We start from the raw sequence: 208,653 nt of genomic DNA, 5'->3' as shown, positions 1-208,653 counted from the left end.
CTCTTGCTGTCCTCCTTTGAGTTTCATTGATTTTTTTTTTTTTTAGTAGCATGTTTTTCTTCCTTTCTCATTTTCTTTGGTGTGTTTTCTATAGGTATTTTCTTTCTGATTACCATGGGGCTTATATGAATCATCTTGTAGTTTTAACAATATATTTTAAGTTGATAACAACTTAACTTCAATGCATACAAAAACTCTATACTTTTACTTTTCCCTCCAATACATTATGTTATTGATGTCACATTTTACATCTTTTTTATCATGTATCCATTAATATATTTTTATAGTTATAACTTTTTTTATACTTCTGTATTTTAACTTCTACACTAGAATTAAAAGTGATTTACACACCACTGTTACAGTATTACAGTATTATGTATTTCTCTCTATATTTACTTTTACCAGCAAGTTCTACAGTTTATATACTTTTGTGTTGCTGTTATAATTCTCTTGTTTCAAGTTGAAGAACTCCCATTAGCATTTCTTGTAAGGCAGATCTAGTGGTGATGAACTCTCTCAGCTTTTGTTTGTCTGAGAAAGTCTTTATTCTCCTTCATTTTTGAAGGACAGTTTTGCCAGATACAGTACTCTTATTTGGCAGGGTTTTTTCCTTTCAGAATTTTGAATATATCATCTTGATATTAAATCTCTTAATCTCAAGTTCATGTGCCTGATGTGCAGTAAGCCAATCACTGAGACATTGGTGCTTGGAGATAGAGAAAGGTTTATTTGAATTGGCCAAAATGAGAAGGCAGGAGGATAGGTTCTCTCAAATCTGCCTTAACAAGAGAAGAAAGCAGGGTGTTTTATAGAGCTAAGGGGCTTGGCAGGAGGAGTTTCTGAGAAACAAAGGGGTAATTTGTGTTTTTTTCACTCCAGATAAGGCCTTGGGGAATCTGACTTATGAGGGTCAATTTCAGCTGGGGGCTGGTTATCTGGTGGTAATAACTTCCTTGAAGGCATTCCCTTTCTTCTGTAAAACGAGTTCATAAATCCTTGTGACCTTTGAGTCACCCCTCAGGTTAAAAAAGAAAACAGCAGGGCAGAAGTCAAGATGGCGGCATAAGCAGACTCGGAACTCACCTCCTCCTGTGGACACAGCCAATCTACAACTACTCGCGGAAAAATTACCCCTGAGACAGAACTGAAAACTGGATAAGAGGAACTCCTGCAACAACGGACAATCCTAACTGAGGTAGAAGAGGCAGAGACTCCCTTCTGGAAAGGAAAAACGCCGCCTTCACAAGCCGCCAGCTTCATGGCCGCCGGGAGCAGCTCACAGGTACGCAGCCTCCCTGGAGGTGCGGGGCCCTGAGCCGGGGAGCGCCCCCGCTGTGGGCATTTTGTGGACCCAGCACAATCGATACCAGTGGCGTAATATCTGACTTTGCCTGCTACTAAAACATTGGGGAGTACCCCCAGAAAACCCGGTTCACAAAGAAACTAAAACCGGCTCTTAAAGGGCCCACACGCAAACTCACTCATTTCAGAAAGCATCCTAAAATCACCAGAAAGAAAGGTGCACAGTGCTGTGGTGACAAGAGACTCACCTAATAGGCCCTGAGTGCATCTCGGTGAGGGGTGAGACCTCTCCAGGGACTGGGACATTGGCGGTGGCCATTGTTGCAGCCTGGTGTGGGCGTGCTGACACAGACGCCATTGGAGTTCTCCCTGAGGCCTGCTAGCCCAGGGTCTGCCCCACCCACTAGAGCACCGATTTAATCCAGCTCAGCCAGGGCAGGCAGCCCACCCTAGAGACTGGTCCCACCCAACAACAAGCCCTCAGGCAACGTGTGGGCCTGCATAGATTGGTGACTGGATTCTCTGCAGCCTGGCAACTGAGCCGACTTTAGCGGGGCAGGGTGTGCACAAAGAGTGGGTGGAGAGGGTGGGGCGGTGGTGGAATGTGTGGGGCTCCTGCCGTGGAGAGACTGGGTCTGCTTGGGGAGGTCGGGGTGCGCTCATGGGGCAGGACTGTGTTGACTGTGTGTGTGGACCGGTGGGCGGCAGGGCTTGTCAGCTGCAGAAGACTTGTGCTTCTCAAAGACCCACATAGGGGGTTTGCCCCACCTTCCAAAGCTTGAAACAATTGGGTGCTCCCATGCCTGAGGCCAGCCCCACCCAGCTGCAATCCTCAGAGAGATGACAAGAGACCTAATAGGCTAGAGGCTTACAGCAATTGTAACAACCTAACAACCTGCCATGCTGGGGGCCTACTCACTTAAAAGAAATACTGCAACACAAATGTGGTATTAGAACTTGCAGCCAACTGTGCTGGGGCTCCCCACACCTGATAAAGAGACTGAAGGGCCCACAACAACTACAAGCAGCTGAGCATTACAACAGCTAGCCAGGAGCATAACTCGGCCTCCCTGGGCGCCTACAGGGAGAGCAAACAGGCCACAACAGAAGAACACACGTAGCCCACATAGGGGTCACCCCTGGAACATTGAGAACTGAGGGTAGCACACTGGAAGCCTCCTAAGGCATCACTTATATAAGGTCACCGATCCAAGAGCATGAGACATAGCTGACCTACCTAATAGGTAGACACAAGCACAGGGAAAGAGGCAAAATGAGGAGGCAAAAAAATACATTCCAAGTAAGGGAACAGGACAAAACCCCAGAAAAGGAACTAAGTGAAACAGAAATGAGCAACCTACCCGAGAGAGAGTTCAAACTAAGAGTGTTAAGGATGCTCACTGATCTGGGGAGAAGAATAGATGAACTCAGTGAGAATGTCAACAAAGAAATGGAAGATATAAAAAAGAACCAATCAGAACAGAAGAACGGATCTGTGAGCTGGATGAAAGACTAGAAGAAATTACCCAAGTTGAACAGGTAAAAGAGAAAAGAATTAAAAAGAGTGAGGACAGTCTAAGGGACCTCTGGGACAACATCAAGCACACTAACATCCATGTTATAGGTGTCCCGGAAGGAGTAGAGCGAGACAAGGGGGCAGAGAATCTATTTCAAGAAATAATAGATGAAAACTTCCCTAACCCAAGGAAGGAAACAGACATCCAGGTACAGGAATCACAGAGAGCCCCAAACAAGATAAACCCAAAGAGGCCCACACCAAGACACATCATAATCAAAATGTCCAGAATTAAAGATAAAGAGAGAATCCTAAAAGCCACAAGAGAATGTCAAGTTACATACAAAGGAAACCCCATAAAGCTATCAGCTGACTTCTCAGCAGAAACCTTACAGGCTAGAAGAGAATGGCACGATATATTTAAAGTGCTAAAAGAAAAAAACTTACAGCCAAGAGTACTCTACCCAGCAAGGTTATCATTCAAAATGGAAGGAGAGATCAAAAATTTCCCAGTCAAGCAAAAATTAAAGGAGTTTGTCACCAAGAAACCAGTGCTACAAGAAATGTTAAAGGGACTGATTTAAGGGGAAAAGAGAAAACCACAAATAGGAAAAGTTATCTATTTCCACGATAAGAACGTAATGGATCCAAATGCACAAAAAAGAGGTTAGATATGATATCAAAAACATAAAAGGCGGGAGGAGGGGAGTTAAAGAGTACGGCTTTCAGACAGAGGTCAAACTAAAGTGACCATCAATTCTGTATAGAAGAAGAAAGGAACAGAGAAGGAGTACTAAAACACTGAGGAAAAAAAAGAAAGTTAAAAAATGGCAGTAAGTACATACTTATCAATAGCTACTTTAAACGTCAACGGACTAAATGCTCCAATTAAAAGGCATAGGGTGGCGGACTGGATAAAAAAACAAGACCCATATATATGCTGCATACAAGAGACACACTTCAGACCTAAAGACACACAAACTGAAAGTGAAGGGATGGAAAAAGATACTCCACACAAATGGTAATGAAAAGAAAGCTAGGATAGCAGTACTCATAACAGACAAAATAGACTTTAAAACAAAAACTGTAAAAAGAGACAAAGAAGGGCATTACATAATGATCAAGGGAACAATCCAACAAGAGGATATAACACTTGTAAATATCTACACACCCAATGTAGGTGCACCTAAATATATAAAGCAATTATTAACAGACATAAAAACAGAAATAGACAGTAACAGAATAATAGTAGGGGACTTTAACACTCCACTTACACCAACGGATAGATCATCCAAACAGAAGATCATTAAGGAAACATTGGCCTTAAACAACACACTAGAACAGATGGACCTAGTAGATATATACAGAGCATTCCATCCAAAAACCGAACAATACATGTTCTTTTCAAATGCACATGGAACATTCTCCAGGATTGATCACATATTAGGCCACAAAACAAGTCTCCATAAATTTAAGAAGATTGAAATAATACCAAGCATCTTTTCTGACCACAATGCTATGAAACTAGAAATCAACTATAGAAAGAAAATCAGAAAAACCACAAATATGTAGAGATTAAACAAAATGCTACTGAACAATGACTGGGTTAATGAAGAAATCAAAGAAGAAATCAAAAAATACCTGGAGACAAATGAAAATGAAAATATGACATGCCAGAATTTATGGGATACAGCAAAAGCGGTTCTAAGAGGGAAGTTTATAGCGATACAGGCCTATCTCAACAAACAAGAAAAATCTCAAATAAACAATCTAACAATGCACCTAAAGGAACTGGAAAAAGAAGAACAAACAAAGCCCAAAATCAGTAGAAGAAGGGGAATAATAAAAATCAGAGCAGAAATAAATGAAATAGAGACTAAAAAAAAAAATAGAAAAAATTAATAAAACCAAGAGCTGGTTCTTTGAAAAGATAAACAAAATTGACAAACCTTTAGCTAGACTCACCAAGAAAAAAAGAGAGAAGGCACAACTAAGTAAAATCAGAAATGAAAGAGGAGAAATTACAACAGACACCTCAGAAATACAAAAGATTATAAGAGAATACTATGAAAAGCTATATGCCAACCAATTCAACAATCTGGAAGAAATGGATAAATTCTTAGAATCATACAACCTTCCAAAACTGGATCAAGAAGAAGTAGAGAATTTGAATAGACCAATCACCAGTAAGGAGATCGAAACAGTAATCAAAAACCTCCCCAAAAATAAAAGTCCAGGACCAGACGGCTTCCCTGGTGAATTCTACCAAACACTCAAAGAAGACTTAATATCTATCCTTCTCAAACTCTTCCAAAAAATTGAGGAGGGGGGGAAGCTCCCTAACTCATTCTATGAAGCTGACATTACCCTGATACCAAAACCAGACAAGGACAACACAAAAAAAAGAAAATTACAGGCCAATATCACTGATGAACATCGATGCAAAAATCCTCAACAAAATACTAGCAAATTGCATACAACAATACGTTAAAAAGATTATACACCATGATCAAGTGGGATTAATTCCAGGTATGCAGGGATGGTTTAACATTCGCAAATCAATCAACGTAATACACCACATTAATAAAATGAAGAATAAAAATCACATAATCATCTCAATAGATGCAGAGAAAGCATTTGACAAGATACAGCATCCATTTATGATAAAAACTCTGAATAAAATGGGTATAGAAGGAAAGTACCTCAACATAATAAAGACCATATATGACAAATCCACAGCCAATATCATCCTCAATGGTGAAAAACTGAAAGCTATCCCTCTAAGAACAGGAACCAGACAAGGATGCCCACTGTCACCACTCCTATTTAACATAGTACTGGAAGTCCTAGCCAGAGCAATCAGGCAAGAGAAAGAAAGAAAAGGGATCCAAATTGGAAAGGAAGAAGTGAAACTGTCACTATTTGCAGATGACATGATTTTATATATAGAAAACCCTAAAGAATCCACCAGAAAACTTTTAGAAGTAATAAACGAATATGGTGAAGTTGCAGGATACAAAATCAACATACAAAAATCAGTTGCTTTTCTGTACACTAACAACGAAGTAGCAGAAAGAGAAATTAAGAATACCGTCCCATTTACAATTGCAACAAAAAGAATAAAATACCTAGGAATAAACTTAACCAAAGAGATGAAAGATCTGTACACTGAAAACTATAACACATTTCTGAAAGAAATTGAAGAAGACGCAAAGAAATGGAAAGATATTCTGTGCTCTTGGATTGGAAGAATTAACATAGTTAAGATGTCCATACTTCCTAAAGCCATCTATAGATTCAATGCAATCCCTATCAAAGTTCCAACATTTTTCACAGAAATAGAACAAAGAATCCTAAAATTTATATGGAACAACAAAAGACCCCGAATAGCTAAAGGAATCCTGAGAAAAAAGAACAAAGCTGGAGGTATCACACTCCCTGACTTCAAAATATACTACAAAGCTATAGTAACCAAAGCAGCATGGTACTGGCACAAAAACAGACACAGATCAATGGAATAGAATCAAAAGCCCAGAAATAAACCCACACATCTATGGACAGCTAATCTTTGACAAAGGAGCCAAGAACATACAATGGGGAAAAGAAAGTCTCTTCAACAAATGGTGTTGGGAAAACTGGATAGCCACATGGAAAAAATTGAAAGTAGACCTTTACCTTACACCATACACAGAAATTAACTCCAAATGGATTAAAGACTTGAATGTAAGACCTGAAACTGTGAAACTTCTAGAAAAAAACATAGGCAGTACGCTCTTCGACATTGGTCTTAGCAACATCTTTTCAAACACCATGTCTGACGGGGCAAGAGAAACAATAGAAAAAATAAACAAATGGGACTACATCAAACTAAAAAGCTTCTGCACAGCAAAGGAAACCATCAGCAAAACGAAAAGACAACCTAACAATTGGGAGAAGATATTTGCAAACCATACATCTGATAAGGGCTTAATCTCCAAAATATATAAAGAACTCATGCATCTCAACAACAAAAAAACTACCAACCCAATTAAAAAATGGGCAAAAGACCTGAACAGACATTTCTCCAAAGAAGATATACAGATGGCCAACAGACACATGAAAAGATGTTCAAAATCACTATCAGGGAAATGCAAATCAAAACTACAATGAGATATCACCTCACGCCCGTCAGAATGGCTATAATTAACAAGACAGGAAACAACATGTGTTGGAGAGGATGTGGAGAGAAGGGAACTCTCATACACTGCTGGTGGGAGTGCAAACTGGTGCAGCCACTATGGAAAACAGTATGGAGATTCCTCAAAAAATCAAGGATAGAACTACCATATGATCCAGCTATTCTACTGCTGGGTATTTATCCAAAGAACTTGAAAACACCAATTTGTAAAGGCACATGCACCCCTGTGTTCATTGCAGCGTTATTCACAATAGCCAAGACTTGGAAGCAACCTAAGTGCCCATCAAGGGACGAATGGATAAGAAGATGTGGTATATATACACAATGGAATACTACTCAGCCATAAGAAACGATGATATCCAGCCATTTGTGACAACATGGATGGACATTGAGGGTATAATGCAAAGTGAAATAAGTCAGAGGGAGAAGGTCAAATACCATATGATTTCCTTCATTAAGTAGTAGATAATAACAACAATAAACAAACACATAGGGACAGAGATTGGATTGGTGGTTACCAGAGGAGAAGGGGGGAGGGAGGAGGGTGAAAGGGATAATTCGGCAGATGTGTGTGGTGAGGGGTTGTAATTAGTATTTGCGTGGTGAACATGATGTAATCTATGCAGAAATAGAAGTATAATGATGTACACTTGAAATTTTTACAATGTTATAAACCAATGTTACTGCAATAAACAAAAAATTAAAAAAAAAAAGAAAACAGCAAATTGACATGATTAACTTCTTTTCATCTATGTCTGTGTCGAGAACAAGGTCAAAAGGTCTTATTGAATATTTACAGTAACTCTCAAGTACACAACTTCAATCCCAGTCCCTTCTGGCCTGCAAAGTTTTGCTGGGAAATCCACTGATAATTTTATGGGGGTTCCCTTGTACATAACATGTCACTTTTCTCTTGCTGCTTTAAAAATTCTCTCTTTGTCATTAGCTTTTGACAATTTGATTGTAATATGTGTCAGTGTGGACTTCTTTAGATTCATCTTTTTTGGAGACTCTTGGGCTTCTTGGATCTGGATATCCATTTCTTTCCCTATATTTGAAAGTTTTTGATCATTATTTCTTTAAATGGCATTCTGCTCCTCTCTCTCCCTTCATTTGGTAGTATACCGTAAGTCCCTTAAGCTTTTCATTCTTTTTTATTCTTTCTTCTTTTTGCTCCTCTGACTGGATAATTTCAAATGGCCTGTCTTAGAATTCACTCATTCTTTCCTCTGCTTGCTCAAGTCTGTGGTTGAATCTCTCTAGTCAATATTTCAGTTCAGTTATTGTATTCTTCAGCTCCAAGTTTTCTGCTTGGTTCTTTTCTATATTTTATACCTCTTTGTTGAAATTTTCATTTTGTTCATGCATTGTTATCCTGAGCTTGTTGAGCATTTTTATGACTGTTACTTTGAATTCTCTGTGAGGTAATTCATATACTTCTGTTTCATTAGGGTCAGTTTCTGGAGCAGCTTGTTCGTTTTTTGGCGTCATGTTTCTTTGTTTTCCTTGACTCGTTATATTGGTATCTGTGCATTAGAAAAAACTCCCACCTCTTCCAATCTTCTTGGACTGGCTTCATACAGGAGGAGATGTTCACCAGATCTCTGGGTCTTGCCAGAGAAACTGGGGGGGCCTCTCAATGCTTGTTTGTCTATATGTCTTCTCTGGTCTTGTATGTGTAAATTTCCAAACAGAGGGATTTACTGGTGTCTTATTTCAGGACTTCATATTCTCTTGCACTATTCGGTGTCTGTCTGCTGTACCATAGATCTTCTGGACCAGCAGCATGCTCCATGATCCTTTTTTTGTTCTCAGTGGTACCCAGATATCTAGGGTATGCCAGGTCCCATCTGCAGTCTGATACAGGCAAGAGTGAAACCAGCCCTCCAGCACCTACCTAAAAAGTCTGAATATTGTACATATGTTTCAGTCTTCTCTTTCCCTCCTCAGGGATAAGCCAGGAGCTGGGAGTCTTCCTGATTGGGCTGTGCTGAGCCAGGGGGAGGGGCTCTGGTAGGTGAGTTCGTGCTAGTCCAAATCTTTGCCTTTATTCTCAGCAGCTTTCAGGCATCTAGAGTATGCTGGGTCTCCTCAGCACTTTAAGACAGGCAACACAGAAGCCAACCCCTTGGGCAGCCCCTGAAAAGTTGGAGTATTAGGTGCATGGTCCACCTCTTTCCATCCCTAGGCAAAACTTGGATATGAAGTTTCCACTCGCTCATTCTACACTGAACCAAGAGGAGGGTCTGTGGCAAATGTGTGCATACTAGCTGCCCTTGTTCTCAGTGACTCCCAATCTGAGACTGTCTGCTCTCAGTTCTCAGGTTCAGATAAGACAGAAACCAGCCCCTTGGACAGTCTCCAGAAAAGTCAGAATGTTGGATGTGTCATCTAGTCCTTTCTTTCTCTCCCCAGGGAGAAGCTGGAGGCTGAGGCTTTCCACCCAATTGGATGGTGCTGTGCCAGAGAGGAGAGACTCTGGTGAGAGAGTGCCTTGAGTTTTCCTACTGGCTTTGATGTGGCTGGTTTTGTACTCCTTCATGGTGCAGGAGCCTCTCAACTGGTTTCTAGATTTCTCACAAAGGAAATTTGTCTGTGTATTACTGTTGAATTGGTGTGTCTATGGGAGGAAGGAGAGTCCAGAGCTTTCTGTTCTGCTATCTTGCTGATGTCACTCAGGTATTGATTCTTCTTGAGTTTTGATGGTTCTTTATGTATTGTAGATATAAGACTTTCACTAGATATATGACCTGCAAATATTATCTTGCAGTCTATGGTTTGTCTTTTCACTCTTTTAATAGTGCCTGTGAAAGAACAGAAGGTCTTACTTTTGATGAAGTCCAATGTTTTCATCTAGAAGTTTTATACATTTAGGTTTTACATTTTAGGTCTATGATTCATTTTGAATTAATTTTTGTACATTATGCAAGATATTGGTGAACATTGTTCCTTTCTTCCTCCCCGTCTCCTTTTCTATCTCCCTCTTCCCTGTCCCCCTCTCTTGTTTGTTCATTTTTTTCTTTCCTAACCCCTTCAGTGTGGTTATGCCATTTATTTGTAATACATTTAAGTTCATTTGTTAGTGGCGTTACTCCAGTTTTAGTTTGTCTTCCTTCCCCAGTCCTGGTTGATTTAAATTATACATATTTTCAGAGTAGATAAAACATTAACATGGTTCTAAAATTTAGAATACAGAAAGCTATACTCAGAGAAGTGTCACACCTCCCCTCCCATTCATTCTACCTTGCTCCAATTCCCACATTCTTTACACCCCATTCCCCCCTACCCCCCATAGATAACCAATCTTGTTAGGTTTTGGTTTATCCTTCCTGTTTCTTTTTCACAAATAAGCTGATATATGGATATTTTATTTTTCCTTGTTTTTTCCTGAAAGGTATCATACTAAATACTCTTTTACACTTTGCTTTTTTCACTTAAAAATACATCCACAGCAGTTCATAGAGACCATTATTTCTTACAGATTTTTTGGATTACCACAGTTTATTGAACAGTTTCCAATGTATGAATGTTCAGATTGTCTCCAATATTTTGCAATTACAAACATAGCTGCAATGTGCATAGGTATTTCACATTGTTGGAAGTGTATCTTCAGAGTAAATTCCTAGAAGTGAGAATCGTGGGTCAAAATATGTAGTTTTGTTATACTAACAACTAACAATTTGGCAAACAAGTTTGCCAAATTCTCCTCCAAAAGGATGCACCATTTTGTATTTCCACCACTGAATAAGAGAGTGCTTGCTTCCACAAAGCCTGCCAACAGAATATGTGCCAATCTGACAGGTGAAAATTGGTATCTCACTATTGCTTTAATACACATATCTCTATGAATGAGTTTGAATATGCTTTTACTTATTTAAGAGCCTTTATCTTTTTTTCTAATTATCTGTTCCTGTCTTTTTCTCATTTTTCTATCAGGATTTTGGTGATTTGTTCCTCAAATTTTGAGAGTTCTTTGTATATTAAGGATATTAAATCTTTATCTGTGACATATGTTATAAATATTCTTTGCCAATTTGTAGCTGTTTTTTGGCTTTATTTATGATGATTTTTTCGCCATGCGAAATTTTGTATTTTTGCATGGTCACATCTATAAATCTTTAATTTTGTTGCCCCTGGATTTTGATAATTTAATAATTTTGATAATTTCAAAGCTTTTTCCTATACTAATGTTAGAGAAGAGTTTACTCATATTTTATTCTAATACTTGTGTGGTTTCCTTTTTTACTTTTATTTTCTTGATTCATTTGAAGTTTACTCTGACGTATAGCATTAGTTATGGATATAATTTTATTTTTTTCCAAATGGCCAAGCAGTTATCTCAGCATCATTTATTACAAAAGTCCATCTTTGTCCCAAGTGATTTGAGATGCCATCTTTATCATATACTAATTTTCATATGTAGTTGGGTTTATTCTATTCCATTGGTCTATCTATTTATGTTCCAATTACCACACTGTTTTGTTTATAGAGGCTTTATAATATATTTTAATATTTAATTGAGCTAGTCTCCTTTGTTTTTTTTTCTTTTCATGTTTTCTTATCTATTCTTACACGTCTAGTTTTTCATACGAACTTTAGTAAAAACTTATTGACTCCATAAAACTTTTGTTGGTATTTTATTGAGATGGTGTTAATTTTATAAGTCAGTTTAGGGAGACTAATATCCTTATGATGTTGAGTCATCTTATCCGAGACCACAGTTTTCACAAATACGTTTACTGTCTCAATAGCAAGTCATATTGTAACATTCTTTCGCTAAACACATTGTGCATTTAACATGTGTCAGGTACTGTGCTAGGCACTGGAGATATGGTGGTGAGTAAGATAGTTTTAGATTTTACATAACATAGATAAATGAAAGCAGATATCTGTCTCCATTATAGTTAGAATATACATGCCAAAGTAGCTAAGTCTTTAGATCTGTGATATTTAATCTGGTGAGGGTTTGCTATGGTTCTATTTTATGTTCATTCTTTTCTAAACTAAGCTCTTTGCAATGTAATGGTTTGCTTTGAAAAGGACTGAACTGGTATCATTGAGCTGCTGAAGTTTCAACAGGACCAGCTTGTATCACAGTGGACCTACTGAGGCCATTTTTAAATGACATCACAATTACCAGTTTAATCCAGTTGACAAATACCTAGATGAATCCAGCTATCTGTTTTGTCTGTGCCTCCATTCCACTCTCCCAGGTCTGATGGAGAAAACCAACCAGCAGAAAAGTTTTGTATCATTAAGCATGCATAAATCCCAACCTCAAATGGACCCTCAACTCTCCCGAGCCATGCTATTTTGTTTCTTTGGTCAATTTGCTTTCTCCCTTCCACAAAGGGACCTCAAACTCTCTTCACTCTATCAAATTTCCCTTATCATTTCCCTTGTTCTGAGCAGATTACCCCACCTCCTACTACAGAGAGAAAGTAGAAGTCATAATGTGGGAACTCCCTCATCTTCCCTCTAGCAACTTTACATAAGTACCTCGATTTCCACCCATCTCTTTGTTCTAGCCTGTTACAATAAAGAAGGAATTCTTCCTCTCATCATCTAAGATTAATCTCTCCACCACGTCTGGTCCTCCTATCTTCTTTCCCCTTGTTACTCCAAATTCAACCTAATACTATCAAGTGTTTATTCTTTTTTCTCTATCTTTGGCTCTCTCTTGACTCTTTTTGCAAAACATGCAAACCTGCTGAAACCGATTATTAAAAATAAACAAAATCCTTCATCTTGTTTTCCCTTCTAGCAATGGCCATATTTCTCTTCTTTCCTTCATAGCCTAATTTCTTAAGTCATAGGATTTTGTGAGGCTAAATAGAGACAACTCTCACAGACACAGAAATATACAGTCACTGAGAAGAGGAAAAGCTTAAAGAAAATATGAGGACAGCTGCAAACCACCACTGGATACCTGGGCTTTGGGGCTAGGTTTAATCCAAGGGGCTGGGTGCCATAGGTACACGTAAAATATGCTTGCCTGTGGTGAACTAGGCAATATAAACAATATGGCATAAGTGTGGGTCTTGAATCAGTTTCTTTATTTGAAAATTTGAAATAACAACAGTTACCTTGCAGCATTGTTTTGAGGATTAAATAAGATAATGGATATAAAGCTACTTATCATGGTACCTACCCAATAAATATTGCCTATTATTATTTTTGTAGTTGTAATTATGTTGTCAGATAAGCCGGTTTGTGCAACCAAATATGAAAGCATACATATTCATTATGGAAATAAATATAAAGTAATACAGCTGTCTTTGACTTAAAAGTTAGAGTAGTGCTTTAGACATTCATTCATTCATTCGTTCACTCATAAAGAAACATATGTATCAGGAACTTTGCTAGGCATTAGGGCTTACAAAGAAGAAAATAAGACAAAATCTCTGCTCTCAATGATCTCACAGTCTTAGGGCAGTCAAGACTTAAGCATGTAATTATAATACAATGTGGTAAGTGCAGTAATTGATAAACACAGGGTATTTGGAGAGTTCAAAGAAGGAAGCATACAGCTTGGGCAAGGTGCATCAGAGAAATCTTTCTGGTTGAGGTAAAACTGGAGCTAATTCTTAAAGTGAGTAGATGTTATTAGAAGAAAGAAAGAAGGCAGGCAGGGGAAGGGTTTTAAAGTTCCTCTGTCCACACAGTTCAACTCAAAGGCACTGGAATACCATGGTTATTTAATTTAAAAAATTGTACTACTAAAAATTATTTGAAACTCATTGACCTATTTGAATGATAAGTAAGGAACAACGTATTACATGATAATACAAGGATGAGGCAAAACTTTTGTTTCATTGGGAGTGGAATATAGCAGGAATTGCTGTAGGCAAAGTGACATAATGTATTTTAAAGAAGTGGTGGCTGGGAGCCCAGATAGGCTACTACCAATGGTGAAATTGCCTAGGTGATGGTGCAGAAAGCTGATTGTCAGCTAATGAGAGGTGACCAATCTCTTGCAGACCGATTCCATTTAAAAATAGGAGGTGAAGATGTAAGCTACCATGCATTCGCTTATAATAAGAAATACGAAATTCGTGCAAACTGAAATGCATGTGTTGTCACGATTGGTACATTTGCTCCATATGGGCATGCCAAATAGTTGTCTTGAGATTCTGAAGTCAGAACAAAAGGTGTTAGCTAGAGTGGGCAGCTGTCTGGTTCAGACAAGAGTCCGAGCAACAATGGGCTTAATTTCCTGTCCTGATTCTTCAAAACCTTAATCTATGTGAGTTCATAGATTTAAAAATTCTCATTGTTGTGGTTATTTGAAAGATGAGATGTGGAAACAGGGGCAGGTCTTAGGCTTATAAGCATCTGGTGAGAATGTGCTTTGGAATAGGCACAAGTAGCACATGCTGGGGCAGCATCATGAGCTGAGGTCACGTTAAGACATCAGGGGAAGGAAATTAGCCTGGGAACATATACCTGCCAAATAATTAGTGCACTATTGGCTGTGAAAGTGGGATTGTCTCTGAACCTCTGAGAGCTAGATAAATTATATTAACATAAATTCAAAGTATTATGCATATTATCCATTATGTAAAATAGTTATACGTATATGCATAGAAAAAGGTATAGAAGCATATATAAAATATTCTGAGTGTTTTTCCAATATAAAGAAACATGTGGAAACATGAGTGTTCTTTATTTTCTTTTTGCTCTGTGATTTCAAAATCTTCTATAATAAAGATGTGCTACTTATGCAATAAAGAAATATAAATTAGAAAAAATTAGCATAAGAGAAAAAAGACTGACTGTCTCCCACATCCGCTGGAACAACTATTAATAACATAGCTGGATGATATTAGACACGAACAAGGTAAGAGCATAGGAAATACTATGGAGGATATGGGAAAGGGAGGCTCTTTAAAGGAGTCTAGGAAGGGTGAGGTGCTGCACAAAAAGGAATTTCTTTTCAGTTTGGACTAAAAACAGGAAAGGACTATTTTTAGTAGAGGAGTTTTAAATGCCCCTCCCATTGGCACAGCCAGCACCAAAAATATTTATCTTGCATAAAGAATGTACACATTATTTTTCAAGTACACTAGAATCATTTATGAAAATCAAGTGTGTTTAACTTACAGAGTAATAGTATATAGATCACGATGAAATTAAATCAGAATCAATAACAAAAAGATAACGAAAACCACTCCCAAACATTTTAAAATTTAAAAAATACACGTTTAAATAATTCATGAATGACAGAAGAAATCATCAGTGAACTTTGAGAAGATTTAGAACACAATGATACAGAAAATACAACTTCTCACAACTTGTGGGATGCAGCCATTCTTCACTGTTTACGTGCACGTTTCCCTCAGGGAAGTTGTGGGGTGGGGCTTCCAATGTGCTCTAGGCATTTTACTTAGGCCCTCTGAGTTTTATTTTCCATGTTATTTATCTTTAGGTATGAAACGGAGCCTAGTATCTATTATTTTGTCAAACTGAAAATACATTTTTAAGGGCCAATTACTGATGTTGGTTGCTGATTTCAGTTAGAAGTTGTATGACAATTTTGTGACTGTTGTAGTTTTCCACTGAGAATCAGGGTGGGTGAGTGCTCTTAGGACTCACTTCTAAGGAGCTTAGAAGCCTAGCCAGGGTGGGTGAGGAGGATTGTATCCTGGACATCTTGCCCTTTCTCAACAGGATTCCTTGAGAAAATTGAGCGCTAATGGCCAAAGACATCTTTTGTATGTAGAGTTAACCTCTCTTATGCATCTAGAATGGAGTTAGCTATGTACCATCTTTAGGGGAATTAAGAAAACCATTCTGTGGTTCAGATGAGGAATCTAAGTTGAAAAGGGATATGAGACACTACCCTGAAAATGCAGTAAATCCTACACTGGCCCTTCTGGGCCTTATACCTGGGCTCAGCCTAGGAGATCCTTACCTTGGCGAAGAAGTAGGTGACCACGTGCTCAAGTGGAGCTGTATAAAGACCCAGACCTGGGGCTGATGGAGCACATGCTTGAGAGATGCATCCTTGACCTTGTGGGGGATCAGAATTGGCCACCCAAGATGTGTCTCTTTGGCTTGATTACTTTTAAAAACAAAAGACTGAAAAAAAAACTTTGATCTTTCCCCTAACTGCCTAAAAAGATAGAAGGCCTGCCCCAAGAAGGAGCTATCACCATAGATAACTCTAGGTTGGTAAACTAGGAGGAACTTAGCTGAGCCCATTTTTATCAAAGTTCTGTCTGGAGTCACGTTGTCTACAGATGGCCCAGCAAACATTTGTTTATCAAACATTTGCTTTTCCATCTCCATGTGAATTGTCTTCTTCCCCTTTGAAGTCCCAAACCACTACCCTCAATATCCTCCTTGGTCTTTAACTAAAGATGATATATAAAGTGATAGGTTCAGCCACTTTGGTGAATTACTCAGATTTTGTGGGTTTCTCCCATCTATACATGTTATTAAACTTTGTTTGATTTTCTCCTGTTATTCTGTATCACGTCAATTTAAATCTTAGACCAGCCAGAAGGACCTAGAGAGTAGAGGAGTAGTTCTTCCTCCCCTACAAGCTCATGGCTAAGATTTTCCCTTGGCTTCAGGGCCACCCTGTGTCCTACCTCAAAATCCTCTCCTTGATTTTCGAGCCAAGTGAAAACGATTCAATTCTGTTGTATAAAAGAGGACTCTACAGGACATAGTAAAGAATGGTCAGTGGACTAAGGTTGAAATTGGAGCAAGAAAACAGAAACTTAGACATGACTCTCAGGGTATCTTTTTTTTTTTTCTTTCATGAGGAAGATCAGCCCTGAGCTAACATCCATGCCAATCCTCCCCATTTTGCTGAGGAAGACTGGCCCTGAGCTAACATCTGTGCCTGTCTTCCTCCACTTTATGTGGGATGCCGCCACAGCATGGCCTGACAAGCAGTGTGTCGGTGCACGCCCGGGATTTGAACCTGGGCTGCCAGGAGCGGAGTGCACACACTTAACCACTGCACTACGGCCCCGGCCCCTCAGGGTATCATTTCTAAAATAATAAACACTAGCAACAAGTTCTGACTGTATCACAAATAGCAGTTCTAATAACCACTAGCATCAGAATCACCTGGGATCTTTATTAAAAATGCAGAGTCCACATCTCTATGTCAGAATGTCAACAGGGCTTGAGAATCTAATTAAAGTTAAAGAACCACTTTGTAGGAAATGTAGTGAAATCCTTTACCCAACCCATGTTACATCCTACTTATGAGGATCCAGAATGGATTCTTTGATATATAGAAGAACTCTGTCATTTGTGGATCCAGTAATCATAGTTTAAATTGTTGAAGAGAGGTCCCAAATATCCATGACATGCACCCTTTAGGGGCTCCCTCTTTCCAGCCTTCTGCTGGAGCTCCTCATTGGCCAAACTCAACTGGTAGAGAATTTAAAGAAGCTTTTTTTGCCCAAGGCCAGGTTCCAGGGGACACAAAGCAGAGTAGAGAAGGGTGCAGATTGGATCTAGGGAGCAGAAAGAAGATATCCAGCCCAGACAAATATAGAAGATGTAGAAGATATTTATCTCTATAAGCTTCTGTGTCTGACTGACAGAAGAGTGAAGGGAATATAAGACAAATGTCTTGTCTGCAGGAAACTTTTAGACTAGTCAATGATAGCTAAATATAGATAGATCTCCAGTATGATTAAAGAATAAATACAAATGCCAAATGAGTAGTATGGAGAAGAGAATAACCCCAAAGCTTCAATTGCTTCATTGGCTTTGGTGTCTGGCCAACCTATGTCCCAGTACTGGCCCTGACTTTCAGTAGTTGTGTAATGTTAGGCAAGTCGCTCATTTTTTTTTTTTTTTTTTCTGGTGACGAAGATTGTCTCTGAGCTAACATCTGTGCCAATATTCCTTTATTTTGTATGTGGAATGCTGCCACAGCTTGGCTTGATAAGCAGTATGTAGATCTGTGCCCAGGATTCGAACCTGTGAACCCTGGGCGGCCGAAACGGAGTGCGTGAACTTAACCACTACACCACCGGGCCGGCCCCAAATTGCTCATTTTTATTGGTACAGAATCTGTAGTGCAGGGATAGTAGTTACTTCAGAGTTTGTTTTGGGTTAAATTAAAGGATGTCCCTGGCACCTAGTAGGTGTTTAATAAACATAGGGGAAGAGAAGAAAGCTGGGGACACAGACAGAAATGGACAAGTTGGGAAAAGCTCTTTCTAGTTCTGTAGGATCTCCCGAAGAAGGGAGGTGATTATCCCACAGCTTTAGAACTCTCGTGGCTAGGAAGTTTTCCCTTACAACAGCGTAGATGGCTACTTCTGCTGAGTATGGCCATTTCTTCAGAGAATGCTATTCAATTTCCCTGCCAGCCTTGACAGAAAGAATAGAGACTTTGCGGACAGGCAAATTTAGTTTCAAATCCTATTTCCACCGATTAGTAGTGGCAAGTTGTTTTAAGTCCTCTGAGCCATAGTTTTCTCAGTTACAAAATGCGGTATTGCTATGAGGATTTACAAGACAATGTTGATAAAAGGCCAGGGAGGTGCTCATATTTCTATCTGATCTGCTGCTCTTATTGGTTCAGCTGGACTTAGGAATCTCAATTTCTTTTAGCCTTCTCCCCTAAAGCCTAAGTAGTTCCTATCTCTAGCAGCCAGCACTGTGGCTCTTTTCTGTGAATTTTATCCTTATCTCCTGGGCCTTGCTAGTCACAGAAGTCTGGAGCAAGAGAGTCAAGAAGAGGAAGAAAAGAACAAGGATCTACATTCACTTCTGCCCTTATTAGCTTTTACCAGACCTGTGTCTAAACTTCTGTGCCTTGGGAATGAATAAAGTTAAAGGGGAAGCCTTGGACCTCCCTTGTAAAGTAGAAGGGGAAGCTTTGTGCACCCCTTTTTGAGATTATATGAATAGAGCAGAATGTGTCTGTAGTAGTTGAATGATGGCCCCCCAAGACATATCCATGTCCTGCGAATGTGACCTTATTTGGCAAAAGAATCTCTGCAGATGTAATTAAATTAAAGGTCTTGAGATGAGATCATTCTGGATTGTCTGGGTGGGCACTAAATCCAGTGACAAATGTCCTTATAAGAGAGACACAGAGGACAGAGAGAGAGAGGAGAGGCCGTGTAAAGATGGAGGCAGAGATTGGAGTCATGGAGTTCACTACAAACCAGAAGAGAAAAGGAAGGATTCTCCCTTAGAGAATTCAGAGGGAACACAGCCCTGCTATAATACCTTGATTTCAGACTTCTGTCCTCTAGAGCTGTGAGAGAATAAATTCCTATTTGTTTTAAGCCACTGAATTGGTGGTTATTTGTTACAAGCAGCCCTAGGAATCAATAGTGTCTAATCAACACTAATCATAAATAATGAGTATACACACTATTAATACTGATAGCTGCCATCTATGGAGCGTTGTACTCAAGACGGCAGTTTCTGGGAGCTGCACATTGGCTCCTCATTCTCTTCCCACCCTGTCCACCTTCAGCAAGCCTGGCTTTAAGAAAATGGTTTAATAAAAAAATGTATTTGGCTTTTGTCCCCTGTTCCTGGCACAGAGCTCCTAAAAACCCTGAGCATTTCCTGAGTGATAAAAGTGTCTTTTGTATGCTAATGAACAACCCAAGGCAGGGGGCCCCTAGATAGCTTCAGGGTGAGGGCTGGTGGCCAGAAAAACCAATCACGGGATTAGAGGGTTAGAACTTTCAGCCCTGCCCCTCCACCTCTGGGGAGAGGAGAGGGATTGAGTTCAATTACCAATGGCTAATCATTTAATCAACCATGCCTACTTAATGAAACCTCCACATAATGAAACCCACAACAGGGTTTGAGAGCTACTGAGTTGGTGAACACATCAAAATGCTGGGAGGATGGCACAACTGGAGACGACATGGAAGTTCTGTGCCTCTCCCCTCCACTCACCCCATACCTTGCTCTATGCCTTATATCGATGCAAATAATCCATAATCCATCTGTAAATCAAAACTGAGGTGAGTTTATTATCTGAGCCAGTTTGAGGACTATAGCCTGGGAGAACTTTTCCACCAAGGAAGGAAGCTCTCTGAAGAAGTGGGCTGTACAGAATAGTTATATACCGTCTTGGAACAAAGAACATATATCACATATGACAGGACTATCTCTTTTACTACAGTCACGAGATGTTTTTGTTGGGGCCCAGGGTAGGCCACCCCAACGTATCCCACAGTAGCATATTGATTATTTTGAGTTAAAGTTACTTGAGGGGCAAAAATGGCATTCTGACCCTCCTGTCTCTGTTCCCCTGAAAGCAGGATATAAATCTCCCATGAGAAAGATGCTCTCCCTGCATCCTTATCACCAGAGCCAGGGATTCAGGGCCGAGGAGAAGCCTGCGTAAACAAACCTGCTCACTAACTACCTCCAGCCTAAACTCTGCTTAAATTCCTCACTATTTACATAACCCAAACCTAAGTTTCTTTGTCTTGTCAATTCTTCACAAATTTACTGTTTCTTGGTGTAAAAGATATACATACTGCCTGCTTTGTTCACTCTCTGAGTGTCAATTTTTTTTTTTTTGTGAGGAAGTTCAGCCCTGAGCTCACTTCCATGCCAAGCCTCCTCTTTTTGCTGAGGAAGACTGGCCCTGGGCTAACATCTGTGCCCACCTTCCTCCACTTTATATGGGATGCTGCCACAGCATGGCCTGACAAGCGGTGCGTCGGTGCACGCCCGGGATCCGAACCCGGGCCTCCAGCAGCAGAGCACGCGCACTTAACTGCTACGCCACAGGGCTGGCCCCTCTGAGCGTTATTTTTTATGATCTCCAATACATACATATTAAATTGGGTTTTTCTCCTGTTAATCTGGTCTTGCGTCAATATTATTAAGCTAGCTGTAAGAACACAAGAAGGGAAGAAAGGGGATTTTCCCCTGCCCCAACAGTTTGCTGGTCACAAGGTGAGCACAGCAAGTGAGTGGTCAGCAGGTCAGTGGTCATGAGACAAGTTAAGGCAGGTCAGTAATTAATCCTTAGTCTCTGGGAAGAAATGCTTATCCTTAAAGAAATGCTGATATAGGGGAGGCAACATCTCTATCTTTAAGGGCATCGTTCTTGGCTTTGGGACATTGTAAATGTTTAAAGCACATGTACAATGCATGCTCAACAGGCCATGTCAGGCCTTTCTGGAAAAACAAGTTCAGGCTGAATTAGTTTTAAACCAAATGGCTTCCTCATATACTCCAATATATCCTATTGCTTGTCATTTATTCATCACTTGCTTCCATTTGGCTGTTCTTCAGTTGTATCCTTTCTAATAAACTGGTAAACATAAGTAAAGTGTTTTCCTGAGATTGTGAGTTGTTCTAGCAAATTATCGAACCTGAAGAGGGGGTTGTGGGAACCCCTGGTTTATAGCCGTTCTGTCAGAAGTGTGGGTGGCCCTCTGGGACTTGGGGCTGGTGCCTGAAGTGGAGGCTGTCTTGTGGGGCTGAGCCCTTAACCTGTGGGGTCTGTGCCAACCCTTGGAAACTAGTGTCAGAACTGAATGAATTGTTGGTCGCCCGGTTAGTGTCAGAGAATTGGTTGTTGGTGTTGGGAAGGAAAACCTCACATGTTGACTTTTGTGGGCTTTTTTTTTCTTTTACTGATTTTTACAGAAGAACTGCATCAAGTTTTCCAAGGTATAGATAAATTCTAGGTCCTAGTTTTGTTGGCCTTTCCTAATTTACTGCAAGAACATGCATTCCTTCTTCACTTTAGTTGATCCACAGGTTTGGATTCTTGTCTTGTTTGAATTCGTCGCTGGAGGGATGTGCTGCTCTATGTGCCTCCCTTGGAAAACCCGGGAAGTGGCAGTGCAACAGCAGAGCATGCTCTTTCTAGTTTATTGTTTCTGGTTTTGACTTTTATTATTGAGGAGGGCAGCTCCTCATTAAAAACCTACGTGCGATTTTTTTCAGGCCGGACCAGAGGCAATTAGAAAGGCTCCTCCTGGCAGGCCTCACGGGGAAAGCTGCCCTCCGCAAACGAGACAGTGCACAGCCCATGCACTGCAGTCTTTGGAAGGAGGGGCAATCAAGGACCCAGGCCAGTCGTGCTCTTTGCACCTTTGCATTCCCAGCTGCTGCGCCTTCATTCCTAGGTCTCTTTATCTGAGGCATTGGCCCAAGGTCCTCTTCAAGTGCCTCTGCACAGACTGCCTTATCTGGAGGAGGAGGAGAAATAAACCTTGAAAACAGTTTTCCCCACTCTGACTCAGGACCCAATACCTTTCCACTCCTAGCCTTTCTCCCTCTCAATCCCTCTCCCTCACCTTTTCTCAACCCCAGAATCCATAAGACTACCAGAGCCTTTTGTTTGGGGCTCCCTCAACAGCGAGATGACATCCACGTCTGTGCTGAACCACCTGACCCTCCACTGGTGCGCTGTTCCGTGGGGGAAATGGGACAGGGGACGACTCTTGCTTATACCATTGCAGTACGTGATTAGAGGCTTAACTCTCATTTTTAGCTTGTTTTTTTTTGTGAGGAAGATCAGCCCTGAGGTAACATCTGATGCCAATCCTCCTCTTTTTTCTGAGGAAGACTGGCCCTGGACTAACATCTGTGCCCATCTTCCTCTACTTTATCTGGGATGCCGCCACAGCATGGCTCAACAAGCAGTGCGTCAGTGCACGCCCGGGATCCGAACTGGCGAACCCTGGGCCTCCGCAGCGGAGCGTGCTCACTTAACCACTTGCGCCACCGGGCTGGCCCCTTAGCTTGTTGTTTTAATCAGCTACTCCAGAAATGGGCAGCTCAGCTCTTTCTCCCAACCCAGCTGAGCTCCTGACAAATCTCGGGCCCAATTCACTGTAAGCCAAAGGATAGTTAAAAATCAAATCAATTAAACTATAGTTTTATTTTAACAAACATATGTGAAGTGCCTGCTGTACTCCAGGCACTGTGCTAGGCTCTGTGAGATAGCTATGATGAACCATAGTCCCCACCTTTGAGGAGTTCATGGTCTGAAAAGGCCTAGAATGTCAACAGTTCATTTCAGCAGAATGGTAAGCGCTGTGATGGAGGTAAGCACGGGTGCTTGTGGGCACGGAGACGGGGCACTAAGCACATATGGGAAAGGGGAGGTCACAGAAGTCCTGCAAAAGGAGGTGATATCTGAGATGAATCTCAAAGCATCAGTGAAGAATGTGGGAAAGATTCCTAGCTAGTGGAATCAGCATAAGCAAAGTCATCATCAATATCAGCAGCCAAATCATCAACCTATGTTATTAATCACTTCTTATATGTATAATGCCATGGGATGAGTTTTCTGTTTGGATTTAGTTTTTTGTTTTGTTTTTAGAACTGCATGGCTTCCTTCTCTCTGGGGCCCTCACACACTAGTTGGTGGTAGCATATGACATGTACACATGAAAATGAAGCAGATCATCTTGGAAAACTGGAAGCAATGTGAAGATGGCATGTTTGGGGAGATTGTATTTTCGGCATGCATGTGGCGGAGGCATCTGGTCCTTGGTGACAACTGTAGCAAGGTTTCTGGCGTACAGTCCCTAATGGCATAGGTGCCAGGCAACATGGCGTTGTGGTGTTTTACTGAAAGAGTTCTCTGTTGTGACAGTCCAGGTATCATTTTTGTAGTTTCCTAGTTTTGTCGCCTCTAAGCCCAGTTCTTGTGCTCTTCCAGACACATGGGGAGCGATCTGATAAGTTCCTCACTTTTTAACTAGGTTGAACAGACTTTCTTCCCTGCAACTGAGAACATGACTGGTTAAGAAGCTAGAAGCTAACTGGGGAAGAAGTTTATAAGCAACAAGGCAGGAAACTTCCTCTGGAGGGAACTGGAAGGCCTCAATGAGGGGACGGTGGGGACCTCTTGCTCCCATGGTAACTGTGAGTCGTGGGCCCAACTTGCTGATCAGGCCTCACTTTCTTTTCCAAGTGGGAACTGCAAGTGTCCAATAGCAGCGTTTGTTCTGATGTGCTCGTATCAGTTACCACAGGCCTCAGCGAGAGGAGCCAAGGGTGAGGAGACAGGCTGGGCCAGGCATAATCGCCTCTACACCCAGTTCCTTAGAAACCTCTTGGTACTACACTGCATCGACACACTGTCTACCCTCTTGCTTTGTTTAAACAAATGCATCAATATACAGAATCATTAAAGTTTAAACTACTATAGACATCACCTCATTCAACTTTCTTTTTTTTTTTTTCGTACTAACTTTATTTATTTATTTGTTTTGTGAGGAAGATCACCCCTGAGCTAACATCCATGCTAATCCTCCTCTTTTGGCTGAGGAAGACCGGCTCTGAGCTAACATCTATTGCCAATCCTCCTCCTTTTTTCATTTTCCCCAAAGCCCCAGTAGATAGTTGTATGTCATAGTGCACATCCTTCTAGTTGCTGTATGTGGGACGCGGCCTCAGCATGGCCGGAGAAGTGGTGCGTTGGTGCACGCCCGGGATCCGAACCCGGGCCGCCAGCATCGGAGCTCGCGCGCTTAACCGCTACGCCATGGGGCCGGCCCCTTAACTTTCTTTAAGTCAGATTGAAACTGAGGTCTGGAGAGGTTAAGAATAACGACTAATATGGATATAAAAACTCCTTTGAGGGCCGGCCCTGTGGCTTGGTGGTTAAGTGCGCGCGCTGCGATGCTGGTGGCCCGGGTTTGGATCCCGGGTGCGCATCGAGGCACCACTTCTCCGTTCATCCTGAGGCCGAGTCCCACATACAGCAACTAGAAGGATGTGCAGCTACGACATACAACTATCCACTGGGGCTTTGGGGGGAAAAAATAAAATAAATAAAAATCTTTATAAAAAAAAAAACAAAAACAAAAACAAAAAAAAACTCCTTTGATCCTCACAGCAACTTGTGAGATTAAGCGACTGGTCCAAAGGCTCTTTGCTTAGCTTGTGGCAAAGCAGAGATCGAAACTTAGGTTTCTGAATGTATGTGTGGTCCTCCCCACCAGTGCTCAGGGGCTCTGCAGACTGGTCCTGGTCTGCCAACTCTGTTGCCAGCCCCTGTAAAGTGCAAAGTTGAGAGTAAGAGTTGTGAAATTTTTATGGCAGCTGGACATCGCCACAACATCCAAATGTGTGATTTTGTATTTTATACAAGTATCACTCTCAGATTGATTTGAGATAAAAAAAAAAAAAAAGGGCTTTCATCACAGATTGAGAAACACTGCTCTATACCGTTTTTGTTCCTGAGCTGAATGGGTGACTGGATATTCTAGAATCTCTTTAGAAACTGCAGAAGGCTTTTGTGCAATTCCTACTCTTACCAAACACCTGTCCTTTCAAAAACCACAGACTTTTGATTTACTTTTCTCCCGAAGGAATATAGAACTGAAAATGATAACTCATGCTTTTTTTTAACAAATGTGAATTGCAAGTCATGAGTCTGTCCAAATATTAGGACGCAAGCCAGGAGCATGTCATTGGTTTCTCTGCCGTGAGCTCCATCTACCCTGGAGTTGGGTTAATACGTTAAACAATTTGATGTTGGAATAATCTACACAATGTCAACTTGCAATCATGTAAATGTGCAAGATATGATGTATTTTAACTCAGATTGCGTTGTATGGTATACGTGTAAGCATATGTGTAACCACATGCATTAAATTTTATGTTCTGTAAAAGTACAGAAAAAAGAGAATGGTGTTTTTAGCAAACGTAGAAACAATATGCTGTTGCTGCATGTACAAGCCATTCTCCATGAGAATTCTAACCTGGAAATTCTCGTATTTCTGGAATGGTTAACTTACCACCACTTAATGGAACAAGGTCATTTTCAGAACACATCATCCCACAGCTGGTCTACCATCTGCAGGCTGAATAAAAATTTATGGAACTCAGGAAGAAAAGGAGCAATGTCCCACATCATTTTTGTTTTTGTTCTTTTTTCAGTTACAAAAACAAAGGCTATATGATCGTTAAAGAGATGCTTTTGGAAAGACAGGAGTACTTCACTTTGTACAATAGATAGGTTTCTGAAAAAAATTTGCATGAGTTATTTTTTCCTTCTATAACTGAATCTCATTTTGTATGCATGGGGAACATTTACTTTTCAAAGAAATTTTATTATGAATCTTTTAAACACTTGGTAGTCCCCAATTTTTATGGAAAAAGATATTTTTCTTAAAAATAATCTAAGTAATTCATATACATGGTTAAAAAAATACAAATACAATTAGTGTTTATAATAAGAACCAAGTCACCTCACCTACACTCCTCTTCCCTTAGTCTCATGTCTCTGGGGTTGTCCGTTTTTACTATTTCTGCTTTTAGGTCTTCTGAAAGTTGTTGGCACGAATCGAAACAATGTGCCTATACTCTTGTTTCTTGTTTTACCAACTCAGACATGATGTGACTTGGCTAGGATAGATGAAGATTCCGCTCACCGACAATCCTCTGTCTTGTTCTCCCACCTCCTTCACTGACAATGGTATGAGTGCCTCTACTGGTCATCTCTGCCACTTCAAACATATTTTGTTTCTTAGTCATTCAACCTAAGATAGAATCTCTTATAAGCTAATTCTCTTCGGGTCTCACTATATCCTCCAACTTTCTTTCTAGAACTGGTTAGGTATTTTCCAGAATGTCCCTCAATTTGAGCTTGTCTGCTGTTTTCTCATGATTAGATTGAGATTATGCATTTTACGGAAGAATATCACAGAGGTAATGGGACTCTCTCAGTGCACCAGATCGGGGGGTACATGATGCTAGTATGTCTTATTACTGGTGAAGTTAGCCTTCGTCATTACGTTAAGGTGGTATCTGAGGCTTCTCCACTTTAAATTACTATTTTTTCCTTTGTAATAATAAATATTTGAGGGGAGATACTTTGAAACTGTGTGAATATCCTGTTTCTCCTTAAACTTTCACCCACTACTTTTAGCATTAATTAGTGGATCTTGCCTGTAACAATTATTATTTTGGTGTTCTCATAGTCATTTTCTTTTTCCTTCATTTCTTCTACATTTATTAATTGGATTCTCCTGTAAAAAAGTGTCTCTTCTCCATCATTTATTTATGTATTTAATCATTTATATCAATATGGACATCATGGATATCTACTTTATTCTTTAAGTTATAATCTAATACTCTCATTATTTATTTTGTTGCTAAATTTCTTCCAGCTTCACCGTTGGGAGTTCTTTCAGGTTGGTTTCTGTGTCATTTTGACATGCCCTCAACTTTTTTTTTGAGCATTTCATTACTTTCTGGCAACACAAGATGCTCCAGGCTTATTTTGTATTTTTCCTGCCTTTGAAATCAATCACTTCTCCACGGAGCCCTGGTTCCTTTCGAGAATAGTATTTAGAAACCACTCTCTTGGCCGGCCGGGTGGCCCAGCGGTTAGGTGCGCGGGCTCTGCTTTGCAGGATCCTGGGTGCGCACTGACGCACCACTTGTCAAGCCATGCTGTGGCGGCATCCCATATAAAGCAGAGGAAGATGGGCATGGATGTTAGCACAGGGCCAATCTTCCTCAGCAAAAAGAAGAGGATTGACATTGGATGTTGACTCAGGGCTGGTCTTCCTCACAAAAAAAAAAAAGAAGAAAGAAAAGAAACCACTCTCTGGACGCTAGGTTTGTGTTCATTGCTATTGGGATGTCACTACTTCTAGGTCCTCTCAGTGGGTTGGTATATAGACACATATACATTTATCTATCTATATATCTTCTATCTCTCTATCTATCATCTATCTATCATCTATCTATCTTAAAATCAACATGATTCGTAGTGATTCTTCTGATCCAATCCAGCTCTTCAACATTAATTCTAGCATTTTGTCTTTGCTTATTTATAACTTCTTTCTCTGAATGAGAAACCTATTGCTCATATCTAAAATTATTTACTTATTTACTCAACCTTAGTATTCATTTAAAGTAGTTTCAGAATTTCTAACCCACATTCTTCTGAGGAACAAACTGATCAATTAGACCACAATGTTTTGTACAACTCTTTTGTTTTTAGCTTTACAATATCCACTCAAAATAATATTTTCCAAAGTTGCTTGGGTCAGCTTCTTCCTTTCCCACTCTCTTCAGTGAGGTTATGCCCTCGTATAATACAGTTAGATTCACTTGTCAAATCTATTCCATCTTGGGTTCCATCCTTATCTGGTTGCTTTTTAAAAAATTGCTTACAATAAAAGTCTTCCTTTGTGGTATACAGTTCTAGAGTTTTGACAAATGCATAAAGTCACGTATTTACCACTACAGTACTATACAGGACAGTTACATAACCCCCAAAATTCACTTGTTCTATCCCTATGTAGTCAAATCCTCCCACCACACAACTCCTGGCAACCACTGATCTGGTTTCCATCCCTATAAGTTTTCACTTGCCAGAATATCATATAAATGAAATAATATAATACACAGTCTTTTGGGTCTGGCTTCTTTCACTTAGAAAATTGCATTTAAGATTCATCCATGTTGTCCTGTGAAACAATAGTTCATTATTTTTAATTGCTGAGTAGTATTCCACTGTGTGGATGCTCCATAGTTCCTTTATCAATCTGTCGAAAAACTCTCAGTTATTTTCAGTTTTGGTCCTTATGAATAAAGCTGATATAAACATCCAGAAACATACATTTCTATGAACATAGTTTTCATTTCACTTGGGTAATTATGTAGGAAGAGATTGTTGGATCCTATGGTAAATGCATGTTTAACCTGATAAAAAACTGCCAAGCGATTTTGCAAAGTTTCTGTACCATTTTGCATTTCTGTCAACAATGTATGAGAGTTCCATTTGCTCTGCATCCTCATCAGCACTTGATATTGTCAGATTTCTTTCTTTTTTTTTTTTGAGGAAGAGTGGCCCTGCACTAACATCTGTTGCCAATCTTCCTCTTTTTTTTATTTTTTCTCCCCAAAGCCCTGGTACATATTTGTATGTCATAGTTGTAGAGTTGTAGCTCTTCTATGTGGGATACTGCCTCGGCGTGGCTTGATGAGTGGTGAGTAGGTCTGCTCCCAGGATCCGAACCGGTGAACCCTGGGCCACCAAAACAGAATGTGTGAACTTAACTGCTACGCCAAGGAGCTGGCCCCAGATTTCTAATTTTAGCCATTTTAATAAATGTGTAGTGTTATCTCATTGTGGCTTTAATTATGTTTTACTAATGACTAATGATGTTGAACATCTTTTCATATGCTTTTTTTGCATTTATGTATCTGCTTTGGTGAAGTGTCAAAAAGCAAACCAAAACAAAGCCACAATTTTCTAAATCTGTGCTATCCAACAGAAAACCAAAAACAACAAAGTAAACACATAAGTGGTTTTAGAACAATTAAAAATAGGAAAATGTTTCATTTTACCTCTATATATTCTATTTACAGTACTCCTCATTTCTTTGTGATGATCCAAATTTCTATCTGGTATCATCTTCCTTCTACCTAAAGAACTTTATTTAGCATTTATTGTAGAGTAGGTCTGCTGGTAATAAATTCTTATATTCTTTTTGGAGAAAGTCTTTATTTTTTCTTCCTTTTTAAAATATATTTTTGCTGAGTATAGAATTCTATTTATTTCTGCCTTCAGCACTTTACAGATGTCATTCCATTGTCTTTTAGTTTCCACAGTTTCATAAGAGGAGTTGGCTGTAATTCTTAATCTTTGCTCCTTTGTGCACCCTGTGTCTTTTTTTCCCTCCTCTGGCTGCCTTTGTAATTTTTTTTTCAACAGTTTAAATATAATATGCCTAGAGGTGGTTTTGGGTATTTATCCTGATTGTTGTTCTCTGAGATTATTGGATCTGTGGTTTGGTGTTTTACATTTGGTAGATTCTCACCCATTATTTTTTAAAATATTTTTTCTATATTCTCTGTAACTTCTGGGATTCTAATTACATACATATGAGACCATTTGATATTTTCCCACAGCTCTTAGTATCTCTGTTTTGTTTTACTCACTTCTTTGTCTCTTTGATTAATTTGCATATTTTCTTTAATTTTCACAATTTATTTGCATAGTTAATTTGATTAATTTGCATAATATTCTTGAAGGTAGTGCTATCTTCAAGTACATTGATTCTTTCATTAGCAGTGTGAAGTCTCATGATGAACCATTGAAGGCATTCTTCACCTCTGTTTCTACACTTTTTATTTGTAATATTTTCACTCAATTTTTTCCTGTAGTTTTCAACTCTATACAGAATTGCCCATCTGAACTTGTATGTTGCCCATGTTTTTCTTCAGAGATTTTAACATATTAATTATAGTTGTCTAGAATTCTCTGTTAGATAGTTTCAACACCTGTCGTAACTGTATCTGGTTGTCTCCTGGGAGTGTGAATAGACTCTCTTGCTTTCTCACTAAATCTATGGTTTCCTTTCTTTGAGAAAGAATGTCCCCCCATTTTTGGCATTCTAAAGTGGTGCTGTTCTCTTAGTTGTGGCAAGTGATATGTGACTATTGTGTACTTTTATTATGAGTAGTTTGGGTTGAGACATTCTATAACTGTAAAATATACACTTCTTTTAAAGACTTACAATAAAAATTAAAAAATCTAATAATTTTGTATTGATTTCATGCTGAAATGATAATACTTTGAATATACTGGTTTACTTAAATATATTATTAAAGTAATTTACGTGTTCCCTTTTACTTTTAAAAAATGTAACTACTAGAATATTTAAATTATGAATATGAAAGGTGAACTAAATAAATGGTGAGACATACCATGCTCATGGATTGGAAGACTCAACATAGCCAAGATGTCAATTCTCCCCAAATTGTTATGTTGGTTTGATGCAAATGGTGTCAAAACCCCATCAAGTTTTATTATAACTGTAAACAAGCTTATTCTAAAATTTATATGGAAAGGCAAAGGGACTATAAAAGCTGAAACAATTTTGCAAAAGAAGAATAAAGTGGCTGAAGCACTCTATCTGATTTTAAGGTTTACTATATAGCTGTAATAATCAAGACTATGTGGTACTGGAGGAGAGATAGACACATAGATCAATGACATAAAATAAAGAACCCAGAAATAGAGTCATCTATTTCAACTAAGTCAACTAAGTCAACTAAGTTCAACTGATTTTGACAAAGTCGCAAAAGCAATTCTGTTAATCTGTTGGAGGTTGAAAAATGCTGGGCCTGGCTTACCTTCTTTCGGTGGGTGGAGGGAAATAAGACACTCTGCTGCAATGTTGTTCTGCCCTTCTTGGGGTCCCTAACAAGTCTTTCTTCCTCTTTCCATCTTTCTGACTTCCCCTCTGGTTGTTTTTTGCATTATATCATGAATTTATAGTTATACTTAGAGGGGAAGATCAGGGAGAAATGAGTCTATGCCAATTCGTATGGACCAGAAGTCCTCTGTGTACTATTTTTGCAATGTCCTATGAATCTATTATTTTTCAAAACAAAAATTTAAGAAAAGCACATATGTGGCTGACATATTTCTATTTGACTGCATTGAGTGGTTTCATTGAATGGTTAATGTAACTCATGGCTGAGCCCTTTAAAATCACTATGGTGATTATTGCCTTCCCTCCCCTCCTTCCCCTGCTTTACTTCTAGCATCTCCTTCTAATAGGATATTATGTTGTAGGCCTAGAAATATTATGGCAGCATAGTTTCTATTTTCTTTGCCATTCTGAGGTTTTCAAAATATTTACAAGGTCATTTCCTGCTTCTTCATGGCCTAGATCTGGCCTTCTAATTCATAAATTAACAGACCAGCCTTTTAGGATACTGATATTAACTGAGGGAAATCTCTTTTCTGCTTGAGGTTTGAGGAAGTAAGAGCTGGCTCAAGATTTCTCTCTTATTTTGTTCCAGATGTCAGTTTTTGAACAAGTATGAATCATATTTTGTAGTTTAAAATTTTGAGTATTTCTGTTTCTTTAAAGATAGAGTTTTATCCTCTGTAATTTATTTTCACTGTTTTCTAAAGTATTACAAGAAAGGAGAATAGGGTAAAACTGCCTTTTCTCATTTTTTTAAAGTCCTGATTTACTTTTTTGATACTGGGTATCTGGCACTAAACAGACAAAACATATGGCTAGTTGATTTAGTTGTGTTATTACTTTAATATTTTTGAGTCAGACCTATATGTTTTTAAGAGGAGTATAAATGCAAAGGTACAAAAAAATTGATTCTAGGATTTCCTGTCTTTTTCCTAAATGTATTTTTTGTTTTTACAGAGTACTTCCTTTTGTACTTCTTTCACACAGAATTCATCGTTAATAAACTTTCGGAGCTCTTGCATGTGTGAAAAGAATTCTTGCTTTATAAGCATATTTCTTCAGAAGTGTGAGGCCATTGATAAATGTTCTCTCTACATTTATCACTGTTGGTGAAAAATCTAATGCCAATGTAATTCTTGTCATTTTGTATTTTTTTATTTGTCTGGAAATTTTTAGAATGATAGTGAAAAATTTTTAGAAATTTTTAGAATAATAGTGTGTCTATCACTATCTGTGTCTATGTGTGGGTCTGTTTCGTTTTTAAATTCACCTCTAGGTGACTTAGTTTTTTCAATTCTGAACATTTGTCCTATTTTTTCTTTGTCTATTCCCTCTCTTTGTAATTTCTATTTTCCCCTCCTGGAACACTCCATTTATACTATATTGGAACATCTTGAGCTATCCTACACATCTTATGAGTTATATGTATCCATTCTTCGACTCTATCCTGGGAATACTATCAACCTTAATTTTGACTTCATAATTCTCTCCTCAGCTGGGTTTGTTTTTCTATTCAATTTATCTACCGCATTTAAAGAATTTCAATGCTTAAAATTTAAATTGCAAAAATCACTACATATTTTTTAACAGATGCAATATCCATTCACATTTATCTTGGAATATTAGATATACATAGTCTAAAGCTCTTTCTATTTGGCCTATTAACTTCTGTTAATTCTCTGTTGAGATTAGTATCTCTCTTTCATTTTCTCAAAAATTAGCTATTCCTGGTTCTTTGTATTTGAGATTTCTAATTAGTGGGTCTTCGAGTTCTATGCATGTTCTTCATATAGCCGAGATTGTGGGGATGGGCAGATAACTTGCTATGTGGGGAATGTCAGTAAATTTCTGGACATGGAGCTCCTTGATTCTTTCTGAATATGATTAGATATCCAAGTACCTACAGGCGTGATTCCCATCTGAGAAGAGATGTCTTTGACATGCTGCTGCTGGGAAGGAGGGGACAGGGGCAAACCAACTGGCTGCTACAACTGGACCCCAACTAGTAACCTTGACAGTTACACTAAGATTCTCTCTTGCTGTTTTGTTTGCTCCCTCTGAGCTTGGAGCACCTCCAAGGACCTTTGCCATTAGTCCTCTTCTACAATTGTTTTGGGCTACCATTTCCTCATTTAGTCTGATCCTGTGTGCTTTCTGTCTTTTAGAATTGCCTCATAATTGCTGGTCCACTCAAGTCATTCTTTCCTGTTTCCCAATACTTTATATAGATGTTTTTTCTGTCATTTTTGGGATTTGAGGTGAGAGAGGGAGATTAGAACTTGTGCTGAATGTGGCATCATAATCTAGTCTCATCATTGATATAAAATCAGACCTGGAATTTCAAAGTATTTTCTCCACACCTAAATTCTCCTTAGGGAGAGTGGTTTTATAAATTATCTCTAGCAAATATTGAACCTGAATCTAATTACCCTCTAGATCTTACTACCAGATTCTAGGAAATATGGAAAATAGAAGAACAAATTAAGCACAATCATAAATAATCAATCAGCTAAATTCCAGGTGTGAATAACTATGTAGGGAAAGCAACTTAGTTTCTTCAGCAAATAAATGTCATGGAAAAAAAAGTGTGTATGGTTGAACTATTATACACTAAAAGAGACTAGAGTGACATTTCAACCACGTGCAATTGAGGAAACTTTTTGATTTGAACAAACTAGTTAAAAAAACAAAACCGGAGAAATTTTTAATAAATATGGACTTTTATTAGTTGATATTAAAGAATTATCATTAATTTCATTTGATGTGATAAAGGCATTTTAATTATGTTTAAAAAAAAACCCTTATCTGTTAGAGCAGGGATGAGCAAACTATGTCCCACCATCTATTTTTGTAAATAAAGTTTTATTGGGACACAGCACACCCATTTCCTTACATATTGTCTACGGCGGCTCACGCGCTACAACAGCAGAGATGAGAAGTTGAAACAGAGACAGTCTGGCCTATTAAGCCTAAAATATTTACTATCTGGCCCTTTACAGAAAAAGTTTCTCAATCCTGTGTTAAAAAGATGTATTGAGGTTTTATAGGTAAAAGATGACATTTGGAATTTCCTTTAAAGTAATCTGGCAAAACAAACAAGCTTGGTAAAGATAAAACAAAGTTGGGAAAATATTGATAATTCTTGAAATTAATAATGACTATATGGGGATTCATTAGGTAGTCCCTCTACTTTTGTGTACATTTGACAAATTCTATAATCAATTTTTAAAAATAAATCATCTTATGTATCCTCAGTGCACGTGGAAGTTTTGAGTTTGAAATTTTTTAGTTCTGATTTATAAAGCAAGTAGAGATAGAAGGGAAAAGTTGAAGGTAGAGGTTATTTGTTGAGAACTTACTATGTGACTGACACTGTGCTAGGTGCTTGACAAATTGCTCTTAAAAAAAGAAAAAAACCTTTATAACAACTCCTTGAGCTGGATATTAGGATTCGTGATTTACTGATGAAACACCAGGGCTTAGAGACATTAACTAATTTATAGCTAGGAAACAGCAGCGCAGGAATTTGACCCTTGCCTGGGTCTCATTCTTAGCCACTGTTATCACTGGGCTCACATGTCCGTATTGCTAAGTGGACAAGCCGTGGCCACACATCCATTTAAAGATCAAGAAATGTTTCACAACCATGTAGATTCTGTAATAGAAGACAAATACTGGAGCCTTCAGTTGAGAAGTTGTTTCATCAATGCACCATTAGCGTTAAAGATGATTTGGAGTCTTTCTAGTCAGTGTTGTAGTTGCTCAGTTTGCCTGTTGTCAAGACTGCTGCTTGGTTCCCAAACCCACTTACCTTTTTACATTTCTCTCTCCTATACGATTCAAAGCTTAGCAGAGACTATGTTTCTATACCTCCAATACTAAACCCAGTTCCTGGAATAATGGGAGATGCTCAATATATGTCTACTAAATGAATGACCAAGAACTTTCATGTCACAACCTCATCCTCATGCAGAAAGTCTCTTTGTGCTGGACATTGAGGCAGAGACAGATTATAAACCTCCAGATTCCAAGTAAGTACTCTTGCTGCATATTAAGTGCTCAACCTATAAATCAGGGGATAATTTATTTTATTTTTTGATTTTTCTGGTTTTCCAGATGATGGCGAAGACATCATAACATGTTTCTTAATCTCTGGAGTAGTTTTGGTGGCAGAGGCCTGGGGGAGGAGTGATGTGGTTGGGTCAGTTGCTCTAGTTTTGAAGGTTAATGTCAGAAGTGTTACATGCTTATTCTTGCCTTTGCTGATTCTAGTCTACTCAACACCAGTTGACCTTTGTCATTTCCCCAGAGATTTCAAGCAAATGAGTCATGCTGGGGGTGCCTTAAGAAGGGGCAGGAGATGGCTACTCGATGGCAGGAAGGGGATATTCAACGAGTTTGAAGTACTGTGTCTTACAGGTAAATAGGATGTGACTTTCTCCCAGACCTGAGAGAGCTGCAGGCTCTGCCTCCCACAGCAGAAGGCTAGACACAAAATCCCCTCACACAATACAGAAGGTTCTCACCCCAGAGTGACAATTCTAGCTTTGCCTTGCTTCAGTATGGGGAAATTCAGTCAATTTTTCAGCGAGCAGAAGATGATGGCTGGTTCATTCCAAGAAAATGGCGGGAATAGGTGGAAACACATACACACACTCAGTAAACCTCTAACTTTTATTCCTGCCTAATAGATAGCACATTTTCTGCAAAAATTATGAGTTAAATATAATTTAATGGAGATAAGGTATTTAAAAAATAATTGTGACAATTTAAAAAAATCTTATCATGAATACAGAATGCAAAAGAGCTAGTAAACAAAACAAAACAGAAACAAAATAAATGAAACAAGAACAAAACCTCCTCAACTTTGAGATAGTACATTGGTTCCTCTTCTTTCCTAGGTCGAAGCTCCCTGGAGCAACTGTTGAGATCAGACTCCAGAGTAGAAGGTAATTATTGCACTGAGAGCGCAGATCTGATTCACAGAAGCAAGTCTATGTTCCAGACAGGCAGCCAAGGCTAAGAGGAAGAAATCGACGTCTTCTTCCGATCCCCTGAGGTCTCAGGGAAACGGAGGCTTTCAGGACAGCAGGGGCCGATGCCTCAGTGCAGCTCTCCTTAATTTGCCTGAGTCCTTGGGCCTCATTTAGATTTACAAATGAGTGCTCTCCTGGTCTGTCGTGTCCAGTTGCAAGTATTCCAGGGTGCCTTTTTTGTAGCTGGCTATCCGAGTTGGTTTTCGGTTTCTTACCCCTGTGGCCTGTCTTTTCTGCAAAGAGCTGGCAATCATGTCTGAAAACTCCGCTTGCAAGCGCTGTTGATTCTCCCTGGAAAGAGAGTGGGGAGGGAAAATGGAACTTCTCAGCAATTCATACAGAATATTCCTTGGCTCCAGAACAATCAGTTCAGGTTACCAAATACTTATTGAATGCTCATTCTGGGCTAAGCAGAGGAAGTCCAGAGAATACAAAATGAGCCTTGCCTTTGATGAGCTTAAAGAACTGTCATCCCCGCTCTGTGTAGTTCTAGAAAAAGCAGAATATTCCAAGCAGAAAATTATATTTCAATTTCAAAGTGTAAAAGATGCTGCTAGAATTTGGAGGTGCAGTTAGGTTTACATATGCCACTGTAGAGAGGGGAAAAGAAGCCAGGACAATGCTAGGCCCCTGCAACACAACCCTGAAAACTTGTTGGTCCTACACATTCTTAGGAGTGTGGATCTTGTCTGGGGAGGGCTCAGAATGGATGGAGGGTTTCAAGAGTTTGGAATGGACCTGGGGCACTCCTAGTAAGGGGCCAGGTCTCCTGTGCCCTGGGGAAGATCTGGGTTGTTCTGGCATCTCTACAGGCTTGCCATTTTTCTGGGTCCAGCATCTAGGAGTCTGCAAGACAGGGTTTCTCTACCATAGCAAAAGCCACAGCAACAGCCGCACGGCTGATTGCAGCAACCAGTGTGCAACTGCTTGACCATTTAAGTCACCTTGAGGGGAACTGAAACTTGTTAGTTAGACCTGAAACCTTGTCTTCCTCATCTCAGGGAGAACACAAGCTCCCTGTGAAGACCCAAAACCGCAGTGCCTCTGCCTCCAGCATGCTCTACTCTTGTTGGAACCAGACGTGCAGGAGGTGAGCCCTCAACGACCCTCTGCTCTCCTGAGCATGCCTGGAACACCCAGTTTCTAGCAGCCAGAGAAGGGAGGTTTCTAAACTTCTCATGTATGTAGTCCCTGCCCTTGTATTCAATACATCATTGCCACTGGCAAAATACTTGCCAATAATTAAATTGGTTATATGTAGCACAGATTACAAAGCCAAGACCTCCACTCCCCTGTCCCTTCCCGCCACACCCAGCAGCTTACACAGTAGGAGGGGTTGGCAGGTTGTACTCCTGGTCCTTCACTCCAGTCAGCCAGTAGGTGGTCTCAGTTCCTCTTCCCTAGTGAGACAAGGAAGGTGTGTACCATGGAGCCCAATGAGACAGTTCAGTTCCAGCCTGCCATTCTGACACGTATCCATTCCCAAGAGACATTTCACCTCCACATTTCTCATCAGTGCCTGTATTTCAGTACAGCATTCATTCCTGATGTGATTTACATTATCTCTAGACAGGTCTTTATTTCTAAGCACCTTTTTAAAAATAAGTCTCTCATTCACATGTTTTTTACAAAGTAGAGTTTTCTTTTTTCCCAAAAATATTTCAAAATATCACTATAGCAACATCACAAGAACTCTAAATTAAGAAGGAAGAAAATTCATCTACAATCCTGCTGCACCCACAAATCCAACGAGTTTCCATCATCCACATTTTCTTCCAGCCCTCTTGGCCACAAAATTTTGCCTCAAAACTTTTGGTACGGTTTCCCCATCTGAAATGTGTATACTATAAACATGTGGGCATCATAATAAACACTCATTAAGTGACATTTGTTGGGCCCATCTGGAGGCTATAAAATGAATGGAAACTTACTGGAAATCCTGATTTTGCTGGAGCTTTTATTTGAAAAGGAGATTTGATGGATACATATTTAAAAATCACATCTATTTGGGGGGGGGGAATTCTCTGGGCAGAAAATGGACTTATGGAGAACTCCAAGAGTGAGTGTAATGTTAGGACACTTCTACATAACAAGAGGCTTTCTCAAGTTGCAATCACAGTGTAAAGGCCAGAAGCACCATGGCTACTGGAGACAGAGAACCTTACAGTCAATAGTTGGCTTCAGACAGGTTGTGAAAAGATTGTAATGATCTTCGAAAAGCAGACTGAGAGCCAACTGCAGATGTTTGGCGGGTCTGGAGGGCAGCTGTTCTAAACGTGAGGAATAGCATGGAGAGTCTAGAGTAGTGGTTCTCAAACTTCAGTGTGCATCACAATCACTTAGAATGCTTGCTTAAAAGATGGATTCCTGATCTACGCCCACAGAGAGTCTTACTCAGTAGGCCTAGTGGAGAGTCCAGGCATCTGCGTTTTAACAAGGACCCAGAAGACACTGAGTCAGAAGCTGGAGGCCAGACCTTGCGATTCTTTGGCCCAGAGCTTCAGAATGGCAAAGCAACTGGCAAGAGAGGTGGCCTTAGAGAGTAGCAGCATCTTGCAGTAAGAGCAAGGAAGTAAGTGAGGAGATGGGGCTTTGACTTAAGTTAAATACATCCTGAACCAGACTGTAGCCCTCGGGTTTGAAGGAGGAATTGGGGACAAAACTTGGATATATGTGGAAGAAATGGTGGCAGCATTTTATAACATCTTGGTCAAGTTCAAAACATCAAAGTGGCTCTTTGGAGTAAAGGAAAGTTCTGGGTTCACATTCTTTGGTGGTGGCTTCTCCTAGTGGGTAATCATTGAGGCAAGCAGAGAAAAGGATTCTTTCTCTCCATACTCCTCAACATTATTGACCACCCGATGTCCAGTCTCAAAGGAGGTGGCCTATGGGTGTCAGTGAGGGCTTTTTCTGGGTACTATCTCTGTGGATCCCTTACCTTTAGGTACGTTTCTCCTCTCACTTCATACAGGAACTGGCACTCAGTTCTCTTCAGGATGGAGATTGTGGAGCCGCTCACATGAATTCTCAAGGCTGGAAATGCAAAATACATAAATGAAAATCTCGCCCATTTTGAAATCTATTATATGGCCACATTCATTTCCCCTTGATTTAGGACATTTATTACAGGTGTTCTTGACAGCTTAGCTATTTTAGTGAAAGAACATGTAAAAACACAATCAGTGAGATAAGAAATATTATCACACATGGGAAGAAAGAGGGTCTGGCACTGTTTTTCAGGGTCCTGAGTAAAGGGGCTCCCCAAGTTGTGCTCCACAGATCTCTTCCCAACTCAGAGTGGTAGCCCCTGGGCCTGGTTTTGGATTTAGTTTGTGATGCTGAGCCTGAGAGTTGGAATTTGGTTTTTGGGTCCATGTGTAAAAGTTCTAAGTAGCTTAAGTGTTAGTGGCAAGGTAGAGATTCAGGAGAGAGTTATAGGGTCTTGATTTTCACACATTTTACTCTTCTGGGATACTGTTATCCTTTGGACAAACAGGTAGCAAGTGCATTCCCATTCATAGGTCCATTGCTGTATAGCACCTTTCCCACAATGGGAGCCACAGACAATAAAAAGTAAGAATGATGGCAACCCTATATTGTATGACTACCGTGTAACAGGATTGCTAAATGCTTAACACATATTGTCTCCTTCCAGAAACCCTTCCAGTAAGGTTAGTATTCCATCCTCAATTTATATCTTCAACTTTCTGATGCCTAGAAAGATGAGGTCACTTTCCCCCCAATTTATACAGACAGTGATTAGCATAGCTATGATTTTAACCCAAGCCTGTCTGATCCCAACCTTATTCTTTCCTTTACACCATGATTTTCCAGTATAAACCAGTATCTGGTTGTCAGTAGACCATCAAAATACCATTCTACCACCTGTGTTTTTGTAAGTCCCACCTACTCTCCAATGCTTTCTTTCTCTTTTGTATATATTTCTACTATCATTGTCATCAATATTTATTGAGCATCAACTACATGCAGCACCTGAAGTCTCTACCTTGTCAGGTAAATACAACATACTCTTTTGCATATAACAAATACTTATATTTTTCTTTACTAAAACCAATTCCCAGGAAAACCAAATAAAAGAAGAATAGGAAAGTGAACTAGGGTATATACTCCATATCTAGGCCACTGAATTTTTTTTTAATTTACATGAATCTACGCTAAATTTCATGACTACTCCAGGTAGACAAGCCTGAATGCATTCAAATGAACCAAAACTAATATAAATAGTTAAAACTGAGTTAAAAGGTAGAATAAAATAACAATCAGTAAATGGTAGCAACCAAAGCAATTGTAGCAAGGACTGGATTGACACAGGCTCACGTTTGGTCACTGTGAGGGGTCATTCTTCATCTCACTGGCACTTTGTATCTCCTTATTGTGCATTTTAGCCTACAATTCCCTTCTGTTGGAAGACAGAATCTTTGTCCTCTAAGAAAAACTATCTCCCTTCTTACGGAGGCCAGTGGATTCCATCCTTGAGGCTGTGTTGACGGTATCTCCAAATAGGCAATAACGAGGCATCTTGATCCCCACTACTCCTGCGGCACAGGGACCTGAATGGACAGAAAGGAGGAAGTGAAGGGGACAGAAATCGCAGAGTGGAGTTAAGGTGGGGAAGCCTCTTCTCAGGGTCACAATGCTGAATGCTTCATTTTGTGCAGAAGTGGCTGAAGGTGTGCAAAGTGAGCCCTGACTTTTGTGTTTAAATGAATGTATTCAACAAGGGAAGCATCATTATTCAATACTTGCTTTCAGAATGTATTTTGCTCTAGGGCAGAATGCTTCATTTTGTGCAGAAGTGGCTGAAGGTGTGCAAAGTGAGCCCTGACTTTTGTGTTTAAATGAATGTATTCAACAAGGGAAGCATCATTATTCAATACTTGCTTTCAGAATGTATTTTGCTCTAGGGCAGAAAAGTACATTTGCATTAAACAAGAAGGCATCCAGAGATCCAGGCCACAAAGGTGGGAAATCCTTCTCAATACCTTAAACAGAAGCTCTCAGGAAGGATGAAGATTATCCCACTGCTTGCTTACAGTGCCAAGCCACACAACCCTGAGCTCTGAACTACTGGAGAGCACAGTATACTCGAAGATCTCCATGGCCCATGTTTGTTCTATTTTTATTTTAGTCAGAGTAGCATTTCTGGGATTGGTGGCATGCTGAGGGAAGGCCCAAAGGCAAGAACTTGGCATAATCTTCTCTGAGCATTTCATGTGCCATGTGAAAGCAATGGGATAGAGGAGCCTGTGGCACAAGAACATTCCAACAAGAACAAAAGCCCAAGTAAGACTGTGCATAGCAGCATATTAGGCTGGGAAGAAGGGTTGTTCAATCAATATTTGTGTGGAATGAATGAATGCAAGGAGCTAAAGATTTTCGAAGTTAAAGGTTAACTCAGAAACTGTAAAACCGGGTTTTGGATGGAGGAAACTATTGATTTTAAAGTTGGCTTACTGGGTTTTGATCTATATGAGTTTCTTTATAGATTTATTCTATTAATATTCTGTTTATGAACATTGAAAAAATACTAAATCTTTCTCAAGTGCTGAGTCATTCCCTGTTAGGTTTGATGCAAAACAATATAAAATAAATAAACAAACAAACAAAAATCAAAGAAAAGCAGAAAAAGCCTACAGAAGGGAAGGAGCAGTAGAGGCAGCTACTGGATCAGAAAATCTCTGATCTCTGTCTTAGGTCTGGTAGGTCTAATTACAAGTGACTCTTCACTTCAAAAATGGAATGATAGGGGCCGGCCCGATGGCGCAAGCGGTTAAGTGCACGTGCTCTGCTGTGGCGGCCCGGGGTTCGCTGGTTTGGATCCCGGGCACGCACCGACACACTGCTTGGCAGGCCATGCTGTGGCAGCGTCCCATATAAAGTGGAGGAAGATAGGCACGAATGTTAGCCCAGGGCCAGTCTTCCTCAGCAAAAAAAGAGGAGGATTGGCAGATATTAGCACAGGGCTGATCTCCTCACAAAAAAAAACAAAAAAACAAAAAAAAATGGAATGATAAACCTAGGAAGGGCCCGGTGGTGGAAAATCCCTGAAGATACTATGTCATGTTTTCAACTATCAATATTGAACTGCAATCTTTTAATCTCTTAGGGCTAACCCCCTCCAGGTATGTATGCCTAATATCTATTCTCATTCCAGCCCTATGTGGTAGTGCCTGGGCCCTGGCAGTCAGCTCAGGCATTGAGTAGGTCACAGGAGAGACGAGACAGGGCCAAGACCCAGAGCTCCATTCTCCCTGACTTGGTTCAGTCCATCCTGCTGCTGTCCCTTCCCAGGCCTGACAATTTGCAATGGGTCAGAAAAGAGACAATATGCTGTTGCTGGCTAGGGAGGTGCCTAGGAAGTTCCCTCATGTGTATATGGAAACATCTATGACATATGGCTGTGGACACGATTGGGGAAGGCCACAGCTGTGTTCCTGGCTATCAGAGATGTAGCAGTAGTTTTTAACTTCTATTCACTTTGAGAATCTCACTGATTCATCACTCAATCAATACATATTTACTGTCAGGCTCTGCGCTTGGCACTGCGGACACAGGATGACTTTTGCAAATGCAGTTGTCTGGTTTTTGCCACAAAGCCTGGAGTGATCTCTCAGGTTTTCTGTACTCTTGGTCTTCTGTGAGGCTTAGAGGGAATAAAAATGAGCAATGACATGAAATATAGGGAGATGTGATTTAATTTAACACAAGGAAAAACCGTCTAATGATTACAACTATTCAATAACGGAGTGAGTTGGCTTTGGAAGTAGTGAGTTTTCAGAGAATCCTGGGATTATTCTAAAAGTGGCTATATTATTACTTATCTTGTAATAAATCTTATAATTTATGCCCTGTAAAAGATTAAACTAGATGACTTCTGAGTTTCTTTCCAACTATATTTTTCTATAATATTTGTAACTCATTTTCTCAAATCTCTACACTCAAGGCTGGGTAACTTTCATGGTCTTGGAAGTGATCCATATACTTTGTGTACTTTTGAGGGAAGTAGGGGGGACATAAATGCTCTTTTATTATAGGAATTTGACCAGCTATTTTTCTCTCCTATAGATAATGTAATCCATTTAAGACAGTATAATATTTTAGTGGAAAAAAATATACAGAAGTTGGTGGTAACGGAGAGGGAGGGAATGGAGAGTACATAAATGAAATAGTAAATAAGTGACTTAAGAAGTCTGGAACTTGTTATTTTAGTTTATGGTTGGTGTTTTTCATTCCAGGAGTCAAAGGTGCTGTCAAAGGTGGTGCTTCATAGAACTCTCTAGGGACTGGGTCTAACTACGTCAGGCTATGTAATAGGACCTCATATTTGGCAGACAAATTCAAGAGTAAACCTCATCTGAAAATTGATCACATTTGAAGACCCTTTATCCCTCCTGATTTAGTTGGTGCACAGAGGTACATATGGTTCCCACTTGCTATAATGTTCAACTCCATACCAGAGTGAACTCCAATGCGAATCCATATTGGGAGGCCAGGAAGATGCTCCAGCTCAAAAGTCCCCATGAAGCTGAGGATATCCAAGGCCATCTTGGCAATGTCTATTGCATGCCGATTGCCATTTCTCTTAGGCAAACCACTAGCCACCATGTAGGCATCACCAATGGTTTCCACCTGTGGAAATAGTTTCTCATCAATGAATCTGCCCCTTCAAAAGGCACAAGAAATTAAACAGAAGCAGTTAATCATGTATCAAAAACAAAAGTTTTTGAAAACTCAGTATGAGCATAGCCTTGTACATTTTTTCTGGGACCCATTTAAGACCAGTTCTATGCTAATTTCTTTAGGGTTTTTATAGTCTACTTAAATGGATGATAAAACAGCTATAAAGGATTTTAACCATATGAAAGTACTTCATAATAATATAAATCATCCAGATGTGGTGACAATTCTATAATTGTTTAAATAATCTGAATGGTTTTATTTAACTTTAGGAATACTTTTAATTACCAGAAAAGTCATCTTTAGCACTTATCATTTTTCACGTACTACTTGACAAAAAATAATTGTAGGTTCCTCCAAGATATAATACACATTCTTGTGGTATGGTGATTCCAAACACTTTTCTTGTAATAAGTAGTAGATTTATACTAGTAGTATCCTATAAACATTATTCTTTGATAAATGTCCTCCCTTTTAATTTTATTTTCATAATCATATGCATAGTTCACATTTGTTGGTTAGTTAACTTCTTTTTGCCAGCTATCTCTAAAACACATAGTCATTTTCTATCCAACAAACTGTTGTTGATATGGCTTTCTGACCTTTACATAGGGTAAGGATTGGGCTAAGACAATCCCTAAAAGTGAAGTCTTCTCTGTGAGTAATAACCATTATGACAGACTGTTATATGAGTGAACCTCTAAGCTTTACTTAGGGATACAGTATTTCAGGCATATTGTTTATCTCAATAATCTTCACAATAACCCACTGAGTTAGGCATTATTATCATCCCATTTTACAGATAGGTAAACTGAGACTTGATGAAGTTAAATATATTTTATCAGGTCACAGAGTTAGGTAGGGGCAAATTGGGATTTGAATGAAGAGCTCTAATTCTGAAATTACTTGTTCTTTATGCTCTGCTTTTTCCACCATGAAAGTGTGGGAAGTCAATTCTCCAGTATTCTTCTGACTCAGACATGATTAGCCTGGAACGGGTCAGCTCTCGTCAAGTAATAGATCCAGTCCTGAACTTACTGAACGTTCTCCCTGTTCTTCGTTAGTCTTCTTTGAATGAAGCTATTTCAATAACGATAAAAGATTTATACTCTACTTATTATAACTCAGGTGTCTTCTCTGCTTATTTTTCCATCAGCCAAAACACTGTCCATTTTTTTAAGATGATTTGAGACTATGACATTTTCTCTAAATTTAGTACCCAAAATCCATTCCTGCTGAACTTTGTGTTGTCTCTTTCACACTGCTTCTTAAAGTCACATAGTCATTTTGACTCCTGACCCTTCTTATTCTTCCACTTCCCTTCACTTTTAGCTCAGATTCAGCCACCAATTCATTAAATCTTAAATTAGAGAAGACAAGACCTGAGTAATAACAAGAATAACCAATCCCAGCTCCGCTGACCTGGAGCCATACGATCATTTCAGTCTGTCAGGTGAGTGGTTACCTTGTACACGTCATGGTGATCAACAATGTGGTCGAAGCTCTTATAGACGTCATTGAGCATGTCCACCACTTCCATGGGGGTGCTGTATTTGCAGATAGTGGTGAAACCTACAATGTCGCTGAAGTAGATTGTCACTTCCTCATATAGTTCAGGTTCCACAAAGCCTTTCTCCTTCAGAGACTTTACCACTAGCCTAGATGGGAAAGGAAAAAAATGCCTTCAAATTCAGTAAATTTTTTCTTCCCTTACATAAATCTTTGAAACAGTGGTAACTGCCTACCAGGAATTCTAGAATTGGGGATTTCCAGTGAATTGGGTGGCTGGAAAGCAAAGATAGGCTGCATATACTATATATATGAACATATTACATACATATTCATATCATACATGTATTTGAACTCAGAAGAATACAAGCAGGTTCAGCATTAACTTAGTACTTGATTATTAACCCTAATACACATATACACATAACTCTAATACCTACATAACCCTAATACATATATACACTTGCCCACTTTTTACCACTCTATTGATAGTCAGCTTCTTCTAGATATAGCTCTATATCCAGAAGCTGAGAAGGAGATTGTGTGTCATTAATGCAAGAGCTTGCATCACTACAGCTACCAGATCTGACTTTCTTATCAGAGCCAATTGTTTCACCTCCTAGGCATATTTAACATGGTATTGTTTAATATCACTATGAAGGAACAATGCATTTAAAAATTAATTTTGAGGTATTCTTTTTTTTTTAAAGATTTTATTTATTTATTTTTCCCCCCAAAGCCCCAGTAGATAGTTGTATGTCATAGCTGCACAACCTTCTAGTTGCTGTATGTGGGACGCAGCCTCAGCATGGCCAGAGAAGCGGTGCGTCAGTGCGCGCCCGGGATCTGAACCCGGGCCACCAGCAGTCAAGCGCGCGCACTTAACCGCTAAGCCACAGGGCTGGCCCAATTTTGAGGTATTCTGAACCAGAATTTATTTGATGTATTTTGAACCAGATTTGGGTCCTTTAAAAAGCAAAGTCAATCACCATGTAAACAAGTTAAAATTATGCTAAAATTGCAGAAGTCAAATAGAAGCGACTTAGAATATCTTTGTTGCAGAGACATAGGGAGTAGTATATCAGACTCTGAATTAATTAAGAGAGAAGAACCACAAGAAGGCACTCCATACTTCCTTTACATGCCAACTTGCCTTTTCACTGAGAAAATGTAGTGGGCCTGACATAAACCTGGATGCTCCCTGTCTGCCCTTGAGATCATTTTGTACAGGACCCGAGTATGGAACCACGAGAAGCTGAACCTGGAAGCTGGGAGGTGCCATAGAGATCATTGAGAATAAATCTCTTATTTTTACAGATGAGAAAGCTGAGGCTTGAAAAGAATGTATGACTTTCTCAAGATCCCACAGTCACAAAGGGCAGAGCCAGTTCTAGAACTCAGCAACATCCCACCCTTCAGTCTTTTTATTGTACCACACTTCCTCCACAGCCCAGGCCTTGGAGATTCAGAGAGATGAGGAAGATCTGGAGGTGGGCTGATTGTGTCAAAGGAAGAACATCTGGCGTTCTCCCGGAAAACAGCTGATCAACCACAAGGATATGCAATACTCAGTTACAGAACCTCCAGAGCATTGAGGGAAGTCTTTTCAATTGGTACAGTGGCAAAACTCGGGACCTTTGAAAAGCACCCCGTGGTGTGGCCGGTTGGATTCTCAGGGGCGCTTCTGGGGTGGTTGTTCTTGACATGCTCAGTATAACGGTGCAGATTATTTTAGAGGCTACATAGATATAATGATAGAATTGAATATTTCACCACCTTTGCCCCTCATTTTATTGCTCATATCTGAAAAGTCATACGAGCTTGGAAAATAGTGTAATACCCAGAGAGAGAAACCAATGTTGATAGATAAATGAAGGACTGTGACTTAACATGGTGAGCATTGATAACAGGCTGTTGCCAACACAGACAAATTAGTGTAAAAAGTAAATGTCTTAGAAGGGCTTCCCACAAGAAGAAAAAACTTCTATTTTAATCTGTCTCAAAACCCAAGAGGCGCTGTTTAAAGAAGTGTGTAAGTAGTATCTAGTTCCTAGATGCAGTCTTAAGTTTACTTACAATTTTGTTGTAAATATTTCTTTTTGATTCTTCTAGTTATTGTTCACATACATTTTAGGTTTCTTTTGCAAATATAAATACTTTTTCATACATTATCAAAGTGAGTCGCACTGGAGTCATGATGTATGGGGGCCTAGGGCAGGCTGCCCCAAAATATCCCAAATGGCATACTGATTATTTTGAATTAAAGTTACTTGAGAAGCAAAAAGGGCATTCTGACCCTCCTGTCTCTGTCCCCCTGAAAGCAGGAAATAAATCTCCCATGTGAAAGATGCTCTCCCTGCATCCTCATCACCAGAGCCAGGGGATTCAGGGCTGAGGAACCTGCATAAACAAACCTGCTCATTTACTTCCTCAAGCCTAAACTCTGCTTAAATTCCTCACTAATTATGTACCCCAAACCTAAGTTTCTTTGTCCTGTGAATTCTTCACAAATATACTGTTTCTTTGTGTAAAAGATATATATACTGCCTGCTTTATTCACTTCCTGAGCATTATTTCTCTATGATCTCCAATATGTACATATTAAACTGGTTTTTTCCTCCTGTTAATCTGGTCTTGTGTCAATTTTATTATTAGTCCAGCCATAAGAACACAAGAAGAGAAGAAAGGAGATTTTTTTTCCCCACCCTGACACAGTTATTGAAAAGATTTGTGTTCCCAAACCTTTGGCAATCCAAAAAAACATCTACCATCTAGTGGTCAATTTGGCACATTTAACCAAGGGTAAAAAAAAAAATCTGAAGTGGTGAGCCAGCTGTTTCAAGCCATTTAAGACATTATTATTAAGACCATTATTGATTAAGACATTAATCAATATTAATTATTGATTAAGACCATTGATGATGGTCATATTGATTAAGACTTTATTATTGATTAACACCATTGATGATGACACCCTGGGAAGGCAGACAGATGATCAGGATGTTGTTTTTGTCACAACTCAGCATTAAAGGCCAGCCAAGGAATTATGCATTATATAACTAGCATTTTTGGAGCTCTGAAGTGAATATTAAGTGTTCTAGCCTATTCCCAGAGCACCATTCCCAGGCTGTTCCTAGACACTCTGAGGGCACATAGGTTCTGCAGGAGGCTCTCTTCAGGCCTGGATAACCAGACAGAGCACATGTGTAACTCCTACCTCTTCACTCAGGCTTGTGGAGGAGAAAAGATTTCTTTATTTAGAAAACAGCTCACATGATCTTAAAACCATTCCTTCATTAATGTAGAGCTGGGTTCAAAATAAAATAATAATTAGCACGTTATATATAAAAGTCATAGGTACTGTGTTTAATAACAACCATGGACATTCCAGACACTGTGCTAAGTACCTTATATCCTGCACATTATTTCAGAGGATTCTTAGAGCCAGCCTGTGAGGTAGACGGGCAACTGAGGCTTGGAGCAGTTAGGTAACTCGCCTAAGATAGCACATCAATTGTAGGTGGTGGACCCATGATTTGAAGTCACGCCTAGCTGACCTCAATTTCCATGATTTCACCCAATGCTATACTTCCTAGCTTATCCTTAATCTAATAGACAGTTTATTATACTTTACTGAGAAAAGAACATTTCTTCTCACTTGTGACAGTTGTGGGCCCCTTGGCGCAAGCCTATTTTCTAGGCTTCACATTTTAATTTCTTGCTTATCTTACTATTCCTTAGTTATTATCTGCGTACCAACACTCACAAAACTTTAAACTGTTTGAGAATTTTAACCTTACTTCCTTTCTCTTCTGTCATGACTATAACATTGTTTCACCAAACAGAGGTCAGCCCACAGATGCCCCCACGATGAGACACCTGATGCAGGGACCCTGCCTGCTCCACTAAAGACGGCTCCTACTTGTAATTTGGCTTCTTCCATGAAGTGGAAAGAAGAAAGCAAAGAAACGAACACTTAGTGCCTTATAACTCATAGATTCCGTAGGGAAACTTTAATTTCCATTTTGAGACTGAGGAGAGACAGAAAATGACTTGCCTAAGGTCTCAGACTTAGTAAAAGTGGTAAAGAAGTGTTAGAACCCAGGTCTCTCTGATTCCACAGTCCACACTCCTTCCGTGGCACCACATGGCCACTTGAAAATAACCTCTTTCTTCTAGGTATTTAGAGTACAAACTAGAACAAGGCTTAGCAAGGTACATGTATTTTTAAACTCAATAATCTGTTAAAGAATATGCAAAAGGGAACAATGCTAAATAGATGCAAAGAAACACAATGCTAGACAAATACGCAGAAGCTTTCAGCTTTAAGGTCTGAGGCTTGGCTGTGGAATCGTGGGAAATCACACCAGCAGGACCACTTGCCTTACCTTGGGAGCAACATGAAGTTAAGCCTGTCAGCTCTGTCCCTCTCTGCCTTGTACAGCTGTGTCCTCTCCTCCACCAGATGTTCCAGGTTTCGAGAATATAGCTGGAGACGTCGGATCAAGGTATCCATATAACTTTCATTTTTTTGGTCATGAAATAGTCTGTAGGTAGTAATAGATAAAAAGCTCTTATGCATTATTAAGAAAACATGAACATCCAATAAAACAATGGGCAAATACAATGACCAGGTAACTAAACAAAGAAAAAATAAAAATGGCCACACAGCCTACACAGCAAAAAAAATTTAACCTCAGGAAACATCAAAGACATAGAAATAAAATTAAAAAAAAAAAAGGAAAAAAAACAAATGTTAGAATAATGGTAATCAATGTAGGTAAGAAGGAGGAAAAATGTACAGTATGACCTTCCCAGTGGGCAATCTGGTAAAACGTGCCACAGGCCTTAAGAGTGCGCATACTGATCAGCCCATCAGTTCTACTTCTAAGAATTACACTAAGAAAACAATTTTGAACGTGTTGAAAGTTAACTACAAAGAAAGTCACTGCATTCTTTACAATAGTAAACATTTGCAAATAACCTAAATGCGTCACAAAAAGTAGCTAAAATATTATGGTACAATGGAATATTCATATATCATTAAATACAAATTAGAATAGTTAAATACACAGAAAGATGCTACCTCTATATTGTTCAGTGAAAAAAGTCAGTTTATAAAACAGCAAAAATTATAATTTCGTTTTTAATTTTTGAAAACTGGTGGTCATCTATTGACAAACAGTTGGAGTTTTTACTTTCTTGTTTACTTATTCAGACTTTCTAAAATTTTAATAATAAACAATTTGCAATAAAGGGAAAATGTTTTTTTTTTAAAGGCTCTTGAATGGAAGTGTGAGAGAAGGACCAAGAAAAGCAAAGCTGAGCCTTATATCATCTCCTCAGAACAGAGAGCCAGGGTTCTAAACCAAAAAACCTAACTGTGGATTATTTTGTTAGACCAAGGAGATTTAGATGAGATGCGAGCTTTTTGTGACACTGGGAAGTATGACAAGCCTTGGGGCAGAGCTGGTCAGAGGCACAGTGAGTTCCCGTGGAGTCACGGTGAGGATCAGAGATAATGTTCATAACATATATGGCACAATTGAAGGAGCTGCACAAATCCTACCATTTCATTACTACAACAGCCGCCATTAAAAGTTACCACTTCTGCACTCAAGGAGAAGATGGCCCACCTCAGAAGCCCCCGGGATGGGGAGGGACGTTTGTTAGAAATTCAACACATGTCTGAGTCCTATCACAGACCTATCTGACTGGAAACTGCCAGGCTTGGGATTAAGAGAGGGAATTTTTTAACAAATTCCCCATGAGATGCTTGCTTGAAACCACTAGTACAGAGCCTAGTTGGTGAGAAGGGTGAGGGCACAAGTGTAATGGATGAAGATGGATTATCTTACTTCATGGTGAATTGATTCCATTAAAACAGCTTTCTCAACCTTGGCTGCATATGTGAATCACCCGAGGAGCTATTAAGACTCCCGATGCCCCTGCACCCCGGATCAATTACAGCAGACTCCCCGGGGTAGCACTCAGGCATCAGCCATTTTAAAGTCTCCGAAGGTGATCACCACGTGCAGTCACGTTTGAGAACCACGCATATAAGGCTGGATCTCGGGGGCCCTGTTTATCTTCCTGAGTCTACATTTCATCTGTCACATGTACAATCTCACCTGCTCTTAGTAACAGGTCTGTGAAGGAATGAAACGTGGGCAAGAATTAAACCGTTTACTATTTCCTGCCCCTTTCCCACCAAGGACAGTTTAGATCTACTAAATCAATGAGCACACTTTCATCAACTTCCCTCTACTTCATCTCCAGCCCTGGGCTTTTAGCCTCGTTAAGTATCTGAATCTCGGACTTAATAAGAACTATGGAAAGTTAGAGCTGGAAGGAATTGTAGAAATGATCCCGTTCAGTCCAATTCTACCAACCAGAAAACTGACACCCAGTCAGGGTAAGTGTTTTGTCCAACGTCCCACAGGAAGCTATTATTAGATCCTAGTCTAGAAACTGGATCTCCTCATTTTTACTCCAGTCTTATTTTTCTCACTCCGCACTGTATCTAACAGAACACATGGAAAAATCTAGAATTCAATCTTACTGGATAATTATGTGCTACTTTGTTTTTGACCAAGAATTATAATCTGATTCATGACACAAGTCTTAAGTACCTAGGACCAAAGTTGCTGATATTAAGATTTTTAAACTTTTAAGAAGCTTGCTGATCTTAAGAAGGATCTAGGGGCTTTACAGATTCCCAGGACCCACGCTGGACTTCTAAATCCTAATTACCTGCAGAAGGCTCAGGGAACTATATTTTTAACAGACATATTTGTGATCAGTCAGAATTTATTTTTTTTATTTTTATTTTTTTTTGTGAGGAAGATCAGCCCTGAGCTAACATCCATGCTAATCCTCCTCTTTTTGCTGAGGAAGACCGGCTCTGAGCTAACATCTATTGCCAATCCTGCTCCTTTTTTTTTTTTCCCCAAAGCCCCAGTAGATAGTTGTATGTCATAGTTGCACATCCTTCTAGTTGCTGTATGTGGGACGCGACCTCAGCATGGCCGGAGAAGCGGTGCGTCGGTGCGCGCCCGGGGTCTGAACCCGGGCCGCCAGTAGTGGAGCGTGCACACTTAACCGCTAAGCCGTGGGGCTGGCCCCAGAATTTATTTTTTAATCAGGCAAGTTTGCCCTTGAGTATTTAACCTTTCAAGTGATTATTTCACTGAGAAAATGGTCTGTTAGTCTCCATATTATTTTAATTTTTTTAGACAGGTGTTGTAGTCTGAATTTTATTAGAATGGGCATTCTCATTCTTAGGTGCCGCTGAATGTCAACTATTATTAGAAAAATCTGAAATTAGGGAGAAACTAAAAATTTCAGCAATACCCAAATATCTTGGCCAGCGTATTCTCAATTTTCTTGAAATCTGGTCTCTTTTCTGGATCTTCCTCCCAGCAGTTTTTCACAAGTAGATAGACCTGGAAGAAGAAAGGGGGTGGGTTAGATCAGGGGGCGTATCCCATCCTCTCTTCCATGATGGGAGTAATTGAGGCAGGGACTATTTTAAAAACATCACAATTCCAGGGGGCTGGCCTGGTGGCACAGCAGTTAAGTGCGCGCTGTGCTGCGGTGGCCTGGGGTTCGCAGGTTCGGATCCCGCACGTGCACCATGCACCGCTTGTCAAGCCATGCTGTGGCGGCCTCTCATATAAAGTGGAGGAAGATGGGCACGGATGTTAGCCCAGGGCCAGTCTTGCTCAGCAAAAAGAGGAGGATTGGCATCAGATGTTACCTCAGGGCTGGTCTTCCTCACAAAAAAACCCCAAAAACATTACAATTCTGACAACGAGGATGAGATCGCCCACTGGTCTGCAGTGTGTCTTGGGCATTGCCACTTGCACATCCTTCCCTGCCCTTCACTTGGGCCCTGAATTAATGAAAAAGGTGATACTGATTTGGACGAGGCTGGATTGATGGGAGAGACAAAATTGCTCTGCAGACATGTGCAGGCTATAAGTTGAGGAGGGCATAGTAGGGCTCGGTGACTATGAGGCAAGTGACTCTAAAGGAGAGGGAGGCTCTTCGACAGTGGTTTTCAACCATGGCTGACAGTGGTTTTCAACCATGGCCAACAGTGGAGTCACCTGGGGAGCGTTTACAAAATTTCTTATGCCCAGACCCCACCCCAGGAGATTCTGATTTAATTGGTTTGTGAAGGAGTCTTAGTAGGGTTCTCAGATTTAGCAAATAAAAATACAGGACACCCAATTAAACTTGAATTTCAGATAAACAATGAATAATTGCTTTAGCAATTAGTATGTCCCAAATATTGCATGGGCAAAGGACAATATGTAATATATCTGTTCTTAAGTTCCCCAGGTGATTGTTATGCCCAGCTGCAGTGGAGAAAAGTGAGGAAGGGGAGGGTAGGGGTTCAGAGGAAGAGGGGGATACGAGGAAGCCCATGGAACCGTCATCTCATTTGCTACCACTTGTTTGCAGCTTTTGTTGAATCAAAAAGCTTGGTGAAAAGCATTTGTTTTAAATAAAATTTGTTCTTCACTCTGGCCAAAAACAGGATCACAAATGGTATAGATGCAGTCCCTGTCTGCATTCTTTGACTTAACGAGTCCCTAGAGAGAGAGAGACTAGACCATGGTGTAGCCTCTGGTTGCCTGTATTCACCACTAGATGATGCTCCTGCCTTCTAGATGATCTGCCTACTGCCTTAGAGAGGGATGGACAAAAGCGAATGACAAATGGGCTGATGGAGCACAGCAGAGTGAAGCGGTGGGTCCTCTTCTGGCATTGCCAGGTCACCTAGTTTCAGCACTGTTTTCTATTGGAACCAGCTACTAGATATGAAATCTTAGTCTTCATTTCCAATTCCAGAACCATCCAACTACACAAGTGAATTGAGGAGGAGGATGCTTTGGTGAAAAAGATTTTAAACAACATGTGGATATACTCAGACTGGAAAGGAGGGTTTGAGAAGGGATATGCTGATGTGTGGGAAGGAATCCAGAAAATCCAAGAATCCAGAAAAGCAGGAGGAAAGGAAGGAATGAGGAGGCAAAGACGGGAGCAGTTGTACCTCAGAACCTTGGGGCTACCTCGTGCCTTTAATGTTGAGAGAGAGAGAAGAGAGGTAGAAATGGCTCCTTCACACCCGCAGCATCTCCCAGGGTGCTTGTAAATTGAAGGGAAGTGTTTTTATCTTTGTCCCGCAAGGAACAAACATTTCCTTTTTTAAGACCATAAATACTTAAAAATACTTTAGTTATTATCTTATGGGATTATAAAAGCTCAGATAAAATTCTAAAAAAACATTTAGAATTTTGTCACAGGCCTTAAAGTCCTGTGTGAGAGATTATTAAAAAAAATTAAGCAAATGCAGGGAGAAAAGCTCCATTTCCTTCAGAAGAAGGAAGAAAGGAGTGATGACACTTCTCTAGTGTTTCTAGATGTTGGCATATTTATTTTTTAATCAGTAGGTACTATTATAAGCCTAATAAGTGTATCACATGGACATCTTGCTCTTTTAGCTCCTAAAAATTGAGAATGTGATGTGTGCATAAGAAGCCAGCTCTTCCCTGCGTTGGGGGAGACCGAAAGGACCTGGGAGTGTGGCAGGCTGATAATGGCTCCCAAAGATAATGTTCACGTCCTAACCCCTGGAACCTATGAATGTCACCTTATTAGGAAAAATAATCTTTGCAGATGTGATTAAGTTAAGGATCTGGAGATGGGGAAATTATTTTGGATTATCTTGGTGGGCCCAAATGCAATCACATATATCTTTATGTAGGAGGGAGGTAGAGGGAGATTAGATGACAGAAGAGGAGAAGAGAACGTGACCATGGAGACAGACATTGGAGTGTGTGGCCACAAGCCAAGGAATGTTATAGCCACCAGAAGCTTCTGGAAGAAGCAAGGAATGGATTCTTCCCCTACAGCTTCTGGAGGGAGCATGGTCTTGCTGACAACTTACTTCAGACTTCTGGCCTCCAGAACTATAAGCAAATAAATTTCTGTTGTTTTAATCCACCAGATTTGTGGCAATTTGTTACAGCAGCTTGAAGAAACTCACACAGGGAGGATGTACTCACTTCCAGCTCTTTTTCCTCTGCCGTTTCCAGGAACAGATCTGGACGGAAGGGTTTTACTCCATTGGAATTCTTCACTCTGAAAATTTTCTCTGATGGGTTGAGAATAATTCAAATGACAAGAAACAATGCAGTGTGAAGAAATTTTAGCAGCAGCCAGATTCTGAATTGGTTCACCTACCCTGGATGGGAACCCAGCAAGAGTGTTGCAGAATCTAGGTGAGCACTCAATAGATGGATGTTGAATGAATACATAAGCCACCAAGTGACAAGCTCTTACATCCACTTACGCCCAGAAGGTTACCTTAAGTTAAGGCCACTAACCCCTTAAAACTCAACTCAGATTCCACTGCCTTCGGTAGGCTTCCTCTGACCAAGACTCTAACCCACCCTGCTACATCCCTTCGTCACCCCCGCCCCCAGACAGTTAACAGCTGGCACATAATACGTGCTCTATAAGTGAGGATTGCTTGAAGGGAATGAAACAGTTCCCCTTGAGAAGACATGTGACAAAAACTGTAGATCTTCTCTTAGTAAGAACTCAAATATGTATGTTGGTCCCACTGGGGTGATTTAGTTCAGGCGTTAGACACGTGTCTCTTACTGGAGTCAGAAGGAAAATGGAAAATTATAAGGGAAGATTCTTTAATTAACAATAATACCGACAATAATGACACCTGGCAGTGGTACATTGTCTTCTGCTTTTCAGAGCACTCTAACACTCACACTGCCATTTAATTCTTCCAAAATCCCTGTGACGTGTGTAGCACAGGTATGCCATTACTTTCACAGATGAAAGGACTGACATCTGGTCACAAACAGATAACAGTCTTGGGGAGCCTAGAATGCAGGCTCCCAGAGGGGGCAGATAAAGGCGTCAGACTCTCACCATTCTGGTCCCGGCAGCTCAGCGTGTAGAAGGTTTCCCTCCGCAGGATGATCTCCTGTGCGATGATCCCGTAGCTGTACACATCCCCTTTCTGAGAGATGCTGGCATGGCGGAGGTGCTCTGGGGCTGTCCACAGGTCTGCGCATTCAGCATCGAGAGTGCAAAGTTAAGGGGGTGAGCGGCCCGTAGGTCTCCTGCTTTTTTTCTTTAAGTCCTTACATCATGCACGCTGAATATGAGTGGCCTTGAATTTGTATCGTCACAAACTTTTGAGGAGTTGAGCCTAACGCCGGTGATGGGGTAGAACACTCGCCTTTTAAGCTATGTAATGCCAGGATTTGGGCAAGGTCATATGGCAATATCTTCCCTAAAACTGCTAGGATCATAGCCCTGAAAACCCTCAAGGTCTACCTAGAATAGTGCCTGGTGTATAGGAAGTGCTCAGAAAATAGCTGTGGGATGAACGCAGTAGAGTAGGAGAGACTCATGATTTAATAGCTTATGGGACATATGGCATAAACCTATGAAAGCCTTTATAAATATAAAATATATATATTTATACATTTTTATGTAATTTAAATATATATTTAAAAATATATTCATACATTTTTATATAATATACAAATATATAAAATATAAAAAATATATTTTACCCATATATATGTTTATAAAAGAAAAGAAAGACAGCACACTTAGACTATCATTGATATTTTCCAGGCGTATTATACTGGCAGCCTCCAAGTCAGCTGTCACCCATAGACATGTTTTCTTTGATTCCCAGAGTATTTTTATGCACATATAACTTACTCACATTTTACTACTGTGCCTGCCTTTCCTAATGCTCCCTGTCTAGTCCGCTTCACAAAGGTGAAACGCTCCTGTGTCCTGTGTTTGGCTCCTACAGACACTTGGGTTTTGGATCCTATCGCATATCTTATTAATAACAGGGGCATACAATTAATTTTCCTTCAACATCCCTTGGAAGTTTTCCAGGATCACCTAGCTCCTTATAAACAATTTGAGATTTCTATCTTCAGCAGTTGCAATGAAAAAATCAATAGATTCATGTTGTTAGGTACAGTGAAATGCTTATGATGAAGCACATTTTCCTCAGTTGGTTTTCCAGCCAAATGTTCATTGCCTTTTTGAATTTATGTCTTGTGAATTTATGTGCCTTGATTCATGGACAATTGATCCTAATGGTTTGGGTTTGCAGGAAAGGTAAGTAAATCTACTTAAGCTAAAATTTCAGGTACCTGACAGCACAGATAGGTATAACCGAGTGATGTTCAGGAGGATAAGTGTGACCTGCAATTATCTGATTTTGTGTTGTCGTGAGTCATCTAATGAAGGAGACTTGTTTTACCACACGATGAACCGTGCTTGGCACACAGTAGGTCTTCAACAAACACCTACTGGATTGAGTCCCATGTCATATTATGCTTGATGTGACTGAAGAAGTAGGGGCAGAATTGTAATTTTTCTTCTATTAAGTGAAAACTAAATGATTGCAAAGTAGAATTAGAAATAGAATTTAGTTTTTGGGTCTAGGTGGTATTTTGAGGCATATATGGGTGTTAGATTTCTGAGGCTGTTTAACTGAGTTATAGTAAAGAATGGGTAAACATTCAACATGAAAAGCCCTTTATACTTTACAAGTCACTTTTCTTTGTGTTACATTTTTGGCCCTCATCACAATCCTGGGAGGGATAAGTAAGAATATATAGTATTGATAAGAATGTTTTTCTTATCATTATCACAGATAAATGAATGATGTCTAGAATTTGGAAATAGGTCTCCTGCCTTGTACTCTATCTTCTTGGGCAAATCTCTTAGCCACCCTGAGCCTCAATTCTGTCTTTTATGAAGGAAGAGGGTTAGACTAGATGATTTCTAAAGTCTCTTACTATTCGAACCTTCTCTATTTTTTATCCCAGTTCTGCTTCCACAAGCCAACAAGTTCTTCATCATTTCTCACTGATATCAAGGGACACAGAGACGAAGGAAAGCCACAGAGGAAATCTGTTCAACTCAAGAAGCAGTTGTTGAAAACTGACAAGGGTGAAGTGCTGGAGAACGAGGCAGCTGTTGTCTCTTGTCGCTGTTTATTTTCTGATCAGTGTCATCACTTTCTGAGTGCCTCATGTGGGCTTGTGAGAAAATGAAAAAAAAAAAAATAGTGGGAAACTAGTAAACATTTCATTCATTACAGACCTTTTCTTGGAGGTAAAATGGAATTGCAGCCAAAATCGGTGATCTTCACCACCATTCTACTGTCCACCACACAGCTGGTGGATTTCAGACGACCATGGACTTCTATCTTACTGGAGTGCAGGTATGACATGCCCTGTAATTTTTCAGACGACAGGAAAACAAGGAGATATGACACTCTTCAGCTGCTTGATCATTTTAAAGAAAGAAATGACATTGTGAAACCATTTCAGCATACAAATAGCGTCATACCATCAGATTTCAAATTTAGTTCCATTAATTTTACTTTAAAAATATTGTTAAAGGGGGCCGGCCCGGTGGTGCAAGCGGTTAAGTGCGTGCGCACCGCTGTGGCGGCCCGGAGTTCGCCGGTTCGGATCCCAGGCACACACCAATGCACATTTTGTTAGGCCATGCTATGGTGGCGTCCCATATAAAGTGGAGGAGGATCGGCATGGATGTTAGCCCAGGGCTGGTCTTCCTCAGCAAAAAGAGGAGGATTGGCAGATGTTAGCTCAGGGCCGATCTTCCTCACACCCCCCCCCCCAAATATTGTTAAAGCTCTAATATTTTCCTAAACACTGAATCTAGTTTTGAAGTCTTTTTAGGTGATACAGTAAAAGGCAATTGTCTAAAGACTCTGGTTAAGTAGTTATATGCAATATGAAACAAAGGGTTGATTCTATTTTTTTTTTTAATAATTGTTTCTGTTTACCAGTTATTTTGTCTGTGACCTTGGGTATGTCTCTGGTCTTCTGCTACCTCAATTTAAAAATATGAATAGTAAAGCCTTGCCTTTCTGAAGCGAAGGTCTAGGCTAGATTATTTCTTAAAATCTAATCGGTTTCATTCTATTTCAAAATAGAACCTTTCATTCTGTTTTGAAACTTGGGAAGCCCGTTTTCGGCTGGTGTGCTTCCCCCTGGTGGGCAGAGGTGTCATTGCAGAAACTGGGTTTCAGCCTGGATCACAAGAGTGAAATGTGGCAAACAGAGTAACGCATAACATTTTTTTCAAACTGATTCTGATACTATTTGACTTTCTGGTGATTTAATACTGTATAAATAGCTCATTCTTGGGACCAACTTTTCTACATTTATGAATGAGGCCTTGGTTACTGGTATCGACTTCTCTTTTCATATCATGCCTGGGAATATACACGTCCAAATTTATTACTGCCTCATGAAAGATGTTTGCCTGTCCTTAATATTTTATCTTAAAAAGTTGAAGATACAGTTGTCTTGCCTGCAGCCTTATATGATTTTGATTTCCAGCAAGTCTTTGAAAATGGTACCCCAAAACCAGAGTAGAAAAAGTATAATAAAAAAATAATAATAGCCAATATATACTGAACATTTATTTGTACCAGGCCTTGTAGTAGGCACATACATTATTTCATAAAATTCTCACAACAACACTATGACATAGGTACTATTTTTATTATCATTTTACAGATGAAGAAACCAATGCATACAGAGGTTGAATAGCTTGCCAACTCTGTTTTTTCTATATTTAATTTTCATAAATGTCTTTTGTGTTTGTAATCTCTTACCTTAGCAATGTCATACAAGACAGAGATCTTAAACTCCCAATCCATGAATGTACCATCAGGGTAGGAAATTGTGTCATTTAAAACTTCCTGAACAGGAGAAAAAGAAAAGGAAGAAGATGAGTTGTCTCAAGGAGGGATATTGTAGAAAGACTATTACAGTCAAATAATGATCTTCCAAGCATAAGGCCTTGGGCTCAGGAACAAACTGGAACTCCATTCTCCTGGTTTTCCTGAACATGTATTTCTTTTCTCCCCTACTTTAGAAACATTAGCTGGCTTTCACCACAAGGAGATGAGCAGGAGATACCCATGGTATTCCAAATCCCGGTTATTCCCCAAGATGCGGGTAAATGAATGAGCAGATACCTGCCTGGGGAGTAGGCTGGTGAGCCTGATTCACAAGTGACTGGGCTGCAGGTTCTGTCTTATTAAAATTATACTAGTGTTTTTAAACAAGGAATTGCTATTAGGAAATTCATTCACTAGGCTTATGTTTTTACTCACATGATCAACTGCATCCACTGGCTTAAGAGCTCTAAGTTTTCTTTAAGTGTAGTAAGTCCTCTGTCAAGAAGACAGAGTTCTTGGATTCTGTGTGAATTGTATGACCTCACTATTTTAACATGATGATGGTTCTATCAAGGTACAGGTATTTAACTAAGCTAATAAACTATTCTTCACAGTAAAAACTCTAATAACCTAAGAATAGTTTCTTGTTTTGGGAAAAATCCCAATTTGACCTTTAGTTTTAACTCAGGCACTGTACCAATACCAATAATTTCCACTGAATGGTTCAAAGTCATTAATCATTTCAGATAAGGCTGGCTGGGCTGTGGGTACCAGGCCAAGTTAAGGAAGGGGAGTTATGAGCAGACAGACTCTAAAGTAATTCTTTCCCTTAGCACCTGACGTATTTTATGTTTTTATTTATTTGTTTGTTATCTCTTGTCCTTATGAAAATGTAAACTCTGAGATAATTTTTGTTCACTGCTGTAACTGCAACATCTAGTTCCATGTCTGGCGTGGAATAGATCCTTAATAAATATTTGTTGCATGAATGAATTGATTGTTCCTAAACGAGGTTAGCCAAGGTTATCATATATTTATAAGATGGGACGCATATCGTCTTTACTCTGTCTAGGGAGAAACTTTCTCATTTGTTTCCCCACAAAGGTAGGTTCTGATGGGAGTTGCTGTGGTTTCAAGCTACGGGGATGACACCAGGGAGGTGACTGTAGTTTGCCTGGGCAAAGCCGGGAAGCATATTGTCTTTACTCTGTCTAGGGAGAAACTTGCTCCTTTATTTCCCCACAAAAGTAGGTTCTGATGGGAGTTGCCATGGCTTGAAGTCTACAGAGATGACAGCAGGGAGGGGACTGTAGTTTGCCTGGGCATAGCCTTTGCTTTGAGGTTCGTGATACAAAGGAGTGGATGAGCTTCCTGTAGGAGCTTCTGTTGTCTGCTCCCAGGGTGAGTAAGCAGTGCCAGAAGGTGGCCCAGGACCACTCAGATATCTGACGTTTCCTACCTTAGAGTAGAGAGCCAAAAACACTATGGGTATGATAGCTAAATGTTGACTGGATGTTTGAAGTGAAATAAGTCAGAGGGAGAAGGTCAAATACCGTATGATTTCCTTCATTAGGTGGTAGATAATAACAACAATAAACAAACACATAGAGACAGAGATTGGATTGGTGGTTATCAGAGGGGAAGGGGGGAGGGAGGAGAGTGAAAGGGATAATTCGGCACATGTGTGTGGTGATGGGTTGTAATTAGTATTTTGGTGGTGAACGTGATGTAATCTATGCAGAAATAGAAGTATAATGATGTACACCTGAAATTTATACACTGTTATAAACCAATGTTACTGCAATAAACAAAAAATTAAAAAAAAAAAAAAAAGAAAGACCATGTGAAACCTTTTGACCAGGCTCTGTTAATTGGTATTCTAAAATTTCTGTCTCATTGAAATTAAATGAATGAAAGTATGGTCTAGCCCTCATATGGAAAACATTTCTAATTTTGAAGGACTTGAAATTGTTATTATTAGAAATGTTTTATTTGAATGATAAATTTTTTATTTCAATGATCATTTTCAGCATCAATTTAAATTATCATATGGTCTTTCTCCTATGACCTTTTGATTTGATGCATGAGAGTAATATTTTTTCCATTCATAGCATTAACCATGTCTGATTGTATTGTGCTTTTTATATGCAACTGGCTTACAGTTACTAGTAATTTATTTATAATTTTTCTATCTATATTCATAAATATAGTTAGTCTTTAATCATATTTTAGTATCAGCTTTATGCCAGCTTTGTTGAATGTTAAATGAATTTAGAAGGTGTTCATGTTTTTGTTTAACTTTAGAACAGTATTTATATAGACAATGAGAACTGTTCATTGAAGTTGAGAAGAATTAGCCAAATCTGGTAGTCTCGGAAATGGAAATGATAATTTCTCGTATTATTATTGGCCTACTTAAGTTTTTACTTTTTGAGTCAAATTTTCATGATTTTATTGCTTCTGAAATTTTATGGTTTTTTAGATTTTATAATTTAATAGTCATGAAGTATTTTTTCACAATTGAAAGCATCTTTTTTCATAGCTTTATTTTTTATTCCCACTTTTGTGTATTTTTATGGTTGTTTTAAAAATTTTAATTAGAAGTATGAGAGGCTTGTATGTTTTATAGTTTTTTCTTAAAAAACAAACAACTCATGAGTGCATTTTAAAATTCTACCTATTTTATAAGATTGAATTTTGAAAGTTTCTTTTCCTTAGTCCATAGTTATTCTTCTAAATTTTGCATTGAATATTTAGTTTATTATTATTATTTTTTTAAGAGATAGTAGCCTTTAGGGCTATGATTCTTTTTCTTTGAGGATAGATTTGAGTTTGTGCCATACATTTTGAAAGCTACTCTTCTTGTGGGGTTTTTTCCTGATTGAAGCTTATTGAAAAATTAAAAATTTCTAGGTGATTGGTTTAAATTCTAAAAATTACTTTTAAATTTCATTGAATTATGAATATTTGGACCCCTTTAAAGCTGCTGCTGCCCCCAATCTTAGGATCCTGGCTTTGTTATGGAGGAGGACATCGAGGTTATTAAGAGATACAGGGTCTGAAAATAGCCCGAAGGCAGGGGGACCACACATTCTGGTTTACTTGAGGCCAGCTGCCATTTATGTCTGCTCTTCCAACATCATTATTACAGTACCTCTTTTCACTCTCAAAGTATCCTGATAAAGTGTATGGTCACCTACCCAAAGGTATTTAAAAGGCTGAAAGCTCTCATAATGCATGCCCAGAAACTGCTCCAAGTGAGGTTCAAATGTTCCGATTCCCTTTGAAGCAATTATCCCTGATTCCTTCCTGCTCCTATGCTTTTCCCATTCAGTCCTGTTTCTGCCAGACACCTGACTTTGTTTCTTGTATATGAATGTTTCTCGTATGTGCCCGCCGTTCTGAACTATTCAATGATTTCATATTCCCAGCTTGATGCTTGGTTCTTCTCAAGAATTTGACTCAGTCTTGTCTTACTTTCTTTTTCTGCTTTGAACTTGCTCAGCCAAAATACCTGACTCCATCTGGCAACTCCTGGGCATTCTCAATCCCTCACAAGGGAGAGAAGAGTAGGAATTTAGACAGTAGCAGAACCAGGACTTACAGACTAATACCCAAATGATTATTTGGTGCTATCATAATGACCATCCATTTTTCTTTTAATACAAAAGCAAGTATGCAAGTAAAATAAAATGAATTTTGAGATAATCACTCACTTTTCTACATCTGTTCTCTGTTTTTTAAGTCTACATTCCCGATATCTTTTGGCTTTTTTTTTTTTTTTGGTGAGGAAGATTGGCCCTGAGCTAACATCTGTGCCAATCCTCCTCCATTTTGTATGTGGGATGCTGCAACAGCATGGCTTGATGAGCAGTGTGTAGATCCGCTCCCGGGATCTGAACTCATGAACCCCAGGCCGCTGAAATGGAGCATGCGAACTCAACCACTACAGCCACCAGGCCAGCCCCTGGCTTGTTTTTTTGTAAAGATATAATAGGACCGATTGACAAAATCTGAGTGATCTAGTTTGGTAAGCATATGGACCCGCAAACTTTTCCTGATAACTCTCTGATATTATTTCACTGGGTGAACATTTAAAATTTCTACTAAATACTTTTTTGTCCATATGGTTGACCAGTTAGGAAAGTGGAAGTGATCACGGTTCCTTACCCGGAGGGATCCTCTCTCACAGTATTCAATCACTCCAAAGATTGTGGTATCAAGCTTCACTGTGCCGTAGAACTTGGTTAGGTTGTAATAGTCAATCTGAAGCAACTGAAATAACATGTTTATTTACAAAGCAAGTCAGACAGAAAGGAGTGCTAGAGGAAAAATTAATATGCTAAAAAACCACGTCATGTTTTAGATCTTTGGGGAAATGTGTTGCTCTTGATACCTTGGAATGTCAGTACATTCCTTACTACACCTTACATTGCATTACACCTTACTCGACAGTCTTTCTTTTGTCAACAAGGGAACTTGAATATAAACCTTTGACTACTCTCAAGTCATATCAGGACCATTTTCTAAGACATGCTGGTGGATTTCCAACATGTTTTACACCATCAAACATCACTCTTCAACATCTATTGGTAGAATTTTCAACAAGAAGTATAGTCACCCATTTCTTGGCCTGAGGGCCTCTCTGTCAGCAACCCTAATAATGCCTTACTCCACCAAGGATCTTAGTGCTTAGGGAAAATGGAGTGAAGCTATTTGTCGCTTAAGGGTTTCAAGTAAGGGACACATACCTTGTTCAATTCTATTTTCTGTTTCTCGGTGAAATTGCCATCATTGTGCTTGAGATCTTTTAGAATCACTCGCTGCAAAGATCAATTGAATTAAGAAGATAATGTTGTAGCATGACCACTTATGTGCATATTATAATAATTTGTGTATCTATCTTCTCACTATACTGTAAGCTCTTGAGAACAATGACAGTATTTTATTGATGTTTATATCCCTGGTGCCTAAGACTTGGGATATGGCAGGCTCAAGTTTGGTTGTTTCTTTAAGAATTACTAAATGAAAAGGAAGGAAGGTAGGAAGGAAGAAGAGAAGGAAGGAAGGAAGGTAGGAAGGAAGGAAGGAAAGATGGAAGGAAGGAAGAAGGGAAAGAAAGATGGAAGGAAGAAAAGATGGAAAGAAGGAAGGAAGGAAGGAAAGATGGAAGGAAGGAAGGAAGGAAAGAAAGATGGAAGGAAGGAAAGAAAGATGGAAGGAAGGAAAGAAAGATGGAAAGAAGGAAAGATGGAAGGAAGGAAAGATGGAAGGAAGGAAGGAAGGGAAGATGGGAGGAAGGAAGGAAGGAAGGAAGGAAATATGGAAGGAAGGAAGGAAGGAAAGAGGAAGGAAGGAAGGAAAGATGGAAGGAAGGAAGGATGGAAGGAAAGAGGAAGGAAGGAAGGAAAGATGGAAGGAAGCAAACATGGAAAGAAGGAAGGAAGGAAACATGGAAAGAAGGAAGGAAGATAAGAAGGAAGGAAGGAAAGAGGAAGGAAGGAAGGAAGGAAAGATGGAAGGAAGGAAGGTAAGAAGGAAGGAAAGAAAGATGGAAGGAAGGAAGAAAGGAAGGACGGAAAGAGGAAGGATGGAAGGAAAGAGGAAGGAAGGAAGGAAAGATGGAAGGAAGGAAGGAAAGAAAGATGGAAGGAAGGAAGGAAAGAAAGATGGAAGGAAGGAAGGAAGAAAGGAAGGAAGGAAAGAGGAAGGAAGGAATGAGGGAGGAAGGAAGGAAAGAAGAAGGAAGGAAGGAAAGATGGAAGGAAGGAAGGAAAGATGGAAGGAAGGAAGGAAGGTAAGAAGGAAGGAAGGAAGGAAGGAAAGATGGAAGGAAGGAAGGAAGATGCAGACCCCCATATAGGATTGTCGTATTCCCACTGCAGTGAGCCAAAATATAATACAAGGGTTGCCTGGACTGCTCTGAATCTCTTTTATTTTTCCTTTTCCTTCCTACACTCCACATCTCTTAGAAATTCTATTTGTCCTTCAATTCTCCCAGGATTGTGAGTTTTGTAACCCCTGAAACAGAGCCCTGCCCATTCCTTGAAAGGCTCCAGGACAGCCCCTTGGAGCAACCTGGGCACCCGCCCCCACCTTTGCTGTGCCATCCTCAGAAGCTGGGGCAACGATGAGTCAGAAGGCCCAGAACATACCCCTAACTGAGAGTTCGAGAAGCAGGGAGGCTATAGTCACCTTTTTGTCGTATTTGCACTGTTGTAGTCTCTGAATTGTATCTCGTCTCTTGTCATCATCGATCTGGCACAAGAAAAGGCTAATTATTCCAGAAGCTTCGTATCTTGTCCCATCCACTACCAGTCAAAGGCTGCAAGGCTTTTCCAGGTGGAAAGATGGAAAGATGGCTGTATCTGCTGTTCGCTCATAGCATGCTGAGCTGCTCCCAGAGAAACTGTCATAACTGACTTGTGTTTCCCTTTCCCTCCTGGCCTTTCCTTTCCAACAAAACCTTCTTTCAGGTATCGACCACTCATGCTTAACTCTGGGTTTTCCTCTCTCCCACTTATTGTCCTATTTTTTCCTCCTTCTTCTTGTGGCCTACTTCAGCCAGGGATTTTCTTTGCTTCCTTCTCCCCTTCACTTCCCTTCTATTGGGAATCATTACCCGTGGCTACCTACAGATGCTCTTAGGGAAGCATGTTGTGCATTTGAGTTGCAAACTCATGCCTAAAGGCCCAAATAGCAATGCAAGTGAGGATGCTGGGCCAGGTGTTGAAGGGGGGCAGCCCATCAGCTCTAGGTACAGCCTAGAGTTGCTAGATCATCTGACTTGTCAAAAGAAGTTGGTAATATGGATTTTTCTATGCCATTCCAAGATTTTTATATTTGGCAGTTAATTTTAAAATATGGTAAATATTGAGCAAAACACACACACACACACACACAGACACACACACACACACACACACACACACACCCCTGCAGGCTAGATATGGCTCTTGGTCTGCCAGACTTCAGTCTAAAGGCAAAAAAAAAAGAGTTAAGAACTATTGCATCTTTCAATTTGATTCTCATAAAAACCTCTGAGGTATTATAATATTTGTAAAAATTTACCTTTACAGGCATTTTGAAATGTGAATGAAATAAATTATATTAAGCCCCAAGTATGATGAGTGGCACAGTGCAGATTAATAAATGTCAGTTGTCTTCCCTTCTCCTTTTTCTCCTTTTACAGATGATATATAAGAGTTAAATGACACTAAATGTCACATAAGCATGTATCAGATCTCATCGTGGTTTTGATTTGCATTTCCCTAATAATTAGTGATGTGGAACATCTTTTCATGTGCCTGTTGGCCATCTGTATATCTTCTTTGGAAAAATACTTGTGACAACATGGATGGACCTTGAGGGCATTATGCTAAGTGAAATAAGTCATACGGAGAAAGCTAAATATCATATGATTTCACTCAAGTGGAATATAAAACAATAACGACAAACAAACACATAGATACAGAGAACAGATTGGTTACCAGAGAGGAAGGGGGAAGTAGGGAGGGTGAAAGGGACAAAAGGGCACATGTGTATGGTGATGGATGACAGCTAGATTTTTGGTGGTGAACACAATGTAGTCTACACAGAAATCAAAATGTAATTATGTATGCCTTAAATTTATATAATGTTATAAACCAATGTTACCTCAATAAAAAATTAATTAAAAAAATCTTTGTCAAAGTAATATGTAAAAAATTTAAAAAATAAATTTTTTTTATTTTTTGCCTGAGCTTGCCTTCTTGTCTGGTACTCTTTTACTGTCTCTGGCCTCGATTAGGTCATTTAAACTATCTGAACCTCAGTACCTTATCTGGGTATCCTAACTCATAGGGATACTTGGGGATCAAATGAGACAAAGTTTGTGAAATTTTCTTGCAACTAAAGCATTTTATCTTCAAATGAGTTATCATCATCTTTATCATTTTTTTTTCTGTCTGTTAGACTTCATCCCTTTGATTTTCCTGTCTTCTCTTTTTGTCTGTCTGCTTTGGTTTTTGGACCCTTTCCGTTCTAGTACAAGGATGTTTGACTTTTTATCATCTCTTCCCTTGGTCTTGCTTCCTTACCTCCGCCTTCAGTGAGTATCCAGAACTCAAACCGTTGCCCGGCTGGTTGTGTGGCATGTCCCCCCCTGGCTGACTTTGGCTGACCTTCCTGGGCCTGCTCCTGCTCCCCCTGACTCACAGCACCAGAAGACCTCTCCTTACAGCCAATCCTGGCACGCCTGCTCCCCAGCCTCTGAAACTCAGATTAACAATGATTGATTCCTCACGCTCTGGATTATTTCTAACTTCCCTTCTTCAAGTTTACTGTTCCAAAGACCTAGTCCTTAGCCAGGTGAGTGGCTCATCTGATGAATTAACTCATAAAAATTCTGTAATGTCTGACGAGGGATAAATGGGTTATATTTCTAGGAATATTTACATTTTAAGAAAACACAGAGACACAATGTTTTAGGCTCAATCCAAAAGAACAAATATGAAATATGGGGTTTATGAGGCAGTGAGGAAGGCTTGTGAGGAGTGGAGCCACCCTGGACTTGTGCAAAGGTGGACCACTTGGTCCATCCTGGTGTCGTACCAGAGGCAGGGAGCACTCACTCCTTCTAAAGGTCTCCTCTCCCCTTTCTAGGGTACTGTCAATTCGTCATTTAGGTCAACAAAATCTCCCTTTGGAAATCCAATAGTCTTATGGTCATTTACACCTTATTGTGAATGACCATAAGATCGATTTCATCCTGACACTTGGCTGAGACAGACTGATCTTTGTGAATACTGTTTTTATGTGTGAGGCTCAGAATGCAACAGGAGGGTCCCTTTAGAGCATTTCTGGAGGAAAGAAAGACCTACTCCATGTACAGCCGTGAGAGGATCTGAGCCATTCGAGTGCAGCATGCAGGATTTGGGGTGGAGTGCCAAGAGCTGATAGAGAGGCTTCAAGGATAAACCTGACCCATGCTGCAATTTTACTTTTGCTGATTTTAGACAGGAAGGCATCTCAAGTCATACTTCTCCTATCAGCTTGGCCCTACTCTGAGGGACCCTGCTAATTCCATCATGTGGAGGTTCCAGATCTCCATCTCCTTTTAGTATACTTTAATATAACGACTTTAAAAAGAATATGGTGTATGGTAGGTGTTAGGATCTTAGGCTTTACAGTTAGATAGACTGGGTTCAAATTATGGCAATTCTAGCCCTGTTACCTCACAGGGCTTGGGGAAGATGAAATGGGTCAATGTATCTGGCACACAAGAAGAGCTCAGTTAAGTGTTAGCTATGATTATTTGTAGTAATCTTACTAGCTGTGTGTGACCCTGCTCTGTTTCTTAACCCTTTGTCCTTCAGTTTCCTCATAAGCAAAGTTATGATGATAAAGTTCACTCATGAGTTCCTTGTGAGGAGCAGATGAGACAGAATAGGTCCAGCACTGGCTGCAGTGAATGGGAGTGAGTTGTTTTCATTGGCTGCTGCTGCTATTTCCTGGTTGAGGGATAATGTGGGCAGATATCAGAAGAGGCCTCTTTCTTCAATAATGAGCTAGCTAAGTCATACGTCCTTAGTATGGGCAGATTAATATCCAAGGTTTAGGGGGTCTTAGATGCTCTACCCATTCCTATATCCCTTCCATGACACAGTCTCAATATGTGCATTCTCTTCTGTGTCAGATGCAAAGAATGAGTAACACATCATATCTCATTCTCCACTGAAGTGTTCATTGGATCAACTAGCTGACTTTTAGGGTAATAGAGAATCAAGGGAAAGACAGGAAACTGAGAATTAGAAAACATCTAAGTCTTGGATTCTGAAACAAATGATCCCTGCTTGGCATATTTCCTACCATGCCACCAAAGTCTTGTCAAATACCTGGCATGTTGCACCAGCTCTAGCCTTCTTCAACAGGTAGGGGACGCCTTACCTTCAGGCTAATATGGTTGGTCTCATTGGTCTCCAGAGGAAAGATCTTTTCAGGAGGAATGTGGGACCATTTTTTCTGACGAAGTTCATTTTCTTTTTTATATTTTCTGGGAAAGGAATAAAACCAGTCAATAGGTTTTTATTAGTATTCATGCCATTCAACTTCTGAACACTGGGAAAAATTTAGAACCCTAATATTTTCAGGTAGATATGTCATGAGCGAGGCTAGCCCAATGGTGTAACTCCATGTTCTTCAAACTGGTGAGTGCCGGCCATCAGTGGACCAGTAAGGATTTCTGATGGCCTTCTGTATTCTTTCTTTTTTTCCTTTTTGTTTCATTGTCTTGGGTCCTTCGCTAAGGCAGTCCTTCACTATACTAAAGAATCTGAACTGATGACATAGAAAAAGTGAGGAAAAAAAAAGAGGAGAGAAAAGATTTTAAAACTGATAACCTTGAAAGGGAAAAATGTTAATTTTTAAGCCACAAGAGAATACATCGGATTCCTAAATGAGCCAGTTCCTCTTACGCATCTGTGTCTTTAAAAAAATAGAAAAGCACAGAGAAAATGTAACAACATGTATCCCAACAATCAAAATGTAAAAATTTTGTAATTGTTTTCCCCAGATAGTATGGATGAAGTAGACTTCTTGGGTTGTAGGAGATGTACTTCCAAGTTTACAGATATTGCCAAATTGCTTCCCAAATTGGTTGAACCAGTTTATCCTCCCATCATGAGAATTCCTGTTTCCTCCATATTCTTAACAACATTTTGTATTATTAAACTTTTTTTAACCATTATGATGTATGTGAAATGATGTTGAATTGCTGCTTTGCACTTTATTTTCTTTGATTACGAGAGATTAAGTATCTTTTCAGATATTTTCTAGCTATTTTACAGACTATATAGAATTATAGAATTATATCAAATTGTGTATTCATAATTTTGCCTGTTTTTTTATATTTCATTGTCTTTTCCTTATTAACTTACATGCATTCCTTATTTATTTATTTATTTTTTGTGAGGAAGATCAGCCCTGAGCTAACATCCATGCTAATCCTCCTCTTTTTGCTGAGGAAGACCAGCTCTGAGCTAACATCTATTGCCAATCCACCTCCTTTTTTTTTAATCCCCAAAGCCCCAGTAGATAGTTGTATGTCATAGTTGCACATGCTTCTAGTTGCTGTATGTGGGATGTGGCCTCAGCATGGCCAGAGAAGCAGTGCGTCGGTGCGCGCCCAAGACCAGAACCCGGGCCGCCAGTAGCGGAGTGCACGCACTTAACCGCTAAGCCACGGGGCGGCCCCACATGCATTCCTTGTATAGCCTGCAAAACAAATCTTTTGTCGTTTTGTGTTACAAATACCTCCTTATAGTTTATTGTTTACTTTAATTTTGTTGTATAGAAAGTTTTGATTTTATTATGATCATGTTTATATTTTTTTCTTCTATGACTTTTTTATCCTTACTGAGAAATATTGTCCTAACCTGTGATCATAAAGTCATTTTCTGTTAAGTTCTTCTAAGTTTTAAATTTGATTTTCCTATTTAGGTCCTGAATCTGTTTAAAACTCCATATGGAATGGACTCCATCTTGTGCGTGGTTTCTAGTAGGGTTTTAATTTCATTTTTTTCATGTTTAAAGTCTGCAGTCCCAACATCATTTCCCAATTGACTTGTAATGTCACTTCTACCATATTCCAGGTTCCTGTGCTTTCTTGTATCTGATTCTAGAATCTATAATCTTTTCAGTTGACCTATTTGTCTGTCCCTGAGTTTGCCTTTGCTTGTGGTCATTTGACAAACTCCTACTCACCTTCTGAAGGTCATTCATGATGGCTTTCTAAATGTCCCCTTGGCAGAAATGATTATTCTCTTCCTACACTTCCATCTAACTCTGAGTATTCCTCTATTAAATACATATAAAATAGCATATTATTGGCCAATAATTATGATTCTAAGACCTGGATGCAAGTAGGTTGACTATCAAGGCCTTGAGGGCTTCCAGGTTTTCATCTCTGTACCCCAGGAAACTCTTGAGACCAACAGAGCCAGCTGTCATTCATATTGAATTAGGGATGCCATAAATCATTCATTACTTTTCTTGTATTGGCTGTAGTAATTGAAAACTACAAGAGTAACATCTGTCTTCCAGATGTCCTCGTGGACACACTATTGCTCTGGCCATTAGGAGTCCTATCTCTGCCTCCCATGCTTAGAGAAAATGGCAAATGCCTGTTTCCATCTGTTATTGTCTCTTATCTTGTGATTTATCCCTATCTTAAGCTGACACCCATTTAGACTTGGTTTCTGAGGGACAACAGCCACATCTGTGACCTTGTTATTGACTGTCTTTACTCTCCCTAAATTTTGGTTTCTGCTCACCCTCAACTAAATGGTCACCACACACTGAAGATCACCTCCTATATTTCTGGGCAACACGGAGTTGCAGGAGCCTTCAGACTGAAGAGAATAACCTACTTCCTTTCCTGGAGAAAACTTCCACTGACATGTAACAGGCTGGACTCTCTCATTATAAGAAAGTATAGTAACACAGACCAAAGCATATGATACATAGAGAAAGTTGTTGTCTGGTTTAGTCAGGAAATGAGAGGGATCCTGATAATATAAAAGGACAGAAAGTTTTGTCTGTTTAACATACAGAGGTTACGATGTAGTACGGTATTCACTCATTTATATATTCAACAAATATTTATGAGTATACACTATGTCTCTGGCACTGTGCTAGGCACTTCACATGTCCAAGTCCAGTAGAACAATCATGGAACTGATGGTCAGAAGGTCTGAGTTCTAGTTTTGGCCCTACACACTACCTAGTAAAGTGATTCCAGACAAGCCATTTGGCTTTCTGGTCCTTTCTTTCCCCATGCTAAAATAGGAGGTTTGGAGTAGATGATTTCTAAAGTGTCTTCCAGCTTGAACATTATACAATATTGAGACTTTGAAATTTCCCACAATGTATCAATAAAACAGCAAAACTAGCTATTTCCACTTATAAAATGCCTATTAAATAGTAGTCACTATACGTACCTTATTTCAACTCCTTACAACAGTTCAGATGAGGATACTGAAGCTAAGTAAAGTTGTTAAATAATATGCTTAAGACCACATGACTGGGTAATCACAGAACTGGGACTCGAGTTCAGGTGTCCCTGACTCTGAAACTCCAATCTATCCACTCAGTAATACTCTGCCCTTGATATAGTCTTTGATGAAGAATGCCTTCATAATCTCAGATCTGTCTAGAGACCTCTTTGTCGGCATACATTATCATCAATAGACATCAGACCTCCCTCTCTCCTTTCCTCCCTCTCTGAATGATAAGCACAGCAGGACAGAGTGGGTAGCAGGTACCTCAGCACCAGGAGAGCAATGAGCAGGAGCAAGATCATAATTCCTGTGAGAGTGAAGACTGCAATCATCAGGACTTGAGGTCCTGTGGCAGAAAAGACAGGGAAAATGCATTAGTAAGGATCTTGGAAAAGAGAATAAAAGCATTTCAATGATTCTAATTGCACAATATAATTTGAGGAAGAGGAAAGGGACAACCCTTTCTAAAAATATTTATCTTTTATTAATCTTGTCATTGGTAATATAGGTCCTGTGTCCTTGCTCTCTGAAGAAAACTGTCTGGAACGTGCCCAGGGGAAGTGGTTTAATTTCAGCAATTCTTACAGTCTATATATCTCATTTCTTTTCTTATGAGAATCGCCAAATGTTACAAGAGCATAAAATAGCTTGCAGCACACAGATAATTTTGGTGATGGAAGCCTACCTGGTGTCCTTGAAACCAATATACCTAAGGAGGATTCAAAGAGGAAGTAAGAGACAACTGTTTTTTTAATGCAGAGCACAAATTGAAAGAAAAGTAAATCTGTGTGGAATATTAAATGACAGTGTTGCCTGTTGGTCCTTTCCAAGCTCTACTAGGTCCTTGAGGGAAGTCAATGAAGACTGTAAGTGATTTTACTCATTGGAACACTGGTATGTGGGTGGAGTTGTGTAGATGAAGTAATTTGAGACACTCACAGAAGAGTAAGTGGAATCCAGGAAAATGTGGATCCAACCCAAGGAAACATTGAAGCAGAGTCTGGGTATGCAGAGGAATAAGCCTAGACTGAGAAGGACAACAACAGTAATAAAACTGTACAAGAAAGCCATGGTTCATATAAGCCACAATGGGTCCCTATTAGAATAGGAAGTTAGTGGATTCAAGAAGGAAAAATGGAATGGATTTCAAGCAATAGACAGAGTGTGTAAGAACCTGGAAGATGATAGCAATATGGTGAAGAAGACATGTTTCTTCATACAGCAAAAGTAAGAGACCCAATCAGAAACTGTAGGGCAAGTTGTTCAAGGAAGGCATAGTATAAAACCAAAACAAAGTAACATTTCACTTGGTTTTGAGAATTTGAAACTTTTTTAAAAGTCCATTTTTTTGTGTGTGTGGCACAAAGGGGAGACATTAGAGCTATATAGAAAGAAATGTTATTACGGCATGCTATTTAGCTTTATGTAAGTAATAATAATAATGAAAATGTTTACTAATTTTCAACTTATAGAATCAATTTATAGGTAAATGACAGAGGGCTTCATTATGGTTATCAAATAAATATTATCAGCCCTGACAAACTAAAGAAAAATACAAGAGAATTTGGGAGGTGGGAAGGAGGTAGAAGGAAGGATAGTGACATTAACTTCTTCATCTTACAAAGTTGGGAAGCAAGAAGTTTTATATATAGTTGATAGAAGTTCATGCATATTAATTAAAATTACAAAGGTATCCAATAAATGTATTGACAAAAAAATATAACTATATTGAGAAGAGGTTAGAGAAAAGTAGCTCTAGTCAAGATGAACTAAATCTTCATTTATTAATACAAGAAATAAATAGATAACATGTAAAGCTTATACATCAAGAAATACATTCATATTATTTAGAAATATGCAAAGAACTAAAAGCAGAAGAGAGACCAGGCATGCACAGAGGTGGGACCAGGCACACTCATTTTCCATTGTGAATATTTCTACTATTGGACTTTAAAATCATGTGCATGAATTTTTTTTCACTAAAAATATAATTAATGAAGGTGCCCCTGAAGAGAGAAGAGATGCCAAGACCTCCTATTCGAGTAGCACTTCAATGCCGCCCACTGAATTCTCTCTCATGGCACCATGATATAGACCCTTGAGGTCATGGTCCATGTCTTTCTTGTTTATCCTCGTACCTTTAGAACTCAGCACAAGACCTGGTACCTGGTAATGTAGCAATTAAAAAATGGTTGAACAAATAAATAATTGAATAAAAACTTTGCTCTGCTCATCTCACTGCCTGAGAAGAGGCGAGGGAAAAATGCCCAAATGTTAAAATACGTAAATAAATTGACATAAAAAAACCTTTTGAGCCATTGGACTTATCTCATGTCACACGTATTTTTAAACTGTTTTTGTTTCATCACATTAGATCCTTCTAATGAACTAACTGTTTTTTTCTGAGGGAAAGGGTTTAGCTTGGGGTTAATACTGCAGAACCTTTCTATAAGGGGTGCCTTTGAAGGATTTATGCTTTGCTAACATATGACTTTGCTTATTACCTTGTTTTCTGCTAAGCAGAAACTTTTAATAGCGAAAATGTGAGCTCTGGATTTGTAGTCTTATCAGGACAGAAATAAATTAATACCCTGGAGTTGGATTTGCATTATGGGCACATTTGACTGGTGAAGTCTGTTTACTACTATAATCATTTCTATCACCACCACCACCACCATTGTCACTACCACCACTCTCATACCCCCAACCCCACACAAAAATGAGTATGAGAAATACAATTTCAACAGTGCCAGTGTTTCTACTCATCAGTCTACTAAAATTACACGTCCCCTAGACTAGAGCATGCGTTGAGGGGAGTATGGGGGACTCCTATCTGCTGGGTCCTCAGCCCACCTCAATTCCTATCTGCTTCCCACGATGTAGACATCTCACGGCACTAAATATAATTATGATATTTAAATATACTATTTAAATGTTTAAATATAGTAATTTTTATTTCAATATACTTTTTAGTTTGCTTGTTAGATAAGTCAAGGTTATCACATTAGTTCTAAGGTTAAGCTGCTGCTGCCTTCTGGTGGATGCTGTGGTTATCACAACGAATGTAGATTGAGTTCATAACCCCAAGGTCATATGATAGTTGGAAAAAAACTTTGAGAATCAGTTAAAAAGTCTGATTTAACGGAGGAAGATGCTCATACTTAGAGAAGAAAAGTAAAGTGAAATTAACACTGTACACATTAGTGCTGACTAGAAACATAATCATCATCTCATATTGTCTGCCCTTCCTTCCTTCCTTCCTTCCTGCCTGCCTGCCTGTCTGCCTTCCAAGGCAATGTGTTGGGGAAAGGAGATATAAATAAAGAATGGACCCTACACTTACATAGTGTATGGTATAAAAAGATGTGTAAACAAGTAACTGTGTTATTAGTACTATGCTAGAAGTCTGGCAGGATAAGGGCAAGATCAATAATCCACTGAGATGCTAAGAAAAAGCTTAGAAAAGGTGAAATTCAAGTTAAATATTGAGGATGAGCAGTTGTTTGCCGGTTGATTGGAGCAGTGATAAATTTTAGTCAGAGGGAGCAGCATCAATGAAGATACAGGGATATGAAGTTGCAAGGCCCCTTCTTTAAGGAAGTAGGGGGACGTTGAGAGAGTGGGCAAGGGATTTCAAGTAAGATGAAAAATAAGGCTGGAGACATAGGAAGATGGCAGACATTTTGTGCTATAATAAGTCACGTGGACTTTAATCTGTAGATAAAGTGGAGCTGCCAATTGGAGTGTTAGAAGAGTGCAGTAATATGACTGACTTCAAGCTGTCATCCTAGTGACAGTGTTGGTTGGAGTGGAGGTGAGCAGGAGGCAGGACTGAAGCAGGAAGTCAGTTGGATATTATTGTAACCCAGGAGGCAGATGATGAAGGCTTAGGTGAGGAACAGGAACCAATTCTGCGTTGTCCATTGCTGTGTCCCAGATGCTTAGAACATACCTGGCAATAAGTAAATCTTTGTGGAATGAATGAAAAGGCAGTGATGATGCAATATCCACATGAAATGTTCTGTTACTTAGTTGGCAGTTGTGTACACAGATAAAAGACCAGGCACGAATATCTTATTTGTATACCTTTTGGAAGATTGAGTTACTGCATTTGTAAAGTTTAAAACTAAATGTAGTAACAGTTAAGTAGCGAAAAGCTCTGGCTAACTGAATTTTCTAGTTAACTGAGGATGAAGTGAAGTTGCCCAGGATGATGCAATGTTCCTGTCGTACATAATATGAATTCTTAATGTAATCTCTTTTAGGTAAATAATGAGAGCTCTCTCAAAAACTACATTTTGAGTAGTTCAGCACTTTACAAAGCACAGACATTCTATTCAATCACCAAAATATCTAAAAACTCGTAAAGAAATTTATTAAAAATCCAAACATAACATCATCACTGAGAGTGATAATTAAGGAGAAAGAAAAATAATTTTAACTCAAAAAGTTACAAAGAGAAGAAGTAGGGAGTTGCAGAAGCCCATGAGGAAAGAGATATATTTCAGAAGTCGTTTGATTTAAAACCAAGGAAACTTGAAGATGGTTCTAGAGATAAAAAAAACTTGCTAAAGGGGCCGGCCCCGTGGTGTAGTGGTTAAGTGCGGGCACTCCGCTGCTGGTGGCCCAGGGTTCACAGGTTCAGATCCCGGGAGTGCACTGATGCACCGCTCGTCAGGCCATGCTGTGGCGGCGTCCCATATAAAGTGGAGGAAGATGGGCACAGATATTAGCCCAGGGCCAGTCTTCCTCAGCAAAAAAGAGGAGGACTGGCATGGATGTTAGCTCTGGGCTGATCTTCCTCACACACACACAAAAAACTTGCTAAAGAAAAGAAATCAGCTTTAAAAAGCAAAGATAATAAATCTGAAGTCAGTTCAGGATTGATTATTATTTAGAAGAATGGGATCTCCACTTCCCACCTCCATCTTTGCTTTAGTGAACTGCTCATACCTATTGGATTAAAACACAAGGATCATTTTTAACCAAATTTGACTCGTGGAGCCCAAAAAGACTAGAAACATAGTTAACAGCTTTAACACAAGCAAACCCACTGAACCAGAACTGTTTTCTTTAACTCAGATCAATCTTTCAGTCAGTTTCTGGCTGTAGAGTGGGGCTGGATAGAAATATGTCTAGTTTATAATTTTCAACACTTAAAAATATTTTTTTAAATGGTAAATTAATACAGTAATTTTGGAAAATTTGGAAAATTAAGAAAAATATAAAAAAGCAGGGGCCAGCACGGTGGTGTAGTGGTTAAGTTTGTACACTCTGCTTTGGAGGCCCAGGGTTCATGGGTTCAGATCCCAGGCGTGGACCTACACACCACTCATCAAGCTATGGTGTGGCGGTGTCCCACATACAAAATAGAGGAAGACTGGCACAGATGTTAGCTCAGGGACAATCCTCCTCAAGCAGAAAGAGGAAGACTGACAACAGATGTTAGCTCAGGGACAATCTTCCTGATCAAAAAAAAGCAAAAAAAAAAATCTTCTAGGATCTTATTACTCAAAGTCTATCACTGTCAACATTTGAGCACACTTCTTTTAGCCTTATGTCTATAAGTTGTTTGACAAATTTAGAACCTCATTAAATAAAACAGCTGTATTTTTCTATTACTTTACATTGTAACTTTTTGTATGTCATTGTAAGTTTTGTATGTCAATTAAATAATTATTTTTAACTGGTTGCATGACACTCCATTTATGAATATATCATGATTTTCTAAGTCATTTTATTAATGGTGTTTCCACTTTTTTTTTGCATCTTTGGGAGTAAATATTTGTCCAAATTTAAACTCTTTGTCCTAAAAATAGATTAGTAATGTGGAATTACTATTCATTGTGGCAAGCCTTGGCCAAGCCAGTCACAGACAGACTGTCCTGAGACCTTGTTGCCCAGGAGATACCTGGCTGGCCCTGTCTAGTGATGGCCAATGTTATATAGTTACATTGCAACTTGCACAGGTGAAGGCCTGGTCATGTTAAGGCTTTCCATGACATGATAGGACCTCATCTTAAGTAGGTGGGTAACCATCATTACAACCCAAGTGTGTGTCCTATGAGGGAATGGAGGAGACTTTACAGGCCATGCTTACTGACTATCGCTCAGCCTGATGCCATCAAGTATTCCTTGCTGAAATATGTATTCTTTGAGTTTATTCCAATAAAATGTAAACGGAGTAAGAAGTCTTGGTGTTCATTTTGCCAATTGTCAAACCTAGTTTTCTATAGGATAATTTATGTCAAATGATAGGTAGGACACATATTAAAGATAGGTATAGCTAAATTACAACAAGTGTATTTTCAGTGTTTAATCAGAATTGTAATATCATTCATTGTTCAGGGAAGAAAAGTCCACATTTACAAACCTGGCAAATCTAATTCAGACAATAAACAAAACAAAACAAAGCAAAACAAAGCAAAAATCACAGGCTAATTGCATAAACCATAGAATTTACTCTCCTTACCAGAAAAACAATTTCAGGGAAAGAAAATTCACTAAGGATCTCTTACCCTGGCCTGGAATATCGTCAGGAAGTTTATGGTTCTTCCACGTGAAAGTAGGGCTCAGATCCACTGATGTAGTCCCATTTACGTGTGTGTCATAGGTCAAAAGAACCTTGTACTGTGTCAGGGCATGGAAAAGAAGAAGGATGAACAGAAAAAGATGTTTTAGGATGACTTCTGATAAGATAGACTGTCCTGCCCAATGACATTTGTATTTCATAGTAATGCTTCTCAGTGACACAAGGTAACTGTTACCCAGCCAGGAGCTAGTTATGATCCACTTATTGGTTCACAACATGAACATGGATTTAAGCTCCACGTGGGCGGATTAGTTTTCTGTTTCTTTATGCCACACCAGTAACCCTGCCCAACATAGATTCTTTGGGTCTTTAGAGAACTAGTTCAAGTCTTTCATTTTACAAATGATAAAATAGAGGCCAAGAGAAATTAAATGACTAGCTCCATGTCATAGGACAAGCGAAGCACCGGTGTTTTCCACAATATTAAGTTGCTATTGAAAATGATGTCTTGAGAAAATGCACCTCAGCTAAAATCCATTATCCATTTGGATACATGTCAAGGGGCAATGAAATAATTCTACATTTCCTGAATTCTGCCAATTACATAATTTTTTAATCTCTTCTATCTTTTTACTCTAATGTGCTTTCTTAAACACAACACTAATCAGGTTTCTAAGATAAAAGGTTTATTTTTCAAGTAATCTGCCAATGGGAATATTAATATATCCTCAAATTACTGCTGCATATATTGAGTCAGCTTTGTCAGAGACATCTGAAAAGCGACCATCCTTCTAAATTCACCATCATTCCCTCAAAACATTCTGGGCAAAAATTTTGCTTTCTCAAAACTATACTCTTAACTTGAGAGCAGAATGTATAATTGCATATATTGAGGATACGAAATATTCTACATATTAGGGTATGGTACATTAAATCTCTTTTGAGACCTAATCTGGTTATAGAATCTATGGCCCTATATTTTGAGAATTAATCTCTGGTTTCCTCATATATACATATTATATAGCACAACTGATGTCATTAGATAATTGAAATATTCAACTAGATTTGCCGTCAGAGAGAATAAGTGCACAGAACAACATTTTTCATTTTGAAGAGCAGATACGAGGCTGACATAGGATCTCACGACATATACTTGCTTCTCTCCAAGGGAGGCAAAGGCACCATCCCAGCTGCAAATAACGTAGAGAGGAGTGTAGTTATCTTTGTAGTAGTACCAGTAACTGAAGCATTGAGAGATCTTATTTTAAGGTATTCACATGGAATTAATGCTAAATATAGCATTATATTAAAGGTTAAATATAGTAACTAAAAACCGTGGATTACTTTTCTAAAATGCTGCCCCTGAATTTCTGGTTTAACTTTCTCAAATAGGGCATCTTTTCTCTAGTTTTCCACATTTTCCATTAAAGATATCTTTTACAAAGCTAAGTCAATATGCACACTCAATATGTGACTTGAGTATGTCATAACACTCACACTGGAAAATTATAAGAAAAAATTAATAACTTTTTCTCTTAGATTTCTAGTTATGTCAGGACCCAATGTCTTAGAGAAAAAGCTTTCTACTGACCATTTGGTTAGCTGGAACAGTGGTTTTCATAATTTGCAATGGGCACAATTTTGGGTGACATTAACACAGGTGTTTTGTTTTTCAATTAAATGATGATCAGCCATCAACTATTGTGCCAGAGAAGCAGCTAAGCACTGAAACACGGAAAGGTAATACCCACTCCCTTTAAAGAACATACTATGTAGGTGAGGAGAAAAGACATATATAATGTGAATAAAAGTATTAAATTATAGGGCTATTTATATGTGCCAGAGGGATTACACAATTAATGATTTTCATGAGAGTTCAGATGGAGAGAATAGGAAACGTTTCATTGAAATTTTTAGTTGTGGAAATGAATAAACAATTCTTAGGCAAAAACTCTTAACCTCTCATTGGTATTCCATCAATAGTCTGGTCTTTATATCAATGTATTCTGGGTGAGTATTTTTTATATAGTAAATAGAGTGGATATTCTAAATAAGAAGTTCTATGGGACAAAATGCTTAAGGAATACTACTCCAAGTGGGGCATAATTGTGAATCTGAAATAAACCAACTTCTAGATTCTAAACATAACTTCTCTAATTTCTTTACTATTACTCGCCTTCCAAGTTATCCCTCCTCACTCAGTCACTTCACCCCAAGGTCCTGATAAGAAATCAGACATACTTTGTTGGTGTCCACAGAGGTATACAGAAGCACCATAGTGTTGTCAATGTCCCCACAGTCATCCAGAGTCACAGGACCCGTATACCCTAGGGCAAAAATCAGAAAGAGTTAGAGGCCATTGTTGAGTTCTTGACTGAATGACTAGTTAACTCTTTTTCTTTTTTTGTGAGGAAGATCAGTCCTGAGTTAACATTCATGCTAATCCTCCTCTTTTTGCTGAGGAAGACCAGCTCTGAGCTAACATCTATTGCCAATCCTCCTCCTTTTTTTCCCCAAAGCCCCAGTAGATAGTTGTATGTCACAGTTGCACCTACTTCTAGTTGCTGTTTGTGGGACGCGGTCTCAGCATGGCCGGAGAAGTGGTGCGTCGGTGCGCGCCGGGATCCGAACCCGGGCCGCCAGTAGCGGAGCGCGCACACTTAACCGCTAAGCCACAGGGCCGGCCCATGACTAGTTAACTCTTGACAGAGGGCATCAAATAATTTCAAATTGCTCTATTTTGCTGAAAAATTGTTTACCTTAATGATCTAATCAGAGATCACCTCGATTGGTTCTGGCGCTGAGATCTCTGAAGGGTATTTTTATGATAGATGTTAGTTAGTTATAAGGAAAAATATTTTTCATTGCATTGAGGATGGGACTAAATGTAATCAGTCAATACATTCCTCCTGAGTATTAGTGACAACTTTTTGCTAAGAATATATACTAAATAAAATTACATAAAAACACTTGTCTTTTCGTCACCCAAAATTGTGCCCATCGCCAATTATGAAGACACTGTTCTAGCCAACCAGATGGTCAGTAGAAAGCTTTTTCTCTAAGACATTGGGTCCTAACATAACTACGAATCTAAGAGAATAAGTTATTCATTTTTTCATGTAGTTTTCCAGTGGGAGCCTTGTGACATACTTAAGTCATATATTGCGTGTACATATTGACCTAGCTTTGTAAAAGATATCTATAATGGAAAATGTGGAATACTAGAGAAAAGATGCCCTATTTGAGAAAGTTAAATCAGAAATTCAGGGGCATAGTGTAGCACGGTGTAGGTCACTGCACAATCTAACTTGGATTGTAAAAAGATCAAAATTGCTTCACTATCACTTATTGGCTGAAGACATTGAGAAAATTATTTAAGTTCTCCAAGTCTCAGTTTTCTCATCTATGAAATAATAGCAGTATAGGACAAACCTATGACAGGGCTGTTTAGGTTAAAAAAAAAATCAAATATCAGCAATTTCACATGGTTCAACATAATAGCTAATATTTATTTTGTGTTTACTATACCAGGCTCTGTGCTAAGTGCTTTATATGCATTTATCATTTTATTCTTCCTGAAATACCATGATACAGAAACTATTATTATCTTCATCTTATTGATGAAAAAACTGAGGTCAGAGATATTAAATAACTTGCTCCAGGTTGTACAGGTAGTAGGTGGCTAAAGTAGGACATGAACAAATGTTTCCTGGCTCTAAGCCTGTGTTAGTGGCTGTTAAGAGGCTTGACCATGATCGTGGATGTGAGAAAATTAATTAAGAATGCATATAGAAAGATTCTGGGAAGACGGGAAAACAGGAAGCACTGGAAATCTGTCTCCTCACCTAGACAATAATTGCACTGGCAGAATCTGTCTGATGCAACTATTTTGGAATTCTGAAGTCTATTGAAGGCTTTCAACTTCCAGGAGGTGTAGATGGTAAATTGTGATTAACTTCAGTCCATTTCAGCTGTTAGGACAGTAGGAACTACCTATTCCCACCCACCCCTCAGTCCCATGGCAGACAGCTGTGTACATGTTCCTGGAGCAGCTTGCATACAGCTTGTGGGAGCCAAGGTGAGCAAAAAAGGAAGAACTCTGCCTTCCAAATACTGGGGATCTATGTTCTGATTGCTGATTGCTGGTTATGATCACAGAGATGCAAACAAAAAAGTGGTGGCCATTTTTGTTGCACCTCTCTCCATTATTGCAAACCCCTCCCCCTCTGCTGATATGACTTTCAAAAGATGTAAAGGGCTGGTGCCCCTTCTAACCCCTTCATTGTTCTCTTTTTCCATTTTGAGAGCCAAACATTGAAGACTAGGATATTCAAGCAACCGCACATATGAGGGAAATTATAAAGTCACTGCACACGCCCAGGAGAAGGCAGAGGCTCAGAAAAGACCTGAGAAGAACTTAAATTTACATCTCAGGCTGACCCTCAATAAAGAGACAGCCTATAATAATAAAAACAAAAACAGCAAACCCTGGGGAATGGGGAATTCTCTCCATTCCCCATGTGATTTCCAGAAATACTTCATTAGCTTCAAATGTCCAGTTTTCAACAAAAAATCACAAAGCATACAAAGAAACAGGAAAGTATGTCCCATTCAAAAAAAATCAAATAAACCAACAGAAACTGTCCCTGAAAAAGGCCTGATAGTGGATCAACTAGACAAAAGCTTTAAAACAACTGTCTTAAAGATGTTCAAAGAACTAAAGGAAGACGGATAAAGTCAAGAAAATGATGCATGAACAAAATGGAAATATCAGTAAAGAGATAGAAAATCTAAAAAAAGAACCAAAAAGAAATTCTGGAACTGAAAAGTACAATAACCAAAATGAAAAATTCACTAGAGGGATTCAAAAGCAGCTTGAGCAGGCAGAAGAAAGAATCAGCAAACTTGAAGATAGGACCATGGAAAATGTCAAGGCTCAGAAACAGAAAGAAAAAAGATTAAAGAAAAGTGAACAGAGCCTAAGGAACCTGTGGAACACCACCAAGCAGACCAGTGTATGTACTGTGGAAGTTCCAGAAGGAGAAGAGAGAGAGAAAGGGGTAGAGAAAATATTTGAAGAAATAGTAGCCAAAAACTTCCCAAATTTGATGAAAGACATGAATATAAACATCCAAGAAGCTCAATAAACTCCAAGTAAGATGAATCAAATACACTCACATTGAGACAAATAATAATCAAATTGTCAAAAGCCAAAGCCAAAGAATTTTGAAAGCAGCAAGAGAAAAGTGACTTGTCACATACAAGAGATATTCAATAAGATTATGAGCAGATTTCTCATTAGAAAATTTGAAAGCCAGAAGGCAGTGGACTGATATGTTCAAAATGCTAAAAGAAAAAACTGTCAACCAAGAATCCTTTATCTGAAAAAGCTGTTCTTCAAAAGTGAGGGGAAAGTAAGACATTCCAAGATAAAAAAGAACTGAGGGAGTTTATTACCACTAGACCTGCCTTGCAAGAAATGCTCAAGGTAGCCCTGCAGGTTGAAATGAAAGTGCACTAGACAGTAACTTGAAGCCATATGAAGAAGTAAAGATCTCAGTAAAGGTAAAATACATGGGCAATTATAAAATCTAGTATCATTTTAACAATGGTGCATAACTCCACTTTATGTTTTCTATATGATTTAAGAGACTACTACATTAAAAAAATTATTATACTAAAAGCTAGTATCATTGTAACTTTGGTTTGGAATTCCACATTTGGTTTTCAACATCTTATACATTTTGTGTCCAAAAATTTAAACTAATGTATAAGACATAATTTTGTAACAGCAACATCTGAAAAGGGTGGGCATGGAGCTCTTAAAGGAGACGAGTTTTTGTACGTTGTTGAAGTTAAGCTCGTATAAATTAACATTAGAGTGTTCTAACTTTAGGATGTTAACTGAAATCCCCATGGTAACCAAAAATAAAATAGCTAAAGAATACACACAGAAAAATGAGAAAGGAATCTAAATATTTCACCGCAAAATTCAACTAACCCCCCAAAAAGACAGAAATGTAGGAAATGAGGGACAAAAAAGTTATACGGCATATAGAAAACAAATAGCAAAGTGACAGAAGTAAATCTCCCCTTTTCAGTAATTACTTTAAATGTAACTGGATAAAATTCTCCAAGCAAAGATATAGATTGGAAAATTGTATTAAAAGAACATGATCCAACTGTATGCTATCTACAAGAAACTCACTTTAGATCTCAGGGTACAAATAGGTTGAAAGTAACCTGTTTGAAAGTGAAAGGATGGAAAAGGAAATTCCATGCAAATAGTAACTAAAAGAGAGTAGAGGTGGCTATACTAATATCAGACAAAGTAGACTTTAAATAAAAAAAGATTACAAGAGACAAAGAAGGGCATTATATATTAACAAAAGTTCCAATACAGCAAAAAGATATTACCATTATAAACAATTACACACCTAATAACAGACCACCAAAATATATGAAGCAAAAATTAACCGAATTGAAGGGAGAAATTGACAGTTCTGCAAAAATAGTTGGAGATTTCAACACTCCATTTCAAAATAGATAGAATAACCAGACAGAAAATAAGTAAGGAAATAGAGGACTTGAACAACACAATAAACCAACCAGATGTAACAGATAAATACAGAACATTCAACACAACGACAAATTACACATTTTTCTCAAGTGCACATAGGAAATTTTTCAGGGTAAACCATATGTTAGGCTACAGATTAAGTTCCAGTAGGTTTAAAAATACAGATATCATATAAAATATCTTCTCTGACCACAACAGGATGAAGTTAGAAATCAGTGACAGAAGAAAAACTGGAAAATTCACCAATTTGTGGAAAATAAACATTTAAAATAACAAATAGATCAAAGAATAAAACACAAGGGAAATTAAAAAATACTTAGAGATGAATGGAAATGAAAATACAACATACCAAAACTTATGAGACACAGTGAAAACAGTGCTGAGGAGGAAATTTATAGCTACAAACACTTATGTTAAAAAATAAGAAAGACCTCAAATCAACAACCTAACTTTACAACTTAAAGAAGTAGAAAAAGAAGAATTAAATCCAAATCTAGCAGAAGGAAGGAAATAACAAAGATCAGAGATAAATGAAATAAAGAATAGAAAAACAATACAGAAAATCAATAAAACCAAAAGTTGGTTCTTTGAAAAGATCAACAAAATTGACAAACCTTTAAGTAGATGGATTAAGAAAAGAAACACCCAAATTACTAAAATCGGAAATGAAACTGGGGACATTACAACCAATTCTACAGAAATAAAAAGGATTATAAGGGAGTAGAGTGGGGAATTGTATGCCAACAAGTTGGATAACCTAGATAAAATGGACAAACTCCAGGGCTGGCCTGGTGGCGCAGTGGTTAGGTTGGCGCATTCTGCTTTGGTGGCCCGGGGTTCGATCCTGGGTGCTGACCTACTCACCACTCATCAAGCCATGCTGGGGTGGTGTCCCACACAGAAGAGCTAGAAGGACCTACAACTAGGATATACAACAATGTACTGGGGGCTTTGGGGAGAAAAAAGAAAAGAGGAAGATTGGCAACAGATATTAGCTCAAGGACAATCTTCCTCAAAACAAAACAAAACAAAACAAAAAAACGGACAAACTCCTAGAAGCACAAAACCTACTAAATACTGAACTACAAAGAAATAGAAAATCTGAATAAAGCTATAACTAGTAAGGAGATAGAATCAGTAAACTAAAAATCTACTGGAAAAAAAAAGCCCTGGACCTAATGGCTTTACCAGTGAATTCTACCAAACATTTAAAGAATAACTAACATCAATTCTATAAGGCCAGAATTACTCTGATATGAAAGCCAGACAATGACACTACAAGAAAAGAAAACCACTCATCAATATCTCTTATGAACATCCATGCAAAAATCCCCAACAAAGTACTAGGAAACTGAATTCAGCAGCATATCGAAAGAAGTATACACCATGACCAAGTGACATGTATTCCTGGAATGAAGGATGGTTAAACATAGGAAAATTGATTAATATAACACGCCACATTTACAGAATGAAAGAAAAAAAAAAACACATGATCATCTCAGTTGATACAAAAAAGCATGTTATAAAATTCAATACTCGTGCATGATAAACCATGCAACAAACTGAGACTGGAAGGAAACTACCCCAACATAATAAAAGCCATACATGAACAACACACAACAAACGTCATACTCAATGGTGAAAGATTGAAAGCTTTTCTTCTAAGATAAGGAGGAAGGCAAGGATGCCCAATTTCACCACTTCTATTCAACATAGTACTGGAAGACTTAGCCAGAGTAATTAGACAAGGGAAAAAAAAAGCCATCCACATTAGAAAGGAAGAAGTACAATTACCTTTGTTTGGAGATGATATGATCTTAAATGTGGAAAACTCTTAAGATTCTACAAAAAAACTCTTAGAACTAATAAATGAGTTCAGCAAAGTATCAGGATACAAAGTCAACACTAAAAAATTAGTTGCATTTCTATACAATAGCAATGAACAATCAGAAAGGAAATTAAAAATACAATTCTATTCACAATAGCATCAAAAGGAGTAAAATACCTAGGAATTAACTTAACCAAGGGAGGGAAAGACTTGTATAATAAAAACTATAAAACATTTCTGAAAAAAATTAAAGAAGATATAAATAAATGGAAACACATGCCATGTTCACATATTGGAAGACTTAATATTAGTAAGAAATCAATACTACCCAAAGCAATCTACAAATTTAATGCAATCCCTATTAAAATTCCAATGATATTTTTTGCATAAACGAAAAAACCCATCCTAAAATTCATATGAAGTCTCAAGCGACCCTAAGTAGCCAAAACAATCCGGAAATAGAACAAAGCTGGAGGACCCACACTTCCTGATTTCAAAACTTACTAAAAATCTACAGTAATCAAAACAGCATGGTACTAGCATAAAGTCAGACATATAGAACAATAGAATAGAATAGAGTGTCCAGAAATAAACCCTTGGATAAATGGTCAAATGATTTTTGACAACACTGCCAAGACCATTTTTCAAATGGGAAAAAAGTTTTCCAATAAACGGTACTGAGAAAACTGGATATTCACATGCAAAAGAATGAAGTTGGACCCTTACCTAATACTGCATACAAAAGTTAACTCAAAATACATCCCTACCTTAAATGTAAGACCTAAAACTATAAACTCTTAGAAGAAAACACAAAGCAAAAGCTTCATGACATTGGATTTGGCAATGATTTCTTGGATATGACACAAAAGGCATAGGCAACAAATGAAAAAATAAAATAGGACTTCATGAAAATTAAACAATTTTGTGCAACAAAAGATACTATCAATAGAGTGAAAAGGCAACTTATAGAATGGGAGAAAGTATTTGCAAATCATATATCTGATAAGGGCTTAATATCCAGAATATATAGAGAGAACTACTAAAACTCAACAACAACAACAAAAAACAAACAACCTGATTCAAAAACAAGCAAAGTACTTGAATAGACATTTTCTAAAGAAGATATACAAATGGCTGAGAAGCACATGAAAAGGTGCTCAACATTAGGGGAATGCAAATTAAAATTATGAGATACCACTTCACACCCATTAGGATGGTTAATATAAAAAAAAAAGTGTTGGCAAGAACGTGGAGAAATTGGAACCCATGCGCACTGTTGGTAGGAATGTAAAATGATACAGCCACTGTGGAAAACAGTATGACACTTCCTCAAAAAATTAAAAATAGAATTTCCATGTGATCCAGCAATTCCACTTCTGGGTATGTACTCAAGTGAATTGAAGGCAGGGTCTCAAATCGATATTTATACTCTCATCTTCCAGCAGCATTATTCACAGTGGCTAAAACATGGAAGCAAGTCAAGTGTCCATTGACATATGAATGCATAAGCAAAATGTGGTATATACATACAATAGAATATTATTCAGCCTTAAAAAGGAAAGAAATTGTGACATATGCTACAACATGGATGAACCCTGAGGACAATATGCTAAGTGAAATAGGCAGTCATAAAAAAGAAAGATACTCTATGATTTCACTTATATGAGGTACTTAGAGTAGTCAAAATCGTAAAGACAAAAAGTAGAATAGTGGGGGCCGGTCCGGTGGTGTAGTGGTTAAGTTCACGTGCTCCACCTCAGCAGCCTGTGGTTTGCGGGTTCGGATCCTGGGCGCAGACCTACACACCGCTCATCAAGCCATGCTGTGGCAGCATCCCACATACAAAAAATAGAGGATGATTGGCACAGATGTTAGCTCAGGGACAATCATCCTCAAGCAAAAAGAGGAAGATTGGCAACAGACGTTAGCTTAGAGCCAATCTTCCTCACCAAAAAAAAAAAAAGTAGCCTAGTGGTTGCCAGTGGCTAGAGGGAGGAGAGAGTGGAGAGTTACTGTTTGATAGATATAGAATTTCAGTTCTATAAGATGAAAACTGTTCTGGAGATAGCTGGTGGTGATGGTTGCACAACGATAAGAATGTACTTAATGACACTGAGCTATACACTTAAAAATGGCTAAGATATAAATTTTATATTATGTGTATTTTACCACAATAAAAAAATTGGGAAAAAAAAAAGAATGCACATAAAGTGCCTGGCAGAACTTGGGACAAAGGGCGTAATCAATAAATGATTGTCCCTCCCTCCTTCCCTGCTTCTTCAGGGGAGCAGAAAAGATTTCCTCCTATCGTTGTCGTACACCACAGACGTTGGTGCAGACCTCAGACTGTAGTGCTGGGTGTCTGCTGCCCTCTGAAGCCAAGAGAAGACTCACTCTGCAGTAGGATAGAGGTTTTCCAGCATAAAGATTTAAGGCAAGTTAGAGAAGGCAACTAACTATCATTTGTCTTTTACTTAATATACATTACATCTAAAAGGAAATTTCTTAAAAGTATCTAAATAAGACCTGGGAAATGAAAGATGGGAGTTTCAACAGGGGCATGTGTGAAGGGGAATATTGACCCAGAGAGTTCGGAGGGGCATGTGGTGGGAAATTTTGGATGGTATTGTTATGAGAGGTTTTAGTAGTTAAAGGGGTAACACAGGGTCCCAGATCCCTGAAGGATAGAAAGGGAGATATGGAAGGACCAAAATCAAACTACAGATGTTTTTCTTCTTGCTGGTCTCTAAGGACAGTCAGGACATCACTGCTCAAAATTCCCTGTGATAAGCTTGTTCATAAGTACAGGGCCCAAGCTACATGCTCTTTCTTTGATATCCAAAGATTCTGAAGTTCTAAAGCATAAACTGGGGTTCAGTTATCAATAATAGCATCCCCAAGTTTTATGCAATGATGTTTGCCTCCAATTAAGTTCAAAGGTATTTAGCTGTTGATCCTTCTATTGCCAAACCCCCTCTTTGCTTTCCAATGTCCATCCACAAAGCCCATATTTCTCCAGCTCTCTGTAAAAAGTTTTAGTTTTGTTGTTGATGTTGTTTGCTCTTAGGAGACGAGTACCTTCAAAAGTGAGGTTCCTGAAAGCATAAGCAAATTTGGAGGTGGTAATATCTTCTCCATTTTCAAGAAATATCTTCAGCATGTGTCCAAAGAGCAAGACTCCATCCAAGTAGGCAACAGAAAAGTCACTTTTTGCCTGAATGAGAAAAGAAAATCTTAAAATGAGTTCCAAAAAAGAGATTCTGGTCTTGAACCTGGAGCAAAACCTTTTTGGGGTCAGCAGGGTAACTGGGAAGATAAAGGAATATTAGGAGAATTGTAGAGTGTTAAAGGAGACTTTTGGAAAATATTTCCTTGGGCCAGGGCTCTTTACTCTCCCCCTGTCACAATTCTGCTTTCTCTTGGGGTCAATAAATTGAGAACATTGCCTTTAGGGAAGTAACTAAAAGAGGTTGTACTTCCTTCCAATGATAAAATATATAATTTCAAGCAGGAAGGACAACATACAGCATTTTCATAGTTCTTGTAAGATTTTATGAAGAAATAATGCTTGCTTGTAGTTTAATGTTTTCACTAAAGAGTAAATGGGAACAATAATAGAAACAACTCCCTGCCTTTCAGTAGCCTAAATGGGGCAGGAAGAGTTTTGATTGGATGATTCCATTGAACCCGCTTTGAAGACAGTTCTGACTGGGTGTTACTTCAGGCCACAAATGTCTTCCCTGGGGAACATAAAGGCTATATATGAAGCTTACCAGTGAGAAATCCTCGAAGAAAGAGCTATTTGAGGTGGAATTTGCAGGAGGCAGTGTCAGAACAAGGACATTTTTCATATAGTCAGAGGCTGTGGCATTATCCATGAAGTAGTAGTTACTATAATAAAAAGCACAAGTTCCTCATGAAAAGTAGGTTCCTCCAAAAATAGAGATGCAGCTTCTACAATTCACACAAACTATAACATCAGCCTTGAAATAGTTTAAAACTCTTTTTTTCCCAGTAAGCTGCAAAACTTTCTTCTTTTCCTGGATAGGCTTATTTTCTTCCACACCTGCTAAGATGAACAAGAGAACTTAGGCAGCTTAACATACACAAATGGAAAGGAAGATCAGAATAGAGATACTTCTTTGAGGGAGATTTTTTTGGGCTCTGGACATGTGAGCTAGCACTTGCTTTTAAGGCTGAATGACCTTTGGTTTATACCTGGAAACTTTCTTTTCCTTAAGTGCTCATAACAATTTAGAGATATTGGTATATGACAGAGAGAAATGTTATGAATTAAATTTACTTTTCAGATGAAGAAACATAAACATGAAAAGACTCAATATTTTCTCTATCACTATAAGCTTCTTGATCGTTGGATCCTCAACTCCTGGACAATATTTGGCACATTGTGGACTCACAATAGTGTCTGAGATTGTGCTGCAAATTATATAGTTTCTAAGCTTCCTTATCATTTGAATGTTTTAATATGCAGAGAATCTAACGTGCTTGAACTGCTATATCTAGGCTGACCATTATTTAATATTCAAACAGTAGGTGAACACATCTGTGTACTGAGGACTGTGTTGAATATTTTGCTCATACTATCACGTCCAATCCTAAAAACACCCCTCTAAAGTGGACATTTTAATTTTCATTTCACAAATGAGAAGATTTCATCTCAAGATACTAAGTAATACCCAAGAGTCAAATGAACCAGAAGTGTCAGAATTAGAATCTGAAACCACGTTATATCTAGTTTCAAATGAATCTCATGATCTCCCCAAAACATAGCCAAGTGTCCTTCAGGAATGGTGACAAAGAAATGCCAGCGCTTTGGCAATTGATGGAGGATTTGCTAAAAGTGAAATTACGCCAACCTGGCTACATTGAGGACTCCTTCCAGAGGGCAAAGCAGCTATTGAAAGCGGTTATCACTGTGGTTGTAGGAATGAAATGTCGCTAACTTTGCCTTCTTTCCTGTATTCTTCAGCTAAAAAGGCTAAGTGGATTGCTTAAATTATCTTCATGAACAACTAGTGGTCGAACAGGCCTGCAGTTCCTAGGCATTATTTCCTTTAACACCGTGAAAAGTACATCTAGTGTGGATGAAATGACTAGGTAAATATGGGAAAGATCTAGTGCAGCAATAGCTTCTGGTCTGAGTACAGACAGGTAATGATTAATGATCCAGGCGGATAAGTGAAGTCATGTGATCTAGCAAATGGGGGCAAGGGGCACAGGCACACCAGTGACACCTTCTTTATGCTTAGTCTAACTCAAACATTACCTTGGCACAGTTTGTTAGTGGGGTCTCCAGCCATATTAGAAGATGAGTGGTAAAAAGACAGGGTGTGATAAAAGGTGGTTTCTGCTCTCCAGAATTTTCTGTCCTTAGTCCCAGAGAAGTGCAGAGGAAAAGATCACCACTCAGTGACTGTGCCACAGAGAACAAAGAATGTAAACAACTGTGTAAATCAAACTCATTTAACTGGAACTTTCCTCTTACCAAAGGCAGCTGAAGGAAAAATAATCTAGGACCAAAGGCCATTTAGCAACTGAAGGCACAGATATGGCCCACATTCTCAGAAATAGTATTATTGGGTTATTAGTTGATTTATCATTGCTTGAAAAAGACCTCAAAATCAGGGTGGAGACCAGGATCTTGTGTTGACTGAGCAGGCCTCATAAATGAATGGATGTGGATTTAACGGGGTTTTCATAAAATTTTTGTATTTAGACTTGATAGTGATGTCAAAAGTATACATCTCTGCTAAGGCTACAATTACTTAAATAAGAATGACAATGTGATGAAGAAAGAATAAAACATTGGTTAAAATATTATCATTATACTGTACCACTTAAAGGCTGAGCAAAGCAAGAGAAAAGAGAGTGTGTCTTCTGGAAATCCTTGGACTATTTCCTTTCCGAAAGGAGCAGAGTTCTTCTAAATATTATACCTACTTGAATAGATCCACTAGAATAATGACCATGTCTTCCGCCACTGCCCGGTCACCCTTGAGGGAGTAGATAACTTCTGGTCCACCACATACAAGAATCACTGGAGGAGAAAGAGCAAGACAAGGAGAGAAAGATACAATGATCTACAAACAAACAGGGAGGGAACCAGGTGCCTGAATTAAACCCAGTACGTCCATGCTACATTTATTTTTTAAGATTAACATCAATTCCTCAAACGATAACCCCTCATTTTTTTTTTTTCATTTACAGTCATAGAGTCAGAATAGAGCTGCATGGGATCTTGAAAAGAATCGTCTAGTCCATTCCCTTAATTTTATAGACTTAAGGAGGCTGAAGCCAAGATGTCAAAGGGTTAAAGAACTAGTAGATGACAGAGATAGCTCCAATATTCAAGTTTATGGGTCATAGTTCAGTGCTTATTCCATTACACCAGGCTGGAACAGTTACAAAAACTATTTTCATTGATAAGTGAAGTGCACCTCACCATTTGTAAAGTAGTTGGAAAAGATATAGTATAAGTTAATGCAAGAATTTAAGCAACTTTCTTTGGGTTTTGTTTATAGCTTCTTAACTCAGAACTCAGTCTTACTGATTTCAGTGTTCATGTCCAATCTGAGTCTACAAGATGTACTACTCATTGCAACCAAATTTCCCAAATGCATGACTTTATGAGTAAGAGGAGTTGGGGGACACTTTATCAGCTCTTTTTTTAAACTATATTGTCCAGTTGAATGGTAAACTCTCTAGGGACATGAACAATTTTATACTTTTTTTCCTATATCTTGGTCAACGTTTTGCAAAGGGTAGGTTCTGCAAATGCTTAATAATGACACCAGATGATGTGAGTGATACCAGGAAATCCTGGTGTCAAGCAAGCATCTTCCCTTGTAGCAAATTCCCACAGTTGATTCCTTTGCCCCTGATATACTCTTATTTGTAAACAGAACTTCGTGGAAAAAGAAACAAATCATCTAATAACTTAACGAGGATGATTTTATCCCATCAGCTTTTCACACATGGCCTGTAACTGGGAGATCATTGGGCAGGTGATTTACAGAGAGGTTAAATGAAAGTGAGACAATCTTTGCTTACCTTGTTATTTTGCTTGAGGCCAGATATCAATAAATATATCCTCTTGGTCACCAGGGGATCAAGGTTCAACATGTGTGAGGATTAGTCACAAATCCAATAATATATTGGATTGAGGTAAACTTAAAAAGCAGTTTATTGATGGTGGGTCGTGATATCATTTTGGTTTATAAAAGCTGTATTTTAACAGTACCATTTCTTTCATGACGTTAATACAGTTTCTCAACACTACTTTTCTAATTTCTCTCAGAGGATAAGGTTTTAATCAACAAAAGGAGCAATATAAAGGAGTTGCATGCAACTAGAGATCTTCCAAAACATACAAAACATATAGAGGTAACAGTGATAGCTCTGTGGTGGTAGATTTATCAAAATAATTCATACGGAGGTGGTAGTTGTGAGGAAGAAGTTGGTAAAAAATTATCTTCATGTCTTCTTACCATTGCTTTTCCTGTTCTGGTTCATTAAGATATTCTGAAACTGGTCATCTCCTCTCAACACTTCCTTGAAGACAAGTTCCTGAGAAAAATAGGAAACTCCAGCCTCCAGAGCATTGAGGTACCTAGAACAGAAAAGAGAGAAACTCTAAGAAACCAGCTTAGTTTCTGCATGGGCTTCCATGCCGTTTGCCCATTGTTCACAGATCTGTCCTGGGACTTGTTAATCTAAAATTCGTTTCTGCTTCTAACACAATAGATGGTACACACCATGATACTAATGGTTAGGATTGTGGACATCTAATTTAGTGAAAGCAGAGGGGAAGTTTTAGGGACTCTCCATGTATATATACAAATAGTAGACATTTAGTGGGTCCCTGATAATGGCTTCCTGCTACTTGCAAATGGGATCTTCTACTCTGCTCTATAAACCAACCCCATCATCACAGACAAGTTGAAACCTTTGAATCTATAGTGCAAAAATTGAGAGTTGATAGGAATAATTTCTCTTCCTGTGTGAAATGTACTTTTGTGTGTTCGAAGTTCACCCCAAAATTTCTAGGATGAGACTTTAGGGTTGATTCTTACAGTTCCTAAGATGTGCATTCCCGGTGGTGCCCCATCTTAGTCTTCTGCATGCTTATGTGGAGAAAGACTGCAGAACTGAGCAGCATCCCGGAGGCACTGGCAGTAACCCAACCAAAGGATTCTCTCTGCCACCTTTGATGGAGTTGAGTGAATCCTGCCATTTTATTTTAGCAATGAGGCCCGATGTCCTGCTCTCCCCACCGCCACCACCTTATTCCTCTGAAAAGCTGTGAGAGAATTACTTCTAATTGTAGGTATAGGTAGAATGCACATTCTCTGGTATCATATCTTGCACAGTAATGGGAAAGCATTAACTTCTGGTTTTCACTTTCCTTATTGGTAAAATGGGGAGCATAGTACTTGTTCTCTTTTCTTCAGAGGATTTACTGTGGAGAAACAATAAAACTAACATGAAAGTACTTTCACAATTAGAGAGTGTTGCAAATGCAATGTATGCTGATGATATTGATGATACTGTGTTTCCTTGGCCCCGTTGCTTTCATTTGTATGTAAGAAGGTGGGCTGCTGTGCATTCCCAGTGCTGTTACAGATGGAAGGTGCATCTGATAATAACCGAGTAGCCTGCCATGAGTCTATGACTGCTCTCCATGGCAAGTGCCACAGAATATTAATGATCCTGCTTACCAGAAACAGTCCTCAGACTCGGTACTATTCTTGAAAACATATGCAGTGCTCCAGGAAAAAGTTTTGAATGGTAAATTATTGGCCTTCCAAAAATTAACCAAGAAATACATCAGCTTCCTAGCTGGAGACATCAGCCTGGTTAAAGTTTCTTTGTAGTCACACGACAATCCAAAACTTCCAGCTGAAATCATCGGATAGTTCAAATCTGTGTCAAGGCTACACCAAGAGGTAAAAAAGAAACCAATATCAGGATTAACTTAAGTAGCACAAATAAGACCCTGTTTCAGCATGTGGGTATAAAAGGTAAGAATGAAATAGGGTCATTCAAGCAGGTTTCTGACTTATACAGGTACCCCTCCCACACAGGTGAATTTTAAAACATTTATCAAGCATGTACTGCGTTCTAAGCACATTCTAGGTGTTTTCATGCATATGTGGCCTAAAATGAGTTGTCATTTGGGTTGTTATCACACGTAGGATGGGATACATGGACTTTGGGGAGCAGGGCTAAGAAAATAGAGGATGGGCCACCATAACTACCACAATTGTTGTAAAGCCCAAAAGATGCCTTCTATGCTTTTCCCTCCATGCACTGCCTTATTTCTGGCTCTTCTATAGACTACCTTTGAGACAGACATCAGCTGAGGATTCCAGAATTTTCCTTTCCCTGCTCAGTATGGGAAACCTCTTGTAGTTCCTTAAACATGTAAAGCTTTATTCTCCAGCAGGGCCTTGATGAATGCCAAGAATGCTGTTCCTCTGCCTTTTTGCCTGGCTGACTCTTACTCATCCATCAGTTCCTAGATTAAATATCGCTTTATCCATCGGGAAAACTTTCCTTGATACCTAAGGCCAGGTTATTATTTGAGTGAGTATCTGTTTAATATCTGTCTCCTCTAGATTGCAAGCTCCACGAAGGCAGGGATCATGGCTGGCTTGCTCACCTCAGTATCTTCAGTCTGCCTAGTTCATATGCAGGCGCTCAATATGTATTTGATGGAGGAAGAAAAACACCACCCTCTTCCAGCTTCAGCGCTCCACTGAAAGGTGTCCCGGGGTGTCCTGCTTGCATCTCAAGCTTCCCGTGTTCACAGTCAAATTTCTCTTTTACTTTTATTTCTCAAAACTGTCCCTTATTCTGAGTTCCCGTTTCCTTTAGTGATTTGAGATCTCAAAGTCTTCTTGACTACTTTCCATGCCTCACCCCAACATCCCAACCGGTTGTCAAATGCTATCGGTTCTACCTTTAAATGTCCTCAAAAGCTGTCCTCCCTTTCCACGCCAACTGCCTTCATGCTAATTCAGGCCTTCTTTCTCCCCTGCTGAATTTCCTGTCATCAGTCTCCGCTTGTGTGCACCAGTCCTTCTCATGCTCTGGTGTCCATTATTCTTCCCAAGGTTGGCTGCTTCTTATGGCACTTCCCTGCTCAACTTGAGTGGTTTTTGATGCAAATCTAATGAAATACACTTCCCTCGCCTGGAACTCATGACCTCCAAAATATAGCCCTACTTAATTTTTCTAGTTTTAGTTCTATTACTCCCCTATACACCTCTCGCACTCCAGACTTTCACAAATTTTCTACACTTCCCTGCTTCTTTGCTTTTACACATGCTTCTCCCTCTGCCTGGATGGGATGCTTATCCCCTCATCTCTACCCATTAAAATTTTACCCATTCTTCAACACTCAACTCTTATATCATTTTCTTCGTGAAGCCTTTCCGAGGCTTAACTCTCCCAACCAGAGGTGACTGCTTCCTCTGTGCATCCCACAGCATCTTGTTTGTACTTTCGTGATGGAACTGATCTCACTCTGCCTTGTATTGGTCACCAGTGTCCTTGTTACCTTCTCTATTTGGCTGGACAGGGGCTGTGTTTTATTTAATTCTCTCTCCTCTGACAAAACCAAAATGCTTCTTTGCACATGAAAGGTCCCCATAAATGGTGATCAATTTTCCTAGTCCTCCTTTCCTTCTGGGCACACTACAGCAATATCAATAAGTGGGAATGAGTGCAGGGAAGAGTAAGATTCCATATTTGTCTGCATTTTGGTATGGAAGACGAGCTCAAAAAGTGCTTCTGTGGTGTGTCTATGTTATACAGTGCCCTGAACATCTGAGTCTGTTGTACAGCTAGGTGGGAGGTGTTGGACGTAGGCTTCACAACAGAAATTTTGGAAGTCTAATGTTTACCCTCCAAAATCTATTGCAAGGGGTCCCTCAGCATAGTTTTCTCTGTGTAGATGAAGGGTGATCCTTGCTTCAGCGGAAGATTGAATAGCGAAAGAAAGGTATGTGGGAGGGATTTTATAGGGGAAGGTGTAATCTGGCAGAACAAAGTGTTTTGTGGCGATGAGAATTATGCTGTGTGAAATGAATGGAAGGGATGAGGGCGATTTTCCCAAAGCCAGAGAAATATTTTTATCTAGAATATATTGGAATTTTTTTTTCTAAGCTGATAAGGGCACTGTGCAAAGTACTTTAATATGTTATTTATATAATCCTCAAATAATGCTATGAAATAAGTGCCTTGCTCCTTTCCCTATTCTTTCAGACCCAGGGATAGAACTGATCCCTGCTGATGCCCTGGGGGCTGCATTTTCCTTTGTGTTTCCATATACTGTGCCCATACTTTTGTGAAGATTTCCTTTATTAAACCCTTCAAATTATCCAAGTTCACTGTCTTCCCTGTTTCCTGCCAGGACTCTAACTTTTTACCTATACCATGCTGCCTCTCAAGCCCAGATGTTAGTAATTGAACCTGAACAGCTGCTGTCATTCACCCCCCATGGAGCAAAGGTAGAATTATCTGGATGAGGGAATGACAGTTAGACAGAGGCAGCAAAATACTAGGCCTCACTCCCCTGACTGTGTTGCCTCAACTAGATTGATGTTTAATAAACCATTTAAATAGTGATACCATGTCCTGACTTCACTTCACAGTGGAATTAACACAACAACAAACCAAACTACTTACTACATCTGGAAGGTAGAATATGTACACGAGGGCCCCATGAGGACACAGCCCATCCGTTCTTCCCTCTGTAGGAGAAAAGAAAACAAAAAACTAATCCCTAAAACTAAAAAAATGAATCAATGGACAGAAAAGAAGTGACAAGGGAAGGCTCCCATAAGGTTAGAAAATGGGCCTCTTGAGATGTTGGCGTTTAGAGCAGAAAGGAGCAACGTATGGTGCCTTGGGCTGGGCAAGGGCCAGCTAAGGGGTAAAGAGGTCTGAGGGAGAGGAAATGCTGCAGGAGGCAGGGGATCATACTCCACTGAAGGTGAGCTGACTGACTGTGGGCCTCCTCTTTACCAAGAGGAGGCTGTCGAGTGGTGGAGGAAAGACTGGCCAACTGTACCATTAGCAACATCTGTAGGCCAGATTGTGGAGAGACTAGATTTGGAGGTGCTTGGAGGGAGAGGGCAAGTTTCAGAGAGAACAAAACGCAATGTGACCACTTGGGTGATTATAGATCTTATTTTCTACTATGTCTCAAGGGGAACGTGATTAGGAACATCCCATCCCTGGTTTTAGGGACCTAGGTTATAGTTCCCTCTCTAGAGGTAAAGGGAAGAAGCACACACTCCTAGTATGGTAAAGTGGAGTTTATTAAACTCCCCTTGCTCATTCTGTGCCCTCCCAAGATTGAGAATGACAGCTATAATTAGCCACTCTTCCTGACATGAGTGTGGCCTTTGTGCTCAGTGTAATGTTATTGATTAAAGCTTTAGAATGGTGGCTCTATGGCTCTACCAATGCTCTACTTCTTCGAGAGCCTTTTCCTAGGTTTCTGTGGTACAGGGGCATCTCGCACACCTATTTGCCTCTAGAGAGCTTGAAACACTCTTTAGCTCCATGAACGCACTGGTTGGGGTTGGGAGTAGGGAGGGGGCTCTAGGCAAGAATCTTCATTTCCCATTTCTAGCCTTTGACATTGCAGTTACTTTTAAAGTTAGGTTTCAGATTCAGCCCTTAAGCAATTACCCTGTGACCGCATAGATGGTGATGGCTTGGAACAGAGATCTCTGGTGTGGGGCTTTGGAATATATTTTTTAACAGGTCATCTCAAGTATTTCTTGAGGGACACAACAGCAAGCCAATTAATACCAACACTTAAACTTTAAAAAAGTTTTAAAGATGATTTAAAACAAAATAATTCCCCTCCATATGACTGAAAGTGTACAGACAGTACACAGCTAAAGTTCTCCCTGCTTTCCTAGATTCCTGGAAGGCCCTTGTCATTTGGGAAATATATGAGTATAAAGTCAGAGTACCCTGTCTCCAAAGCACTCAGCAGCACGGCTGAGGTGACATGAGAGATGTTCATGGACAGGTGCCCAAGTTTCACACTGGGATCTTCCTGTGCCAAGAGGGTGTGAGCTATATCTATAAAGGCAAATGCTTACTGAAATTATCCTGAGTAGGTCGAGGCCTTCACAGGTGCTAGTCCGACAGTCACTTGACTTATAAATCAAACCATTCGAATAGATAAAGGAAGCATTCACAGTCACATTTATGCCTGTTATCCAGAAATGAGGGAAAAGAGAAAACTAGTGTTATTTTTTAGTAGTTTATACCAGCCCTGAGATTATCTTTTGCCAATTGATCCTGGGAAAAAAAAGAATATCCATTACCAGGTCTAGGAATATTTGAGTTCTGAGTTCTTATATTACTCCTGTCACTTCTATCCTCTCTCTATCTCTGTGTCTCTCTCAACAGCTTTATTCAGGTATAATTTACCCACCATAAGAATCACCCATTTTAAGTGTACAATTCAATGATTTTTGGTAAATATGTATATTTGTGCAACCATCCCACAATTCAGTTTTAGAACATTTTCATTAGGTTTATGGATCTCTTCATCCTCTTTTCACAATTCTAGACTCAGCAAGTTTCCTATGTGGGTCTGGGGAGTGTTAGGAAAGCAAGACATAGACATTAAGATATCTGTTCTTTCATGTCCCCACAGTGCTAGCTCTGTTTGTTGCCAAGGTGCACGTTGGCACCCTTGTGGTCTGCCCCCAAAGCCAAAGTGAGCTGTACCCATTCTGACCCAGGATCTTTGGATAATGGAGAACTCCCACCTTCAGATGAAGGCAAGAGCATTGATGGTAACATCCCTGGGCATTGCTAGGCGCCACATTTTGGAAGGGAATAAAGAGATAGCAGAACCATTTGACCAACTTCTGTCTCTTACATTTTGGTTTCCTTCCCATAAAAAATATTCAGGACAAATGTCTGATTCCTAAGCGGAGACGTCCTTAATTTTGCCAGACCTTTATATAGGAAGTCTGGAAACCTCAGTTGCTAGTCTGGCAGTATGAGACACTTTCTATGTGTTCTTGCACAAGCCATTTTAAATTCTCTAACTTGGTTCACTTACATGTAAAATGGGATTAAAACCAGGTTTGTCAAATGTAATACTTTTTAATATCTTTAAAAGAGTAAAGCATGTCAACAACAGAAGCTATTGTCCTTCTGAACATCCAAAGAAGAATGTTTGTAAAGATAGAGACCTGTTCTCTCAGAGAACGGAAGTCTTTGCATTTCTACAGCCACCTCAGAGATGTATCTACCAACTAGGGAGCATTTTATCTCTTACTTTTCTGTTTTTGTTTTGTTTTGTTTTGTTTTGTTTTTTTTTGGTTAGTTCAAGAACACTTATTCTGATACTTTGTTCAGGAAGAGATATAAATAGGAGATGGCAGTACTTTGTTTGGTAGGACTTGCCAAATAGGAGAGGTCAATGTAATAAGACTATTCAGAGAAAATTAATGGAAGATATGGGGTCAGTGATGGGTTTAATAGCAATTAACACTTGAGTGTAGCTATGTGTCAGCCACAGTACTAATATTTGAGTTCTGAGTTCTTATATTACTCTTGTCACCCTTTATCTTATTTAATTCTTATAAGAGGGAGAATATAGGGTATAGAAGCCAGGAGAATAGTATGAGGGAGGCTGTGGTGGACTTGGTGGAATGGGAGAGTGCAAGTGGGGAGTAGTAGAAAATAAGGCTGGAGAAGGTTTTGGAAAGCAGCAAGAGGTGTCGAGAAGTGAAGGGGAGGCCAGTGTACAGTCAAGTGATGAAAACAGGGCTTAAGGAAGAAGGCCAAACTTGCAGCTATTAACGTATAAACTAGCTCCTTTCCCTCGACGTCTTGTCCCTATGAGGGCTCTGCTACCCCCTACCACCAGGAAAGACACTGAAGATGATCCACATAAAAATCCTATGCTGCACACAACTCATGATGGGCACAGCAAAACCCAAGTATAAATCCCGCACAAGGCCTGGGAGAAAGGGAACCAACCTCTATTGAGTGTGATGTTGGACAAGTGACTTCACCTCTGGGGCCCCAGTTCCTCATCCATTTATTGACAAGACAGAACTGGATGATCTCTGTTACTATATGCCTAGCATTGGGCTATGGATTTTTGCATGCATTTTTTCACTTAATCCTCCTTTGAACCTAGGAAGTTAATTAATATTTTATCTTCCTAATTTAAAATGAGGAAATGGAGGTCTAGAGATGTAGATTAACTTGCTTACACAGCTGGCAAGAAGAGGAGCTGGGTTTTGAACATAGGGCAGTCTGATTCTAGAACCTGATATGCTGTAGAACAGCAATTCTCAGTGTGGGCCGTAGACTCCCGAGGTACCTTGAGACCTCAGGAGGCCCAGGAGGTCAAAACTATTCTATGTAATAATTATATTAAGAAATCTTTTGCTTTTTCCATTCCTTTTCTCATGAGCATATAGTAGAGTTTTCCAGAAGCTACATAATATGTATTATTGCAATAGATTAAATGCAGAAGCACATATGAAAATCCAGCCATTTTCTATAAAGCTCGACATTAAAGATTTGCAAAAATGTAAATCAATACCACTTTTCCCACCTACTGTTATTTTTTGGTTTTAGAAATACAGAACCCTCTCTCTTTTATCTAAGGCTTTGAGGATGAGGTTAGACCAAATTGAATCTGGATATAGGTGCTGGAGTCTAGGAAAGGAACCCACTCAGCACATGAGAACATGGGGATGGTATGGACCGGGTGTGCTTAGCCGTGGAACATACATCTTTGAGGGGGTGACGTTCTAAGGTTGAAGGAATCTCTTTTTTTCATGTTTTCCACCAAATCCTATCTATTCTTCAAAATCCACAGAGGTTTCCTAAGTACTAGGAGAAAATATTGATCTCTTCCATTTGGACATCACCCACAACATTTGAACTCTTAATTTTCTTCAACTTAGCCCTTACATATATTGTCTTAGAATTTTTCCCAAATAATAATGCTCAATATGTTTAGAATATGAACTTATCTTTCCCTCACAACCTGCACTTCTCGAGTTTACTATACATGAACATCCACCCAACAAAATGCATCACCAATTGCAAAAATCTGGGCATTATTGTTTGTTATTTCATCCCCTCAAAATTCTCCACTCATTTAATCCATTCAAAAACCTCACCATTAATGACTCTGTTTCACAAATGAGATGAGTGAAACTTAGAGGGAATAAATAATTCAATCAATGTCACTCAATTAGTAAATGATGGCGCAGAAATTCAAATTCAGGTTATATGGATTCAGAAATCAAAATCTTACCAATACAATATACTGTTTATTTTATATGGCTGGTAACTTGTTCTCCTAACAGCAGCAACAGCACAGCAACAACCACAACATTAACATCCTTAACAAGAACAACAACAGCGACAACAATAAAAACACCTGCCATGTATTGAGCTCTTACTATGTTTCAGTCAGTGTATTATGTACTTTATATGAATTTCCTCAATTAATTCACACCATACGCACATGAGGTAATTATTATATATTGTGATTTTATAGGTGAGGGAACTGAAACTCAGAAAATTTAAGTAACTTGCTCGAGGTCACTGCTCAGGATAATAGTTGGATAACAGGCTGGAATATAAACCAAGATCTGTCTGATTCCAAATCTCTGCTTCTACCACAACGTTCCATTGCCTTATTTTAATGAGAAAGTGAGTTCATGGTGGGTAAAGATCTTACAATGGCAATATGATACCCTCTTTGGAATCAGATAATTATGAGTTTGAATTTCATTTCAAACAGACAACCTTTATAACTTTGGCAAAGTTATTAAACCTCTGCTGTGAAACAGTGTCAACAATGCCAATCTCACAGAGCTGTGGTGATTAAAGAGATTATATATCTTACTTAGCACATGACAGGTACTCAATAAACAAGGCACCAAGGCTTTGAGACACTATGGGAAAGAGCTCACCCAGGCTCACAAAGAGAGAAGGCTCTAGGGCAGGGACTCCAATCCAGGTCCTCAGACTTTAAATCAAATGTTCTTTCCATTATACTACACTGCCTGGGTAAATAAGGGGATTTTATTAAATGGCCTCTTAGTTCCATTACAGCTCTAGATCAGATCCATCTATTCACATCTGAACCCAGTCTCAGATTAAAGAAATGTATATTTCACAGAAGAAAGTTACTACACATATGTGATGTAAGATACCTGTTGCTATTATTACCATAGAATTTTAAGTACAGAAAATTAAGACATACCCTCCTCAGAGCCATAAACAACCATTAAGAGAAATAGTCATTGACTCAGTAATTATACTTCTGGCAATCTAGTCTCAAAGAATGAAAAAAAAAACTATACATATGAAACTGGTTTTGTGGTGTTTTTAAAATGATTATGAGAAATTTAAAACAATGGAATATCCTAGAATAGGGAATTATTAGATGATTTGGGAGGATATTTACTCCAAGGAATATTATACATCTATTCATATGATGCTATGAAGATTATGCGGCTATAGGAAAGTCACTTGTAGAATAATGTGAAGTGAAATCAGAAGAATAGAAAATTGTTTCTATGTCATAGCGATCGCAACCATGTTCTTAAAAACAAGAAACTGAGAAGCATATGAAAAGACACTGGAAACATCCCAGTAGCTGGAAATTATCAGCAGTGATTTTCTTCTCCTTATTCTACATATCTTACCTCAGGTCATAAAGTTTATTTTAACAATTAAAAGATACAATGAAGAACTGTAACACTAAATTTGCTTGCAAATTTATTATATTGACTGTGTCTTACAATAATAGCAACCAGAGATGTAAAGAGTGAACAGATGGATTAAAAATCCCAGAGAAAGATTCAGCATCTGTATGAATTTTACTCTCTTAATTCAATCTTCTTGACTGGTAACCCTGTGAATTCTCAGGTCCAGATCAAATCCTACCTCTGAGCAGCTGCAGAAGGAAACATGACGCCTCCCTGAAATTGAGCAAGAAATCCAGTTTTATCTGGAGCATTTCACTGCTGTGAACACCTGGGATTCCCGGGTCAGGGCTATTCCCAGAACAGGGTGAACTCACTGCTATGGGGCTCAAATCCTTCTCCCTTAGGACCCACTGCCTTGAAATAGAAGGAGGTCGTAGGACAGGCCCACAGAGAAGGTTGAGTGGTCAGGCAAAGAACACAAGGTCTTCGTTTAGCAACGCTTTGACCCCAGAGGTGGTAACAGGGAGGAGGAGGATTCTGTTACTATATTCTTACCAGCTTCATGCAGGCGCCATCTCACTATTTTTATCCCCTCATCCACTGCTTCTTTCAAGTTATCCAGGGACTCTGGGAAGGCCGAGTTGTTCACCATCAGGACACTGATCTCGTAGTTGCCATCCTTGCAGTTCTGACTCACCTGGGAGGCCCAGAGCATCAGGCCTGGATGGAGGAGCAGTGACCACAAAACCAAGCCCAACCGTGGCGTCTTCATGACCTCGCTTACCTCAGAACCATACTCCTTGTGCTCACTTGCTTTACTCTGGCCTTTTAGGGAGGCAGGAGCTTCAGTTGCACAGCCTCTAGCTGGGTCCCTTGGTCCACTCTTCCCCACGCTCCTTTCTGGTCATGCCCCACTGGTCACGTGGACCGTAGAATACAGCCTGCCTGCCAGCAATTAACAGCTACATTATGGTAGGAGATAAACCAAAGTTCACATTGTGTGTTTGCTCATCGAAAGGTTAGAGTTATAAACAGGGAGATTACCTGGGCCTCACCCAATACAAATACATAAATTTGTGACATGTTACTGGAAAGAGGGAAAAGAGGAAGAGGGCAGCATTGTATATACATAAAAAGCTTTGTAAAATAGAAAATAAAGGTCAAAGTGCTTAAGAAAAGCACAAATACGATGGACTGTTAAGTATTTATGTTATAGCTGCACATTGAAACTGAATCCTTAATGAGGAGGAGCTGTGTTTCAGTCACCCAGTCAGCAACTATTTATTGAGACTTGGCTATGTGTTGGGCATTGGCAAGGCACTGGACATACAGCCACGAGTGATATGGATACAGTAATGTCCTCATGCAACATGCATTCTAGTATGGAATACAAACATTAAACAAATAATTGTGATAACTAAACTCAACAATGGAGAAATTGCAGAGTGCTGTGGAAGCACATGGCAGATTAACCTATTCTAGAAACTTAAGCAGGCTTCCCTGAGAAAGTGTCCTTTAAGCTGCACCCTGAAGGACTGAACAGGAGTTAGCTGAGTGGAAAAAGAGCGATGGCATGTGAGGCAGGGGGACAGCTTGTGCAAAAGCCCAGAGGTGGGAAGTGGCATGGATGTTTGAGGAACTGAAAGATATGTTGTGTGGTTGGAGTGGAGAGAGCTACTGTGGAGTGGAGTGGTAATAAAGGATGCCAGAGGAGTAGGCAGGGGTAGGCCATGGGGCTTCCTAAGCCATCAGGATTTGGAACTTTACTCTAACAGTCAAGAAAGGAACAGGATCAGATGAATTTTGCAAAGATCACTTATGCTGCCATGGAAGGAATGACCTGAAGAGAGGCAGGAATGGAGACATGGAGCAAATTAGGAGGTTGTTCTATAGTCCAAGTGAGAGGTAAAGGAGTCCTGGATGAGGGCAGTGGCAGTGGAGATGGGTTCAAGAGATATATAAAAGGTAAAATGTACAAGACTTGATATTTTATTGGAGTTGGGGCATTAGAGAGGGGGAAGAGTCAAGAATGACCCCTGATATGCTCATCTGGGTAGATGAGAAAGCTATTTACTAAGCTCTAGAATTCTGGAAGAAGAACAGGTTTGAGGGAGAAGATCATAACTTCTCTTTTTGGACACACTGGTTTTAAGGAGATTGTGCAGATGTGAGAATAGCCTCCATAGAGTTTTGGGAAGACAACCTGGATGAAATGGGGATTTGGAAATAAAGTCAGAGGTATAGTATGATTGATCAAATGATGTCATTTTTTACATCGACTTGATGACGACTTATGGCAAAATTTATGTTTTAAACTTAAAGTGAGAAACATCAGCAAGATGGAAGACTAGGAGGTCTCAGCCCTTATCCCTCCACAAAAACAACAAATTAACAATTACCAGCTGATAAAAATATCTCTGCTTTGGAGTACAATGAAGCTGCAGCAACTCGGTGGAGCACAAAAACCAAGAAGGCCACATAGAAAACCACAGGTAGCATTTTATGTGTGTCATTCTATCCTCCATTCTAGCACAGCTCCACACCAAGAGGGTTCCCCTTAACTATGACCTCCCTTTGTGGGGGAAAGGAGAGCAGGAGGACCCCAGCAGCCCTCACCACTGCTATAGACAGCTGCAGCAGTCTGTAGATCTCTACAGTTTTTGCCAAAACTGACTCTAGCTGACGCAGCTGCCTGGAGTCCACGCTGCTGTGCCTCCTTGGAGCAGGAGCTACTACACCACTCCCCTTGGGGCTCAAGCCACTACACCCTCTGTCCCAGTACCACTATGCCTACTCCCCAGATCCCAGCACCAAGAGGAATCTTCTTGGCAAAGACTTCTCCTATGTGGTAAAAGGAAAGCAGAAGAGCCCAGCAGCCTTTGCCATTGAAGACTACAGCAGGCCTTGCTGTTGCAACAGACACCTGCAGTCTTGGTGCCAAGGATGCCTGCAATCTTTGCCAATGCTGATCTCAACTGACAGAACTGCTTGAAGTCCATACCACTGTGCTCCTCCAGAGCCAGAGCGACCGCACCCCACCTAGCCAGCATCCTCGCATCCACTCATAGGAGATGGTCTTTTCCCACTGAAGCCAATTCATAAAGTCTGGAAGAGGTGACTGCTCCTTCACATGTGCAGACATCAATGTAATGTACGAGGAACATGAAAAATCAAGGAAAGATCACACCACCAAAAGAATACCATAAATTTTCAGTAACTGATCGCAAAGAAATAAAGATCTATAAACTGCCTAAAAAAATTCAAAATAATTGTTTTAAAGAAGCTCAGCAAGCTACAAGAGAACATAGATAGACAACTCAATGACATAAAAAAAATTGCATGAACCAAAAGAGAAGTTCAACAAAGAGATAGAAATCAGGAAAAAGAATCAAATAGAAATACTGGACCTAAGAATACAATGAATAAAATGAAAAATACAACAGAGAGCTCAAACAGCAGACTTGCTTGAACAGAGAATCTGTGAACTTGAGGATGGGTCTTTTGAAATTGTCCAGTTAAAGGAGAAAAAAGAAAATAGGATGAAAAAGGGTGAAAAAAGCCTATGGGTTTTGTGGGATATCATCAAGGAACTAATATATGCATTATGGGAATCCCAGAAGAGAAGACAGGGGATGGGGAAGAAAGTTTATTTAGAGAAATAATGGTTAAATAACTTTCTAAGTCTTGGGAAGGAAATGGACATCCAGATTAATGAAACTCAAAAGTTCTCAAACAGGATCTACCCAAAGAAGACTACACTGAGACACATTATAATCAAATTGTCAAAAGTCAACTGAGAAAGAGAGAATTTTGAAAGCAGTAGGAGAAAAGTGACTAGTCATAAGTAAGGGAACCCTTATAAGACTATCAGCAGATTTCTCAGCATAAACCTCGCAAGATAGGAAAGAGTGAAATGATATAGTCAAAGCACTGAAAAAAAAAAAAACCTGCCAACCACGAATACTATACTTGGCATAATTATCCTTTAAAAATAAAGGAGAGAAAAAGTCTTTTCCAGACAAACAAAAACTAAGATAATTCATCATTAGACCTGCCTTATGCAAATGCTTAAGGGAGTTCTTCAACATGCTAAATGATAATGCAAAAGTATATGACAGCATACATCTCACTGGTAAAGATAACCATATAGACAAATACAAAATAAAGTAACACTGCAATCGTGGTGCATAAGTTACATTTAACCCTAATATAAAAGTTAAAAGATAAAGATTTGTTAATGGGTACACAATATAAAAAGAATCACTCCAACTATAAGAACACAAAGTGTGGGGTTAGGGGAGTAAAAGTATAAAATTTCTGTATACAGTTGAAACCAAGTTGTTATCAAGTTAAAATAAATGGGTATAACTACAAGATATTTTATGCAGGCCTTGAACTAACCACAAAGAAAAAACTATAATAGATACAAAAAAATAAATAAACAAAACAAGTCACTATAAAAAAAGTCATCAAATAGCAAAGGAAGGCAGCAAGAGAAGAAGAGAGAGACAAAGCAAGAGCAAAACAGACAGAAACAACAAAACAGCAATAGTAAATCTTCATATAATAATTACTTTAAATGTAAATGGGTTAAACTCACTAATCAAAAGGAATAGAGTGGCAGAATGGATCAAATATGGTCCAGTGATATGTTTTCTACAAGAGATTAATTTTGATTTAAAGATACACATAGGCTGAAAGTGAAAGGATAAAAAATGATATTCCATGAAAATGGTAACCAAAGGAAAGTAAGTGTGGCTATGCTTACATCAGACACATAGACTTTAAGTTAAAAATAGTCACAAGAGACAAAGACATTATATAATGACAAAAGGGTCAATTCAACAGAAAAATATAACAATTATAAACATATATGCACCCAACATGAGAGTACCTAAATATATAAAGCAAATAACAAGAAATCTGTAGGACGAAATTGACAACAATACAATAATAGTAGGGGGCTTCAATACTCCACTTACAATAATAGACAGAACATCCAGACAGAAAATCAATAAGTAAACACTTGACGTGAACAACTGTATAGACCAAATGGACCTAACGGACATATATAGAACTTTTCATCCAACAGCAAAAGAATACACATTTTTCTCAAGTACATGAAGTCCATTCTCCGGGACATATCACATGTTATGTCACAAAACCAGTCTTAATAATTCGAAGAAGATCAAGATCATCCCAAGTATCTTTTCCAACCACAGTGAAATAAAACTAGGAATCAATAACAGCAAGAAAATTGAAAAATTCACAAACATGTGGAAACTAAAACATACTCTCGAACAACTATGGGGTCAAAGTGGACGTCAAAAGAGAACTTAAAAAGTATCTTGAGACAAACAAAAATGAAACCACAAAATACTAAAACTTATGAGATGGAGCAAAAGCAGCACCAAGAGAGAAGTTTATAGTGATGAACATCCACATTACAAAAGAAGAAAGATCTCAAATAAACAACTTAACTTTGTACCTCAAGGAACTAGAAAGAGAAGAACAAACTAAACCCAAATTTAGCAAGTGGAAGGAAATAATAAAGATTAGAGCAGAAATAAGTCAAACAGGGAATAGAAAAACAATAGAAATAAGTCAAACAGGGAATAGAAATACCAACAAAACTAAGAATTGGTTTTCTGAGAAGATAAACAAAATTGACAAACCCTTAACTAGTCTAAGAAAAAAAGAGAGAAGACGCGAATAAATAAAATCAGAAATGAAAGAGTAGACATTAGAACGGATGTCTCAAAAATAAAATGAATCATAAGAGACTATTATAAAAAACTATACACTAACAAACTGGATAACCTAGAAGAATTGGATAAATTTCTGGAAACAGATCCCGGGCATGCACCGACGCACCGCTTCTCCGGCCATGCTGAGGCCATGTCCCAAGTACAGCAACTGAAAGGATGTGCAGCTATGACATACAACTATCTACTGCGGCTTTGGGGGAAAATAAATAAATAAATAAAATCTTTAAAAAAAAAATAAAACGAATCATAAGAGACTATTATAAAAAATTATACACTAACAAACTGGTTAACCTAGAAGAATTGGATAAATTTCTAGAAACATACAGCCCACCAAAAGTGAGTGAAGAAAAATTAGAAAGCCTGAACAGACCAATAACAAATAAAGAGATTGAATCAGTACTCAAAACCTCAACAGCGAAGCCCAGGACCAGATGTCTTTGTGCGTGAATTCCACCAAACATTCAAAGAATTAATACCAATCCTTCTTAAACTCTTTCAAAAAATAGAAGAGGAGGGAACACTTCCAGACTCATTTTATGAGGCCAGCATCATAAAATACCAAAGCCAGATAAAGAGATCAATAAAAGAAAACTACAGGCCAATATCACTGATAAACATAGATGCAAAAATCCTCAATAAAATACTAGAAAACTGAATTCAACAGCACAGTAAAAGGATCATACACCACGATCAAGTGGGATTTATCTCTGAGATGCAAGGATAGTTCAATATATTCAAATCAATGCGATACACCACATTAACAAAATGAAAGGAAAAAAAACACATGATCATCTCAATAGATGCAGAAAAAGCATTTGACAAAGTTCAACACCCATTCATGATGAAAACTCTCAACAAAATAGGTACAGAAGGAACTTACCTCAACACAATAAAGGCCATCTATGAAAATCCCACAGCTAACATCATAATCAATTGAGAAAAACTGAAAGCTTTCCCTCAAAGATCTGGTACAAGGCAAGGATGCTTACTCCTGCCACTTCTTTTCAATCTAGTACTAGAAGTCCTATCCAGAGCAATTAGGCTAGAAAGAGAAAGAAAACACACCCGTAAAAAGAAAATTTCCTTGTATTTCTTCTTTACTCTCACACTACTACCATACTTCACTTCACTTCTGACACCAGATATGTGGGTTTTCCACACATCAAGCAATTATCTGACACCAGCAGAGTGTCCTACAATTTAACTCAATTCTGGCACTGTCTACTTGGAGATAGTGTCAGATCCCACAGGTTAAGGGCTCAGTCCCACAAGTCGGCTACCCCCAACTTCAGATGCCAATGGTAAGTCCCAAGTCATCACTTGTACTCCTGCCCAACTAGCTATAAATTGGGGTTCTCATAACCCCTTGCTTGGGTTCGATAATTTGCTAGAATGATTCACAGAACTCAGGGAAAAACTTACCTTTACCAATTTATTATATAATAAAGGGTACAGATGAACAGCCAGGTTAAAAGATACATAGGGAGAAGTCTGGAAAGGTCCTGAGTGCAGAAGCTCCTGTCTCCATGGAGTCGGGTATACCACATTCTCAGCTTATAGATGTGTTTACCAACACAGAAATTCTCTTAACCCTGTACTTTTGGGATTTTTATGGAGGCTTCATCACATGGGCATTAAGTCAATCTCCAGTTCCTCTCCCCTTCCCAGAGAATGGGGGTTGGGGCAGAAAGTTCCAAGCTTCCAATGATGGCTTGGTCTTTCTGGTGACCAGCCCCCAACCTGAAGCTACTCTGCAACCATAAAGAGTTGCTTCATTAGAACAAAAGACACTCCCGTCACTCAGGAAATTCCAAGGGATTTAGCTCTGTGTCAGGAACCAGGGTCAAAGACCAAATATTAGAACAAATTATGCTCCTGGTGCTCTTATCACTTAGGAAATTATAATAATTTTAAGAGCTCTGTGCTAGGAACCAGGGGGCAAAGACCTATATATATATATATATGTATATATATATTTTTTCTATTGTTTCACAGCATCCAAATCAGAAAGGAAGAAGTAAAATAATCTCTGTTTGTAGAGGACATGATCATATTTCTAGAAAATCCTAAAGACAACAAAAAAACCGTTAGAATTGAAAAAATGAATTCAGTAAAGTTGCAGGATACAAAATCAACATACAAAAATCAGTTGCATTTCTATACACAAACCATGAACTATTTGAAAAGAAAATTAAGAAACAATCCCATTCACAATAGCAACTAAAAGAATGAAATACTTAGGAATAAACATAACCAAAGAGGTGAAAAATTTGTACACTGAAATTATCAAACATTGATGAAGGATATTAAAGAAGACACAACTAAATGGAAAGACATCCCATGTTCATGGATTGGAAGAATTAATATTGTCAAAATGTCCATACTACCCAAAGTGACCTACAGATTCAATGCAATCCCTATCAAAATTCCAATGACATTCTTTAAAGAAATAGAAAAACAATACTAAAATTCATATGTAACCACAAAAGACTCTGAATAGCCAAAGAAATCTTGAGAAAGAACAAAGCTTTCTGAATTCACAATACATTACAAAGCTACAATTATCAAAACGATGTGGTACTGGCATAAAAACATATTTATAGACCAATGGAACAGAATAGAGAGCCCAGAAATAAATCCATGTATCTACGGTCAACTGATTTTTGACAAGGGTGCCAAGAACCTACAATGGGGAAAGGATGTCTCCTCAATAAATGGTGTTGGAAAAATTAGATTTCCACATGCAGAAGAATGAAATTGGAACATTATCTCACATCATATCAAAAAACCAACTCGAAATAGATTAAAGACTTATATGTAAGACCCCAAATTGTAAAACTACTAGAAGAAACAAAGGGAATAAACTCCTTGACATTGGTTTGGACAACGATTTTCTCGGATGTGACACTAAAAGCACAGGCAACAAAAACAAAAATATACAAGTGGGATTGCATCATACTAAAAAAATTCCACATAGGTAAGGAAAGAACAGAGTGAAAAGGCAACCTACGGAATGGGAGAAAATATTTGCAAACCATATTATCTGATAAGGGGTTATCATCCAAAATATATGAGAAACTCCTACCACTCAATAGCAAAAATAATAATAACTTGATTAAAACCTGGGCAGAGGATTGGAACATAGATTTCTCAAAAGAAGACATAAAAATAGCCAAGAGATATATGAAAAGGTGCTCAACATCACTAATCATCAGGGAAATGAAAATCAAAATCACAATGCAATATTACTTCACATCTGTTAGAATGGATATAACTAAAAAGTCAAAAGATAACAATTGTTGGCAAGGATGTGGAGAAAAGGAAACCCTTGTACACTGTTGATGGGAGTAGAAGTTGATATAACCATTATGAAAAACAGTATAGCGGCTCTCAAAAAGTTAAAAATAGAAATACTTTATGATCCAGCAATCCTACTTTTGGGTATACAGTCATGCGTTGCTTAATGACAGGGATACGTTCTGAGAAATGTGTTGTTAGGCGATTTCATCCTTGTACAAACATCATAGAGTGTACTTACACACACCTAAATGGAATAGCCTACTATAACCTAGGCTTATGGAACCACTGTCATATATGTGGTCCGTCATTGACTGAAACATCATTGTGTGGTGCATGACCCATAGCCAAAGAAAATGAATCAGTATCTTGAAGAGATATCTGCACTCCCACGTTCACTGCAGCATTAATCACAATAGCTAAGATGTGGAAACAACCTGAATGTTCATCGATGTGTGAATTGATAGAGAAAATGTGGTGTCTCTCTCTCTCTATATATACATAATGGAATATTATTCAGCTATGAGAAAGAAGGAAATCCTGCCATTTTCAACAACTTGGATAAACTTGGAGGAGACATTATGCTGAGTGAAATAAGCCAGACACAGAAACATAAATATATGACCTCACTTATATGTGGAATCTAAAATAGTCAAACTCACAGAAGCAGAGAGTAGAATGATTTCACAGGGGCTGAGGGGAGAGGGAAACGAGCTGTTGATTATGGAATACAAAGTTCCAGTTATGCAAGATGAATAAGTTCTGGAGATGTAATGTATAGCAATATGACTATAGTTAACAATATTGTATTGTATACGTGAAATATGCTAAGAGGGTAAATCTTAGGCGTTCTTACCACAAAATAAAAAAAAAGAAAATGATAGTTATGTGAGGTGATAGATATGTTAATTAGCTTGATTCACAATGTATACATATATCAAAACATCACATTGTAAACCTTAAACACATACAATTTTTATTTGTCAATTATACCACAATAAAGCTGGGGGTAAAATCTTAAAATTTTGAAAAATAAGTGTTAACTAGCACTAAGCTTTCCCCCAGAAGTAATTCTATTTACAGTTTAAAACCCACTAAATATAATATGTGAATTGCTGACAAATTCAATCAATCAAAGTGGTGGTGACCCTTCAAAAATATTTTTATAAACTCTGAGCTATAGAACTCTTCAGGTAGCTTGAGTGGCCTTCTAGTAACCTTCTATGTCACAGCTGATGACACCTCAGCACTGAGAGTTGCATCCTCCATTTCAGGGCCTACCAAGAAGATGAACTTTCTCAGGACATGACTTGAAGAGATCCTGGGAGTGCTTATGGGAAGTCTGCGTCCAGACCTCCTGGGACAGGACAGGAATTGCCTGGTGTTAACACTCTGGCTCCCTTGATCTAGCCTCCCTGGTTCTACCATTCATCCCAGGTAAAAGAAGAAATGCATTTTGGGTACTCATCAATAGAGAGATTAGTAAAATTGAATGGTACGGTACTTGTGACTCTCATCTTTTTATAGCAGACCAGAACCTGAAGAATAGGCTGGCTCTAGAAATCTACTCAGTTACTGAAAACAACCAGAAATTATGCTTCTCTTACAAGAAGTAGAGGGAAGAAATAGAGTGATAACCAGAAGGGGAAATAGGGTTATAGGAGGATTTTTAAGGGTTATTTATTATTTATTATAGTTATTTAAAAGTTGATCAGAAAGAGCTAGTGGAGAGGAAGAGGTGGCAAATGTGGGAGAGAAGACATAATTAAGTGAGGATGGCTCCAAGAAAATGGATGGCAATGGGATTCCAAACATAGTGGAAAGGAACAAATCTTTTTTATAAGAGGAAGAGCGTGTTGTAGGATAGCTGTAGATTCATGTATATTTCTAGACTTTTGGGCTAGAAGATGAGGTAGTTTGTGCATGATTGTTTAAATTTATCTTCTAAAGAAGGAGATGAGTCATCTGCTGAGAATGAAAGAAGAGCTGGGGTGGTTAGAGGTTTGAGGAGAGAGGAGGGACGTGACAAGTTACTGTGATGAGTGAGAGAAGGGACTGATAAGAGTCTCATCCTAAGGTTGCTGGGCAGGGTGAGATCAGTGGATTAGTGACTGAATTTACTGTGGCCCTCCTCAGCCCAGTTTTATGATTTTCTCCAGCAATGTTCAGCTGCTCAAGAGCAGGTACAGGAAAGTGAATGGTTGGGCTTGTTCAGGTGTGGAGTTTTTCCAGGTAGGTACAATGAAATGACAAATGGATTAAAAAAAAAAAGGAAAGAGTCAAAAGAGTGGAGAGATGGACTACAGAATCTAAACTGAATAAGAATGGAAGTAAAAACAGGAAGGGAGCAAGAGAAAGGCATAAAGAAGAGGCTTGAAGGAAAGGAAGTCCTGGTCAGGTAGAGGCACAGGTGAAAAGGGGATGACTGAAACAAACAAGCATTGGAGGGTAGTGTTTGAATTAGAGGCGTGGATTTTCTGCATTACTGATTTGAGCAGTTCAGGGTGGCTGAGAAAGTGGAAGGAATATGTCTGTGAACCAACGAGTTCAAGGAACTCAGAGTCTAGTCTATTGGACAGGTCACTTATTGGGTATTAAAATCAACCAGATTGATAGCAGGCCCTTGCTGGAGAGGAAGATCCATTCAAGTAATAATAAACAAAGGGGAAAAACCAGGACTTGAGCAATTGACAGTGCTTGACAAAAAGGAATAGAGAGTGTCATGGCTAGATGGTATATGCCTCAAGGAACAGAAGTTGTTTTTTTTTAAAAAAATTTAAATGATGAAGTAGATCATGCATATAAAGGCATATCTGCAATGAATGTATAGAAATTAAAAGAAAAAGAAAATGAACACTCACATACTTACATTATAGCCTGAGATACAAAATATCACTAGGGCCTTTGCACCTCTGTGTAGCCTACCCCTAAGACATCACTCCTCCTACTCCAAACATAGCCAGGAGGTGTAGGGAAGAGTCCATGAAGAGATAAAGAATATTGAGGCATTTGTTGATCATGGCATAGTAGTATGGAGGCAAAAAAATGCTGGAGAAAATATGACACCAAGGGCTCATGTTTGGGTTGATGGTTGATGTGGAATAGGGTGGGTTCAATTCCGGTGTTTCCTGGAAGGAGGACTACACAGGATTCAGCTCTGATCCAGAAGGAAGGCGTTGGGGTTTACGGGGTGCGGTAAGGTGGTGGTGAGTGACTGATAGTGGTCAGGAGCGGGTGTTCCCTGGAGACTTTCAGTGGACGTCAGTAAGAATGGAACACTAGGCTGTAGAGAGGCACATGGCCATCACAAGGGTGATTAACGTTTGCTACAGTTAATGATTTTATATCTTGAACATTTGGGCCAAGCTTGGACTCAAAGCTGACTTTATAACTTAATGTGTTGCTATTCCCACTTCCTGAAGTAGGAGGAAAGAACAGACTGTTTTTGTTTTTTGAAAAATTTGGTCTGGAAATATTGCAAATATGAAAGAAAGCCATGTCAGGGTGTGGATGAGGTAGCCAACTGCCAGGTGCTTCTAATTCAGATCTGAAGACAGAAGGTAGATGCAGTTCTGGGAATCCTCTGATTATAGCATGTAACCAGGAAAAGATTTTCAAATGCAAAGGACCAAGATTCCAGTCCTTCCTGGATCGTTTAAAGCAAAATTTATGTGTCTTCTTTACGTTGTAAAACTCCTAGCATGTAGATCATAATTAAAGGGAGCAGGGTTCTGCTGGGAGAGTTTCAAGGGTCAAAAGCAAATAATGGAACAGCTGAGTTGGCAGATTTCTGCGACACACTCTTCAACAGAACACGAAACCTCTAAAGATATGAGAAAAGAAGGGAAATTACTCCACATGCGAAGGGGCAGCTGAACAAGTCGCCTGCATGTGCCACTGCATTTCAGCAACACTTTGGGTCTCTTTTATCTGCTTCACACCAAGAGCCCCTTCTCACCTTCGGGCCTGCAGGCGCACGCTGCAGGTCTACGCTCTCAGCAGGGTTCGGCTTCCTTCCTCTCCTTATCCCAGTGGAGATGTAAAAACGAGTTTTTCAAAAAGAATTTTACCAACTAATGGAACTAAAACACGCAAGTTTCTTTTTTCTACTAAGCGCAAAGATAGAGACTCTGATCTGAATTTATTGAGGAAAAATGGCTACTGTAAAGTATTTCTCACCAGATTAACTGCAATACACATTGAATATCTGCAGCCAGTGGACACGTGTACTCCTGCTCCCTCCAGTTAAGTCATTTGCTTACCAATGGTCCCTTGTGTTTGTGCCCAAATTTGCAAATTTATTTATTAAATTATGTCCTTAATTAAATGTTATGTAATCTGATAAAATACATATGAAAACTGCTGGAAATCTTAAACAAAGACAAATTACTGAGAAAATTGCTGTGGCAAGACTGTTATGAAACACTGGGGAATAACCAAAAAAAATTTTTTAAAATTCTGCCCTTAGAGAGCTTGTCAATTGCCTTAAAAAGTCAAACACTAAAAATAGTACAAGATATACTAGGGCCATGGTTTACTGAAGAAAGCTGTATCATAGCTCCAATCAGAGGACTCATGCTCAAAGAAAATCCCGTGCCCTGATATCAACTCTGTGATTTTAAGGTATAAATTTTAAGGTATAAATATATAATTTTCAATGATTCTTGCTTTAACTGATTTGTTTTTCCTATGAAGGAAATATTGGTCCTGTTCACATAGGGTAACATAACGCCAGATGCATTCAGGTAACTAAAAGGTCATATGGTTTTGCTGAGTGTTCAGATGGGTTTGTATATGCAAACCTTCTGAGTTAGGCATAGAGAAATACAAATTGCTTTATATAATAAAATAAGGAAAATTTGAAGTCCCCAGGGTCAATCCAGGAAGAAGAGAGAGGGGAAGAGAGATGGAAAGAGGAGCCAATAAGATGGCAAGAGGCTGGGAGCTACATAGAAAGAAATGGCCAGTGAGAAAGGCCTAGTGGGATTGGGGCCGAAGACTTTTAAGAACAGGGAAGTATAAAAGAAATACGAGGTTGCTTGTATTTTCCTTGAGGAAAAGATGCCTTACTTCATCCACACGACAGATATTTATTTAGAACAGCCTCTAACTGTTCTCAGCATTGCAGTTATAGCATGAATGAACAAATTTCTGCCTTCATGATAATTGTATTCTGGTGGGAATATAAAACTGGTTAACTCTTCCCAAACCTTCAGTCAAGTCTATGCCATATACAACTTGCCTGATGTGTGGGATTTAGGGAAAAGTGCCCAGATCTGTGTCTAGAATTGATGGAGTAAGAACAGGAACAGGATGGTTAAATGATTCGCAGAAGCAGGAGTTTTTTTTGGTTTTGTTTTGAGGAAGAAGATTGGCCCTGCACTAACATAGGTTGCCAATCTTCGTCTTTTTCTTTTTTTTTCCCAAAGCCCCAGAACATAGTTGTATATCATAGTCATAGAGTTGTAGGTCTTCTATACGGGATGCTGCCTCGGTGTGGCTTAATGAGCACTGAGTAGGTCCGTGCCCAGGATCCGAACCAGCGTACCCCAAGCTCCCAAAGCAGAACGCATGAACTTTAACTGCTACGCCACTGGGCCAGCCCAGAAGCAGGAGTTTGAAGTCAGAGATGATCATGATAACTTGAGACTTCAGGGTTTGAGAAATATTGGGGAGGGTTTTTGGATCTTCTACAAGTATGCAATGAGATTCAAAGTGATCTTGTTTAGATCACAAGGTAGGGTGACCCTACTGATGCCCGAATCTCTATGGTAAACCAGGGCTGCGTAAATAAATCTAGCACCAGTGCCCGGGGGCTTCAGGCTGACAGACTTGTTTCTTTTCCTTATGATACCTGTTTCCTGGAGTCTTCCCCTCCCCTATTCCAAAAGAAACTCTATTCAATCCTGGAGCAATGTATTCCTCTCCCTCCTTCCCAAGCCCATTTTGTACAGTATTCCTATGTGCTTGGGAAGGGCTGGAGTAGGGGACTGCTACATACTTGCCAGGAGTATTTGGAACTCTGTTAAATTTCCTCGTGACTCTTGGATCAGCTCCTCTGTCCAGGTGGCTGTGTTTATATACTACAGAAGGTAGTGTTGGAGACAGTAGCAATGTATGGTAGCTGTAATAAAGTTCTCTGTGGTCTGGAAATAGCTTTATTTGTTTTCTCTGACCTCCAACACAGCAGAAGGAAATAAGCACAGTCCATTCCCCAGGCTGTCAAAGGGTGGTTAGTTGGGCTGATATTTCAATCCTGATAAAGGAACTCTGTATTTTCCTGTAGTGAAGCCAGATATTACTCTTGTTTTTTTTTTCCCCTCTTGGGGACGCTGAGGGATTACTTCCCCATAGTTATATAAGTTAAAATGACACCTTGGGAAAGAAGGAGAGAAGACAGTCATCTGTTCCCTGACGTGTAAACTCCTCATGAACAGAGTAATTGTCAGTTTTGTTTATCAATGCATCCTGAGCAGGTAGTTGGAAAAGGAGGGCAAACATTTAAAGAACAGAATGGCATACCTTGTGATAAAGAGCACCTTCTTTGAGTTCCGAGAGGTAGTCTGATATTCTTAACCAAAAAACAAAAAGCCAGAAAACATGGAGCTGGATTTGAACCTTGTTTTACCTGTTTGCTAAGCATATGAACTTGGGCAGGTTACCCAAAGTTGCTGATCTTCGGTTTTCTCATTTCTAAAATAAATTTAATTTCTATTCTAGCCAATAAACCTGAGCTGCAACCCTTGTTGGAGTTTGGACATGGGTAAGTGTGCCCGATGATTGGTGGGATTTGCCCAGACAATATCCACTTACCTGGGGCTGAAGAGCCACAGTGGAAGTATTTATTCCCAGGGAAACAGCCAGGCATTGAACTGTAGAGCTTAATTGCCATATTACTCAAATCAGTCTCCACTCCAGCCCATACATGCATGTCTTAGCTCAAGAGAGAAAAAGACCTGGAACAAAAAACTGAAAGAACAACCTGATAAAACACTCAGTAGAATATTATGTCAGAAATATTGTTGTCTAGGGGCCCTCTAACAGGCTCCATCACATAAAGGAGAAGGATGTTGTTCCCTACTTGGTCAAACATTGGCACCCTGCTCTGGCACTTTGAAGGTCCTCCATGGTGGTGTCAGGGCTTCCTGGAGCCATGGCAACACCCAGGGGGGGACTTCAGTATACTAGCAAATTGCACCTGCCAGCAGGCAGAACCCATTGGAGACCCTCATGCTCATTGGGTCCATAGCAGTACTCAGGACAAATAGGCTTATTGGCCAATATTCAAGATACGCCTAGCAACATCTAGAAATATTCACAGGAGCAACAAGTGAAAATTAAGTTACTACTGTTGCTGTGAACTTTGAAGATTCCAGTGTGGGGAAGTTTGGGTTAATTAAATTAGAAAATAGTATTATAAAGTTCCTGTCACATAGTAGGTGCTGAACAACTGTTAGTTATTGTCATTCCCTGATGCTATTCTCTAAATAGCAAAATTGATTACTCCTTCCTTTGTGCCAGTTTTGTCCACAGTTGGTATTTCTTCTCTAAATTTAATTGAAATTTTATTTAATTGAAATTAATTGAAAAATGTATGTATATACCAACTTTATATTAGAAAAGAATGATAGTGGGAAGAAATTTCACTTGTATTTAAGAAATGGTGATATGGCTAGGTGTGATTAAAAAATTATCCCTAAAACAAATATTTGGAATCTACCACAGGAACAAAAGTTCAAACTGCATTTATTTAGATACACTTCTTTATTGTCTGAAGTATATTTACACTGAACCAGAAGAATATATTTGAAAGAAAGAATAGAAGTTCTGAAACTGAGTGGTAGAAATTCCTTTTCACGTTATGTATAAGATTAGGAAAAATTAATTTGTTAAATGCTTAAAACTTAGAAAACTATTTGAAGAGTGAACAAATCTCTGATGAAATAGGATTAGATTTAAAGTGATAAGAAGATCAAGGGGGAAAAAAGTCTTCTTAATCCTTCAAATTGCAAAAACTGGTTGCCCAAAGACACATCATATCAAATGTATTAAATGGAACAACATTCCACACATATCATTTTCCTTTTAAAAATTGAAAGGAGTTTTATAGTTTTTCTATTGGAATAATACATCTATTTTGACTTTGCAGTTGTCTTTTTGTATTTTGGAGCCAAAACCTTTTTCTTTCAAGTCCCAAACATCTTTATAGGCTTTTAAACTCTCAGAGATCTAGACAGTGATGGAATGATCCTGATAAGTAAGGATGTAAAACAGACAGTGAGAAAGAAGCCAAGCCCATTTATAGCTGGAGCCTACAACAACCCTGTGAAATAAAAAGCGAGAGTATTTAAATTAAGGTGTTTGTCAGAGAAGCAGAAGCTAGGAGTCAACAAAACAAAGTACAAAGCTGTAAATTTGTCAGGAAAGAAAATACAATTATACTAAAGATGTGAATGTGGAGGCTAGTGAGAATTCTTGGCAAAACTTTATAGAGAGAAAGCTTTAAGGGTCAATTGAAGCAGAAACATGAAATTAGAAGGAATGATAACAATGCTGCAGGAAGTTTGGATTTTATCATGAGAAAATGGAGGAAGTCAGATCCAGAAGTTTCTGGTGTCAATATTCATATGTATTATTTATTGTTGTATAACTGCCACTCTGGGTGTGTGCTGCTGTTGACGGGAACTTGAATTTAACTTTAAAAAGGTAGGAAGAGATAACAGCAGTTGAGATAACAAGTTTCAAAATCCCCTTGTTCAAATTGAAGGGTTCCTGAAATGGTACACTCAGACAAAGAGAAAAAAATTTCTAAATCAGACATGGTGAGGAAGATTGCTGCGAGGATGAAGAGGGCTGAGACCTAGAATGGAAACTCAGGAAACATTGATAGAGGAAAAAGATGAAAACATCGGGGCCTGAGCTGAGGATAGAGAGATCAACTTCATCAAACCGGCTATGCCTCTTCTGCTGCTAAGTGTTCACGTAATCACATTTACAGCCATAAATATCTGTATGTGAGGCAGGCAATAAACAAAGAAGATATCTATACTTAAAATAGAAGTTATTGGGTTTGAAGATAAGAGCCTGGAAAAATCATAAAAGCATCACTAAAGTGGAGGTGTGAGAAAGCTCAAATGCCATAAAAATTAATATCTGCCATTTATTGAGCACCTACTGGACTTGCCACTCCAACAGTCCCCTTTCTATCCATTCTTTCTCTTCCCAACTGTATTTTGTTTTATTATCTCCATTTTACAGAGGAAGGAAACCCTTTAGGTCCAAGATCACACGGGTGGTAAGTGGTGGAGCCAGGATTTGGATCCGTTTTGCCACATTCCAGAAGCAAAGCTCTTTCTACTCTGAGTCTATTAACACAGACTAGGGGCTGGGAGCTGGCCAGGAGGGCACCAGGGGAGTCACCTGGAGGGCAAGAAATTAAACCAACATAGATAACAAAGAAATAGTTTATGGAAGGAGAATGAGGAAATCTGGAGGGAAATAAGAAAATTTGACACATAAATGTATAAAGGAGTTGTACAAGGATAAAAGACATAGAGCAAAACAGGTGAAGAGAAAAATGGCAAAAACTTGAAAGTGTTTAATTTATAAGTATATAATGATGTGCCACACAAGGCATCTTCTCTAGTTAGCTTTTATGAAAAAAAAATTATAAAAATGGATTCCCAGTAGCTGTTGTAGGGGGGAGAGGAAGTAATTTTCCCTCTACTTTTCTGAGTTCTTAGCTGAGACCCTTGCAATAAAAGACAGATTAACAAAAGAAAAACAAACAGAAGTTTATTAACATGCATACCTTATGAGTAAATGGGAGATACTCAAGGAAAAATGAGTAACTTCTGAGGTAGCTTAGAATTCAGGCTTAAATACTATCTTAACAGAAAAGGGGAGGGTGGATGTAGGCCTCTTAAGGGAGAGTTAATTTTTAGGAAAGATGAAAAGCCCCTTAGAAGAGTAGATGCAGATATGATAGTTGTGACCAAGTTTGTCTGGGTGTGGTGTCAACTTCTAGTTTCCTCTCCTGTGAGAAGAAGCAATCTTCTCTGGTTGATGAAACTCCCTGGGAGGGGATTTATGACAGTTGAGTTCCTTTTGGGGGATCTGTATTTAGGCAGATGAGAGGAGTTCCGAGAAGCCTCCCCTTGCATTTGCTATTTTTCAAGTGCCTATGACTCAAAATACTCAACATACCAAAGCAGCATATTTTGGGGAGGCGTATTCTGCTACACATCACTGTCTACACTTTCTTCCCGCGAGATCTCATCCATGGCTTTATATAATCTCTATATGATGCCTGAACTTAAGTTTACATCTTGAACCCTGATCTCTTCCTGAACTCCAGATTCAAAACTCCAACTATCTTGATATTTCTTTGGGGATGAGGAATAGAAGTCTCAAACATAGCATGTCTAGTACAGAACACTGAATTGCATCCCCTTGTATCTTGCTTCTCTTCCAGTCTTCACCATCCCTGGAAATGGAATCCTCATCCACTCTACTGTTCAATCAAAATATTAGGAGTCATGAGCCAGCCCTGATGGCCTAATGGTTAAAGTTTGGAGCTCTCACCGCTTCAGCGGCCTGGGTTCATTTCTCGGTCGTGGAACCACACCACCCGTCTATCAGTTGCCATGCTCTGGTGGCGGCTCACATAGAAGAACTAGAAGGACTTACAACTAGGATATACAACCATGCACTGGGGCTTTAGGGAGGAAAAAAAAAAAAAGAGGAAGATTGGCAACAGATATTAGCACAGGGTGACTCTTTCCCCGAAAAAAAGAAAAAAAAAAAAAATCCTGGGAGTCGTTCTTGATTCTTTTCTTTCCTTCACCCCCCACATCCAATAGGGAGGCAAATCCTATCAGCTCTCCTGCTACAACATTTCTAAAAGTGGTCCACTCTTTCTGTCTCCATTATTACCAGTGCAGGGGAGGAAGATAATTCATCTACCATCTAGGTCCTTCTGGCTGGCCTAAGAATTAAATTGATATGAGACAGAATAACAGGAGAAAATCAAACAAAGTTTAATAACATGTGTACATGGGAGAAACCCAGGAAAACTGAGTAATTCCAGAATGGCGGAAGCCACCACCTTAATTACCGATGGCGTAGTGGTTGAGTTTTCGCACTCCGCTTCAGCCACCTGGGGTTCTCAGGTTTGGATCCCAGGCACGGACCCATGCATCGCTTATCAAGCCATGCTGTGGCAGGTGTCCCACATATAAAGAGGAAGGTGGGCACTGATGTTAGCCCAGGGCCAATCTCCCTCAGCAAAAAGAGGAGGATTGGCAACAGATGTTAGCTCAGGGCTAATCTTCCTCACAATAAATAAGTAAATAAATAAAGCCAAAGAGACACATTTTGAGGTGGACAGTTCTGATCTCCCACACCACCCTAGTCCAAACCATCATTTCTTGCCTCAGATACTATCAGAGTCTCCTAACTTGGTCCCCCTTCTTCAGCTGCTGTCCTCTTACAATCCATTTCCTACACGACAGCCAAGAGATTTTTTTTAAAAATATTAAACCAGATTATGTACTACTCTTCCTAAAACTCTCAGTGGCTTGCCATTATATTTATTACAATGATGATAATAAACACATACAGTATTTACCAAAGACCAAACGTAATCTAAGTGCTTTATATAAATTAACTCAATCATCATACAAATCTATGATGTCAGTTTCATTATTACCCCTATTTTTCATATGGGGAAACTGAGGCAAGAATGGTTAAATAATTTGTCTGAAGTCATACCCATGTTGAGTGATGGTTTTGGGATTCAAATCTAAGCAATTTGGCTCTAGAGTCTACTTTCTTAAGCAGTACACCAAACTGTCTCCCAACAGAACCTGAATTCATAACTTTACATCAGTAATTCTTAAACCTTTGGATCTCACGGCCTCTTCTCAAAAATTACTGAGGGGCTGGCCCAGTGGCATAGTGACTAAGTGTGCACACTCTGCTTTGGTAGCCTGGGGTTCGCTGGTTCAGACACCAGGCATGGACCTATGCACCACTCATCAAGCCATGCTGTGGCGGTGTCCCATATACAAAATGGAGGAGGATGGGCACAGATGTTAGCTAAGGGCTAATCTTCCTCAGCAAAAAAGAGGAAGATTGGCAACAGATGTTAACTGAGGGCCTATCTTCCTCAACAAAGAAAAAAAATAGAGGAAGATTGGCACAGATGTTAGCTTAGGGACAATCTTCTTCAAGCAAAAAGAGGAAGACTGGCAACAGATGTTAGCCCAGGGTGAAACTTCCTCAGCCAAAAAAAATTACTGAGGAACTCAAGAGCTTTTGTTTATGTGGGTTTAAACTATTGGTATTTATTACATAAAATATCGTAAATTTAAAATTAGATAGATTTAAAATAAAAATAAATTTTCTATATAAAATAGAAAATTTAAAAATGTTTATTATTAGCTAATTCATTTTAAATAATAACATTAAGCCCATTACATGTTAACATAAATATATTTTTATAAAAAATAACTATTTTCTAAAACAAAAAAAAAGTTGATGGGAAGAATGGCATTGTTTTACATTTTTGAAAATCTCCTTGATGTCTTTTTAACAGAAGACAGCTAGATTCTTATATCTACTTTGCATTCAATCTGTTTTAATTTATTATTTTGGTTGAAGTATATGAAGAAAACCTGGTCTCATATAGATACATAGCTGAAGAAAGGGAAGAGTATTTTAACAGCCTTTTCAGATGTTGAGAGATATTCTTTGCTTCTATATTCAAACTTGACAAGTGGTAGTTTCTTAAAGGTTAGTTGCAATTTGAAATCTGGAACCATATCAAGGAACTTTCACACTCTGATATATTAAAAATCTATTGGACTATCTTGCACCTTGAATGAATCTTTCCCACATGCATGATTTTTAACATCATGCATTGGTTAATTTGGAAAATATTGTTTACTGAGTTATGCAGATTTGTCACATGTTAACATGTTTCATTATACAATATCATAATATCACATTTGTTATATCATCATTGATCTTATTAGAAAAGACTTCAAGTATCAAGAAGATGCCAAGCTCATGGTAGCAGATTCAAGTTTTCCAAAATTTTAATTTTCACCTGTATGGTTGAATTTTATCATTGGTAACAAACACTGTCAGTTGTGTCTCTTGAATTGACAGGCTCACTTGGTTTACTTTTTGAGAAAATGTCTGCCAAACACCCAAGTCTGAACAACCATAATCTGTCTTTCAAGTAAAAATGGTTTCCATCAAGAGGTGACTAGTTCAGCTTGCAACTCAACTAATCATACAAATGATATGTGGTGGGTGAAGTATACAATGACTACTAGTATAGTTGGTGCCACTCCTTGATTTGGGCTGAGGTTACAGTAGTTTTACCCACTATTGCTTTTAAACTAGTAACACTAATGTCAACAAAGAGAAGAAAGCAAATAACATTTTAGTATTCTTATGAAGAGTTTGACTTTGCTGACCCCTTGAATTGCCTTGGGGACCCTCACCCAAGGGATCCATGGACCACACTTTGAGAACCACTACTCTACGTGGTAGTCTTGCCGCAGTCTTGCCGCTGTCTTGCCACATTGAAGGTCTCATGTCCTATCACTCTCTCCTTGCTCACAAAGTTCCACCCACTTAAGGGCATTTGCATCAGCTGTTCCCTCTGCCTGCAACTCTGCTTCTTGGTGTCTTCATTTTCATCAGATTTCAGCTCAAATGGCGCCTCCTAGAGGCATTTCTTGTGATCACCCAGTTTAAAGAATATCTCTTTCCTCTAGTCATTCTCTATTACATTACCATTTTATTTTCTTTATAAAATTTATCCTCATTTGATATTATTGTGTTTATTAACTAATTTGCCTCCCACATCAGAATTTAAGCTCTATGATTTCAAGGAATTGAACTGTCTTATTCATTTCTGTATCTTCATTTCCTAAAACAGTATAGTCAAAATTCAATAAATATTTATTGAATAAATGGGTTTTTAAAAGGATCTTGAGGAATTAAAAGAAAAGGTGAAAGTGGCAGTAATTTGAAAAGTACATAGTCTTATAAGGTGGTTTATTATAGTTTTCAATATTAATCTCCTGATGAACATTATCTCCTGACAATTATTTCCCATTTTTAAAACATTATTGTAATCAGACTTTAATATTCTCTCCACAGCAAAATAGAACTTATATTCTTATATTTTCTCCTTCTTATTATTACACTTGGATGAAATGCAAAATATTTTAGGACATAGGTGAAGAAGCTAGAAAGGAAATTAATATAATCCTCCTTATTTGTAAAACAAGAAATGGAATTTCTTCTATAGTGTCTTTAGAGGATAGTGCAAAGGTTAAAATCTATAAATATGACCAATTTGGAGATATTTGACATCTTTAATGTATTGAGTCTTCTTATTCAGGAACATAGCAAGTCCCTTTATTAATGTACCTAAATGAATTTTTCTAGTATCTACACAAGTATATTGTACATTATTTATTATAATTATTCATAACTACTATATATTTATATGTACATATGTTTGTTGTTATTGTAAGTAAACTATAAGTTGTATTTTTAAAATCTCATTGTGGATAGAAATTTAAAATTTTTTATATTGATCTTATATCTGGCAACTTTGCTAAACTCTTATTACATACCAATAATTTATAGATAGATAAAACTAATTTTCTGTAAATGAAAACATATCATTTACTAAATGATTTTTTTCTTTTTTTTTCTCTTTTTATTGTATTGCTTTGAATAGGGGTGGGGAGATTGTGCCTCTTAGTTTGCCTAGGTGGGGAGGTAAGAGAGTTTTTATATTATTATTTCCTCTCCTTTCTTACCTACTATTTTCACCTAAAAGTATATATCTTATGTTTCTTATTTTAAAGGTAATGCTTTTTGACATTTCTACATTAAGTATGGTATTCACTGTAGGGATTTGGTGTTTATTTTATTTTATTTTTTATCATGTTAGTGATATTTTCTTCTATTTTTAGTTTTTCAAGTTTTTAATCATAAAATAATCCTTTAATTTTATCATTTTTCTGCATATATTGAGATGATCAAATGCTTTTTCTACTTCTATTTTTTAATAAGCAAATTATATCAGCATAATTTATCATGTTGAACTATTCTTGGAATAGTTGCATTCCTGGAATAAACCCCATTTGGTCATGATATAGTTATTTTCTTATTTATACATTGCTAGGTTTGGTATGCTAATGTTTCATCTGGCTTTTTGCATCTATGTCTTGAGTGACATTGGTCTGTAATTTACCTTTATAAAATGAGAAAGGACTGCCTTTGTCAGGTTTTGGTGTTAAGGTTGTACAAATCTTATAACATGGGTTGGAGAGTATTGTTTCTTTTTCTCTTCTTTGAAAGTTTGGACAAGATTAGAATCATCTGTTCTCGAATGTTTAGGGAGGGTATGACTTTTTTAAACAAACACAAAATGTAAAAATCACAAGGAGAAACCTAGTTTTTCCTTCCTGCATTAGAATTAAGAACTTCTATTCATCAAGTGCACCATAAAGACACTGAAAATACATTTAAGAAATAATTGTATGTATAATTGCTAAAGGACTAATATGTGCAGATTACCTTAAAACTTCTACAAATCAATAAAAAAATATAAAGATGATCTATATAATTTCATTTTAATAATTGTCCCCCTCTGTCCTGTACCCACCCTATGTAGGTAATAATTTTGATTAATTTCATTTTAACCATCCAGTTTTTTAAACGCACAGATGAATATATATTCTTATTTCACTTCCCTTCTTATCTACTGACATCACTTAATGGCAAAAATCCTAAGAATATTTCCATGTCCCCATATAGAGACCTTCTTCATTCTTATTTTTTAAATAGCTGCATAGTATTTCATCTCATAGATGTTTTATTGTTTATTTAAGTAGTGTCTTATTTTATAAACGTGGATTTTCCCCAGTCTTTGGCTATTACAAACATTGTAACAATGAGTAACCTTGTACACGTTACCTTACAGCTGTATAGGTGTATCTGAGAAACAGATTTCCAGAAGGGAGATATGTGGGTCAGAGGAAATGCAGGCTATAGTTTTAGTGGATACTGGTAGGTTACTCACTTTGACCTTTCGTGTGAAGCACTTCCACCTGTCATGTGTGAGAATAACGTGTGTGTGTTCTTTACACCCCTTCATGCAAAACGTGTTATTAAACTTTTAGACTTTTGGTTATTTAGCAGGTGAGAAATGACATTTCAGTGGAGTTCTAATTACATTGCTCTTATTAAGAGTTATAATAAGAATATTTTTATAAGTTTAAAGACAATTTTCACTAACTACAATTTTAGGGTGACAGTACTTTGAAGACATATCCTGCAGTCTTCTGGCTTCCATTGTTCCTATTAAGAAGTGGTCCGTGTAAGCATGATTCCTTTGTATTTTCTTTCTAGCTGTTTTTAGAGTCTTCTTTTTTTCTTTTGGATTCTACAATTCTACCACAAAGTTTCTAGGTTGATATTTATTTTTATTTATTCTACTTGAGATTCACTGATAATCCTGATTATGAGCACTGGCTTCTTTTATCATTTCTCAATAGTGCCAACTACTAGTTCTTCAAATATTGTCTCATTATTGTTCTCTCTAATCTTTCCTTTTGAAAGCTCTATTAGACAGAGGTATACCTGGTATCACTTTATCTTATATGTTTCTTAATCACTCTCTCATATTGTTTTATTTTTCCCTATCTGTGCTGCATTCTGGATAATTTCTTCAGATTTATTTCCCAGCTTTCAAACTCTTTTTTTCAGCTATGTCAAAGAAGATGCTTAACCTGTCTGCTAAGAGTTTAAATTTAGGAGCTGTATTTTTAATTTCTATAAGTTTTACCTTTTCTTCTAATCTACTAAATAAGTTTTAGTAGTTTATTTTTCCTTCATCATATTTTCAAACCCCCTTTATTTTTTTAAACATAATAAATTCACTTACTCTGTGTTCTGTAACTGCTAAATCCAGTATCTGCAAACTTTGTGGCCTGATTCTGCCATTTGTTTCTTCTGACACTTGTTTATGTGGTTTGTTTTTTTCATGTGTGTGGTTAGTGATTTTCTATTGGTATCTCATTGCCGGGGGGGAATTTTGCTCTGTAACTTTTTTAAAGCTTACATATAAAGTGTATTAACCCAGGGATTATTTTGTATTTGCTTCTGTCAGGTGTCTTGGGGGTACTACTAAGCTGGAACATTTTTAAAAATTGTTCTTACTTTATTATTTTTTTAATTCTGTAGGGGATCAGAATTTGCCACCCCAAAATGTGTCTCTATGGATTAGTTTTAAGAACAAAAGAGTCTGAAAGAAACTTTGACCTTCCTCCTAAATGCCTAAAAGAATTTAAGATAGAAGGTCTGTTCCAGGAAGAAGCCAATACCGTAAGATAACTATAGTATAATATAAACTAGGTGTGGCAGACAGGAAGGCACTGGCAGCCTCACTTTTATCAAAGTTCTCTCTCGGGTCTCATTGTCTATAGATGGCCAGGCAAACATTTGTTTATCCAACATTTGCTTTTTCATCTCCATGTAAATTGCCTTCCTCCCCTTTGACGTCCCAGACCACTACCCCCAACATCCTCCTTTATCTTTAACTGAAGATGATATTTAAGGTAGTGGCTTCCACCATTTTGGCAAGTTACTCAGTTTTCCTGGGTTTCTCCCATGTATACATGTTACTAAACTTTGTTTGATTTTCTCCTGTTATTCTATCTCATGTCAATTTAATTCTTAGACCAGCCAGAAGGACCTAGAGGGTAGACGAATAGTTCTTCCTCTCCTACAATTCACATGCAGTTCTAAGAAATAATATAGGGAGGTCCTGTGGACTCTTTACCCAGTTTATCCAACAGTAACATCTTGCAAATCTATAGTACAAAATTACAACCAGAATATTTACACTGATCAGTCAAGATACATAACATTTCTATCACAACAGGGATCCCTTATGTTGCCCTTTTATAGCCATACCCACTTCTCTCCTGTCACCCCACACCCACCCCATGCTAACCTCCAACAACCACTAATATGTTCTCAATTTCTACATTTTTGTTATTTCAAGAATTTTATATAAATGGAAACATACAATATGTAATCTTTTGGGATTGGCTTTTTTTTCACTGAGCATTATTCTCTGGAGATTACTCCAGGTTGTTGTGTACATCAGTAGTTTATTCTTTTTATTGCTGAGTAGTATTCTGTGGTATAGATGTACCATTGTTTGTTTAACCATTTTTCCATTTAAGGATATCTGGGTTGTTCCAGTTTTGGACTATTACAAATAAAACTTCTATGAACAATCATGTACAGGTTTTTGGGTGGATATAAATTTTCATTTCTCTGGGATAAATGCCAATGAGTACAATTGCCAGGTGGCATGGAAGTTGCATATTTAATTTTTAAGAAACTGTCAAGCTGTTTTCTAGCGTGGCTGTACCATTTTACATTCTCACCAACAATATATTAGTGATCTAGTTTCTCTGCATCCTCACCAGCATTTGATGTTGTCACTATTTTCAATTTTAGCCATTCTAATTAGTGTGTAGTGATAGCCCATTGTGGTTTTAATTTCCATCTCCCTAAATGCTATTGATGTTGAACATCTTTTCATGTGTGTATTTGCTATTTGCATGTCTTCTTTGGTGAAATGTTTGTTTGTATATTTTGCTTGTGATTTAATTGGATTGTCTATTCTTGTATAGTTGAATTTTGGGAGTTCTTTATATATTTTTATATACTATACTTCTGTCAAACATGTGGTTTGCAAACATTTTCCCCAGTCTGCAGTTTACCTTTTCATTCTCTTAAAAAGTCTTTCACGGAAAAAAGTTTTTTAGTTTTGATTAAGTCCAGTTTATAAATTTTCCTTTTATGGATCTTATTTGATTTCTTTCATCAGAGTTTTGTAGTTTTCAGCATACAAGTAACATATGTTTTGTTAGATTTATACCCAAATATTTTATTTTTCAAGTAATTTAATTATAAATGGCATTATATTTTAAATTTTGGTGTCCACATATGTTATTAGTATATAGATATAAAATTGCTTTTTGTATACTGATCTTGGATCATGCAACCTTTCTGAACTCACTTATTAGTTCTAGGATTTTTTTGAGGGGGTAGATTCTTTAAGACTTTTGATATAAACAATCATATCATCCATAAATAGGGACAGATTAATATCTTTCTTTCTGATATGTATGCCTTTTATTTCCCTTTCTTTCCTTATTACACTAGCTAGAACTTCCAGCACTATGTTGAATAAAACTGATGAGAGCAGACATTCTTTCCTTGTTTTCAATCTTGGGGGGAGGGAAAATAATTCAGTCTTTCACCATTAAGTGTAATGTTAATTGTAGTTTTGTTGTAGATAATCTTTATCAAGTTAGAAAGTTCCCCTTTATTCCTCAATGTCTGTGAATTTTTATCCTTAATGGATGTTGAATATTGTCAAATGCTTTTTCTGTATCAATTGATAATATTATGCAATTTTTTGTTGATGTGATAGATTACATTAATTTATTTTCAAATATTGAGCCATCTTTGCTTCCCTGGAATAAATCCCATTTGATTATTGTGTATAATTCTTTTTATATATTGCTGAAATCTATTTGCTAATATTTTGTTAAAGATTTTGCATCTATATTCATGAGGGATATCGGTCTGTAGTTTTCTTTCTTTCTTTTTTTCTTGGTACTGCTTTTGTCTGGTTTTGGTATCAAGATAATACTAGATTTATAAAATGAACTGAGAAGTGTTTCCTCCTCTTCTCTTCTGGAAGAAATTGTGTAGAATTGGTGTTAATTCTTCTTTAAGTGTTTGATATAATTCTTGGGTAAAACTATCTGAGCCTGGAGACATTCCTTCTCTGGGAATTTTTTAAATTATTAATTCAATTTCTTCAATAGTTATAGGTCTATTAGCATTATCTATTTATTTTGGGTGACTTGTGGTACTTTGTACTTTATGAGGAATTGGTCCATTTCATCTAAGTTGTCAAATTTACGTGTGTAGAGTTGATTCCTTTATTATCCTTTTAATGTATACAGAGTCTGTAGTGCTATCTTCTATTTCATTCTTGATATTGGCAATTTGTATCTTTTCTCTTTTTTTCTTTACCAGTCTTGCTAGAATTTTGTCAGTTTCATTCATTGTTTAAAAAATCCATTGTTACATTTATTTTCTGTACTGTCTTTCCATTTCTAATTTCATTGGTTTCTTCCTTTACCCTTATTTTTTCCTTTCATCTGTCTGCTTTGGATTTACTTTGCTCTTCTTTTTCTAGGTCTTTGGAGTGAGAGCTTAGATTATTGATTTGAGACTTTTCCTCTTTTCTAATGAATTCATTTAATGTTATAAATTTCCCTTTTAGCAATGCCTTAGCAATATCCCACAAATTTTGATACATTGTATTTCATTTTCTTTCAATTCAGTGCATTTTTAAATTTCCCTTGAGACTTTCTCCTTGAAAGAGAACAACAAAGAAGTGTGCTGTTCAGTTTCCAAATGTTTGGAGATTTTCCTGTTTTCCTTCTGCTATTGATTTTTAGTTTGATTACATGATAATCAGTGAACATACTCTGCAAGACTTAATTTTTTAAAAATATTTTGAGGTTTGTTTTATGGGCCAGGATATGGTCTATCTTGGTATGTATTCCCTGGGCACTTGAAAAGAATGTGTATTCTGCTATTCTTGGGTTGTGTGTTCTATAAATGCTGATGTCTTGTTTGATGGTGTTGTTGACTTCTTCTATATCCTTGATTATATTCTAACTAGTTGACTTTCTATCAGTTATTGAAAGAGGGGTATTGAAGTTTCCAGTTTTAATTGTGGATTTGTCTGTTTTTCCTTTCCTTTTTGTTTTTTGTTGCATTTATTTTTCAACTCTGCTATTTGGTGCAGACATATTTAGGATTGATATGTCTTCTTGGTGTATTGACAATTCTGTCATTTTACTATGTCCCTCTCTGGCTCTGAGTTTTTTGTTTTGTTTTTTTTTTGCTCTGAATTCCACTTTATCTGATATTAGTACAGCCAGACATGCTTTCTTTTGATTAATGTTTTCACGATATAAATTTTTGAATCCTTTTACTTTCCTCCTGCTTATATCTTTATATTTCAAATGAGTTTCTTATAGATATCATATAGTTGGGTCATGTTTTCAAGTCCACTCTGCCAAGATTACTTTTAATTTATTTAGGCCATTTACATTTAATGTAACTCAATCTGTTAGGGATTAAATCTGTCATTTTTTTTTTCTATTTGTTCTCTCTGTGTTTTTATGTGTGTGTTTTATTTTTCTTGTCTCCCTGTGGGTTTCTTGAACATTTTGTAGAGTTCTATTTTGGTTTATCTATAGTGTTTTTGAGTGTATGTCTGTGTATACTTTTTTTTAATGGTTGCTCTAGGTATTATATACACATAAGTTATCATAGTCTGCTGGTGTCATCATTTGACCAGTTCAAGTGAAGTACAGAAACCTGACCTCCCTTTACATCCCTTTACCCTCCCTCATTTATAATTGTCTTAAATATTTCCTCTACATAGATTTAGAACCACATCAGATAGTGTTATAATTTTTATTTCAACCATCAAACATAACGTAGGAAACCCAAGTCTATTGTAATTACTCATATTTTTGCTTACTATATTTTTTCTTCTTTTGTGATGTTTCATAATTCCTTCTTTTATGATTTTCTTTATGTTTAGATAACTTCTTTGAGTTATTTTAGAGTAGGTCACTTTAGAGTAGGTGACAAATTCTATTAGTTTTTCTTAATTTGAAAATGTCTTGATTTCCCCTTTATTCCTAAAGTGTATTTTTCTACATATAGAATTCTATGTTGAGTTGTCAGTTCTTTTCTTTCAGCATTGAAAATTGTTATGCCATTTCCTTCTGGCTTTCATGGTTTCTGATGAGATATGTGCTGTCATTGGAATTGTTTTACTCCTGTATATAAGGTGTCATTTCTCTCTTACTGCTTTCAAGATTTGTTGTCTTTAGTGTTCAGAAGTTTGACTTGAATATGTCTTGGTAAAGATTTTTTTGGGTTTACCTTTTTTGGAGTTGACTCAGCTTATTGAATCTAGGTTTACATCCTTTGCCAAGCTTGGGACATTATTTCTTTGAATATTTTTTCAACCCCCCTTTCTCTTCTCCTTTTGGGATTCTACTGATGAGAATATATTTTGTTATATTCCAAGAAGTCCCTGAGGCTCTGTTTGTTTTTCTTGGGCAATTTTCTTTCTATTAGATTGGATAATTTCTATTGTTCTATCTTCAAGTTTACTGATTCTTTCCTCTGTCTCCTACATTTTGCTTTCATGCCTATCCACTTTTTTATTTAAGTTAATGTATTTTTTAGTTCTAAATTTTACATTTTTTTTTTTAACAAATTTTATTTTTTAAAACAGTTTTGGGTTCATAACAAAATTAAACAGAAAATACAGAAAGTTCCCATATATCCACTGCCCAGACACATGCACGGCCTCCTCCACTGCCAACATCACACTGGAGTGGTACATTTGTTACCATCAATGAACCTAATTTACATATCATCATTACCCCAAAGTCTATAGTTTATATTAGGGTTCATTCTTGATGTACATTCTATAGATTTGGACAAATGTACAATGACAAGTATCCACTAATGTAGTATTATACAGAATAGTTTCACTGCCCTAAAAAAAATCATCTGTGCAGTTCTTTTTTATATCTTCTATTTCTTTGATGAGATTTTATTTTTTCCTTTGTTTCAGGGTACAGGTTTTGTGTGTGTGTGTGTGTGTGGTGTTTGGCTGGAGTAGAGCTGCTGTTGTCTGAAAGTTTTCTGTCTTACTAGGTTGCCTTTTCCTGGTCCTTTGGCTGGAGAGAGTAGGCTTTTGTTGGGGCTTGTTTTATCTGTGTCTGGTGTTTGCAGTTTGCCAGCTTCTGCAGTTCCAAGTCTGGGATATATGAACCAAAACTCACCAGGGAACTCATCATCATGTTGTTCATTGGATTCCAAGACTCCTCCTTGATCTGGCTTTTTCTCTCCACCCTTCAGTCTTTTTTTATTTGTTTTATAAAAGATGTCCAGGGTTTTTGGAGTACCTAGCAGGAGAAATAGGGAAAATACACCTATCCTATTTTCCTGGAAGTGGAAGCCTACCATTAAATTTTGTCTTAGTTTTCTTCTTTTAACATCATGACTAGATTGGTTCCCAGATCCATAGCTCATAGCTTGCCTAGGCGGGAAGGCCAGACAATTTTCTTATGGCATTCAATTAACTGAGCAATAAACAGTTAAAGACCTGAGTGGGAGTTATGGTCCAATTTTGAGAGGTGAAAAAGAAGGTGGTCAGCCTCAAATGACATTATTGGTCCAGTGGAAAGCTGTTCTGTGGGTGTGAGGGTTAAGGAAAAGAAAGGGGGTAATGAGGAACATATACAGTGAATATTTATCTGTACCTCTTCTCTACAGTAAGGGAGGAGTGCTTAAATCGTGACTAACGCAAGTTACGTCCCTTATTTTGTCAAGAAATTATATTATTTAGTCTAATTTATATGTGGCACAGAAAATTATTTTTATATATAAAATGAATTTTATATTAATAGTGCAACAACTAGAAGCTGAAAGGAAAGACAAGACAATTTCATACTTAGGTATGAATTTTCCAGGGTCAAATTAAGATAAGTCATGAAAGTTTTGATTTCATAGGAAAGTGTTCTGTGGAAAGTTATTTAAGTAATTTATATCCAAAATTATTTATTAACTGTCAAAACAACTCATTCAAGGCAAGAATAAACCCCGCTTAGTTTATGTCAAAACTGATGGATTCATAATTAACAAAGTTTACTATACTGCAATGACATACGTACTAGAGGTTAGATCACGAAAATATTTAATACAGAATAAACTGCCACACAGCTAAACAGTGTCTTATTTTCCACTGTAACATGTCACACTTTCACTTTCTGTTGGCAGCAGGAGAAAGCTGAAGAGGAGGTGGTAACAGTAAAAACTGTAGAAGACATGAGAAAGATTGCTGGGAACACTCCCAACCGCTGGGAGGAGGAAAATGCCAGAATTTTAAAAGCAATTTTAAATTCGATCTTTCTGTTGCTAAAGATATCTATAGTGACTATAAGGCCCACCCTTCCTTTTTCCCAGCAGAACCACAATCTGTTTGGATATGCGCTAATTCTGAACATGAGCTTCTGGAGAGACTTGGCTCCTCCCCAGCTCCAGGAGGTGACACCCGATGAACTGATCCAACTCTGGTGGTCCCATTCCCTTTGTAATGATTAGTTTAGGCATGGTCATATGGCATAATTCTGGCCAATGAGATATGGGGGGGAGGTCTTTTAGGGACCTCTGGAAAAGGTTTCTTTGCTCTTAAAAAATAGTATGCTCTTAAAAAAGAACTGTAATAGCCATCTTACCACCAGCCTGAGGTGAAGCCAGCACTGATGACATCACTGAGCCACTGAGTTCATTGACCCCAGCACCACTGTACCATTCTATGTTGTGATATGTAAGGTGTTTATGTCCCTGTTGTTTAAGACACTTTGAGTTGGGTTTTCTTTCGGTTACCGATTGATTCAGTCTCCAAACCTACTTTGCTTAGATACAGGAAGGTGCGGTTTATGAAAAAATCAGCTATAGGCAGAGGGACTGGTAAGTGAGGGAAGAGAAGGACAGTTTGTTATTGCCAGCGAACATCCACTGGGAAACCCTTTCTTGGTGGAGGAATATCATTTTCTTTTATTCCATTTTAACTTAAGTTTTTAGTCTTCTAGAATTCCCTCTTCATTTATTCACCCATTCATTCATTCACTTACTCATCCATTTATTCATTCAATGCATCTTGACACTAAGAAAGATCTTGGCGTTCATTCCAACATCTTAATTCTCAGAATGTGTAAGCTCTTCTTATTTTCCAAGTGAGGGAAAAAAGAACCATGGAGACATAAACCTCATTTTCTAAAATGACTTCCCTACTTTTTTCTCCAAATAAGAAAAGGTTATATTTTCCATCTTAAAAGAGACTCTTCCTTTTGTTTTATTTTTTATTATTTTTTTTTTGTGAGGAACATCAGCTCTGAGCTAACATCTGTGCCAATCCTCCTTTTTTTGCTGAGGAAGACTGGCCCTGAGCTAACATCTGTGCCCATCTTCCTCCACTTTATATGGGACGCCGCCACAGCATGGCTTGACAAGTGGTGCATCAGTGTGCGCCTGGGATCTGAACCCCCAGTCACCAGCAACGGAGTGCGCACACTTAACTGCTACGCCACGGGGCCAGCCCTCTTCCTTTTGTTTTAATGGAGTGTCTAACTACTAATTTATCTACTTGCAATTGTTCTTGCAAGCTTGTAGAATTTAAAAGATTTACCTGTTTTGGTTGCTTATTATCCTCTGATTGAGCTGTGGTTTTTTGGTGGATCTATATTCACATTTCATATAGCTTAAAAAGAAACACTACTTTAAACTATGATATATATTTTCAGAAAAGATACTTGTATGTAAAAAGTTTATGTTGGTTAAAAGAAGAAAATTGAAATCCCCTAGAATCTTGGCATGAAAAGATAAATACCATTAAGATTTCAGCATATGTTCTAAGATTTTTGTATATAGATACACATATAAATATATATTTTTCTACCAATAGAATATCTAAATACATATACCGTTTTGAACTTGCTTTTTCACTCGGTAAATTACAAACATTTAAAAATTTATATATATACAAATATCATTTTATCATTTTTGGTGGCTGAGCAATATTTATTTAACTGATTCCCTGATATTGGAAATCTAGGTTGCTTCAAATTTTTCACTATTTTGTATGATTCAGATCCGATTTATTTTTCTGAACTCATGTGTACCATTCCTCTCCATTGCTGACTTCTCCTTTATGCTCTGTCATTACATGACAAGTGGTATTTCTGAAATGTAGGCATTCACATGCTCTACTACCCCACTTCACTCAACCTTTAAACTACTGCGTGAGACTGGGTTGCTTTGACTAAAACGAACAGATACTAGTTACTATCATCACCCAGGCTACAGTTGCTGATGAGCATTGTTTTTTCTTTTCATGTATTTTTCCAGATTTGATTAATTCTTATTTACCTTGCTATTAAACTTATCTTTTAGATATACTAATTATGGGGGAATTTTAAGTGACATTTTTATTGATGTTAGTACAGTATCAGTTGTGTGTCACTCAGCTGCACTGAAATTAGGTGTAAATTTTTAAATGACATCCTTTGTTGACCAAAAGTTTAGTGTATATACACAAAGTACAATAGTCCCCCTTATCCACGGTTTCACTTTCTATGGTTTCAGTTACCCGCAGTCAACAGAGGTCTGAAAATATGAAATGGAAAATTCCAGAAATAAACAATTCATAACTTTTAAACTGTTCCCTTCTGAGTATTGTGATGAAATATCTTGCTGTCCTACTCCATCCTGCCCTAGATGTGAATCATCCCTTTGTCCAGTGTATCCACACTGTATATGCTACCCACCCGTTAGTCACTTAGTAGCCAACTCAGTTATCAAGTTCACTGTCTCGGTATCACAGTGCTTGTGTTCAAGAAACCCTTATTTTATTTAATAATGACCCCAAAGCACAAGAGTAGTGATGCTGGCAATTTGTAGGTTCTCCTACTGTGCCTAATTTATAAATTAAACTTTATCATAGGTATATACGTATAGGAAAAAACATATATATAGGGTTCAGTACCATCCACAGTTTCAGGTATCCACTGGGGGTCTTGGGACGTATCCCCTGTGGATAAAGGGGGACTACTGTAAAGGGGGAAGCAAGGCCTATACTGGTTTTAAGTTGGTAACAAATTAATTTCACCTTAAATATTAATATAATAAAATTAAAATAATTGTGGAATTTGCCTTCATAATTTCCATTTCTTCCTTTAATTATATTGATATTCAACGTAAAATTATGTATGTTACCAATATAATGTTAAATTAAAATCTGGAATTAATACCTGGGGTTCAATGTGCCATTTTTCTCAGGTGAGTCTCCAACCAGAATTGTAGCCCCATACAGATTTTCCTGGCACCAGTCTGTCCTCTTGGTGATTGAAATATAATTGAAAACATATAATGAGTCCAAATCTACCATCTTCCATGGGTCATCCTGCAACTCCATTTAAATGAGAGAGCCTTTACTGAAGTCACCTGCCAAAGACCCATCTATGGCTCTCTCAGAAGATCTAGAGTCACTGAAGGTGCTAGACTGTGAGGCCATTAGTCCCTGGGATAGTATGAGGGTTGAAAGACAAGATGTGCCATGTAGAATAACTAGTCAATAACAGACAATGCAAGCATTTATTAGGAGGTGAGCATGTACGTATTACATAGAGGTGGAAAGAATGTTCTTTGTCGTTAGAAGAATTAAATTAAAGGAAGACATTGCAAATCATATCCAAGAGGATTCATTAAGCATGCAATATTTAGTGGAACCAAGTTTAAAACATGTTACTTAATATATTTTATCTTAATTTCCCATATTCCGACAATAACTCAATTAAATGCTCTGCTCTCACATTACCAGCAGATGTGTGCACAGGAATGGACAAGTTCACACCATGCTTATTATATTTATTCTGGGGTCTCAACATATCCTCATATTCATTTGCTTGTAGTACAAGTACTTAGATTTATTGGAATTTTTAATGTCTTATAATCTTATAATCTTCAATTATCTGAAAGTTTAATGTATCCAAGTATACTAAACTTGGAGAAGGCTAGAAATAAAGTTTAATGTGAAATGACAAATGGAAAAGGTGGGTCATGACCTACCTTAAAAATATTTTACTGGAAATGTGTAGAAAAAAGAATGACCATGTCCACAGACAAAAATTTGTCAGCAGAAATTGATTCAGTCAGCCAATCAGTAGATCAGTTCAGAATCAGTAGCTGTGTTAAATGGCCTTCATTGTGTATGTGTATGTGTATGCGTGTGACAGGGCTATATGGTCATTTCAGTAAGAAATATTTAGCCCATTTATTAGTAGATTAGTCCACTTGATAATGAAAATTGTAATCCTCCAAGTACAAAGACAATGTTATTAAAAACTAAATAGACATCTCATGGAGGTCACACAGACACACATGAGAGGTTCAGATCTTCTTAGCAAAATGAAGGGTGACCTTCTATGCAGCAGGACAAAAATAAGCTAATTTTAAATTCTTTTTTAATTTTAGTAATTTTAAATTAAAAGTTAATATATGAATTCATGACTGTTCAGTGCATCATCTATGGATGAAAAAGTAAAAATAACTTTTACCCCTTCCCTAAACTACTGCTCTCCCCAAAGTAACAATGACTAACAGTTAAATTCCTCCAGCCTATTTTTTTTGGCTAAGATTAGCCCTGAGCTAACATCTGTGCCAGTCTTCCTCCACTTTATATGTGGGTTGCTGCCACAGCACGGCTGATGAGTGGCGTAGGTCCATGTCTGGGATCCAAACCTGCAAACCCGGGCCACCGAAGCGGAGCACGCCAAACTTAACCACTATGCCACAGGGCCAGCCCTTTCTTTCAGATATTTTTATGTTTATATGTAGGTATTTTTCTGTTTACCTTATTTCCCCTTTCCACCCTTAATTCTCTTTGTATCTAATTATGCCATGAAACTGTTTTTCCCAGAAAGAATAATACCATATCCAAAGACTTGACAGCACATTTACATGGCAAGAAGATGTATTAGATGGAAGTTACCCTTGCATGTATCAATATTCAAGTTACTTAGTCATAGCAGTGTAATATATATGTAATAAATCATATTTGTTCAAAGGTATTTTAAATCATTTTGAAGTGTACTAGTAAATTAATTGGCCTGCCAAAATAATGGATCAGTGTTAAAAAAAAAAGTTCATAGTTAAAAAGAGAAAAATAAAAATCACTCAAAAAATGTTCCAAGTAAACCCTAATAGTTAAGTTGACAAAAAGCAAAATAACTTTTTGCTATTTATGATTTAGTCTCAGCAAAACATTACTATCAGTGACATTAGATATTGTAATAATATATTGATTTGTAGTTTTGTCGGTAATTAATTTATAAATTTTGTTTGGTTTTATAGTTTTTCTATAAGAACTGTAAGCATAAAGAATAAATATCTAGTTGCGTGTTGGCATTTATCTAAGTAACATGAAAATAAAAAATGTCTTAAACTAATACAGGGAATCTGTGAGAAATTTTTCCCTTCACTCAAATTTGAGAAATCCTAGATTGGTATAATTTTTAACAAAAATAAAGAGACAAGTGGATGATTAGAAACAAGAAAGGAAAAGTTGAATGAATGAGACAACAGTGGTAATGGACAGTGAGGAGAAATGAAAAAGTATTCTGAGAAAGGTTATGAGGTCAAGGTGGCAGCATTATTAAACATTTCAATTTCCATATTATGTAATATGAAATGTTGTCCTCCCTCCCATATTTCATGATATAACGAAATAACTGAATAAAAATAATGGAACATCCTACTAATGAGGAAAATTGATATAACACCCATGGGTCCATACAGCTTTTGGTATAGATAGACAAAACTGGGCATGGACCAAAAACTTGCATTCCACACAAAGTGAGGATACATTTTTTACCTGGAATGGTGACAATCATGTATCTTCCTCCATCTTCCCACTTTGAAAAGATTCTAGTTTTCCAGGTCCTACAGAGTTAATGATGGCACATCTGAAGGGAAAAACGATAATTTCAGGTTTGATTTTGTTAGTGTGATCAAAGAAATCACTAAATTAAATCAGAAATCAATGAAGGCTGATGAGGTGATACCCTACTAAGTTCAGAGAAAGATCTTGAAATCAGATTTTCTGTTCTTTTTTATCTGGTAGTTGGAAAACAATGACCAATGGCTTGCCACTAAATTCATAACAATTTATTATGAATGCTATGGCAAGCTTGTAGTCATCTCTGGTACTGGCACCAATATCATCACTTTCCTCCAGCTATGTTTTATAAATGATCTCCATTGTCTTCATTTCTTTTGTCCTCCTGTAATGGTTCTTTTACTAAGGAAAAAAAAATCATCAAAACCTATTATTTTGCAACATCTTCTATACATATATAAATTATTTTTACAAAATTGTCACATTATTTGTAGCATGCTTTTTTACCTAATATATTTAATAATAAATACATTGTTTATCCTACAGCCACCCCTAGTAAACTTTCTTTTGGCATTTGGGGAGATTGTATCAAATGCATAGAATAATCTAGGAGAATTTTTGTGTTTATAATACTGGATATTTTTTAATAAGATCAGGGTATGTCATTTAACATATTCAAGTTATTCAAGTATTTTTTCCCCTTCACTCAAGTTTAAGAAATTCTAGGTTGCTACAGTTTTGAGTTAACATCCCTCAATAAGTTTAATTTTTTAAAAAATACAAGTTTAATGCATTTTGTATTAATTTTCTCCCTAGTATTAAAATTTTTTTATTATGAAAATGAGATTTTTTACTTTTATTATACTTTCATTATATGTTCCAACTGATCATTGTTTATGTACATAAACATATTAATTTATGTATTTTAATTTTTAATAAGTCACTATAATAAATTATCTTATTGTTTCTAGTGGTTTTTAAAGTGATTCTATTGGGTTGTAGATTTACAACCACATAATCTGAAAAAATACTTTTTCCTCTACCTTGCAGAATTTTATATCTCTAATTGCATTGGCTAGTAACTTCAGACACTATTAAATAACAATGGTTATTTAAGTAATATGTATTTTTTATTAATTTTCTCCCTAGTATTAAAACTTTAGACAAAGAGAGAGTTTTAAAAGCTGCAAGAGAAAAAAAAATCCTCACATACAAGAGAACCCCTATAAGGCTATATGTGGATTTCTCAGTAGAAATCTTTCAGGCCAGGAAAGAGTAGGATGATAAATTCAAAGTACTGAAAGAAAAAAACTGCCAAACAAGAGTACCTTACGTAGCAAAGTTGTCCTTCAGAAATGAAGGAGAGATAAAGACTTTCTGAGATGACAAAAGCTGAGGGAGTTCATCACCCCCTAGACCTGCCTTACAAGAAATGCTGAAAGGAGTCCTTAAAGCTGAAATATGAAGCACATTGGTAAACATAAGTATATAGTCATATTCAGAATACTCTAATACTACAAATGGTGATGTGTTAATCACTTAACTCTAGTATAAAGGTCAAAGGACAAAAGTATTAAAAATAACTATAGCTACAATAATTTGTTAATGGATCCACAAAATAAAAAGATGTAAACTGTGACATCAAGAACATAAAATATGAGGCAGGTAGTAAAAGGGTAGAATTTTTGTAAGTGATCAAAGTTAAGTTATCAGCTTAAAATAGACTGTTATACCTATAAGATGTTATGTAAGTTCATGGTAACCACAAAGCAAAAACCTATAGTAGATACACAAAAGATGAAGAGAAGGAAATCAAGGCATACCACTATGGAAAGTCATCAATTCACAAAGGATGAGAGGAAGAGAAGAAGAAAGGAACAAGGGAACTGGAAAACAGCCAGAAAGCAACTAATAAAATGGCATTAGCAAGTCCTTACCTATCAGTAATTAATTTAAATGTAAATGGATTGATTTCTCCAATCAAAAGGCATAGACTGGCTAAATGGATTAAAAAGAAAAAAAAGACCCAACTATATGCTGCCTATAAGAGACTCACTTCAGCTTTAAGGACACACATAGGCTCAAAGCGTAGGGATGGAAAAAGATATTCTATGCAAAGGAAACCAAAAAAGCAGGGGTAGCTATACTCATATCAGACAAAATAGACTTTAAGTCAAAAACTGTAACAAAAGACAGAGAAGGTCATTATATAATGATAAAGGGAAAATTCATCAAGAGGACTTAGCAATTGTAAATATATTTGCACCCAACATTGGAGCACCTAAATACATTAAGCAAATACTGATTTTAAGGGAAAAATAAACAATACAATAATAGTAGGGGACTTCAACACTCTACTTTCCATAATGGATAGATCATCCAGACAGAAAATCAATAAGGAAACATTGGACTTGAATTATACTTTAGATCAAATGGACCTAACAGATGTATATAGAAAATTTCAACCAACAGCAGCAGAATACACGTTCTTCTCAAGCACACATGGAACATTTTCCAGGATAGATCTTGTGTTAGGTCACAAAATGTGTCTTAGCAAATTTGAAAAGATTGAGATCATACCAAGTATCTTTTCTGACCACAATAGTGTGAAACTAGAATAAATAACAGTAGCAAAACTGGAAAATTCATAAATGAATGTAAATTAAACAACACACTCCTGAACAACCAATGGGCCAAAGAAGAAATCAAAAGAGAAATAAAAAAACAAAAAAGGAAACACAACATACCAAAACCAATGGGGTACAGCAAAAGCTGTTCTAAGAGCAAAGTTTATGGCAATATGCCTACATTAAAAAAAAAGAAAGATCTCAAACCAACAACCTAACTATATACTTCAAGGAACCAGAAAAAGAAAAAGCAACTAAGCACAAAGTTAGCAGAAGGAAGGAAATAACAGATCAGAAAAGCAATAGAAAAGATCAATGAAAGTAAGAGTTGGTTTTTTGAAAAGATAAACAAAATCAATAAATCTTTAGCTAGACTAAAAAAAAAAAGACTCAAATAAAATCAGAAATGAAAAAGGAGATATTACAACTGATACTACATAAATACAAAAGATCATAAGCGACTACTATAAACATTCTACACCAACAAATTGGATCACCTAGAGGAAATGGATAAATTCCTAGAAACATACAACCTATCAAGAATAAATCATGAAGAAATAGAAAATCTGAACAGACCATTAACAAGTAAGGAGATTGCATCAGTAATCAAAAACCTCCCAACAAAGAAAAGCCCAGGACCAGATGGTTTCACTGGTGAATTCTAATTTAAAGAAGAATATTTAAAGAAGAATTAATACCAGTTCTTCTCAAACTCTTCCAAAAAATTGAAGAGGACGGAACAGCCCCAAACTCATATTATGAGGCCAGCATTACCCTGAACCCAAAGCCAGATAGGACACTACAAGAAAAGAAAACTACAGGGTAACATCCTTGATGAATATAGAGGCAAAAATTCTCAACAATATACTAGCAAATCTAATTCGACAGCATATTAAAAGAAACATACACCATGATCAAGTGGGATTTATCCCTGGGATGCAAAGATGGTTCAACACATGCAAATCAGTAAATGTGACATATCACATTAGTAGATTGAAGGATAAAAATCATATGATCATCTCAATAGATGCAGAAAAAAGCATTAGACAAAAATTCAACCTCCTTTCATAGTTAAAACTCTCAACAAATTCAGTATAGAAGAAAAATACCTCAACATAATAAAGGCCATATATGACAAGCCTACAGCTAACATCATACTCAATGGTAAAATGTTGAAAACTTTTCTTGTAAGATCAGGAAGAAGACAAGAGTGCCCACTCTTACCACTTTTATTCAACATAATACTGGAAGTCCTAGCCAGAGCAACTAGGTAAGAAGAAGAAATAAAAGGCACCCAAATTGGAAAGTAAGAAGTAGAATTATCTCTGTTTTCGGATGATATGATCTTATATAAAGAAAATCCTAAAGACTCCACCAAAAAGTGTTAGAACTAATAAATGAACTCAGTAAAGTTGCAGGATACAAAGTCAATATACAAAAATCAGTTGTGTTTCTGTACCCTAATGACAAACTGTCTGAAATAGAAATAAAGAATATAATCCCATTTACAACAGCATCAAAAACAATAAAATACTTAGAAATAAATTTAATAAAGGAAGTGAAAGACTTATACACTAAAACTATAAGACACTATGAAAGAAACTGAACACACAAATAAATGGAAAGAGATTCAGTGTTAATGGATCAGAAGAATTAATATTGTTAAAATATGCATTCTACTCAAAGCCATCTATAGATTCAATGCAGTCCCTACCAAAATTCCAATGGCATTTTTCATAGAAATAGAAAAACACATCCTAAAATCCGTATGGAACCACAAAAGACTCCAAATAGCCATAGCAATCTTGAGAAAGAACAAAGCTGGAGGCATCACATTTCCTGATTTCAAACTATATTACACAGCTATGGTAATCCAAACAGTATGGTACTGGTATAAAAACAGACAAATAGACCAACAGAACAGAATTGAGAGCCCAGAAAATACTGACACATATATAGTCAACTAATATCTGACAAGGGAACCAAGAATACTCAATGGGGAAAGATTAGTCTCTTCAATAAACGGTGCTGGGAAAACTGGATATTCACATGCAAAAGAACGGAACTGACCATATTTTGACCACATACAAAAATTAACTTGAAATTAAAGAGTTAAATGTAAGACCTGATACTGTAAAACTCCTAGAAGAAAATATAGGGAAAAAACTCCTTGACATTGGTCTGGGCAATGATTTTTGGGTGTGACACCAAAGCAGAAACAACAAAAGCAAAAATAAACAAGCGGGACTACATCAAACTAAAAAGCTTCTGCACAGCAAAAAAAAAGAAAAATAAACAAAATGAAAAGGCAACCTATGAAATGGGAGAAAATATTTGTAAGCCATACTATCTGATAAGGGGATAATATCCAACATTCTTAAGGAACTCCTATAATTCAATAGCAAATAACCCCTAAATAATTCAATTGAAAGATGGGAGAGGAACTAAATAGACATTTTTCTAAAGAAGGCATCCAAATGCTCAGCATCACTAATCATCAGGGAAAGGCAAATCAAAATCACAATGAGATATCACCTCACACCTGTTAGAATAGCTAGTATCAAAATGACAAGAGATAACAAGTGTTAAGGAGGATGTGGAGAAAAAAGAACTCTTGTGCTCTGTTGGTCACAATGTAAGTTAGTTCAGCCACTATGGAAAACAGTATGGAGGTTCCTCAAAAATTAAAAATAGAACTACCATATTGTTGTGACTTTATTAAATTAACATTGGTTAAGTAGAGCACCGGGGTGTCAGATGGTAAACTGTGGTTCAACAAAAGACCACAAGGGAATTGAAATAGAGAAGTTTATTACTCACAGGTCCTGGAGGAAGTACATGGCATGCTCGAGGGGCCACACGGGGAGGTCAAGGCCTGGTGCAGGCAGAGAGAATGGCAGGATCTAGGGCACATGTCTTTATTAGGGTCCCGGGCTAGGGCCGGTTTGGTCAATTTAAACCAAAAGAGTGGGGTTTTGGTAAGCTTAGTGGGGATTTTACCTAAGGGGCACACAAGGGGAAGGCCCTGGCAGGTAGGGGAGACTTCATCACGAGGGCCACTGAGGAAGTCATATCAGGAACTTAGATTTACTTGTGACTCTGCCAGCTGTTATCTAGGGCAGGTGCTTGCAAGAGGGGCTAATGTCAGTTTAAGGCCCCCACAGGCTGCTGGCCAAACAAAATGGATGCTGAGGCAGCAATACCATGGAGTAGCTTAGCTAAACTCTTAACACATGCTATCCAGCAATCTCACTTCTGGGTATATATCCAAAGGAAATGAAATCACTATCTCGAAAAAATGTCTACACCCCCATGTTCATTGCAGCATTATTCACAACACCCAAGATATGAAAACAACCTAAGTGTTCACTGATGGGTGAATGGATATAGAAAATACATACAATGGTATATATACATAAAATGGAATATTTTTCAGCTATAAAAAGAAGAACATCCTGCCATTTGAAATAACATGGATGGACATTGAGGGCATTGTGCTAAGTGAAATAAGTTAGACGGAGAAAGACAAACACCATTTGATCTCACTTATATGTGGGATCTAAAAAGCTGAGCTCATAGAAACAGAGTAGAATGAAGGTTTCCAGCAGCTGGGGTGTGGGGAAATTGGGGAGATGTTGGTCAAAGGGTACAATCTTCCAGTTATAAGATGAATAAGTTCTGGGGATCTACTGTACAGCATGGTGCTATAGTACTCAGTACTGTATTATAGACTTGAAAGCTGCTAAGAGAACAGATTTTAAATGTTCTCACCATACACAAACAAAAAGTAATTATGAGAGGTGATGAATGTGTTAACTAACCTTATTGGGGCAATCATTATGCAATATATATGTGTAGCAAATCATCACATTTTACTCATTAAAATTATACAATGTTATAAGTCAATTCTATCTCAATAAACCTGGGTTAAAAAAACAAGAAACTGTTAAAAGTGATTCAGTTTTTGATGGGCTCCCAGGAGATCTGGTGTGGGAGGGTCACTTACTCTCTTTTATATATTTTTGTACAAATTATTTTTTAACATGATTATATATTACATTTTCACAAAAAACATTAGATAAAATATGGCAGGCAAAATAATGTTTTGGATATGAATTAAAAAGTGCTTTGACTCAAACAGTGACTATAATATTAAAGAAGAAAGTAGCATTTAAGCATATGAATAAAAATATTCTACTATTGCTTACTTAAAAAAATGAGTTTAACAAAAAGAATTTTCATTAGATCAACAACACTTAAACATTGATTTGATCATCTTTCAAAAGTAAGTTTCCTTATATACCTAAGAGTTAACTTCTCAGGATTACCAGGTGAGTCTCCCATCAGTCATGGCTCTGTTAAGCTCCTCCTGACAGCACTCCCTTAGGTTGATAATCACCACCATCTCCAGCGTCTCTGTAGATCCCAGATCTACCATCCACCAGAGGTCAGCCTCCAGTCACGTTTGAACATAGGAGCCCTTGTCAAAGTCAGTTTCTGGAGACCTATCCACTGCCTTCTCAGGGTCCCAAAGATCTTGCAGTGCTGGATTGTGGCTAGCTTTAATTTTGATAGAACGGGATCTGTGAAAAGGAGACAAGCAATGTGAGAAGGATGCCTTCTGGTCAATATCATGGATTCATTACTCTTATGCAACCCAGCATTAACACCAATACACTCTAATACATATCATGAATAACAGGTGAAACAGTTAACTGGACCCAATAGATTCCCAGTGGGCTCCCTAAATATGGGACCCCTCTGTCTTTCTACCTCGTTTTCTCTTTCAGTAGAGAACCAATCAAGGAGACAAATGAAAGCACCTAACTGCAGTTCATTCCTCTTGTACACTTCAGCAATGTATGTGAAAAAACATTTCTAAATTTTTTAAGGTGAGGCCAAAGGTAACGTTTTGTAGGTTTAAGAGTCTTCTAACTAGATGTGAAGCTCAAGAAAGGAGAGGTAAAAGAGGAAGAATGCAGAGATCATGAAGGTATGGCAGTATATAAAAAATAACCAAATTTTTATCAAAAATAAAATTCAAATGACATTACCTAATTAATATTGTGTTGAATCTCGGTTCTTTTGGGGAATAATGAAATTGAAACTGTTTCACAGGAAGAGAGCATACAGACCAAAGAACTTTCTTCCCTATTGGCTTCCTGGGGGAAATTGGCATCTTTAGATCTGGAAACCAAAAAGCTTCCAGCATCTTCTTCCGCCCAACGACTTGCACTTCACAAAAAATCAAAATCTTTCCTTTCCCCTTAATGGTCACAGTTACATATTGCTCACTCATTCTCCCAGAGGTGAAAGCCTTTGTTTTCCCAGGATCCAGGAAAAAATGCTTTTCAAATTTATTGACTGGTCTTTCACAAAGGCCCTGGGTCTGTCACGTATTTTTCCAAGACAGGTGAACTCACTGCTCATACTCTTTATTCTCACTTCCGATACTGTAAATCCTCTGCTGTGCGAGGCTATGCTCATCGTCACAAACAATACAATGCTTTCAGCACTTTCTGTCTTGTTTATGGTTTTCCAAAATCATAATATCTACCACTCATCTAACTCCTAAAATTTTAATTTTGTTTCAACACCAAGCACATATTTTTATGCCTCCCTGTACTGCTAGTTTCAGAGAAAGTGGCTAGCTAATCTTTCTCTCTAGTGTACTTTCAACTTACTGCCATTATAGTTCTCACATATTATATATTCTTTTTTTTATATATTATTTTCTACACTTGAACCTTAAAACTTCAAGGCAAAAAGCTTGCTAGTCCCTGTTAGTCACACTCAAGTCCTAAATCATGTCTTTCAGGAAATTACTAAAATCTGTTTGAATGGAAGGAACAATAACAAAACAGAATTTAAATGTAACAAAAATATTTGAGTAAATTATAATTATTGGATACATTAAAAAATATGTGATTTCATAGGAAAATCATAAATCCTTATCTATTTAAGATACATTTTAAGAATGAAGTTAGAATCCAAACCTGGTATTTTGCTGGCATTTGGTACCAGGTCCTTCTCCAACCAGAATCATGGCTCCATTGAGCTCCTCATGAGCTCTTCAATTGGTAATCATCACCATCCCCATAGTTTCTACAAATCTCAGATCCACCAGGAATCAATCTCACATAGTGGCTGAATACAGGAGTTCTTGAAAAAATCAGTTTCTGGAGACCCATTCACCACTCTCTTAGGGGGATCCCAAGGGACTGTTGGTGCTGAGCTGGGTGGCTGATTTCCATTTTGAAAGAACTGGGCATGGGAAAAAGAGACATGGAAGGTCAGTCTGTAAGATGTACATGAGCTCAGTAGAACTGCATGATCAGGAGTTCACTCTATCACAGTCTGACACAGCCCATGAGAAACTGGGGAAATATTAAACCTAACCCATCCTGTTCTTATTTGATTTTCCTTAAAAGGTGAGACCATTTTACCATTTCTACATCTTTTTTTTTTTTTTTTTTGCTGAGGAAGATGTGCTCTGAGCTAATATCTGTGCCAGTCTTCCTCTATTTTTTAGTATGTGGGCTGCCAGCACAGAATGGCCTCTAACAGAGCAGTATATATCCGTGCCCGGGGACTGAACTGGGGCCACCGAAGTGGAGCATGCTGAAGTTAACCACTATGCCACCAGGGCTGCCCTAATCATTTCTACATTTTAATCCCATTCAACAAAAATTTTCTACAACATATTCCTATTCAATTCTAAATTTTATTTATTTATTTATTTTTTTGTGAGGAAGATCAGCCCTGAGCCACCATCTGATACCAATCCTCCTCTTTTTGCTGAGGAAGATTGGCCCTGAGCTAACATCCGTGCCCACCTTCCTCTACTTTATATGGGATGCCGCCACAGCATGGCTCGACAAGCAGTGCATCGGTGCATGCCCTGGATCCGAACTGGTGAACCCCGGGCTGCCGCAGCAGTGTGCACGCACTTAACCACTTGCGCCACCGGGCTGGCCCCTCTAAATTTTAAAAAACATAAAATTTAACATTTTGGACACTTATGTGTTCTCGTATAACTTAAGAAAAGCATAGCTGAGGGAAGGTCAAACTAGCACTCTCAAAATATAAGGCTACATAAACTAGTTGCATTTTCACACAATATAAAATTCAAATTATACCACCTATATAACATTGTGGCAAACCTCAATTACTTTGGAGACAGGAATAAATTTAAAATATTTACACACACACAGACAAAAGCATACTGACAAAAGGGACTTCCTTCTCCAGTGGCTCCCTGGGGGAAAAAAATGGCATTCTCAGAACTGGGTTCCAAAGGGCTTCCAGAACCTTCTGCTGACCTGTGACCAATGACTCACACTCCACAGAACATTAGAAGCCTTATTCTTCCTTTAATGGTCACAGTCACATATCTTCCTTTCATTCTTCCACAGTTCAAAGTCTTTGTTTCCCCAGGACCCAGAGAAGAAATGGTTGTACACTTGAAAGCAAAGCTACATTGTCACCATGGATACTCCCTCAATGGTTATTTTGACCTGGATTATGCGGTTATGCTGTTTGCCAATGTTAGTTAATAATTATTTTTCCTCTGCCATTTCAAGTATTATTCTTAGATTTCATTTCAATTTACTCACTAGGCACAATGAAATATTCCGAGGTCATCTGTTAATAATATGGTTCAATTCAGAACATTCTCTTAAAATATACTTATTGGTTATGTTTTTCTAATAGGCTCTTGAACTGTCATATATTTTGAAGAAAATTCTACTCATCCCTAATCCTGTTATCCCTTACTTATACATTTATAAAGACTGCTGTGAAACAACTAATTCATGGTCAAATAATTACTTAGGAACGTTCTGCACTTTTAATCTTGTTTACGATTTTCCAGAATGCATAGCTATTACTCATTTAGTTTTTAAAAGTTTAATCTGTTTTCAAAGCCAAGCACATATTTTTAAGCTTCTCTGAAAAAGTCAATAACTGACATTATCAGACACAGTTGTTGCCAAATCTTTCTGCTATATACCATTATAACAATTCCTGTACATTTTATATTCTTTATTTTTTTACACATCAACTTTCGGCCATTGAATGGGATCTAGAGAAAAAGAATGCCTTATTCAGCTTTATAGCCTCTGTCACTAGCACAGTCTCTTAAATACAAGAGTTGAGTAATATTTTAGAGAAAATTACCGATATCTATATTAATGAAATAAAACATACGAGAACTGATTTTAAATGCAACTTGAAGAAATTTATTTCTACGAATACTCTAAAATCCATGTGTTTTTTGCAGAAACTCATAAATGTTTGAGTTCCCTGTTCTCATTTAAGATGAATTTCAAGAACAAAATATGCATCTATAGCTCAGATTTTCCTTTCCTTTGGTACCAAATGCATTCCAACCAGAATCACAGCTCCACTGAACTCCCCATGAGATCTTCCTTCATTTGTTAATCACCATCATTTCCACAGTCTCTGTGGATCCAGATTCACCATCTATCAGGGGTCAATCTCTCATCATATTTGAATACAAGAACTTTTGTCAAAGTAAACTTTTAGAGACCTATCCATTGATTTCTCAGGGGACCCCCAGAGACTTTCAGTCCTAGACTGGGTAACTAATTTTGATTTTGATAGAACTGGACCTGAGCATATAAAAGATGACATGAACAAATTACAGTTAAAAATGCAGACCATGCCTATACTCAGGAACACAACTAACAAATGACTGTGGTCACTCCATACAGTTATGACACCAAATTTAATACTCTGGAAACTGTGTCAAGAGTTGAATAGTAAGAGGTGTTTAAGACAATTAGTTTGCAGGGGAAAAGACTAAGGGTTGAACCGAAAGCTCTGTCCAAATAGGCTCAGGGCATTTATTTCAATAAAAGTATTTGAAGTCATTGTGGCAGAATTAGCAGAATCAGAAGAAATGTTTTTGATGTATAGATGCAAAAATTTAGGTAACCAAAAGAAAAACTTTTCTTTATAATAATGAGATCTAGCCCATAATGACACAGGATGCCTCAAAACACTGCAAATTTATCTCTCTTAGAAATATTTAAATAGAAGCTAGTGGCTATTTCTTAGGGATAGGGACGGTAGAAAATACCACCACTTTAGAAAGTCTGTTGAACTGAAGGAACTGTAAGTGTCCATATAACTCTAAAATTTGAAGATTATGTACTTTTCAAGTCTAATTTTATTTTTTATTTCAACATTTAAATTTTAAATTGTTTTCAGTTTCTTGGAAAGTCAGTCATTATAACTGTTAAATCATTGTGTTGATTGATTTTTCATGTGAATTAACTTGATCTTTAATGTGTATTAAAAAAATATAAAAAATTCTTTCTTAAATGTAGTTTTGAAAATCTTGAGATTCATTTACATTATCTTGCTATTTAAAAGTACACTAATGAATCTTCGAATCATTTAACAAAAAAATTAGAGAATTCTTTGGTGAGGCTTTTTTTAATAATCTTGATATCTACTGAACAATACCAGATTTGTTGTGAAAATTTGGTGGGTGCATATATCTGCCTCTTCGTCGTTTAACAAAATATAAGCCTATAATTAATAAAGACTGGTTGAAGTTGAGAACTCATCAACAAGTGTGTGAATTGGTTAGATACTGAGGCAGTTACATATTCCATGTACAAGGTAATGAGTTAGTCTTGAAACCAGACAGCCTAGTTCAAATCTTGTCTATGCTACATTTATTAATGAGGTGACCTTGGCTAAATGACTGAATCTCTATGTCTTAATGCCATAGATGTAAAATAAGTTAATAATATTATCCACCTCATAAAGTTGTAACGGGGATTAACTAATTAATATTTGTAAAGTACTTAGAATAGTGTCTTGCACATAGTAAGTACCATATTAATTGTTTTTAAAATAAAAATATAATTAAAAAATAAAAACTTCCTGGTTGATACTAATGGGCAATTTTCCAGCAGAAATTTTTAATGGGACATTTTCCAGCAGAATTGGGATCTAAGCAATTGTTTTGCTCATTTAGATCACATTTCTCACTATTTTTTTAATCACCCTAATAATTAAGAACAGTTAAATAGGAGATCTGCTCAAAAGACAGCTACCAATATGGATGAGCAATGTTCCATAAGATGGTTCTGCTTGAATCAAAAGGTTAATTCTATCAAGCAATATGTGTGTTCCCTAAAATAATCATGTTATTTCTTTATAGAAAATTATATGGATTGGGTTTTCAAAAATTGAATTGCAGAAATTATTAAAACTCTTCAAATTAACTAGACAAAAATCTCCACACTTCACCATTCACCTGGTTGAGAATAACCTCTTTCCTCTTAAAACCAGCAGATAACATCTATCTAATACAGAGAAACTATTAAGAGAAAATGTATTTAATCCTATAAACAATAGCAACAGATTTTAATGTGTTTAAAAATATTTTAACTATAATTTTTAAAGGCTGTTTATGACTTTTATGCCCATTGTAGAAAAATTGGAAAATATAGGAAAAGTATAAAGAAGTGAAAACCTCACCTGTATGCTGCTACCCAGAAAAAAATAAACTTTAACATTTGGTAGATTTTTATTTATTTTTTCCTTTGCATATTTATCTCTGTTGAGATCATAGTTAGTGTACCCAATTTTCCATATGGCCATTTTAATCTAAAATTATAATTATCTGGTTATTAATAATGATGATAAAATTTTTTGTAACTATTATTTTAAACTATTGTAATGTAGTCTATAGATTGCAATAATTTATTTAACAATTTTCCTTAATGTAATATTTATTTATTTATTTATTTAAATTTTTTGTTTATTGCAGTAACATTGGTTTATAACATTGTAAAAATTTCAGGTGTACATCATTGTACTTCTATTTCTGCATAGATTACATCATGTTCACCACCAAAATACTAATTACAACCCATCACCACACACATCTGCCGAATTATCCCTTTCACCCTCCTCCCTCCCCCCTTCCCCTCTGGTAACCACCAATCCAATCTCTGTCCCTATGTGTTTGTTTATTGTTGTTATTATCTACTACTTAATGAAGGAAATCATGCGGTATTTGACCTTCTCCCTCTGACTTATTTCACTTTGCATTATACCCTCAATGTCCATCCATGATGTCACAAATGGCTGGATTTCATCGTTTCTTATGGCTGAGTAGTATTCCATTGTGTATATATACCACAGCTTCTTTATCCATTCGTCCTTCGATGAGCACTTAGGTTGCTTCCAAGTCTTGGCTATTGTGAATAACGCTGCAATGAACACATGGGTGCATGTACCTTTACAAATTGGTGTTTTCAAGTTCTTTGGATAAATACCCAGCAGTGGGATGGCTGGATCATATGGTAGTTCTATCCTTGATTTTTTGAGGAATCTCCATACTGTTTTCCATAGTGGCTGCACCAGTTTGCACTCCCACCAGCAGTGTATGAGAGTTCCCTTCTCTCCACATCCTCTCCAACACATGTTGTTTCCTGTCTTGTTAATTATAGCCATTCTGATGGGCGTCAGGTGATATCTCATTGTAGTTTTGATTTGCATTTCCCTGATAGTTAATGATTTTGAACATCTTTTCATGTGTCTGTTGGCCATCTGTATATCTTCTTTGGAGAAATGTCTGTTCAGGTCCTTTGCCCATTTTTTAATTGGGTTGGTAGTTTTTTTGTTGGTAAGATGCATGAGTTCTTTATATATTTTGGAGATTAAGCCCTTATCAGAAGTATGGTTTGCAAATATCTTCTCCCAATTGTTAGGTTGTCTTTTCGTTTTGCTGATGGTTTCCTTTGCTGTGCAGAAGCTTTTTAGTTTGATGTAGTCCCATTTGTTTATTTTTTCTATTGTTTCTCTTGCCTGGTCAGAAGTGGTGTTTGAGAAGATGTTGCTAAGACTGATGTCGAAGAGCGTACTGCCTATGTTTTCTTCTAGAAGTTTCATAGTTTCAGGTCTTACATTCAAGTCTTTAATCCATTTAGAGTTAATTTTTGTGTATGGTGTAAGGTAAGGGTCTACTTTCATTTTTTTGCATATGGCTATCCAGTTTTCCCAACACCATTTGTTGAAGAGACTTTCTTTTCCCCATTGAATGTTCTTGGCTCCTTTGTCAAAGATTAGCTGTCCATAGATGTGTGGGTTTATTTCTGGGCTTTCGATTCTATTCCATTGATCTGTGTGTCTGTTTTTGTGCCAGTACCATGCTGTTTTGGTTACTACAGCTTTGTAGTATATTTTGAAATCAGGGAGTGTGATACCTCCAGCTTTGTTCTTTTTTCTCAGGATTCCTTTAGCTATTCGGGGTCTTTTGTTGTTCCATATAAATTTTAGGATTCTTTGTTCTATTTCTGTGAAAAATGTTGTTGGAACTTTGATAGGGATTGCATTGAATCTATCGATGGCTTTAGGAAGTATGGACATCTTAACTATGTTAATTCTTCCAATCCAAGAGCACGGAATATCTTTCCATTTCTTTGTGTCTTCTTCAATTTCTTTCAGAAATGTTTTATAGTTTTCGGTGTACAGATCTTTCACCTCTTTGGTTAAGTTTATTCCTAGGTATTTTATTCTTTTTGTTGCAATTGTAAATGGGATGGTATTCTTAATTTCTCTTTCTGCTACTTCGTTGTTAGTGTACAGAAATGCAACTGATTTTTGTATGTTGATTTTGTATCCTGCAACTTTACCATATTCGTTTATTACTTCTAAAAGTTTTCTGGTGGATTCTTTAGGGTTTTCTATATATAAAATCATGTCATCTGCAAATAGTGACAGTTTCACTTCTTCCTTTCCAATTTGGATCCCTTTTATTTCTTTCTCTTGCCTGATTGCTCTGGCTAGGACTTCCAGTACTATGTTAAATAAGAGTGGTGACAGTGGGCATCCTTGTCTGGTTCCTGTTCTTAGAGGGATGGCTTTCAGTTTTTCACCATTGAGGATGATATTAGCTGTGGGTTTCTCATACATGGTCTTTATTATGTTGAGGTACTTTCCTTCTATCCCCATTTTATTCAGAGTTTTTATCATAAATGGATGCTGTATCTTGTCAAATGCTTTCTCTGCATCTATTGAGATGATCATGTGATTTTTATTCTTCATTTTATTAATGTGGTGTATTATGTTGATTGATTTGTGAATGTTGAACCATCTCTGTATACCTGGAATAATGTAATATTTAGATTGTCTTTTTTTTTCTTTTTAAAATGTTGCTGTAGAAAAATTATACTTGTGTGGAAAATTTATTTTTACCTGTATTTTGGATTCTTTCCCCACTGCAGATTCACAAAACTAGAATATTTAAGGCTTGTGATGTTTATTGCAAATTTTAGTTGAGACTCAGCTAAATAAATTTCCTGTCATATGATCAATGTTTTAAACTGTATCCAATTAGAACTTTAAAATACAGCTAATAATTTTTATTATGTTATTTCAGCTTTGATATGTGAATTTTGTTTTCTTTGTACTTAAGAATTCAGCTTCTCAGGTTGAAAGTAGGTATGTTCAAAAGTCTAATCAGACTTAACATCTGTTTTTAAATTATGTAGGAGAATCAGATTTAACCTTTCTACAAATTTCAACTGAATTATTCAAAGAAAGAGGAAGCCTAAATCACGCCAAGATATAGAGGCAAAGTGAGATGGATGATTTGGGCTCCCAAATGTTTTCATTCGAATTATTTGGATAGATTATGATATTGATAAGGAAGTCAATAGTTACAAAGATTATGGTGAGGATAAACAACATCGTCCTTATCTTCATATTCATAATCAACAAAGCATTCTTAAAGAGTAATGTGCTCTCTTAATGCAGTAACCAGCTTGGGCTCTGATTATATGCATTCATTTTGGCCCAAAAGTGGTATTTATGCAAGATTTCATGTTCAGTAAGAATGGGAAATGGGAAGAGTAATGAATCTTGATCACAAAAATGTAAACATGTGGGGGCCAGCCCGGTGGCATGGCAATTAAGTTCTTGTGTGCTGCTTCGGGGGCCCGTGGTTCACCCCGTCGGATCCTGGGCACGGACATTCACATTGCTCATCAAGCCATGCTGAGGTGGCATCCCACATAGAGCAACTAGAAGGATGACAACTATGACATACAACTATCTACTGGGGCTTTGGAGAGAAAAAAAAAAGGAAAAAAGGAGGAAGCTTGGCAACAGATGTTAGCTCAGGGCCAATCTTTCTTAAAAAAACAATGTAAACATCTGGCTTCTGCTAGATGAGTGTGAAAATAATACAAGAGAACTGGAGAGTTCACTGATGAGATGGTGACAGCTGTCAAATCCATTGCCAAGTGACCAACGTAAGCTTTAAAAATGTGTTTCATTACCACCTCAGATCCTTCCTCTGAAAGAAAGGTAAGAACTTGATATGAAATCTACTGGTTAGGCAATTACTTAACAAATTTTATTAGTTTATACGTAAATAAATTAGCAAAAGTGTGGACATCTCCAACTTGGTCAAAGCTACAAGGTGTTTCGAGTAGAAATCAAAACTCTTGATTAGAAGTTTAAAAAAAAATATAAAGAGCAAAACAAATTCCTTGAGAAGTCAAGAAATTGAGAAAGCAATTGAAATATTTATGAACATTGTTCATTTGAAAAATGGGGAGTGCAGACTTGCAATGAGTAGTAAATAAGCCCTAGAGATTCTATGCACAATATAGTGAATATAGACACAATATTGTATTATAATCATTGAACTTGCTAAGAGACTAGAACTTAATTATTCCAACCACTAAAAAGAAGGGAGAGTTATGAAATGCGATAGAAGTGCTAATTATCACTACAGTGGCAGTCAATTACAATATATAAATGTATCAAATTAACATGTTGTACTCCTTAAATTTACACAAGGTTATATGTCAGATATATTTCAGTAAAATGCGTTTTTGAAAGAGAAAAAAGAAAGAAAAATGGGGAGTAACAATTCCATTGGAAGAAGAAAGCAGTAAGTGGTAGAGGGAAGCATAGAGAAGTGGTGAAAGGAAGGAGATTCCTTGCCAGCCCCTCCGCCAAGAGGATAACATTCAAACTCCATCCTTTGGAAATGAGCTTTTGCTGCTTGAAAATGTGTCTTAATGAAGTCAACCGAAAATTACAAGTCAAAACAACGCTTACGTGTGGTAAAGTCGTTCTGACAACTAACATTTGAATCACAAGTCATGTCAAGCTGCTTTATAAACTTTATGATTTGTCAAAGGTAAACACAAGAAGTGAGCTTGCCATTCCTACACAAATTTGCAACAGATGTATTTTCTGAGCTCAAATTACAGTTCTAGACAGCAGGTTTTTTCCTTATCTTGGTGAAAGTGCAAAGGAAATTTCCATATTTCAAATTCTATTTGACTGTGGAATTGAGGAACATCCACCTATACTTAATTGGAAGAGATTTACATCGCAGATTTGCCATGTAGTGACATGCTAAAAGGCCAAAAAAGGCCTTCCAAATGATGAATATGCTCAACTGAAATCATATGCCTGTGACTTAATATCAATATTTGGCAGTATCTATGTAAAAATAAATTTTCAAAATTGAAATACATAAAATCTTGTAATAGATTAGTTAACGAATGAACATTTGCAATCAATTTTGATGAGAATATTAACTTTAAACCCTAAATAAGCAAAAGATTATCTCACTTGCCCCCAAATTTCATTCTTCTCCTTAGTAGACCTGTATTACCAAAATATTTTACTCTATTATTATTATTTTATTATCTTTTGCATTTCATTAATAAAAAATTGTGAAAATTTGTTTTTTCTCTTTTCATATAAATATTTACATAATATCCTTGATTTTGACTCTTATCCATCATAGCCTGAAATATTTACCATCTGGACCTTCAGAGAAAAATTTGCCAATCCCTGACGTAAAATACGATCGTTGTATTGTAATTCTCATATCAAGTGTGTGCATTGATTTTGGTATGAAACTTAAATATATTGCTAATCTAGTCATTGTCAAGAGATTGATAAATTCTAGTGATTTTTTTAACGCACCTTGTGTTTATTTTAATATTTTATGCAGACAGCAGGAGTTCCATTGATAGCTATTTAAATCTTATTTAATAAATTAAAATATTTATTATTTTAAATAATGATAAATGAAATTATTTTTCTTGTTAAACAATAAGTATATACAAATTTTTACATTTAAAATGAAGGCATAGGGGCCAGCCCAGTGGCGCAAGCGGTTAAGTGTGCACGCTCCACTGCAGCGGCCCAGGGTTCGCAGGTTGGGATCCCGGGTGCGAACCAACACACTGCTTGGCAAGCCATGCTGTGGCGGCGTTCTATATAAAGTGGAGGAAGATGGACACAGATGTTAGCCGAGGGCCAGTCTTCCTCAGCAACAAAAGAGGAGGATTGGCAGATGTTAGCACAGGGCTGATCTCCTCACAAAAAATAAAAAAATAAAATGAAGGCATAATATTGATACAGGATAGAATAGAGATGCAGAAACTTAAACAACTAGAACAGTAGAAAATAAAAGATAGTTGAAGAAAATATTGCAAATTTCATGATAAAGGGCAATTACATTTTGCTGTGGCAGGGCAAAATAAAAAATCTATCATTTATGCTAAAAAAATAAAGTTTACAATATTAAGAAATATTTTCAGCAAATACATAGTGAATTTGACAAATCATTTCCTCTCAAAAGTCAAAAAAGGAATTGACAAAATTTGTCAGCTAGGATTAGAATTAAATGTGCAAAAATAAAATTAACAATTTTAAAAGAATCTAAGCTTTTAACTTTAGCCAACTATAAAATAGCTTGGTTCTTGAACCAAAAAAAAGATAATTTTTAGATGGAGAGAGGGGAAAATAAATGATTATTTCAATTGTGGAAATTTTCTTAGAAAATTATGAGAAAAAGACTTAACAAAGATATTTCACAGAAAGTGAAAGATTTCAATTAAACCACCAAACAAATGCCCATAGAATGCAAGACCTTTCTACAACATCAAAGTTCAATTGATTCAAACTTTGAAAATGTGCAAGAACTTGTCTTTAGCTTCTTGTCTTTAGATGAGCCATGTGATATAAAAAGCACTGCCAAATTAATATTTGATATGTATTTCTCAAAGAACATCCAAATTTATGAAGAAATGTAGTCAATTCATGGCCTAACAAGTGGAACTCATAGCTTAGATACTTTTTAATTTCTTACGTCTGCCAAAGAATATTAGTTAGATATAAAAAGTTAGTTTCTATCACAACAGAGAGCCATCCAGCTATGTTGTCAAAAGTCCAGATTTATTGAAATTTTGAAAGAAGAAACGTTTCCCTTACTGCTTTGTTCCTACTTATGATGCATATGGAAAGTACTTGTGCCCCAGTTTTCTGAAGAAAACTATGAAAACTGCTATGATACATTTAAAATCATTCAGGAAATATGCGAAAATGCTATGAACCATCAAAATTTTTTGGAACTGTTGAAAGAAATAGAAGACAATGAATTTAATTATCTTGTGTTTTTTGCAAATGTTTATTGGCTGAATTGCGGAAGAATTGTATAAAGATTTACGGTACTGTTAACTCCAATTCAACACTTTCTTGAAAGAAAAGGAATGCTTGGCAAATATTCAAAATTCAAAGACAAAACATGGCAGTCTGATTTACGTTTTCTTACTGTTATATCACACTGCATATGAATAAATAAATTTGAAGCTACAAGAAAGAAAAAGCTTTTTTGAACCTAGCTAGACAGGTACAAGAACTTATATTGAAATTAAATCTTTGCATAACACAAATCAACAATGATAATTTTACATATTATTAACATGAATCACCATGAAGAAGCTTTTAGTTGTGATTCACAGCATTATGCAAATTGGCAATAAAAACTATAAGAAAAATCCGAAGAACACTTTGTTGATATTAGTAAATTTAGAGTTGGTTCTCAATTTATTCAATACTCCTTTGAATTCACTGTTAATAATACCAGATTAACAGAAGAGTTAGTGAATTTAATTAACTTGGATAAAAGTAGTTTTGAAACCAATATGCTTTTACTTTAAAGTTATATCAATTCTTAAAAAAGATGAACAAGTTTTGTCAATATAGATGTGCATGATAAAAAATACTAATTTTTTGGTCCTTTATTCAGTTATTGGAAACATTTTAAGTATTTTTGGAACAACTTGGATATGTGAAACTATTTTTGAACTCTAAATTTTATGAAATCTCAATACAGATCAAGTAAATTGAAAAGTCAACACCCTGATTGAGGTGTGCTGTAAGTGTAAAATACACATGCGATTTCAAAAACTAAGTACAAAGAAGAATGTAAAATATTTTGATGATTTTTCTATTGGTTAAGTGTTGAAATGATAAAATTTTGACATATTGGGTTAAATAAGATATGTTATTAAAATTAATTTCACCTGTTTCTTTTTACTTTTTAACATGGCTACTAGCAAGTTTTAAATGACCTATGCAGTTTGCAGAATAGCATTATATTTCTATTGAGCAGCTCTGCTCTGCATTAGTTTATGGCTGGCTCTACACAACGCATATACTGTTTTGAAAAGACAGTTAACTGAATCTAACAATTGGTTACTTTAAAAACCACATTTTCTCCTGCTACAAAGAGGAGCTAATTGAATTGAGAAATACAACTAATTTGAGTTCAAATTGAGCCTCCTCTACTTACCAGCTTTAAATCCTTTGTCAAGTTTATTAACATCTTGGGGATAATAAATTTACTTTGCAGGGTTGTTGTGAGGATCAAACAAGGTAGAGCAGGTAATGTGCTTAACACAGTGCTGGGCACATAGTTATCCCTAAATCTGTGGTTAATGATTAAAAGTGGAAATCAGTAAGGAGATAAACTAAGAAATGATCGAAGGAATAAAGAGGAAGGGATGTGTTCTCAGAAAGTTCAAAATGGAGACTAGACATCAAGGTGGAGAAAAGAGGGAGGGATGAGGATGGGATAACTCTCAAATTTCTGCGCTGTAGGGAACAGAGGAGGAAGATTGAATCTGTGGTGAAAATTATGAGTTCAATTTTAAACCTGCTGAGTATTGGGTGACGGTGAAAATTTAAGAGGAGATAGATGATGATTAGGTAGGAAATCTAAGTGTGTAGCTAACATCGGTCTGAAGTGTCAACAGACTTGGAATCTACAGTTTAGAGGTGGTGGGTGGAGCCATGGAAAGGTATAAGATGACCCAGGGAAATTGTTGAGGAGGGAACATAATGAAAAGACAGCTAGCTGAGGAAGGAAATCTGGGAATCCTGACATCTAAAAGGATGGCAGAGGAAGAAAAACCTAGAGAAGACACTGAATAGGAATAGCCTGAGAGGTAGGAGGAAAAATAGAAACAATATATATAATAAAAACCAAGAAAAGATGAATTCCCCTGCATGCCCCCGAATTTGTAGAAGAAAAGAAAACTTAAGAAATATACTCACCAAGGCTTCCCTGCCCAAATCCAGAGGCAGAGGGATCAAGGAGTGTCTAACACTGCACCACCTGGTAACATTTCACCAAGACTACACTCCACGTAAAGTTAAAAATTTTGCACCTCTGGGGATGGTGATGATCACATATCTCCCTTTTACTCCTGGACCTGGGAAAGTCTGTGTTCTTCTGGACCCTAGGGTAGAGACTCTAACACATCAGATAGAACCAGATTATTGTTAGGAGGATAAAGTGTGGTGGTCACAGAATGCACGAGGAATCAGGGTTTACAATTTTTTAAAAGCTATTCCTTCTAGAGAAACATTTTAACCAAGTAAAGTGCTAAAGTTTCATTATTATCCACTGTTTTATTTCTCTCAGAGAATAAACTAATAAACAGTATATGTGGTTCCATGGAGGAAAAGTCCAATTATTTTGCAATAATGTTATTAAAAATCCACCCCCTATTGTTGAAAATGGTACAAACGTTCTCCTTATCCCTTTTATTCGTTACCACCTCACGCGGTTTCACAGAGCAGTCTTTTAGCTGGTTTGCTGACATCCCCTAACTTGAGCTTATCTTGTACACAGCTCTCTGTATCACTCTTCACAAGTGTAATTAGATTAAATAATCAAAGAAAAATGTACAGTTTACAATATGGCTGTTAATTTGCTGAATTCTGGTTATCAATGTCCTTGCTTAAGATAAAGAAATATAGCGTGGAAGAAAGATCTGTGGATGAGGAACTTAGAAAACATAAATTAAAGTCCCTACTATTTATTATATAATCTTGAACAAATTGCTTAGCTTCTGGCCTTAGTTTCCTTGTTTGTAATACAGATTTGAATACATGATATCTAAAACTTCTAAATTCTGATTCTGAACAAAGTTTTACTGGTCCACAGATATTCCCACATTATACTCCCTGAGGCAGTTTTTCCTTCAACCTTAATCAGTGTTTAAGGAACATTAATCAGCGTCAGACATTGTGTTGGACTCTGGGTATAGCTAAATTCCTTGCCCAGAGAAACAGGAGACAGCCACCTAACCAAATATTTGTAGTACATCAGTATGTAATCAGGGCAGTAATAGAGAAGTTGTACACAGTGTAACGGAAGGGGGATTGATAAAAACACATCTAGCTTTGTCTAGGGAAGCTAAATAAAGATGACAGGAAAACTAAAGAAAAAATGATAGATATAAAAATAGAAGAAAAATGGAAAAGCAAAGAGCTCCCTTGACTTAAAAATTCTATCTCTAGGAATATATCTAAGTAAATAATCAGAGATGTTCAGAGTGATTTATATAGAATAATATTTATTGTGGCATTATTCATTTCCCAAAAGGAAACAAACGAACAAAATATCAAATGATGAGAAGCTGGTTAAATAAATCATGGTATATTTATACGATGTCTAATAAAAGTCATGTTGTGGAAAAATACTTAATGACGTGGGAAATATTCTTGATATGTTGCCATTCGCACACAAATTTGACAAGTTAAAAAAGCAAATTTTAAAAGAACATGCACACTATCATCTGATTTTCTGACTGCATATAAATATGTGTGAAAGTTCTCCCAAACATAAACAAATACACATGTGGATATAAAAGCATATACATGTGAATACAAACAAAGTTACATGTGAATACAACGTTTGCATATAATACTGTAGTATAAGCTAAAACATTGACAGTGATGACCTCTGAGTGCAGGATTTAGGAGGTTTATATTTAATTTGTGTGTGTGTGTGTTTTCTATATGTTCTGTTGTTTCCCTATTATATAAGCACTTCTTTTATAAGAAAAAAAATTACAAAACTGAATTTTTAAAATTAGGTCATTGATAACCTTAGATAGTTTCCTTATGGCACGAGGGTGGAAGATATTTAAATTTGGCTGAGTGGTGAACTTGACTCGAGGAAGTGGAGGCAACGAATCGAGACTGCAGTTCAGAACACTTGGCAGTTAAGAGCACGAGGGAGATACAAGGGTAGGTTTAGGGGGAGGTCATGTTGAGAGAAAAGAAGATGAGAAAATGAATATATTAGTAGGATAAAGAGAAAAAGGCAGTGTAGAAAAATGTTTGTACATAGATTCAGGTTATCTAGAGATATAACATCTCTTCCTTGTCCATGTAACTCTACATATAGGTATAACTTAAGAGAAAAAGGAAAATGCAAAACTGTGTTTTTAACACATAGTAAAACATGTAAATATGATGGGGTTTTAGAAGGTTGCATTAGTCAGAGTTCTCCAGTAAGCAGAACAAATAGGAGATATATATGTATATGTGTATATACGCATATATATAGAAAGAGAGAGAGATTTATATTTAGGAATTGGCTTGTATGATTATGGAGGCTGGCAAGTTCAAAACCTGCAGGATGGGCCAACAGACTGGAGACCCAAGAAAAGCAGATGCTGTGCAAGTGCAAAAATCTTCTGCTGGCAGAATTTGTTCTTGCTCAGGGGGGTCAGTCTTTGTTTTGTTAAGGCCTTCAACTGATTAGATGAGTCTCACTCATACTATGGAGGGCAATCCGCTTTACCCAAAGTCCACTTATTTAAACGTTAATTTCACTTACAAAATATACCCTCATGGAAACCTCCAGAATAATGTTTGACCAAATATCTCAGCACCATGGCTCAGCCAAGTTGACACATAAAATTAATCATCACAAAGTTATTATGAAAAATGTAAATAGTTCTTCTGGGTAGCAAGACTGTGACTTTTTCTTAAGCTGTTTTTAATTTTGTTACATTATAGGATAGGCGTAATTTTTAACAATTAATTCACACATGCTGTTCAAAATTAGAAACGTTTCAACTTTTATAATGCCTAGTCTTTAACCATATAAAAATTATGGGATAATTATACTATATGTTATCACTGACTGCTAAAGTTCTTATCAAACATCAGTATATAATTACACTCCAGGCCTCATATGAATACATCTTATCAACATCCACACAGTAGAAACATTTAATTATACATACATGTGTGTATGAGACACTCATACAAATAGATTTGTGCCATTCATGTCTTTTGGGAAGCAGAAGCCAAGTAGCATGGATGTGGCCATAACTTTACTACTAATTAACTGTGGCAGCCTGAGCAATTATTCAAGGGACATCAGTTTGCCAAAATACAAAAAACAAGAATGAAACCTGCACATTAGCCTTAAAGAGTTGTTTTAAGGAAGAGATGAGAGAATCGATTTTGCTTTGAAAACATAAAAAGGCCAAAATGAAATAATTATTATTTCTGCAGTGATTTAGAGATAATTAAAGAGGAATTAAAAAGATATTAAAAAGGAATAGATTTTACTTTCAGTCTCCCTGTGCTAATCAGAACTCCCAGACTAGAGATCAGGCCTAAATAGATACAAGCCATTTATACTGGGCTCATCAAACAATCCTAGACACGAAATTTGAATGTGAAAGATACCACCATATAGGGATAAGAATAGCCTACAGACACATTTAAAGATACAGAGTTATGAACAGGAATTACCTATGGATTATAAATTAGTATTTATGATGATGCAAGAAGATGTTGGGTGAATCTTCTCCTGTTGTCCCAGAATCGATAACTAGGGCCCAAGTTGTGGATAAACGCATCATGTGCTTCACATTCTAAAGACATAATTGTGATCAGACATTGCCCCTTTGGGCTTACTAAAAGGAGACAGAATCAGCTCTACCATCATGAGCTACTGCTTCAATGGGGAGATAGAGATAGTTACAGTTTTGAGTTGTCAACCCAGAGAGACACTTTGCAGCTCTTTTCTCCCCCTTCCTTAGGGAAGCCTACAAGAAGAGGAGACTTAGTCTCCTATCTTGGTTAGACATTTGCGTAGGCAATAGACTTACCGTTCTGTCTGGACCTACCTAAGCAAGGGAAAAGAGAATTGAGACAGATGGTAAGGTAGCAAGTGGAGATGGCTGTGGTTGTTATCTGTGGGCCACACACTGAAATGCGCTTCAGAATGAAATGCAAACCTTAGTATTCTTAAGCATAAAGATCCACTTCTGTCCATAAGATAAAGCCTTACTTATTTCCTGTAGCCCATAATTGAAAATTCTATAAGATCTGTTTTTAAAATGAAAGGGACCAGAAAAGGTTTTCTATTTATTCTACAGTAAAGGTTGTTAATGTCAAAGGCCATTACTCTACTAAAGGATGATGGAATGTTAAAGAAATATAGAATAGATAGAATGTCAAAGAAAATGGAGAATTCACATCAATTTGGACAGAAGATGTGTGTTAATTAACTTGATTGGGGTGATCACATCATAATGTCTATGTATATTCAATCATCACGCTGTATACCTTTAAAAAATTGTATAACCTAAATATATACATTTTTTTCTTTTTTTGTATGCAAATGTTCATAGATGCTTTATTCATATTTTACAAAAATTAGAAACCAATAGAATGTTCATTAACAGGAGAACAGATAGACAAACTGGTACAGTCATACAATGGAATTCATACTCAGCATAAGAAGGAGTACATGGGCCTAGAGTCATAGCCCCACCTGCTGGGGACAGTGTCTCACGGCTCCATCTGGCCAGAGGGGCTGGCAAGAGCACCTGGAAGCTGTGTAGCCCAGCAACACTTGAGCCAAGAGGCAGCTGGGTGGAGCTGATCATCCCCACAGCAAAGCCAGCAGTAGACGTGGAAGGTTTTCCTGCTACACCCAGGCAGGGGGGTTAATTCATAGCCAAAACTGAGGGTAGATCCTGGCCCTAACCCACTGGAAAACCTGCTTGAAAAAAATTGGGAGTAGCCTAGAGTAGCCCCTCCCTATCCTGCCCAGGCAAGTGAGCTGAAACATAGCCCCACCTACTGTGACTCCTGGGCACCATTGGTCCAGAAGGGCTGGTGAGAACACCTGAAGGTGTGTCACTAGCAATGCTTAAGCCAAGAGGGGAGCAGGCACAGCTGATTGCCCCAGAGCAAAGCCAGTACCGAGTGTGCAGGGTTCCCCTGCTATGCTCAGGCAGGGGGATTAATTCATAGCTGAGGCTGCAGGTACCTCCTTGCCCATTCTGACTGGAAAGCCTGTTTGAGAAAAATTGGCAGAGGCCTGGAGTGGCCCCTCTCCATCCTGCCCAGGTGAGGGAACTGAAAGATAGCCCCACCCATTTAGAGAGTATCTTCTGGCCCCATTTTACCAGAAGTCCTGGTGAGAACACCTGGAAGCTGCATAAGCCAGCAACACTCAAGCCAAGAGATGAGCAGGCAGAGCTGATAGTTTGCAGAGCAAAGTCAGTGCTCCTGTTCAGCCAGGGAACTGGAGGCATGGATTGGCTTGAGTTAAGACAACAAACAAGGAGCTTTACAGGCCTTGGAGCTGCTTCTCCTGCTGTACCCAGGCAGGGAAACTAATTCATGGCCCCACTCATTGCTGAATACAGCCTTCAGCCTGTCTGACCAGGAAACCTAACCAGAGCACACAAGAAGCTGTGTAGCCCATCCAACAGCCCTGCTTACTGTGGCACTTGAACAGAGAGCACAGTGTATGTCTTTCCCCATCTGTTGAGCAAACCTGGTGGCCTCACCTGACCAGGAAATTCAGTGCACACTCTTGCCTGACTCAGGTCCCCAAACAATGAGCCATACAAGCCCTGGGTCCCATCCTGCTGCCCTGCCAGGGCCGGGAACTAATTCATAGCCCTAGGCAACTACGGAGCCCATCCCTATAGCCTCATTGGGAAGGAAACCAAGCCAGCAGTCTTATCCAACTGTTCTCAGCCAGTGGTACAACTCCCCACCCCCAACCTCAGAACTCAAACAGTTGCCTCACCCAAAAACAGACCATAATAGCAGGCCCCAACTGCCCAAGGACATTACCAGGAGACACGCCCATAAACTCAAACTGAGCTGACTGGTGAAGATCTGTCTCTGCCAAAGCAAACATGTAAAGTCTGGAAGAGGAGTCCAATTACTCAAATGGGCAGATACCAATGTAAGGAATCAAAGATAATAAAAAATTAGGTAAATATGATACCACCAAAGGAAACTAATAATAATTGACCCTAAAGAAATGGAGATCCATGAACTGTCAGACAAAGAATTCAGAATAATCCTCTTAAGAAAGTTTAGCAAACTACAGGAACACACAGACAGACAACTAAACAAAATTAGGAAAAAAATGCATGAACAAAACAAGAAGTTTGACAAAGAAATAGAAACCATCAAAAAACAAAACAAAACAAAACAAAACCCAAACAGTAATCCTAGAGTTTAAAAACATAATAATTGAACCGAAGAATTGAATAAAGTTTCAAAAGTAGACTTGACCATGCAGAAGAAAGAATCAGACACCTGGAGGATAAGGCATTTGAAATTATCCAGTCAGAGGAATGAAAAGGAAAAAGAATGAAAAAGAGTAAATAAAGCCTAAGAGACTTATGAGATACAATGAAAGGAAACAATATTCTCATTATGGGAATTCCAGAAGGAGAAGAGAAAGAGAAAGAGACAGAAAGTATATTTAAAGCAATAATGGTTGAAAACTTCTCAAACCTGGGAAGAGAAATAGACATCCAGATCCATGAGGCCCAAAGGATCTCAAAGACATCCAGATCCATGAGGCCCAAAGGATCTCAAATAGGTTGAACCCAAATAGGGCTACATCTACACAAAGACACATTATAATTAAATTGTCAAAAATCAAAGACAAAGAAAAAATTTTAAAAGGAGCAAGAGAAAAGAGAAGTTACATACAAGGGAACCTCTATTAGACTATGAGTGGATTTGTCAACAGAAACTTTTCTGTTTCTGTTGGGATGGGAGAAAAATGGGATGACATATTCAAAATATTGAAAGAAAAAAACTGTTAACCAAGAATTCTATACCTGGTGAAGCTGTCCTTCAGAAATGAAGGAGATATAAAGACTTTCCCGAACCAACAAAAGCTGAGAGAGTTCATTACTACTAGACCTGTCTTACAAGGAAAGCTAAAGGGAGTTCTTTGAGTAGAAGTAAAAGAATACTAATTAACATCATAAAATCATAAAAAGGTAGTGTAAAACTCACTGTTAATGGTAAATATATAGTCAAAGTTAGACTCTGCAATATGGTAATGGCGGTGCATAATATACTTACAACTCTAGTTAAAAAAAATAGAATGTAGTAAAAATAACCACAACTACAATAACCTATTAGTTACATAATATTAAAAAATTGTAAATTGTAACAACAATCATCTAAAATGTGAGGAGGAGAAGAAGTAAAAGTGTAAAATTTAGGAATTCTATTGAAGTTAAGTTGTTATCAGCTTAAAATAGGGTGTTATAATTTTAAGATATTTTATGTAAACCTCATGGTAACCACAAGGGAAAACCTGTAGCAATTACACAAAAGAAAATGATAAAGATGTCAAAGCATACTGATTCCAAAAGATATCAAAACATGAAAAAGGACAGCAGGATAAGAAACAAGGAACAATGGATCTACAAAATAACCAGAAAACAACAAAATGGCAATAGTAAGTCCTTACCTATCAATAATTACTTTAAATGTAAATGGATTAAATTCTCCAATCAAAAGACATAGAATGGCTGAATGGATTAAAAAAACAAGATCCAATGATATGCTGCCTAAATGAGACTCATTTTAGCCATAAAGACACACATAGACTGAGAGTGAAGAGATGGAAAAAAGCAGAAGTAGCTTACTTATATCAGACAAAATAGACTTTAAACTAAAAAGGGTGAAAAAAAAAAAAGACAACGAAGGTCATTATATAATGATACAGGGGTCAATCCATCAAGAACATATAACAATTGTAAATATCTATGCACTCAACATTGAAGCACTTAAATATATAAAGCAAAAGCTAACAGAGCTAAAAGGAAAAATAAACAGCAATACAATAATAGTTGGGGACTTTACTATCCCACTCTCAACAATGAGTAGATCATCCAGACAGAAAATAAATAAGGAAACAGTAGATTTGAACAACACTATAGAGCAAAGGGACTTAACAGACATATACAGAACATTCTATCCAATAAGAGTAGAATATACGTTTTTCTCAAGTGCACATGGAACATTTTCTAGGATAGACTACATACGAAAGGCTACAAAACATGTCTTAGCAAATTCAAGAAGACTGAAATCATACCAAGTATCTTCTCTGACCACAATGATATGAAACAAGAAATCAATAACAAGAAGAAAACTGGAAAATTCACAAATACATAGAAATTAAACAACACTCTCCTGAACAACCAATGGATCAAAAAAGAAATTAAAGTGGAAATAAAAAAGTTTCTTGAGACAAACAAAAATGGAAACACAACATACCAGAACCTATAGATTGCAGCAAAAGCGTTCTAAGAGGGACATTCATAGCAATAAATGCCTACATTAAAAAGCAAGAAAAATCCCAAATACACAACCTAACTGGATGCCTTAAGGTAGAAAAAGAAGAAATTGAGCCCAAAATTAGAAGAAGGATATAAATAATAAAGATTAGAGCAGAAATAAATTAGAGAACAGAAAAACAATAGAAAAAAATTAACCAAACTAAGAATTGGTTCTTTGAAAAGATAAACAAAATTGACAAAGCCTTAGCTAGACTAACCAAGGAAAAAAGAGAGAGGACCCAAATCAACAAAATTATAAATGGAAAAGAAGACATTAAAACTGATACCATAGGAATACAAAAGATCATAAGAGGCTACTATGAACAACTCTCTGGCAACAAACTGGACAATCTAGAAGAAATGGAAAAATTCCTAGAAACACCTACCAAGATTGAATCAGGAAGAAACAAAAAATCTGAATAGATCAGTTACTAGTAAAGAGATTGAATCAGTAATCAAAAATCTCCCAAGAAAAGCCCAGGACTAGATGGCTTCACTGTTTAATTTTACCAAACATTTAAAGAATTAACACCAATCCTTCTCAAACTCTTCCAAAAAATCAAATAGAAGGGAACACTTTCAAACTAGTTTTATGAGGCTAGCATTATCCTGATACCAAAGCCAGATAAGGACACTACAGGAAAAGAAAACTACAGGCCAATATACCTGATGAATATAGAGGCAAAATTTCTCAACAAAATGCTAGAAAACTGAATTCAGCAGCACATTAAAAGGATCATTCACCATGATCAAGTGGGATTTATCTCTGGGATGCAAGGATGGTTCAACATACGTAAATCAATCAATATGATACTTCACATTAATAGAATGAAAGAAAAAAATCATGATCATTTCAAGAGATGCAGAAAAAGCATCTGACAAAATTTAATATCCATTTATTATAAAAACACTCAACAAATTAGGCATAGAAGGTACATATCTCAACATAATAAAGGCCATATGAGACAAGCCCACAGCTACCACCATACTCAATGTTGAAAGGTTGAAAGTTTTCCTCTAAGATCAGGACATGACAAGGGTGCTCACTCTCACTACTCCTATTCAACAGAGTACTGGAAGTCCTAGCTAGAGCAATCTGGCAAGAAAAAGAAATAAAAGACATCAGAATTGGAAAGGAAGAAGTAAAACTCCAGTTGCAGATGACATGATTTTATATATAGAATATCCTAAAGATTCAACCAAAAAACTGTTAGAACTAACCAATGAATTCAGTAAAGTTGCAGGATACAAAATTAGCATGCAAAAATCAGTAGCTTTTCTATATACTAACCATGAATTTCCTGAAAAAGAAATAAAGAAATCAATCCCATTTACAACAGCATCAACAAACAATAAAATGCTTAGGAGTAAATTTAACCAAGGAGGTGAAAGATTTCTACTCTGAGAACTACAAGACATTGACGAAAGAAATCAAAGAAGACGCAAATAAATAGAAAGGTATCCTGTGTTCATGAGTTGGAAGAATTAATATTGTTAAAATGTCAATGCTACAAAGAGACATCTATAGATTCAATGCAATCCCTATCAAGATTCCAATGGCATTTTTTACAGGAATAGAAAACACACTCCTAAAATTTATATGGAACCACAAAAGACTCTGAATAGCCAAAGAAATCTTGAGAAAGAAAAGGCAGGAGGCATCACATTTCCTGATTTCAAGCTATCCTATAAAGCTATGGTAATTAAAACAGTATGGTACTGGCATAAAAACAGACAAATAGACCAATGGAAGAGCCCAGAAATAAACCCAAGCATATAGGATCTACTAATATTTGACAAAGGAGCCAAAATACTCAATGGAGAAAAGATGGTCTCTTTAATAAATGGTGCTGGGAAAATTGAACATTCACCTGTAAAAGAATGAAATTTGATCCCTATTTTATACCACTCACAAAAATTAACTTAAAATGAATAAAGACTTAAATGTAAGACCTGAAACCATGAAACTCCTAGAAGAAAACATAGGAAAAAAGCTCCTTGACATGGGTCTTGGTAGTGATTTTTTGGAAGTCACACCTAAAGCACAAGCAAAAAAATAAACAAGTTAAACTACATCAAACTAAAGAGGTTTTGCACAGTAAAAGAAACCACCAACAAAGTGAAAAGATGATCTACAGAATGGGAAAAAATATTTGCAAACCATATATCTGATAAAGCATTAATATCCAAAATATATAACGAACTCATACAACTCAATAGCAAAAAGCAAATAATCCAATTGAAAAATGGCAAATGACTTGAATAGATATTTTTCCAAAGAAGATGTGTGAATGGCCAACAAGTACATGAAAAGATGCTCAACACCACTAGTTGTTAGAGAAATGCAAATTAAAATCACAGTAAGATATTGCTTCACACCTGTTAGAATGGCTATCATCGAAAAGACAAGAGATAAATGCTGGTATGCATGTGGTGAAAAGGGAATCTTTGTGCACTGTTGGTGGGATTATAAATTGGTGCAGCCACTATGGAAAACAGTATGGAGGTGCCTCAAAAAATTAAAAATAGAACTACCACATGACCCAGCAATTCCATTTCTGGAAACAAGGAAACAAAAACACTAACTCAAAAAGATATCTGTACCCCCCCGTTCATAGCAGCATTATTTACAATAGCCAAGACATAGAAACAACATGTGGCCACTGACGAACAAATGGATTAAAAAGTTGTGGTGTATATATATACACACACACACATACATACACATACCACAAATACAGACACATATATATGTACATATATGTATATCTAAGTATGCATATGTGTATACATGTACATGTATGTATATGTGTATATATATGCATGTACATGTATATATATGTATATATATGCATGTATATATATACATACACACATATATACCACACACATAGAACGGAATATTATTCAGCCATAAAAAAATGAGGAAATATTATTATTTGCAACAACATGGATGACACTGAAGGCATTACACTAAGTGAAACAAGTCAGATGGAAAAAGACAAATACTGTATAATCTCACTTACATGTGAATCTAAAATAAAAAACAAAAAAACGCACTGAACTCATAGAAAAAGAGATCAGATTTGTAGTTACTAGAGGCAGGGAGGGGGAGGGAATTGGAGGAAGGTGGTCAAAAGGTACAAACTTCTAGTTATAAGACAAACAAGTACTAGGGATGTAATAACAACATGATGACTATAGCTAACACCGCTGTATGATATATAGGAAGGTTGTTAAGAGAATAAATCTTAAGAGTTCTCACCACAAAGAGAACTTTTTTTGCTTTTCTTTTTATGCTATCTATATGAGATGATGGATGTTAACTAAAACTACCATAGTAAGCATCTCACAATATATGTAAATCAAACCATCACAGTGTACACCTTAAACTTATACAGTGATGTATGTCAATTATTTCTCAATAAAACTGGAAAAAAAAGAAATTGAAATAACCTAGAACAAAAAAAAAGCTCAAGAATGATATGGGTAAAACCAAGGTTGACCATATTGCAATAAAATATTTTATTATAATTTTTCTCATTTTAAAAATAATACATGTTCACTACAAAAAATTTTAAAATATGTTCATATTATACATCATGTTTTGTAGTTTTTACTTTAAGATGGGACAATTTGGAGGTATAATTCCCACTCCAGAAGCCCCTGTGGATCAGCCCAAGGCTAGATTTCACCTGCCTTTTGAGGCAACTTCCTCTCCCTACCTGGCTTCCCTCATGCCCTCAGACTTTTTCTTGAAGAGCACTCTCTCAATAAATCAGCTGCACCTGAATCCCTGTCTCAGGCTCTGCTTCAGGAAAAAGTTCCATAAGCTGAAGAATACGTTGAGCCAGTAGACTGAAAAGAAGGGATAATAGTGATGGAAAATGAAAACAAAAAACCCTCGAACATATCCTGGTAAAATGACTGAAATCCAAGGATAAAAATAAAATCTCACAAATAACAAGAAACTAGTAGAGGCCAAAGAACTAGCATAGGACTTCTTAGCTGCACCCTGGAAGCTGCAGAACCATGGAACACTATCTAGACTTCTGAGAAAAAAAATAAGAGCTATAACTTAGTCTGAAATATTATTAAGATAACATTTACTGGACAAGGTGAAGGAAAGATACCCATAGAGCTGCAAAAATTTCTTAGACTATATTAACCCACACATCACATCTACAGAAAATTCTTCAAAAAGGACTACTCAATTGAAAAATAAACCAGAGACTTCAAAATTGGGGAAGATGAAGAGGAGAACAAATAGTCATGAGCAACGATTCATGCAATGTATGTAGAATTAAGTCTGAGTAGATAATGATACAGTGACTGGGAATTTGTAATGTAAATGCTAAATAAAGATTTTTGAAATAAAAGAGGCACCCTGCTAGAGAAATCATAATAACAGGCTAGAATTAAAGTGCTAAGTAGTCAAATCTTTGGAGTTGACAGGGGATATAAAGAAAGGAAATAAAAATATTAAAAAGCTGTTAACATGAGAGTAACGATAGAAAGTGAGGAAGTAAATATATTCTGAAAGTCTCCACTTTCTGAGATGGGGGAAGCAGTGAGGGGGTTTGATGTGCAAGAGCTGGTATTTTATAACAGAGTAAAGAAATGTGGTTTAATTATGCAAGTCAAGAAAGAGAATGTAACAACCAATGAAATAGAAAAATACAGTATTACTTCTAAATTAACAAAAAAGAAAGGGGAATACATATTCTATCAGTTTGGCATCTCTTTTGAGTGATTAGTAACAGAGACATGAAATAACAGGGGCTTAAACACGATAAGAGTTTATTTTCCCTCATGGAAAATATATTTGTAGGTAGACTACTCAAGGCTGATATAGTGGCCCCATGAGTTCATCACTGTCCAGGTTCCTTCAATCTCTTTGCTCCAATATCCTTAATATTCAACTTCCATTTTCAATGCCACCTCATAAGTGCTATATGGCCATTACTTCCAAACTCCAAGCAGAAAAAAGGAGGAAAAGGAAACTACAAAAGATCACTTATCTGAGTTATCCTTCTTTTTAGGCAGGTTTCTCAGCAGCCTCATCCAACGACTTCTGCCCACATACACAGAACTGAGCCATATGGCCACTCCTCTCAGCATGGGGGCCTTGGAAATACAATTTTTCTACTGAGTGTGCTATCACTTCCAACAAAATTTAGGTTCTGTTATTAAGAACAAAGGGGCCAATGGAAAATGGATGGGTCACCAGTGATGTCTGTCACAAATAGTGTCATGATAAAATAAGTAAAAATAACAAAAGAAATAACAGAAAAACATAAAATAAAATAGAAGAAAAGAATCATGTTTATAGTTATTAAACTAAATGTGAATGGACCAAATTCTCCTATTAAAAGCTAAAGACTGTCACATTAAGTTAAAAATATAAAACCACTGTAAGTTGCTTAGAAATACAATTATAAAAAAATTATTTTATAAAAAGGCTGAACCTGGGCAGCATCTTCCTCCAGTTTCTTTATCTTATTCTTCAATGAATAAACAAGAGTTTAGGGTTAATGATGATGATAACAAAGATGAGTCAAGATAATGCAGAAATGTAGATATTTAACTAAAAATATAAAAGCATCTCCTTTTTGTGTATCTAAAATAGCTAATTCAATGGTTTAATAAATTACAGGATTAATATAAAACTCATCTCTAAGATAACTTGCTTTTAACCAAATTTCATGTATCCATAAAAAAGTGTACTACTGAAGGAAATATTTTGTTTTTCCATAATTAAACCATTCAGTTAATACCATACCACTGCTCCATAACTGAAAGATGAGTAATTTCTAGTGGCATATAAAAGAGGCTGTTATAGACAATTCAACTTACATTTTGGAAGAAAAATTATTGTTATTTTCTTCATGCCCACACAGTCATCTAAGAATTTTTAAATGGGGGAAAAACATGAATTTATCACTTCCTTCACTTTTTCTTTCTCTGAATCACAGAACCAAATAGTGAATCACAGAACCAAATAGTCAGAATACTGCAAAGTTCTAATCTAAAACATGGTTCTCTCTGGGAGTAACTGTCTACTTGGTCTATAATAGCAACAAAAAAAACAAAATAGCATCAATTATAGTTCAAACTTTTGTTTCTGTGAATGTACATTTTTAAATATTATTTGCCAGGAAATATCCATCTTTAGCCAAAGTATCTTCAAAGATACCATGAAGACTTTCCCTCCAATGACAAAGAAGAAACTGACTTCTACAGAGCTTTTAGGAAGATTTCCTTTAACTGCTGTCATATTTTACCAGTAGGAAGTTCAGTATGATTTTTCACGTTAAATTAAAATGATCACATTATTTTCTAGTAATTCCAACTCCCTTAAGAAAACTACTACTTCTCTATTAATCATTGTAGTTGTTATTCTAGAAACTTGAAAAATTCTAGGACTTAAACTGGACCAGAGAAAGGGATACCCCTTGGCTCCTTCAAGTCACAACCAATCATTCTTTCGCTCGTTCATTCACAAAATGTTTATAGAGTGCTTTTTAAAAGACTTCTCTCTTCCTCTGCTACACCACATCACATTACACCTAAGGAATACTCAACTTAACGTACTTATGATTTCACAAGACAAAGTGAAAGAGCTGAGACCTAGCTTCCCAGCTTGTAGTTCAGTGTGTCCTACTCTGCTACACTGACATTTATACTCCACTATCCTTATAAAATAGTTTTTCCTCTATATTATAACGAGTCACTTTTTCTTTTGCTAATCCCCCAACCAATATTCCTGTCCCCGCCCCTTGAACAACAGTATACTTTGTTGCCAATGGCAATGAAAGACAAAATTCCTTTTCCACTATGCCTTTCCTTCAAGGTTACAACTCATTTTATAAACACAGTAGGGTATCTGATTAATCTAAGAAGAAAGTTTTCCATTTTTAGAGTTTCTCTTTGAATTTTTGTCTTCCATAAACTTGACCTGTTTCCCTCCTTAATCAGAGAATTGAATTTAGGAACCATTGTGAAACTCTTATTTCATTATATATTTAAGCAAGACCATTGCCTGGTAGAATCTAAATATTGTTAATGATACCTCCAGCATCCTTATCTCCCTTCTGAGTCTCTCACTATAAATCAGGGAATCTTCTTTCCAAGGGACAGTTGGCATGTTTACTTGAGGAAACTAAGTCCCTTTATGCTCTTATCCCTTATATGTGAAATGTAAAGCTAGATTAGAAATGTAAGCTAGATCAGAGATATAGACAAAAGTATTTTGGTAAGGTATATATAACCTATAGATAACATCATATACAGTGTAGTACGGTGTAGTGTGAATGACATATTCTTCCTACTTGTAATATACACATGCATGTGTGTATGTGTGTGTGTGTGTCCTTTCCCTATGCACTATATAACCTTCCCATTAATCATCTAATCATGTTTGTGAAAAATTTATTTCAAATAGAATATTGATTTTTAATTATAAAAGTATTCATATTTTAGAAAATTTAGAAAATATAGCAATAAAGATAAAAATTAAAATAACCAATAAACCTCTACCTACTAATAACGACCACTAACATGTTAGTGAGAAAGGTTGATTGTAGTTTTTTGCCATATCAATATTACGCTATATGCACAGTTTTACATCCCACTTTGAAATTCTTACTTATACACATATCTGTATAACACATATCTTATTTGTGTTTACAAATAAAGGGCTTGGAAATAAATGTTTCTGAATATAGAATACTATGGTAATAATAGCTATGGGATTGATAACATAAAATGCATAAAAAATAATAGGCTTCCAGATTTAAAAAAACCCCCCAAGGGGAATTTTAGTTAGGATAAGAAAAACATAATAATTCAATTCCCTTCATCTATGATTGACTTCATCTTTGACAATAAATGAAAGTATTCCTCCACTACCCCTTTATCATACATTCATTAATTCAGTGATTACTTATTGAGTGCTTATTATATACTAGATCAAATCACAGGATGATTGCAGATCTTATAAATTGCCCCATTCCAGGCGTCTGATGTATCAAATACTCTAATGTGAACTAAAGACTTAGATAATCTCCAGTGAAGTAATCAAATACTTAGCTGAATGATTGTTTATAGAAGAATTATCTTGAGAAAGTTACACATCTTGGGTAGGAGAAATAAAGTCAAGCAATGTCTGATAAATTTCATTTCAAATAATTTAAGATTATTTTTCTGATGTTATTTGTATAATGTCAAATTTTTCTTAGAATTTTACTTCCCATGAATTATATAATAACAGATGTAGATATTTTATGCATTATCCCAAATAATCAAAATAAAGTTGTTAAAATTTGGGGGAGATAAACATTATTAGATCATCAGTGTATTAAGGATTGCAGGTGCCTATCAGCACCTGAGATAAGGTTTAAAAAAAAGGTTAACTGGGGCTGGCCTCGTGGCGTAGTGGTTAAGTGCGTGCGCTCTGCTGCTGGCGGCCTGGGTTCAGTTCCCAGGCGCGCACCAACGCACCACTTGTCAGGCCATGCTGTGGCGGCATCCCACATAAAGTGGAGGAAGATTGGCACAGATATTAGCTCAGGGCCAGTCTTCCTCAGCAGAAAGAGGAGGATTGGCATGGACGTTAGCTCAGGGCTGATCTTCCTTACACACACACAAAAACAATTAACGAATTGGAATTCAAGTTAATTAATACCCAAGGGAAGAAAATAAAAATTGAGTCAAAAAGAGTTATTCACATTGATAAAAGGTACAACCTATAAAGAAGGTATGGCAGTCATGAAGATTAAATACGAAATCACACACAAGCATATAACATAAATGCTATTTAAAATATGAGGATAGGGGCTGGCCCCATGGTGTAGTGGTTAAGTTTGGTGCATTCTGCTTCGGTGGCCCGGATTCACAGGTTTGGATCCCAGGCACAGACCTACACCACTAGTCAGCCATGCTGTGGCAGCAACCCACATATAAAGTAGAGGAAGACTGGGCCAGCCCCGTGGCTTAGCGGTTAAGTGCGCATGCTCTGCTACTGGCGGCCCAGGTTTGGATCCTGGGCATGCACCGATGCACTGCTTCTCCAGCCATGCTGAGGCTGCGTCCCATATACAGCAACTAGAAGGATGTGCAACTATGACATACAACTATCTACTGGGGCTTTGGGGGAAAAAAAGGAGGAGGATTGGCAATAGATGTTAGCTCAGAGCTGGTCTTCCTCAGCAAAAAGAGGAGGATTAGCAAGGATGTTAGCTCAGGGCTGATCTTCCTCACAAAATAAATAACCAAACAAATAAACAAACCTTTAAAGTAGAGGAAGACTGGCACAGATGTTAGCTCGGGGCTAATCTTCCTCAGCAAAAAAAAAAAAAAAAAATGAGGATAAATTGACAGACACAAAAATATAGCAGGAAACATGATACTATTAGGCACAATATACATGGAGGAGACAAAAACAGTGATATAGTTTTTATTTTTTGAAAATATAGTTAACAATATTGAACAAATAGCTATAAATTAAATGTCATATTTTAAAACATATACTTTGCCCCCTTGTCCAGGATCCATAAGATATTTTCAAAAAATGGTCACAGATAAAACTTCAATAATTTCCAAAAAGAAGAAATTACACAAGTCATATTTCCTAGCCCAAATTTACAACTAAAAATTAATATTGATAACTAAAACAGAAAAATTTCAACTCTCTAAATTTTTAATCTCTTTAATAATTGGGTTAAGATGAAATAAAAATAAAATTATGGATTACTTAGGAAATAATAGAATACAGTATAACATTTCAAAATTTGAGATGTGATCAAAGCTGTAATAGAAATAAATCCAGAGTAATAAATTGTACGTTTATTTTGAAAATAAAGAATCTAAAATGAAATGGGGATAATAGGTTTTGGAGAAATGGTAAAACATAGTATCAAGGAAATTATAGGGTTAGAAATAATAAGAATAAAAATTATTAAAAGTTTTTAAAAGGATAAATTGAGTAATTTTTTCTTTGAAGAAGCTAATATATAAATAGATTTCTGAAAAATATAATCAGAAGAAAATATAACACAAAATTAGAAATAAGAAAGGTGATGGAAATTTTTTAATATTAGAAAGTACGATGTATGTATAAGTTTGTTCTAATTTTTTAAACAAAATATATGGCTTTAGAGGAAAATATAAATTACCAAATTTAACTCAAGAAAAAGTAGGAAGTCTAAACAGACAAAAATAAAAACATTCAAAGATTCTGAAAATGTAACCAAAACATAACCTCCAGGGCAGAACTTTAAGGCAAATGGTTTACCAATAAATTTAAGGAACAGATAATTGTCATGGTATATCATCTTTTCAGAAAATAGAAATATATGGAAAACAGCCCTACTTTAGTAAGACATGTTACCATATTATGAAATAAAGAAATAGATAATTTTCTCAGAACATTCACACGAGCCTATGTGTATTCAAAAGTAAATGTCAGAGGTTCTAGGGGTACAGACAACGAATCAGATTCTTGCTTTCAAGGAGTTCACAGACTAGAGAGGGAAGACATATAACGTCAAATGTTACCGTTACTGAAATCTACTTCCAGCAGTTTGGCAAACTACATGATCTGAATGAAACTTCTAGCACAAATGCTCTATTACTGTGGTCACAAGAAAATAAGGAAAATCTCCAAAGGGCAAAAAATAAAAAATAAAAAGACAGTGAAATAATAACTGAAGGTGATGGGTAAGCAAGCATCATATCTAGGGTTGCAATGGAGAGTAAGTTTGGGGCTTCCTGTAAGGAGGTGAAGAAGTAGAATCTGAGACTCTTCCATCAAGATGGGACACTCAAAGGCGGCTAAACTCACAAATTGATAGAAGCATCTGGCCCAAAGGAGAAGCAAATGCTAATTTTCTCTGGAGGGCAGTATGCTGAGTTAGTTCCTTAGGACTTCTACAGATGATCGTCAACCACATATTAGTCCAGAATAAAAATTTGCCAAATACATGAAGACACAAGTCTTCGTGTGTGTCAGCAGAAAAACAAAACATTTAGATGTAGACCACCATGAATTCATATTGCATTTACCAGTTCATTCTGACTGCCAAATTATATTTCACCATAATTTATTCATCTACTGTATTGTTGATACTGGTTCAAGACAAGGTTGATATAAGGGAAGCCATATTGTAGAAAAGAAACCCTATTGTAACTCTGAATGACCTCTAACTAACTCAGCTGGATATGCAGCATCCAGGAGATCTAACTGCTCTGTAGATTTCACAACCCCTAATTGTGCGTGTACCTCCCAGCTGAGATAAGATGATAACTTTGTTCTTTTGAGTTCCTTAGGAATGTGATGACCCCTGAACAGAGAGTCTATGCTGATAGCCACCAGCAATGAAAACTGAAAGATCTGGTGTGGCAACTCCCAGTCTGTAACACCAGAAGGTCAACATTCCTAACCCCCTGCCCTATAACCCACCAGCCTATATAACTGCTGTAAGATTTTGTGCCCCCTTAAGATGTTTCTTTGAGACACTAGTTGGCCATCTTCCCCCTTGCTAGCAAGCTGTAATAAACTGCCCTTTCTTTTCCACCATCTTGCCTCTTGATGATTGGCTTTTGTCTCATGGCAAGCAGATCATGCCCTTTGTGCGGTGACATTGTCAATGTGCATTTGGTTTCTTTATTTTTGCTACCGTGAACAGTTCTATCAAGTACTTTAGTGATGGGCCTGCCCGGTGGCGCAAGCGGTTAAGAGCGCACCCTCCGCTGCGGCGGCCCGGGGTTCGCAGGTTCGGATCCCGGGCGCACACCGACGCACTGCTTGTCAAGCCATGCTGTGGCGGTGTCCCATATAGAGTGGAGGAAGATGGGCATGGATGTTAGCCCAGGGCCAGTCTTCCTCAGCAAAAAAAGAGGAGGATTGGCAGATGTTAGCACAGGGCTGATCTCCTCAAAAAAAAAAAAAAAAGTACTTTAGTGAACATGTGCCCTGGAACATATGTGCTATAATTTCCCTTAGGCAAATACCCAGGAGTGGAACTGCTGGCTCAGCATATATGTGAATATATTTCCAAGTCCAAAAATAATGACAACTTGAAAATTTTTACCAGCCTAGTGAGTGCAAAATTGTATTTCACTGTGGTCTTGATTTGCAGTTCTCTGATGACTAATCAAGCTAAACATCTCTTCCTATGCTTACTGGCCATGTTTTTCCACTGTCTTTTGCTCATTTTTCTATTGGCTTGTTTGGCCTTGATTTCAATTTTTATCCAACTGTTTACTGAGCCAACGACACTATTCTGGTACCTGGACAAATTAAATATCCAACATTAGGAGGTTCCCCAAACACACCCAGTCTGGAAACTACTCTGGCATTTGGTGATGCTGTTTGTTCCCCAAGCTTAGCGTGGCCTTCCCCTTCTCCAATGGGCCTTCAGCTCAGAACAAATGTCACCTGATCTTTGAAGACACCTCTAAATCTGACACTATTTGTTCTTCTGTACACCAATACCATTTCATTCATACCACTCTATTAGAGCAAACCACATGTGTACAACTACACAGATGTCTTTCTCCTCCTTCTCTATTTACGGGGAAAAGAGAAGCTTCTTGATGGCAGAAACTGTGCTTATTTATCTCTGAATCTTCAAAAGTTATCAGTTCTTGGAAAAAGAGGTATTAAATGTTCAAAATTCAGAAGAGATGACTTTGCTACAGGATCTAATTTTAACAACATTCTGTTCACACTGTAAGGGAGACATTGCAGAGCAGCTTTAAGTTCAGTTCTTAATTTAACAAACATTTGTAGTAAGGCATTTTATTAGTCAACTTCAGAAAATCTCAGTCAGTTCCAATTTCAGATATTTTGTTGTGGTCTCAAATCATGTGACTCAGTTTTGTTTGGAAAATATGATTACTTCAAGACTGGCTACTACCATGAGACTCATACATACAAAAACAAAGATTTCTTGGGCTCAAATAATTTGGTTATATTTCATAAATTATATAAAACATGAACAAAAATAGCCATGCTACAAAGGAAAAATATAAGTTCTACTGGACAGGTAGAAAGAATTGAGGCGACTATCAAAAACACAAACAAAAAATTAAACAATTCCAAGGAATAGATATTTTGAATTGTCATACAAATTCTTATTTCCATGCTCCATTGGGGTCCTAACTTTCCTCCCCAATAATTTGATTCATGCTAAATTGGGGATTTAATGGGTACATTATGTATCTACTCAAATTCACTCATTCACTAAATATAAAGGCACAAAAATGTGCTAGATAATGCCTTTCTTTTAAGTAACTCAGTTTTTCACTCACATTAAAGAAAGTTAAGCTGCTGGGACTCACTGCCCTAGGAATTTAACACAAGCATCATGGATACTATTGAGTCTTTATGGAGTAAGAAAAAGTACTTAGAAGTGAAATATTAGTAAATAGAGACAGGGGCCTCCACGGCAGAAGCAGTGGTACAGAAGGGTTAAAGTCAAGGGGTGCGGGGTCCAACAGGTCTGGGTTCAAATGCAGGCTCCAGTTCTTTCATTCTCGTATCAGTTTTCTCATCTGTAAAATGGTAATCAATAATAAATACTTCATAAATTTGCTGGAAAATCGAATGCAATTACGGAACACAATGTGTTCCAAAGGGCTGGGCACTCAATAAATGGTATATTGCCAGCCTCCACGGAGGGAATACAATATATTTCCCTGGCCAGAGTACATTTGAGACATATATCGCTTAAAACGAGACATATCTGCCTATCAGGCTGGGAAACTTCCCCAGAGCCCCTCCGGGCAATCGCCTAAGACTTCACGATGTTTAGACAAGCCAGAGCTGAAGGAGATTAGCAAAGATGCATGGAATCGCACTGTATTTGGAGGTCCTAAGCCCCTTCCCCACTTCCCTCATATAAACAGGTTAGGAGTGACAAAGCCAGGAGTAAAGCGAGGCCATCAAACTGACTTGGGTGTCAACGTCGCCTCCCTGGCGGCCCCTGCCGGCCTGTACGCAGGTGGGTCCCCTGTCTGCAGCCTCTACAGTCGCCTGGGGAAAGCGCCCTCAAACAAGCCCCTCCTGCGCCGCACCTTGCTCGAGGTCTCCTGGCCGAACGGCAGGATCACCGGGTAGCATTCCCCCACTACACAGCTCTCTCTCCCATACCATTTTCACCGATCTTCTTAGAATCCAATATGCCACCCATCTCCCTTCCAGAGCCCCGGCGGCTCCAAAAAGTGCCTTTACTCAGAAGCCAGGGCTTATCTCCCGGCTGCGACCGGGTCGCAAGACACCCTCCCCAGAGCCACAGCAGGGCCAGGACGTTGAGCAGGACGCTGCCCTGCGCCCCTGGCCGCCCTGCCGGCTAATTCTTGGATTTCCACCGTCAGGGGTTCGAGTACCACCGCCGGTTATTCCGGGGTCCAGACGCTCACCTGCTCCGCGCAGCTAACTTTGTGCAGCTGGCCCACGGGTAGTGCGGGGGCCGCGAGCTTTGGCCCGGCCTTGGACTTCGCCCGCACTTCGCCGCCCTGCATTCGGCGTCTGAGCTCTTACACAAAACGTCGGCGAAGAAATAAGACTATTCACACCCGGCAAGACCCCAGCGCGCCACACGGGGACTGCGTTTCCCGCGTTCTGACTGGCCTGCAGCGGCGCTTCCCTATTGGGCGCCGGGACATCCCCAGCCCCGCGGTCTCGGAGGCCAGACCCAGGGCCCCACGGGCGAAGAACTGCCCCCTCTGACGCGAGGCCCTCCTGTCCAATCGGAGGCGGAAATACCGCTTGCCCTAGTTTACACGTAAGCTGCCATATATATGTTCAGGGACAGAGGCCTCGGTTGCTTAGAAGCCCGCCATTTCTAAAATGCGCGTTTTTAAGGTAGTGATGCTTCCTTTTCTCAAACGGAATCCAAAGGCAAGCGAAGGACTCTGGCGTCTTATCTCTGTACACGCAAGAGTGAGGTCACTACAGCCCTGCGCCGCACTCCCCAGGCTCCGTCCTCAGCGCGGCGCTGGGTTACCCCCAGAGCTCCACTGCCCGCACCTCCCCTCCTCCCAAGCACCAAGCCTGAAGCCTACAACCCGGAGCCACTTGCCGGAGCAGTTGCTCCGAGTTTTCTACTAAGAGCATCCAGAAAGCCTTATCTAAAGAGCCTATGTGCATTTAGATCTGATATTTATAGTTTGGCGCTGCGTTAGCCCTTTTCTTGACGTTTTGGGGGCCCTGAAAAGGGCCTTTTGGAGTCGGGAGATAAGCCGCAGGAACAGCTCAGCCGCCGAAGCCGTAAAGGGTGCGGCCCTGGCGCTTCAGCGCATACACCACATCCATGGCCGTGACCGTCTTGCGCTTGGCATGCTCCGTGTAAGTCACGGCATCGCGGATGACGTTCTCCAGAAACACCTTCAGCACTCCCCGCGTCTCTTCGTAGATGAGCCCCGAAATGCGCTTGACACCCCCACGGCGAGCGAGGCGGCGAATAGCAGGCTTCGTGATGCCCTGGATGTTGTCCCGTAAGACCTTCCGGTGGCGCTTGGCGCCTCCCTTGCCCAGCCCTTTCCCCCCTTTGCCTCGGCCAGACATCCTTCTAACAAACCTTGTCCTGGGTGGAAAACCAAGCAGCTAATGAGTTTGAGCCGTAGTCTAGAGTTTATATGCCCTGGTAGCGGACCTGTTTGAAAACCTGAAGCAAGTGGGCGGAGCTCTAGGTCCCAGGAGACTTTTTCCTCCTCACTATAGTGAGTCGAGCAAGCAGTAACCAAAACAAGACTGATTTTTTTGTTGTTTGCTTTTTTGGGAAAACTTGTTTTGTTATTTTGCCATAAAATGGAGGACTCAATAGAATTTCTGTTGCCTTTTCTCAACGCTTAAATAAAAGTAGGCCAGATCCTATGCGCGCTCGGTTTCTCCTCCCCACCCCCCCGCCCCGTCTCTCCCTCGAGCGCCTGCGAATTCTAATTATTTATTTTTTCCACCGGAATGCCTACTTTTATATTATCATTCTCAGACTAATGTGAAAATCAATGGGAACCAGGAATGCGTTACATTTTGTTAGATTTCAAAGCAATTGCTTTGTAGCTTTCATCCGTGGATCTTTTTCAGTCACTAGTGGGGGGAGAGGAAATTTTTTAATGGTTTCTTTTTCTCCTTTGTGGCTTCGCGGAGAAAGAATTAAAATTCTTTCAAAAGTCTAACCTTCCCCCCAGACTTTTCCCTTTCAGCTTCTTCTGCGCAATTTGCAGATTTTCCTGTCTTCTCCGCCCCACCCCACGCCCGCGTGTATTTCCTTTTCAACCAAATAATTATTTCTATGGTTATTTAGTTGAAATACTGTAAATTTCTTTTTATTTCATTCAAATCTGAGGTTCTCACATCTTCCACTTAAAAATTCAAAGTTTTTGTACAATAACGGGTGCCACGATCGTAGCTTTAAACAGATTTATACTGCACGTCCTCCGTCAGGAGGCTCTCCATCCTTTTAAGAGAATCCCTGAAAATAAAACTTTCAGTAGTGTCACCGCTCTAGGAGACAAGACTCTCCGTCTTCCCAAAAGATTTTACTGCGATAAAAGGCAGCAGTATTTAGAGGATGATTTCTAACTCTTTCCCAGGCACTTAACATGTAAAGAAACGAATATTTTAATAAATTGTGCTCCCTATCCTTAGTCTTGAAGAATCGCTTTTCCGGCAGGAAAGCTTTATGGTAAATATTTATTGTATATCTAAAAGCTTATAATTTGCTATCTCCATAACACAAAAAGTACTTTTTGTTTGCTTGTTTGTTTAAAGATGAATTAACTTTGGAACACTGTTTGGCTGAAAAAAACTCCTGAATAGTCAAAATGTACCGTGTAATTTTAATCCTTGACTCACAGGGAAGAAGAAAAGTCTATCAGATCTTGAAGAGATCAGGATTCTCATAATGGTAAAATAGATTGATTTATTTGTATTTACTAAGATTAAAAAATCAAAGTTAGAATATTTTCAAGCTAGAAATCTCTCTTGCTTCCAAGAATAGAAGGACAGTGTCCAAAATAATAGTAATAACTGTTAAAAATTTCCCATGGTATGGGCAAAAATTTATGCTAAATTTACACAACTCATTCCAGGTCAACATCTTGTCAATAACTGCATCAGAGATTTGTAGGCCATTCATTCAATTTATCTAACAGTCATTGGATGCTTACTAATGTATTTAATCTTCAAAATAACACTTTGGGATAGGTACAGGGGTTCAATAACTTGTGGAAGATTAGCTGGTAAGTGATAGAGCCAGGATTTGGACTGAGACGGTCTGGCTCCACGGTGACCGCTTTAGTCGTGACAATATACGACTTCTCAGCTCCAAAGACGTTTATTGACTCCCTACCGTATATACGTTAATCATTGTTCTAGGCAATAAGGGCATATACATAAATAGTTAAAAAATGTTATTTCAATGAAATCAAATCTTTATTAGGACGGGTGAGAGGGTAAATTTGTTTTAATTTACTTAGATTTTATAATCTACATAAAATATCGCTTATTTTAATGTGTGTTTAATATTACATCACGTAGTAGTGTAATTGTATGAGTGTGGAATATGTTGAGGTAAATGAAATTACCTCAATGAATTAGTCGAAAGTAATTTCTAATTCCAAACAAACAAAAAAAAACCTATTTTGTTCCAAATGCTATGACTCCGCAATTTGGGTGTATAAGGCAAGTTGCTGCCGTTCTTCCTTTAGTCTTTTCATTATCTGGTCTTTTCATGATCTCTTAGCGCTGCAATGGGCAATGGAGGGGCTGGGAAAGGGGAAGGCCAAGCGCCACCGGAATGTCTTACGAGACTTTATTTACGTCTAGTCTCGTCTACTAGGAGACTCAGAGTCTTCGTGGAGAACGTGATCCGAGGCCCAGAGATCAATAAGGAGCAAGTTAAGGCCAAGCAGCCTCAGCGACTGAGCTGCGCCTGTGGCTTCTCCCTGGAATCCAGAGGCTCTTTTCAGGCTCATAACCTCAAAGACAAGAGATGTTAGGTTTAGGCGAAGGGAGCTTGTTCCTGTCGTCTGTGAAGATAGTCTTCATGTCTAGTCTAGCACTCTAGTTTCGCAGCCTTTAGAAGCGAAGATTGGCAGCCTGTGAGCGGCAGAACTGTGCGGGGAGTCCAGTGTCACCTGGTCTGGTTTAGAAAGTTCAGACGGCCAGCTCCGTCCGAAGCCTCTTTTGGAGCCAGCTCCTCACACTGCAAGGTAACAGCAGGTGCCCCTGGGTTTGTAGGAGACAAGGCGTTTATTTAAGGGAACAGGAAACGTACCCTGCACTGGGCAGGCCGAATTCGGTAGAGAGGTGATTTCGCTTGAGGAGCAGTGTTGCCCGCAAGCACGGGCTCTAGAGTCAGTTAGCTACCTGGCTACGACCTCAAGTGCTAGAGGCATTTCTTGCTGGAGCGCTTCGTACTTGTAGACGGAGTAGCTCTTCCGGATTTTTGTTTCTAACCACGGTTCCGTAATTCTTAAGACGTTCTTTTCCTGGGAGTGAGCGTGGACGTTGAAATCTTAGGACCCAATAAATTCAACGGAGCCCTCAAACGCGGAGCAGGCGGGTCTGGCTATTCATATGAGGGGTTATGTAAATAAGGACTAGAAGTTTGCTCTTTTGATTGGATAGAGCTGGAGAAGGCGGTCCCTGTGCCAGCGCGCTAGCTGGCCGGGGAGCCTGCCTGTCATTGGTCATCGGAGCCGAGGATGTTGCGGCGCCCAATGGGAAGGCGCTGCCTAGTATCAGCAAAGTGTTGGTAGAGGCAGTTCGGGTGTGGTACATTGCATTCCCATTCTCCAACCGGGATCGCTGGGGGCTTTTTTCCGTCGCTGGAGTTTTAGGCGAGAGGTGAACATGTCTGGTCGCGGCAAGCAGGGCGGCAAAGTGCGGGCGAAGGCCAAGTCCCGGTCGTCGCGCGCGGGCCTGCAGTTCCCAGTGGGCCGAGTGCACAGACTGCTGCGCAAAGGGAATTACGCGGAGCGAGTCGGCGCTGGGGCGCCGGTGTACCTGGCCGCGGTGTTGGAGTACCTGACGGCGGAGATCCTGGAGTTGGCTGGCAACGCTGCTCGTGACAACAAGAAGACCAGGATAATCCCTCGCCACCTGCAACTGGCCATCCGCAACGACGAGGAGCTAAACAAGCTGCTGGGGAAAGTGACCATCGCTCAGGGCGGCGTCCTGCCCAACATCCAGGCCGTGCTGCTGCCCAAGAAGACGGAGAGTCAGAAGGCGAAGAGCAAGTGACCCTGACGCCGCCACGGGGGAGCTGGCTTCCCCAGCAAAGGCTCTTTTCGTAGCCATCCCAGAATGTTTTTGCATATGCTCTTGTCACCGAGGGCCGGCTAGATCTAGCGGGGAGGTGGGCGGCGAGGGCCCCGCCAGGGTCGGAGGCCAATAAAGTCGGTGAAAATCGTGTGGTTGAGAGAGCTATGTAGTCGCGGGGACCTGCTGGATGACCCCGGGGGGCGACCGGGAGACCTCTGGAGCAGGTACTGGTGGGTAGGCTTGAGCCACTTTCTAGACTGCTTTGGTCAGCACCCTCGAGTTGTTATGGGCGGATGGGGGAAACCGGGAGGGACCCACTGGTCTGGAAGTGGGCAGAGATGGGAGCTCTCCCTACTCGCCTTAAGGCAAAGGAGAGGCAGAGTAGGTGCGGGTGAGGCAAGGGGGATTATTTTTAGGGCCCCTTTCCAGGGCCTTTGCTCTCCTGTCTTCTCTTGGCAGTTCAGGACCCAGTGTGAGGAAAGAGATGGTGGCGGTGAGTTGGTCTCGTGCAGGGAGTTGGCTCTCTGGCCATACTTTTCAAAAGGTGGACTAACTTTCCATCTTGGAAGAGTGGCTCTGATGACACAGTGTCAACTTAACAGATTTTTCTTAGCCTAATAGTTGTTGTGTTTTCATGTTTTGGGTATCAGATATTTTTATATATACACTTATGTTCACATTTCTTTAAAATGAAGGAGACATTCAGTAGTATGTGTAATACAGAAGCGTGAGTCATGAGGATGGAAATTTGTTCCCCTGACACTCATGTTGCATAACAGTGTAGTGTCTTTAGTCATGAGTTCCTTATGTTTACAGCTTTTAAAATGATTTCTCAAGTTTCTAGCTTCATAGTGGTCTTGTTTCCAGCATATATTTCTTTGGAAATGTAATTGGTTTGATTTTGGTTTATAATAACAAATAACCTGTTTGAAGTCAGTTATGTTCTCCAACTGGGTGAAGTAATGACCTCATTCCAACAATGCCTTTAGGGGTTGCACTGCTTAATGGCACAGCAATGCTGTAATAAATATGTGAGATGTGAGAAAAGGTAAGGACAAATGATTTAAGTGCAGGAAGAAACACATTTCAGATCAGGAATCCACATTGACAAGTTAAACACTAGCAATCCTATTCTGCCCTTGGCTGACTCTTCCATTTCAGTCTTATTCAAAAACTTCATCTTGGCCCACAGGGCCCGCAAAAAGGTCCCAGTTTAGATTTCACATCTTTGGATTCATCTTTCCTGTGAGTCAGAGTTGAAGTCTTCCTGAAAAAGAAAATATGGTATGTCTTCATCCTTAGCAGTGGTTGGCCCATTTTCCCACATGGACTTTACTTCTTCCTCAGTATAGATTGAGCCTCTCTATATGCCGTGCTCAGTACTCGGTGATGGGAGTACAGCTGTGAATGAGACCAACTAGATTTTCACTCTCTTGGACCTCGCTCTTTTTTTCTTGGTAACTGAAGACAGGGCGATGAACAAATAAGTTAATGTCAGAGAGAGGATTCCACTTCAGCTTGTCTTGGTACTTGTGTCTCTCTGCTGCTTGTGGAATAAATGTTGGGATTACTTCTCCCGTGTGGACATCTTTGAGGTGTACAAAGATCAGGCCACACACACCTCTGTGAAGAGGCAGATTAGTGCCCCCTAATTCCTGAGGAGTATTTAGACCCCACGGGTACCATGGGCAGGTGCCACGGTGTCCAGCTATTTACTCCACTACTCACCTTCCATCCAGAAGGCTTCCTCATATGTAAAATAGTCATAATACCTATTCTGAGGACTGAGATTTTAGCCATATATTAGGCGATCAATAAATTGAAAGAAGTGCCATTTCCTAGAGGATTTGGGCTTACCCTTATAGGTTAAGGTATAGGTAACCATAACTAATAGGATTTTTTTTGGTTTGCTTTTAATGCCCAGTTGTTAGGATACTTCTCAATGTTACCACTTTGGGGACATGATGAGCAGTGGAGCAAAAAAATTAATTATGTATCAAATTCTGGTTTTGACATTTAAATCTTAATTTCCTAGAAGGTGTGAGGCATCTGAAAGATTATTACCAAAATGGTGAAGAAATGAGGACAAGGGGAACCAAGACATTTATAAGAAAGAAACAATTTTTTCTTTCCCTCTGAAGATTAACAGGAATCTGTCTATCTAACCCTGTTACTTGACGGGTGAGACAGACAAGATGCGAAGTACCCACCCCCACCCCACCTCCACAGCCACTGCCCCCGGATTCTCAGGTTCCCCTCCAATACTTCAACCAGTGCTGCACCATTTCTGTTTTTGAGGGTTTTTTTTAACCTGAATAATTTATTGGCCATTAAAAATGCATCTCTTGCAAAATCAATTCAGCCTGTGATCCTTGATGAGCAAACGATTCTTGCCGACGTATGATTGTTAATTTAAAAGGCCACTATTTCTTCAAGCACAAGACCCTGTGGGAGAAGACTTAGGACAAAAACTGGTGGGACCTGAATTCTGATTTTTTATAGATTTATAATCCGTATTGTATTTATAGACACACATACTCTTTCCTGCAGAGATAAGCCATTCAATGTGGCAGGCTGTGACTTGGCCAGTATTTGTTTGTTCGTTGTTTTTCCTGCAGGGCCAGTCTTGTCTTTGTGTCTCTGAGAACTGGTCTGTTTAGTTTTGTCTGCTTGGAATCAAAAGGTTTAGTCTGGTCTTGTAATTGGTGATGACTAGCCTACTACATGCAGACCCTTTACAAATCCCCTTGTAAGAGTTCAAAGGTCATATACCATGGTGTTTAAGAACTCAGGCTCTCAGGAGTGGGACCTAGGTTCAAATCCATTCTGCTTCTTACTAGTTGTGTGGTTTGGGGAATGTTACTCAATCTCATTAAACCTCAGTTTCTTCTATTAAGTGAGCATAATAATAGAGTTTACATCAGTGGATTTTGTGGAGGATTCAATGAGATAATGTGAATGAGTTTCCCATATAGAAATGTGGTGAGTGAATAGTAACTATTCATATTTCTATGTGAAACTGGTTTTAGAGCAAGTAGCATAAGTTATGGGACCTATTGAAATAGGGAAACATGGCATTCTACCAATCCTGTGACTTTTCTGATAGCAAACCATAAAAACAAGTTTAGCGGCTGTTTTACTAATTACAGGACATAACACAGCTCAATTTATAACAGAAAAGGGAGTAATCAATGGTAAAAGCTTGTGAACCTTAATTTGCATTTCCCCCCAAGACAATCTAGTTTGGAGTTAATGGCTTGTTAAGTTTACCCACGCAGATTAAAAATGGAACCTGTTGGTTCAACAGGTCATTGAGCATATATTATGTGTTACACTTATGATTGATATCCAGCTGTTGAAAAATGATTATAATATAATCAAAAAGATGATTATAATCTAGCAGGCTACATGTGAAGAAAGGGAGATGCCGAGGGTATTACAGTAACAGGGAATAGAGGCACCTGTGTCCCTCAGCCTGGTGGGGAGAGTGGCACCTGAGATAGGTCCAGGTGTAAGAGCTAGCCTGACAGGATAGGGTGTTCTGGGCGGAGAGGCAGCACGCACAAAGGCACGAGGATCAAAAGACAATACCTGCAGCTGGGTGTGAGGGAATCTAGGGGAAAAGTTCTGGCCTGGAGATGAGAATTTGGGAGTCATGGCTAAAAATGGTCAGAGTAGATAGAATCATCCAGAGGGAAGGTATGTATAGATAGATGTGTAAGTGAACGTATAGAAAACAGACACAGCCAACAGGAGATGTGGGGATCTATGAGATCTGATCAACTGGCAGAGGAAGAGGAGTTGGTAAGGAGATGAGAAGACATGGCCTGAAGGACGCCAGGAGAGAGTGTCAAAGGACTGAGATTTTTCGCAATATGGGTCACTGCACTCCCTGACACCCCCTGATTTGTTTATACTTTGCCATATACTAGAAAACGTTCTTTGCAAGTTATTACACTTTCCCCCACACAGGAAATGCTGACAAGCTGGCTCACTTTACTAATGGCATTGGAATGGATATGCATTTTTACCCTTTACAGTTTTACACTGCACGTACAGAAATTCAGGGTATATATGGTGACAGCAAAAACATTTTTTTAAAAAGTCGAGAAGAATATTGGTAAAGAACTCTTTAAAGATATATCTTTTATTTTCATTTCATTGAGTTGAATATAGTTTTTTACATGTTTTAATTTTAATTAAAGTTAATTTTTTTCCCTTTTTTTTTTTTTTTTGTGAGGAAGATCAGCCCTGAGCTAACATCCGCCAATCCTCCTCTTTTTTTGCTGAGGAAGACTGGCCCTGGGCTAACATCCATGCCCATCTTCATCCACTTTATATGGGACGCCGCCACAGCATGGCTCGCCAAGCAGCGCATTGGTGCGTGCCCAGGATCTGAACCGGCGAACCCTGGGCCGCCGCAGCGGAGCACACACACTTAACAGCTTGTGCCACTGGGCCTGCCCTAATTATAGCTAATTTTAATTAAAGTTTTAATTTTAAGTAAGTTATAGAAACTGATAACAATGTAGATATTTAATTAATTGATTATTTTCTTAAAGAAAGATATATGGCTTATAAATATCACTTGTAAAGAGTTATAGTGTTTTATTGACATATAACATTATATTAGTTTCAGGTGTACAACATAATGATTCGATATTTGTGTATATTGCAAAATGATCACCACAATAAGTCTAGTTAACATCCATCACCATATATAGTAAAAAATTTATTTTTTCTTGTGATAACTTTTAAGATTTACTCTTTTAGCAACTTTCAAATATATAATACAGTATTGTTAACTATAGTCACCACCATGACTATAGTTAATGATAAAGGTGTACATTATATCACCATGACCTATTTATTTTATAACTGGAAGTTTGTACCTTTTCAGCCCCTTTACCCATTTCTCCCACCCCTCACCTCCCACCTCTGGCAACCACCAATCTGTTCTCTGTATCAGTGAGCTTGGTTTTTTGTTTTTTGGGCTTTTTTGATTCCACATATAAGTGAGATCACATGGTATTTGTCTTTCTCTGTCTGATTTATTTCACTTAGCATAATACACTCAAGGTCCATCCGTGTTGTCACAAATGGCAAGGTTTCATTCTTTTTTATGGCTGAATATATTCCATTGTATATATATACGCCACAGTTTCTTTATCCATTCATCTGTTGATAGACACTTAGGTTGTTTCCATATCTTGGCTATTGTAAATAATGCTGCAATGAACATGGGGGTGCATCTGTGTTTTTGAGTTAGTGTAATGTAGGTATTTTAGAATGTATAAAACATGAGAAATTTGACCCTGACAAGCCAAACTTTTTTTGTCAGTTGATATTTAGTTTCCCAAGAGAGAGGAATAGAGAGTAAAAGGAACAGAAAAAAAAAAAAATAGGATGGCTTCAGGCAGATTTGAAATTATCACTGTAAAACTTTATTTTGTTTTCTCTGCAAGGAGAGGAAAGTAAGTTCAGGTGTTGAAAAACGTTTTAACGTATACATACACAAAAGAGAATGACAGCACATTTGGATAGTGACTCAGGTCCTTGATAATTTTATCCAGCTATGCAGTTAAAAAGCCAGCAGTGTTAACACCAAATTATGGAAAGGAAGGAGGGAGGATAAGGCCTACATTAAACAAAATTATCTTTCTTTCTGACAAATCAGACAAGCAATCTGCTCGTGAGGGTTCATTTGCTTTCTGTTCTAAAGTACTTCTCAAATGAACTTGTTCATGTCAGAAGCCCAAGTGGCCACTGCAATTCTAAAATATCCCTGATGAAATTGTGCCTGTTAGAGAGGTAGCTATACAAATTACCATTAAAATGAGAAAACATGAAGGAAGCAGGTGTTTGGCTAGAAGGGGTTTAGTTTTAGACTGACGACCAGGAGAAAATACAATGGTTTGTAAAGATGGGTAATTTCTGATCTCCAGAACTTAGCTAATGGCGCACTGATCACGGATCCAGACGGACAAAACTAAATGGACCAGTTCTCAGGGACACAGACAAGAGTGAGGAAGAAGACTTTATCAGATTTAGAAATGGCAACCCAAAGCAAGAGTTTGTCCTCAGGTCATTGGTCTGAGAAGACCTTCTGAACTCAGCCGTCTGGGCTTAGCTTGAAAACTGACTCGTCAGACCTGTGTCCACCCTCTCCCTATGGACTTTGCTCTTATAGACAACACTAAATATCATGGAAGCTAACAAGCAATGAGGCAGGGAATAGAAGACTAAAAACAATTTTACCAAGGAATACTCATCTGATCAGGGAATCAAAAAAGTTCCAAGAGATCTTACTCCGAGAGAAACAAAATAAACTTAACACTGAAGTGCTTCAACAAAATATAGGAACTCAATTCAGCATGCACTTACCTCCCAGCCCTGAGCAGGTGGGACCTCATACAGCGACAATCACAAGGGGTCTCAGGTGTGCACACTATTACTGAGTTGAGAGTCCTGGTTACTATAGCTGAATTTGTATTTTGGTCTATGCCCTTCAGCCAAACACCGCCAGGAACATACTTGTGGTTGAATAAGTTTGGTTTATTGCTTTTCGCAGCAAGAGAGAACACACACAGTGGGGAAAAGTGGGATGTCTCACTAAGAGGATGTTAGAAAAGATTTATTATAGGTTTCGGGTTTGTGTTCACTGGTTTGGGGGCTTTGCCCAAGATTGCGTGCTGTTGGGAGTCGAGGTAAGTTTATGATTTGGTAGCTTAATACATCTAATAAAGTGCAAGGAGTAAAGTGAAGCAAAAGCTGGAATTAGTGAATATACTAATCCAATACATACTGGCCAGCATAGGGGGCTGTCTGGTCATTTTTGTGGTTTGGACGACGCTCATGTTTTTGTGTTCAGATGTGATTACAGAATAGCCTTGTTTTTGTTTTGATTTTTCATGGTCACAGAAAGGCCTTGTTTGGTGTTGGTGTTCTGTGAAATTGTTTATGCTCAACAGAACACCACAGTGTAGCTGTGTCAGGCCAACTCCTAGCAAGACCAAGGCCTGGCCGATAGTCCAGACCAGTTATGAGCTGTCATGGGCTGCTTTTCTCTTTCTCATCAGCTAAAGAAATAACGTGACACCCGGAAGAGGGTTTGTCAGCAGTGGAAGTAGACACCGACATCTCAAGGCAAATGTTGACAGTGACCAAGCACCACGCATAAGAGGGAGCTGCTGTCTATGAGTAGTTCAGTCCCACATTTATGTACTTTAAACATCCAAATTCCCTAGCAACGGCCCCTTGTTTTCATGTTCATCAAGGAACTTTTTATCTTGAATTTATCTTTTTGTGTGTGTCTTCATATAGGGTAAGAATGTTCTAGTTTCTTTAACATGATAATCCGTATTTTTCTAATAATAAATTATATTCCAAATTTAAATCATATTTATATATACTTGTATATTTTTTATATATATTTGAGTTTATATATTAGGTAAATACCAAGAACTCACTTTCCTTCCTTCTTCCAATATGCTGCTTCTCATTGCCCAATCCAAATAGAAACCAATAAATTATTCTAATTTGAACTTATGTCAGAAAAACACACTCAACCCAATAAAAATCTAGGCCGTTATTCATAAGCTTGCTAAGCCTTAGATCTCTCATGCATAAGTAGGATAATGTATCCCGTATTATAAAGCTGTTAGTGACTAGTGTGTGGTAAGAGCTCCATGAATTACTACTATTGTTAGGATATATTGCCTTATAATTTCTGCTTCACTTCTCTCTCTTTTGAGTTCCTGTCTCTCATTCATTGTTTGTGATGTATATCCCCTTCCTGCCTCCTGAGCTTCATGCTTCACCCGCCTCCTTAAGATTTCCATGATGTTATCTCACAGGGATTCAACCTCAGCCTGTTCCAGATTGGACCACTTCCCTTCATTCTGCTCCCCTCTCCCCCAGTCTACTGCGTGGGTTTGAATTTCTGCTCCTTTAGTTGTGTAAACCTGGGCAAGTTATTTAATCATTCTGTGCCTCAATCGACACATCTGTAAAACGAAGGAAATGACAGTAGCTACCTCCCAGGGTTGGAGTAAGGATTAAATAAATTCAGACACATAAAGCACTTCCAAGGATGCCTGGCGCACAGGCCTGGTGTGTGTGGTCCTATGAATGTTAGCTGCTGTTATCATCCTTGTCCTCCTCTTCAGCATCATCACCCTTAATAAACCAGCATCACACCCTTTATTCCCCGAATAACGACACTACCATGCATCCAAAGCCCTAAGCTAGAGACTCATTTCTCTTTCTGCCTCATCCTGTATGTCAAATTGGTCATCCAGTCTTGTGCTTCCTATCTCTGAAATAAATCTTTCAACACCTTTCTTCCATGCTCCTGTGCTAGTCTGTGTACGCTTCCTCTTTTGCCTGCCATGGTCTCCTAATGTGTCTTCCCACCTCTGGTCTTTCACCCTTGAGTCAATCCCCTACATCACAGCCACAGTCTCATTCTGAAAATGCACAAGTTATTCTTTTCTTTTTTTTTTTTTGGTGAGAAAGATCAGCCCTGAGCTAACATCCATGCCAATCCTCCTCTTTTTGCTGAGGAAGACTGGCCCTCGACTAACATCCATGCCCATCTTCCTCCACTTTATGCGGGACTCCGCCACAGCATGGCCTGACAAGTGGTGCGTCGGTGCGCGCCCGGGATCCGAACCGGGGCCGTCAGCAGCGGAGCACGAGCACTTAACCGCTACGCCACTGGGCCGGCCCCAGCACAAGTTATTCTAACAAGCACTTATATTGTATTTATCATGTGCCAAACACTATTCTGAGAGTTTTATGTTATTAACTCATTTGTTATTTGTATTCAATGACTTTTCCCTCTTTCATATATGATTTATTTATTCAGTAAATCTTATATTTATTCAATAAATCAGGTACTAAATCAGCTAGGATCCTGTCAGGAAACAGATGGCATGCTCAAATGTGGTGATTTGAGGACATTTAATAACGGGACTATTTACAGTGATGTGAGTAGCATACAGAAAAGCCACGTGAAAAGACTAGTGACAGCTGGGCTCCACTACCACCCCTAGGCTTGATGGAGTGAAAGGAAGGAGTGGTCCCAGACCTGGCAGGAGATTGTGTGGAGGGGGCTGGCATGGCAGGAGGAGTCAAGGGAGGCTAACTCAAGGCAGCTGTTGCAGGGGAGTAATTCCTATGACCTCACTTCCCCCCTCCCTCCCACATCCTGCTTCTCATTGGCCAGCCCAAAGGAAAGCCAAAAGAAGAGAAAGCCTATTGATGCAATCTCTACAATTCAGCCTCCTGGGGGCATAGAGAAGCATGGAAACATGTAAAGAGAGGATCTGGATCCCTTAGATATCCAAATATAGGGTGAGCAGGCACCCACTGCCAAGGGGGAGGAAAGTAATTGGACCTTTCCTGGCATGACAAAGGTTATTTCCTCACAAAACCCTTGATATACAGAGTATTCTAGCAAGAGCAAACAGGACAGATGGAATCCCTGGGTTCCTGAAGCTTCCACAAGAGTAGTCCTTAAATGAAGTCTATAAAACATAGATTCCAGCCTGTTCTTTTGCCAGTTTTTCATATATATACCACTCACCAGCCATAAGAAACTACCTCCTGTCTCTTCCAGCAGCAGGGGCTAGGAGCACAGGGAACTCACAAGCACTCTGCTTTGCTTCAGCCCCTTGACCAGAACTAGCCCCTGCTTAATTCAACTGCAAAGAAGGCTGGAGATTTAGAAGAGCTGATGGAATATTTTAGTGAGTACCATTGCCTCTGTCAGAGTTTTTCAGAGCACTTTATGCTCATTTCCTAGTTTTTAGCTTTGTCCTATTTAACAAACCTCTAATGTGGAGTCTGCAAGTCAATTGGGGTTCTCTTGAGATTTTTTAAGAACAAAAATGACAACAAAAAAGTTTTATTGTTAGCTAGTACACATAAGCTGACAGAGCCTAACCCCCTGCCAGAAGGAGCTTGAGAAATATTCCATTTGGTTTTGTCAAAAGAATTTGTGCTAATAATTTTATAACTAGGTTATGATAGTGGAAGTAAAGAAGCCTGAATTTTCTTCGTGCTCACGTGGGACGGTTATGAATTTATTGCCTCAGAGCTCCACATCCAAACTTGATCACTGGCTGTGAGATAAGAGGTAGAATTCCTTTAGGCATTTCTCCATTATAAGCGTGTTAAGCTTATACCTCTCAGTAGAGGGCAGTGGAGGGACTTTGCAGGAGGAAAGGACGTCTCTTGCTTGCTCTGGCCGCTGTGTGGTCGTGGTCGGTAAGCAGTGAGGGCGTGAGGACCTCAGGCGGAGCTCTGCCCCAGCCACGGGCCCAGAATGCACAGCCCCTCCATACCCAGGCCCTGACTTGCCCCAGGGACCACCTTCCCTCGGCCCTCCCAACGGGGAAACCGCACATTGTCGGCCACCAGCCTTCAGCAGTGCTGACTCTCTGGCATGCCCATCTCCCCAGAGTTAATCTCCTGTGCCCTTTCCGAGAGGTGGAGTTCGACAGGCAGCCTGCCTCAGTGCACGCTTCTCCCTAAGAAGGCACGGTTGAGTGGTTGTGACAGAGACTGTACAGCTTGCAGAGCCCAAAATATTTACCATCTGGCCCTTTATAGAAAGTTTACTGATCCCTGTTCTAGTCTATTGATGGAAACAAAAATACAAAAAAAAAAAAAAAAAAAAAAAAAAAACCCACAAAGCATCTATTTAAATAACTTCTGTTGCTCTACTAATTTCTAACTAGTCTGTTCTCCATAAATGTGGTATTTTCATGCTATTCTTTACTTTTTTATGTGAACTCTTTTTTTTTTTTTTTATGAACGTGTATTTTATGAATAAATTCTCAGTACAAATGTGGATTTAAAGATCCCTCCTCCTGTGGTCTGGGTTACTCTGCAATAAGAACGGGATTAGAAACAGACGGTTTCATACTTGACCTGCATCTTAATTCTCTCCTTCACTCAAGAAAGCCAACAGGCATTATTTGAAGGTATGGGGTATTTTTTGCAATAAGTCCCTAAATATGGCAACCTTTATCAACTCAGAAAAAAAGTCAAGCCTTCATAAAAACAATATGGCCTTTTCATTTGTGGGTGGTGTATTTTATAAAACCAGACAAGATTTCAGAGCTATACTAATGTCTGTTTTTCCCCCTCTCCCTGCCTGAACTTTGCCACCTTCCTTCTTTCTATACCTCATTCTCCATTTTATTGGGGTCAAGGTTGCTGGGTGCAGTGATAATGAATAATGTAGTTAATTGTGTTCTTCCTTGGACTTTGATTTTTCTTGAGATTCTGTGGATATAAACATTATTGCATTCTAATTTTCCTCACAAAATATTGTTATAAAAAATCCTTAAAATATGTATATATTTTTGCATCTCACAGCATTTTTAAAGTGTTAATTCTCATACATATCAGTTATCTCCTGCAAATGTGGTATAATTCTTACTAAATATGAGATTCATTATGGTGAATTGTGATAGAAAACACTTAGCTTATTTTTAGACTACAGATGCTTAATGAAGGGAAATACTTGGAATAGGATAATAGGTCAAGGAAAAACAGGTATTTGAGGATCCATAGTCTTTTCTTTGCAAAATTCTGATTTTACTTTTTAAGCAAAATGTTTTCTCTAATTGGTGGCAGCACCATTAAGATAATACTTTGATATTTAGTATTTTTAAACTTTCAGAGAAAACATTTCCACGTTTTTATAAAACCTCTTTTAAAAAGCTAACAAAAATTATAAAGCTAGGATGAATATGTCTTCATTGGCACATGGTGTATATAGCCATCAGATTTGTTTTTCCAAATTGCTCATTAGCACAGGTTAAAAAATTCTTTAAAAAAGTTAGCATTAGTAAATACTGTATTCAAAGTATGAGACAGAAGTGATATAGACATTGATGTTTATCCCCTGAAATTTCCACATCGGCCTCATCTGATTTCCCTCACCACTGTATCCCCAGCACCTGGCTCACTATAGACTCGCAGTAACTGTCTTTGGAATAAAGTTTATACTCTCACGCCTCCCCAAACCCTCAGGTACCTCGTTCCACCAAGTATCCTCTCATTCACCAACCTTTCCCTCTCTCCTGGCTCTTGACTCTCTTGTTTGCTCTGGCTGCTGCATGGTCGTGGTGCCCATTAAGTGGTGGGTCATGGGGCCCATTAAGTGGTGCCCATTAACAAGCACGCCCATTAAGTAAAATCCCTCTGCTCACCCAGGCCTCAGCCACCTGCCGTCTTACCTCTCTACCTTCCTTCACAGCCAAACTGAACCGCCTTCTTGGAGACAAGAGAACTGAAGCAGGGAGACAGTTACTTTCGTCTCACAGAAGTCCCAGCTCCAACCTTTGCCCAAAGCCCTTATTTCTGGGGATGTGGAGAACCCACACCCCCCAACCCCACAGCTCATTTATACTGGCCTGAACCCAGAACCTGGATGTGTGGAAACTTCCTACAGCTCTGCTCAATGACAGCTTTGAGCTCCAGAAGTCTTGCAATAAAATCTGTCCTCCAAACTTATTCTGGCTGAGGAACATTTTCAGATACTAGATCTGGTCCAGTTTGAGTTTGGGACAAAACACAAGTGCGCAGTTCTATGTGAGGTGGTGATTGTGGCGTCTTCTATGGTCTGAAGAATTACTTGAATGCGCTAAAAAATAAATACTAAAAAATATCCCCCAGCTATATATAAATAAAGAGATATTTTAATAAAGAGCACAAACTAGAATATACAAAATGAAAACTGAAACTAAATAGAACCTTGGATGTCATCTAGGGCCTTAGGCTGATTTCACACCACAGCAGAGTATTATTGTGGTGATCCTTAATTCCCATTTTATAGTACATTAAAGCCCAGGAAAAGGAGTAAAAGGAAATTCAAAATGATTTATATATATATATATATATATTTTTTTTTTTTTAGAATCTTTTTTTTCTCCCCAAAGCCCCAGTACGTAGTTGTATATCCTAGTTTTAGGTCCTTCTAGTTCTTCTACGTGGGACGCCACCTCAGCATGGCTTGATAATCGGTGTGTAGGTCCACGCCCAGGATCTGAACCAGCGAACCCCAGGCCACTGAAGCGGGGTGGGCAAACCTAACTACTATGCCACCAGGTGACCCCTCAAAATGATTTTAAGTGGCAATTAACGATAAGGAAATGGTAATATTTATCCATATACTGATTGAAGATTTGTATCAGGCTTACATTTCATAGCAGTGACCTAACCAGAGCAAATATTTTTATGAAACCATGTCATAAATTATGATCACAACAAATGCCTACCCAGAATCAGAACTGCTGATTCCCCTTTCCTATAGATGCAGCTAACATACGAATGTGTCATATTTTACTACTAAAAAAATTTTCAGAAAATAAAACTAGCATTAGGAAAAGATTTTATGATAAACTGTCAACAGCTTCCTTAATTAACATGAAACAGAAATCTCTCCCAGAAAAAATATAAATTTCAAGTAAGAACATTAAAAATATTGCAGACTAAATACTGAGGAGTAATTCTGTTTATGCTGAGATTAATTCGATGATGTAACTGCGTTCCATCCTTGCATCTAAATGATCAAAGATTCAATTCACCCACTGACCTACAGTGATTATACTAAAACACAAAAACAAAACAAATACCTAAGTGGCCTATAAAGTGCTTTGGCAGGACTTGCTTTAATCTGAAAGAATAAATAACTTCCGAGCAAAGGCACATACACAAAAGATCTCAGAATAAAAATCTAAAAATCCATCAAAGAAATTAGCGAAAAGAAAATAAAAGCCTTCTTGTATTGTTGTACTGTTTAGGATATCACTTACCAATTGATGGTACAGGAGTCACATGAAATGCATTTAAGATACAATGGAAAGTAAGAATACATATGCCTCGCCTAAATGACATTATCTCGTGTGTGTGTGTGTGTGTGTTATGTGTCTTTGTGTATGAAACACACTTTGGGTCACTGGATAAATCACATGAGTCCTTTAGCTGCAATATTCTCACCTATAAAATGAGGAAAACATCTGTGAAAGTTATCCCCCAGAATCACTGGGTAGATAAGTTAGTTATTAAAGCACTGTGTAAAGAAAATGACATGAATACAAATTAACAGTGTTGAGCATTCTTATTCATTTTATGTGCTTGTAAAAATAAGTTTATGAAACTGACAAATTCAAAAAAGAAAAAACGTTACCTTAGAAATGGTTTAAAAGAATCTTTTGCCATTCAATTAGTATCAGTTCACCAAGCTCTGGGGGAAATAAATA

General features: G+C 38.0%; 3 protein-coding genes and 1 long non-coding RNA gene across 5 annotated transcripts; 2 read left to right on the top strand and 2 right to left on the bottom strand.

The window, feature by feature from the left end:
- Nucleotides 1-1,032: 1,032 nt before the first annotated feature.
- LOC131416290 (uncharacterized) lies at nucleotides 1,033-36,114 on the top strand. The gene is made up of 5 exons (XR_009222573.1): nucleotides 1,033-1,282; nucleotides 9,411-9,476; nucleotides 35,139-35,196; nucleotides 35,475-35,584; nucleotides 36,067-36,114. It is a non-coding gene; the product is annotated as an uncharacterized LOC131416290 (long non-coding RNA).
- Nucleotides 35,837-189,587, bottom strand: GUCY2C (guanylate cyclase 2C). 2 transcript variants are annotated; one of them, XM_058558715.1, is made up of 32 exons: nucleotides 189,526-189,587; nucleotides 166,727-166,923; nucleotides 153,304-153,571; nucleotides 146,009-146,134; nucleotides 144,657-144,747; nucleotides 121,808-121,963; nucleotides 101,325-101,437; nucleotides 99,892-99,956; nucleotides 96,918-97,133; nucleotides 95,688-95,809; nucleotides 94,141-94,237; nucleotides 91,953-92,070; nucleotides 91,258-91,393; nucleotides 82,013-82,098; nucleotides 79,758-79,869; nucleotides 73,504-73,585; nucleotides 70,130-70,235; nucleotides 66,398-66,460; nucleotides 64,954-65,025; nucleotides 64,373-64,477; nucleotides 60,134-60,220; nucleotides 58,585-58,717; nucleotides 56,371-56,508; nucleotides 55,485-55,573; nucleotides 52,762-52,853; nucleotides 49,797-49,955; nucleotides 45,365-45,557; nucleotides 43,677-43,851; nucleotides 40,674-40,772; nucleotides 39,140-39,234; nucleotides 37,525-37,601; nucleotides 35,837-36,492 (listed from the first exon to the last, which is right to left on the bottom strand). In XM_058558715.1, exons 6-32 carry the CDS (start codon nucleotides 121,923-121,925, stop codon nucleotides 36,318-36,320), a joined length of 3,123 nt encoding a protein of 1,040 aa, XP_058414698.1. In that variant the 5' UTR covers nucleotides 121,926-121,963; nucleotides 144,657-144,747; nucleotides 146,009-146,134; nucleotides 153,304-153,571; nucleotides 166,727-166,923; nucleotides 189,526-189,587; the 3' UTR covers nucleotides 35,837-36,317. The 2 variants fall into 2 exon arrangements, with proteins under 2 accessions (XP_058414698.1, XP_058414699.1); XM_058558716.1 differs by lacking the exons at nucleotides 121,808-121,963; nucleotides 144,657-144,747; nucleotides 146,009-146,134; ... (1 more) ...; nucleotides 166,727-166,923; nucleotides 189,526-189,587 and adding an exon at nucleotides 106,485-106,701.
- Nucleotides 189,588-190,360: 773 nt separating this feature from the next.
- LOC131416289 (histone H4) lies at nucleotides 190,361-190,705 on the bottom strand. Its single transcript, XM_058558718.1, has one exon. The coding sequence runs from the start codon at nucleotides 190,670-190,672 to the stop codon at nucleotides 190,361-190,363; it is 312 nt and encodes a 103-aa protein (XP_058414701.1). The 5' UTR covers nucleotides 190,673-190,705.
- A 3,124-nt stretch (nucleotides 190,706-193,829) lies between these two features.
- On the top strand, nucleotides 193,830-194,524 carry LOC131416287 (histone H2A.J). Its single transcript, XM_058558714.1, has one exon. The coding sequence runs from the start codon at nucleotides 193,964-193,966 to the stop codon at nucleotides 194,351-194,353; it is 390 nt and encodes a 129-aa protein (XP_058414697.1). The 5' UTR covers nucleotides 193,830-193,963; the 3' UTR covers nucleotides 194,354-194,524.
- The last annotated feature ends 14,129 nt before the right edge of the window (nucleotides 194,525-208,653 follow it).

Source organism: Diceros bicornis, chromosome 17, assembly GCF_020826845.1.
Source record: "Diceros bicornis minor isolate mBicDic1 chromosome 17, mDicBic1.mat.cur, whole genome shotgun sequence".
In the NCBI taxonomy this organism is placed as follows: Eukaryota; Metazoa; Chordata; class Mammalia; order Perissodactyla; family Rhinocerotidae; genus Diceros; species Diceros bicornis.
Note: the sequence above shows the minus strand (reverse complement) of the source record. Positions and strands in the feature narration are given on the sequence as shown.

Excerpts from the sequence above, each read along its gene's own strand:
- LOC131416289 (XM_058558718.1), bottom strand. The coding sequence starts at position 190,672 with ATGTCTGGCCGAGGCAAAGGGGGGAAAGGGCTGGGCAAGGGAGGCGCC.
- LOC131416287 (XM_058558714.1), top strand. The coding sequence starts at position 193,964 with ATGTCTGGTCGCGGCAAGCAGGGCGGCAAAGTGCGGGCGAAGGCCAAG.
- GUCY2C (XM_058558716.1), bottom strand. The coding sequence starts at position 106,701 with ATGAAGACGCCACGGTTGGGCTTGGTTTTGTGGTCACTGCTCCTCCAT. Across the intron at positions 65,026-66,397 it reads AGTGCAAATACGACAAAAAG|CGAGTGATTCTAAAAGATCT; the intron begins GTGACTATAGCC and ends TGATCTTTGCAG. Across the intron at positions 56,509-58,584 it reads CATTTTACCTCCAAGAAAAG|ACCTGTGGACAGCCCCAGAG; the intron begins GTCTGTAATGAA and ends CTGAATGCGCAG.